The sequence below is a fragment of the Synchiropus splendidus genome, chromosome 16 (assembly GCF_027744825.2).
Source record: "Synchiropus splendidus isolate RoL2022-P1 chromosome 16, RoL_Sspl_1.0, whole genome shotgun sequence".
NCBI classification, from domain to species: Eukaryota; Metazoa; Chordata; class Actinopteri; order Syngnathiformes; family Callionymidae; genus Synchiropus; species Synchiropus splendidus.
The window spans coordinates 5,691,797-5,980,154 of NC_071349.1; the positions used below are offsets into that span (position 1 = coordinate 5,691,797).

Here is a 288,358-nt window from a genome sequence, read left to right on the forward strand (position 1 = left end):
AGTGAAGCTTCCAGCTGCAACACAGCAGTCTATTTCTGTTCCTTCTTGCAAAACTGACTTGATTCAAGACAAAAAAAGATATTTGTTGCTTTTTTCGTGTTTTGAAATACCACGCCAGACAGAAACTCTCCTCAAGGTCTAAGCCACTGTCACCAATTGTACTGTCAGAATAATTTGTAAAATAAAACGACATAAAAAGATATTAAGCTTTTATTGTCTGCTTCAAATTGATACTGCTTCATATAACGTCAGAACATTTATTTTCATCAGCCACACACTAAACTACATTAAATAAGATTCAGCTTATTGCAGGAACACATTATTATGAAATTCCAGGTAATATTTACTGACAGAAATAAATGAAGAAGGAGAAATGGAAATACTAGTGCAAATAATCGCTGTAGGCATGCTATAAAATAAACTGATATAAGCATGGAAATACAAATGGAAATATATTTTAATTGAATATGTACGTCCATTTATTGTTCTGTATTTATTTAAATGCTTGGACACTATCCTCAACATGTGATAACATTGTGTATTTGAACAGTAAATGAATGAAGTCTCAGCCACGTATTTGAAAAATACATACTTGTCATTTCAATAACATATCCATCATCTATACACAAAAAAACAACCACAGTGTGCCAATTTTTAATTTTTTATTTCGATTTGGTTGCTGAAAAAAAAAGCCATGACAAAACTCGCAACATGGTGAATAATGAAAAGATTTTGGAAAAAAGCAAAAACAAACTAATAAGGCAGTTGAGGAAACCACTTGTTCATAAATCTGGTGTGATTCCACGTTCCCTCCAAACTCTAATCAAATGTATATAAAATTTACACCATGGAAAATGAGAAATCAAATAACAAATATTTACAATTCCTTTTTTCTTCAATTTCATATGATGAGACAAAAGTGGGAAGGAATATTCATCTGTGCTACGCTAGAGCTACAGTATTGTTAAATACATTCACTACTTTAGAGAAGAAGCAGGTACTCCATTGAGTTTTATTTATTTTTAAATACATCTTGCTGCATGACCACACGTCGGACTGTTTCGACTGTTACTCCGAGCAGCCCGACCCAAACAGGAATAATGTGCCTCGGCTTGTGTCGGTTTCTCAGTCTCCGTGTAGTGACTTGGACAGAGATTTGGTCTTCCAGCTACACAAGAAATATGAATGCTACTCTGCAGCAAAAGAATCAGATCATGAAGTACCTGCAGCTGACAGTAAAATAAAGCATTGATCTATTGACTGCTCAGGTTTGGGTTAATGCTTCAACACTGTTGTTATGTTTCCCAACAACCCAAAAGATAGCACACATGCTTTGTGGCTGGTGAAGTCACCATACATAACAGATGATATAAAGCAATAGGGTGGTCAGGAGAAGGCAGACACTGTATAGAACAAGTGACACAGCTGATCTTTAGGAAAGCTACATGCAATAACTGGACTGACTGAGATGTTAAGATCCAAGGACAGTCACTTTTGCATCACTTCTTCCACACAGTTCATCGGCAAAGGCCACTTATCAGAGAGAGGGGGTCCTGACATTCATAAGCACTGACCCTCGTGGTCGAGGAGCTGAGCAGCCATTGAAAATATAGATTCATTAAAGATGAAGCTGAGGATCTATTCATGGAATGAGGGGCTGGGGTTTGCAAATTGGAGGTGAGGAGAGAAGGAAAGATGTCCAGAGTTCTTCTTTCTCGTGAGTGAGCACTTCAGTCCTGGTGCTGGGAAGAGCAGGGAGAGAGCTACCGGGAGCTTATTTGACCAGCCTCTTGGCCACGTCGGCGTAGGCGATCTCAATCTCCTTGTCACTGGGGCAGGTGTTGGTGAACTCGTCTCGCGTGTAGGCGTAGTTCAGGTACTTCCAGACGGCGGTCATCTCTTTGGGGATCTCAAAGCCTCTGTACTTTTTAGCCACGACCTGATGATTGAAAGAGTTCAAAAATGTTTATCAAAGCAACAGCAAAAATATTTAGCCCATCTTTCATCCTCACCTTGACTATGTGCAGCTTTGGCAGGAGGTTACAATCAGCCAGGGTCATTTCGTCTCCATCCAGGAACCTGCGGTTGGAAACCTTGACGTCCTCGATGCTGTTGTGATCGATCTCATCTGGGAGCGGAGAGCGAAGATACTCATCCAGCTTCTGTAGCATCTTCAGGAGTCCTCGCTCCAGAGCTGCACGCGTCCAAAACGAAAAATAAATGAACAAATAAAAACTACTGCAACAACCTACCACACGAGGGCAGTATTTCAACACAAACGAGCCCACGCTCGCTTCAAAATCTCAGACGTCTTGAGTCGAATTTTTGGCCGTTTTGGTTGTTGCCTGTTTGGTCATTGACAGATTACGGAATTTAAGTGAAGTTGGGTAATTGTTGTTTTTTTTTTTTTTAATAAATGAGTGATTCATTTTATGACAGCGTATATTATTTTTTTAAACAACAATATATTTTCCCTTATTTTGATCCATTTTTCCATCAAAGCCATCAGCAATGTATTCACCAGCACTATAATTGGGGCAATAAAATATTATTTAATCTAGCAAAAAAAGTCCAATTATAATAATGAGGTCATTGGGAAATAAATTTGTCCGATCTAACCTGTCCATAAAACTGAATGTCCTATATATATATATATATATATATATATATTTTTTTTTTTTATTATTATTTTTTTTTTTTTTTTTTTCCCAGTGATTTCACTGTGTTTTTACTGAAAATTATGCCGTTTAATGTCTCATTGTACTCAGACGTGAAAGCATAGTACAAATAAGCAATAGGAGTCAAAAAAGAAATTATGGAATCAATTTATAGACCAGAATGTATTCTAAACTGTTGTATAGCATATAGTAGGTGAAAGGATGCTTCCACAGTGTGTGGCTTCAACTGTCAAACATGGAGGAGGAAGTGTGATGGTCTGGGGTTGTTTTGCTGGATCCAGGGTTGGTGACTTGTTCAGAGTGAGAGGCACCCTGAACCAAAACGGCTACCACAGCATCCTGCAGTGCCATGCAATACCCCCTGGTTGGCGTCTAGTTGGTCTGGTTTGCGACTACTGATCATGTGAGTTACATCACTGAATTTAAGGTGTCCTGGGTGTCGCAGGTGTTATATGGAACTGAAAGTATGACATGAATGTGGCAACTACATGCGCCACTTGCTAATCCAACAAATGGCTGGTCCACTTTCCTGAGTCCTTATCGCTGAACTCTGAGATCCAATCGTTCGCCCTGTTTACTCAGTCCTGGCTACAGATCAGAGGTTTAATATTTTCCCAGGGTGGAGAACCGCAGACTCAAACACGCTACCAGTGTCTTGTAACTATTAGAAACAATGCAGCAGCAGAAAATAAAACCTGCTGCTGTCATGTTGGTGGATTTAATCAACAGTAAGAGCCAGAGGCAGGGAATGTGGGTCATGGGTTCAAATCTGGACAGTGGTTCTGTACAGGTGAGCAGACAGGAGAGAACAAAAGCTGAACTAGACTGGGCGAGTTCCGCCAATCAGGCTTGAGAGGCACTTGAGTTGCCTAGCAACCAGACTGTTCTTCCAGACAATAGGGAGGTTTCTGGAAATCTGCCTTTCACACTGAGCTGGCGCACACTTAAGCCTTTGTGAGGACCCAAGATTTACCGCACAGATATGGTCATGATCAAAAGTGATTCCAAAGGAATTTGAACCAACAAGAAAAATGTCTAAAACACATGTCAAACTGGAGGCCACCACGAGAGCTTTATATGGTCACCTCAAAATCAGGAATAAGAGCAAAAAAAATAAAAAATACAGACTCCAATGCACATAGATAATATGAAACCTGAAGATTGCAGTGTTCAAACAATGCAATCTTCAGGTAATGTTACATTAGCTGAAGGACACGTGCCATGTCCATCATAAATCAGGGCTGTGTCACGTGACTCACCTTCATTTGCATCAGGTTTCGAATTCTTGATGAAAGCAGAAAATTTGGCAAAAACATCCATGCCTGCCGTGTTGGACTCCGGATGTCTGGCACCAAGCTTGACGTACCTGCAAAACAGAGAACAGATTTCAACCCCTTAAAGCTCCTGTTTGCCATTGTTCAGAATTTAATAGAAAAGAACCCAATTTCTTTCTTCCTCATTTTTAACCAGCAGTGTGATTACATCTTTCCAGAGCAACTGCTGACATTGAGTCATTCAAGTTAAACATTTATAAGAGCAGGAATCCATGTCTCATGACACTGGGTGTGGATGCATGAAAGTGCTCACTTGGGTGGACATAGGACGTCCTCCAGAAACTCCTCAATCTTGTTGACATCAGTCTTGACCTCGCCATTGAAGGTGATGAAGGGCGGGTGAGTGCCGGGGGCCAAGTTCTGGAGGTCGGCCGGCTTCCTGCAGCAGAGATTTTGGTCAATATGTTTATTGTAAGTCATAAAAAATAATGATGAAACAGCAGCAATAACTTGACAGAGGAGCAGCTCTTGCGACAAAAGGCTAAAATCCTTTGTGGAATTCTTTGTCAATCACTTTACAATAATGTCTCAGGCAAGCCTGAGGCCATGGTTCTCAACAGATAACACAGATCAGAGGGGGCTTCGGGGTTGACTCTGAGAGAGAGTTATAAAGGAACATCACATGAAGCAAGAAGGCAGAGCTCTCACTTATAACCTCCAGATACAATGAAAGATATACTATACGCTGCTTAACATGGTGAAGCCAGCAGGCACATAGTGTGGAAGCAAAGGACCAGGGGACACCATGCGGAGAGATTAGACGAATGGAAAGTGCATTGGATGAGAGCATTCAAATGAAAAGACAGATAGAAACACAACTGTTTATTATCCATTTGTTTGTAACGTCCTGCTTATCGAGCTTCTGAGATCAAAGGAGTGACTCCTTCACTGAACATAAATGTGTAACCACAGCGGACTACATTAGAAGTAACTGGTGATGATCATTGACGATACATTATTATTTTTGAAGTCTATTTCAATTTTTGTGACACTTAATTTTAACTAAACCAGGGGTGTCAAACTGATCCATAAATAGGGTGCAGTGTGGGCAGTTCTTTGTTCCAACCGTGCAAGCACGTATAGGTAAACCAAGCAGGTGTCAGCTGAAAGTCCTCAGACAACCACAGTGGCCCTTTGAGGACCGGTCTGACACCCCTGGTGTAAATTTATTTATTGTTAAATTGTGCATATGCAGTGAGAGGTTGCTTTATGCATTATTACGTCAAGTAGATATTCCATTGTTTTGTTTGTTGGTCTTTAATGTTCAGTCTTTACTCGGCTGCCAAATTTCCCCATTGTGGGACAAACAAAGGACCATCTTGATGCATTCACTTGTCAGGCCTCAGCACTGACGCTTCAGCTGCTGTATGAGGCGTGTTCCTTGTTACACCAGTGTCATGTTTGTCCTCGCTCAGTCAGCAGCAGATGTTGCAGATTTCCAGCCAAAATCGAAATGAGCTCGTGATGACGAGTGAGTGTGAAAATCCACAAACCCTACAAACCAGCTGCAGGCAAACAGACAGCGAATGACAATAACATCAATAAGATCCACCATGATAGACGGCCGGAGTGGGGACAAATACCGGAAGTGATTTCAACTCTCTGGCATCCTGAAAGGAAGTGACACCCTAAGATCTATCACGAGACTCATGACCTCATTCTACCAAGTCAGGCAGGTGACACGTGATGTTAAATGGATAAGACGACAGTAGCAGTTGTATAAAGGTGTGGCCTGACAAGAAGAGGGAGTAGACCCTGATAAGTCACTGTAAAGCCTTTAACTAGAGTTTTCAAAGTTGATGCAAAATAACAGTCAAATGAGTCTCAGGAAAGGTGAGATCATTAATCTGTCCTCAAACCGCCCTTGAGCTTTTCTCCTGTAATGCCAGCAGAAGATGGTCTACATATACTGGGAAGAGATTTGTAAAAACTGTGAATAACCTAAGATGAATCAAATGTTCCTAAATGCTTGGCCTCAACTCTCAGGAGAACACATCCAAACAAGAGTGAGAGGCACTGCGAGAGATGGATTAGTCATCATGAGTGGTGATATTGGTATATATTATTATTATTATTATTATTATAACATATTATATTAGATTTTGGTGAACAAAGTAAACAGCAACAGAGCTGCTCAGTTATTAGTGGTTATTGTTTCTTATTTTCAGTTTGTGGACTCACTTTTATCAGCCCCTGACAGGGGGCGCTATGGCATGTGTTGCACCATTCTTCAATGAATATTTATGGATGTAGTTGATGTTAATTTTGGGCAAAGCCAACAGGCAGAGTTCTGGGGGCTGAGGAGTTGCCCGGTGAGTGCTTTGGAAAAAATGACAGGAGAATGGATCTGTGAGTCGAACACACGTGGCAGAAGGAAAACCATAGAGACCAGACGAGCATCTGACCGAGGCTGAAAATACTCTGGCACTCGCTGTGCTGGAAAAAAGTAGGCAGTATTTAGATGACTCATCAGGGTTTTGGAGAAGATGGCTTAAGAAACCTCATTTTGTTCCCTGTAGTTCAGACAGGGCCTGAGGAATCCTAAATAGCCTCTCTAGCATGTTGATTCTCCTCCGGCCCGGAAAAAAGGGTCATGGGAAAACCAAACAAGCAGCAGGGAAGCAGCGAGTGTGTCAGGGGTGTGGCGGGATCAAAGCAAAACAGCACTGCAGGGATTGCTGTAAAACCCAAAACCCTCAACAGATGCAAAAACCATCGAATGACTTTCAAGTTCTTCTCACTTCAATCCAGTGTCTGTCAACAGAGCTCTTGAACGATGACTGCTTTATGACTAGTACAAGCTTGGGCTCACCTCTTGAGGTCAACAGTTGTGACATTGAAGACGACTCCTTTCAACCACAGAATCATGAAGAGTCGCTGGGAGAAGGGACAGTTCCCGATGCTCTCGCCATCACTTCCTGCCTGAGATACAGAAAGGGAACAAAAAGAATGTCAGACAATATCAGATGAATGATCATAATCCCAATGTTGACCCAACATGTTAAACTTATGGGCCACATCGGGCTACAAAATATTCTAAGCACACAATATCCTTTCAGAATGTACTATGATGCTGGGAAGGATGCTGGGACAGATCTTAAGCACACAATTGATGGGATAGTGAAGGTGTCAAAGGGTTGAACGTTAGACATTAAAAATCAAGCTCTGCTACAGAGGTACATGAATGATCATCACAGTGGAGGTCAGAGGCGTCAAAGTAGTTAAATTATTATTTTTTTATTAAGTACAAACACTGATGTTTGAGCCATGATGTTCAGCTACTTACAACTCTCAAGTCACCTGCTTAGTAAATGATAAATCAAACTGACAGCATGAACACCACAACTAACAAAAAAGAAAGTGTTTTGGATCTTGACAGATTCCATTTCGGTTGCATAACCTTTACAACCAAGAGGATTTTATTGCTTCCAACCCACCCACCCCCATCTGTAAGAACAATGCCTCTTTCATACACAGTTCACAACGGCACTTAAAATACTTAGGAGGAGAGAGAGAGTGTTTTAAAAGCAAATGTTCCTTCAATTACAGACTTCAAGTCCAACAGTGAGGGAAGTAAACAAAAGACTTCCAGGTGGATATTTACCCCTCAACTCCTCCACTCTCTGCACAGGGTATCAGGATACTGAGGGGATGAAATGGTACTGAAGTTCAGTCCTTTGTAGACTTCACTCAGACGTCAAGCATCACAGAGATCACATGTGCTGACCTTCCATCCAAATTGGTGCTCATTACCTACCAAGTAAAAGCACCTCAAGCTTGACAAACATGGTGAACGCACAAGAATGGCCTTCTCAGGGGCACTTCAGTGACACAGTGCTCCAGTTGAAACGGCTGATTCTCCGTTTCATTGACCCTCTTTTGTCCACAACCCCACATTCAGCGCACTTCTCACCCGAGTCCTTTTCAATGTTCTGCAGAGTGACCTGAATGTGCGGAGCCTAAGGAATGCCCAAGTTGTTCACAAATCACTGCCAAAACAGATTTAGCAAGAGCAGAGATACAGTATTGAATAGAGGACTTTGTTTGGACCCCAGCTCAGCAGGTCCTTGATGGTATGGACAGGCGGGTTGTTGTCCTCTTTGTAACACCCACTGGGCTGGCTCAGTTTGATCTGCAGTGTTGCTTCTATTGTACAACGCTTCCCCCCTTCTGATTGAAAGCTTTATCTGAAAAACCTTTGTTCTAAGAACCAAAACGGCCCTTTTTCATCAACATCTTCAACCATCATAATCTGAGACCAGGATCAGATGAATGAATATTGCTCTCCAACACACCTGCAGAGATCCATTCAGCTCAGGATCAAGAACAGCAGTGCATCACAGCAACCATTTCCATGGTGACAGTCAGAGATATCTGACATGTAAAGCAGAGGATTCAAAGAGCAGAGGATCACCATCATCTGAATGACGTCTTTTATTTCAACATTTTTCAGTTTTTTGATTGAACCACATTACTCACCACTTAAATGACCAATAGCCTACCAATTCACTGGTCCTTAACAAGTCTTAGGTGATAACTCTCCAGACCAACACCTTAGTGCAACTTGAAACATGCCTGTAGACAATCCACTCCCTATCACTGCTTCTCCATTCATGCCCACTAGTATCTGAGGAATGCTTTAGTGGTTTTCAACTCTTCAAGCAGCATTATGGGAAATGCTGGGCTGTCTAGTTGCAGCAATGCAGCTGTGGCGGAAGTAAACGCCAGCTCCTGTTAGCAACTATCACGATCAACAATACAAATCACTGAAGGCCACACAAGGGTGAAAAGAACCTTTATACATGTACACAAGGCAATGCTGAGTTTTGAAGTACATTCAATTCTGATACCTCTCGGCCTTTAATAAAATATTTACATAGTTTAATAACAATATTTACATGAAACCTCTTCAAGAAAAGAGATGTTTCAGTACAATTAGTCCAAATAAAGAAAACGCAGCAGCATTCTTTGTCAGAGAAAAAAGATGCACAAATTCCCAATTACGCAATATTCTCCACAATAGCAGAAGTCAGTTTCCCGTGTCACGGATCTGATATTACAGGAAGTAACTGATTATGGCTTGAGCTGGTAGACGTGAGGGAGAACAAGTAACAAATGTTTTCAGTGGGCGGGAGTAAAGGCAGTAGGCTGCTTTGGCATGTTGCAAAGCCTTCACTCCTCCCAGTCTTCCCTTCTCCTGGGCCTCTCTGTGGAGTGAATTGAGCATTTGGGGGGGAAGGCGGGAGAACTATTCCAGAAATGTCCTGTTACTTTTTCAGAAGAGGGAGCCTTGTTTGGGTTGGGTGATGCTGCAGTAGGACTTTCATTTTACAGCTTAGTGAGTGGCTATAATAGGGCAACTGACGCAGTGACAATTTCAATCCCAAAATGGTTGAAGACGACACCTTTATACCATGTGTCCCAAAACAATTTCAATCTTGGTGGGATGAAATGATGAACAGAATATTTCCATGTAAATAGCATTGTGTGGCCCTTGTGAGAAAGCAACAAGGCCACTTTCTTTTAGGGATGATCCAACAGCGCTAGAGACATAGTTGTGTCATTCGTAATTACGAATGTCCAGTGTGAAATTTAAAAGTCCATATTGTGCAATGATTAACCGGGTGGAGACACGTTTCCTGAGTAAATATTAACTTTGGATCACAAGCATCTGGTGACTGCAACTGTGGTCACATCATTTTCATTGTGGTGCTGTTGAGTGGTAGGGTAACTTTGTCAGTGGAAGAAGATTCTGTGCACACATCAATGCTTTGTCAATGATAGAATCAAGCATTTTGCTTTCCTTAATAAATCATCTCATGGCTTGTATGCGACACATGTATAGCATAAACAGTTAGCTCACAGTATAGATTTGGACTTTGGACTGGATTTTGGACTCTTAATGTAACTCAACAAGTACATGTAAATCTCTAGTTTCCACAGAGTGCGGTTGCCTGCTTACGTCACGTGGTAGAGAGCTGAATGAGCCACGATACATGGCAGATGTTTTTGCTTCTCAAACTGAAGAACAAAATAGAGTTTCACACTAGGTCAGAATTCTGAGTTGTCTGAGATCTGCCACATGCTTCAAGGAAACAGGAAGAAAGCATGTGATCCCAAGACAAGACCAACAAAACCAACAAGGAGTAGGAAGTCAAAGATTAGAATAACGTGATAACGGTTAAATAGAATGTCATTGCATAGTTACTTAGTAGCAGTGTGTAACTTATATTATCTTTTGTGCCCATCCCACTCAGGCCCTCTGCAGTACCAGGGCTATGATACCTTGCCCCAGATGAGTGCTGGTGTCAGTAATCAAAGCAAGGAGCGCAACTCAACATGGAGCAGTGAGTAGTTGAGTTGAATGGTTTCATCAAAAAGAGAACCAGTCCAGGGCCTGTTCAGGTGTTTGGTTGCAAGATAATTTACATTGTTGCAACTTTTGACTATCAAACATCCACTTTAGCAATGTTGGACAGGACTGTGGTTATTGTTTTTCTGACATGCCCATGATAAAGGACAACCTGTGTGGGAACTGGTTCTGTTATATTCTTGCCGATGAAAATAAATATGAAAGCATTCAATAACTTCTGCATGGGCTGTGAAGTGCGTGTGTAACATCATGTGTATTGTTTTACCAAAGCCATTATGTCATGTCTACAGCACACAGTGTGTCTCTCAGTGTGTCTCTCTGAAACATGTCACTCAGGCTTCAGAGGACCATACATCATGTACTCATATAACACACACTTGCAACACCCTGGTAACCATCAATTACAGTTTTCACAATTGCAACAAATTTAAGGTCCAAACCTCAACCTTCCTGTTAACGTTCCATTTTCATGATTGTACTGTAGCATTCAGAGAGGGCTTGTGGTACATCTCAGTACAGCAGCTACACAAAATGCTTCTTGTTTGGAGAAGGTTTTGCTCCATCATTCGGCATGAAACATCAACACAACCTCCGCCCGTAGCATTACCATCCTGAATTTTCCTTTTAAATGAATAAACAATTGAATTTAAAACAGAGCACCATATCCTGTTCTCCTCTGAGTCAAATATGAGTCACATGTTTCAACATCTTTCAGTGAGACGTTCTCCTCATGTGATTTTATAATGCGTGAGCCAACAGACTCCTTATCTAAGCTCAGTGGATAACACGCAAGTCAACATATGATTGTTCAACTAATGCCCGTCACACAAAAGCTTCCCAGCAGCAGCTGTGACTCATCCTTAAGTCGGCTGTTATCTAGGAGTCAGTGCACAGGACAGCTCGCCCTGACATCTGTACAATGAGACCTCAGGCTACCAACAGAAGACATATTTCTTTGAAAACCACCTCTCCACTAAATATTCCGAGACTGCTGGTGACACTGAAGATCGGATGTTGTGTGATAAGAAGCTGCAGATAATGTGAACAAGGACATCAAGGACGTTCATGTTTGTTCAACTGAAAGCCTTGAAGTCTCTCTCTGGAGTCTCTTTTAAAACCTATGTTTAAGTAAAAAGGCTTACTTCACAGGAAAAGCTGAAACGTTTCCCTTGGAATGTAATGGGATTTAGACATTTCTCTCGTGACTGGGGATCGGCGATAACTTATAGTACAAAAAACAATCCCCGCAATGGGTATTTTACACCTCACAATAAATTGGATAAACACAGGGCAAACTCGCTGCATCGGACTTGCATACATGAATACGACGGGACCATGACGGTGCGCAGGGCTCTCCAGCTCCGCAGCGTTTGACTGCCGACACTGGCGTGTGATAGTTGGCAAGAGTGTGGTGGACAGTCGTAGTTAGAATTTTTTTTGTAATACAGGTAAGAGACTGACACGGTTTTCTGCCTAGGTTCATATCAACAAATGCAGGGTCTCCAACTGCGTTGGCACATCGCGAAACACTGTGTTGAAAATAGTTGGATAGTTGGTGTACATCCGCTCCTTTATAGTCGTTGGTGTCCTCTACCAAGTCCCCGATAACGGTTCACTGGCAGACACACTGCTACAGGCAGCTCTAATGCTACAACCATCAGTTAGGAACCATCAACAAATCCAGATTCAATGGAAGTATAAGTGAAATCTTCAGTCATGCCAATGAAAAACAACCATTTTAGGAGAGAGAATTGTGTAAAGATTTTTGATCACACTAGACAAAGGACTGATAGTTTGTATAATGATTTAAAACTTGGAATATGACTCAGAGATCATTTATTCACATTATTTCTCGTATTTCGTCAATAGCATCTAGGAAATGTGTCCAGACGGGTCCATATTTTAAGACGGTCAAGAGACACAAGATACATATGGGATAGCAGACAGACAGCTCGATTTAACCCCTAAATAAAACTGGCATAGCTGTCCATCACAACTGGCTTCTACGATAGAAACACTAGAATTATCAACTCTACACTTAGTTAATTATTATATTTAAACATAAAAAATAATGATATTGGATACAAACACCACTAAAAGTTTCATCATAAAATAGTTTTGAGACTGTAATGTGTCAATTCAATCATCTCAAATGTATTTGAAGCAAGTTAGCAACTGTTCCCTCTATCCCATGAAGGGATGAAGATTCGCGTTGAGCTCGGCACTCCTCCTAGGCTCAACCTAAATTAAGTAACATACTGGCCGGTACTTTCTCCCAACAGACTTTTCTCATCTAAAATTGGGCCGGCCACTCAGCAAGTTCGAGACACTGTTTGGCCTAATAAGGAGCTAACAAGCTGCACAGCCTTCCTCTGCAACACACACAGAACGAATGTTTGTGAGAGGGACAACATCACAGTACCCCACCCTCTGAGCTGGGTTATCGCAATGGGTGTGGGCCTCTGCATGGTAGCAGCTGTAACATTGACAAACTCCGTGCCAGTTTCAACAACATAGGTTTGATCCTCTGACCCCAGTTGAATAATCAGATTATATTAATAAACTCATAGCTGTGTCATGCCTCTAACTGCAAAAAACGGTGTTCAGTAGGGGTGTGGGGAAAAAAATAAGATTCATATAAAAATTGTGATTCTGATTTGCTATGATTCAGACACACAAGCATCGCAAAACTAAAACCAAGCACCTCGGCAACACAGCTAGGCAGCTGTGCCTCAGCTTTACCGAGAGACTAATCCCTAGTGTGAAAGCACCATAACAGAATAAAAGAACAGTCGCCAGTAAAGGCACTTTCCTGAGAGTTTTACATGTTTTATGAAGTAAAGAGGCACTTTTAATTACTGGAGCAGTGTGTAATATTGCCTTCATGAGAACAGTTGCAATACTTCAACCTTGAGCAGAGATAAATGTTTAAAACGTAATAAACATAAAAAAGAAACTTAAATGTCCCTGTCATTCTGACTGCAAAGTTGACTAGATCATGACCAGAAATCAGATCAGAAATCATTCATTATCAATGCAATTATTTTTAAATCGTATCATGGCTCCAACAATCTGAATTGATTCAGTTCATGAGATAGTAAAAGACTCACACCCCTAGTGTTAAGTATCAAACTCAGAAGGAAGTTGGAGTAAGAAATTACAGCTAGCATGCACCTGCCAAGTTTAGTGATTTACAAGTCAAAGTTTGACCTATTGTGAAACTAACTTTCTGACACACTAAGAGCTAAGAAACAGTCTTTTTGGGTAGAGGGCAGAGCCTTCCACTCAAACACAACCAACTTCAGAGCAAGTGAGATTCACTATCACCAGGACGAAACCGGAACGATCACTTATCTTACACAATATACCGCTAAAAAAACCCCAATGAAGAGCATTGAATGTCTCACAATAAATTACATTTCCACAAGGGCGTGGTGCACCGTTTCCGAACTCCCATACAGATGAGACCAAGGCGGGACGACAAGCCTGGAGGACTTTCACTCCCATCCCAATCATAGTTTTAAACACATTTTTAACACAAGAAACTCTCAATAATGACATTGGTAGACACAAGACTGAATGTCACAACAAGAGCACCAGATACTGATCTGACTGGAAATATTCGCGCAAAATCTCTGCCACGTCTTTCACTAGCCACCACGGAGCGCACAGCCAAATTGAACTCCAAAGTAAAACTGGCAGAACACAGTGTGTGAGTTGCCAACACAAGAAGATTTTGATTTGCAGATGTCTGCACTTACTTATCTATTAATCATTAATTTTTCTGTCAGTGATAGACCAAGTGCATCCTGTGTTAGACGCAAGCTTCGCACACATCATCGGCTGTTATTGAGGGTGAATGTGTTATAATGAAAGCTGAAATTCCACTTTACTTGTGGTTGTTCCTGGAATCATGTGCTGCCAATTTGAAATCCATTTGTCCCAGTCACAAACTTTTTTAATCTCTTCCGACAATGAATCAAGGAAATGCTAATGTGAGGTAGAAATGGTGTGAAATGATCAGCTGCTTGACTTGTGACTCATCATGCATCTCAAGATTCAAAACTTTCTCTGACACAGTACAAAACAAATACCGCCTTATGCATCACTGACAAACAGGCCCAGACCGACATGGTCTCACTTCTAGTGTACTGAGGAGTCACTTCCGACTATAACGTCAGATCCATGCCATGGTTCTGACTCAGTGTGACATCACTAAGTGGAAAGCTCTCAACTTCCAGCCAGACAAAGTTCTACTGTTGCAGTGTCCAGCCAACGGTTGCCGTGGAAAGTCCGACTAAAAATAGAACCGCCTTGTAAAAACAATGATGCAAGTGGAGTTTATCGCGTTGACGCCAGGATTCTTCATGTCAGTGCGAAAGATGAGACAACTATCTAACATTTGCTGATTAGTAACATCAGTGAATGTTAAGGACCAAAATACGGGGAAAACAAAAAGAGGCTAACTTTTTCACGACTGCATGTACATATGGAATCTGTCGCTTCAAAGCTCTCACATCTGTGTGACTTGGCATCCCTCTATAAAAACACACTAAACAACAGTAATTCTCCCGGCCACTCTCAAACCTCTCAAACAAGACGTTTGGATAAATCATCTACATTCAATTTTAATCCCAAGTAACAAATTGTAACAAATCCAAGACCCGGATGCCAAATCCAGTCAGCCAAGTCCATTTACAAGGCCTACAAGAGATTAGAAGCCGATAGTTGGCTTAAAATTCGAAATGTAATTCAATACCAATTCGAAAGCGCAGCAAGGGCTAGATCAGCGGCGAAGCATTTCAAAATCGACCGGTTAAGGTTTATGGCGAAGGAGCAACCACAGATGCTACATGAACTTCAATAAAAGTCTGGTATCACATTCTGTTTAGACTCTTGTTTCCTGTTGTGGACTGTACAATTCACATAATCGTGTTCAGCCTGCAAATACATCACGGTGTTAAGGACAAACTATTATACCATCTTAATAATAGGGAATATCATACTTTTCAAGACAGAGACTGATATCAAAAGGGGCACATATATAGGGTGTAAATAATTTTTGGGGAAAAAGTAAGATTTTAAAAAACACATCTTAAGTTAGAAGAAATGCTTTTTCATTTATTAAAACAAATATGTCTCCTAAGAGGTGTTTGACTGCTCGACCTTGGGACCAAAACAGGTTATCAACACCGTCAGTCTACAACAGTCAATTAAACTGGACGTTGGAGTGCGTTTTAACAACTAGGCTTCAGAATGAAAACATAACTACTGATGCGTCAGGGGAAGTCATTACAAGTCTCATGTTTTAGTGGATATGTGGTGACTAACAAAGCTCAGGGTCATCTGACGCTTTACTACTCCACTCAAGGTTCCAAACACTGAATGAACAAGACAACTGGAGGGGATTGTGTTCAGACTGATTTAGTTACACATGCGGTGACGCTAGAAAAAAAGGAAAAGTTAAGAACACAAGTGCAGCTTAAAGAAGCAGAAACTCCGCTGTTATTCAGCTGACTTATCTTTCATACACGTTGTCACAGTTTCTCAACCATCTGTACTCATCCCATTCAGACCGCTCTAAGGAGCCTGAACACTCCCTCAAATGAAGTGGGGATTTACTCTCGTCCATCTGGTCTCGCCTCAGAGCTGCTGCAGTCTGGAAGCCCTCCAAGGTAAGGTAGCCAGGTGATATCCTGATAAGATTCTAGAAAATACAGTGAATAAGCTTCTAAGATTGGATTGCCCTCCACTCATTAGTCTTGTGAGACATGCCACAACCTAACCCAGACTTGAATCAACCAGATATGTTCATGACTTTCAATTCATTGGGAGACTCTACTAAACAAACAGGCAGCTGTTTTATCAGGAAAACTCCAAGGTTTAAACTTTAATTCAGTTCCTTTGGGAAGAAATCAGACACAGGACATTTGATCAATGCGAGAAGAGGTATCCAAAAGACGAAGTAAGCATAGGATACTCTGAAGTGTCCTACAGAAGGGACTACGCTGAGCTAAGCAAACATTAAGAACCAGAGTCCAGAGAGACACTTTAAAAGCAGTGACCAGCGAAGTGTAACAGAGAATTCACTGACCGCAGCAGTCTACAGCAGCTACATGCCGTTAATCCTTGTCCTTCAGCTCCAGACGCTGTCAGTGTTATCCACCCAACATCATGATAAAAAACACCTTATTTCACATTACATAAACGGAAACTTCAGCAACGCTAAATCATTCACAAATTATGTTATTGTCAGAAAGAAAGTCTGAATGGAGATGGACCAAAAGTCACCGTGTTTCCATAAACATCACAGCCTTTAACTGGTCACATGTCTCGGCTGATAAGGCAAAAGTGGCACAAGCAGCTTCTTCAGGCCGCACGGACAAAAGCAGAATAGTGTCTACACCCTCTCCCATGGTTTCCTACAGACAGTCCACAGGCAGCCCTTCTGAAATCCAGACTGCAGTTTACAGGCAGTGACAGCATGGAAGCAGCAGGAGGCTTTTATTCCTTGGCAAACTTTCAGCCACTAGGCAGGAGGAGTTCGGCTGTTGGCTCATTTGTGGATCCTAATCCTATGTGGAGGAGTGTCATAGGGACGCAAAGGGACAGTAGAAAGGTTTGAGAAGTAAGAAGACAGAGGTGCCTTCTTCAGATGGATAGGAAACATTTAGACTGGTTTACCAAGAAATGGCAAGAGGAAACAACTCTTTCTCACTCCCAAGTCATCAAACAGCCACTTAAACTGTTTTAGATGTCTCTTGGTATATGTAGCACTCTTGACGTCACTGTCAAAACACACGTTTGAGGACACAAGAGTCACGGGAGAAAGTTGCTATTTGACTCCTTGGGAGTGAGAATGCTTTGGAAGAAATGGACCTTCTGTCACCACTAGTCTTACAGGCCTGCTTTCAAGATTCAAGAAATGAAAGTCTGAGCACATCAATGCGGGAAACTTGGGGAACATTAACCCTTACTTGAGGGATTGGCATGCCATAGCAGCCATTTCTAATAACAAAGCATTCACAAGATACAAACTTAAATGCGCTGACCAAGACGTCTACCTCCCCTGACAAGATGAGCCAACAAGAAATTGTCAAACAGGAATATATACATGACATTCTCCACGTTTCTTTGGATTCACGATGACAGACTGATGTGTTCTGTATTCATATTGGTCACCTTGGACTTGATTCAGTTGAAAGAGCACGCCTTGGTGTTCCCCCAACCGAGAAGATAGAGGTTTGTGAGGAGAAGGGGGTCTCCTCACTTTGGCTGCAGTCCATAACCCAACCAAGACTACCAGTTTAGTTGGATCTATTTCATATCCTCATTACTGCCGAGGTCCATTCAGACACTATAGGACACCGCCAAGCTTTAACTGCACACTTGATGATGTGTAAAAAGTTCCCATGGCGACTGGATGATCGTTGCTATAAACACAGGCTGAAGCTCAAGCCCCTTCAGTAACATCCCCTCTAACAGGCTCTTGTTTCATCAGATCTATCAGATCTTTGGAACTGCATCTGAAGCTAGCATGAGATCTTGGTTTATTTGATGTCAAGGGGATGTTACCACGGCGCATGGAGAGTAAACACAGGTCATTATCAGCTGTTCCTGAGGCCCTGCCTCTATAGCAACCTGCCTGCCGTCCATTGTTCCCTCCTGACTGTGTTTAACACACCAAAAACAACGGCCTCAATAATAGATGGGACGGACAGCACAAGTACAGAGAGAAATCCAGAGAGCAAACAAAGGAGAAAACCACCGCACACAGCGGGCTGCACGGACGGGCCAAAGGGAGCAAGACAGAAAGAAAGAGAGGCCACATGCGTGAAGCTTCCAGGCTGTGGGTGACGTAACGAAACAGCAAGCTCTGGAAAGCAGTGTGAGTCAGCACACTGGAATCAAGACACAGTGGTGAGGTCCACAGATATTTGTGTAGTTTAACAGCCAACACTTTTAAAACATGTTCCACTCTTCAGTTACTTGCAACCTTTACTAAGGTCCTGTCCTTGACCCTTGGAAAACATTTTTTTTTTTTACATCCTTCGCCTTTTCAATGTTCTATTACGATCATGGAAATAATGAAACATATATATTGATGTGTATAATTTGTGCAGTTGTCATAACAGAATAACACAACAGAGAATCATTTAAACAGGAGGTGAATTCAGGGTCAAACATGATGGTGAACAGAGATGCTGCCAACTGCTTCAAATAATGCTTTGAATTCAGACCCCTCCTTGTTGCACCCCACTCTCTTGCTTCCCTGCCCATTGCCCCCCTTTTCCCTCTTTTCCCGCCACGGAGAGTAACCTCTTCAAATAGGAAGACAACCGTTCAGGACCTTCCTCCTTCTTCTTCCATCTCCATCATCATCATCATCTGCAGCGATGAATGTCCAATGTGGTTTGATAGTAAAAAATAAAAATAATGTCCACACAAGTTTGAAACACAATACGTTAAATTGACTATATTATAATAGAATTCTACAGCCATAATATATAAACAAACTCGATTTATTTCTTATGTCCAACGCTGTACAACGGGGAGACTACAAATTATTCAGAATCATTTCTTTCATTTCTCTCATCGATAAGTCACTTATTTTATCGTTTGGAGAGACGGGGCAGAATTCCAGCATGGCCGGCTCCTCGACCACCTCGACCCGCCTCGCCAGACACACGACCCGGGGCAATGCTAGCCACTCAGTGTGCGCACCTCAAACTGCTTCAGTATCAAATAGTCTTTCATTTTCCCACTCTGAACTTATCAATTGCCATTTTAAGGTCGTCCCATATAGCGTCTTACCTTCACAAACAGCTCAATAACGGGCTCGTTGTCCGCCTTCACTCCGTTCTGCGGGACCGACAACGACATCGTGGCTGTCAAGTTTCGCAAACAAAAGATGACTTTTTCTCGGTTTTCTACAGCAACCACGCCCGATCTAGGTCGATCTCGTCTCCGCCACCTTCGCCGTTCCCTCAACAACTCCTGTTGGTACTTTCAGAAGGCGCTATTTGTTCACCAAGTGAGGAGGCGCCGAGACTCTGAGGCAACAAAGCCGACAAAGAGCAGCGACGTCCGGCCACGCGAGTGTGAGAGGAGTCGATGCGGAGCAGGAGACGCTACACACGCATCGTCATCAAGTGGAGCTTTTCTCTCCGGTGATGATGATGATGGAAGAAGCAACGGGATTATTCCTGCGCTGTGATGTCATTCGCAGCGCAAAAATACAAAAATGTGGGCGGGATTGAGGAGTCTCCTTGCTGGGAGGAGAAAAGGGAGGAGGAAGTCCTAGTGGCTTGCCAAGGACCTGGGCTTTGTTCCTGGTGCGTAAACAGTCAACACGCTTTAAACACACGAGGGACTGTGAAATAAATATAGACAAATGTGAGCATCTATGTCTATACTTAACTATAGTTTTCAATGACGTTTATGGTACGTACAATATGTCTTCTTCAAGAGTCGTTACCTCCGTTAGAGAATGGTTTTGGACGTTATGATTATTATCACTGCATTTAGTCAAACTTCATTCACTCCAAAGTCTTGGGTTTGACACCAACAGACATGGAGTAGTTCCATCTGATATCTCTTCACCAACAGAAGGGTGCAAAAAAAGGGGCCACCACCATGAATGCATCTTCCAATAGGGACTGTAGATGAACATTCTGCAGCCCCATAGAAGCGATGCCGTCTTCGGAGCTCATCTGGAGCACTTGCCGTCATCCTGCCTCAGGCAGACTTCATGCATAGCTATATCTTTTGTAAATTCAAGTTTGAGACTGCTGGTGTGTTTATGTTTTGACAGAAATCTTGGTCATCATTACTATTTTTTAGAACAGACTACCATAGGGCTTTAGGATATTGAGCTTACGATGTAATGTTTCTCAGGCAATTTTCCCTAAAGCATGTCATTGTTTGGATTTTTTCCATGCTGGACCTTAGATGTTAACTTTGAAAATGCAACACTGTTAGCCGTTTAAAAAGCCATTCAGTTGCCATTGAAACGCAGACCAGATTTATCGTTGTGTCATCAAGACTCATTGATTTCCATGCACCAGGAGGACTAAATACCAATTTAAAAAATGGTTTCATCAAAGCAGATCACGTGTTTCCACCATGCTGTAAATTTCAAAGAAAGACAAGAACAAAGTACGTGCTTTGGGTAGCAGACGTAGTGACCCCGAGCATGCTGTTCGGAATAATAATTTTTCATTAATGCACAAAGATCTTATAAAACAGTTTTAATTTGAAAGGATGACAATAGTGAGGGATCCAAATAACCCATCGTACAGCAGTCCCACTGGCATTTGCCTGGTACAACAACTAGTATATCCAACTTTAGCAGGAAAGAAAACCAAACGATACTGAGTAACAACCTTGCCATCTCTCCACATGACATTCCAGTCGAGAGAACTAAACAGCAGGTCAACAGCTTGAAAGGTAAATGTCATTTTGAAAACAAATCCACAAAAGAAGACATTTAATGGACATCTTAAAGTCCATTTGGGTCATGCAGAGGCGCTGGCAGCTCTTGCGATTGCCTCTAGGTGGGATCTGCTGTAGGCTGTGGAGTCAACTCAAACCATTTCCCCAATTAACAATTTAAAAGTATCAACAACACAACTTTTTACATTTTAGATAATACACTGAACAGTGACGCTCAGACAGAAACAGAATGTATCAAACGGGATCAGAAACAAAACAATTGTACATTCTGGTTGACGACAAGCGAGAAGTCCAGGCGTTTTCAGGACATCTGTGATGGAGACGTGTGCGCTTTCCTCATGGAGCGCAGTGCCTTCTCTCGCAGGTGCTTCTCCAGGTCGTCCAAGCTGTCGTCTACTTCACTTTCGGACTCCTACGAGACAAAGCAAGAGTCATTATCCAGGGACTTGCACAGAGCAGCTGTTAACGTTTAGTAGAAATGAAGTGAAAATGCGGATTCTAAAAACCAAACAGACCTAACCTTTCTGGACTCTTCATCCTCGTCCGCAGGCTGATTCTCAGGCTCGTCAGCAGCCTCGGAAGCAGCACCCTTCTCTTTCTTATGCTTCTTGTGCTTCTTATGTTTCTTATCCTTCTTGTGTTTTTTTTCCTTCTTCTTTTTCTTCTTCTTTCCACTACCGTCAACGTCTGACTGTTGCTGTCAAACACAATGGAAATGGATGTGAAATCACAGCAAAAACAATTGGCATGTGTGCCAAAGAGCAAACAAGCCGCCCACTCCTGACCACATGTTGGCCCAGAACCTCTGACCCAGAAGTGTTGGCAGCTCCCCGAGTTGCACTAAAGCTCACAGAAAGCTTAACAAATTCACCCCGACTCCATCAAAGTGACTCTTTATTTTTGAGTCTGTGATTTAAAAATGACCACTAATCTCTGGATTGAGCCCCTTATAAGAGATCTGGTTGCATAGGAATCTGTGGCACTCAAGCAAAACTGTGTGGAAGTCAATTAAGAGATCTCCACTGGGCCCTACAGGAGTCTGGTCCGTTTATAGCAGAGAAGGAGCAGCTCACATCGCATTAAACTTTCACTTCGATATGAGTGGACAAAAACAACAGTATCATTAGCAATTCTGAAAGGACAAACCTTGCTAGGGGACTGGCTAGGAGAACCAGTACTGGCCTTTTTGGCCGGCAGTGGGGAACCACTGGCAGAGCGGGACGGTGAACGAGAGGCAGACGCTGAAGCTGGCCGCTTCTGAGCCACTGGTGGTGGGGACACAGATCTGGATCGGGAGGACACTCTACGCAGTCGTGGAGGGCTTGGAGAGGATCTGCAGTCGAGGACGGAGTGGAATAAAGGACCAGATGACAGAGAGGATTTATTTATGACCCACGCTAATGGTAGAGCATGCGTCTATCATTCTTACCTCTGAATGTCACGAGGTTCAGGGGTACGAGAAACTCTGCGGATTGGTTTGCTGCTGTGTGACGGTGACTGTCTACGTTGGTTTAACGAAGATGAGCCTGAACTTTCAAACCGTCTTTGAGGACTTGGAGAAGCCCTGTTAGCCCGGCTGCGGTTTGCAGGGGAGGGAGAGAGGCGACTGACAGGGGAGCGTCTGTCCCTGCCAGGCCGTGAAAGCGGTAATGGGCTCCTCCTGTGTCTGAGTGGTGAGGAGGACGATGGAGGTGTGCGCCTCCTCTGAACCGGTGATCCTCTGCGTCTAGGGGAGCGGGAGGAATGGCGCTTGGGCCCTGGTGACCGTCTTGGTGGGGAACTAGACAGCCTTCTCTTTTGTGGTGGCAATGGCGAAGGACTGTAGCGACGCTGGATAGGTGGAGAGTAGCGCCTGGGAGAAGGAGATCGACGGCGAGGTGGTGGGGAGGGAGACCTAGGAGTTATAAAAATAAAACAGATCATTATGGTGAAATGAAATGTCCTTGAAATCTGAAGAAGTAGTTGATACCTCCGCCTAGGGGGAGATGGAGATCTGCGACGGCGTGGAGGAGATGGAGAGCGGCGTCGCCGAGCACCAGGAGAATGAGACCGCCTCTTCCTGTAGGGACAACAAGCACAGGAAAATTTAACTTGGAATGCAAATCTAGAAGGACTAATTTAACGAAACACATTCTACACTCATTGCCAGTAGAATTGGTAATATTAAACTACATTAATGGTGTCCACAGGCAGCCAGAAATCCCAACAGCAGTGCCATTCATATATATAAAAAAAAAAAAAAACTCACCTTGGGGAAGGATCTCTGTGTCGCCTGCGTGGTGATGGTGTACGACTCCGACGTTTCCTCACCTCACCATTTCGGGCACCAGCCCCTGCCTTTGGCCTCTTTGGGCCCTCATCTTCTGAGGAGGAAGATCCAGAATCTGGAAGGGTTAAGTGAAAGTAAGTAACAGTCACATATGGAGAAACGTGCACAGTCTAGTAGGAAAAACTAAGCATCTCTTGACAGACCTGAAGAGGTCTGCTGATTCTGCCTGCGATACTGACGCCGCTGCTGCACAGAGTCGCCAGCTGCTCCCTTCTCATTCTTATCATCATCTGAAATTGTGGAAGAGCATAGTTGTCAAAATCAAGGCGCCAAACAACATTAAAATAGGCAGAAGGTCGTCGTATTCAGGCAGCTGTTTTAGGCAGCCCCACCCATCCGATCTAAAATTTATATCTTCACATTAATTCAACCGCATTTGAGAAGCAAAAACTTTGCTGCGATGTCAGGCTTGCTCAATTCAAACAGGAAATACTATCGCGAGTTAGTCTCGTAATAAGATATTCTGATGCACGCACTTCAACATATTTAAAACAACATTTCTTGGCTACACGGTCCATTTCTCATCACGCAGCAACATTGTTACACCTCATATTTATAAAAGACTGACCTGAATCTGAATCTCCAGACTGTCTAAATTTGGCATTATTCACTGGCGAGTCACCCTTAGTTCCTGGTTTTTGCTTCAGACCTGAAGAAATGCATAAAATAACGTATTATAGACCAGAGGTGGGTCACAATAGAAACTGTAACATTTGTGAGGGACCAACATGCCAAAAGAAAGACGGGAATGACTGCGAAGAATTATGGAAAAATAAATCAAAATTAAGTAACAAGGACAAAATGAACCAAAGACGATCAAATGTAATCAAGGATATTAAGAAGTGTAAATATGCCATTAAACCTATTGAAATATTTAATTTTATATGCACTTAATTTGAATATAAATCCACAATGGACTAGACGTACAACATGAAAAGGCAATTTATATCAAAATATATATTCAATATTCCTTCAGCGCATTTTGAAAAACACAAAAATGGCCAATGAAAAGAAAATTTTTGTCTTAAAACAAGAACATGCTATATTAAGTGGTGACTAAAAGAGATGGAACAAAAAGGCAGAAAACTTTAGTTTTTAAAACTAATTTTAGTTTTCGTCTTGACGTCAAACAGGTCACGAAAATACAGGCATCAGGCCGCATTTTTTTGTTTAGAAGTTTATGAGCACAAAGGAGCTATGTATTTGCTTCCACTCTAAATGAAATATTAATAATTACCATAGGAACTCTGCGGAGATATTGAAGCTCGGCCTCTTCTCCCTCTGGGAGATGATCTCTCTTTTCTTGATGGACTAATGGAGGTGGCATGATAGGGCTGTTTACGTGGAGGTGAAGAAGATACTCTCTTCTTTGCCTTCTTCGGAGAACGAGAGCCTGATAGGCTGCTACCAGAGGATGAAGCTGAGCGAGAACGCCTCCTGCAGGACAGAAAAGGTAAACATTAACCAGACATTAAACTCCAATGTCATCAATACCAAGCCAATTTACTGACCTGCGGATAGGTGAGCGTCTATATCTGTTTCTAGAACTGTTGGGACCTCGTCTGGGTGGGCTCCTTCTACGAGGAGACATTCGCCTCCTGGGACTTGGCCTTCTGCGTGGAGAAAAAGATCTGAAAGATAATTTTTAAAAAACGGTCATATCACAGTTACATGACAGACAATCATTGCCAATGGGACTGAGGGAAATTGGAGACATACCGTGAACGAGAGCGACGTCTGCGACTGCTGGGGTGAGGTCTTTCTCTCCTTGCTTCTTTGTCCCTTTCCCTCTCTCGTGATCTGGGCCTCTCTTCTTTTTTACTTTTCACAGGGGACAGTTCTTTGCCTTCAGTGGCGGAGTCTGCTTTCATCGTTTCTACTGCGGAGTCACTGCAGGACAAAACGGAACATTTTCGGTTATTAGAAATCAGGTAAAATTGCTAGCTATTGTCAGTAAATTGCACACTCACATGGTGGTGGAAGCTTCTTGAATGACTGGCTCAGGCAAAGATCTTCCAGATGTATCTGGTTCCAAATTTTGCTCCAAAGGTTTTGAAGGCTGCTGCATTAAAGGTGGTGAACTTCCCCCAAGAGGACTGGTTTGGCCTCTTGGGGATCGTGATGGGCTTCGTTTCCTCTCCCTCTTTGGAGGTGAACGACGCCTCGGTGATGGTGATCGGCGTCTAGGTGATGGTGATCTGCGCCTCGGTGATGGTGATCGGCGCCTCGGTGATGGTCGTCTCGGTGACGGGGATCGTGTCTTTCGCCTTGAGAGACAGGGTATTAAACTTGTTTTTAATACCCTGTCTGACGTTTGCGGTAAACTCACAGGGTCAGATGGATAATTACCTTCTTGGGCTTTTGGACTGAGCTCTGTCCCTGAAGTCCTTTTTGTCATCGTCTCCTTTCTTGAGAGTAGCCAACTTCTCCTGTTCAATCTGTCATACACATAACAGAACAAAGAATGTAATTTGCACTCACACCTTATCAAATGAGAAAACAGCAGGTATTCATTATAGGCGCAGCTGATGAGCATAAAAGTCTAAGTTGCTGATAGTTGTGATAGCAATGTATACCTGACTTACACTATAAACCAATCACACACAAACAGCGTATTTTGTCACTGACCTGTCTCTGTTTAATTTCCTCCTTCTTCTGTTCAAGAAACACAGAGGGGATACCAGCAATGTTCTCCTGGGCGCTCAACAACAGTGGCCAGAGATCTTTCATGAACTCTCTTGCATTTTTCCCGTTCAGGAAGCCCGTCAGATTGATCTGCATCATCTTACTATCAGGGTGCTGTAACACACACAGACACACACAGGGAGAAAAAAAAAAAACAAATAGAAATTGAAATAGCAATTATATATAAATCTCAGAAAGCAAGTCCCAACAAGCGGGTGCCTGCCTTCCATTCCTGAGTGCTACACTGCCTCTGCCTCTATGTAGTGGAACAAGCAGCTATACAGTACTTAAAAAATATTACTGCACCGATAACCTAAATTAATGAAAATGAACAAGTTTTAATTCTCAGGGAATGAACACAAAATGTGAGAGCTGAGGGGAGACATCTAGAAATACAAACATTGCATGCACTAAGTGTGTTTAAGGCAATGTATATTTACAGTTAGTATATAGAAATAATAATCATGAGCTGGTGTCATAGCCCCTAGTTGTCACATCATTCTATCCTCCCACCCCTTGCTCTCAAGTCTCCCCACAGTCTAACTTCATGAGTAAAAAAAAATAACCACAATACAGAGTGTGTTGAAAAAAACCCAACACTGCAAGAACAGTTCCGGAGTCTTCAGTGAGTCCCGTGGGATCAGTGGGCACGGAGCTCCCATGGCTGGCTTCCGCCTCCCTACTGCTTGAGACTCAACCACCTTGAGCTTAATGTTATATCATTTATCTAAATTGCAAGAGATGAACAAGCAATAATGAGTACACAGTTACACAAAGATGGGTTTATTCAACAACTGATTATAGTACAATCAAAACCGTAATGTGATTAAACTGGGTATGCAATGTACAACTGCAATCCTTATCTAACAGATAACCAATAGCTGATAACTAACATCTGAATCGGTTTGTAATCTCTAAATAATGTGCTGCCATTTTATCATCCCGTTAATGTTATTTGGTGCTGCGCTTCGGTGTTGGCTGTTAAAAAAAGTCTGTCAGTTGAGCTGTATATGACCAGATTTGCTCATCTTATCTGAAAACCAGTTGAAAGATGACTACACCTCACATGAAACACTGGAATAAATATCATGCAAGCAAATTATTTTGTGTTAAAATTGTGTTTCTGTTAGGATATCTTCTATTATAAATTACTCCTTAGGAAGTAATTCATCTTCAACTGACGCATTGCTGAATGCAAAAAAAATAAAATAAACAAAAAACAAACTTGTTCATCTCACCTGGTTTGGGTTCTCGCTTACCTCATTAAAAGTATGAGGCGATGTTAAAAAGATACCCTACAATAAACTACAATGCAAATTCACCCTCACTCATAAATAAAATCATATGGATACTGATGAAAATGTGCATTGTTCAGTAAGCTTTTAACTACAATGAGCTTTGTAGTGGGAAAATGGTAATGGCATTGTTCAGTGGTCTCACTTTAATTGGTAATCCCTGCACAACTCACCTCAAACCAAACACTGCATCATGAAGGGAGAGTTGGACTCAGTGACTTTGGGCTCAGGACAGAGCTAATAAGGTGTTGGTGCTATACTTCTGATGCAAGGTATAACATCCATATTGGTTCAGGCCTTTTAAATCATAAATCAGATCATCATTAGAAGTCTGCTGAATCAAGGCACTTTAAACATAAAAACATTATGAATGCGTTTCTACACCGACTGGTATTTACCAATAACTTGACTAGGAAGATTATTCTTTGAAATGACCTGTCTTATGTATAAAGACTTTAAGGTAAAAACAAATAAAAACACTGAACATAAATAAGAATCATTACCTTTTCTTCAAGTTGGTTAAAAATGAACTCTATCACGACATCATCTTCAAACCGCAGAATCTCCGTCACACGCTGAGTAATCCATGGTTTGATGACTTCCAGGTTTACTTTGGTCATGTCCACCTAAAAGATGATACAAGAATATATGTGTCAACAGAAAAAAAACCCCCACACACACCACTTTCTCCTGCGCCAAGCAGAAATCTTTATAGAGTTGTAGTAGTAGTAAATAACTATGTAGAAAGGATTAAGTTAACTTTGGACTTCATTTGACTTTGTTATAGTCTTACATAACTTATCAAATAAAATGTTTCTTTTTTCGGTTATTAGATCAGTATGCTTGTAATGGAACTCAAAAGTCGCTTTGATATCTGATCTCAAAGACCATATGCAGCAGAATGTGTCAGTGGTGTAACAAAAATGCTCTCATCCGACAGACACCAACATAACGCAGTCAGGAGAGACTAAGGTTAAATATCAGAGTAAATCAGTTATTGAGACCCTGAACACATTCCCATGCAGGCAGTAAGGGACTAAGGCATTGGCACGATTAATCTCATTGCTAAGTGGTAGCTGTGCTAACAGCCTGCTGCTGAGATGTAGTGATCGGCATTCACTGATTACGCTGAAAGCGGCCGACCATGATCGGTGGCTGAGCGATCGGAGCATCCCTAACGAAGAGTGAATCTTACCAAGTACCAGTAATGTCTCCATGAAACTGGGAGGGAACCATGACCACATCCTACCAGTTTGAAGTAATAGCAGCCCCCTTAAAAATGATTTTGTTTTAATGTAAAATATTCAACCAGACGCGATGTTCAGACCTGGAAAGCGTCAATTAGCCAGTCAGTGATGCACCAATCCAGCAATCTTGCATCTGAGAAACTACTAAAACCTGGACTACAGCATCAGATCAGCATCATGCTTATCTACAACTCAGTACAGCGTGTATTCACAGAATACCACACATACACACACAACTGCTCTACTGTGCATGCCATAAGATGTCATCCATACTATTGTTTAATATTGACGGACAAACTACTACATACTCACAAAAAAGACCATATATGTATACAATCAAAGTGGCCACTAAACAGGGCCAGGCTCTAGGAGGCCAATAAAATGGAAGCAATTCTCAATGTGTGCTTGTTCCAATGAAAGTCTAGTCATATTGGTCGACTAGAAAATGTACACAGCATGTAATATACTAATGATGGGGTTGAGTAAGTTTCATGATCAACTCAGAATCCACTTCCACTAAACACATTATTAAGTAAAACGATTTCTTTCGACGAAAATACTTGTATTGTACACAATACATTAATGAATCCAAATGTAACTTTTACCTTCTTGTCCAGACATTCTGCAAACTTCAGTTGTTTGAGTAGTTTCTTGTGCTTGTTGCTGAAGCGGTTGTCCTGCTCCGCACTCGTTCCCTGCATTAAAACAATCAAGTTAGGCTTTTCAGTGTCGTTATGAACGAGATGTTAAACCATCACAAAACATTGAGCGATAAGTTTATAAACTGACGAACATCGCGCGACCTGATGCGTGGCCACGGATACGTTCATTTAAAACCTGGGCCTGATATGACATTGATATCCACATGCTAACTTCACCCAGCAACTACTGAACAAAAAGGTATGCGCTTTGAAATGGTTGTGAAGTCAGATTGCTCACATTTGCAGCTCTGATATTACCAACGAGAGAGACAACATATATTTACTTATTCGAGGAACCATTAGCGTTCAAGTAGCTATGGTGCTAAAATGATGCGCCGCTTAGGCGCCATCTTTAGCTAATGCTAACTGTACCGATGCAGTTAGCCAAGTTCGATTGACCACTTCCTGAAAGTACCAGCAACAACCAAATTAATAGTTCAACACGATATCGATTCATTGCGCTGTCATTGAACGGGTAGCTAATTAGCTAACTATTAAAACGTTAAACAATAGCCAGCTCGAGTGTAAAGCTCATCATCTTGTATCACGGCGTCAGGCCTCGCAGCCACCCAAACACTAAGGAAACGACTACAAATGTTTCTATATACATGCATACACTTGCGCATATGTCTTCAAAAACATGTTTAAATCGCTTACGCGGAAGAAGCCCGCGTCCATTGCAGTAGAAAGTCGTCGCAAACGCCGTCGAAAGAGAGAAGTGTGGCTCCGATCTCTGGTCAGACGAATGGAAGCCGGAGATGCGCCCCTAGCGGTGACAAGCGTATCGCAGCGGCGATCTGATGGAGATCCGAATTCAAAAAATATATAATAAAGACTTACTTCTGAAGGGTGAATAGTTAATAAATAATATTGCATAATTAGCTTTGAAAATGTCTTTGAATTTTCAGAGCCCGCCTCACGAATCAACACCAATACCGCACATTCAACAGAAGTAGGCGTCTGCTCAGTGACGTCACTTTGTGATACTGTGACGTACCTGTATAGTTTTCAACGCAACGGTATCGTCTCCTCTCTGTAAATACTTTTAATACCAATTTTTCTGTTTGAGCTTTTTTGTCTACCCCACTTCGGTTCTTCAAGTCATGAACCACGTTTGTAATCGTAGTATAACGTCTTCATCAGTCCTTCATCACTGTTTTGACATGTTTTTCGCGAAAGCAATAATAAAGAATGCTTATATTGGAGAATATTCACTGCTTTTACTGAGATATAGTAGATTGGATCGTTGCATTTTTTTAATGTGTCTTTGTTTTAAATAATAGGAATGGTTGAAAGAAGTAAATGTCGTCAACAGAAATGGCTGCCATTTGAAAGTTAAAAAAAAAAAAGCGTGACTGCATTGTCTTTACATAAATCCCTGGCGTATAACTAGCTGGTCACCATTATTCTTTTGAAACATACCACATAATTGCTAGAACAAGTCAGATTACTCATGGATGATCACTCCCTTGAAATAAGATATCCTTTTAAAAAGTATCTTTACTGACTGGTTGAGACAAAACTAAATTGAAACCGCCCTACAATTCTGGTTTGTTCCTTATATCTATACTAGGGGTCACCAAACGTTTTGCAACTGCGAGCCACTCCCAAGGGCACTGTGTGACTGAAAGGACTACCATCAATTTGGAACACCCTTCTGAAATATCCATTATATTGTTAAGGATGATGAATTATATTCATCTAATACACTAACTTGCATTACAGTTTCTTCACAATAATTGGCAGTTATGTAGCATGAGAGGTAACATAAAACCAAACATACCAAGATGTTATTGTATTAAAATACATATATTTACATATAAGTCTGAGTCTAAGTCTATATTTTGAACAGGCCCATGGGCTACTCCGCCCATCTGGCTGGCCACCTTGGTCACCCCAAATGGCACAACATATGTGGCTGCCAGGAGCGAATATATGGATTTGCAACAACAAAGAGCATATTGAAAAATGCAAAATGATTTACCATGAAAGGGACATGATGCAATCCTAAGATTGCAACTGGATGGTGACAGGACACTATGAACTCATGAGACAGATACTTGGAATTGGAACGGCCCACGGCCTTGGAGATTTATTTTTTAAGTAATACAGCTTTCCCAGAGCAGCAAATCCAAATGAAACCAAGAACTCCACCAACATTTGTGGCTTATCCAAAAAAGGTTCATCCATATGTTAATTTGTTTTTCAGATATTCAGTTCACAACAACAATAATCTTCTTGTATCTCTGGCCTTAAGATGTCATCAGCTGAAGACCAGCCTTCCCCCACTCGTTGACCATGTTCCTTATTTCCTCCTGTGCTTCCTCCAAGTAACGTGCCTGTTGGGTCCACCTGAGGAAAAACCCTGAAGAAAAGACATGAACTTCAATCAGCACCAATTTTACATTGAGCAAATGCTAACCTGAGCTCACCTCTCCATAGCTGCAGGGATTGAGGGTGGACTGATGGCCAAATGGCCAGCTCAGTGGGTTCATAAAGAGGGTTCGAGTACTTCTCTGTCTGCCTCAGCAAAGCCTGGAACAAACAGTGGGTCTTGCTCTTTACTCCCAGAGCACTCCTTGAAATATGTGTTTTAAAAAAAAGGAGTTGTGAGGACTTTGCAAGGTAAATCACCAAGCCATCTGTGCTGACTGACCGTTCCTGCTCGCTGTTACAGAGGAAAGTTCCGTAGTCAGACGCGTAGGCCTCAGATGCCAGTCTCAGGAGTAGGGCCTCAGAAAAGCCCAGTGCTAGGGGGAACTGCCTCCACACCTGCCACACACAGTCTAGGAGGAGCAGGAAGATGGGCGACTCCTGCTGGAGACGAGCATGAGAGTGGGCAGAGCGGGCACATCTTTGCTGGAATGGATGTCCAGCCTGTCAGTGGACATGACATGGATTCAATTCAAACGTACAGCTTCAGTCTTAAACACAACTAATCTATAGTGGCAACAACCTCTGAGGTTCCACAGAAGAATTCACTTTTATTACAAAAGGAAATGAGAAACAAGGTCACCTGTATGAACTCTCTCTCCAGCAAAGCCAGAAAGCCCTCTAGTGAGCGGCAGCAGGGGTCCATGATCACTTGTGCCAAAGTGCTGATGAGCAAAGAGCAGTCAGCCCCTTCAGAGCCGTGAACTAGAACTGAGTGACCGTCCCTGGAAAGAGCAAAACAAAAACTGCAGCTGAAGACAAGAACATAACGACAAAACGTGCTGGTTCAGAATGTGAGTTTGGTGGGTTACCTCTCCACACACTCTGCCACTAGACCTGCAGTGGACAGAGCCGTCTGGACGTGAGACAACCACTTTGAGTTTTCAAGCCGACTGAGCCAGCGGTCCATGTTGTGAGACTCGTCGCTGCACGCGTCCACCAGCTTCACCAAACTCTCCTGAAGTGCTTTACCTCTGCAAAGTGTGATATAATTGACACAACTGAGGAAGTCTGGAGGTGTTAATATTGATGGCACCTCTCCATCTGTCTGTGCAGCCGCTTCCAGCTGCTGTAGATAGATTTGGACTCAAAGCCTCCACCTGTCATTCGGGCCTGCTGTGCCTGCTGACCTGAGCGCGTGTCAATGATGTAACCTTTTTCTGAGCTGTCAATCACGGCTTGAAGGAGAAGCTCATCTTCACGACAGCGCTTCCTGTTAGCTCCGGTCATTGGCTGGCTGCTGCGCATGATGACCTGCAAAAAAGAAGCTCAAAAGTAATTAGATGAAGAGGAAATAGAAGTTACTTTAAAGCTTAATAGGATGCAGCTGCGCACCTCCTGCACATCACGTCTACATGCCCACAAAAAGTCAAGCCTTGCTTTCATGCAGAAACATTCAGGGACCAGGCATACAGGTAATTTCCAGAACACCAGATGTAAAAGTACCACAAACACCTACAACAGTTCCATTAAGAAGATTAGTTACACTACATACCAATAATGGAGCTAATCTTACTTCCCGAATATTTGGATTTACAGACAAGAGCTTAGTTTAAGTTTAAAGATTATGGAAAATCTATTGCTTTAAAATACTGAAAGACGTCAATCTCACCATGCCATTCTTCTTGTGGAAGTAACAGAGGACCGGAAATCGACCTCCCTGTCTAAATTTGGCTACTTTTCTTAGCATGTCGTCATCCACATCACATGGTACGATGGCAGACTGGGGGTACGATGGACAAACTGAGAAGTCTTCATTTATTGAGCTCAGTCGCCAGCGGTCAGACTGCAGAGGGAGACAGAATTGTATGATGGATTTGAACTGATTAACAGGAAGTCAAGACACACCAATGTCCCAAAGACAGAAAAGTAGATCTTAGACACTGGACGCGAGGGTAATGTACCTTCTCAGAAAAATCTCATGCTATACAATTTACATACATGTCTTCTTTCCTTTTCTTCCCTTGTCAGAAAACCTGTATTCTCACCCTCATATTTTTTAGTTCAAAAATAACTTTTTAATTGACAATTTCAATCTGAATTGTTTTATTAATGATACTGTACAGCCATGAAGTCATTTTAGTCAAGCTTAAATTATGATTATTTTATTATTTACTTTTTATCATGAATATATGATGTTTTCTGTCAGGACCACAAATACATTTTGTATATGTAAAGGTAAAGAAGCGCTTCCTGTCTGTTATTGTTCTCTTTTCAGGCAGTGCTAGGATTTAGTTTCAGCCCAGTAAAGAGTATTAACAACAAACAATTGCCTTTTTTTCATATTCAGGCATGGTGAAATAAACAGTCAAAGGATCATGTGCATTCGTGTGTGATTTTATATATCTCCAGTAGAAGGAAAGGGCACAGTAAGTGTGTGTGTGTTTGTGTGTGTGCTCTTGAGGATATCCTGATATTTTGACCTCCACACTCAGTTTTCCTGCCATTTTCCCGTCATGAGGTTGGCACTGTAAACCACAAGGCCTCTTTATATGTTTATATTTCTATTACTCTTCCACAATAGTTTCATCTATCTATTATGAAAATCCATAAAGTAAGTTGTTTCTTATTTGGGGTCACACATGTATTCAGGAATTAGACTCTACTCACCAATGACTTTATTTGTGCATACAGTCTCTCATGGGAGTTGAGACCCCACTGCTGTGGTAGGCTGAGATCTGAAGGTCTGTAGAAGAAGGGGTACATCTCCGCCACACAGTCCAGAGAGGAGAGCGCCTGGAGTGGAGGTGACTTTCAGATTTATCCATGTTTATGAATTGTAACACAAAGACCACATGATATTTGCACTTCCATAGGGAGACAGTGGGAATAACATTATTGTCCAGACCACAAAACACTTGCAAATATTTTCCCTCAACTTTTGAAATATTATTAGATTACATTAAAATGAAATGATTTAATATACTTTCCTGTTTGTTTACCAGCAGGTGGTGATGATATGAGAGCTATAATATTGTTTATTTAAATACCTCGATGGAATGTGCGATGTTGAGACACTGCTCCATGCCGGGAATGTCGAGCTGCAGGACTTGACGATCTTTACATTTGATGGTTATCGTTCCTGAAGATCCAGATGTTCTACATAAGATAAAAGATAAAAATGGTGTCAACTTCCCCACTTACACTTTTGGGCATGAGTTTGGCTACCATTGCGGCTAGAACAGACTTGGCTGTGAAAGACTGACGTGAAGAAGCTGTCAGGAGGAGAAGAGCCGGAGAAGCATAGCAGCACGTGTGCGTGGTCATCAGTTGTTCTGTCCACACAGTTTACAGTGACAGAGAGCAGACACACACTGCGACACACAGACATACAACTCCCACCTTTCTTTGCGGCCTGCATTAGCTACCCGCCCCGAATAGGCCTGAAGATTTTCCACGCTGAGTCAAACAGATTTAAGAAGGACCGTCAGTGAACAAGTCAAAGTGGAGACTTCACAATGTGCATGAATGTTTACAGGTGGTTATGTAACTCATGCGTTCAACAGCAATCCCAGCCAATCTGTGCGTTTGACACTCGGTTGAGGATATATTCAGGAGAGTTTGAAAATGTTGAAAGGTCTGTGTTTTAGTTGGTGGTGTGAGTAGATGAGGCCAGATAAGGCCATGATTATTAAATAAAGAGCTCTATCTTCCCTGAGCTCCTTCTTTCGGTTCCCAAAACACGCTTTGTGATTTGATGTCTTGGGATTGAAATATATTGTTTTGCGCAGAGGAAACGAGGAGAAACGACTTCCCAAGTCTTTGAGGAACCAAAATGTTTTTGGAGAACAAAGATATGTGGCGGCACCGATGCAATGATTTTCTCAAAATAAGTCTATCCCACCAGACCACTGGACCGACCCGGGACAATGCTTCCTCACTCCAAACCTGCATCTTGAAATGATAACAAATCTCATGATAGAGTCGGGTTAATTGAGTTTTAACTCACCTTTTCTCAATGGCATCAATGTTCCTAAGCAGCAGCAGCAGTTGCCGGCTGCTATTCTCCTCCCTGTCCGAGAACAACAGGTGGTGGCCGGTGATGCACAGGGTTCCTCTGTAGGGCGGGTGGAGCGGCTGCCGGAGGACAACATCTTCTACGTTGGCAGTCTTGATGTGCTCAGAAAACTCCATCCTCTTGATGGCAGATCTGTTGTGACGGTGAAGTGGCCTCAGCTTTAAATCACCCTCTTGGTTTCTGCGTTGATAGTTGACTCCCACTCGTGTCGACCCTGCTGGCCGAGCAGCTCTGTTTGTTTCAAGATAAGAATGATATAAATAACCCGTCGGACACGACCAATCTCATGTCTGATACACAAGTGCTGCAGTGAGGCTCAGAATGAAACTGAACGCTCATCTTGCTCAAAGCTACTGAAAAAGGGAAGTGCACATTTCCTGGCAGTCGCGCGCGCACACACACACGCGCGCCCACTGAAATCGCGCAAGACGAGGCAAGGTGGCGGTTTTGAAAATATCCAGTAGATGGCAGCACTGTATCTAATCTATACTAATGGTAATGGTCTCTAATGGTCACATGGAGGACGTTTTGACGTTATGATATTGACGTTATCTTTATTATCGTTATAAAAGTAGTTACATCCCAATAATGTCTTGAGTTTCTCTTGAAAAAAAGTCATTCAATTCATTCGATAAATTGCATCAATGTGTTATGAATCACATTTTGAGTGTCGTCATTATTGCGTGACAATAAAGCATAATAATTTTCGCATTTGTTACGAGCATGTATGCATGTAATCCTCGCAGTTAGTATGTAAAATAACAACATCTTTTTTTTTTATATATATGTGTGTTCTTTTTTATATGTTCTTTTTATATGTTTTATATATTTTTATGACAATATTTGTGTTTTCGTTAAGAATCATATTAAGCCCGTTTTGTGAACTGACCTGGTGATTATTCCGTTTCTGACACGAATATTAACTTGTTTGTACCTGCCAAGCAAATATACACTCTCCAATGGGGAAGGGAGACTTCCTGAAGACAGTATCCCAGCCTTCTGCCCCTACTCTCTGGGCGTCACTCCCTCTCCGCCCTATAAAGGAGGTGCGGACCTGTTGCGCTCACACCGCGGCTGCTCCACCAGGACCCAGATGGAATTTAAGGAGTTCGGAGACGACTCGTCCGAAGGGGAGACGGAGAACCTGGACAGCGTGAAAGCTCTGACTCAGAAACTGAAGTTACAGACCCGTAGACCTTCGTACCTGGAGTGGCAGGAGCGGGTCCAGAGCCGACCCTGGAGGCAGGACGCTTCGGGATCTGGAGAGGAACAAGTCTCTGTCCCGGTTCTGTTGGGAAATGCCGACTCAGAGCTGGTCGTGAGGAACATTTGTGGTTTTGACACTATGGATGATGCTTTGGAGTATCTGAGAAAAGAGCTGGTGAGTGGGCAGACAGATGTAGGTCAAGTTTCATCATGACGGTCGAAGGTTCGACTGCTCTGACTGAAACAAGAAAATGTATAATACAAGTGATAACAATAATGATACTGATAATAATAAATGAATTCATAAGTTGGTCAATGAATTTACTTCAGTGTTACTGCTGCATTAACAATACAGCTAATACTTGTATAAATTTAGGATTTATGTGAGTGCAAAGCTAATGTGTATTTAAAAAAGAAAACGCTCAAGGCTCATTATAGTATAGTGTTTTTCCACCTTCAAATTTCAAAATAAAGTTATACAACAGAAGGCTAGGGTCAAGCGTTAAAGTCACAAACAAAACTATATATATATATAGATCTCACCAAGGCTAAAGAGATATTTAGGATCATAATTGAATCTTAATCAGTTTAAATGATGTCAACAAATCAAAAGGATTGCTTTCAAATCTTTATTCTTTGTTTCCTGTCTTCTCTTCTTAGATGGTGTTTTTGTCACCCACTTTCATGTTTTCATGTCTTTCTGTTGTCCCACAGAGTGAGATATGACATCACTCCTACGCACTGAATTCACTTTTCTACTCTTAATGATTGCAGCTACAGAGTGCTCAATAAAAGTGATCTCTCATGAAGTCATGTCCCTCCTCAGAGAGAAATGCAGGTCCAGGACAACCTCCTGGCCCGGCAGCTGATTCGTCTCCGTGTGGAGATCCACAGACTGAAGGTGGAGCAAGTCTGCCACCGACACAAGGAGATGCTGGACGACGCCACCTATGAGCTGGAGGAATGTGGCGAGGAGTCGGATTTGCTGTGTGACATCCCGCTGAAGGCCACTTTCGCTCTGTCCACCCCGCTGAAGCATCTGGGCCTCACCAAGATGAACATCAACTCCAGACGCTTCTCGCTGTGTTGACTTGTGGACAAATATCTTTTAATGGAAGCCAAACTCTGGAGCATGACAACTTCAGTGACTGAACAACTGCGGAGTCGGCAACTTAAACACATTAAATATGTCTTGACGCTTGACAACTTAAAAAAAACATTTTTTTTTTAAATATTAAATTGGTTATTTCATTAGGATTTTTTAGAATTCAAATTAGGACACTCAAACAAAGAATTTTAATTGGCCGATAAGAAGAAAAGCATTCAGAATGCAGATCTCTGCCAAGCAGCCGGTTTCTGTTGCTTCACAGGGACAACAAGGACCTTGGCCACCATTTTTCTGCTGTCCCGTTGCAATGAATCCTTTAAAGACTTACTGAGTGCCAGAGTACCCGAATCACCCTCATCCCCTTACCAACATTATATGAAAAAAGTGAACATCTGTTCATAACTTTTTGAGGTATTCTGTCAACAGGTAGTGGACCCAAATTGTGATCATATTACCTTCATGGTGGAGGTACTAATACTTGTTAGATAGTTGTGAATTGTGCCAATTAATATTTGGTCGTTGGTTTAATTTTGTAGTTGTATGAAAAAATAATGACAAAAATCATTTAAAAATCAGAGAAGTTTAAAACCAGAAACAATAGTTTCCAAAATTATTCATTAGCGATAGTGACATAGCTTGCTTTAGTAGGGTTAGGGTTAAATTTATTTAAACTGGCACGGACTAATAATATACGATTGTGACACTCCAATGTGGTGGAGGAAACAGTTATAATGGCTTTGTTCAACTCTGTATAAAAGCCATGTTGAAACCAACAAAACTGAATCATGCTTCAGCAGTTAGCGATTCCTGTCACGTTTCTAGTTTTGAACTTTAGCTTAACTCTATGACAGTTTGTATTAAAGTCAACACAACCCAAACCCTCCCTCCGAACAGAGCTAACTCACTAAAAGGCAAACAAATGGTGAATAGTTTCCACTGAGCATAACACAAATTGTCATACCATGTGAAGTCATAATGCAGAATCTCATTCCATTGCTTATTGCATTCAGCAACTCGTGAATGAACCAATGGAGAAATTTAATTCTAATAGTCTAGTAATACACTAAAGATGGTCATAAATCAGGGCTATTACTGTAACTCCTTTATCAAGATCAGCAATGAATAAATGTGTCCTACAGCACAAATATGGCCAGAAAACTGACATTTAACAGCCATTCCAACATTTTCCTCTGAAAATAAACCCTGTCTCATGACTGGAAATACAGGATTGTGAAGTATACATAACAGAAATAGGTCCTTAAAAAAGAAATGGGAGGAGCAAAGCGGTCCTCGAGTCAAAGAAGGTAGATCACAGAGACATCAGAACAGGAAGAAACTCCCATAAGGAGCTAATAATTTTTTTTTGGAACGTTGGCAATTGGTATTTGCTTCATGGCACTTGAATGGACACATTTCAAAACACCTTCTAAAAGAAAATTGTAAGTTGCAGTACCATTTAATAGCCAGCTAGCCAAGAATGGGTGAGCCAGGAAGTGAGTTAGTTCTGAAAACTTGACTTTTTGGACCATATCAGAGGGTCATGTGTTCTACAAAGGTCAGCAATAATAACTCCTTGACTTAAAATACGAGTTTCATAATGAGTCATGATTTTATCTAAATAAAGAAGCCCTTGTTTCTTGATGCTACATGTAGCTTAATTTCCGTTTGCCTTGCTGCTGAGTTCAAGCTTGCACAAGAGATTATTCATGCTCATGTGATATCCGTTTTACCATGCCGCGTTAGGTGTGTGCACAGTGTCTTCAGATCGTCAAATATTTATCCGCAAGACTGTATTGTAAACAGCTCATAACAAGAATGTTCACAGGGATATTCCTCTTCATGTTCACCATGTGGATTTAGACTTCTGTATTGCCTGTATTTCTTGTATTGTGAATCAAAGACACTTGTGACTGAACAAAAGGTTTGTGGTCAGAGTTATCAGCAAATTAGGAGTGTAGAGGTGAAGTAGAGTTCAGCTGCATCACAATGCAAAGCTCATGGTTGCAAATATTTTCCAACAAAAACATGTTGTGCTGGAGACACTACTACAGCTACACTTCCACAAATCAATAAACTGCTGAAACGGGAAGTCAAACTTCCGTCTGTGCTTTCTTGGCACCGTCATTCACAACATGTTTTTTTAACAGCCCATCTTCACAAACCAAAAATGTGTGGTCACAGTGCTGCGGTGACACGACCTGCGAGACGGATTTTGTTTTCCATTACAATGTCCAGATGCTGTACTGTAGACTGTATGCCTTATATGGCTGGAGAGTCCATGCAGAAGCTCATACAAGAATCAGAGCTGAGGAAGATATAATAAGTGAATAATACTCTTTGACTTACTTACTTAGTTACTAGACTTGCTTAAATTACCACTTAAATTAATAAAGCACAGTTGAAATATAAATTGTGAATTATCAAAATCAGGCCAAATGCATATTGTCCCGGTCCAAGTATATAGAACATGATGTGATGCACAAAACGCGCACAAGAACCAGTCAATGCAGTAAGAGAACACAAATAGTAGTTTTGAGTGGTTTGAAATGAGCGGTAGTATGATTTATCTGAAACTGGCTTATTCAACCGTACTAAACAGCAGCAGCATTTTCAGTTAAACGTCACCAGATGCCCCTCTAGAATGGCCCCAAGTCATGCATCGCTATAGTTTGAGAAGCACTCCGCACAATAGTCTCTTCTTTCCTTCTATGCATGACCCAGTGAAATAGCCAAACATATGAATGTAGCCCTGCAGCAATGTTAAGAACCACAGACATTGCTGGGCACAATTAGCTCAAACAAGAAACCAAATATGCCTGAGCGCAGTTCTGCTAGTGAAAGAAAACAAGATCAGAGTGTTGTGACTGACTGATGAGATGACAGGAACGAGAGTGATCTCAGAGTGATGCTCAACCTCAGGAGTGAAAATGAATATCATATGGAAAAACACAGGGAGTTTTGTAGCTGAAGGCGAGGTAGAGCTCCAATAGAGAGCTCCTGGCTTGAGTTTCTCATGCCACTCTGCTCTGGCTGGGATACTTTCCTCTGACCTCTCACCCAAATCACATTATTTTATTAGCAAACGCCCACCAGCATATTCGTGTCACATGTTTTTATACCGACAATCACATTACCAAGGACCTTTTACAGAAGCTCAGTGCTTGCACCAGTATAAACACAATATTTTAGTGGATCCGGATACATAGATAAAATATTGTTGTTTACATAGTGTGTTATTAAGACAGCACAGAGTGACAGATCTAAAGAGCAGTTGTATTCAGATGTGCTGAAATTTAAATATTGTAAGCTTACATCAGTAAATCGGGCATCACTTTCGTCTTCCTTCGACTCCAGCGTCCAACAAGAAACGTACAATGAAGATCCAAGACCTTCCTCAAAGCAGCAGCTTGCCAGAAATGATAATTATGACCAAACGTGACACACTATTGCGGATGAGAAAAACCACACAAACATGGCTTACAAAACTATGATAAAATGTCTCCTAACACAATTACATCTTAACTTCTCTAGTCACATCTCACTTCCGTTATGCGGTTGATCAATCTCCATTGGTGGCATTATTTAGAAGATGCGGGAGCATGCGTGGCTTTGCAGGAAATGCATCACAACGGAAATAACCAGCTGTCATTTATATCATTTGTGTTTTTCTTGCTGTTTAATTTTTCATTAAGGCTTCATGTGTAAGTCATAGCATTGTAAATTTCTGTCACCTTTTACGTTCTGTGTGTTTCATCTAACTCTAAATAGAAATTCATCGCTAAAAACTGTCATTGAAATGTGAAATGTCATCAGTCTTGACTCCAACTGGATGAACACTGGATGTCACAATGTTCCATGCTCGACACTGTGGTGGAAATTACAACTTTAGGTGCCGTTGTAGGAATTTCCCACCTTGGTCATGTATTCTAACACTGTAATATCAGATGATGGAGCACCGCAGGACACCAGGGTTTGCATCATCCTTGCCAGCCACCCCCTTTCATATCTCCATTCCGTCACAGCATCAGCCATCTTCTCCACATTTCAACTGTACTGGAACATTCATGTCTCCCACTCTGGGAAGGTTGACCCCTTTATCATGGTTCTCACCTTCAACAGACCACAGCTGCATGTCAGCACCTGCACAAGTTTGCAGAGCAACCATCAACTGCTCAACGACAGGAAGCTCTGAGTGTGTGTGAATGTGTGTGTGGAAGGGGTGAGGGGGCGGACTTCAGGTTAGAGTAAGTCATGAAAACCCCATGATAATATTTCTGCACCTTGACACCAGCAGCGAACATTGACAGAAAAAAGTTTTAGTCTGAAAAAACACGGTTTCTATGGCGATGCTGAGAATTTGTGCTTAAAGACGCCTTTTAAGTTTTAAAGGTGAGTGATGCATTTTTAATATGGCAGCTCTTAATAGTGGGGAATTAGCACTTGTAATGTGTTTTTATTTCAGACCTAAGCTTAAAATAAAATTCAACACATTATTCACTATTTTTTCAACTAATTTACATTCATTTAATATACATTGTCTGGCTTTGGTAAAAAAAATAAAATAAAATTCAATATATTTGCTCTTATAACTCACAATAAATAAAGGATTTGTATTTATCTAAAATCATCACACAAAAGCTGGTTAAAATAGAAAACTCGTATTGACCTTTGGTGTATAATATAATATTTATTATTATAAGTTATGTGTTCATCCAATCTGTCGCTTTTTTTAAAAATCATTAACATGTTAAACTTTTTGTCCAATGTAATAATTCCATAGGTGAGTGATAAATGTCAAAAGTGACAAGTAGCTCAAGTTGCAAGACTCAGCAACAAACCAGAGTGACTTGAAATTAGAAATAATCCTGCTCAGATATTTGAAAGGTAAGGTGCAGACTGGGATCAGATTTCAGTGTTAAGAAATTAGCAATGCCACTTCTGACCGACCTTGGGGCATTTTCACTTCACTGATGCCAATAAGGGCGGCAGACGTGATGCTTACAAAAATGTGTACTTAAGATATTGGATAACAGTGGTAGCAAACCACGAATAAATCATTTGATTACCAAAGGATATATTTAAAAATATTTATTCATTGTACACATGAAAGAAAAAAAGAATTTACTATTTAATGGCAAGATGGTGAGCAATACTTTGTCCTGTTTCCTGACTGTCAACTATCTTTACAGTGAGTCCATGAAATATAGCACCTCTGTCTCGAGGGGCCATCACGTGAGAGGAAAATCGTTTTTAAACTTTCATATAATTCAAATAATGTCGATGCAATAAAAAAACAAGGAAATAATCAGTGGGAATTAAAAACTGGAAATTCATAAATATTAATAAATTATGTAGTATGTAAAAGTGAAAAAGGAAAGTAAATAATTATCAGTTTATATAATAACAAGTAAATGTTTGGGCACAATATAATAATGGAAATATATTGTACTTTACTGATACAAGAAATCATAAAGGGAGCAATAGTGGTTAAAAAAAATTATTATATGAAGCACAATTGGCAAAGAGAAAGCACAATAACAAAGGGAAGTATGCCTTAAATTAAAGTGATGTTTTAAATAGTTAATAAACATCTAACATTAAAATTTGAGTAAGATCAGGGAAATCAGAAATCAGATGATAAATATGAAACTTCAGATCAGTATGAGCTGCATGTGGCCCTCTGTGCGCTTGGTCCACGCCTGAAATAGAAACAGTTGTCTGTGATGTTGACTGACTTGGAATAAAGGACGAAATTAAGTATTTCAAATTTTTGACCAAGTTAATGCTCATCATCATAAATCCCTCATGATGAATCAGAGCTAACCAGTCTTTATTTAAAAAGCACCTTTTTTTGTTTTTAATTTCATGACGATAAACAAAATAGGAGCTCATAGTTTACCTGGTCATACTGTCAGAACTGATGCATTTTGATGACAGCGTGTGTGGTCTTTCACACAAGCAGCTCTGTCCCATACCCATAATGCTCCGCAAAACACTACCAGTATTGTGACTAAGTAGCAGAGGGAGTCCTCTGAATGGAAAATGTTTGACTCCCAAGAGAGGACCACCGGGCGTAGGAGGTCTGATCTTCTACATGCGAGAGCCCCCAACTCTGAACAGATCAGGATTGTTTTTGCCGGGTCAGGCCTTTTGGGATTTTTCTCACGGCTTTGAGGCTTTTGGGACAGTTGGTCGCCACGATTAACCCACTGACCCTGTTCCCTGACCACTGTGATGGAGCCAGCCGAGCTTGAGAAAACCAGTTCCGACAATAAACAGGCCGAGCATGTGCAGTCGTGGGATTATACCAGATTAGCTATTCTGTGGGTGTAAAGAACTTTTAATCAACCCAATTAGGATGTGAATAAAGCTCATGTTTGTCTATGAAACAGAAAGCAGCTTTTGTATCGCTTTAAAGAGGAGAGACATTAAACTGGAAAAACATTCTGCAAACATATTAGTGAGTCAAACTGACCACACAACGCCAGAAACTCTGAAAATGTGCTCACTGTGTTCTCATTTCCTTTGCTTCAGATAGAAAATGGGATGCAACTGCAGCTCAGATTATTCAGAGAGCGACTGGATCGAGAACCTGGATGAGATGTGTGAGCACTGCAACTGTACGGTCCCTCCTCAGATGTGCAACCAGGTGTGTTTGTTTGGCAAAGAAATTGCAGGATAACGTGGAAGGAATATTGGGGACAACAACACCTACAACACAATCAATAAACAATGAATATGATGCTAAGAATTCACACTTTTCTGTAGAATATCAGAATCATAGTGCACTTTCTGTTAGAACAATGAGGCATTCCCAGATCAGTCAATATACGAAAAGTCTGTACATGCCTTGGGACTCCCTCCTAACATGGATAAAGCCTCTCAGCACTGATACTCTGCCCAGTACATCTGAATGTAAAGGAACAGATCTTGTACTTTCCGCTTGCTGACCAAGTTTCTGTCTCCATGGGGAAGTCCATACACACAGCCAAGAACCTCGCAAGAACCCGGATATAATATGAATCTTAAAGTGCTGCCTCATGTCAAGGAGTCATTTAGTATCTTCAGCCTAGCAGGGCAGGTGTGACATGAGAGAGTGAGAAGGTGGGAGGTTGAGGTGGAGTGGAAGGTAAGTAAAGTAGTAAAGTGCTTGAAAACATCTGTGAATGAACACAGTCACAGCATTACATGATCTGGCTGACTGAGTGTCACGTGATGGTTTCCTACTGCGTTATATGATTCTTCTATGTTACAGACTAGTTACAGTATGTCATCGTCTACAAAAATAAGGTTTTGATGAAAACTGAACATGAATGAATGAGTAAAAGGCAGGTGGAAGAGTTCAGTGGTATGAAGACTTCAGTCGGGGGAGTGACAGGAAGCTTTACAGGGCAGCAGTGGTGACTGCCATAATACATTATTCAACATTTTTTAAACCACGGCAGACTTTATTCATTGAAAAAATACCAAGGCACACAACCAACGGTACCTCAACCAACACGCACAATTTTTTTGTGCTGTAAAAAATCCCTTTTAATTTGTTAAAATATTGTAGCTACTGACAATTTTGGCATTTATTTGCAGAAACAAATTGCAGAAAAAGCATTTGTTTCGAAATGTCTCCAGAAAGGGATGGGCAATATGGCAATAATATATCATGATTTATTTATTTTAAATAATCGTTTAAATTTTATAACAATGTCTTTTGCATGCTACTATACTAGTTTGAGGGATTTGCAGAGAAATCTTTAACATTCTGGCCTCAGCTTCATAACAACAATGATTCTTTATCTCTTCACATTTTGGAGCACAAGTATTTGGTTCAGCACTTAGTTGTTAGCCAACTTTAAACAACAGAAAACTTTGATAGGCTACGAGTGTCAATAGAGTTTTGAAGTGCCGTTGTCTGAGATGTCATGCTAGCCATGCTGTTAGCCCTGCGGTGCTTAGAGTCTTTGGCATCGTGGAACCGACAAGGAACACTCCATCATTCTGTCGTGAAGGTTTGTGGTCAAGTTAGAGGCACATCAGGTTTAAAAACAACTCAAAGTTGCGTATTTGACCAGCTTCTTTGCTGTCAGTGTGCGACAAGAAGTACCATGTGCAGTGCAACTGCGTCGGATGGAGGGTTGCATCAGCATAGATCTATAATGTATAGAAAGAATGTGACCGAATCCATGCAATCTGCTCACGTTGATAGATCATCAACACGTTCTAATTTTTCATGATTTCACGTCACCATATCATCCAGCTCTATCCACGGACAAATAGGATCATCTGAAATGAGTATATCAAAGGGATGTGGAGAGGAGAGACATTTGTGGAGGAAGAACGCTGCGGATGAATGAAGAGGAGATGAGGTTATGAAGTTGATACATTGAGAACATTAAGAGGACCACTAGAGACAGACTACAAGATAGACTATAAGATAGACCAGTGATTTTCAACCACTGTGCCGCGGCACACTAGTGTGCCGTGAGAGATCGTCAGGTGTGCCGTGAGAAATTATCCAATATCACTTTTTTTTTAAAATTAACATTTATTAATAATTTTCTGCAAATATTATGTCATTGTCCAGTGTCCGTGCTGTAAAGGCTGGCAGAGTAATGTAATATTTGTCCGTGTGGCAACACGTAGCTGATTGCCTCGTTCCTCCAAGAGAATTAGTGATGCACCTGAGCTGTTGAAGAAGAGCTTCGTGTGTGTCTTTCTTCTATTCCTGCCAGGATATCGGCTTTGTGTTCATCTAAACAGGCCCAGGTTTCACACTGACTGAGTATAAATAAATTGAGAAATTATATTGTAATTAAATATACTATACAGAGTGTCATTTTGTAACATTTTTGGTTAGTGGAGTGCCACAAAATTTTTCCAATGTAAAAAATGTGCCGTGGCTCAAAAAAGGTTGAAAAACACTGAGATAGACTACTAGACTGAGACAACTCTTGGTAGGAAATGCCCTAAGATGAAGAAAGATGCCCGTCAAGAGTATTTTCATTCAAAGGTGTGTGAGGCACATACTGGTTAGATGAGTCACATTATTGAGTTGATTGAAAAGCATTATCAGCCTACTAACGTCCATGGTTGCAAATCCGCACCAGATGCAGTGTCCGTTAGTTCTGATTTGTTATTGTTATATTGACTTCTGAAAACTAAAACGTCATCTTCTCCCACCAGTACACAGAACAGCTGATTCCTTATCCGTCCCAGCCATCACCCCCGAACAGCCCACTACCAGGTAACAACAAAGCAGCCTAAAATGTACAAAGTATATTTTGTACGTCTAAGAAAATGTGACACAGTCACATTTCTTCACCCATTATACATATCACATCCATGATGCCACACTGTTGTTCGACTCATGCTAACTCAATACTTGTTGCAGAAAATGTTGCAGTGGCCATGTTCACCTACGAACCCCAACATGACGATGACCTGGGATTTGAGAAAGGAGAAAAACTCAAGATCATCAACAAGTAGGCTGCTGGCAAAAGCAGTTTCATTGATTTGCTTATAATCCGGTTCAACTGCTGATTTTTTTATTCAAGTCTGCATGTGTTATCTGGTGCACACCTGTACATGTTATTAGTGAAGCTCTTTGCAGCGTGTGGTTTTGCTTCCTGTCTGCCTCTCCTAAAGATAGATGTTGTTATATCACTGCAACAAAATATTTTTTAACTGATGCTTCTTTACAAAGCAGCAGTTTACTTTACATATATTAAAGTAACACATATACATACATTCACGAGGAAATGTATTCCATTCGCTTTATTTTGCTTATTTGAGGTCAGGTCACTGGAGCAGCAGCTTAAGTTAAGAGGCCCACTCTTCCACCTTCCCAGAAACCTCCTTCTGCTATTCAGGAGAAACACAGAGATAAGTGTCCAAGCCACCTCCACTAGGAATGCTTCTGTGTTCCTTCTGAAGTCTGAACTTTGGAGGGTTTTTGGGAGGGAGAAGTAAATTTGGGCCTCTTTGTTCAAACTGCCTTCCATGTGACGTGACCAAGCGTGTATGGATGGATGAATGGATGGATGGATGGACGGATGGACAGACCATTCAGTCAAAGTTGATGACCACTGAAAGCTTTGCCTCTTGGCTCAGCTCTTTTTTCACCATCATAGTCCAATAATGTGGCTGAAGATACAGCACCATCTGTGAAATTCAACCCCTCCTCCTCGTCATATGATACCAGGTGTATACATCTACAGCCCAACATGGCTGGCTATTGTGTCCGGATTTTTACTAGCGACAGTTTCATATCAAACCATAGTTTTGTCAGATTGTGTTGTAGCAAATACTAAGGAAAAGTGAACCGTGAGAAGTACTGATTGTGGTTTTGTTAACAGGGATGACGCAGAGTGGTACATGGCGCAGTCACTCATCTCGGGGCGGCAAGGTTATATCCCCTTCAACTTTATAGCGATGAACACAGTAGAGACTGAGGCGTATGTCGCACAGGAAACAATACAACCTATGCAACACTGTGTGACAGGAAGTGGTTGGCTCATGCTGTCTGTTTGTGCTGCAGATGGTTTTTTAAGAATATATCTCGTAACGATGCTATGAGGCTCCTCCTGGCCCCTGGGAACACGCAGGGGTCCTTTATGGTCCGGGAAAGTGAAACTAGCCCAGGTGACACATGATTGTTCTGAATGAATGTCAAACCAAAGGTGTTAACCTGATGGCCCTCAGGGTCGTACTCCTTGTCCATCAGGGACTTGGACCATAACACAGGAGAGGGAGTTAAGCACTACAGGATCAGAAACATGGATAATGGAGGCTTCTACATCACCACCAAGATCTCCTTCAGCTCTTTGAAGGAGCTGGTCAAGCATTACTCTCGTACGTAACCACGCAGACTCTCTTAAGGCACTTTCAATAGAGACTGCCTGCTTCCAGGTGATTCTGACGGATTGTGCACCAAACTGGTGAAGCCGTGTCAGTCCCGGGCTCCACAGAAGCCCTGGTGGCAGGATGAGTGGGAGATTCCACGAGAGTCCCTGAAGTTGGTGCGTCGACTCGGGGCCGGCCAGTTTGGAGAAGTCTGGATGGGTGAGCGACAAATCAAGACAAGCATATATATATATATATATATATATATTTATATATATATATTTATATATATATATACACACACACACATATACACACGTACATACAGTATACAAATAATGTCCGACTTACGACTTTCAATGTCTGGCACCAGACCTGCGGTTTGCTCTCTCGTCGTAAATTGTAGGCTCTGGTGGAGTATTAAGTGCCATTACCTCTGACATCGAAACTACCTCTGCATGTGTGGAAATAGGATTTCACCTAATAACAGATTAGCACTGGACTTAAAAGGCCAGATGATATCAGATCATGTAATCTGAGTCACCACCATCTTATTACGAAATTAAAGTATCCTTGTTATTTTCCATCCATCCTCCAAACTTCACTGATGTACTGTATAACAAGTTAAACACTTCCAGTCTCAGAGTCTGACGTCTGACCTCATTTATCCACTGAGGTTATTATGTTAAAGAAAGAAGATAATATTTGTTGTACAAACATACTGAGCTTAAAACATACATGCTTTACAAGTCTTCGAGGATGCTGCTAAATTATACTGGAATGGTCACATATACTGCTGAAGATACAATTTAAATGTATCTTATTGTTTTGTTAAAACCTCCGTGCCAATGCAGCACAATGTAATATTTTGGAATAAATATATATCTATCATCATTGGAAATGATGTTAGGTTTCATATTAAGCTCTCATAAATCGGAGTCCGACTCTTGAGCTGTTACCAAAACGAACTTTCAACGTTCACATTACCATCCAGCTGCCTTACAGCTGCAGGGAAATTGCGTCACCACAGAGACTTTGCTGTAGTCATTCATTCTCACAATGGCCGAGCTGAGCCTTCGCACTGGAGAGTCCAGGAAGGGATTGGAACTTGGACCAGACTGGACATAAGAGTTACATTCACATCCTGGCGAGAAGCGAGGACAACGGAAGGGCTTCGATACTGAGATGCTGCTTCTACAGGACTTGTAAGTCACTCTTTGTGTCCTTCATGAGTTATCTAATGTGGGGATGGGGGATGACATTGACACATTTGGTGGGCATTTTATTTTATTTACCATATGTAGCTTTGATATATTAATTCAACAAACGCCCATTAGATATTTAAAAAACTGTCTCTCACATCGCTCCCTTTCCAGGTAGGATCGTGGAGTGTCTGCAGCAGCTGCAGAGAGACCCCACCAGCATCAACATATTGAACATCATCATCCTCATCCCACCGTCAACTGGAAAAACAGTCACAGTCTGGAGGCTGATAGTGGAAAAACGCAGAGAGAATGTTCAGATAAAAGCTCAGATAAAAAGCTGCACCCTTGTCTTTGTTGTTAAGTTATTCTCAATAAAACACTACAGCATTCTGAAATATTCTGGATAAAAAGAGTTTTATTATCTGGATCAACCTTCTGTCTCTTGCTGGTTCCAGGTTGTGCTCGCTGGCTGAAATGATGTCAAATGGACATCAATTCCGGATGTCAAATCAAAGAAAAACATTTCTAGAATTCCATTTGCAAGTATATTGTGGAGTGCATGGTGTTATGTATTGTCAGTGATGACATTTTCCCTGGTTTTGCTGCAGCCCTCCCTCATAAATAAATGCACATGTGGGCTGTGGGTAGGGCCTAAAGAACCGGTTTCATGACTGCAACACTGTTTTACCAGCAGCGCCGCAAAAGCAAATAATCTTTAATTACATGACGTTGCATTAACAGGCATCTTCAACAATGAGAGGAAGGTGGCAGTGAAGAATCTGAAGATGGGCACCATGTCTGTGGAAGCTTTCCTGGATGAAGCCAACATGATGAAGAACCTTCAACATCCTCGGCTGGTCCGACTCTTCGCTGTGGTCACACAGGAACCCATCTACATCATCACGGAATACATGGAGAACGGTACACTCAATCCAAATTCAATTTAAAACGTTAAGTAAACAAAATAAACCCATGAATAAATGAAACAGTCAGGAAGAAATGAAAAAACTGAAGCTGGAACAATCATATAACCCAGCAGTAGGGTTTCCTTCCACCATCCAAAAATGAACCATCAGTGGTCCGGGGATCCCTGCTCCTCACTCAATTGCCGTGATAGACTCTGCTGCTTCTCAACTGTCTATAATTTTAGATAACTCCTGATTGAAGACAACAGTTTCCTTCTATTATAAGGCGTTCCCTTCATATGTACACACCAAAGATAAGTTCCCAACTCACCTTTGAAGCAAAGCGAAACAGGAACGGACTGAAATGTGCTGCTGCTTGTCTGAGATAATGACGCTCTTAGTCATGTGGTTTCCACTGAAGAGCAGAAAGCTTGTTTGTCGTTACCGGTGTTCAGGATCAAACTTGTCGATCTGGTATCAGAGTACGTCAGAAAACGGTTTCGCTCCAAATACACTGAGCCAGCTGATACACCAGGGACTTCAACTGACAAAAGGGCATCGCAGGGCAGCTGGTTCAAACCAGTCGTCACCGTCTGAAGTGCAAAGCTTTCATTGGGCATGATGAGAATTAGTGGGCTCTTGAAAGAAGTGATTAGAAATTCAGATTCAATTTCTAATCAGGACGTTTTATTGCATTTCTCCTGCCACAAGTGAGTGGGTAGGAGGTAGAAAGTGTTAGTCATGACCACACCTCTTCACTCCATGCAGTGCATCAGCAGCATGTTTTGTTTGTTATCAGTGGCAGAAATTATAAGAACTCATCTTCTACATGTTTTTTCAGTCTCTCTGTAATGTGTGACCTAATGATGCTTACTCGACATGCAATGAATCCTTCATTGGATGTTCATGCAAAATGACACATACCCATTGGGCCAAACCTAAAGCTCATGGGCTTCAATGGGCCCTGCAAGTGAAGCAAGTAGTCTTCTACTTTGTCTGTCACCATTTCTGATCAGGACTCTTGATTCACAGTCACTATGGTTTAGCACTTTAGGCAGTTTGTTATCATATTCTAGAGTTAAGAGCAGAATTGGGACCTCGATTTGCAATATTTGCAATATTTGCATAATATTCTTGGAATTCAGCTGTTCCACACACCAGAGATTTCACGAGATTACATTAGATTGGATCTTCATGATCTCAGCTATTTATATCTGAAGTGTCCCTGTTCAGAAATTGTTTTCCTTCATTCAGCGTGACAAGGAAGAGATATTCAGGCTCCAACATTTCATCGCGGTTGCTATCCTGATATGCCAAACTGGTTTATTTTCAGCATTTCCGCATAGCACTCCTGTACTTTACAGCTCTGAAGCAAAGCAAACATGAACTTTCACACTCCTCCCAGGACCCTCCAGGGAGCTATTGCTCGATGGTAAACCAATGGGGGGCCAATCGTTTAGTCGCAGGATGTTGTGCAAACTTGCATCCTCTGACACACGTTTCATGCACAGACATATGAGGTCTAGAGGTTGACAACTCTTTGTCTTCTGTCACATGAAAGGAAGTGAAGTGACACCTCAACTCATTTAACCGCATTTATATTATTTTCTCAAAACTTTTATTCACTCAATGATCTTAAAGAATTTACGACTGATACAGAAAAACTGCCATCAGACACTAGTGATGATCTTGATCTCCCAATTCCATTGTGCTGTCAACTGCAATGACCTTCAAACATTGAACCCAGAGGTCGCCTCCACCAGAGCAGCAATTTTCTGGTATCCTTCGTGGCCCTGTTTTACCAGGCTTTCCTCCTCTTGCTAGAGTGTTGTTCATCCATGCATACTAAGGTGTCACATACTGACAATTGTTATGTGGACTATTGTGTCCAATGTCTGCCTTGTATGTTGACCCCAACTTTCACATGACACGCTGCCTTTGCTGTCAGGAATCGCCACAGAAGGCAAAACATGCTTCATGCTACTTGCAACTCAAGTGGCTGACTTCTGCGTCACTCTGGGACACAAAAGCCCACTTGAGAATGGATGTTATTTGACATAACAGTGCAAAAGTGATGTCCATACAAGCCATTTCCTGGATCACAATCATCATGTTTGGACCGTAGTTGTGAAGGGAATCTTGCATGTGCCTTTCAAGACATTGAAGACTTGTGTTGCAGCGAAAGTGCAATGGCAATTGTGCCTTACTTAGTAGTTACCACTCTTGCTGTTTTGTCTTCTTGTTGCTCCTTATAATCTCTTGGATAGTCCTTTACATTCACCAGCAGAAAATACAAACCCTTGGGGCATGTCTTATATCATTTCAGATCCATTTTCAATTACATGAGCTACACCTCAGGTCCCTTCCCCTAGGAAGGGGGATATTTCTGTTGCTGAGTGAAAAAATACACCTTGAGTATTGGACCAAAGAGCAAATGGCATACCACTCCATGAAAGGGAAGGAAGTACAGGAAAGGACTGTTCTTTCTGAGAAGTTTCCCTGATTCTATGATGGTGCTGAAGCAGTGGTGTTGTCCTCTACGTGTCCTCCAAAGTCAAGGAGCTTGTAGAGCATTCCCATATGTCAACAGCTCATCCACCTCCAGACTGCAAATGGTCCCTTTGGGTTTCCTTTGTTACGGTTGGACAGTTAAGGTAACTTCATAAGGTATTTCATTAGGTTTGTCAGGCCCTTTGCTCCAGAGCTCTGGCTAACCATTCTCCACTGAGAGGAAACCAACCACTCTCAGCTACTGAGAGTTACAGTGTAAAGTGTTTCCATATTTCCCCGATAAATTGACTGCAGTGAAAGCCCCAAAAGAGGGCCGTCAACGTTAGGTGGCTGATACCACCACAGTGCCACTGAAGAGGCGGCATTATTGTCTTTTTTGAGAGGCCTTCAGAACCAGTACTCTCATTGTCTCTTTGTCTGCAGTCCATGTGAGGACATGAAACAATCAACATCTCTGTTGTTCAGAGAAAGGACAACTCTTCCTTTCAATTTGTCCCTTTATTTGTAAGCCAACCATGCAAGTATGGAAAAACAACTTTGCCGCTTCCCTTTGTGACCTTGACAAAAGGTGTTCTAAAAGAGAGTCTGAGCAAAGAGCAAATGTCTCGTCTTTCCTGGCGCAACTATTCATCTTTGAGTGTTTCCTCTGGTCACCATTGTTCTGTCTTCATCAGAAGTCTCAGGGACTGGCCCGGTGTATCAGCGGTGACGGATGTTCCCAGAGCTTCCTCTGTGTTGATTATAAGATGTAACCTGATCCAACTCTGTCTATTTATGTGTTTGAGGAAATTTGTGTTTTCAACACACTGAAATCATAACTGTCATTTGCCTTTTGACTTTCTGCTTCTCGCTATTTTCAGTGATCTTGAAGTATAAGAAGTAAATCCGCTCACAGACATCAGACATAAATAGATAACAAGTGCTTTAATTTGTTGTGTTTTATCAGTGCTAATGTTGATGCCAACATTTTTTCTTTACAGGAAGTCTGGTGGATTATTTGAAGACAACAGCAGGAAGCTCTTTGTCCATGAACACGCTGATAGACATGTCTTCTCAGGTAAAAGTTGTCTGCTTTGATGAGCACTTCCTAGTGTCTTTCGTTCAAGACAAGACTTGTGTACGCAACATGTGTATGAGATTTATTTCTACCTTATGAGCACGAGTGTCAATTTGACAGGCTGTGTTACGTGTATTTTGGTCTTTGTGATTTTGCTAGTTGAGGTTGGAACTGACGATGAGTTTTCAGGTCGGTAGTGGTTGAAATTGAGCGTGAGATGGAAAAACAAAACCACAGGAAGACAGTGTGAAGTTTCAAAATCAAATTCTCAGTCTCCTGTCCATTTCTTTTTATTTTTATGCAATGATAGAGATAAACAAAACTCAAGAGATTGACGCTGCCACTCCCTCAACTCACCTTTACTCATACTGCCAGAATTTTGCTTTGCATGTGAATGTCCAGGGACGGCACTAGGGCTGAAAAAAGAAGGGAAAGAGTAAAAAGGAACATACTGCTTGTTTGACTATGTCAGTCAAATCGGTGATATATTTAATTTAAAGTTCTGAATGTGGTACACCAATGATTGCCTAGGAGGGGCAGAGTTGTATTTTGGGTTTGAAGAGATACTGAAAAAAATGAATAGAAAAAAAATATAGAGAGAAATTTAGCTTAAGGTCTGGAAATATTTCCACATGCCTTGAATTTGTCCATTATAATTCTTTCACCATACCAACATACTGGCATGTAGCTCATCCAGGAATGTTGTCATTGTCTTATTTCTGCTGATAGTTCACATGTATAAAGTTGGGAGTAAAGTGATGGTTAGTTAATCTGTGCAAGCTAGTTGTTTCCATGATCCCTAATCTCAGGGATGAATCTAGAGGCTGCTTCACATCTTGTTCACATCAACATGTCTATAAATGTAGGATTTTATTTACTGCTTGATTGTGGAACAGAAACAAAACCCCAAATGGAGGTTTTCGCTTTTCTTAAGTATTTGATTTACAGGATTCAGAGCACATTTGCGGTCTACAGTAAGGATGGACTTGATTTTTTGATTTACAACAATGAGATGTGAAGGAAACCATTTGTCCTCGCAGAATTGCGATCACTGCCTGAGTCAGTTTTGTTTCAAACAACAGCACCGTTGGTTCAGCAAGTGGGAGAGGACACTCAAACTCTGAAAGAGAAAACAGCAAAGTTGAGTTTCACTCCTCATGTTTGGATGGCAGGACCAACTGCAACTTCGCAGAGTTAAATAAAGAGGCTTAATCCCCCATCACAGATAGGGAGTATATAAATGACTTACTGAGTTAAAGGAAAAGATGAGCATTGAAGTGTTTTGTTCTTGAATGGAAACAAGTAGCTTGTGAGTGAGTCTTTACTTGTGACATGTTTCTGCAGAAACCTGCACATATGTGTGAAATTCTGCTGTGTGAAATATGTAACAGCATCGATAGAAAGTCAAAGTGGCTGCCTTTCTCTCGGATGTGTGGTGGGCTGCTTTGATATTTAACAAAAAAAAATGAAGTGGCAATCCTATAGAGTAATTTGGAATTAAAGTTATGATCTGTTCTTTAAATTGTTGACTTTGATTCTCAAACAGATTAAGATCACCACCACCATTGCAGAACTCTTCACACGTGTGGAATGTCATGTATCTTAAAAAAGTTTTATGAAGAGCAGATAGGCATAATTTGGCTTTCACTTTGTTAGGCTGAAGTGCAACACCTCGGAAACTATCAACACCAGAAATTCATTTTGAGTACAGTACAAACTAGTCTCAGTCTCATGTTTCTTTTGTTGTTCCTTTAGTTCAGGTTACAGAAGACTCATGAGGGGTCACGATAAAGGGAGGGTATCTTCTCAAGTTTTAAAACGTACAACTACAGTATTCCTCTAAAAATATGTTGTTGATGTTGTTATTATAACTAGACTCGCTGTCCATTGTTAAGCATGTTTTAATTTATTTATTTATTTACTTTATAAATTTACATTTCCTCACTGTGGGGCTAATAAAGGCCATCTAAGATAATCTAATGTTCATTTTTCCATTGTTGCTGTAGCGACGGAAATTTCCCCACAGTGGGAGGAATGCACGCAACATCTAATCTAGAATTATTTTCGCTTTCAGTTGTGTACGTCACGTTAATCTTATTCTAAAAATCGCAAATAAATGCGTTTCGATTCGTAACCAAGTATTTTAGCCAAATTATTAGTTTTTATTTTTAGGTTTATAGTTTTTCAAAACTGTATATCTTAATAGTAGTTTAGGACAAATACTCTTCTTGATCGTCTTTATTCACAGTGCTTCAATTTACGTCTCATTTGTTGTTTACGTCAACATTTCACAGCAGACTGATGTCATGTTAACTTACAGTACGTCTCACTACTATCTCAGAGTGTGCTCCTTTGAAAGGTACATGTGGTTGTGTGTTGCCCCCTGTAGGTGGCTGATGGAATGGCTTTCCTAGAGGCGAAGAACTACATTCATCGTGACCTGAGGGCGGCAAATATTTTGGTATCTCACGAACTCATCTGTAAAATCGCTGACTTCGGACTGGCCAGACTCATTGTGGACAACGAATACACAGCTAGAGAGGGTAAAACTCTTTTCTCTTGTCGCTCAACATGTAAACATTAGCGCATGATAATGCAATTCAAAATTCTAAAACACATTAACAAACTTTTTCTGCCGAAGGCGCCAAGTTTCCGATCAAGTGGACAGCTCCAGAGGCTATTAACTATGGGACCTTTTCCATCAAATCAGACGTTTGGTCGTTTGGGATTCTGCTGACGGAAGTTGTGACGTACGGACGCATTCCATACCCAGGTAACACCTGGAGGCAAATTGATCATACCATGCACCTAACTACATATTCTACGGTATATTCTATTCTACATTCACATTCATTTACACCATACTGACTTTGTAGGAAAGTGTCTGTGTAAACTTAAATATAAATGTGATTTAACTTCACTCACTGACTCATTGACCCGTCTGAAAACCAGTATTTGTCATGTTTTAACTTTGCTTAAAATAATATGCTTTGACTGTTTTCTGCTTGGTCCTGGCATGTTTTGGTTGGGATGGAACGGTTGTAAAGCTTGGGCATCAGTTCTTGACTCTCGACTCCCTCTCAAGACCAGCATTTCAAATCGTCTGAAACTATTTCTGAATTATGGTGTGATCATTCTCATGATGTTATGGAAGTTGCTCACTGATCTGTCTCTATTTCTAAGTGTTCTACAACTAGTCTGAGACACTGGGTTCAAACGCAGTTGACAGTGGTAAAGAAATTGAAGACACCTGTATACACACACCATTGTGAAGGTCGAATGTGGATGAATAAACAAAACAAAAAGACACTATGACACAAACTGACAGGAGTTATAGCCTATATAGCCGATATTTGAAATGAGTTTATTTTACGTCCCAGGGATGTCCAACCCGGAGGTGATGCAGAACCTGGAGCGTGGCTACAGGATGCCGAAGCCAGAGAACTGTTCAGATGGTCTTTACAATATCATGTTACTGTGCTGGAGGGAAAACCCAGATGACCGGCCCACATTTGAGTACCTGAGGAGTGTTCTAGAGGACTTCTTCACTGCCACGGAGCGGCAGTACCAAGATGACCCCTGAGAGATGCACCAAGAGAGACTATAAAATACTAAAGAGCTGGATGCTGATTTTAATACTTAGATTAACTATGTAATATGCTTTGGCAATGTTTGCATTTGAATAAATGAATCTGAATGTTTGGTACATAATAATGGTCTTGTGTTTTTCAATAAATGTTCAAATATAAATCAGAATCAAATAGGGTTTTTTTTCCTCCATGATTACATTTTATGACAAATACTATTAGTACTACTACTACAATAATAATAATAATAATAATAATAATACATCATATTGCATTTGCTCTGACAATATTTGCATTGCTTTATTACAATGCTAAGATTTATGTCTGTTACTTTGGTTTATAGATGTTTGTCTAATCCACTTTAATATCCCTTACACTGGATATTGTCATCGTAATTACTTTCATAGTAGCTACACCAGGGATAAGGGTTTATCTGTTTGGAAAATATGTTTTATCGTATTGTCTGTAACAAATAAACAAATGAATTGGCTACAAATAAATCACACTTGTATTTTTCATAATACTGCACTTTTACACTATTTATGTTCCTAAATGTCCCCACTGTGGGACAAATAAAAGACATCTATTCATAGTTATTTGTAATAGATAAGGCTGTCTTTGTCTCCTACATTCCCCATTCTGCATTATCTTACACTTTTATAAATGTTTCCCTTTAAAGTAATACTTATTCATCGTGAAATGCAAATATTCTCCCCTATGTTTTACAATGTAATCATTTTCACATATTAGAACTGAAATCAACTGACAATTTATTTATTATTTAATCACAAACAAAAAAAGAAACGTAACCAGATAGCCGTGCAGTCGTCTCCATTGATCCTATGCTAATGAATAGTGTAGTGTCGGAGTTCTTTGTGTGGCTGCAACAAAGAGTTGGCCAGCACGGGGCAGTGTGTTCAACTCTCCCCATCCGCCTGCAGTCGTCTTCTGTCTCGCGGTGAAATCCCACCAAACGGATTAAAATGGCGCTTAGTTCGCAAGGAACAAAGAAAAAAGTTTGCTATTACTATGACGGTAAGCAAAACTCCATGCATTTTCGACAGAGCTAGCTTCAATTGGCATCTCACGTCGGCTGGTTTGCGCTAATAGGCGATGCAGTTTAAATTCTCTCCTGCTAGTGTTGCACGTTAGCTTCTGCGGCTAGCTTGAGCAGCTATCGTCATGACCGTGTGTCGTCAAAAGCACACTTGGGAATGAATCAAACCCAAATGCTGTTTGTTTTTTAGTGTTACTCCACGGAAGCGACACGTGTAGCTTTTTACTAGTAGCTTCCTTTTCAGCCGGAACATTTTTTTTTAGCTTGCTGGCTAACAATGGCGATGAGGCTCATCATAATTAACATGGTAGCGCCGGTTAGCATAGTCGTTTATCCACTGTCGGGGCATCTAGGCTGTGTATGTCTTGGAATTAATGTATTTAACGACACAAGTTGAAGTCATAAATGAAGAATTTGAGAATAAATGAATGAATTTGCTGTTCGAAATGAATGGTTAGCTGACCGAACCCCGCTGTTCGACCTTATTCGCATGTGTCGATCAATCTTTTTATGTCCTTTGTAGTTGTAGACGTTTCTCACCGCTTCTCTCCTAATGTGCAGGTGATGTTGGTAACTACTACTATGGCCAGGGCCACCCCATGAAGCCCCACCGCATCCGCATGACCCACAACTTGTTGCTCAACTATGGCCTCTACAGGAAGATGGAGATATACGTACGAATTTGACCTTTCAACTTTCACTTTTAGCGATCTGTGTTTAAAGATCTTTCTTCCCCTCTCACAGCGTCCACACAAAGCCAGCGCTGAGGAGATGACCAAGTACCACAGCGATGACTACATCAAGTTCTTGCGCTCCATCCGACCGGACAACATGTCTGAGTACAGCAAGCAGATGCAGAGATGTGAGTTGTGTTCTTGGATTACTAGCTCTGGTAAAAGTGTGGTCTAATAAGTGATATGTTTCTTCCAGTCAATGTTGGAGAAGATTGTCCTGTCTTTGATGGCTTGTTTGAGTTCTGCCAACTGTCCGGAGGAGGCTCCGTAGGTCTGTGGTCTTGAATTTCTTGTAGAACCATAACTGACTTCTGGCCCTCTTAAATTCTGAAACTTTAAACGTAATTCTCATTTTAAATACTGTTTTTCTGCAGCTGGTGCTGTGAAATTGAACAAACAGCAGACCGACATAGCCATCAACTGGGCTGGTGGTCTTCATCATGCCAAGAAGTCCGAAGCGTCTGGGTTTTGCTACGTCAACGACATTGTACTCGCCATCTTGGAGTTACTGAAGTGAGTGACCTTCTTAAATCCTCTGGCATTCAGATAACCTTAGTTGTTTTTAACATGATGAAATGAACTACAGATATAAGTGTGAAAGATTGTTTGTTTATATTGTATGGTGCATTCCTATTCAGATACCACCAGAGAGTACTGTACATTGATATTGATATCCATCATGGTGACGGTGTGGAAGAGGCCTTCTACACCACTGACCGTGTCATGACGGTGTCCTTCCACAAGTATGGAGAGTACTTCCCTGGAACTGGAGATCTCAGAGTAAGTTCACCATCACAAAATAAGACTTGTCTGATCACAATTAAACAATATGAAATGTGTTTTCTTCAGGACATTGGTGCTGGTAAGGGCAAATATTATGCTGTGAATTACCCTCTGAGGGACGGCATTGACGATGAGTCCTATGAAGCCATATTCAAGCCGGTGAGTAAATACAGACTAGCACAGAGCTATTATGATTTGCTCACAGTGTGACGTCTGATTCTTGAACTGCATTCCTTTTATCCAGATCATGGCCAAGGTCATGGAGATGTACCAGCCTAGTGCTGTGGTTCTTCAGTGTGGAGCTGACTCTCTGTCAGGGGACCGACTTGGCTGCTTTAACCTCACCATCAAAGGTCAGTTTCAAAAAGAGACCCTTTCATAAAGTAAAGAGATGAATCTGCAATATGTGTTTTAATCTCAGGTCATGCCAAGTGTGTGGAGTACATGAAGAGCTTCAACTTGCCTCTGCTCATGCTGGGTGGTGGAGGCTATACAATCCGAAATGTTGCTCGCTGCTGGACATACGAGACTGCAGTGGCTCTTGATACATCCATCCCGAATGGTGAGTCTTCTATTTCTTAGGCTGCTGTGGCATCATCAGATGACATTCCTTAAGTCTCTGTTGACTTTCCATTGATGTACTGGCTGAAACACTGTGTCAAGGTTTTCAGGTATTTGTCCAGAAACAATGTTTTCTGTTAGCTCAAGTGGAAGTGAACTTCAAAGTTGTATGTCTAGTTCTAGTCATAGCACAAAGAGTAAACACTGAAAATTGTTCCTATTAAAGGAACTAGCGAAATGTTGCAACTGCAAATTCATCTTGAAAATGTTCATTTGGTGAGGTTGAGATTATTTTATGGGAAATTGTCCCCAGCACAAGTGTTGGTCTCTAAAATATCAAAAGCCTTTTTGTAATGTAAGGAAATCATTGTTGTTGATTCTTCTGTGGTTTTATGTTCGTGGTGTGATGCAGTGAAGGAAAGCTTCACCTGGAAGGTGACACTTAAAGAATATTTTGTTGCTTTTCTGCTTGCAGAGCTCCCATACAATGATTATTTTGAGTATTTTGGTCCAGACTTCAAGCTCCACATCAGCCCGTCCAACATGACCAACCAGAACACCAACGATTACCTGGAGAAGATAAAGTGAGTCATCAGTGTTGTACTTTACAAGCCGCACCTTACTTTTGCTTTTTAATGTCAAGTGTTTTGAGAGGACTGTCGATGTAATTTCCTTGTCTGTGTGGTGTCATGCAGGCAGCGTCTGTTTGAGAACTTGCGCATGCTGCCTCACGCTCCTGGAGTGCAGATGCAGGCAATCCCAGAAGATGCTGTTCAAGAGGACAGTGGAGACGAGGAGGAGGAAGATCCAAACAAACGCATATCAAGTAAAAACCTATGTTTCAATTCAAGCAGTTTGACTAAAAACCCAGGTTATTTGTTGCTAATAGACTAAAATTGTGTACGACAGCGGGCGTCTCAATTGCTTCCAGAGTCTTGTAATGGAAGTCATAATTGTGGCTCCTGTTTTGTGTCATTCAGCATTTCTCAAGTCCCTTTTTTGACTCGTTTCCACTCTTGATTTTCTAGTCCGTGCTCATGATAAGAGGATAGTGTGCGAAGAGGAATTCTCCGACTCAGAAGACGAAGGCGAGGGTCGCAGGAATGCAGCCAGTTTCAAAAAGGCCAAACGGGCCAAGACTGAAGGAGAAAAGGAGGGAGAGGAAAAGGAGAAGAAAGGTGAGGAGGAAACAAAAGGTATCTATTCATTTTTCTCATTCTCATCTCATCCTGCACGTTGTTATTTTACCTAGCATCCTTGACCTCAGAGCCTGTTGATTTACTTTAACATTTGATCGGCACCAACTATTGCTGTGCTCGGTGTTAATGGTTCCTGCTTTTCTTTGAAACAGAAGTGAAAGAAGAAGAGAAGGTGCCGGAGGAGGAGAAAATGGACACGTCAAAGTAAGTTGTAGTTTGTGATGATTTCTCATGTAGTGGGATCACATGAGGTAACAACCGAAATTGCCACGTTAAAACAGCTAAAACTCACTCAGGGATGCTTTGCCTAAATGTGGGCAAGTCTGCTTGCAACAAAGCAGAACCTACATCCTGCTTTCTGTGGACTAAAATTGTATGTTCAGTGAATGTTCCATGCAACACTATTGCTCAATCATTTCATCACTTCCCAGATGCTATTGATCTATAAAATCAATAATCAAAACCTTTGTCCCTTTCAGGCCTAAAGAGGAATCAAAGACACCATGAAGTTGATGGATGCTGACTGATCAGACATGTTTTTAAAATCCTCCTCCAGCTACTGCCGGGTGTGAGGACCACACCTTTGTACTGCGATCACGTCCCCCTCACTGCAGGACGAGGATCCAAGCCGGATTTTCTACACCTTTAGATTATTGCTGTTTATGATGATGATGATGTTGTTTTTTTATACTTTACTGTGTTTCTTTTTATGCGCTCATGTACCCCGTGAAGCTACTCTGTAAAATGGCTTAGTACAAGTATGCTTTTATATATCTGATGGATTTAATTTATTTAAATCATAGATATTTTGGATACTCCTCTTGTCCTTACACTTGTGCCTGTGCCTTTGAATAAGTAGTGGCAGCATGCGCGTGTCATAGATCTTTCTGTGTCATGGAGTGGCTCACTTCTTATGGCACAGCAATTTTACTTTAGAACTTTTCTATTACCCCCCACCCACCCAAAGTTTCTATGTCTCCTGGTCCATCATACTGGACGTTTGAGTACACCGGATCACATTCCACTCAAATTAGGTCTTAAACGTTCAGGGTGGAAGGGCGCCAGGTTTAATTTGTTGTATATATATTTGTATTCTCAAAGAAGCTAATGTCATGAACCTGAAACCAATAAAATGCAACAAAAATATCAGTTGTGTGATGTTCATTTTTTTTCCACTGATACAAAGTACAAAATATTAAAAGTCCCACGAATAAAAACAGTTCTGGTTCAAGTCCAGTTGTCTCAGAGCCATTGACTTTGTGCTGCAGTAGCATTCCCATCCAGCAAGTCCTCCTGCTCCGGAACTTCTACTTCAGAGTCCGACTGAGGAGCTGGCTTGGATGGAACCTCAGCTCGCTGGATTCGCACCTGCAACCATCACATTTATTTTCAGGAAGCATTTTAGCTAAACATCCTTCATCTTTCCACTCAATATGATTATAGAGAGTTGAAAGTGAACCGCACTTGTTTTTTCAACTGTAGTGTCTGGTCAATAGTCAGGAGCCCATTCACTGAGTCAGACCTCGAATGAATGAGTTTCTCCAAAAAAACAAGCTAGAGATACCTGTGGCAGTTATCCAACTAACTTTTAAAATTATAACAAAGACACTCATTTATGTTCAACAAAGTGGAAGAAATTGAGAAATGTGGGATAAAGGAGCTGGAGACGTTTCAGCAGCAGTCTCACTTAGACTATGTGAATCATCAATACACACGGTTAAAACAAACAGATCTTTGTTTAAAAGTATTCAGAGCTGACGTGTCTCAACTTCAGTCCTGAGGCTTGACTTTGAAATCCCAGCACGAGTTCCCTTCAGATTCCATCGTTCAGTGTGCAAAGCGCTTTTTCGGTCGACGGTTTTCTCTCAACAGCCTTTCTGGTCAAGACAACTTCACCCATCTGGAGTGTCTCATTGCTCATAATGATGTGCTGTGTTAGTGGACAGCTTACCCTCCTGGCTCGGACCGGCTTGCGCCTGCATGGGCACAGGTACAAGAAGGACGTGCACGCAGCAAAACATCGGAAAGAAAACACCGCTTCGGTCACACACATCAATATCAGCAGCACCCACAGGACGATGATGGTCCCCTGAAGAAGAGACACACGTTGACAAGACTGAAGTGTAAGAGCAGTGGCCAGTGGACTCACGTATATCCGGGTGGGGTCAAAGGGACACTCGAATGTGATGCTGGATGAATCAATCTCCCTAGCTGTAGAGGTACAATGCGTTAGCAGGGTGCGTCCTTTTTGTATAATGGCTGTCACCATGGAGACGAACAGGCCCAACGTGGAGGCGACAGCCAGAAGAGCAGCGAGGATGCTGAAGACTAACAGAACCCACTGCTGCAGAAGGAAAAAAAAAATCTACTCAAATGAGCTCAGCACAATCTCATCGGAAAACAAGTTTTAACAGGCACAACCAAGTGAGTAATAGCGGTGGAGGGGCAGGCGGGGGGGGAGTGTCGCAGTTCTCACCAGGATCCGGCTTTTCTTGTTTTTGGAGAGGACAATGGCCAGGACTCCACCGATGATTCCCTGAGGAGAGACACAGGCAGATCAGGGCTATCCGGCTTCACGGTTAAAACTGGGATTATGATGCGCTGTAGTACAAGTATACTGCTATTTTTTTTTTTTATTCACTGCTGCCATTACCAAGAGTCCTGCAACCAAAGCCACGACATTGGAGACAGCGAACACCATGATCCGAGCCTCGTGGTGCACAGTGATGTGCCTGAGGACGGCGCCATGGGCCAGAGCTCCCAGCAGAAAGTTGATGTGACCCACCAGCACCAGACCCAAGCCCATTTTCATCAGGGCCTTGTTGTCCTTCAGACTGACGCAGCAAACTCCTGTGGGAGGCATAAACATGAGTTTGCATCATGTTTTACATGAAAGACACATTAAAATATCGAGGTGTAATCTGCCGCAGCCACTGTACTTTTAATTTCCAAATACAGGTACAAGTAATCGCACCCTTTGTTTTACATTAGATATCATCAGTGCGGCACATAGCACCAACAAACATTATAGCTGTTGTGCTGAGACCTTACGTTTTGACTAAAAGATCATCTTCAATGCACATCAATATTATGACACACCAAGATTACAGGGATTCAAAAGTCGTTGAAGATGAAAGACGGGAAAATGGATGTACAGTATGTTTGAGTTATGAGGTGGCGTCAGTGGTGCAGTGTACATATTTTAACCAACTTTCATGCTAAAATCAGCTCCCAATGAAACTGACACCCCATTCGGTACTGTAGACCGTTAAACAAAAAAGTCCACAAGATATTATAGATATTATATTCAAATTATTTACTTTTTGCATGCCATATTGCAAGTCCCTGAAAAATAATTAACGATAATATTTGAAGAAATCTGTCTTAGTTTTTGGCTTAGCAGAACACTATTGAGCAAAATTCATGTCTTCTCCACCACACAGCACCACATATCGATCTACCAACTACAACTCAGCCACTAATGTAGCACGGAGAGTCACCTACAAACCACCCACAAACTGCCTTCACTGTTACATCAATTCACCAACATTCCACCCATCCATATTTGGCCAGCATCAGACACAGGGCAGACCCGGACCGATCCATCTTCACTCCAGCTTGGGAGCAAAAGATGCCAGAAGTGTCTGGATCCTCACAGATGTGTTGCTTTCTGCTCTTAAGTATTAGTCCAGGGAGGCCGTTTCACCTACTTTCGGACATCGGTTCCTCTTTGTCGACAACACTCCCACACCTCCTGCAGATCCTTCCTTCTCCACAGAGGAGTCTCAAGTTTTCTCTGCTATCAACTATGGAACAAGAGCCGCCTCTTGCACCATCACGCTATAGTTAAGGGAACACTTGCTCTTTTTGTTTGTACACACACAAACAGATCACATTACAGGTCTGGTGCAAACAACACACGCAAAGGCACAAATTCATAAAGTGCGACGTTTATGAAAGGGAGACCCCTGTTTGTCGTTGAGCTGAACAAAGGTTAGGGTGGGGTGTTCAAACAACCACGCAGAGCCTGCGGGGGCAGCAATGCCTAGGTGTTCCAAAGCGATGTTTACCCTCAAAACATTGACTCCCTCTATTGACAGTAAATGAATCAAACGAAGTGTAAATTAAGTCTTCCAAAATCTGACTCCTGATATTAAAGAATAAATGTTGTCACATAGAATATATCTGTCGTTTCCACAAAAGAAAGACAGATCGGTCCGGCGGCGCCAGGTAGAAGTGGAGGAACATTCTGGGTCAGACCACGCCTAAAGACGCAGCAACTTCGTTTTCCCTGCCGATGAATCTCAAAAACCACTCACCTAAAGTCACCATGATGGGGGTTGTTTCCAACACGTCACGCTGATGGTTACATTCTTGTCATTTTGTCGCTTTCCAAAGACTCCCAGGCCCGAGAGAAGTTGTCCTCCTCAACTGTCGCTCACCTGAGCTCCTCCCCCTGCATCCCGAGACTGACGCGAAGGTCACAACATCGCGTGACGTCACCCGGCACAAAACTGTTTGGCGCCAGAATATTTATGTATAATATATATATATAATCCTTATGGTTATACAAAATTTAACAAGCGGGAAGTGAAAAATAAATAAATAAAAACTTTAGTCGCATTAGCTTTGTGTGATATGAACTTATGCAACTCATTGTACTTTGTACTTAATAATGAACCTGAGGGGGATTTAATAAACCAAGAGAAACAAACCAATACGGTACCTTTGATACGACTCCTTCCCCTTCCACCTGGCTTGGCTCATTGACTGATTGATAATTGACATCACCTGGTTGTCCTCTGGTTAATAACAGACCTGCTTGTAAGTGGCGTGCGCTCACTTGTCTGGTCATGATGGCTGCAGTGGAGCTTGTTCTTTGGTTTCTTCTGGGACTCTTTGCTCCTGTATGTCCACTAATAGGGCAGCAGGATGTACTCGTCCCAAACCACCATCAAGGCTTCTTTAAAAACCTCCTCCATCTCCCCTTTGAGAGGAGGTTTGAGTTCTCTCCATATTACAACGTCTTCAGCTCCTGGAGAACCCGCAGGCCTGCGTTCCCCATGCCGGATATTCTTCCCATCATGAAGGTGCCTAAAGTTCAGGTGCTCTGTGATGACTCTCTGCTCACCGTCCTGGTGGATAAGAGATTTGGAGGGGTCTCTCTGAGCAAAGAGGAGGTCCAGCTGGGGGACGGTTGCTTCAGCACCAAAGAGCTGCCACACAAATTCATCTTCTCCTACAGGTTTAACCAGTGTGGAACCACGCACGAAGTCAGTCTCTTTACTCATCTGGATGCCCAAGAAAACACGTTTAACTGTGATATTTGGCAGGTAAAAAATGGATTTGGGGTCTTCTCCAACTCGCTCCACTTCAACGTTCGAGAACCCTTTTCTACCCGCAGACCAGCTCCCTCACAAGTGCACATCTCCTGCATGACCACTAGGTGAGGCTCTCAAACTGGACACCTGGTCCGAAATTACTAATGCAGTTTTAAATCGATGTTTAGCAGCCGACTAGTTTTTAGTTTTCAAGTTTTGTTTTTGTCTTAATTTATTTTAATTTTATTTATTTTAAATTAAATATTTAGACTTAATCTTTTGTGTTCCTAAAGTATAATCAAATGTGTGAAAAATTACTTAAAAAAAAAAGTGTCATATATATAGTGTGTGTGTGTACATGTCATGCAAATCAAGATAATGCTATGGTCTATAATAGGGTTATTGATCTCACTGAATGTTTTCCAGGTCTGATGAAAACCTAAACCAGCATGACTGGGCAGCATTTCCTAAGACCAGCAGGACTTTCTCAATGAGAGCCATGAATCGTCAGTATACCTAACAAACTGTTGTTGCTGGTTACGAATCACTCTTGTGTTTTTAGCCTCATGGGCTGACGCTCCGGCCTCCAATGTCTATAAAAGAGGTCAGACGGTTCACCTCCAGATCTCTGCCGACCTCCAAACTCGGGAGCAACTTTTTGTCCAGTCCTGCTTCATCTCTGCATCTCCTGAACCAGACGCTAAACCCAGACACCCCATCATTATGAATAAGGGGTGAGCATCTGTTGTCCCTAAAACCTGAGTCCTAGTTCACCTGTGGTTCTGCTAGGTGCACCACCAGTCTTGGTTCTCCTCACCCTGTCACCAAGTTTGTTGAGGGAGCTACAGGTGTGATCAACATCGAGCTCAACACCACGTTCATGATCCCCCAGGTGAGTTAAGTTTTCAGCTTTCAATTGGTCATGATTGAGAAGACTACTGCTCTGTTGCAGATGTTTGTCCACTGTAGTGTTCTGATCGCTGACCAGAGGATAAGCAGTGGGTCCAAGTCCTGCAACTATAACCTGATCCAGTCCAGGTACTTGGATCCTGCAGTCATACTTTATATATACTTATCTTATGGCTTGGCTTGGTCGACTTGATCACAACTATTCAGAGGATCTCTGTGTGCTATGAAGCTAATATAGAAGCTAGATATAGTTCTGACCCTCAACATCGGGCGCATCTATGGTTTGGGACAAACATATTTTCACTTACTTTAATCAGGTGGGAGGAGTTGAGCGGTGATGTGGAGGTTTGCAGCTGCTGCATGTCAAAGTGTAAAGGCCTGCCCGTCAAAACTCTTCAACCAGGTCTGTTTTAAAATTACTTTTTCCAGAAAGGCCTTCTGGACTTCAGTCACTGATGTTGTCGTTGTTCCAGAGCACATGGCCATTGTCACAGCTGGACCGTTCATCACTGAACCCAGACCTCAGGAGCCGGAGGCCCCCAAAGTCGACTGGTCTATGCAGGCTGATGCTGTACCAACAGAAGATCCTGTGAACACTCACTCGCCTCCTCAGACTATGATGGTACTAAATGGGGAGCCAAATGAGAGAGCGGCACTCTGGCTTCCTGATCAGGTCCAGGCGGATGGCGCTTCACAGACAAAAGAGGCAACGCAGAAGCTTCAAACAGACATTGAATCTAATCTGAAGCTCTTTGGTTCTGTGCTACAGTTTCACCTACAGCCAGAGATGGTTGCAGATTCTCACCTCGCCCAACCAAGTATGACTCGTACCACCACTGACCTTCCAGATCTGAAGAGCGAGACCTCTGTCAAGCAGGAAGACTTGCGCCAGTGGCCGCCAGTAATCCGCTCCAAACTGGAGATTTCTAAAGGTAAAGATGGCTCTCAGTCACTGAGTTATGAGGAAGAGGTGCTGATGAATGAAGACTTGGCCAGAAGAATTAGAAGGAAGCAAGAGCAGAAGGGGATGATGCCAACACTCATGGATTTATTCAGGTGAATCAGACGTAAAATTTTAGGTAGCGATTGTGCTAACGTGCTTCTCTTCAGCAGGAGAATGGGAGGTGCCGAGTAGCAGGAGCCTCATCTTTCAATGTGCTGAATAACTGACAAATTCTGATACGATTAAATAAACGACTTATTCACCTCAAATGTGCATCAGGTTTTTATTTTACTGTTTCAGCAAAAAGGTCTGGCAGAGACAAGCTGTGCTTGATTCTGACCTGATTTACAAACGTTTAACACTGGCTACAAAGGCTTTCATTTGTAATTTGTCCATGCGAAACATTACATTTGGGGGAACTCGAATTACGACGCAACGTCGTTGCCGGAAGTATCGCAAAATCCAAGCGTCAACTTCCGTCTTCTTAAAAATAAAGGAATATAAATGTTTACGCCTTTAATTAGACAATATATTAAATGTTATACTTCTGTAAGATATTTTTAGAACTAGAATGGAACGAAAATGTAAATGACAAATGAGTTAATCAGATTGTCCGCGGTGTTTCCACTTGGTATTCCCATCACTTCAGCCAGATGTCGCTGTGGAGAACTGATCGCGTTAGACCGCATGCTCCGAGTGTTATTCCTCCCCACCGTGACCGTGTCCAGGCTGGATCCTCCTCACCAGCGTCTATAAAGTCCCCACGCTTCCCTCCCACTCTCTCTTTCCCCGGCCACAAATCCACCGTGAGTGTCCTACTCACTGTTCTTGAAAAACTTTTATAAAAAATACATAAAAATTACAAAATTCATAAAACTAATAAAAACAAGTATCGCGCAAAGAAACGTTTAAAAAAATAGCAAAAATTTAAACTCGTTAAAAAAAAGGAGACCTTCACTGCCGATCGGAACTCTCGAAGCCGCAGCAGAGGCAGCAGCTCGCTCCCGGACCCTTTTTTGGTCGAAGCTTTTTGGTAGTTTGAGACATGAACACGGCCACTGGGAGTTATCCGATGGCTTCCCTGTACGTGGGAGACCTGCACCCCGACATCACCGAGGCCATGTTGTACGAGAAGTTTAGCCCAGCCGGGCCGGTTCTGTCGATCCGGGTGTGCAGAGACATGATGACCCGAAGATCCCTGGGGTACGCTTATGTCAACTTCTCCCAACCCGCCGACGGTAAGTACCACGCACTGACACATCGAAACGTGTGTTTATTATCTGAGTGTGTGTACCTTTAAGACGCGTTCACGGTCCAACCATGTCGACCTTCGCACTGTGACTCTCGACCTGTGAACCAGTTACTCCTCGTTCTTGGGTTCAACTGTTGTTTCCTCTGTTTTAGGCAAATTTTCACTCGCATATGCGCTGACCCAGTTCTATTGAAGTCATGTACATAAATAGGAATCTAGATCACCCACGCCACTAAAACGTTGGTTAGGGCAGAGATGTAATATCGTATTATAGTTTAAAACGATTAAACATTAACTCAGTCTATTACTACCACATGCTGCTTGACATTAATTTACTTTATCAGCATTATCACACCCTATTGAACCTCTAATGATGTGTTGTGACAAGTACAAGTAGAAAATCTTCAGGGCAGCTAAGGATTTCATTCATCATTGTCTTTTTTGCATGATATTATTATGTCTTTATTGAGTGTTCTTACTTTTCAGTTGTAATCGGCTGGAAACAAGCATGGACTTCAAGTCACGATCTATCTCAGCTCCTCACTTCATTGCATCTGGAACATGACCTAAGCAGCAGAGTCCAGATATTCGTGTATTAATAAAGGTCTAGACTAGAAATATAAACCCCTGCAGTGGTATAAAGCATTCCGGATACTGGACTGTCTTTCTATTCAGTGGGAGATAACGCCTGGATGAGTCATCCATCAGAGACTCGGAGTAGATCATCTGCTTCTCTGCATAGGAAAGAACCTCACAATAAGTCTAGCACACTCAAGATAAGTCAGTGTATCTCATCTGTGACTACTGTGGCTGATGTCTGATTCAAAAAGAGAAGTATGAGTGAGCCTAAAGTATTTGTTAGTCCTAAAACCAGTTGTGTGTGTTTAAACAGGTTAGTGATCAAACATTCAGCTTGGTTGATGGGAATGTGGCAGACGAAACGTTGATTCTCTTCACGACTTGTGTGCTGCAGTTTACTCTTCTGTTGACATTCTGTGGGCTTTTTTGCCTGTGGTGTTGAACACCTGTCGCCACTTCTCTCAGCTCCAGTTGTGGTCGGTGGAACAAATGTTAGCCGAGCCACCAGGGAGAAGACACCATTTGTTCCTGGTAGTGTAGGTCTTTGGGGGAGGGTTGGAGTTGGACTCCAGTGTGTCTGTGATGGCATCAAGTGTCCAGTGATGTCATGGACCAGCAGTCTGAATATATTTGTTTCAGCTTAATTTATAAAGTTATTAAATGCAATTTTCTGAGTTTAAAGCAGCTGGTATCATAACACCTGAAGTTATCTTATTCAAATTTCAAAACATGTATGTATTGGTACTACACGATATTGGAAATGTTTCCCGTCCTCACTGAACAGGAACAGCATTGCAGTCGCTACATGCCTCACAGTGATGGGCCAAATATTCATGTGACTTAAGGAGCTTCTCACATGACTTGGCAGCTAAGAACCTTTCCTGTCATACATTTAGACATTTTCTGGTAATTTAATATTCTCTGGTTGATAACCGCGGCTGTGGTCTGACATTGGATCAGAGCTGCAAATGGCTTGCAGGCCTTGCTTTGGACTCTCTGTTCAAAGAGACTCATGTGTTTGCATGTGTAAGAATTAATGGATATTCCCAGAAGTGCAATTGGGCCTTAGCTACGCTTGTTGCATGTTGGCTATCTTATGACCTCCAAGGTACACAAGTGCACTTGCACACACATTTGGCTAGGTGTCGGTCAGCTTGACTGACTGAAACCTGTCTAACTGGCATCTCAGTAAGGGGTTTGATACTGAGCCCAATTTCATTTAGACAACACTTACCATCAAAAGCAATTGTATTGTATCCATTTCTATGTACCATCATTTTAAATAATGTACTTGTACATAGATCAGACTGTTTTATAAGTGAACACGCACAGCTTTGAAATGGAGTCACCCAGATGATTTCAAGTTTTTAAACTGTGCTGTTGCTCATCCCAACATTCTTCTGGAGTATCTCCCCAGCACATACCTCTCAGGACCCCTCTCTAAATTTAGAACCTCATTCTGGGCAGCCCAAAACGTGCCTGCTCTATATTAGCACCCTGTGAGTGAACAGTGTGGCGTGATTATCGTCCCCTGCAGCACAATCCAGGCTACACACACAGGCCTGTCCACATGTATTCTACATGTTCACAGCTATGGGATTTGTTGACTGACTTCCTCCGTGAAGAGTCCAGAACGCATGAAAGCTCTCACACCTCTGAGCACATGTGGTGTGAGGTACAATTGCCGGCCAAACTGCTGATGCCAGCAGACGCAAGGCAGCTCTATTTTGTTTACCAGACACTTTCAGTGGCGAGAGCGGCCGGTGCGAACAAAAGCACTCCTGCGGTGTCAATACACACACTCGCAAGTGAAGCCATGCAACTGCTTGAGTTTAACTCACAGTATGTTTTGAAAAACAAACGTATCAGTTGAATGCGATCTGAGTGAGGGTTGTAGCTCTTTACCATGTGGTCCACACTCCCCCCCTCCATCCCTCCACACACACGGGCCACAGCTGCTGTGATTCCACCACATGGTCCTATGTGGTGTCTCTACACGTGTCTCCAGCGTGAAGCAGCTGCAAGTGTTTCTTAAAACCATGCATCATGTTGAAATATACATTAGGCACAGGTGTGTTACATTATGACACACACACACACATATATATATACACATATGTGTGTATATATATATATATATCCTTTTGAATTTTCATTTGCAGTGCACTGACAGTACTGACTATTTACATATAATGAGAAATGAATCAGACCTTATCTGTCAGATCTGGTTTGTGAGTAAAGGGATCAGAACTATTGTTGGGGGAGCTTTTATGAAGTGCTTGGCAATTTGGAAATTATTTTGGGTCCATTAACATTTATGACTCCTTCCACCTGCAGCTGAGAGAGCCCTGGACACCATGAACTTTGACGTGGTGAAAGGAAAACCCATCCGGATCATGTGGTCCCAGAGAGACCCGTCCCTCAGGAAGTCAGGGGTGGGAAATGTGTTCATCAAGAACCTCGACAAGTCCATCGACAACAAGTCTCTCTATGACACTTTCTCTACATTTGGGAACATCCTGTCATGCAAGGTACTCCATCCATCCATTGCGTTTTCCTTTCATTTTCCGCCTCTTTTTCTTTTTCTTCCTTTACCTTCCTCTTTTGTGCAACACCTGTTAAAGATTGAAAATGAGCAATCGCAGTAGTTCCACACTCTTGTTTAGACCAATATCTGGTGAAGAAAACAAACAAAAGCCAAACCACCAAATAAGTGAACATTCAATACAGGTGGGTTTGAAAGAACAATGTGGTCAAAATGGAAAATCACATGTGTGTATGACCACTTGAGTTGCAATCCAAGCTCTCAATGTCCCCTTGTGGTAGAGCTGTGTCTCTGAGTAAGACATACTAGTCTCTCGGTCCCTGGGGTGATCTGAGAGGAGAGGTAATCCCACAAGAGTTTAATGGGTGACACACCTGGTAAGAGTGCGGGCTACGTATGTGGAGGGATGTTGTTTGTCAAATACTGTGTGGAAATTCTATCTGGAAATAGATTTGGTTATCATATCTCAAATTCACAGGAGTGTTTTCAATCCAATATATTGTGTTTCTGTCAGCGATAGAAAAGTGTATTTACCCTCATGATCATTGCTTTCATCTCCTTTACTCAGGTGGTGTGTGACGAGAATGGCTCGAAGGGTTACGCGTTCGTCCACTTTGAGACGCAGGACGCGGCCGACCGGGCCATTGAGAAGATGAACGGGATGCTTCTGAATGACCGCAAGGTGTGAGTGTCTTATCATAGTGGTATTTGTGTGCTTTTCTGGCTTGGTGTCTAAATGCTTGATCTGAGCTGATGGTTACTCACTAATATCCAGTGTGTTTTAACTAAAACCTCACCAGCATTCTGGATCCCGCTGAATCACTCACTGCCTTCCATCTTTAAGTGCTTGTGTGTTTGTGTGGCAACGCTTGTGTGTTTTAGTGATGGATCAAATGCAGCAATTCAGAAGGGGATGCCGGGAAAGGGGAGAGGTAATCAAGGTATTTAAGTACATTTTGGCTTTTTTTGTAGTGTGTACATTCACCCCTCTTCATCCACCCCCTCACGTTTTGGACCTGGAGTTTTGTAGCATGTGGACATAACTGCTCACATTGGTGATATTAACCACCATTTCTCCCCATCGCGGTGACTGTCTGTGATGTGTTTACGAAGCTGTCTCGCCGGCATGGTCGGATCCCTGAGTTCGCCTGTCCAGATGGGTCGGTGTTGTTTTAAAAGTGTGCCGCTGCTCTTCCTCCATCTTCAGGTTTGTGGGTCGCTTCAAATCTCGCAAAGAGCGTGAGGCTGAATTGGGCGCTAAAGCCAAAGAGTTCACCAACGTCTACATCAAGAACTTTGGAGAGGACATGGACGACGATCGGCTGAAAGAGATGTTTGACAAATATGGTGAAGAGATGTTCTACTGCTGGTTTGTAACATCATCTGAAGATACTTGACACCCTGCTTCGACACTGCAGGGAAAACCCTCAGCGTGAAGGTGATGACGGATCCCACCGGCAAATCCAGAGGCTTCGGATTTGTTAGCTACGAGAAGCATGAGGACGCTAACAAGGTACAGGCACATACGATCGACTCAATAAATACTAGTGCCGGTACTTTTAGGAGTGAATTACGATTAATTAATTACAACAACAAAAACATATTTGATTTAATTTAACAGTTTGCTCTCCAGACAACAGGGAACCTTTGTAAGTGCAGTAGTTTCTGGTCCACTGATCACTCTGATGCACAAGACACGTGGCAGCTAGGATGATAACAAACATGGAGGAATCCCTGAACAAAAGCAAACAAAAGCATCTGTTGGCTTTTGTTCAGGGATGTTTTTCACTACACAATGGCCAGGGTTTCCACTACTCTGAATGGACTTGAAATTCTTATGAAATTGAAATTCTTTGACAAATATTTTCAAAACATTAAAAGAGCTTTAGTTTAAATCATAAATAAATAATGAAAACTTGAATATAGCCACCATCCTGATTTATTGTGCTATTGTCATACTGATGCAAAATAAACAATATTTTGTTTAAATGTACGTATGGGTCCATCATTTGATTCAGTAATATACTAAATTCATTCAAATTTAAAAATTGTGGCTTCTTGTGGCAAACATTCTTATACCATAATACTGCAATTCATAAATAATAATAAATACATCAAGTTAATGAACTCCTCTTTAGGCTGTTGAAGACATGAATGGTTCTGAACTCAACGGCAAGACTGTGTTTGTGGGCCGTGCTCAGAAGAAGATGGAGCGGCAGGCGGAGCTCAAGAGGAAGTTTGAACTACTGAAGCAGGAAAGAATCAGTCGTTACCAGGTCTGAATCCAACTTTTCATTTTCCTTAATGTTTCTGAATTCAGTGTTAATCAAGTTTGGTTTTAGGGTGTCAATTTGTACATCAAGAACCTGGATGATACGATAGATGATGAAAAACTGCGTAAAGAGTTCTCTCCATTCGGTTCAATCACAAGTGCGAAGGTGAGAATGAAAACATCTCTGTTTTAAAGACACGAAGGTGGTTGAAAACTGGCCATGTTCTAGGTGATGTTGGAGGAGGGTCGCTCCAAAGGCTTCGGCTTTGTCTGCTTCTCCTCCCCGGAGGAGGCCACCAAGGCTGTGACTGAGATGAATGGACGTATTATTGGATCCAAGCCTCTCTATGTGGCTCTGGCTCAGCGCAAGGAGGAGCGCAAAGCTCACCTCACCAACCAGTACATGCAGCGCATCGCTGGCATGAGAGCCATGCCGGCCAACGCCATCATCAACCAGTTCCAGCCCACCAGTGGATACTTCATGCCAGCTGTTCCACAGGTAACCAGGCCGTGTGTGTGGGCATGTTTTGCCATACTTGTGAGTTGACAAGCCACCTTCTTGTGAGGACATTTTGCTTTGTGAGAATAGTTTGGCCTGTCCTCACAAGGTTTAGAGGGTTAAAACAGTAAAAGTAGTTTATTGTAATTGGGTTTAACTGTGGTTCAGAGTCCTGGTTAAGGCAATGATTGCATGAATATCGAAACATGACCGTGTTGTGTATTTGTACTTATGTTGACTGCTGTTAAAATTTGCATTCTTTGGTTCTCTGCTCAGATTTGTATGACATCAAGAGCCTTCTTTCCCTCTTAGGCCCAGAACAGGACCACATACTATGCACCCAATCAGATGGCACCAATGCGTCCCAACCCTCGCTGGCAACAGCAAGTCGGTAGAGGCCAAGGTGACACAACACTTCAACTCAGTAATCTTTAAGAGCAATTTCTCAGGAATTCCAAATCATCTTCTTGACTCAGGAGGCTTCCAGGGAATGCCCAGCTCGCTGCGACAGCCCGGCCCTCGTGCTAACATGCGACACATGAGTCCTGGTGGAAACTCTCAGGGCCTGCGAGGTGAGTTCAAGCGTTACACTCACAGCTTCTCGTTTTAAAAGCGTTTCAAGTGAAGCTTCTCTTGTTTGGTAGCTGCTGGCCAGACAATGGCGCCTCGTCCTTCCATGGTGCCTGGCCCTCGGCCAATGCCTCCTTATAAATACGCCACTGGTGTGCGAAACCCCAACCCTCAAGTGGTGCAACCAATTCCTTTACAACAGGTAAGACCCAAGCATACCTATGTTTAAATTGGGGGAGGTAGGTTTTAAAAAATTCATGATGATTACCAAGCACTTTTCTGCTAAGCTCATTCACGCTCCGAAACTTGCAGGCTCAGCCAGCCGTACACGTCCAGGGCCAGGAGCCGCTAACAGCCTCCATGTTGGCTGCTGCACCGCCACAGGAGCAGAAGCAGATGCTTGGTAAATGATCTGCTGAACTGTGATCAGGCGATGACTGTTATGTCTCAATACAAATCTTTTCGTACAGGTGAACGTCTCTTCCCCCTGATTCAGGCGATGCATGCCAACCTGGCGGGAAAGATCACTGGCATGCTGCTGGAAATTGACAACTCTGAGCTGCTGCACATGCTGGAGTCCCATGAATCTCTGCGGTCAAAGGTTTGTAGTGTCCTTCACATTTAAGACATCCTAACATACCTCTGTTGAAATCTGAATATGTTCTATGTTCAGGTGGAGGAGGCGGTCGCAGTACTGCAAGCCCACCAAGCCAAGAAAGAAGCCACCCAGAAAGTGGGCACCACTGGTGCTGCTCCAACATCCTGAGCATTCTGGCTATATTTTATTGGTAAAGAATCAAACATCTCGCCTGCTTAGTGCAGCACTGCCTAAATAAAAACTGAACGTGATCACTATTGTCTTGTTTCAGGGCAGATCATCACGGACACCGGACAATACTCAGCCATCCAGCTAACACAAGAGAGAAGGCATCGTTTCTGTAGGAATATTTAGAGTAAATCTACTTATTTTATTGATCAGAAATAAAATCTAATATAATTAAAATACCTAATTTTGTGGCAAAGGAGAGAATTTATTTCCTGAATGGAGAATGAATTTTGTTCCATTTTCTTTGCTTGAAGATTTATGTTTGGTTTATGACAAGACTCCATCCCGTCATGTTATCAGGGGTGTGTGGTATGCTCAATAAAAGAATGTTATGTCATGACAAGGACTCTTGTGATTTGATTTTTATATATTTTTTTATTTTTGAAATGATCTGTTTCATTTACATGCATTCCTTTTACATAAATACCGAATTATGTTACATTAATCCACTTGTTTATTTAGAATTCATTTTTTTAGTTGCCCTAATATTGGCAACTGACATTTTTACCTTATATTATTTACATGCGTTTACATCACTCTAGCAGGGGAAAATATTTTATTTACAATAAATGATCCATATTTTCTGGAAATTGTGATATTACCAGTTTAAACTAGCAATCTGAACGCACAAATAAATGAGCAACACACTTGGCTATCCTCCTGGAAATCGACAACTATTATCTATTTCGTTATTTTATTTAACAAAAAGCAACGAACTTAACAGTCACTTGTTTCATTTTCTTTGGGTAGAATACATAATACGACTTTTCAGATCATTCGTATGGAGCCACAGTTGGTGAACTCTTGATAGTTTGCCCGAGTGTCAATAAGGTATATAACGGTTTTTTTTAACTGCTGTAAGTATTTTTGTCCCTCTGGAGTAGCAGTAATTGCGTCATCAATGCTTCTGCACAGGCGCAGAAGTCCATTGACGCTCCGCCAATCAGACCTTAGTCTCATGTTTCAACAAAGATGGCTACCAGCAAGCGAGTGTTGTACGTAGGTGGGTTCATATTCTTTCTTTTGACGTACGTGTGGGTTCCTGTAATAAGTTTATCCAAATGAATGTTTTGTTTTATGGCCAATACTATGGCCAGCGTAAACTTCCTAAAGAGACGCCACACTGAAGGGTTATAATTTAGCAACAACTTTGAATGAACGCTTATGAACTGCACTTTTCGTTGAAGATTTTGTGAGCTGAAAGGTGTATTATATGTTTCGCGAGTGTAATGCTGTGGTCAAATTTCAGGCGGCCTGGCTGAGGAAGTGGATGAGAAGGTTTTGCATGCAGCGTTTATCCCGTTTGGAGACATCACAGACATTCAGATCCCCCTGGACTATGCAACTGGTACAAATGACATACTTCCCGGAGTTAAGAAGTCCTTTGTGTGACTGTAAACCTGCAGTATAAACATTTGTACCCAGTTTAGTGTGTATAATATGATGATAGTCACACGACAGACATGGATTTGGTTTGGACCAACCTTCTTTTTTCTTAACAGAAAAGCACCGAGGGTTTGCCTTCATCGAATTTGAGCTGGCAGAGGTAAATTGCATACTTTATATCAACGTGTTGACATGGGCGTTTATGCAATTGTACAATAGAATTTAAGTTCTGTTGGTGAAGGTGTGGTGTTTTTTGTTTCTAACGTCTGCTTTACTTCTGCAGGATGCTGCTGCAGCTATTGATAATATGGTAAGTTGTTTAGACTGCTGGTTTAGTAACAACACGGATAAGTAAGCCTTCAATTGACACAACATTGTTTCTTACAACAGAACGAGTCCGAGCTGTTTGGACGAACAGTTCGAGTCAACATCGCTAAGCCCATGAGACTCAAAGAAGGGTCTTCAAGGCCAGGTAAATGGAAAACACCAAATCACTGCTAAAACAGGGTCGCACCTAGTGCTGTGTTTAAAAAATCGATTTTCCGATTCTGAATTTTAATGTCATATTTCTAATAATGCACCAGTCCCATGAGCAGTCACATCTGGCGTTCTGTGTCTGGATCTTTATTATCATTTACTATGAATCCTTCATTAATTTCCTGTTGAATGTCAATATGATACTAGTATTAATATGTTGTGTAACTTGTCATGTGATCATGCCAACAGCTCAGAAAATGGTTTAAATACTAACCTGAATCGAGATCGAATCGGATCGAATCGAATCGAATCGTGATAATCGATTCTAAGTCATGAGAATCGGAATCGAATCGAATCGATTCTTGAAATTAGAATCGATACCCAGCCCTAGTCGCACCACAGTCGCTGATCCAAGTCCTGCTGATATCTTCTCCCTCAGTGTGGTCAGATGATGACTGGCTGAAAAAGTTTTCTGGAAAAACGATGGAGGAAGCTGAGGCGGAGGCTACTGCTGGAGAGACTGTGAAAACTGCTGCACCTGAGGCAAGATTTTTGACTCGAGTGTCAAAGAATTATCAACTTAAACATTTATGACCTTCCGTTTTCAGGGGGAGCCACCGGCTAAAAAGGGTCGAGTTAATCCACAAGTTTACATGGACATCAAGATTGGCAACAAACCTGCAGGCAGACTACGCTTCCTCCTCCGAGCCGACATTGTTCCTATGACCGCAGGTTTGTGGACTCTCACCTGTGAATGTATTATCACTTGGGGTGGGATTCAATTAAAAACAATAATGGAATTAAATAGAGAATTTGTGATAATCTCAATCGCAGTTTAATGGTATAAGAATATTTGCCACAAGAAGCCACATTTTATATTACTGAATCAAATGATGAACCCATAGATACATTTAAACAACAAAATATTGTTTATTTTGCATCAGTTTGACAATAGCACAATAAATCACAATGGTGGCTATATTCGAGTTTTTATATCACCTCATTTAAACAAAATTATTAAACAATAAAATTCTTAAATATTTTAACACGCTTTTTTGCGTTAAATCAGTAACTATCGTACAAACTTGGATTTACATTTTTACCTTGTGGTCTGAAATTTGATCCTAAAACCTATTTCTGACATTGATATAGTTTTTTGGTAAGTGAAAGTCAGTCAATGAAAATGACCATTTGTGTTTTTCCCTCAGAGAACTTCCGCTGCTTGTGCACACACGAAAAGGGCTATGGCTACAAAGGCAGCAGCTTCCATCGTATCATCCCTCAGTTCATGTGTCAAGGAGGCGACTTCACCAATCACAACGGCACCGGTGGCAAGTCAATTTATGGACGCAAGTTTGATGACGAGAACTTTGTGCTCAAACACACGGCCCCAGGTTGGTAGTTGTCCGGCTAGTAAGTCACGGTCTCAATATGCAGCTTCCATGTACTTTATTTTTGCACTCAGGTCAGCTCTCAATGGCTAACTCGGGTCCGAATAGCAATGGCTCTCAGTTCTTCATCACCACGGACAAAACCGACTGGCTGGATGGCAAGCATGTGGTGTTTGGAGATCTGGTGGAGGGGATGGATGTGCTTCGTGCCATGGAGGTCAATACTGAATTCTGTACTTTGTGTCATGCATTTCACTTTTATTGTACTTCTGATTTATTGCAATCTTTCATCATCTTCTGTTTATACCCTTAATGGGCTAAAGCTGGGATGGAGCCATCCAAGTTATCTAGGGCAAGAGGTCATCATCACTGGGCACCAAGCTACTAAGACAGGCATGGGGCGAACATTTACCCTGTACTCATATATGGTCTTCACAAATTGTACATGGTGCCTGTCTCAAGTGCTCCAAATGACATTTCTCCATTTTGGCTTATAATGAACTTCAGTCTTTTGACTATGACCGTGAGGTCACTAAAGTGCAAGGAAGCCATTTTCATCAGCAGCAGGTTTCATTACTGTCGTTGAGAAACGAATCCAAACATAAGCCACGGAGAATCTGATGCTGTTTCTCTGTTTCTCTCTCCAGGCTCAGGGGGCTAAAGACGGAAAGCCTAAGCAGAAAGTCATCATCTCGAACTGTGGAGAATTAGTGTGATTGTGATTTAAATAAAAAGTGTAAATACTTTGATTAAACACAGTTTTATACAAAAATAGATTGTTTTGCTTGTTTCGAGAACTGTTTTCTACTCTGTATGTTTCAATATTAATTTCATGTTTTCATGTGGCCTCTGTAATGTGAAGAAGAGTTCACATGTATTTCTGATATTGAAGGTACTGAAGACTTCCGTGAGTGAACTTCTGAAATGACCTGGCACCATATTGTGTAAACTGAACGAACATGTGAGTTCACGTCATGCATCTTCATTTTCATTCTTGAATAATTGAATGGTTCGCCCAAGAATCGCGCTCCTCTTTTGTGTATCTACTGACCTCTAGCGGTCAGCCGCTAGACACTACACTCCTTATAAATACTAATACTGGAATGAAATGGGGTGATTTCTGTTTCTCGTGAGATACAGAAACATTCGTTATACTCGTTATACATACATATTTTAAGTAATCATACAACGCTCACCGTTTAAAATAACCAATTACGAAAACATATTTCTTCTCCGATATACCAATGAAATGTATTTGGGACATGGCGACATGAAAGCTCGTGCTTTCCCTGCGGTGTGCGCCACACCTGGGCAGGTTGAGATGAGAGTGAATCGGACGTGCAGACAAACAGCTCCACCCTCCTGTTGAGAAACCCATCGAGATTCCCATCTGAGAGCGTCAGCCGAACTCTGCTGCGGCGCTCCGACACCGAACCCCAAAACAGAGGCGACACAGTAAGTGTTTAAACTTTCCATAAACTGTACACATCGTGCTCATAAAGTAGTTTGACTGCCGTTACGCACAGAAAAGAGCAAAGTTAGGAGGCGCGGATTTTGGAAGCTCGGAGAGACTTTCTGTCGCTACGGCGAACTTTCATGACTTAAAACATGAATCAACTTTGTTTGTCACTTGTAAATGCAATGAAGTCACCCATTTAAAGTCTTTTTTTTTTTTTTTTGCTAAGATCCACTGTTTTTATTCTCTAAAAGATACCGATACCAATAGTGACGTTGTGGTCTTTGTTTTAGTGGCTATGGTTGTTGTTCTTCATTCTTTGATGTTTCGTGATATACTCATGAGTCTGATTTAAAAGTTTACCGTTTTAAAAAGTCACGATCCTGTGACTATTCCGAGTGCACGCGAGGAAAACCGACAATCTACGGAAACATCCGAGCAGCCGCGTTCATCTGCGCGTGTCCTACTTTACTCAATGAACTATTATCTCTCGTTTCTAATTTGATCCCTGTAAATTCTCGTTAGATTATTCGTCCTCGAGGAGCCAAGTGTTTTACTTAAAACAACGAATTTGTTTTATTAGAAACATATCAAGCACTGCCATTTGAGAGGTTTCATTCATTGGAAAACATTTGTGGAATCGCCTTTTTGGTATTTGAAAAAGCAGGTTAACATGGCCTCTATATTTTGGAACGTCAATAAAACATTCATGTAATCCCCTTCATAATCTATTAAATGGCATGCTGTGCTATGATCTGCTAACATGATCGACTGTTTACTGACTGACCACTAAACAATTCACTGCAACTTGTAGATCCAAACAAACAACCATGTATCAATTACAGTAGCGAGAAGTATCTTGTCTGTCTTAGGCCACTGCACTGCTATTCTGGGATGTGACAAACACAAATCTGTTGTTCCTGCCTTCTGGTAATTTGAATTCCCTTCATAAAAAGTAGAGGAAGTAGTAGTTGAATTTACAGTTGATAGTATCAACTGGTATAAGCTTAAAGTTGAACAATCTCTCGAACAAAAAACATAAATATGCAGTGTGAAATTATTATCTGTTGTCTACGAAGGTGGTTCTGCTGAATCACAATGTTAACAAGTGTTAAGCTAGTTCTAAGTGAATCTAAGCGACAACCGGGAAACCAGAACCCGAAACTAGCCTCTGTGACGTCACTGGTTGGATCCTGTCAGCATACCATTAAAATACATATAAAGACACTCCTCAGCTTCAGTATCAGAGGAGAAATGTTGCATCTGACTGAAGTAAGTTTAAAGAATGAGTGACGAATGTCAACCGTTTATGTTTCGCTGCTCTGCGGGATTATTTTGGCCTGAAAGTTTGCCTCAAACAGGTTTTGAAACTGACACAAATGCCCAGTTTTCGAACATAAACAAACAGCTAGAGTGCGGCTAAAAGACACAGAGTAAGTCCCACTGTTTACCCAACTGCATTATATGTTTCGTATGAGCCTTCTTAAGACAGTTTTACATTACATATACCGTTCACCGTTCAGTGCCGCTGTCCGTCTCTGATCCGTTTAGACACTAAATCCTCTCACAGTAGTCTGAGTCGTCACTTCCACAACATGGTTCGAATAAAAGTAAGTTATTTGTTCACATGAACCTGCTCTTCTTCCTCAAAAACCGTTAACAAATCCCTTATTATTGGCTGATGTTGCTGCTAATCCCACCGCTTGAGTGCACAGTGCACCGATGTTTGGTACCACCAGTGATGTCACAAGATGGTGGCATGTTTGACCTGCTTAACCTCATCAGAATCATGCATATTAACAAACTTCTATATATTTTTTTGTATACATGGAATGAAAACCAAGTACTCAAAGTCATGGTCCAACGTTTTATTTTGGTCATTCTGGAGTAATTCAGGTTGGACCACGTTCTAGATCGCAAGTCACCCAGATGGTCTCGTTGAAATGTAGCCACAGTCACAGTGGGCTCCAAGTCAAGAGTAGAAGTCATTCAAAATCATTTGTTAAATGGAAGGGTGAAGCCAGTTGTCAGGAGATTCCGGGGCAGTCGACTCATGAAAGGACTCACCCGGCCTTCACACTTCAGGTTCAAGTACCACGCTCCAAGAGATCAGTTATGTGAAGAGGTCTGTCTGCGTTTATTATGTGTGAGCTTATCAACGACACTAAATCAAAGCTGTGTTTCTCAAGCATTTCCTCTGTCTTCCATCAGCAGGAAGCGGACGGTGACTCTTCGTCATGAACTGGGCGTTCCTCCAAGGCCTCCTCAGCGGGGTAAACAAGTACTCGACGGCTTTTGGCCGTGTGTGGCTGTCCATTGTCTTCCTCTTCCGTGTCATGGTATTCGTTGTGGCGGCTGAGAAGGTCTGGGGTGATGAGCAGAAAGACTTTAAATGCAACACGGCTCAGCCCGGGTGCCACAACGTCTGCTACGACCACTTCTTCCCGGTGTCCCACGTCCGGCTGTGGGCCCTTCAGCTCATCTTCGTCACCTGCCCCTCCATGCTGGTGGTCATGCATGTCGCCTACAGGGAAGATCGGGAACGCAAGAACCGCCTCAAGTATGGGGACAACTGCCGCCGTCTGTACCAGAACCCTGGGAAGAAGCGTGGAGGTCTGTGGTGGACCTACGTTCTCACCCTGCTGTTTAAAATTGCTGTGGATGCCACCTTTGTCTACCTTCTCTACCACATCTACGAGGGGTACGACTTCCCGTCGCTCATCAAGTGTGAGCAGAAGCCGTGTCCTAACAAGGTGGACTGCTTCATCGCTCGGCCCACGGAAAAGCGCATCTTCACCCTCTTTATGGTTGTCACCAGTCTGGTGTGCATCCTGCTCTCCATTTTTGAGATCCTTTACCTGGTGGGCAAACGCTGCCGTGAGTGCTGTCAGGCGGTCCACCGCTCCCACCGTGAAGTGACATTGTCTAGCGGGTCCCAGTTGATGGATGCTAACAGTCTGAAGCAGACAACCAAAAACACTCCAGCACCGGCGTACAGCGCTGTAATATCCTGAGAATGAACAGACCAAAGACTCGTGGAGGGTACGACAACAAGCACAGATCTGCCTGCTGGGAAACTGCTGTGGATTTCCGGAGAACAAAAGAAATCTGGAGTGTGATAAGCATCCTACTGTAAAAATGACTCACTGATGCTTGCTTCTCTTTGAAATCAGAATTGTGGATCTTTCTTCCACATCTGGGCGGCAATAGTATTCACACAAACATGAACACTAAGCTTTATTTACTGTCAGGTGAGTGTACAAAAAAAGAATTTTACACTCAAGATTAAAGAACAAAATATAAAGTGGGCTATTTATTGTTTGAAAACCAAAGCGCTAGTGTCAATATTAGCCTGACAACGCTAAAAAAAACTTGTGGGACAAACTTGACATCAGAGCAAGGAGCCGGAAAACAAACTCAGATTTGATGCGACTTTCTGACATCAACACAACAAGCACACTCATGCTATTTCTCGCTTTTCTTGCTTTGTTTCCTCAGTCTTCCCGGCCGTGCATAGCTTAGCAGCAGGTTAGACAACAGTTGATATGAACAATGATGACATCAGGAGAAGGTGGGGTTTAATATCCACACTTGTAATTATGATAACACCTGAGGCTAAACTTAAACTGTGTCGAGTGCGATCTCATTACCAGTAGATATACATGGACGTTACATTTCTTCATCCTTCATCGTAAGAACTAATCTCACTGTTTTGCATTTTGACTTAAAAAAGGCTCAGTTTGCTCTTCATTGGCCACGACAGCTGCCCTGGCAGTTAAGAATCAATACTAAGATGAGCCAGTGGTTCACTGACCTTCCTGTATTAGTGCAGTACTCCAGTTTCCAGTGTTGTATAAGTGAGAGTGAGTGCACGATCTGGCACTACGCTGCTACGGGAAAGCACAGTCATGTCCTCCTGTGAATCAAAAGCCTGCAGATTCCAGGTTTGGCCTTGAGTGCTGCAGCATGACTCACTCGCAGTTTAACAAACACGTGTGGTTTTCTGTGCAACTTTTTCCCTCTCCAGTGCCAACTCATCCCGCCCACTGTCCCAGGTCTCCGCGATCATGTTGCCCTGTGATTTTTTTTATTGTGTATATAGTTATTTATCAGGTTCGAATGTTTTACTGACCCGTGGAATCCTATTTTTGTAATGATTGAGCTCCATCTGGATACAATGAAGTTATCACTGTTTGTTTATGGCTGTGTGTGTTTGAGGTTTTTCAATAAAGTCTTCATTTGTAAGGTTTCAGTTGGATTTTTAAAACTGCATTTGTGTGTCTCGTCTTAATCACCATGTTGCTGTCGGCCTGATGGGTGGTTTAAAGAAAGATGAAGGCGGAGTTTCCCTCTCTGTTTGATTCATCAAAGGCCCACCCTGTGGAGGAATTTTCCAGCCATGACGCCTCTGACTGGCAGTTTTCTCTGTTGGTTCAAGAGTAAAAAAGTTCACCGCATGGGCAAAGTTTCTCACTTCCATGAAGGTTTGAAGGATGTCAATGTTCAAAATAGATCAACAAGTACGTCAACAGAAGAGAGGACAAATAACTTTGATTTTTTTTTTCATTTTTAATCAACAGATATGTTAGTTTGAGTTGGTTTGAATGCTTTGGTAATAGATATTGGTGATCAGTTGCAAATGGACACTACACAGCCGCCATTTTTGTAGTTCTATCAACATAGAACGGAACATCCATTTTGCAAACTTTAACTTGATATATACATTTTGATGCAAAGTCAATGCAGCCTGTGAAATTTGACTACAAAGGAGGTAACAAATTATTTTAACAACGATTTAGCTCGTAGTACCATAGTTTGAGGTTGACAATATAAGGCCACTTATACAGTACAATATGCAGCTAAGGACCAGAACTATGTCCTTCCTCCAAAGGACCAAGTTAAAAAAAAAATCCAGCAGTTATCAAATAAAGTTGGTCAGGGCAGGAGAAAAACATAAGACCAAGAGAAACCAGGTTTTTATAACAAGTGCTTTTAGCTAGTGGTTTTGAATCCAACAAAAAAAATGTTGGGCTGGAGGTATTTGTAAAAAAGTGTCTTTGGAAAAATGATGTTATGTTCTTTGCATTGAGTCTCAAAAGACCTAAATGAGACTCTATCAAACAGATCCCTGAAGAAGACCAGAGCGTGTTTGTGCCAGCTTTAAAGCTCAGGTATTTGAGACAATCAAAAAAATAATGGAGAGTCAAAGGTACCAGGCCGGTCAATTCGACCAAGTTTACTGAATTGAATCCAGATTTTAATAGTGTTTTCAATACTCATATGAAAAAAAAAAAGCGAGTGCAACCTGGTAGAATATTAATTCAGTCTGTTTTCAGTTTGTTTTTTTTTGACTCACACTGTAATATATGATCATTGAAAAACAAAAAAGAGGCTAAACATCAGGTTTACTACAAAATTGTAATTTCATTAGAGAGGCAGCTGCCACAACTCTCATTTTAATGAACATAATGATACAGTTGGAGGAGCCTTTGCGGTCAGTTGGAGAGATTTGTTATGCTGCCGTCATGTTTTACTTCACCTTTACAAAACCAACAAACCGCAGGCGACCTATTTAGAACATCTTCGTCCTTGCAAAAGACAAAATGTTTCGAAACACTGGACCCCATCATCATTCCTCACTCACCTGCATCCACACTGCCATTCACATGCAGTTGTCTTTTTCACCAGAGCACAATGATGACATCACAGCCAGGGCACTTGTTAAATGTATTTGTCATTAGAAAAGTGCAGAAAAACTCATGTAAATCCTGCTCTGATGAAATGCATCATTTTCTAATAGCAACCACATCAGTTGATTGCATTTTAAAACAAAGTTCAAACAATATATGCAGTTCAGATGGTCAACCTGTTGAGCACAGATCGATGTAGTTGGATCATAAGAATATTAACATACATTAACGTACATTGATTTATTTACTAACCTACATATATCAATGACCTACCTACCCATTGACTACTGATGGGGAAAAAAGCACACTAGGGCCCCTATAACGCGATGCTGGCAGGAACCAAATAGCCATAGACCAAAGTTAACTGATGGCCTGGGAGTGAGAGTCATGATTTCACTGGGAACTCAAAACTTAAACCTATAAACTGGTGACAATTTAGACTTGTGAAGCAGCTGTGATATGGATCAGCAGCTCTAAGTTGGAGGCCAGGCTTCTCAATGGGATGGATTGCTCTCTCCAGGTGAGCAATGACTTCCTGCCTCAAGTGGAGAAGTTTAAGTATCTTGGGGTCTTAATCTTGAGTGAGGGGGTAAGGGAGTTGGAGATTGGTCTGTGAATCGGTGCAACATTGGCCGTATTGCAACTGCTCTATTGCACTGTTGTATATAAGAGAGAGCTGAGCCAGAAGCCAAGGTGGCATGCGTCTCCCTTAGAGATAAGTTGAGACGTTCTGTCACTAAGGAGAGACTCAGAGTAGAGCTACTACTTCTCCGTGTTGAGTGGAGTCAGTTTAGGTGGATCTCAAGAGGATGCCCCCTGGACGCCTCCCTTTGGAGGTGTTTCAGGCACGGCCAGCTGGGAGGAGACCAAAGTTTTGACCCAGGACCAGGTGGAGGGATTATATCTCTTCACTCTCCTGAGAACGTATTGGGATGCCCCAGTCAGAATTGGTGGATGTTGTCATGAAGAAGGGACCCTTTGAAGCTGGCGCTCCTCTGGCCCAGCAACGGATAAGTAGATGAGGATGGATGGAAATCATCTATTGCTACTTCAAATGTAAAGAGCAGAGATTGCTGTCACACCCTTAGACCGCGACAATAGTAGCTTCTCAGCGTGGATTTTTCCACATGCTTCTATTTTTCAACTGATGTTCTGAGCTAAGACGACTACAGTCACTCCGCCATTTTAAAGGGTCAGCTCAGTTAAAAGGGTCTTTTCTCCGACAGCCTGGTGCCTGCATACAGCTATGTGCTAAATTAATCTCTCATTTTCTTACACAGTCCGATCCAAAGGTTCCGTACAATACCAGAAGGTTGTCAGGGATGGAATATGAGAGGGCAAGTCCAGGTGTGTTCTGGTGTTTGCCAGCTGGGTGGGACTCTCTCTGCCAGCTATTATTTCATTCACCTCTGTTCTCCTCTTTCCTGCGACGGTTCCTCTCTTCAGAACCGAGCAGTGCTTGTTGTGCTCATGTTGAGACTGGTTGTGGTTGAGTCACAGGCCACATTCCAACAGGTGTGTCCCAACAGACCGCCTCGACGAGTTCTGGAGAGTTTTCAGTGGTGTCTAACAGACCTGTGACAGTTTCAGATCACAGCTGCCAGACTTGGAGAGAGAATGTGATAAACATTTGGTGTTGGATTACGCCGATGTCCAGGTTCCCTTCACCTCCCCCTGACTACAATACTGGTGCTAGAAGAAGAAGGTGAATTAGGAGGGTGAAAATGGACCCTCACTTCAGGACTATTCACAGATGAGGAGACATGACTCTTACACGCACACGTGGAGGGAAAGCTCATACACTGTTTAAACAAACAAATCTGCAGCGTGACTAATTTGCGCAGATTAAACGCTGTAGTTTATAACGGTTCCAGATGATGACTCTCCTCTCAAGCCTTCACGTCTGGTGGTGGGATAAATGCTGCATCGACAGACCCAGACATGCAATCTGTACTTAAGGTTGAAAGATTATTTCTGTCCTCAGTGGCTCAAACTATCAATCCGCGATGAAAAGGTAAGTTCACTGACGTCTCAGCTGTTGAAGACAAAAGCTGACTTGAATATTATGCTAATGGTTTGGGATTCAGCTACAGCTGCACCTTCAGACGTTGAAAGGAATTTTGACGTCACAGTGCTTCAAGCCCACTGAGACACGTAACACTTCAATAGACCTGAATGAACTTGCCCACAAGAGAACATGAGAAGGTGGGGCCTTCAGTGAGGACAATGATCTGCTTCTGTCCACACAGTACAGCGCCACCTGAGAATAAGGAGCTGTAGGAAATACACTTTTTTGTGCCTGTGAATTTCAAAAAAGCTAAATCACTCCACACTTCCTGTTAATCTCAGCACAAACATGGTGGGTGTCATTCTTTCGCGACAGATCCAGCGGAGGAGAACAACAGCTGAATTACTGGCTCGGGTGTGTCAGTCTACGTTCAGAAACAAGTCAGGGCAAAGACGACAATCCTGTTTCTGGAAGCACGACAACTGATCTCCGTGAATAAACAGACACAATTTAGAATCGGGTGAAAGCAGGGGGTTCAGGATGTGTTTTCCACTTCAATACCACACCTGGGACTGGTGCAGTCTGGGAGCCATGTTTGTTCTTGTGTTCTGACTCAGAGTTTTCTCCTTTCCTTCTATGTGAAACCTGACAAATTCAGTCACAGTTACAGAATTGTCTCTAGACTGTCTCGTGTCTTGACCATCTAGAACTCTGGAGACCCTCTTCTGTTGGCCGTGTTCTTCTATGTGAGAGGGAGGGTGGAGAGGAGAGGAGGAGGAACATCTGGGGGAGATGTAACCACACCCACCCGCGATCGCATTTCTCAGCGTCTCCTTTACCTGGACAGAGATTGAAAGGTTTGTGTGTCTTGCGACACTAAAAACTCTGGCTAACTGGTTTTATTAACATATTATTTTTCATTTCTGTTTAATGGACGAAGAATTCTCCTGGTGAGTAGAACTATAAATCGCTATTTTTCGAATAAAATCTGCGTTTTAGCACTCACATTATGATCATATTATACTTCTTAACGTTCAAGCGCGTTGTTTTAAACTTGAATATGTGTTGGAAAGTGAACGGAAATAGATGGTTGATTGTGATCAAAGCTGCATCAGTTCAGAAATGACGCCCAGAATTAGTCAAACCGGTGTGTGAATCTAAATGCTTGGCTGCTTCCGAGTCAATTCTCATGTGAACTAACAGACCGTCTGGTCTGTTTTTTTTCCTGACAAATGTGTTCGCAGACATGCGCCAGACCTCCTTAATAGCGCGCATAAAACACGGAGTTACGAGAAACTGTGAACATCGCCTCATGTATGGAGGCGGTATATAGAGAGTTATATCAGTGACTGTCTGAATCTCCGAGAACGTAACGTGTCGCTACGAAATTATGAATGATATTTGACATCTTTTACTCACATGAGGTAATGGTAGATGGTAAACAGGGCTGGCTCTAGACATCTGAGGGCCCCAAGCAAGTTAGCTCTGGGGGGGCCACTAGCTACTTCCACTAAAACAATCTCAGCTGAAAACAACTGCATAAATCATGAAGTTGTTTTCCTGTTTTCTTCAAGTGAATTTTTGCCCAGCAAGTTGTGATTTGTCATGAGAAAAGGGTAACGCAGGCCAAACTGTTAAACATAGATCTGTGTTTACAAGTGAACATTAGCTCTATAGGACCCTGTTAGCACCTTCATTCAGCAGTATTTTAGTTGCGCTGCGTTATTTATTTAATGATGTTATATTAGCATGTCTGCACATGATCATTAATAATTGACTTTTTTATGTTTGTTTCGATACATTTCTAAATCTAAAAGCTCATGCAGAGCTGTAAACTTTAAAACAGTAAAGTACGATATTTAACTCATGCATTCTTTACTTGCTAAAGACATATGAAATTAGTTAAATCCCAATTAAACAAATGCATTAAGACAAGTTAACAACAACTGAAGCATAGTTGCAATTTTTGGTCTTCGAAAAGTGGGTGGTTTGATACGAATTGATATGAAGCTAGCTCACGTTTTATTGATTTTGTTTTGCCTGTAGTGCTCTAGAACATCAGCTCAAAAGTGCTAAATCCACCATTGATGTATGATCCTTCAGCACTCACTTACAGGGCTAATATAAAAGGAGCAGTACTTGCAAAGTCTAGTAGAATATGTATGGAATATATTAACAAAAAATGTCAACAACAATAGAGATTAAACAAAACATTCAGTGTATGACCCCAGTTTTTATTTCCGGTGCACCCATAATTTATAGGGTCACTTATTGTCATCACTTTGTCTCCTGACGGTGGTGGTTCAAACCCTGAGGATCCCTTGCTGTGAGAGATTAACAGTAGGAAGTTGAATAAAAAAAAAAACATATGTGACTGAGCCCATTCCTCCTGTAGCAACAAAAGTGAAACCAGCTGATTAGAATTCAACCTTTTGTGTCTTCCAGATTTCAGTTGAAGAAAGTTCTGACGGACGTCCGGTGCCATGGACTGGAAGACCTTTCAAGCGCTCTTGAGTGGGGTGAACAAATACTCTACAGCTTTCGGGCGCGTCTGGCTCTCGGTGGTGTTTGTCTTTCGAGTGATGGTGTACGTGGTGGCGGCGGAGAGAGTGTGGGGCGACGAACAGAAAGACTTTGACTGTAACACGAAGCAGCCTGGCTGCTCCAACGTCTGCTATGACTACTTCTTCCCCATCTCCCACATCCGTCTGTGGGCGCTGCAGCTCATCTTCATCTCCTGCCCGTCCTTCCTGGTGGTCATGCACGTGGCCTACCGGGACGACCGCGAGCGCAAATACAGAGCGAAACACGGCGAGGAGGCCAAGCTGTACAACAACACGGGAAAGAAGCACGGCGGTCTGTGGTGGACTTACCTGATCAGTCTCTTCGTGAAGACCGGCATCGAGGTGGCGTTTCTCTACATCCTGCATCACGTCTACGACAGCTTCTACCTGCCGAGGCTGGTCAAGTGCGAGGTGGCGCCATGTCCCAACCAGGTGGACTGCTACATTGGCCACCCGACCGAAAAGAAGGTCTTCACCTACTTCATGGTGGGAGCATCCGCGCTGTGCATCATCCTTAACATTTGCGAGATAGTTTACCTGATCGCGAAGAGAATGGTACGGATCGTGAACAAGATCAAACGGCGCCATCAAAACGTGGCCGTCCACCACCACGACTACCACGACGACCCCTTTAACAGCAGCAACCTGCAACCTCCTTCCAAGATGGACCTGAAGGACAAACCTCCGTCCTTCAGAACCGCATCTGGGCTCAGACCAAACGGACTCAAGCTGGAGGAGAGGATACGGGCTTCAGCTCCAAATCTGTTGTCGGCCTGAGCAGGAAACTTGTGGAAGTCCTGAAAAACAGTCTCTCACTGGAGCTTGACTCACTGAACTCAACCTGTGGGTCCACAGCTAAGACTCTTAGAGCAAATAAACCCTGGCTTCCAAGTCAACACAAGCATTGTTTAAAGCCAAAGGAGAAGATTGATTTCTTTTACATACTCTTTGTGCTCTTCGGGATTCACCCCTCTCCCGTATTAGGAAGTGCTTCTGTCACTCATGGAGTTCTAACAGGGGAGTGGAGGGAATGAAAGAGGCAGTGGTAGGAGGTATTGACTCTCCCTGCCAGTGTCTACAGCGGTGTGTTAGCCTGTGTTTTGTACTTTATTTAAACCTTATCTCACAGGATCGATGAATGTTTATGCGGCTGGTTAATACTTGAAGGTAAAAACTGGCCAGAGATGATGTTTCAACCTCTATACATCTATTACAACTATAACAGCATATCATGGATATATTTCTCCACCTGACGCCTCTGTGGTCTCATCCTCGCCTGCTTGTGTGCTGCAGAGCTATTCCTTTTTCATAAATGCCTGTGTTTTGACGTGCGTGTACACAGCCGCCCCGATCCAACACCACTGTTGATCTGAATCAGACCAAAGGAATGCTGATGTTTAATCCTGTGGGATCGCGAGAGCGAACTAGCTGCTGTGTTTCAACGACAAAATGTGTATTGTGCTTTGAAATATCAGGTCATTCTCTGCACTTCTTGTTTATTTTTTTATATGCATTAAATTTATTGAACAATTACTTTTGGGCTGCATTTTTTGTTGATGTTGACCGGAAGGTGGGACTGAGATTCAGTCTGACCTCATGACACTCAGCAGAGTCAAGGGTGGGTGAAGGAGGCGGGTGCATAAGGCAGACTCCTGTCTGCTGCTCAGTGAAACAAAGGCAGTCACCCTTAAATATTTCTGGTTGTTGTCCTTCTAACTGTAGACTTTGGTGTGATATACTTTCCAGCAATGTAAAGTAAACGCTGTAAACACTTTTTTCATCCATCATGAATTTTTACAGATAATATTTTGTATCTCTCTTGTAGCTCATTCATTTGTCATCACTGTTGACAAACCCTGAATGGGTCTATAGGACATACTTGGTTGAGGAAGATTTCAAGACACTGAAACATAGTAAAACTTAGCATGTTCAATGACAACCTTTAACCAGCCATAGGTTTAGCCTCTGTGGCTAGGGATGCAGTCTCATTGGGGATGGAGCGAGGAAAGCATGGGCACCCCTGGGTGGGTGAAACAAGCTTCCTGTGGCAACATACACAGCAAACCACTCCCTGCTACGACCCCTCCTGGAGTAAGAACCAGAGGAAGCACACTAGCCAGTCATCATCTAAGAGGCACCAGAACACCTGAGCCCAAAATATTCTAGACAAAACTGGGCATCCAAATTGTAGAATTTGTAACAATTCACCCACAAAGAGCTTAAAAAAATAAACTAAAAAGACCACTTGTTAAATTAAATTGCTGTTTATACAGTTTTGTTCTCAAATCCACTCGTAATTTTGTTTTTGAGCTTAGAATCTAATTCACATCATGTTATGTTATGGAAATGATGCACAATATAGACAAATCTAAGACAAAAAATATAAAATCGTCAGTTTTGTTTGTATGAACAGTTTTGTCTAAGCTGCTTTAAATGGTTCTGTTATTCATGTTTTTCATCAGTTTAAAGCAAAACGTAGTCGTCATCGACAAGACATGTCTGATATTTTGTAGTCAGTGAAAATAAAATATGGGGTGTTTTGAGTGAGGCGGCCATTTTTATAAACTTTATCATCAATTTTGATGCAAGGCTACTCCATGAGTATGTGAGGTGAGACTACTGAAGATAGGAAATCCCACATCTGGGGAGAATGTTTCTAAACTTTAATCACTTTTGCCAACTTTTGCCTTTGGGTCCTTAAATCTTCTCACATTTCTCAAATGTTTTATGTATTTTTAGAGTGCTATTCAAGAGGTCAAACAGAGGAAGCAACATGCTAACCTCTTTGTAAGCCCTGAATGAATGTTAGCAGGAAGTGCACTTTATAGTCGAATTAAAGTGACATCGCCAAAATGTTGCCAGCGACATTCAGTAGAGTATTGGTCAGTAAGTCTTCATTATTCGGCATATCTCTAATTCTAGAGATATGCCGGTCTCATGGTGTCAGGTATGGAACAGTGACAAGATGCAAGTTCTCACTCTGTAACATTCTCTTGGAAACCATTCTGTGTACCAGTGTCTGAGAAATGCGTGTCTTCAGAAGAAAAACAAGCTTCTAATTCTTCCATTTATTGACTATTCCAGGCGTCGTTGTTACCAAAACGTGGCTATTTGGGTACCGTATTCATAAGGTTGGTATCGAACTCTGAGATGAAGGTAGTTTGAATGCCTAGTTGAATTCTGTCAGATATGACTTGACCTTTGAGATCTGCTTCTGCTTCAGAGGGAATGTTTGCTTTTTATTTTGAACAACTTAATGTGATAATGTCACATAATGACACATCATTTAAGAAGGTATTTCAATAGAGTTCAGTTCACTCGCACTGAACAGAAAATATCTTGAAGTGAATCAACAATGAATCTATTTAATTTAATCATTATTTTATTTACTATAAATATTTTGCAATTTAAAGTGCAACTTTCCAGTGGGGTGCACGCTGAGCAGCGTGTCAAAGGGAAGGTGTGTTCAATAGCGGCAGCAAAGACTTGATATACCCGCTGTTCGCACCCATGTTCCCTGAGTGCATAGTTTTATCTCTTAGTTCGCCACGTGCGTTCACATATGTGAAGGTAACAATTTTGCCTTTCAGCACCATGGTATTTTGTTTTTTATAATGTTAAACTGTTAGCCACATGAGGACATTTCAACAACATATAGTCATCTCTGTGAGAAAAAGGGAAGGAACTCAAGCACATACACAGACACCAGACCTGTGAAACAACATCTTGTGAAAGAAAACAGAACAGGATAGAACTTTCTATTCAAATTTTGAGAATGACGTATTTTAGTTATAGTAGCATTGTTGTTCGTGGATAAAAACCAAGTCAATCTTCTTTGCCATAACAACTTTCCTAACAAGATAAAGTTCAGTTATTACTCCGTCTATGGCATTTCTATCCCAAAATGCAAAAAGCCCAGGCCTGAAGAGTTTAACCTCGACCCAGTCAGTAGCAAAGAATGAGCCAAAGAACCTCCAGTGAAAACAGCTTGACACGGTTATTGACATCTAATTAAAGACTAATTTTCCACGGCTGGTGACTAATGGAAAGATTTTTTGACTCCGAGTATACTCATCATTGTGACGTGCTACTTCGATGAGCCACTTCTTATTCACTCAAACGTCCTGGAAGAATCTCAGTCTCCCCGTCAGACTCGTCGGTCAGGTCGTGTCGAGGTGTGGCCATAACAACAGCTTGTTCATCATCCATCTTCATGCAAGTGAAAACAACCTCAAACGCTCACACTCTGGTCCCGATCGGTTGATAAAACATCCGAAGCAGAAAGGCAGATAAGAGCCACCCAACATCGAACATGGACCCACATTGTACCAAGTCAAGTGGGCCTCTGGGACCTGAGACATTCCTGAAACAGCTACTGTAAATAACTAGCGTGGACCTCAGAGAGACAACTCAAAGATTGTGGTCGAGCAGGAAATGACATGTGATAGTTCCAGTGAAACCAGGAAGATAGGCAGAAGTCATGATAAAAATCCCCGACGCATCGTTTATGAACTTGATATTCCAGATGAAGTCCACCCATGCTGTCAGAGTGACCTCCTCCAGTGGCTTCCTTGAATAGTTTCAGTTGATTTACATCCAAAAAGCCCTCCAGTGCCTGATTCAAATCCACAGGAGTGATTCATGTGCTCAAACAAAAGCTCTGGGTCAGAGTGACCCAGAATGAATTTGTCTCCAGCAGATTAAGAAAGTCATTTATAATTCAAAGCTTCTTAATCGAAGACAGCATCGTCCAGAGCCGCACACAATATACATTTTATTTCTCTTCTCATTATATGTACACTATCTGTTACAATAAATAATAAAAGCCCAAACGCTATGACAAATTAACAGGATTAGAAATTCACAGGCTTAGTGAGATCACAACATAAACGTGAAACTAAAGACTATACATAAGGCTCCGTTTTGTTCATGCTTTCAATTGTTCAGTTCAACAGACATCCAGACTCAAACAACAAAACCAGAAGGGACAGGTTGAGGTTAGAGTCCGTTCCGTATTAATGTGCTCATAGCTTGCAGGCAGCCTGCGCGACCTTCGAGCTGGTTCTTCTGTTGAGACTTCGGCAGATGAAAGCGCCAGCATCCATCAGTTTGGGAAGGTCCACTCCCTGTCGATGAGAGGATGAAATCATAGAACATTTTCCTTTGGATTTCACAATATGGTCGAGAACAGTGTGGTTTTTGTGCTTTTGTAGCTCAGTTTTGTGGACAAGTTTGAGTCACATTTGAAGCGAACGTTGCACCTCACTATAATCTTTGCTATGTCATGGAACATTCCTATATGTTTTGGAGCCTCAGATTTCTCCTCTTGTTTGGGGTTGTGCTGGGAGAGCGATGATGTCACAACTAGCTCATGAATCCAACTGCAACTAACATAATGGTTGATCATAGTCGACAATAGCGACTAGTCGCTGCTGCGCTACTCAACAGTGCATAGTTTCTCTGATACATTTTGAAGGTTGTCCTTAGATCATTTTGTGGTTTCTGACTACCAACCTCGTAGTCCACTCAGCGCCGTGCTACATCATTGGATTAACTTTAGCAGAATGTGCAGGTGACGGAACCAAAACAAGGAGCGGTACAGCATCATCGCTGACACATTTTAGCTAACATTTACCATAATATTTCAGACTATAAGTCGCTACTTTTTTCTCGCAGTCTGAACCCAACAGCGTATACAACACTGCGGCTAATATATGGATTTTTATAGGCTAAAGAGCATCATGCTACCAAAAATATTGAGCCTCATCACATGAGACCCATGAAATCCCTCTTTAGTAAGCACTAAAGTAAAGCACTCTACAGTCTGGAATTGACGGTGGTAACATTTTTGTCTTGCACACGTCACGTCTTCGCCATCAATTAGCCATGCTTAGCTCGTCGCTGTCTTGTTATCACCATGTAGAAAAAAGGGGCTTCAATGTAATATTTAGTCAGTTATTTGATGAAAACAAAGTCAATAGTAATGGGAATTGTGCATTTGTTTTACAATATTAATATTGTTGGAATTGCTTGTGTTCCTAATAAAGAAGCGACCTGGATCCAGAGGAGGGGAGCGTGCCTTGTGATCGTTGCCATGATGACGAGGGAGCCAGCGACCGGCACTGGCGTCAACGACTGAGGACCAATCAGATGAGGACGGAGCCCCATGTACAGAACTTTTGTGTATAAAGGGTCAAGACCTCACATAGTTTTTTGTCGCTCTACAGGACTACTGCTAAAGGATAAGGTCAGGCATAGCTGCTGAGCCAGAATTCTGCGTATGTATTAGACTCTTCGTAGTCAGAGACTACGTTTCTTGGATATAACCTGTTGTATTCTTGGTAGTCACTCTCACAAGTAAACAGGCGCACAGAGGTACACACGGGGTGTATTTCCAGAGAGATGAGGGACTTTTCCTACCGTTTCAATCCCAAGTCCGTGTAGCATATAGACGACATCTTCAGTGGCGACGTTCCCAGAAGCCCCCTGAGCATACGGACAACCACCCAGTCCTGCCACAGAGGAGTCCACCACACTGACCCCCATCTGTAAACAGCCCAATTCAAAGATCACATCCCTAGTACAGTCAAGATTATGCACCTGGATCTGTTGACCGACAAATGACTGGCCAGATGGACATGACTCAAGTGCAGGGGACTATACACTGTGGACCGTACACACTGTGCCCTCCTCCTTAGCCTGGAAATATGGCTTCCTGGTTGGTCCGGACCATCAGTCTGCTACACTGATTGGTCAACTGCCCAAAGCAGCAACTGAGACCTCACAAGTTGTGCTCAGATAACAACGGGAAATAAGAATTTAAAGCGTGTTTTTAGGCACAGATGTTGATAAGAGACACAACATTGAACTCAAAGGGGATTATGCCCTTAGAACAACAAAGAATGCTGTTGGCCCCAGTATGAATGCAACAAAACATTTACCTGAAGTGCAACCAGAATATTGGCCAGCGCTTGACCGTAGGTGTCATGGCAGTGCACGGCCAGGGCGTGGACCGGCACCTCTTTACTGACCGCCTCCAGCATCTCCATCATGCTTCCGGGAGTCCCCACTCCAATGGTATCACCCAGTGAAACCTCATAACACCCCATTGAGTACAGACGCCTGGCCACCTGCAGCACACAGAGATGCTGTTCGTGCTGATGTAGACCACTGCTGAAAATCCTTAGGAGCTCAACTCACATACGCCACTTTGTCCGGCGACACTTTGCCTTCATACGGGCATCCGAGGACACACGACACATATCTGCGGAGGCAATTAAAAAACTTAGATTGATGCCAAATCAAACAGAGTGATGGGTCGCAGGCTTGTTTACAGCTGCTGAGCTCACCCTCTAACTGGCACACCGGCTTCTTTTGCTGCCTTCATGACATCGTCGAAGCGCTGTAAACTCTCATCCACTGAGCAGTTTATGTTCTTCTTGCTAAACAGCTCGGATGCAGCTCCAAATATGGCCACCTCAGCAGCGCCGGCTTGCACCTGTGGTGAGAACAAACCAAGAAAGGGTAATGTAAAATTGGACCACAGAAAGGTGGTAGGTAACTGAGCAGATCTGTCTTCTTCATTGCAACAAAATTTTCTTAAATGCTTTCTCAACGGAACGACAAAGGGATCACATTGTTAATGCCTAGTTAAGGATCCTTTTTAACCTTGGACATGGGTCTTTATCACCTCAGCTCCTCCTCAACATCTAAGCTAGTCCCACCTTCGGTGTTCAATGTCTCTTGGAAAAGGTTGCAAGACCAGGCAACTGCTTTGGAGGGGATGCAGCCAAAGTGGTTACGAGGAACACTGACACTCTGGGAGTTCTCGCACGCCGCTTCTCCAGCAGATATAGTGTTTCATTTACCTGTCGACTTCCACACTTGTCAGTTGGTGATTGTTCTTTCCTGATGTTCACTCAACAAGCACAAAGATTTAGGAGGGGAAAATGAGTCTGACCAGGTGAAAACTGACGACAGGATTATCCTGCTGGATACACGTGACCACTGGGATAACAGATCTCTCTTTTATTCCGGCGGTTAAAGGGTGGAGGATGCGACTCCATGGCATGACTGCTGATTGTGTGTGTAGGACGACTGAGGAGTAAATGAGAATTTGGATTAGGGAAATATTGGACGAAACTGTATCCTCCACTACATAGCACTGTGTAAGGGCACTTTCACACTACAGGTTCTGTCACGAGACAAAGCTCTTTCAGTTCAGAAGTCCGAGATGTGAACACAAGCGAGTCAGGTTTTGGCCGCGGACCTGATCCCGGCTGGAGATCTGCACTTTGTCTCGGGAAACACTCAGCGGGTGGTGAGCTTCTCGCCTGAGGTGACTCGGCACTAGATGCCGGAAACTGCGTGTACAGCGCGACTCCACACAAACATGATAAATGCCGGGCAGTAAAGGGTCTGATCGCTGTCTGGGCGCACAACATCGTTCAAAAACAACTTCTCAAACTCCCAGAACACTGAGGTGTGCAGCCGGGAGCTGCAGGAAAATTGTGCTAAAAAACAAACAAACACGGATCCTGAGACTCAGAGTCGACCAGTGTCATCATCGAAAGTTTCCTGTATTAAAAATAAGTTTAAAACTATGATCGAGAACCAAAGTCCACCACAATCTCCACAACTGTCACACGCCTGTGTCGGCTGTCAAACGCCACGGAGATGGAGATCGTGGTGCACCATCACAGTCTCGTCGTGTTCATGTATGCCGGGGCAATGCAGCTAGTGAGCCACGTGTTTATTGAATTCATGATGCAGAATTGTCATCTAGTAGACGGTGTACGATAACGTATCTCCCAATTTCACGAGTCTTATGCAAAACCTGCTTGTACATGTGACCCATATTAACCAGAGCGTCATTCCTGTGATGCAGTTATTGGAGCAAGTCTCTCTCTGTGAATGTGTTTAGGAATGGAGCTTTCATCATTAGAATGAGCGTTAATGAAGAGTCAAGTCTTAAATAATAACTTTAAAAAAACTCAAAAACATCAAACATTATAGTGCAAAATGTGACTGTAATAATCGAAGCAAAATTGGGTCTCGAGAACACTTGGTCATCCAGGTCACAAAAACAATCCATCGTGCTGCAGCTATTTATGTTCTTAAACTGTGACACACATTTAGAAGGAATAATGTTCCCAGCTCACCATCAAAATAGGAGCTTTGCAGGAGTGTCAGAGATGTGCATTCATGAAGTAAAATAGTCACCTGGAATATGAAACATCCATAACTGGATTTTTCTAATTTAATATAAAATATCAATGTAGAAAGTGTGCAGTTGATTTTCACCCAAATCAAAATGAAAATCAAATGAAAACTCGAGTCGACAAATACGATAATAAGAGAAGGTTGAGATACAAATGACGTCACATTCTCATGAACAATACAGTCCTCCCAAATAGCTTGGACTATAATGAGGTGTTGGCACTTACAGCAGCCTGAAAGCCTTTCAGATTTGGAGTAAGAACTGGGTAGCACACACCAGGTTTCCTGGAGATCCCTTTCATCACCTCCACCTGGTCTGCCATCTACAGTTTGGAGAGAAAAAGACAATTACTGCCTGGAGAAATTCAGGTCACAGCTAGATGGGGCATGTCTTTACACAACAATCAATTTTCAATAATGTATAAAGTTTTAGGACAAAAGAAAAGTCCCAATCGTATTTTTTCTGTTTAAATGATGTTTAGACATAATTTAACACTAACATTGTAGTGTTTACTTATGTACACACAATGATTAAAGTTTATTGATGAATAAAAATCAAACTCATTCGGGATGAAAATTCAGAGTGGCAAGATATCATTGTAAAACATGCTGACTGTATATAAATAATAATGTATAGACGGAAATGGTTGATGGTCTTTCACTCACCTGTGGGACCCACTTCGGGGAGACAAAACTCGTGGCTTCTATTACAGACAATCCCGACTCGGACAACAGGTCAATGAGCTGGATTTTAGTCTCTGTTGGAACGAGCGTCTAGAAAGGAGTATTTGAGATTGACTTTTCTTGTTATGTAACACCTCGCACACCATTTTCTTATCACAAATCTACGATATAACAAGTGAATTCACGGATAACCATGCACAAGTGTAGAAGAGTACATTACCTTTTCGTTCTGAAGACCATCTCTGGGACCCACCTCAACTATTTTCACCCTTTTTGGAAGCGACTTGACAGTTTGCACATCTGCTTGCTTCAATAAATAACAAATACATAATCAGGCGACATATAACTATTTTTTTTTACTATAAATTAGTCTGAAACCGGTAATAAAAAGCAGTAATGATTTTCAGCAACCTGTCATTTGTCTTGAACTGACCCACGGAGGCTAAGAGTTAGCAAAACAACATTCATGTCTGGGTCTTCGTAAACTCAAATTAAACATTAAAAGCACAATAGCACATACCGACTTGGCTTTAGAAGTAGAACTGAAGGCAAAAAACTGCTGTCCCATTGCATATTTCAGCGATGTCCTGTTGACGAGCCTCAATACGACCGCCATGCTGGTTTGTTCACCGGGTGTGACGTCACCGCATCCGGCACACGCCCCCTACGGTTAATTCCAACGCAGCGTGCGCGTCCTCTAGTGGCTGACTTGTGCATGTTAAGATGGATCACTTCCACTGGTTCCTTGTAAACCCACCAAGCAGCGCACCGCTGTATGAGGAGTTCCCAGAATTGGCTGACAACCTTCATATGCGTGAAGGAGAGATGGAGCAAAGTCGTGACCACAAAGGTCACGACGTTGTTTGTTTCTGTCAGTCACGGAGCAACTGGACTCTCCCCCAGAGAGGGTGAGAAGCTTTGTCATCTGGGTGAGCCTCAAAATAGAACTGGCATGCTACCTGGGTTTAATCAAAATTACCTTTGTATCTGCATCCGTTCAGTGTGAAATAACAGCAACATAAATACCATGTTCTGCAAGTTCAATACAGCAGTTATTTGCAGCTTCACAACCAAAAACAAAATCTAAAAATTCTGACATGGAGAGGCTGGCGTTATGGGCCTGGGAATTAAACCAGATCACTGAGTCCACAAGGAGACTCACGTATCAACAATGAGGATCCAGTTTAAGCCACCAGCATGTTTTAGTGAGGTACATGCTCTGTAGACAGTGATGCACGCAGTAGGGCTTCCATTTGTATGTATATCTATTATACTATCTATCTAGGTTTGACAGTTCTGGACCTTCACTGATACACAGAACAACTGCACCAAACAGAAAACAAGGGTTGCACTTCCACTGTGAGCATCGGTGTTAGACAGATGGCCTGCGCACCGAGCAGAGAGGAACCATCCCCCAACACAGGAGGCCCCAATATTGAGTCCCCAAACCTCACACAATTCAGCTCTGAATTTTAAGGCACAGATGGGAAAACTATGGCAGGAAAAGCAAAATCCCATGAGAAGTAAATAAAAATCAAGAGGGGTGATAAGTACAAAAGATAAAAATGATTAGAATAGTCAGGTTTTTGTGCAATAAAAACACAACACGATCATATATATAAAAATATCTTTAATGTGTGCAAAAGTAAAAAATCAAATCAAACAAAAAGAGGAATAAATTAGTCATTTGACACAATAGTGCGGCGAGCTTCCATACCACATGAGGTTCCACTTAGTTCATTAAGGAGATCCAAGCAAGTAGAGAAATCATTGTTCTCATGCATATATTTCTGAAAATTGTTAAATAACGACGTAACAAGGGAACGCTCCCACTTTGGATACTGCATATGAAGCTTTTAAAAAGCCATATTTTTGTCAAAATCTTGTTGACATTGAGTGGAGGAACTGGTATATTAAAAGAATACTAAGGTCTATAGATCTTTGATGTGCAAGATCTCGTCCATGGCTTTGACACACATGCTTCTGCAAAACCCCCGTTTCACTGCAGCTCTTCGTCACTGTCATCCACCTGCTGGATGATGAGGTCGGCCCCCGAATCTTCAGCCAGGTCGTCGTCGTCGTCGGCCATCATCCACGCCCTCTTGCTGTCCTCTTCTTCCTCGCCATCCACGCCCAGTAACAGTGCTGGCTCATCGTTGCCTCCCTCCAGGCCAATGTTGTCGCAGCCCACTTCCTGTATGCACGTGGTGCACATGCGATAGCGACGCGTGCCTTCACAAACCACATGACCCGTTTCTTCAGTCACCTGACACTTGCACTTCCTGCACACCAGCTTCCTGGCCTGATGGATCTGAAGGAAACATTACCAGAATCAGTCCACAAACATTCAACCCAGAGACGCTTTGTCAGGCTTTTGAATTACTCTCAAAAGTGGTGGTGACTCTGATTTGGTCATCGCCTGCTTGTGAGCATGAATCATGTGAATGTGCGTTTGCAGGCTTGAGTTGAGAGCATGAAATTCTGAGGGGTCAGTATTAATGCTGCTTGTCACCGTTTCAAAGTGGCTCCGAAGGTGCTCCAGGCGAGTGAAGCGCTTGTTGCAGGCCTGGCAGGGGTACGGCCTCTCACCAGTGTGACAGCGCAGATGTCGCTTCAGGTCAGCTTTCCTCTTCACCGTGTGAGTGCAGAACGGACATTTAAATCTCATCAAGGGTCGCTCTGCAAAGAGGCTCAGGTTTAGTTTCGAAAACACTCCAGATTCCTTGTGGCTCGCTCACCTTTGTTGTACTGGCCGACCACACCTACGATGGGTGGAAGAGTGGCGTAAAGTTCCTCTGCCTTTTCAGCCTTCTGGTTCCTCGCCTCCTGAACATCCATCTCATCATTCTGGTTGGGGCGAGAACAGTTGGGTGCTTTCCTCTTGTGCGCCCCCTTTCCTCGCTTTCGTTCTGTCCCAGGTAATGTATAAAGGGGGTCTTGAGGGTCTTCTGTCTCTGGGTTGAAATCATTAGCTGGGCTGCTTGGGTCAGTCTTAATGGCTGGTACTGCAACATCCTGCTCCAAGTCTTTGCTCATGAATCCAGACTGAGATCTGGAGTTGTCCCGAGTCCACAGAGCTGGAGGTGGACTCACAGAGCAGGGTCCCTGCGGCTGCTGCTCGCTGGCGTCCTCTCCTGCTCCACTGGTGAAGCTACAGGTCTCAGACAGACTGAGGCCCCGGTCACTCTCCTCATCCTTCATACTGATGTCCAGAGAAGACTTGATGAAGTTCTTGCAGTAGCTGATGACATTGTTCATCTGCAGATAGCTGGCCGCAGACATCACCTCGATCACGTTGTGGCTGGACAGATCCAGTTGACCCGAGTAGATGAAGTCCAGGATGACAGTGAAGGTCTCGGGGGTGAAGACGTCGAAGGTGGCATTGACAGACTCCGACAGATCCTCGGAGGTCTGCGATAAAAGCATGCGGAAGTAGCCGCTGCTGGCGAACAAGACATTGCGGTGGGCCCGAAAGAGTTGGCCCTCCACCAGAACGCTGCAGTCGCAGAAGAGCTCCTGGTGGCGCTGCTGGTTCAGCTGCTTCAGGAGGTTGTTCTGATGAGCCACTGTGATGTCAGCCGTGTTGAACCATCTCTGAGGCTGCCTGCAAGGGACAAGAACATTCATCAGCCAATAGGAGGCAGACTCCACATCACACTTTTAGCTGGGAGTTTTTCAGCATGGTTGTCTCAGTTTGAGGACGATTTGATGAGCAAAGTAACATTGAGTTTGCAAACCATTTTTAAAATCCCATTCAGATCTAGTTACCGAGGAGGAGGGAAAACAGGGTGTCCTCCAGGCATCTTGCCTGAAAGTAGGGCGTCCCACTTTCCGTACAAGGCGTCCCCAGGACACCGTAGAGCCTGCCCCACATTCATCATGACATCTGAGGTCACATTAGTTCTTTCTCTGGCCATGTCGAGTAAGGTTAGGGCACCACACATTGGCATAGGATGCCGCAACAACATGTCATCATTGCTTGCAATTTCATGTCTGGGAAAACAAAAACAAAAAATTAACTTATCTAATTCTCAAAAAAAAATAAATATATATATATTTAAAGGTTTATGCTTGAAAATAAATACATCCAAGAAGCTTTTTTTCTTTTGTTTTGGGCCCAAGGAATGCTTCATTTGATTAATTCTAGCACAGGTGAGTCAGATTGGTTCTGCTCCGACCAGTGTTCATTATACACATTATCGGCATGCGCGGATTTGTACTGGAACATAACACAAAACAACACTGCAAATTTGACTGCATCCTTTAATGCGCACCGAACGAAGAGCGAGCCCCGCCCTCATGACTTTAAGCTCGTCTGCCATTGGCTTGAGGGGCCTTCGCTCACACATTACCTTGTCCTGGGCTACACCCGACTCCCGGCAGACAGCATCGGGTGACAAAACCCAGAAATCCCCCCGATGGGGGTTAAAGCACCAAACTCTCACACGTGAACAGTCTTCTCAAACATCCAAGTTAAAACCACACGAGTCGTTTTTACTGCGTGCAAGTTGTGTTATCACGGTTGTCTACATGTCCACTCTGACGTCGCTTCACCACCGCTCATCATGGCTCCGCACCGCCCGGTGCAACACCCGCCATGCTGGGTTCGGTCCCTCTCGCCACTTTCCCAGAGGAGAACCGGTCTCCATCGGGGAGGACGCGACCAGAAAAAGGCGCGAGAGTGCTGCAGTCCAGCGAGGGAGCCGCGGGCAGCGCAGCAGCCCACCGTGTCCTGGAGCGACGCCCACTTCAGGCTCCGGCCAGCACACAATGGACGACCCAAACCTCCGGCCGAACACGGTTCCGCTTGACACACGAGCAGCGGCGCGGATTCTGCCGGACACGCCCGCTTTCATCCATCAAGTCCACCCGCGGATTCTCGCAGGCGAGCAGCGGGGAGGAGGATCCGCCTGCTGCCCCGGACCACCGACTGCTCTCCAAGCGCGAGCAGGAGACAGGACCCGCGGACGCCCCACGCCATGATAAAACCCTCCCGAAAACGAGCGATACTCACTGATGGCTGGATTCGCCCGGCGCCCGGTACTGCCTGCTCAGCCCCGCGTCTGTCGCCACATCCATGTTTTTGTCTTTCACGTCCACTTCCTGCTCAGCCCTAAAGACCGTAGCCCGGCGCACGAGCCTGCGCTCACTGCTGACGTGGGTGTTTATTAACTGGGTGCCCGGAGGGTTCCAGGAGCCACTTAAAGCCCCAGTGTTCCCGTGGCTGGACCAGGCAGCCAAAAACATCCCAACACAACGAGTCAAGGTTTATCCACTGAGCGGCTTTCTTGCTCCGAGAAAGAGCGTCCAAGTTCCTTTGTCGCAAACGCAATGAATCACACAGTGAGGGTCGTGTTTTACGCCCCTCTCACCCGCAGCTGAAAGTTTTGCGCGTCCCTTTGAGGTTCATGCCTTGAAAACAAGTTAAAGAAATGAACAGACAAATCACATTACATGGGCACTTTCTGTGCTCAACTTGATGCTTGCTACACAAAAGTCATCAAGGTGTATCACAGAAATCTGATTGACTTGACTTGCAACGGTTATTATTCAAGAGTCTCATGTTTATCATGTGAATGTCTTGACAAAATGTAGCAACAGGAAATGACACTTTCACAGCTGTATGAGGAAGTCGAAGATAAAAGCCCACTGTACACAACAGTTAACTGCAACTGTGGATGTTAATATGGATATTTAAATGAAAAGATACTTTAATATTCAGTGAAGTGCATTAGAATATCTTTATAAAAATATTTTTTCTGTCATTCACTCTTATTCATTGTGGTAGATCAAAAGACTTCTTTTAAAAAAAGGGCACCTGGACTCTGCTCAGAGACAGGGTGGGGCAACCGGGAGAGGCTTGGAGTAGAACTGCTGCTCCTCAACATTGAGAGACGCCTCGGCTCAGGTCACCTCTATAGAGAGGTGACTAGGGGGTGGAACCCCTCAGTGTTCTCTTGGAAGAGGTGGTGGAGGGTTACACTGAGGGTGAGAGCCGGGCCTCTTTGCATCTGCAGCTGCCCCCACGACCAGACCTCAGACTAGTTGAAGAAAATAGATGAATAAAAAAAGTTTATTTAATGAATTATTTTACTATTATTTGACTCATTATTTAAACATTTCCCACCTGTATTAAAATGTAAATTCACAAAATTACTTTGAGAACTGCTTTTACGGTTCATTAAATGCAGGTGAGACATCCTTATGACTTTGTATTGCAGTTTATTTCTTTGACTCAGTATTTGGTGTAGCTCCTCTAACAGGTATTTTCAGACTTCTTGAACAACTTCAATTCCTTACAGCTTAAACAGAGGATCTGCTGTGTCATCAGACACAAAATCGTTTAACTTCTGGTTACAGTTCATTGATGCAGCATCCACACCATACATCACCAAAACCCAGGTATCTTGGATATCAAACAACACGATTCATTAAAAGACACTGAATTAAAATTCCCTTAGTACATGATGTGACAATCACAGAAATCCTGCAATTGCACCTTCTGATCTGTGAGCTCTTTAAAAAGTAGCTGTGCAGGACTACAGTTCACTGCCTTATTTAAATCCAAGTTTGATATGATTTTCTGGATTCAGCACAGTGAGTTAAAATCAATGTCAAATCAATTCAAGTATAAAGAAAAGAGGTTTCTCTTAGTGTCAAATGGAAATATTAGCTTTGGCCCCATGTTGCAGTTCAGACTCGTGAGGTCAAGAGTGTGTTTCGGGGGAAAATCCCGTCGGGTTCTTGGACTGCCAGCGCCACAGATCCGCACCTGTAAATCACCACAGGAAAATGACACCACGAAATGAATCCCATAAATTCAGAGTGCAAGTGTGAGTGTCCCCCCCCCCATTTAAGGTAAAATGTAGCTCTTACACATCACTTCCAGGTTATATTGAGCCTTCCAGGCCAGCTCTTTCTCTGCCAGACAAGGGTTAGCATAGCAGGAGGCCACATCTCCATCCCTCCGTGACGTGACTTTGTAGGGAATCTGCAGGTGAAAGGTGTCTTTAGCTCATGAGTTACACAGGATCAGGCATGGTAACCCAACGTTTGGCCCTTGTATTTTCAATTTCAAGTGCTGGCTTTGTATTGGGGACTTGAATCTCGCAGCACCAGTGTAACTTTTGAAAAACTTGCAAGCTGACCTCCTCTTTCCATATTAGTGCTCAAAGAAATCCCGATTCAACTGCCTCGTAGAATGTGCATAATAAAAAACCTAGCGGCTGCACAAGCTCACTTAACATGCAAGTAGCTCATTTGTAGCCTGAGTCAGCCACACCTTCATTTGACAATTGAAGAAATGTGTCCATACACAGTAACATTCAAAATGCAGCACTAACATCTAAGACAGTGCTCCAACAGTCCATTGAACTACTAAGTTGGGCATAAGTGTCGCAGTCCAAGCTTCAAAGAAGTCAGAGTCACTGCTGCTCACCTTCTTCCCTGAAGCCTTCTCCATAGCTGTCACCATCTGCAGCACTGAGTAGCCGTGGCCTGTTCCCAGGTTATAGACCTGCACACACCAAACCTCAGACAGGAAGCCGACTCTTAACCTGGAGAAGTATGAATATCATTCCATGCCTTGCAGCCACAGTTGTCCTTCAGCTTCTTCAGAGCGGCGATGTGTCCTTTCGCCAGGTCCACCACATGGATGTAATCTCGAACTCCTGAGGCAAGAACACAATTTGACAGTGAATTATGTTTACATTAAAAACTACATTAGAATGAAACAAGACTACCTGTCCCATCAACCGTGTCATAGTCGTTGCCAAACACATTCAGGTGTTCCCTTCTTCCAACTGCCACCTGCGAGGTAACAGAACAAACTGCTTCATTGTGATGAAGCGATTTTGCCATTGTAAACATCTACTGCTATGAGAAACAGTGGAAGATCATGAGCAGTTGTTGAAGCTGTTTGCTACTGCATGGTAGCTAAAGTCAAGTCAATCTGCCAGTGTAGCAGCTGTCGGGGGGCGTTGCTATTACCTTTTTCCTCATTCCCTTGGTTGTTGCTATTGTGTCTTTCGATTCCCTCATTATTTGCAGCCTTTAATTGTTGCTCTTGTCACCCATATTTTTTTTTTTTTTCTATTTGCCCCCATATTTGAGGGTAAATGAAATCATCACTGTACAGTACCTGAGCAACATAGGGCAGTAAATTGTTAGGGATGCCCTGAGGATCCTCCCCGATCTGGCCAGAGGGATGAGCGCCAATTGGGTTGAAGTAGCGCAGCAGCACAGCGTTCCAGTTCTGCACACAAGCAGACAACAATGAAGCACCCCCTCACATGAATAACACAATTCTTCCACGGTCAGCAACCTTCTCAGCTCGACAGTGATCCTTGATCATTTCCTCGATGAAGAACTTGGTCTTTCCGTACGGGTTGGTGCAGCCTCCTACGGGGTGCAGCTCATCGATGGGCAAATGTTGGGGGTCACCGTAAACAGTGGCTGAGCTGCTGAAGACCAGATTGTGCACGTTGTGAGCCTGCATCACCTGGAGCACATGCAGCAGCGGACAAACTCAGCACACACACGCGGCGGTCAAACATGCAGATTAGAGCAGATGCGAATCACATCACGGCAGGCAGGTTTAGCGAATGATTCACAATGGAGGGACTGACCTCAATGAGGTTCATGGAGGCGGTCAGGTTGACCCTGTAGTACCGTAGCGGCTGCTCCACCGACTCCCCGACGGCCTTCAAACCAGCAAAGTGCATCACTGCGCTGAAGGAATGCTGCCGGAAAAAAGGAGACACGTGAGGTGCATCAACCAATCACTAAACACTAAATTGCATCTACCTCTTTGAATAGCTTCTCCAGTCCAGAGCGATCCAGAAGGTCCAGTTCATGAAATTCAATACTTGTACTCAGGAGCTTCTCTATCCGACGTATACTTTCTGGCACGTCACCTTCTCCTCAATCCCAAAGTCACAAGCAGAGGCAAAGAAACACAGTGTTAAAATGTAGTTCGAGGTACCACCTCTGTTCAACCCCAGCTGTGAGTAACTACCTCGTACTGCATTGCTGAAGTTATCCACCACCACGGGTTGGAAGCCTGCTTCAATCAGCTCCAGAACACAGTGACTCCCAATATAGCCGCCTCCACCTGTGACCAGAACTTTCTCTGCCATTCTATGAAAAAGATAGAATTCATTTTTTTTTCTATCTCAACTCACTCATATGGCACTGCAACTGAAGATCCTGTTAGTAGAGACAACATCCTGCTGCCTGCATTTTTTCCCTATTGTATCAGCACATGTTAATGTGGAAAATGTCACCCACCCATCTAACATTCAGCGTCACTATGACTAAACAAAGAAACAATAATATCTAATAAGAGAAATGTGTTTCAGTATGTGTCACATACATTCACTCCTTAAACAAACTGTTGTTGATGCTGATGACTATTAATAGTGAAACAAATCAACAGGAATTGAGAAATTGCTTCATTTTACACAGGCAAGAAGAGGATGACAAGACTGCTGCCAAACAGCTGTAAAGCCATAAAGCCAAGTCACAAATCTGTTTCATTCTTACTACTGAGGATGACGTCATTTACTTACTACAGCAGGAATGTGTAAATCAAACGTTAAAAGAACTACAGGTAAAAGGAAAAATATTTCGAATGCTTCAAACTGATTATTGTCACATACCACAACGTAATAATGAATAAATGTGTAAGTTAAACTCAAGTTGACTGAACTCAAAGGGACTGAAAGAAACTTGATTCAAACATCAGATGAGCGGAGTTTGGTTCGCGTTATTATGGAAAACAAACCTATGTACAGATTCTATAAAGATGAAAAACATATACTTACTCAGCTTAAAGCATGAAAAGTCTCTGTAATCGTGGAGAGACTTTGTTCGTTGAAGAACTAGTTGACAAAACTGCTGCTTCCTGTATTCTGCTGCAACTATGCTTCCTGATCAACGTGGAAGAAAGCACACCAGCGGAAACTAACATCCGGTATGCAAACCTTCATAATAAAATGCAGGATTCAACTCAACATTTTATACAATGTTGTTCATTAAAAGAAATAAGAAATATAAGCTTGAAAAACGTGTTTAGTTAAAGTGCATAAGCAATACGTTAAATAATTGCCAAATAATACGTTCATTTCAAACATGAGTGTGGGTTAATTTTGGTAGCATCACACCAAACGCGGTAGCTACCTCTAGCTTGACGGTTGCACTATTGGCCACGTTGCTGCTCAAGTTGTGACGTGACGTCTGCCTGCGTCACCGCCTACTGTACCACATACAATGCGGCGAGTGTAACTTGGTGGCGCGAGTGCGGAAGACTCGCCTGCGCTACAGGACACGGGTCGGAAGTGCCACGTTACACACACCGAGTGGCCCTTGAAATTCATGATGACGAAGGACCTTCAGCACCACTTAGAACTGAATCATCATTTATTTTCCTGAATTTTCAATGTGATCTGTAAAGTTGCAGGAAGTCACTCAGCTGGAGTCAGCAACCTCTGCATGTGCCAGCTCAGCATTTGCTCTCCTAGAGATTTGAGGGGGAAAAAAGTAGTGAGAGGCAGAACTGGCTGAGCCAATTTTAAACGCTTCGTCTTTTCTTGTTACCTATGAATTAACAGGTTAATCTCACGTTTAATCTTTGTTCTTAATATAACGGAAGAGTGGCCCACAAGGCTTTCCATGTTATGCATGTTTTAACCCTTTTCAGAGCATCTGAGGTCATTCTACAGAAAGTTCTGGACAGCATGTTATGGTGGGTTGTTGGAGTAAACACATTTGTTACTTTGAGAACAGATACAAAAATGTGTGCTCATTTGATATTGCGAGTTAAGAGGTTTAAAGAGTTTAAAATTTTAATCGTCGACTCTTGTTATTGTACTGTGTGATGCAGCATTGACTTCCATTTAATTTGCATACATTTTAGTTGTTTCTAAAATAAAGAAACATGTATTTGGCATTGAAATATGCGATAAGAGATAATAATAATAAAAAAAAAAAAACAGGATTCCCACAAATCAAAATGAAATTTGGGAAAAAATAAAACATATTTTATCGGACCCTACTCGCTATATCAATGAGCTTATTAATAAGTATATAACCCAGACCTGTGAGGATTTTTTTTGTTGCCATTCACACCTTCTTTACTGCACCTATTTTCAATGATTCATCTCTGAATTCATTCATTTCAAGTTTGATTGAAGCAGCATTGCTGCCGCTGGCATGGATCACAGGTCAGGAACCAGCTTCGGAATATTCTGGCCCTTTTATCTGATCTCTAACCTGCTCTCTCTCCAATTTCCTCCCGCTGGACAAAGCATGCAGAGGTGAACTGGTCATTCTAAATAGCGTCCATAAGCCAAGTGTGTCCCCTGCCTCTCACCTCAGGCAACAAGCTGCAGAAATGACTGAATGGTTGGTTTGGACCACATATTTCTGTATTTGCAAGGCAATGCCTAGTTTTCATGTGGATTTCCGTTCCTGCCCTCCACTCTGGCCCTGGCAGACGAGAGGGAAGAGGATAAGACTAAAGAAAACACTTTCGGGAGATGAAATCTGCCCTCTTCATTCACTGCAGATGCTCTTGAAAGGACTTGGAGATGATGAGGAAAAACTCAAGAGGCTAAATAACACAGCCAACACACCAGCAGGGAGATAACCACAACAACAACTGGACCATTCCTGAAAGGAAGGGACCAGTGTTTTCAGCCAGATTGTCACAGAAAAAAACATCACCCTCGATAGAAATTGGTCTGTTGTTGGCTCTTACCGTTTCGCCCTTTCATTTTCAGCCAAGCTGTCTTTTGGAGGCCTGTTGTGTTGAAATGTAGCTGTGTGAGTATTTGTACAGTCACATTGTCAACGAAGTGTCAGCAGGATGTCTCACTCTAGGAAGGCTGATTGAATTTCCAAAGTTTGCTTGCCACAAGAAGCCACCTTGCTCTGTGCTATGTAAGAACAAAATCATCCCCCCTCTGTCAACAACAGCTTAAGTATTGCAAATGACTGTTAGAATATTGACTGTTTGTTCATAAATTCAACCTGTACAGGTGCCACATAAAGTACACTTTTCTTAATACATTTTTAAAAAAAAAAGTAAAACTGATTAATTGAAATAGTAGTGGCATGCTAATCATTTTTTTTGTATTTACAGTTTGGCATGTGGCTCATAATATTATATAATATTAGGAATGTGAATTACTTTTAAAATGCAATTGCAATTCGGTGAGAGTTAGCGCATTGTTCACATTATCACAGTATTGACTGTACAAATTATAAAAAAAAAAAAAACCACATTCACATTGTTGTGGAATTGTAGAAAATGAAATTGTTTTGTATTGGGTTTTTTTGGGAAAATATACTTCACTGTTATGACAAAAGTGTAAAGATTTAATCATTTTTAGGAGCTATTACTTTTAAATATGAATGAAAAACCAATAATGTTGAAAATAATGGTCTATTTATGTGCAAGAAAAATGAAGCATATGTGGATAAGATTGTGAATTAAGGCTATTTACAAATCAGATGACATCATCACCTCCTGCTTTTGAAAGATTTGAGATGGATGTCCTTCGGCGGAAGCCACGAGTAGCAGCAGCCACTGTAGTTCTGTTGGCTAAAGGATGTCGTCATGGCACTAGGCAGGTGATCATAATGTTTTGGCTGAACGGAGATTTCATTGGTCAGACACTCAACGTCTTTCTTGGAGAGAACGGAGAGGGTGTGTCCATCCTCAGGGTCTTCTCCTCTTTAGAGTGCCAGATAATCCCCCTCATCTCCCCTCTCCCAGCTGGATACTCCAGTGGCTCCTGAATGGAAAGCTGAATTAACACCACCTAAGTTGCCGCTGCTCTCCGCTGGTCAAAGCTGATTGGAGATTAGTGACCTGTGGAGAAAAACACGGTCCTCCGTCTTATCTTGATCACTCTGTCCGCCTTCATCTCTTCTTTTCTTCATTACTTTGTCTCCTTAATCCCAGCTCCTCCACAATGTCATTTGCCTGCCATGACATCTTCGCCTTTGTTCCCGTTTGCAATGATGTCCTTTTGGCTTCATGGGTTTTTGACCTTCGATACTCATCTGTCTGTAGAGTGAGACTCCGGAAGTGTGAGAATGAAACCGAAGGAATGTGATGCTCATGCATTTGACAGCACAGTGGGTCAAAGAGCCATCAGAAAGCCATAGGTGAGACTCACGCACACCGAGCCAATAAGGCATTCACTACACATATTTCAAATGCACGTGCCTCACAGCAGCTGTGAGGAGCTACTCCGAAACAGCTCATCCAAACCTTTATTTCTGTGATAGCAGTTTGCATTTAGAATCTTCACTGTGTCTCCTTGAAGACAGTTATGGAAAGAAGGATGCTCCTGAAACTAAGGAGCATCCTGGACAACATCACCCAACCCTTCCATCCGCTCCTGGTCCAATACAGAAGCACATGGACCAACAGACTGGGACTACCCATCTCAAAGACTGAGCGCCACAGCAGGTCCTTTCTTCCTGTGGCAATGAAAACGTACAATTCATCCATGAAAAAAATTACAATGAAGGATTCTTCTTGAACGGCATTTTCTTGGACATTGCACTTTATAATATTATTTCTTTTTTAATTTATTGTGATATGTTGTATACAGAGCATGTTACGAACACAATTTCCCTTGGGATTAACACATTTTTTTCTGTTTCTGATTCTAACCTCTGATCCTCCTATGACATGAAATTCATTCATTCATCAGGGATTGACCCATAATAAAAATCCAGCATGAAAGGTAGCTAGATCCTTAGTAGCTTTGGAGAGTGACGTCTGAGAATCACAAAAGTTGCTTTCCAGAAGATGCTGCCAGAAAGAGTGACCTCAAGAAACTGCTGCTTGTGATCCAGCTGTGGACCAGCAAATGAAAGATAAGACATGAACGGTGAGGAATGACAGGAAAATTGGAGGCGGTGATGTCATACTTGTCCTCCACAGTGTGGAGGCTTCCCTTCCTCTGCTAATAACCTCGTCCAAACGCCAATCTGATATGGCGGATATGAGGCCCAAATATGATTATTGTGGTCTAACAAAGAGATGCTGAGATTCAGAGAACGACGGGGCGACTGTGAGCAAGATAGAATGGATGATCATAAGCACAAAACCCCACGCACACACCAGTGCGACTCCTCCATTCCCTCAGATAGGCTAATGTTATTACTAGGTAATTATCCTCATTAGAGCCAGCAGCTGTAGAGTGCCCACTGACTCTGTGCAGCCCCTCCCCTGCCCCTTCACCCCACTCTTTGTGTTCTTCAGATCTGCTTTGGAGACCACCATCGCACGCAACCTGGGGTTAGTGTTGTGAGAGGCTTTTACGAGCCAGTGAGCTCTAACTCATCGATATTTATGCTGTTTGACGGATGGTTCAATGTGAGAAACTGGCAACGAAAAGTTGCCACCTTTCGGTGACATTTGAACTCTCTCCAGGTCAAACGTAAGATGGCGCTGTTTAGCCAGATATTCTCTACCAGTTGGCAATCTTCACTCCTTCTCTTCACCAGAATGAAAACGGACGTTTAACATCCATATTGTGGGCTCGATCAAGTACCTCAGCATTTCTACATCATCAAGCTGCTTCAGTTTGTTTGACACAAGATATTTATATATATATATATATATATATATATATATATATATATATATATATATATATATATATATATATATATATATATATATATATATATATATATATATATATATATATATATATATATATTTTTTTATACAAATATTTTCGTTTCATTTACCAAGTCCAAAAGAGTGGAGATCAATGTAAAAACTACTCCGTTCAACCACACTTTGGGCTGAAGAACAAGGTGGACTTCCTTAAAGATTTAACCCCACCTGTATTGATGCTCCAGACTAGTGTTGCCGCAACCATTTTGGAAAAAAGAAGTATGACCTCTGGGGCAAACTTTGATCAAGTTATACAAAGGTTGACAATGTATTCTGAATACTGAAAATGTGAACGTATTTAAGGAGCATCCTTTACGCTCATCAACATGTGAGCCAAATTAATTTCAAGTTATTGAAGTCGGGGTAATCTTGAATATCTAATTCTCATAGGGAATTGTTCTTGTTTTAAGTTTGTTTTTTTAATCATATAGTTATTTTGTTACAGAAAAAAATATTGTAAACAAAAATGTAAAAAAAAAAAAAATATATATATATATATGTGTATATATATATATACTGGAGTAATAAGAACAATTATTACAAATGTATGGATGGGAAAAAAGATCACCAACATGTGAGGCAAATGAATTTCAAGTTATTGAAGTCACGGTAACAATTGAATATCTAGAATTCCAGAGTTGAGCAAGTGCATGATGTGAATACACCAACAAGCAGAAGGGGAAGCCTTAAACACAGCTTCCTGAAGGCTTTAGAGAGATTGCCTGATGCTTTATTGCCGGGGCCGTCGGGGGCGAGACACAACCTGTACACAGCTAAGCCAAGCACCAGGCGCTAAATGTCATGCTCAGCCTGATTTTATTGGCTGATATGGCCTGTTGTGTCCTTCTCGCTTTCCTGGAAGCTATTGTTAAAGAGCCGCTTGTTAATGCTGCTGAGCAGATGGGCTCCTTCTCCCTGCAGCTCTGACTCTGGGTGTTTACCAGCCACTGACTTGTACATAACAGGTGAGTGCACTTCTGGACTGTTAGCCAATCGGAGCGCTGCACATAGTCATGGTTGGCCTGTAAACCTTTATGTGGCATTTAGAGACATATAGGAGACGCTTTCATAAAAACACAGAATGTGACTGAAAGCTTTTTATATTTGTAGAACATCACCCCAGGTCTGTTTGATTGACTCTTTACACGAAAACGCAAATGTGGAGGGCATAAATCAGTTTCTGGCTCTCACAAAGCGCAGGAACAGATCTAAGATGAACATGTGTGGTGGCGCTCTACATTAACAGGAGTTTGAAGGAGACTGTGCTTTTGCTGATGTTTCACAGAATCCTTCAGGGAATGAGATGAAATGGATGAACAGGTAGTTCTCCAGTGTTCTTCTCCACATCCAAACCAGGGGTTGTCACAGCAAGTGAGCTATGACAAACCTTGGACATCCTCAAGTCACACCAATCCCCGCCGTCTTCATTCATTGAGAACTTCGTCCAGTTGTCTTCCTATCTTTCCATCTCCAGCGCTCTTGGTCCAACACTGTCTCTCCTCTCCACACTTCCTAACAATCTGGCTTCCCCAGCTTTCTCTCCAGACTACTCCACGTGAAGCATAACCTCTGTGTGAGCATGACGGTAGAGACACGTGGAAGTGGAAGTATTCTTGATAAAAAGCTCCAGAGCATCGTCCGCTGATGGAATAGACAGGTGTTAATGGAAGCAGCACTAAAATATCTCCCGACAATAGACAGTGGTACCACCAGGAGAGTTACACTACAACTGGCAGGTCCAAGAGAAGAGAACACGGAAGAGCAATGAATCAAGAGGTTGGCAGGTCTGGAGACAGCATCGCCAGCCACAGGGGCAGAAACTTCTCTCTGCTACTCTGACGTCACAATTGTCTCCACCCTACCTGCATTCTCCTCTTCACTTCCCTTCATCTTTGTTGTAACTCAGCAGGGTCAAGGGTATAAAATATTTAATAAAAGACTTGTCAGAAGCCAGTTGAGGACAGAGAACTTAAAATCACTCAGACAAATGAAACAGGAATTATTCATTCAACACCTGTTGCTGCTTCACTCTGCAGTCCTGACTGGAACCAAACTAAAAGATGGTGACAAAGAACAGTGCAAACCATGAATAGCCCATGGTTCAAATCCTAGCATGATCCTTGTGGCCCTGTGTAACAAAATGTTTCCAGCATTAGCAGGGTAAACAGCAAACATTCCTTTCCCTTTCGAAATACACTCGTTCTCAAATTACTGCAATTTGGTATCATGGCAACGGCAGAGGCAAGGCCAGGCCTGGGATTGTAGCGGAGCGGCTTTTTTTTAAGCTTTGAATCAATTTAACTTAATGGATAGCCTGAGTCCAGCATGCGTGTATGGATTAGTTTGGACGGCAGCACCTGTTCCTGCTCTGTCAACAGCAGATCAGGTTTCTGGACACACACTCACCTGGTGGACACCGCTTCCTCTGACTGGTGAGGTGCAGGACTTTTCTTCACACCGATGCTCTCTCAATATTCAACGTGCTGGTGCAGCTTTCAAGCTGCTCACTTTAAAATATTCCAGTTTTATTTATGAAAGTGAGAGGTGTGTGAGCGGGAGTTGTTCTGCCGAAAGTGAGGATTTTGTGATAATGAAGTCTCTTAGGATGGTTACAGAGGTAAGCTGCCGAATCCAGGCGATCAAGTGAAACCAAACAGGCTTCTGACAGCTTGTGTCCTACAACACAATCTGCCTATGGTCTAATGAGATTTAAATTTGAAGAAGATGATAGAAATACTTCAGGCTCTGGGACACACTCTGACATCAGGTTCATGCTGCTGCAGGAAATAAAAATCATCCTGAAGAAGAATGTATTCTGATTTACAGTCAGTCGGTATGAAAACAAATGATGAAAAAATGCATAATATGTACATATGTATGTAATTAGGTATCACTGTAGATAAAGAAGGGTTTTCTTTCAGCACCATTAAATTGTTTTATATTTTTCAATTTAATCAAATTATATTTTGACTCCGGTTTTTAGCCACAGGGAATTGTTCTTTAGCAGCTTGTTTTTTAATAATTTAGTTCTTTTGTTACAGTAAAAAAAAAAGTAAATATATATATATATATATATATATATATATATATATATATATATATATATAGAGAGAGAGAGAGAGAGAGAGAGAGAAAGAGCGAGAGAGAGAAATAGATATGTATGGATGGGAAAATTTGTTTACAGAAAAAAAAAAAAAAAAATATATATATATATATAGAGAGAGAGAGATTTAATGTAAGCAAAATGAATACTAGTGATGGCTGTGGTAAACTGTCACACAAAAAAGTAAAATCCATCATGCCAATGGGTGAGTCTAGAGAAAATATATCAGCATCTAACAGGACAAAAAGCGGGACCACAGCACCCAGCTCCGCCCCACATCCCTCCCATCTCATGCTGTTGCTCATATCTCCATTTTGCTTCTAATAATGGAACGATTAGCCAGCAACCGTCATGCTAACCAGAGCTGGGGATGGTTGATGGATGAGCCGAGTGATAGACTCAGGCAGTTGGTCGGGGGTCTTTGTCCTGCATCTCTGACACCTTCTATCTTGTGATCTATGCACACCTCCCCCTCATGCAACCGCTCCCTTACCCCCACCAGCTGCCTGTGACCCCTCATCATGGCCCTGCCGCTGCTGGCCATGTGCTGGGAGTCAAAGAGGTCCCACCTATCGCTCATTAGAATTGAAGCCTACCATCTCCTGCCTTGTGCTCTAACTCACAATCAATCGGCTGGCAGACAGAGATGGATTGGGACGGCTGCGACCCTGCATCTTTGAGGGGAGGCCCCTGGGCTTCCATGGGGCTGCTGCCACCGACACATAAAGGAGTCGACTGGAGAAGGAGTGAACAGGTCAAGTCTGGAAGGAAGTGATGACAAAGACAGGGAGGGAGATTCTTTTCTCTTTAGAAGCAACGCCCTTCATGTCCAACAGCAGCCATGACAGACGGACACGGAGGACAACAGTTCCTACGCACAACTCAAGAGACGAACAGAAACGTTTCTAGCAAGTAGAAATGCTGACCCTCGGCCAGTGGCAGGCGACGCCCTCCCCTCGATAGCGGTGCTTCTTCATCCACCGGCGACTTGGAAAAGAACAACTACACCTGCCCAGACACCTGGCTCCTCTTTCTTCACCATTTACACATAAAACTGTAGCTCAAACTGCACTGAACTGCTGCAGCAGCAGCATGATCATGATTTAATGTGAACAAAGATGCGAGCAGTCCTTTGCGCCACTCTCCGGACAGCAGTTCCATCAGCCACAGCATCAGCAGTGGCCCCTGATGCCGTGACTCCGTGATTGGAAGTGAGCGATCTAATTGTGCATTTACCGACGAGGACCAGTGGAGGATCATTGACATGTAGATGTGTCCTTCAAAAAGTGGCGCCGCTATACAATTTCCATTTAGACAATGTGTACACACAAATAAAGAAATGGCACGGACTTCTTCATTTGATTAACTAATCACAGTCTTTGTGAGGCCCCTCTGAGATGTGGAGGGACCCAGGACCATGGTTGGTCCGTACATGATTACAAATCACTTCAGCCGACTACACAATCACACACACGCACACACACTCAGCAAGGGCATACAAACTATATGCATGCATCAAGGGTAAACACACTGGCACACGGACAAAGACACATTAAGCAGATGCACACACGCACACATATACACAAGCGCACACACATGCACGCACATACACACATTTGTATTCCTATTTTATGAGAACCTGCTTATTGCCATAATGCTCCCCTCCAGCCTCCCAACCTAAACCTTTCAATCCAAAACACATGGTTCACTTTATGCAGGACTCTGAACCAAACTTAAAAGTTATCATGACCTAGTTATTTTGATGTCTACATCCTTAAATTGAGGTTTAAACTTGTGGGGACTGGCAAAAAGGTCCCCACAAAGCAAAACGTCCTGACAATTCTTGGGAACTTCAGTGTAGTATGGCTGTACAAGGTACACACATAAGCACACACACACAAATATATTGTAACATTGACAGACAGATACACACATATGCAACCATAAATATGGCAAGCACAAAGAGACATTGCAGTTTGGTTGGAGAGCAAGATAGAAAAAGTGATAACGTGGAGATAAAAACACAGACAGATAAACAGAAGCGAACAGCGATAAGAGACAAAAACAGTGTTACAGAAACAGAGACAGCTCCAGGCACATGCACACACACACACACACACACAGAGATAAACACAATGGCAGGCGTGCTATACACAGGGCAGCAGATTTGGACCGGAGCATTTGGGCTGACCTTCGTCCTGGCTGAGCGCTACAGTTGTGACACAGATGTTGCGTAGAGTGTGGAGTGAGTTGTCATTAGCTCAGCTCTAAAGGAACATGGTGTCCTTGTTGCTGCTGGACCCGGGAATATATTGCCTACTACTGACACACTCAGGCCTTGGACAAATGGAATACCTCTAAATGGAAAAAAATCAATATTCACAAGCTTCCGGTTGTTGTTCCCAGTGTGTTGACAAGGCGAAACAAGGCGCTGAGTGAAGATCACGACTGGGACCTGAGAGTGCTCCCACACTCTGGCCACTTCCCCGCAAGCCCTCAAGCCTCCATCTGAAGACGGCGCAGCCCCTCTCCATGAGTGATCTCTTTTGATGGAGCTCATTATGCAAACGGCCCCCAACTCCTGCCGCATAATTAGCGCTTAATTAATTTGAGTGAAATCTTTCATCTGTCTGTGTCCGGCCGCCTTCTCCCTTCCATCTACAACATTCATTTGAGAGGGAGGAGCGGCCCGATGAAAAGGCTGATATCATTCATCAAGTACAGTATCTTTCTTCCTTCTGAAGGAATAATAATACGTGTGATGAGCGCAGGCTGATTAACCCTATTATGCCGGCTAATTAGCCTGATCATTTAATAATCAAGGAAGCCCAACTATTAGAAGCCGAGGCAAATTATGACGTCCAACCAAGAGTGTGCAAATGATGGGAATTTGGAAAATTCTGCCTCCCACATCAGTGGTCACAACCAAGTTGGGAATGTCCACGATGGACGTTGCAAACCTTCACTCTGGTCAAAGAAATTCATCATGAATTAAAATAACAAAAACACAAATTCTATAGTACCTTTCAGAACGCTGCTCCGCCTTTTTACAGAACTTAAACACCAAGAAGTAAGAGACCAGGGTGATGCTCGGGCAGGTCCTGCAGGACAAGGCTCTGTCACCTGAGATTTAAGTCTCAACTTGGGGCAACCAGAATTGTACTCCCACTTGTCACAGGGTGGTTGATGCTGGTAAAATAAAACCCTGCATGTAAGACATTCACACTGACTACCTACTTCCATTTGGAAAGCAAGCAACCATCTCTATGTTTCTCACAGTTGTGAGTCAAAATCTGAAGTTCTGTGTTGCTTTACCCCAGCAGCACATTGTTGCTGTGGTAGCCAATGCTGCACCGTACTTGTCACCCGCAGGTATATTTTTCTACAGTCCTGCCCTCTCAGGTGCTGCTGTGCTCATGTGGTCCGTGAAATGCCTGGTAAACATAGCGCAGGAAGAAGTGAATGATAGGTCACTAGTAAATGAAAGAGAGATGGATGAGCAACACATCACACCCCTCAGATAAACATGAACATAATCTCTTCAGGGTGACATGCATGGACCAGGAACTGTCCATCTCCTGATGTGGAGCTGTTCTAAAAAAGCTGAGCCAAAGGACAAGAGAGCGCTATCCTTTGGCTCAGCTCTTTCAATAGGTGAGTGACATATAAGTATTATATATTATAAGTAGCTTAGTATGTTCTATCAAAAGATTCACACTTTAAATTAAACCAACAGAAAATGAATTGATGCATCGTCTTCATCGCCAAATAATATAATTCACAGTGACGGGTTACTAAAATATTTTAGTTTATGTATATAGTTTATAATATAGTAGTTTTAGTTGATTTGAATCAAGCGTGTCTGTGTGAACAAAAGTAAAGTCGAAGTCATGGCTTCTGAATGCTTTGCTAGAAAGGCAAACCATCCGAGCAAAGCACTTACGCGAGTGTAGTTTCAGCACCACGGACAGCTCCGTCCACAGCAAACCCGTGTTCAATTTTCAATCCTACAGAACCGCCCTCCATTTTTCTTTTCTGCTCAACACCTCTCATAGCCACAAATGTGAATATCACTCAGTGAGCCAGGAAGACGGACATGTGTGTGTCCTCTCCATCTTGATATCAGTCCAGTTTATACGTGTCCACATGACTGTAGATCAATTTGTGTCCCTCCTCCCCCGCTGTGCAGCTGTGTCTCCGGGAACTCTGGGACACTAATAGAATGATCTGGAGCGAAAGGGGGAGACCTGTGGCAGCAAACGTGTCACCTGCTGGCCTTATTAGACGGAGCGCTGCGGCCCTTCCTCATCCACTCATGAATACAGAAGTGAGAGTGATGGACGTCAGAGCTGAACTCCGGGGGTGGGGGGTTTAATCAGCTCCCACGTAAGTACAATGACTTGATCCACCTCCACAGCTCGGAGGTGAATTAGCGTTTAACATTCCAGGGCATGATTTCCGGCGGGGGGCTCCACCCCAAACAAGCGATGGACTGTGGTGATTATCCAGAGACACTCGGGTGATTCTGATGAGTAAATTAGAGCTCCACTCGCCGCTGGGACTGCAGACACTGACACGTCGGAGAACATTCGTAAGCCTGTCTCCTGTTGTCTTTCTGCCACGTGTGTCTCTGGTCATGTCAGTGGCAGCAGACTCATGAAAAAATAACATCCTATATTCTGAAGAAACAAGTGAAGCAAGTGGACAGATCCATCGTAACGCACTTACAATGGAGTCAATGTATCAACAGATCTATCCATCATTGATCATCAGTTCATCTCGCCACCCACGTATATAGTTATCAGTTCATCCAGTCATCTCTTCATCTATCCATTCGCATCACACGGCAGCAGCCGCCTTTTATTCACCCATGGTATCTATATTCATCCAAATCATCCATTAGTTAATCCAAATCCATCTGTTCTCATCTACCGTGTATATCAATATAACGCACATCACTCTCTTTCTCCTCCCATTTACTTATTCGTTCATCTAGTCCCCTTTCTAATATCATATTGTAACTCCTTCATCGTAAAGGCAGACACAAGTGGTTTTCCAGCAACTGATTTATTTGAAGCTTAATCTCCAAATTCAGCGTGAAAACTAAACAGAAAAGTCAACACAAACAATGCAATGCAAACGGTTACCTACACAGTATGTGAAAAGTTTGAGACAAAAGAATACGCTTTGGACAAATACCTTGTTGGCTGCACGCTACTTGAGGGAATCTACAAAAGTCTCTCCTTGGTCCGGTCTTGTTACCTGGACCCTAGCTTTGGAAAAACACTCGACTTGACACCAGTGTAGCTCCGAAATGCACATTTTTTGCCTCGTCCTCTATGCTGTCACGCGAGAACGCACGTGACCGCAAAACAACAAACTAAATCAAATTACATTTTTAAACTTAAATACTAAATACGGATAATAAACAAACAATACAACAAAATAAAAAATAAGCAATGTAAAATAATAATGACCACAGTTACAAATATTGTTTTATCAGTGCAGTTTTCAGCCATACAATTATCAGCCAATACATTGATCAGCTTTCCTTCCAAACAATGTATCTAAACATCTACTACTTATTCCTCACCCTGATTCTAGTACGTTGAGTCATCCAGGTTATTTAAACTGCTGTGTCCCTGATCACATCCATGATGAAGTCATCATCATCCAAAGTACACAGGACTTTGGGGACGTCATTGTTCAACTCCGAGGTCCATTAGCGTTTAGCGCATATCTGCTCCACTCGACAGGGCTTTCACTGACCCTGGTCTCACGGGCATCAGTCTAAAGTACTCTTCAGAGTCTAGACAGTGACCTTGGTGCTGCACTCATGGCCAAAACACACCATTTCCGACATCCCTATACTTTTACATAACGTTCACTGGGAATCCCTCACACTTGTCCTCTCTCTCACTCAGACACACGCACACACGAATACAAACACACAACAATCATTTGTCTGCTGACACTATGGATAAGAACAGTGAACGTAATGAAGCGTGGATTCCAAATCACCTGGGCTGCATACATAGTTAAACGCAATAACTATGCATTAACTCAAAGGCAGTCAATGGAGTGTAAATATTTTGAAGAATATGCCTTGAAAATGTACAAATAAACTGCTTGGTTATTGGAAAGAAAAACAACTTACAAATGTGAATGATTTTCTGAACATCAGTCTTCTGTCGCAACTTACTTGTGGCCTCTATTTGTGCTAACTTATATTTTTTCCTGTTGGATGGATGGAGCTACTATTAACTGTACATGAGTCACTGTTTTTGGAAGGTACAATGAAGCAAAACATTTTCCAAGAGCCATGGAGAAGGATAAGAAGAGATCCATCGAGCTATGAGGCAGCGCCACAATCACCATAGTCATGAAATATTTAAAATGCCTTGAAAATGTACAAATAAACTGCTTGGTTCTTGGAAAGAAAAACAACTGACAAATGTGAATGCTTTCCTCAACATCAGTCAGAACTTACTTATGGCGTGTACTTGTGCTAACTTATATTTTTTCCTGTTGGATGGATGGAGGGGCCTTATAAGCTGTAAGAGACTAGGAGGAGAGCTGCTATTAACTGTGCATGAGTCAGTGTTTTTGGAAGGTACAATAAAGCAAAACATTTTCCCAGAGACATGATCCATCTATAAGCACCACAAATGCTAAAACACTTTATTGAGGGGAGAAATCTATTGCTGTAGCAACAGCAAGCTCTTTGACTGAATTGAGAATTCCAGTTAAAAAACAATCACTTCACTTAACGTGGGCATTTTTGTTCTTCGTCTCATTGTTCCGGGCCTCACACAGAGTCTGTGCCGTGCCTTCAGCCGGCCTGATTAAATCTGGGACCCTCATCGGCTCTCTCCATGACGCTGACAAGAAGCAGCAAGAATAGAAGTAGAGCTAATCCATTACAGTAATTGATTGACAATGCAGTGGAGGTTGCCGTGTAGTGAGCACCAATTACACTCATGTCCTACAGCACTTATCAAATTGGCCCGACACATGGAACCGGTCAGTGCAGGAGCTTTCTGTGCTTCTGTGGTGAGAATAGGGACAGTCATTGTGACATAACCAGGAGGCCCCACGGCGTTCTTGGTAACCATGTTAATGTTTGACAGTGCGGACAGATGCTGGTCCTCCGCAATAAAGTGGGCGCAGGAAGAAAGGACACATCAGAATGGAATCAGCCACTTTTTGACCTCTAATCTCTCACCTCGACAGACCAATAATTTCATTTAGAAAAACATTTTGAGGCTGACAACATGCTGTATTGACTCATCACAAAAGCCACTTTGCAATAAAAGGGATTTTGTCTTTCATAAACCTGTCGATAGCAGTGGCTAATTCCAGCTATGTAGGGCGAAAGGAAGGGGACGGAGTGGACAGGTCCATCACAGGACATATGGGACAGACAACCACTCACACAACCATGAACAATCGTCGATTAAACTCTGCATGTCTTTGGACTGGGGGAGGAAACACAAGGAGGACCTTCTTACAGCAGGAACCACCACACAGTTTTCTCAAGTAAAGCTGGAATTGTGCATCACACAGTCACATTAAACTGTCTGAAACTGAGAAACAACAGCAATACCACAACACAACAAAGGCCACAGGCCACTATTTTATATAGGATTTTATTTGAACTCTATACTTGTCATGTACACACGCCGAGTGATATAAGGGCCTTAAAGATGCTTTACCACAATCCCAGTTACTTTGATGGATATTCCAGTGAGTTTGAGGCGCAGAAAAGGATTTAAACGAGGAACATTGTGAACTTCCAGGCTCGCCACGGCAGCTGTATGCTAATGAGGCGCCTGCGCGGGCCAGCACGCGCCACTGAGCAAACACGCGCATGCGTCCCCGCGGCGGCCCACGCGCCTGCCGGAAATGAGCCTGCGGGGAAAGAGGAACTCGTTAAAATGCCATCAAAGGGAACAAACCTTCGCTAATAGAAGGTGATGGACCTCCGCGATGACCAGGGTGAAAACAAATGAAAACATGAGACATTGTCGTATGTTCACTTCTGTGGCTATCAAACGGCATCCGTAAGTCAACACGCAACACTGTCTTCCTGGTGTGTCACGGTAAACACCAAGTCTGTACATGTGGTATGCGTATCCGCTTTTATAGTTATTGCATTGAATCAACCAAAGTCCTATATTTTTTGGCAGTAATAATAAATAAATAAAATCAAAACATTAAAATAAGTTCGTCCAAAGCTCATATTTATATGGAAGGCATGAAGACTCTAACTCGTGTTCATACAATATATATTTCAGATACTTTTAAACAAATATTTTTTATTACTTTTGGTCATAAACAACAGCATCTGTGAACATTGATGACACTATTACACTATTTACGGAGAGAGTGAGAGCGATTTATAGTAGAGATCAAATAACATAAAACTGATATATCTCCGTTTATTTGATCTATTTCCAGAACAATTAAAAAAATATCCATCAGAAAGAAAAACAAAACGATTACGGGAAATAAGATCATGTTTATGTTGCATTTGAAAGTATTTCCCTCTTACATTTATACCGCATTTTTATGCTGTCGTTTACATTAGGCGCAGAAAGGGTTTTGTTTTTGCTTCAGTGTTGAGCAGAATAACGGTGAGCAGCAGGTGAGGAGGGGGCGCTGTGAGGGGGAGAGCGCAGACTCGCAGCTCGATTGTGTAATTATTTGACTTGGTCATACTGCAGCTTTATGCAAATGAGGGGAACAATGTAGGACGATGGAGATTAATTCCTCCCTACGCTGCGCACTGAAAGAGGGAAGAATGCGTCCTGTGCCAAAGTGGCGCCGCGCAGAATCCACTTTTACGCACGGATGTTTACAATATTAACAGAGGCGCGTGTAGAAAGATAAAGTTCATGCTTACCGTGTATTTTTTTAAACATAATAAGAGTCGTTTTTTATGACGACTTGTACTTAAAAAACACATTTTTTAAATGTCAGAAAGTCGTCAGAATCTCAGACTGCGATGAATATATTCCCAACAGTGGAGGGGTCTTTGTCTGCTCCGCCGCAGCATGAACTGAGCCAGATTGTGCAAAAGTCCCGTCTCACATTGAAGAGGTCAATTTGCCTTTCAAACAAAAAAAGTCAAGGATTTCCACGCCGGGGCAGACGTGGCCATTGTGTGGGAGCGCACAGGGTCTTTTCTGATTACTTATGTATGCAGCAGCCACATTTATATGTCCAGTTAAACCACCGAGACAGACGCGTGTCACCCCCAAAAATAAAGACGCGCTCATTCTGCAGGGTAAACAAAATTTGAAGGGCAGCACTTTATAATTGGGAGCGCTTTACGTGGATGTTTGGACGAACACTTTTAACCATGAATGAAGCATTAGCATTGTTTAAAACACGTTTGATTAAGAAACTCACAATTAATATACTTCACTTTACATCAGCGGTAATCCAAGTTAAAAAGAAAAAAACAACCAAATATAATATAATAAAATACAGGGAGAATATATATATTTATATTCTTTAGCAGCAGTTTGTTTAAAAAGAAATACATGTATCATGTATTGTAACAAGTGAATCCAGATTTATTACATAAACATGTTAACCCAAACGCACAAATAATTCAACCTTGCTGCTTGAAGTAACCACAAAATGAGAAATCTTTATTTTGCACTTAAATTGTATCAACTTGTTAAGGTATAATACTAACCACGTGTTTGTGCTGCGAAGTATCGTGGCACCACTTAGTAGATTTAATTCTACTTGTGTGCACAGAGGAAGAAAATCACAAGTGATACAGGTGGTCATAATGCTAGTAATGGGATGTAAAATTAATATACTTTTGACATATATATCTGTTTTTTTTTAATTCAAGTTCACTTTTATTTTCTATCTATCACTGCCAGAAGTCCTTCACTGCGCATCAGATTTGCCTGATGTTGTGAAGGCACTTCAGATCAGAGTCACATTTGTGTGCAGTTTTTATTTAAATCGGACACTTCTGACACACCTCTGGGCCTCCAGGTAGTCTTTTAGGGAAATTATTTGCCGACATGTGTTTTGATGTGCGACCCCAAAACTTCCTAAGTCTCGTCTTAGTTACCTGGTGGAAGCCCCCTTGTCTTGCCCGGGGCCCCTCAACTCTCTTGATCGAGCCCTGCTGTCTGCGGAAAAGTGCAGAGTCTTCAAGTCACATGACCGATGCCAGACCTGCTCCCAAATTGTGATGATTGTCCCGGTGATGGACATTTCCTTTTGGCAGCTTTGTCCCCCTCCCGCCCCCGCAAGAGGGGCCACAAAGACCCGGCACGTGTGCGCCTGTATAGGGGTTCATCAGACCGTAAAGGGAGGAGGGCCCCGACGTGTGCCTGCGGTCGGGGAGGGGCCGTTAATGTAATAAACCGCCGCTACATCTGCTGAAATGCGCCAGACCCCTCCCACTGCCGGGGCCGCTGATTGGCTGAGGATGATGCGGGAGGGGGGGCGAGAACAATAGCATCATTCCGGCATAAAAAGAGTGCAACTATGCCTCTGAGAGCAAAACATTTCAGCCAGGATCACTAGTGGGGAGATCAAGTGTTGAGTTGTGACCCAACCTGGAGACCCAGTCTGCACCCACGTCCACGAAGTGCCTCACCGCGACCCCCACTCGCCATCATGCCCAAAGGATTCCTGGTCAAGAGGAACAAGAGGTGCGCGCATGTTTCCTACAGGAGCCGCTCGGAGGACGAGGAGCATCAGGAGCCCCAAACCGCAGCTGCCTTACATGCGGACCCTTCCCCGCCCATGTCCACCTCCAGCCCGGCAGCGGCGCCGGTGCCGCGAATGGAGCAGCCGGTGCAGTTCGGTAACCCAGAGACGGCGTGCCAAGCCCTCTACAGCCCCAGCCGGCCCATCAGCCGGGACCACGAGCGCGGCTTCTTCGAGAGGAGTTTCAATCTGGGCTCGCCCATTTCTGCCGAGTCATTCCCGACCCCCGCGTCTCTCTCCGGACTGGACCAGCTCCTGTACGCACCTGTCGACTTGAAAATCGGGACCAGCAACAGCAGCCGGAGCGGAACCAGCACCGGAACCAGCAGCAGCAGCACCACCAGCAGCAGCAGCAGCGGCACGAGCGCGGTCCCGCCTCCAAGAACCAAAAGACCCTCGTCGGACGGTCCAGAGCGCAAATCCAAACCCAAGAAACCCAAAGCCATCAGGAAGCTGAACTTTGAGGACGAGATGACCACCTCGCCGGTTCTGGGCTTGAAGATCAAAGAGGGTCCGGTGGAGCTGAAGTCCGGCGGGGCCAAGCCCCTCGGGGAGTTCGTCTGCCAGCTGTGCAAGGAGGCGTACGCGGACCCCTTCTCCCTGGCCCAGCACAAGTGCTCCCGCATCGTCCGGGTCGAGTACCGGTGCCCGGAGTGCGACAAGATGTTCAGCTGCCCGGCGAACCTGGCCTCGCACCGGCGCTGGCACAAGCCCAGAGGTTCCGGCTCGGTTCCGGCCGTGGTTCCCAAAGCGGAGCAGCCCAAAATCCCAGGGGCCAAATCCGATGAAGCCAAAGACGACAGAGACACCCCGAGCCCGGGCCTCTCCGAGTCCGGTTCCGAGGACGGCGCGTACGACTGCCAGTTCTGCGGGAAGCGGTTCAAGCGGCAGGCGTACCTGAGGAAGCACATCATGGGACACCAGGCCATGCAGAAGAAAGTTCTGGAGGAGTTTCAGAGCGAGCCGGCGCCAGAGGAAGCCTCAAACCAAAGCCCACTGAACCTGAGCCCAGTGGACCGGCTTCTGTGTCCGGTGTGCGGGGAGAACGCCAGCAACCGGGCCGGACTGGAGCGACACCTGCGCCTCATGCACTCCTCCCAGGTCTACCCGTGCAAGTACTGCCCCGCCACCCTCTACAGCTCCCCGGGACTCACCAGACACATAAACAAGTGCCACCCGTCCGAGAACAGACAGGTGATCCTGCTGCAGATGCCGGTGAGACCCGCTTGTTAAGCTCACCGCCACACTCGTGCCTTTGCCGGGGCGGGGACCAACACAAAGTTCCTCAGTTTGTGTCGCTCGCTGCCAAAACTGTGACAGACAGACACACAACACAAAACCTGTCTCTCTCTCTCTCTCTCTCTCTCATGCCAATCAGTGATTGTTGGAGGCGTCTCTTCTCTATTTTCACACGTTTTTCCTCAAATTCTAGCGGTAGTTTGACTGTTAAAGGGTATTTTTTTAGGGACAGCACACGTTATAGCTTCTAGACCTAAGAAATGTCTTATTGAAGAATCACCGACTGTGATTGATCTGCCACTGTAGCTTTTGTTCGTAAAGAGACTCAATTATTGTGGAAGCAGTTTTGTAGAACCACAAATGCCTTTAGTGTAGCCGAACATCCCCAAATCTCGCTGTACAACTGCCTTAAAGTTAAAAGGAAAAAAAATCATCCTCTTGATTTCGAACGCTGGCACATATTTTATTATGAATATGAAAATTGTTGCAATATGTTTCATCATAAGTTTATTTATTTATTTATTCTAATTATTTTAATGTAACTTATTATTGTGTTTGTTGTGATTATTTTCTTGTGAATCTGGCAGTTTACATGTCCTTTAGCCAAAACGTTGTTTACTTTCTTTGGTTGTTGTTTGTTCCTCAAAATGGACGAGTTGTGATAAATGTCGTAATCTTCAATCTCCACAGCTCTTGTAAACAAAAAAAAAAAAAAAAAAGAAAAGAAAAGGAAAGAAAAAAACGCAAAGCTCTTACTTTAGATGCAATCTTTTTTAAGGACGAGTTATTTTCTCAGATGTTGGCTTTTATAGCGCTTTGATTGTATGTGTATATGGTCGTTGTCTATGGAGATAATAATAAAAAAATATTTTCAAAATGAACGTTTGTGTCATTGTGGTCCTCCATTTAACTTTGAATGCACAATAAGGACTTTTTTCCTTTTTTTTGTGTTTTTTTTAAACAAGCAATATCTCAACTTTTTAAATGCTTGTTGCTTGAGGAAGCGCTTCCAGGAATGAGCGCCGATGCTACATTCACAGTACATATAACATATTTTAGTAAAATTTACTTTACTTTTCACTCAAGTAAATCTCAATAATCCTTGAAAAAATACTGCAATATCAGTTCCTCCACAACGCAGACAGTGACTCAGCACTACACCGTCTATTTAGCTAACATTTCAAATGGTTTTTGTTTTGCATTGTAATGCCAATTTCCTTTTTTGATTTATTATTTGTTTACTAGCTTCCAGACTTTCTTTTTTAAACAAGCAGTATTTCATTCATTTCTTATGAGTGACTTATTTTTATTTATTTAATATTTCAAGTAAAGATGCATTTTCTTGCAGCTCCTTGTAATTGCTTCCTCAAAGAAAGCACGGTGATGCAAAATTATTTTAAGGAATGCTGCCCATGATTTTACTTATCATTGTAACATTAATAGCACCGTGATGCTAATTAAAAAAAGCACAGCACATAATATAGTAAAAACCTTTCACATGTCAAGTAAATCACAATTGCTACTTGCTAAAATTACTATTGCTGGTAACACTAACTGTGAATCAGCACTTCCTACACACCTTGCTAACAGTTGGACTTTACTCTTGCTAGCTATTCTCGAAGCAATGAATAGTCCAAAACATGTTTGCTGAATGAGTTATGAATCACAACTAATCCAAGTTTCACTCCAGAAGTAAATCGCTACTATGATGCAGTACTACTACAGCACTACAGTACTACTGCAGCACTACTTCAACTTGTTAAATAATACTTACTGCTAAACAAACACATTTTTGCAAGCTACTCAGATTCAAACACAGGGTCCAAAAATATGTCGGCTTAGGTCAATGCTGATCATAGCATATGAATATAGAAATGTTCAGACATCTTATAGTGAATTTAACTCTAACATCCATCTGTCACGTAAACTGGAATTATTAGTTTGTATTTCATCATGACCCTGATCTGGTCAAGACATTTCAAATCACTGCTTTTGTGTTTGCTTGTCATGTCATGTCAAGTGTCCTCAAAAATCTGTGTAGCACAACAACTTCTAAAGGAATAAAGTTAGCACAAAGGTCCAAAACATTCCTAACCCCATTCCTTCCCAACACTAACCCTAACCCAAGACAAAGAGGTCAAGTCAACACCGGAACATCTGAGGATCCCACATTGGCCGAGAAGATCATGTTGACCTGATTCACCTCTGACGGAGGAGAGAATAAAATGCATGTAGTTAAGAAGTTAGCTTTGCATGTTATGGGGATCAGCGTAATTTAGTTCCTGAAATGGTCATGTAACATGATAGCCAATCCCAGATGGGATTCGACTATTCAGATGGGAAGTTCGACTATTTTTATCCCAACCAGGCAGATTTTATGTTTTGTCACTTTTAAATTCATCCTGTTTTCAGTCCAGCAACTTTTATTTGCGTTATTGTAAATAAAAAACGTATGTTTACTGTAACGCATTAAAAGAAACAAAACAAATGGTAATAAAGCACAAATAATTGAGTTAGCTGTTTTTGGGCCACTGCAACTAAATACAAAAATAGAAATTCAAATCGTAGCATTTGATGGAAACAGGATAATTCACAAGACTATATGAAATATTTTAGAAATTGTTATGTTGCAAACAGGCGCAGAAGTTGATTGGCAACCTGTCAAGAGTATGTCCCACCCACTTTACACTTTCACTTCTGAATGGATCAGAAAGAATTTAATATTAGAATTTGATGCGAACTCTGACTCCTTCTTTCTCCCGCACACTGGAGAATGGAACTAATCTATTTAGTCTTCTTTAAAAACCCGACTTCCTCATCAGGTCTACGGACCTCCACAGGGACCCGAGCAGTAAATCGACGCTCCGCTGGATCAGTGCTCTCAAAAGAGAAGCACTTAGGGTGTCGTCATAAATTCCCAAGTTAATACCACGTCAGGAAGTGACAGCAGGACAAAGAGGTGACGGATCAGAGCTCACCTCTGCAGCAGTAAAACATCTGTCTGCTTCAAGAGACACTTCCAGAGGATTTACTGGCCAAGCTGCTGTCAGATCTGACCTCAGGTACCCCAGAGACATGGACACTACAGCGATGATCACTTGGTTTAATCCACTGGTCCCCGACACAAACAAGGAAAGATGAGTTGAAGCATCAGAATAAAACATTTTCTTTGACCTAGCACACTGAAAAATGAGCTGAGCCAGAAGGTAACTTTTTTTTTACTAAACTGAATTTCAAATTCCATGTGCTGCAGAGCTCAGTGTTTAACTGAGCCGCTGTAGCCTCATCCTCACCAAGTCGATTTTCCCTCTAAGGATTCTTGAACTCAGGATCCTTTATATACAACCTGCCCTAAAATCTCATGTCTGGTATAAGCGCCTCCCTGCAGTAAGTCCATAATGCACTGCAACAGTGATGAAACAGTTGGAAAAAAACCCCTCAAAACATATAAAAAAAAAATCTCAAAAAACTCATTTTAATTATATTAATATTGAAAATGTATTAAGAAATGGCCTAGTAGGGACAATAATTAAAAACAATCAAATTTTGAAATATTTACACTGTTTCCAACAACAAGAAGAACATTAGTTGTTGAAAAAAAAGAAGCGCTCTTTTCCAATGTAATTCAAATTAACTGAGCTGAGAATGAATGCTGAGATTAAAAATGAAAACAACAAACTGAAATGATACATTTATCATTTGTTTGGAAAAAAATGCATTAATTCGGAGTTAAAAAATAATGTTTATAAATGAAAATCCCATTTGTAAGAAAAAATCTAAATAAGAGAAATATGGTTGAATACGATTATTTCAATGAATGAATGAATGACAATGAAAAACATTTCGAGATTAATGAAGGTCATGCATCACAATATCACAATGACTAGCATTTGAGGTGCTACAAATGAGTATTGAAGACAATGTTGGGCAAACTACAGGGGTCAGACAAAATCATGGAAACACCTTCAAGCTAAAAAAGCTTGAAGGTGTTTCCAAGAATTTGTCCAACCCCTGTACATGCTCGCCCTCGAATGATCCACATCAAATGACTCCTTGAGTTTGACTGTAGATCAACTTTCTTCCAGTAACACTTCATCCTCGTATCTATCGAGAAGACAAAGTTTTGGGAGCGCACCAAAGGTGGGCAAGTTACAACACTGCAGAGTGGACGACTCCAGCAGTTAACATTAGCAATCAGAGCTGCTAACTTTCCCAGGTCCCAGGAGTAAAAGCCACTTCTTTGCCTCCATCCCCGTGGAAGCAGAGCACGAAACTCAGGTCAGACAGACATGTAAGGTGTCAAAACCAATAAGAGCCGGTGCACAAAGACGGAGAGAAAGGAGCAGAGAGGGGCCGGGACAGCCAGTCTCTCTGTTGTGAAACCTCCTCGCTGTCAACCCGCCACCAGAACCGAAAATGAGGCAACATCAGTCTTCTTTTCTCACCCTCCATCACACACCGATTTGGGCTCCTATTACAGTCAAGTGCTGTTCTAGCTTTTTTATGTGAGTCGGGGTGTCGCCGCCGTCGCACCTGCACCTCCTGGGGAGTCGCATTATCCATCGACCTCCTCAGCAGCAGGAGAGGCAGATGGGAGGGGGGTCAGGTTACTCCAGTGGCGGGGGCCGGGGTCACGGAGACACAAAAGTTCAATTTGAAAGTGATTTAATGAAATGTTGAAATTTTCACTGTTTTGAATCATTAAAAACAGCTCTTGATATGTCAACGATGAGATCTTCAAGCTCCGATACAAAGATTATATTACATGAATTCATATATTTATCTTCCAAAAATTTGACACAACTGTACAAGGATTTCTAAAACCAGAAGAGAAAGGACTAACACCAGCTGATTCACAATCACCACAGTCTATCATCTACAGTCTGAAAGTGGTTCCTTCAAGTGTCTATAAGAAAGCGGGTGCGGACGAGGCGGAGCCCCTCGACCGGACTTCAGGAATACACATTCTTCAAAGAAAAGAAGGGAAAGTAAGGCATCATAGTGCAACAGATGGGGACAGAGTTGCAGCTTGGGTGGAGCCCTCTGAGAGGTCGAGGGAGGGGGTTTGGACACCTGGTTGCCATGACAACAGAAGCACACAGGTTGGCGGTTGCTAGGAAATGGTGCTCCAGCACCAACCCGCCGTCCTCTTGTGGCCTCAGACGGCGGCACAGAGGGAGGATGATGGGAATTAAGACCCAAATGTGATTCTAAATCCATCTGCTGTGGAAAACAACAAGACCCTGACCTTTGGCTGCGTCCACGCTGCCGTAATTCCATCAAGGTTCCGAGGATATGCAGGGTACATGACTGCATGTTACGGTGCCGGAATTTAAATATAGTCGGAAGAGTTTGGCTTGATTTGATGGAAATATATTTAGATGAAGCTGTGTAAAGAATTGCATGTATTTCCAAGGGAAATCCTTTATTTGCTTGGTATCAAGATGAAGCCTATTCCCCCATTCGCTAAAGTTTGAATTAACAGAATTTTATTGAATGAAATTATAGTGTGCATATTAAAAAAACACATCAACATAAAAAGTTATTGTGGAGAAGAAAAAATAAAAGATTAAAATCCGATTCCTGAATGAAAGTGCGGTGGTGTGGACGCAGCCTCTTGCAATTGGCAGTGAGCAAGCATCAGAACAAATGATAAAAAAAAAAAAACTGAGGGATCACAGTGGAGAACAGCTCCCTCAGTAGCACACACCCGTGTACACACAGACACACACACACCAGTGCATGGAGGTTCACCTGAGGCTCCGGTGGCGTTTCTTTTAAACAGAACAGCCAGAATAATCAAATAATTCTCTCTATGTACATCAAAGAAATCCAATTTAAAGCAATTTACATCCCAGAACAACATTGGTGTTAATCGATGACAGCGAGTGCAAACCAAAATAAAGAGGGAATGTTGGAATGTCTGGGAAGACTAATCGAAGAGGAAAGAGACAGCAGGAACTGATCGGATTACCGGACGCGCGGCCCAGTTAACCACATCAGCAGACAATTACAGACCGAGTCTTTTCTCATCCTGGCAGAGTTGCATACATCAAGTCCAGACACAATCCATCGGAATTCATTTAAAAAGAGGAAATTAGAGAGCCATAAAAAACGACAGGAAAACAAATATCAAACTATTCAAAACTTCCCAGGAAGGGTGAAATGACTCAGCAGTTCAGTCCCTCAAAACAAAAGTGGGGGGCGTGGAGGCTTGACTTTTTATGTTCCAGGGAAAAAGAACTGTCATTCAAACAGCCACGTCCACACGACAAACGCAATGTTGTGACGTTCAGCTTGTCCAGTTTTCATTCAGTCAGAGGCTAACTTTTTCCTGCTAAAACAGAATCGAGCTTGTAATAACACAATATAGGAATAAATAGAAAGGTTCTGGGTCCAGTGAGTGAACAGACGGCTACATGAGCATCTAGCTTCAGTGTCAAGACTAAAATGAGTTAAAAAGAGCTTTTTGGAATAAATATATTGACATTAACAGGTTGATAGGTGAAAAAGACAATTTCATTGGGAAAGTATGGTTATGAAGAGAAGCTTTACCGTTGAGACTGCAGTGTAGCAACGGACTTAGTTAAAACTGATAATCAGAGGGTAACAGATTTAGAGTTTTAAAAAAAAAAAAAAAGCAAGATGCTTTTTTAAATGTTATCAGATGTACCAAACAAATATTGCTACTCTTCCACATTTTAACGAAAACTAGCAGGAGAAAACTAAAGTTGGAATGTACTTTGTAACACAGTAAATTATTGATCACAGTCGTAGTAAGTAAAGTTCGCAGCTTCGCAGTTTTTTGAAGGGGAAAATGTGAAAACCTTTTTATCTATAGTAATTATTACAACGACAAAAGAGTGGAATTGAATTTGCCATCCTGCAACTAAACATCAGTCGTGTGGACGCAGCCTCAGTAGCATCGATGTCAACGCAAGATCACTGCGTGAATTAAAAATGGCATGACACAATGCAGTCGTGGCGGGCGAGTTCTTCAGAAGGGCTCAGGTGGAGGATTTGCTAATGGCGCTGGCAGAGCGGCGCAGTTTCCCAGAAACTCGGTTCTTAGCGGCACGGGGCATGGTGGGAGAGACTGGGTCGGCCAGGTCGGACGACGTGGCCACGGAGCAGGCGTCTGTGTTGGTGCTGCCGGTGAAGGAACCTGTGTGAGACAGAGAGCATGAGTCCAGGAGCAAGTGTCTCCAGCTTGACATGCAGTGGGCTGCGATCACCAACAATCACAGAACTGACTGCAAAGGAAAACAAGTGTTAAAGATTCCAAGTCATTAAAAGAGGGTAGTGACATGCTTCATTTCCACATGCAGCAGAGAAGCTTGAAAAAGCCCAGTCCGGTTTGAACCGGATAAATATTTGATAAAACAGGAGCCAACTCTCTCTGGGTGGAGGAAGAACAGAATTCAGGACTCAGTGTGACGGCAGGAGGCTTTGAATGAAATAAAATTACACATTATGCGCTTGTTGTGAACATGTGGAGCTTTCCTATTGTCCAACATTGTCTTTTTTTCCCCGCCTATGATTATGAGATGGCAAATAAGCCAGGAGGTGGGAGAGAAGCGCTGGTGTATTGTGACTGTCCTTGAAGTGCCCCGGACCCCAGAACCCCCCTGAACTCAGTTTAAACAACTTTTTTTTTCCGGCTTTGTGAAGGCGGCATCTGGCTGCCTATTTTCTTTCCATCCCTTTTATTTTCTGCCATTTTTTTTTCGGAGGCATCTCAAGTTGCAGCGGCTAAAAGGGACGGCAGATGGCTGGAGTAACAGACACTCGGCAGCACAGTGGACACCGGCAGCATCCCGGGCCCCTGCATACTGGGAGACTGGTCCAGGCCGTGTGTATTGTGCGCAGCTACAGGGAGGCAAGGGCGCAGACCATCTTAAATCTGCATATGAATATAGAAAATGGGAGGGGTTTGGCTGGGAGAGGTGGGCCAGCCTTTACATTCCAGTATTCTACTCACTTTGTTTTATAACCGCAACTAAAACTGTGTTTGTGACAAACACAGAGGAGAAAGGCGGCCGTCATTAAAGATAATTTACACGGACAATAGCGGCGGTGCAGTTCGCCTCCCACTCCGCAGACTTCTCTGCTCAACGCTGGTCCGTACATGCTGCACTCAACACTCATCACTCCCACTGTGGACCTTAATGACTTTTTATAAATCTGCCACACTGGACTCTCTGGCACATGGACTCCACTGACTCCTCCAACCAATACATAGGCTGGTCATGTAAAGGCATGCCAAAGTCAGGACCAACAATCAGATAACTGTAAATAAGACGTGTATTTTCACCTTCATTGCACATTAGCAATAACATTATGACCATCAGACTAATCCTTGATGCAGCGGTCACCTCCTGTCGTTGATTTTTCTACCAGAGGGTTGAAGTAATAGGTGTCAAAGTATGGACTCTCACGTCCACAGGACCATTCCAGGACATGGCACAGACTTGGATATATGCAAGTCTGCAGACTTAATGGATATATGCATATTGATGCAAGGTAAAGCCAAAGGATGTGAAGGGTCCAGTTCAGTGGCCAAGCATCCAGTTTTTAACAAACCACCAGTATATAGTTTATACAACACACTACTGACTAAATCGTCAGGGGTCATTCTTCGGCCAGAGACACCGACCAGGTCATCCACTTCAGTCGAGAGTCACAGACAAAGCCATCACAAACCTTCAGTGACCAGAAACCTTCACCCTCCATTACCCGGTGGTCAAGTTCTGACAACCACTCAAGCTCTAGAATTAACTTCTCTAGCAGAGCTGCTAATCTGTTGGATCAAAGTCCTCAATCCTGTTAGCCTCAGCCACCATGACTGATGCTCTGGCTATGGCGACCACGTTCCCCAGCTTGTAGCACAGACCAGGATCACCCAACAAGAACTGCAGTACTGGAAGGAGTAACTTCATCATTAGCAGTGGTATATATCGGTAGAAGTACTTGCAGTGATGTTGCTGCACTAGTACAGTTGTAGTTTTAGATGTAGTTGCTAATGAAGTAGTTTTTTTTGTTGTACTTCCGTGGAAGTAGTTGCAGTAGTATTTACTGCTATTTTGGTAGCGGTACTAGTAGGATTTTAAGCATAGTAGTTGCACTGACAGCTATTGCTGTAGTAATGTAAGTAGCTTACGTATTTTTTGGGTATTTTTAGAAAGAGGTAATAGACTAATTCTAGCATACAGCACCTGTGTAGAGTTAAATTACATAACTCATACTGAAACACAGCTCTTCGTGGGTCACAATATGAACAGGGTTGAAGTTTAAACGAGTCACCTATGATGAAGGTTTTTAAGTTTTTTAAAAACATCAGGTTCAAGACTCAACTGAAATGATCAACTATTATTGTGGTATTGAATATTAAAATGTGATTCATCATGATTCATAAACCACTCATTAATTACATTGTTGTCTTGGAGTGCCACTCCATCAACAGCTCTTGTGGACCGACCTTTGGCTTATAGTATCACGACAGTTCACAATTTAATTTCACTTTCCATCAGAGAAAAATGTTGAGAAATGAAGTTGGAAATAATGACAGTTAGGTCAGTCACAGGCAGTGAGAACTCGGAGCAACCCGAGCTTCTGTAGGGCAAAGACAAGAAGACCCCATGGACAGCAGCTTCAAATAACTGTGGCTCTGGGACAAATATCAAAGATGCTATCACAATTATAATCCAATAACATCTGCTTTACAAATAGATAGTTGCAACTTGCCGCTGAAGTAAGGATGGAACGAAAGAAAGAAAGAAAACAAAGGGTTCCTCAATGGCGGGGCCATCTTATTGGTCCCCACTGTAGCAGTTCAAACAAGGCTTCAGATGACAAAGACGTCTTCCAGTGCGGCAGGTGTTAGTCTCAGAGTCTGCCCCGGGCAAACAGGCACACTCCTACAGGAGGAAGTGAGGAGGTGGAGGGATGGAAGGAGAGGGGGAAAAAAAATCAGGATGAAAATAAAAGTGTTGGCTGAGGAAGGAGATAAAGCCGCTCCGCATGCACAAGCGAGGGCAGGAGTGTAGCTGTATTGTTCATGCTGCTACTTGGTCAGGTGCTAATTGTCCCCTTCGTGCATCACTCTCAATTATCAGCCGACCCCAAACAGTAGGACCCCCGCCTCAGAATAAATAGCCTGGTTTTCATCCCTTTGTCACAGCGCTCGGTAAATAAAGCTGGGTTAGTATTGAAAGTAGAGGAAGGGAGAGGGGCGGCGATGTGTGGGTGAGTCAAGGGAAGGTAGGCCGCAAGCTTCCGGTCTGACTCGGGGCTTACCTTCGTCACACACAGTTTGAGGGATTTTTTTAGTCTAAAAAGGAGAGAACACAGTAGAGTACACACATAAGACAGCGATTAAAACACAGCAGACCCGACACACTGCCGAGGGATCGGGTCAGGCAGCGTGTGTGGTTTCAAGTTAGTCAGCACCGGAAGACAATCACAGCGACTCTGAATCTCGAGGTCCGGTGACACCTGGTGATTAAAACCCATTAGTGCGCACAGTCAAATGTGACGCTGTTTAGTTTCAAAGCAAGAAAACAAGGTTAACTCAGGAACAAGTCATCAATCTATGAAGGCGAGCTCAGATCACACCAGAGGGCCGGCTCCAGATTCAGTCACGATCAGGCCAAACTGACCAAGGCAAGTGTTGGAAGTAGGTGTTGGTGTTCTTCCTGTTGGTTCAGTTCAGACAAATATAAATATTTAGTATTAGTATTAGAAGTGTGAGATATAAAATTGTATGAAGTTGTCATTGGATGTAGTATAAGTTACCATCTACAAACTAGTACTTTGTGATAGCACTTATTTAATTGTATCAGTTGTCAATAGTGTGTAAGAATTGAAATTGTAGGAGTAGCAATATATCTAGTTGTCCACGTATTATTAGCAAAAGTAGATTTGAAAGTTGAAGTAGTAGTTGAAGACGATAACTAGTTGCAGTTGCCATAGTAATATCTACAGTTTGCACATTAGTAAAAGCAGCTATTCCAGTCACACAGATGCACTAGTCTTTCTTACATCTTTAGTAAATTAGTAAAGTTCTACTGGTGACTGAAATATTGCAGGAGTTTTCCTTGGTTCATCAGTCGGTCTTGCAATGATTTTTTATGGTACTACTTCCTGTTAGAAATGTTTGTGATGCTTTGGTAGAATCTATAGTTTTAGAGCAGCATCTATGGTTTATTATTGGTTGTGCTTGCGTATCATAGAAGGTTAAACAGAAGTATAAGTAGTTATAATTGTGTTAGCAATTTTTGTTGTCTAAGTGTACACTGTGTAAGTTAAGTGTGAATTTCTACAAGCAAATGAGATTCATGCCACCAAGATATGAGCCTCATCACATCAGATGATGAAGTTGCAGCCTGTGTTCACCATTACTCCCAGTGGCCTCTCTGGAGTTCTCAGATTTGTGTGTACAAAATCAGATTCCTGAATTAGCTCAGGTAGTAGGAGTACTAGTTGTAACCGGAGTATGAGCCACGAGTCATTTGTAGACGGAGAAGTAGCTGTACCTACACCTTGAGCAGTTCCTTCATTATTTGAAATGACTAGAACAAAATATTTCAGTTCACTGTGACTCTGTCTGAACAGAGTCACAGTTCAGACATATTTTTCACTTAGTTGTTTTTTTGGGTGGTTCAACAATGTACCATCTGAGCTCAGAGGCACAGATGTGGAACAATGCAGGTTTGAGGAGCAACTCAAACCAGCTTTATTGTTTAACATCCAGAGGTGTTAAGATGAAAACAGCAACAAATACACAAACAGGGAAACTCAGACGAGCTCATGCGGGGAGTCACAGCGCTGGTCAGTGTGAGGCAATAAAGGCTGTGAAGGTTAATGACAAACCCAAAAGACAATGAGTGGTGGAGTGATGGCTCAGAGTGGGACAATGTGGCATCAATCAAACACATCAGTTAACATGCAGGTTCTGCAAATGAAGCTAAAACAAGCAGCTGGTGCAGCTGGTGGGGTCGTTGTGACCTAAATGGATGAACAGATGTCAATGCTCGGTGGCTTCATGCCTAAAGTGGAGAAAGCAAGCAGTCTTACAGTCCATTTTGGCCCAGGGGTACTCCAGGTCCCAGACCATCCCCGGCCAACGCCTGCACGCTGTCATGGAGCATGGATGACATGTTAGTGGCAGGAATGGAAGCCAGGGCAGGATGGAGGGTGAAGAGCACATGCGGTCAAACACACAGACACAGCAAAGCAAAACATTCCACAAGACTGAGCAAACCATAGCGAATAAAATAAAAACGTGTGATCTTCTGTCTTCAACCAGAATAGCAACAACAGTGTTCGAAATGCTATAGTTTACATTTAGTGCAAAACCTGCACAATATGATTCACTAATATTCATTTAAAAAAATGCTGTTTGCACACTTGTCAAGCGAGGTGATGTTACAGGCATTTAAACAGTGAATTACTCAGATACTCACTACAAAATAATAAGTGATGCGATTGGCATGAGAAGTCTGGCCACAATATTTAGAAATTGAATTTTTGGTTGGACATGTTCAGAATTGTAGAAGAAGCAGAATATGACTCTATATATTACTCTTGATGTTATACGAATCAGTGACCATGGAATAAACAAAATTATTCATGAAAAAGAAAGAGTAATTCTAACTTTAAGGAAATCTGTCGAAATTTTACTAATCATAGCAGTCTCATTCTCAGACAAAAAAATGAATGACTAAAATACCCATTAAAAACAGTCTATTCTGCAGCTTTTGTCCTGTTAAAATCACAGTATTTGCTATCTGTTGCTGAAACCGAGAAAGAGAGCTGAACTAACACCTGCCTGTCTCACAGTCTGATGCAGTTGAAAAATTCAGACATTCCATTTTCACATGCCAACATTAAAACTCTAAACAGGCTTTAAGACACCTTTTAAACACAACAGAGGTGACAGATGTGAAAATGGCACGACGTGTCTGGAGTGTACAGTAGTTTCCCTGTCAAAACACTGTGTGTGTCGGGACTCAGCCGAGTGGAAAAGTGCAGTCACGTATTGATTTCCGTGCGGCTGCAGATCGATCACAGCTGATACAAGTCGGAAGAACAAGATAAGGCACGTTTTCCATTCTATTCATCATGGACTGATAAGAATGGTGTGCTGACATCTGCGAGCTGCTGTTTGTTGATTGAATCTCTTAAGTGCTGAATGAGCTCATGAAAACACACACGCACATAGACACATATGGAGCAACCGCCATTTAACAAGGTTGCTTTTATTCATGGGAAAAATGCAACAATGCAATTTGAAACAAGAGTAGCAGAAGAGTGTGTTTGAAGTCAGTTGTATGCAACGATGTGGGTCTGCTGTTGTAACACCCGGCGTGGGAGTGGGAGGAAGAGGACGAATATGATGAAAGAGTGAAAGCAGAAAGGGGTCAAACAAGTGCATGTAGTGAAGAGGAAAATAGGTGCGTTTCCACTCAGAGAGACAAAAAATGTGTTTTCAGTGGATACCCATGACCTTTCCTGCATTTGTTCAACACAGGGGCCCACATGACATAAAGCAAGTGACTGTAGAAATCTAAAGGGAACGCATCTGCTGATATTGAGAGAGCAAAAGGAAGTGCAAAAGAAGACTGTGGAATGTGGTGAAGCGAGGAGAGCATCTTACCTGTTCCGCTTATCGGGTAGCTGGGAGACGGGGAGAAGACCTGCGAGGCAAAGTCCTCGAAAGTCATGACCTCTTTGTGGTGCTGGACGATAGCTTCCAAATACAGAGCTCTCTCCTCATAGCTGGGTGGGTAACGTTAAGAGAAAACTCTTTTGGATCATGGGTCACATATCATCATAGTCTACATCATCAACCGCTGATCAAGCTATGATTCATGGATTTAAAACTTGCCCTTTAGGGAGGAAATAGTTGTGAATGTGTGATACCTAACCCCATAAAATAGTGGAGAAAAAAACCAGAACAAACAAACCCCTCAGTCTCAATTGATTTTGTTGTTCTTTCACCATATTTTACTTAGAACACAAGGGTTTTTAAAAACTTGTAAAATGCGAACACATTCACAGCTTTCTCTTCTGTTCGGTATCCTGGACACTGAAAGGCTCTGTAAAGCAGCCCCACTGACCCGCCTACCTCAGTACTCAGCATCTCGCCTTGTTCAGATTTTCCCCATGAGAGATATTTGCTTGTATTGCTCGGCAGTGTTGTGTTGTATTTTTGCATGTAAAGTTGTGAATTTGTCACAAGCAACATGATTTCCATCTTCCAAGGCACAGAAACTGAGCATCAGGAATCCCCAAACTTCCCAAGATGCTAATGAGATGTAGAGCATTGTAAAGGGTTATTATTATTATAGGCAGGATTTTAAATTGATCGAGGATTTCTTCTATTCCAGGACATTGTGGAACATAATCTCCACTGATAGAACCCCAAAACACCATACTGGCTTCCATTAAGCCTGTTATGGTGTCAACACAGACTGATGTCCACACCATATCTACAGCAGATAAGGCTTCTATCCAAACTCTAACACACTGAAATTGAATAGTCTGAAGTCCAACAATCCATGTGCAGCAGAGCTCATCAGGCAGGAACAAATAAAAACAACTTTTCATCGAACTGTGAGGATGAGCAACATCTTTATCGAGCGGCGACAGCACCATCAGCGACCCAACAAGGAGCAAATAAGGGAACAATCATCTGAGCCGTATCACCCCAAATGAGGAAGTGGTGTCTGAAATAATCATAAAAGAGAAGGAATACATCATGTGAAGCTGCTCTCTTCCGGCTAATAGAACCCCTGCTGCAGGCAGCATGTCTGGGACCACCCTCCCTGATGCACTCCCTGCCACTTCTCCATGCCATCAGGGAGAAAATTGGAGCCATTTGAAATTCAGAGTGACAAGCAGAGACGGGAGCCTGGGCAGTCAGCGTGTAGGATGGATGGCTGAATATAAAATGGGAAGAGCACAAATAAATAGAAATAAACCATGCAAGCTGTCTGGCGGGCGAGCGTGGAAACCAGTCTGAGGGCTATCATCATATCATCATGGGAGACATGTCATGCTAAGACTGTTGTGGAATGAAGGTAACGCATGCAGAAGGAAGCGATGTGATGACCATGACTTGGGTGTTTCTCACGCTTGTCTACTCGTGGTCATGCTGGTCTGGCATTGCCAGACAAATTAGTCAACGAACCCTCTCAAACATATAAACAAATCTAGTCAATCCACTCCCCCCCACATCTCACTATGAGTGCCAAGGTGGAGTGGGACCGGCCTGCCCCTGATGCCAGGAGGAGGCAGGTTGAGCTGAGATAGGCTGGACTGGGCTGAGAGGCTTCAGTCTGGGTTAGATAGATAGGACGAGACAGTGACTGGGCATGGGGCCGGTGGTGGGCACATGCCGCCACAGCGGGGGCCAAGGCGACCATGACCAATGGCTTTGAGGAGACCGTGGCAAAGATGTGTTGACGGGCACCTGAGCCGGGACACTACAGAGAGTCTGGTGGCCAATCTGCTCTGAGGGACACACCAACCGGACTGCTGGTGGGAGACAAAAGGGGAGGCAGTTGAGGTAGTAAATCTGAATATAGATAACTCATGTAGTTCCAGCCAGCCAGAACTTGTCAGAAAAAAAAAGATTTCAAAGTAGCCAGCTGTCGCGCTCCTGACCACCACTCAACTGTCTTGCCCCCTCTCTTTCTCCCTCATGTTCTGGTGAGATCAGTCCATCCGTCGGTCCCACACCTCAGTCTGTTGGATACATTTTCTGTCTGAACAACTCCAACTTGGTCGGTTCGTGGATTTGCTGGACTCAATGCTTTTCATCACCTGACTTCTGGCCAGACGCGCACTAGGATTGAAGTGGCTCATCTCGTCTTTTTGCTTTCATGCCTGTCCTCAAACTGTCCAAGCAATCCAGGTGTTCTAAAACTGTACTATAGAGATAAAGATGCATAACATGGATGAAAAATATTTTCTGAACTAAATATATTGAGTACATAACATATTCCTAGAGAAGACGTCTCTAGCTGGATCTGCCAAAAATCCATTAGTGAAATCTAGCCACTTGAAGTTGAGAGGGAAGACGGAAAAATGGGAGCGGAAGTGGAAGCTTTTACAGAAAAAAAAAGAAAAAGAAAGAAAAATGCAAGAATTGTTCAAGATGACTTGCGTCAACTAAAAGCTCTTTCCCACTCAAACACCTATTTGGTTTCACATGCAACATCATGGTGTTCTGTCACTGACAGGAAGCCTACTGAACAAAGAGTGGACGTCCCAGAATCTGCCGCCATGGCAACTTGGGTCAGTGCTCTGTGTGGTGGGGCAGAACTGCAGTTTTATGGTCCACAAAGGGACTGTTTGGGAAAGAATGAAATGTAACCAGATAGCTGATAAGTGGACAACAAATAGGTCTCATCAAAAAACAAATGGGGAGAAAGAGAGAAAATTAGAGGGAAGGGAATAAATGAGGGACAAGAAAGGAAAGGGGGAAGACTCAGAGAAGCTGAGCACAGCATGGGTCAACAGAGCCATATGGCTGTCCATTATCAGAGATGCAGATGACTGCAGGCCTGTTATTGAGATTCTTAGAGCAAATATTGACTCCAGCTGGAGCAGACGCTCCTCTCTGACACACGCCTCTCCTCTACTTCCTTCCACTGCCCTCCATCCAAGTTAAATAAATGCAACATAGTGGGTGAGAGAGGAAAAAAATTAAAACAAAGCGAGGCAGAGGAGAATCACGAAGAGACGAGAGGATATAAATAACAAGCAGTGAGGATGAAAGACGGTGGGAGGGAGACTAATAAAAGGTATTTTGGAGACGGGTGAAAGCGAGAGCAGTAATCAGCTCACTTAAGTAAATGTATGATGTTATCTGGGAGTAAAAATTGCAGCACAGAAATCAGAGCTGATGCACGCTGATGGGTAATCTAGCTTTTTCTCTGGCGCGCTCTCGTCTTTCTTCTGGTCTCTAATTACTAAGCCAGAGGCACAGCTTGTTCCTCGGCTGTGACGCTGCTGCTACAACCAGTAACTTAATCAAGAGACACGTCCAGAGCACTGATGCTAAGATGGACACCCTCTCTGGTGACCAGTTCTTAGGAGGAAAGAATCGTTGGTGACTGCTCAGAAGCAGCGTCTCTTTGTTGGTGTCAAAGTTGGAACACAAGGTGCTTCGAGAGGGCAACCAGATACAAGACAACTGGATAAATGAAGAAATAACTTTCACTTCAATTCATGCAGCCTTACAGTTGTTAAGATGCCGATCCACATCTCCATTTAACTGGAATTTTTTCTGTATTCTGGATCCAAACTGCTGTATCTATAAAGGCGCCTTTTCTTCCACATTGTTCAGCATCTGATGTCTGTTTATTACATCATTGATCACATCTCTACAAAACCAAAGCGACAGATATCAGTGCCATGATTTTAACTCCACAGGCCTGGTGAATTAAATTGCAACTCATTTTTGATGAAAACTGAAGTCCATCATTCCCTCTCTTTCCTTCCCCATTTATTGGGAGACATTCACATGTGGTTAAGGATAAAATCCTTAAAAAAAAATAAAAAGAAAAGAACATGCAGGCAGGTTTTCATTTCCACAGATGGACTGCAATCTAAGTCACCCGTGACATAACTGTCATTTACAGCTGAACTGGGTGGGTGAGCAAGAGAAGCCTGTGTGTGGAGGAGCAGTGTGTTCGACCACTTTGGGAATTTCCAAGTGGTTGCATTCCTATTAGGGAGAAAAATAGGGGATGTAATATCTATAGACCGTGACAACTAAAGGGAGAAAACATCTTCCAAATGTGTGTGAATTTAAAAAAAAAAAAAAAAAAAGAAGAATGTTCTGTTTTGTTGAGGAGAGAGCTGCCAGGAGACAGGGAAAGAAAAACTGAAATAACAACTATGGTTAGCATTAAATGAAGTATAAGTTCATCTTCTGCGATGCTCTGCTGGCTCAAAAATCAGTTAAAAGATGTATATTATTCCAGTTTTGGAGAGTAGACGACAGTTAGTGCAAACTTCACCTTAACAAACTCATCTTTGCATAACAAAACATTTACAACAATTCTATTGAGATTTTATCCAAACTCACATACCAATTTCGACCATGTTGGGGGCATAAGAAGCTGATCTAAATCTAATTTACCTTCAAAAAATGATCTTTTTTTCTGACAGGAAATTGTCAAAAAAAATCAAAAGTCGAAACATAATGACAGAAACTTTTCCTAAACGAATAGAAAAGTATTCTGAGACAACTTCAGAGTGGGTTACAGTCTATCACAGTGCACTTATCAAGAAACAACCACTCACGCCCACACCTACGGACAATCCAGTCATCATTTAACCTCAATGTATTTCGACTGTGGGAGTAAACCGGAGTCCCTGGAGGACTCCCACACAAGTTTGAAAAAAATGAATGAGATGCAGCTTTGCGTCATGACGTTGCATCAAGCTACCACCTTTTAGCTGTAGCTAAAGAGAGGTATGAGGATATTAACTTTTGTGCCACGAGTCAAAACTAGCTTGAAATGAAAAAAAAATTACACATTTTGGTTCTCCTACCAGGACTAGACAAAGTTCACCTCAGATTTTACCAGCATAGTCAAATAAAATCCCGAGCAGAGCTGTCATGTACCCAAAACACAAACAACCTGAGTGCATGTTGTTGAATGAATCTGTGCATGTTGGTCAACATATGTGCACATGCACATGTAACTCTTGGCTGCCTGCACGTATGTATACATAAGCATGGGTGCCGTGCAGATGGTGGGGGGAGCAGCTCTCGGGGAGTGGTGGGGGTCAAGCATCTTAGTGGATCAAAGCCAAGGTCAGGGCAGCTGCAGTGGCCCATGTTCAAGGTGAACCAAGGCCTCAGATGGCTCTTCATTAGCAGGCTGCTCATCTCTGCTGGACCCCGGACACTCTCCACCATCACCCCCTCGCCTCTATCCTCTTTTTCTCATTCCACCCAGAGGGACCGCTCCTGAACATGTGTGTCCACTGGGATCCATTTTGTTATGCGTCTTACCCCACCCTGCACATGCCACTCCACACACACGCGCTCACATTGACATTCATGCATAAGCAGGCATCACTGATCCACACGGTTCCCCTAAACAGCCGGGGTTGACCTCTGATCTATGCCTCCCAAGAGAGGTGCATCCTAACCGTCCAGGCCCGGGCTTTGTGCTTCTCAGCTGACAGAAGGCACCGCCACCGTCCCCTGACACAAGTCTTACACAAAGGCAGCAGCAGAGTTAGCAATTCTCTTTAGCTTCAAAAAGCTCCTTTTCCCAAAAGGACCTGGGAATGTAAACAACTCCCAACCAGCAGCAACTTAAAAGAATGCTCAGAAACTTTCCAAGATATCGAAAGTAAAACTAGTTCATGTGTCATTTGGTAGCTAAATAGTTCACAGATATGACTTCAAGTTTAACTTAGGGAGCATCCCAGACCCGCGGTCCCCTGCTCAGACCCATGCCCTTCGCTAGAAGACATTCGGACACCAATAGGGCTGTTACACTCAAGGAAAAAGATGTTTCATTTAATAATCTGTAAAAAAAAAAAAAGAAAAAAAAGAGCATCATCATATATATTGTGTTGTGAATGTGACGTACAACAGTCAGATTCCCCCTCCTCCCCCTAGTTCACTTTCCAAAGCAGCTGCCTAGTGAACCATGTCTCCATGGTTTTAACAGTCATGCAAGTTGAGACACATTTCTCCCAAGACCTGTACAGTATTATGTTGTTCAGCAGGTTGCCCCCCCACCCTTTGTGACTTGTTCACAGCTTTTACAATTTTAGACTACTTTTAAAAGGTTAAGACCAAAGAGGAGCTTTAAATCCAGAAGCCAAAGTGTGAGGCACACAATACATAACAGATGGCTTTCACCACATAGCTTACCGACGTATTAGATGTACAAACAATATCCCTAACTATCCGTGACACCTGAATTTGAACCCAATGAAAAGCTAAATTCTTCAACTTGGCTACACAGCAACACTCTGCACGACTCAGTCCTCAGCAGCACAATCAAGGTTAAGTCTGTTTGCAGAAGCGCTGATGGAAGGGACTCTTGTGGTGGAGAGCCACAGTTTAGAGATGTGGTGGAGGGTCCCTCTATGTGCTTGACCCCCTCCCCTCTTACCTCGACATCTGCCTATTAACCTGGGCCAATCAACTTGACCTTGGTGGGGAGAAGAGCTCAGGAGTAGCTCACAGCACCATTGACTACAGCAGCCACGTAATTGGGCTGCAGAGGGGGAAAGATTGGGGGCCAGGCAGGGGTACTTCCATGTGTGGCGCACCCGTCATTCAAGAAGTGTTATTTTTGATGGCACTTACAGCTTAAATAAGAACATTCGTGTGGTCCATTATGACTGTTCAGGTAACAATAACTGTAATTGAAATATCTAAACTCTTCCAAAGGACTATTTAGTTGATTGGATGTTTACAATAGAATCATATCTCAGCGGAGGCTTCCAGACCGATTAACAATCTATTTTAACATTCACTTCTTAAGGCACTCGGTCCAACTCATCTGTTGCGTTTTTAACATCATGAACCCAAAGTTTCTTCATTTAGACTCATGTACATAGTTACTCTCTTGCTTCTACAGGTTGAGTTTGTGTTCATTTTTTTTTGATGGGTGCCTTTTACTAAATCAATAAAAGCCCAAGAACTATAATAATAACAATTATTATTATTATTATTATTGGACATCTATTCAAACACCAAATGTATGGAAACAGATGAAAAACACCCATAATCTCACATCTTGTTTAGCTTGGACTAACATCAGGCTACTTTCATCCATGCACTTGGCATATACAAGTAACGTCCAATTTACGTCTAGCCGTACTATGACCACGGCTAGACGTGGTCATAGTACTTATTCTTGTTCAAAGAATAAAGACAATCAACAAAGTCTAATTCTCTACTTGGCTTAAAGGACCCGTTCTTTTTCTGCGCTCCCTGTTAGGGGAAACAAGTGTACTTTGTACTGACAAATCTCTTGCAACTTTCCAAAAAAAGGTCGCAGTGGTTTTGCTTCCATACATCATTCGTGCCGCACATGATGGACACAGGTTTTTGGCATCTGGTTTACTAGGAGACAAGACACATCCAGCATATGGTAAAACTTTCAACCCTAGCGTTCCACACCACTCTGTATCAGCCAAACAACTTTCTGTTTCCTTACTGAGGCAATGTGACCCAGGTGGACTGGGTGGCAGCACGGTCGACTGCCCCATGTTTAGTGAAAGAAAATTTAATTCAGTGGATTTCGTATTGCTCAAATGTTTGGCTTCAATTGAAAGAATCATTTTAGTTCTTGCTGTTCCAGGTTTGCTTTTGAATTTTGGGACTTCAAGAGGAGAATTTCATCACAGAAAGCCCCTAAAATTGAATTTCATCTGACTCGAACGAACGGTAGGAACCACTACATTTGTTGGATTGAGTTATCTGCACAACAGGCAAAAAAACGCATCTCCTGGAATCACATGAACATTGTCAGGCAGTGCAGAGAAATGTACACATGGGACAGCAAACATTGAAAATATAGATCCATTAGGAGAGAGGCCTGAAGAAGATGGGGAAAGGAAATGAAAGAGGGATGAAGCGGGGCAGGTGTTGATTGGAGAGTTGCTGGGTGGTGAGTGCTGGCAGTACCTGTTGTCACAGCGAGGACTGAGGTGTGAACCTAGTCTCAGCGGAGGCCCTCCAAGGTGTGAGGTGATTATGGGAAACGCAAGGAAGACGAAGACATTTAGAAACACAAGAATCGGGATGAAGAGAGAGAACGAGGAATAAAAGAAGAACGGGACCGACACATTGAGATAGAGCGAGATTGTGTAGGGCAAAATAGAGACTGTACCGGGATAGTATAGAGTGTCAATGTCTTTGTGTTTTCTATTATCTAAGAACAGCATCTCATAGCTGGTGTCTCATTAAACAGCAGCAGAAGGGCTGAAAGTGTCGGACGTGTCAGAGAGAGGGTGTTGGAGTGGATACTTGGGTGTCAGCTTTGCAAAGTCTGCACCCTTTCACTCTGAAATATGTTAACCAACATTAAAAACTACTCAATATTGTTAGAAATCTGAGAGAGTATCGATATTGTCAATTAATTAAGAATATAATTCAGGGTAACTAAAGCTTAACACAAAGAAAGGACCAAAACTTGCACCAAGGAATCAAGCCTGCAATGTTCTAGATTGCTTTATGGATGTCATACATGAATTCATTGTAACGATAAATGCTATTGCTTGCTTATTTAGCAGTTTTCAAGTGTAATTATAATTTACAGTGTGACAGGCAGACCTTGCATAACACGGATCTGGTGAAACAACAAATAAAATAACTATTAATAAATGCCCAAAGTGATGAATTGATATGTTCTAAACATTGTGTCGGTTCCTTTGTAGCCCTTTCGTAACATCAACAGGTGATATCTTTTGCCTGCATACATCCAGGTACCTCAAACTAAAGCTACTCTTGAGGGATTTTAATTTTCTGCTACAAAGCTTGTAACATTCACCCTTCACACTTTTATCTCCTCCATCTGGCATTCAAATACCAGGATGAGGAGTTATAGGTGTGACATCACAACTAACCTATGACATCATCACTGCCCATCAGTGTTTTACCCAATATCTATGGCGTTCTCGCTGGCAAGACTGTTTGATTTATAAGTGGACTGGAGAAAGTAGCAGCCCATTTTCTCGAACACACCTCGTCCATGGTAGAGCACTATCGCTCCGCCGAGACTTAAAAAATCGATTTCCTCTCACCAACAAATCACGAGAACAGCAACCAAGTCAGTGGCGACTCATAAACCATGTTGAAAGTGACAGATTGTTGTGGTTCAGCACAAAAGAAATGATGAAGCAAAAGTCACCTTACACCTCTCAGCCGTGAGATAACAACCAAAAATGACTCCTGATATCATAATTTGTCGTGGTTTGGCGTAGACAGTGTGAGCGCCATCAAAGTCCAGCGAGTGATTCCAGATGAGTCTGTAATCAATCTCCTTTTGAAAAGACTCCATTGATGAGTCCCAACACAGCCGCCTTAGATGTGCCACACAATGGATGGACATGATTAATCAAACACTGGCCCATTACTGCCAGACAGTCACACAGGCCTCCAGCGTGCATTAACAGAAAGTCATAATAAGATGAGCTACAAAAGGATGATGGGATGAAGATTAACAGATACACTTCTGCGATGGTCCGGGTGAGACTTCACTGGCGAGGTATCCTTTTGTGGTGGCCGGCGTGGACATGAATGCCTGGGCCGCGGCTTCATATGAGCCGTCGGTGGTGAATAGGCGTCTCACTTCCTGCTATTTGAATTGTTTACAATCAAGACAGGCAACCGGGGCATCTATCTGATCCGCATTTGAACTTTTAATAAAAAGTCAAACAAAACAAAAAAAAGCAGACTTTCACCATCTTTAGCTGAAATTGTCCCAATTACTTCTGACACCTTTCATATCTCAGCCTCACAAAATGCATTGTAGAGTTTGATAATTAGATAGAATATGAGAGACACACACGAGCAGCGGGGCGCAGAGCTGTAAACAGCCGCTTGGGCGTTCCATCTTCTGTGTTTGTGTTCGCATTTAGATTCAATTTCAGGAAGAAGAGGTGACCTGAAGGACAAACTCATCATATATTCATCTCAAAAAGAGGTTTAACTCCATTAGAAATGATAAAATTTCAATCCATAAAATAGAGAGTACAACTACAGTACAACTACAAATCAAATTTATAGCTTCATTTGCGAAATATAGTAGTGTCAAAAATGAGGTTGAAATTGGGACTGAAAAGGATCGGATCATAGGTAAGTGTATAAAAGGGGCATGTGGAGAAGTTTGGAGACAAAGCTAGAGAGGCCAGGTGGTTTGGACATGTGGAGAGGAATGTGGAACCAAGAGGGTTGAAGATGGAAGAAGAGAAAGACAACTGATGAGGTTCATGGTTGAATGACAACAGGGAGAAGATAAGCGTGACTAGGATGAGGAGCAGGTGTTTGGATTTATGATGCACAAATCTGTGGCATGCTCTCGCAGCAAAGGGTGTCGTGTGTGTGTTCTGGAATAATTTCCTGGGGGACTGTTAACCTTGCTGGACAACTTAGTTGATCATTTGATGCGATTTATGTATATATTATAAATCAACAAGTTAGTCAAGTTAAGTCAGTCAGATAATAGTAGTCAACAATTGTACATTCGACTGTTCTGGTAAGAGAAGGAACAGGACAATCATTAACAGAATCCACATCATAGCGAATGAAACCATTCAGGCAAATCTGCAGTTCAAGTTGAGAGATCTTCTGGGGTTGAGTGTTAAATCACAACTATGTGTATGTGTGGAGGTGAATGAACAAATGCCTCCCATTATCTGCTCATCTACAAAAGCTGTCTGACACTTCACCTGCGATACCTTCTGCTCGTGGTGTGTCAATGCAAAGTGACAAATTTACCTCAACAAAATGAACAGCAAATTATTCTCATTAACAATATCTGTGGCACGTGCAACAGGACGGCTATGATGAGAGCCATATCGGCTGAGAAATACCACAGATGAGGCCCCTTGTCCCGACACTGGCCGTTTGATAAAAGGTTCATCGGGCCAATTAGGCTTCCTGGCCTTAAGCAAAATGCCAGGCATTTTGTGGGAATGATAATGATTAGGACGAGCTTACACGGATCACAGCTGCGGTGAATTCACAGGATTAGTTACCATGCTACCAGAGTGACTTAATCCATCCTCATATTAGCATTTTAGCCATCATTCAATCAGCAGGGAGATTCGAAACACACAATTTAAATACTCACAGCAAAGGTTCATGAACGCTAACAAGCAAAATACGAAAAATGATTTTGAGTTTGAGTGCTTTCGTTTTGAAATTGACAAAAAGAAGGCGGAAGTATTTGAAAGTGTAAAGCATTTTCCAGGGAAAACATGGAAGAAACATGTCAAATAAATGAGAATTTTATGAAGCTTTATCAGCTTGAACTTCTGAGTCACTGTTGTCAATATTTAAATATTAACAATTAAATTAAATTTATATTTAAAAAGTTGTTATTTTATAATTGACTTCTATGTAGCTAAGTTTCAGTCTCCTGGACAGTTCCAGCAGAAGTCAGGACACCAGGTCATCTTCTATTTTTGATAAAAATAAACAAATAAATAAATTGACCTTGAAACAGAACTGATCAAGCCCTCAGAAAAATGTTGACAATGTACCAGAGAGGGCATGTGACACAATCACTTTCAAGGTAGACAACTAACAAACACTTTTAAAAATCCGTCAATAAAATATCAATACAAACAAAATTCACATGGAATTAAAAACCTAATATATCGAACAAGGGTAACCCAGTAACACAGAAACCTGTCTGCCAAAGCAGAAGCTTGGCATTTGTCCAGTACGTTTATACATCATAAAACCCACTAAATTAAGTCTGCGGGGCACATTTTCTCATGTAAATATTTCAAATGGGGTCCAATGTTATGGGAATAATTATATTTTACTTATGATCATGTCAATCAAGTTATCTTGTTATATTGAATAAACTGCTTAATAATACTTTGTTTAATAAAAGATTGAATCCAACAGACGCTGTGATACTGGGTAAGGTGTGAGAGGTGTGAGTGGAGTGCATGGTGTAGATAGTGAGGAAGATTGTGGAGGGTGGAAGAGTGACTTTTGAAAGACAGGAGCCATCTGGTACGAGGACCAAGGAGGAATCGATGAGACATATAACCACAGGACCGGTCCAAACCCCCTGATCTGACCCTGAGTTTGCGGGTAATAGCATCGACCTTCCACCAAGTGAAGGAATGTGGAAGATAAGGAAGCTCTGGGGACCAGCGATGGGGGAGGAGGATGAATTATGGACTACAGAGCTAGGCATAAGCAGGACAGAGCCAGTCAACAAGCAGAAGCAAGCCCATCAGAAGAGTGGACTGGATTATGTGTTAACAGCTTCTTACCAAAAAGAACAACAAGAGAATTCATCTACGTCGCTCCAAACCAAGGGGAGCTGACACAACACCTGGAATCAGGAACTATGGCAACCCGGACCTCAAGAGACCAGGACCACTCAGCGGAGTCTACAGCCCAAGATGAACTTATAAAAGGGTCAGGTCCAGATGTCACTCTACACCACTTGAGCTAATGCTAAGTCAGGTGTAATGCTTATGCATGAGACTCCTCTGCCAGGGAATTATCTTTTTGACTTTAACTTTTCTTGGTAGTCATTCTCTCACGTAAACGGACGCACGCAAGATACATTTGAGGTGTGTTTTCCAATAATCTATATAATATAATATATTATATTAGAATAATAATAGTAAAATCTCTTGGCTAGGTCCTCAACAAGAATCCATGACTATGTCCATTCTGCCACTGTTAATATTATCATCGATCTAACCAATGGTTACAACTCTTACTGCTCACCAATGAAGGTACTTCAGGAGCATCAGGAACACAGTGAGATACAACGCTGGCAACAGCTGACTGTGCGTGTGTTTTTCAGAGGCCACATGAACGCCCACCACCGTGCCCTCCCAACGTGTCCCCGGTGGGCACCCTCTTGTCCTCTGCTATTCTTCACAACAGATTTCCCTGAAGACAAACCTGACATCAACTTTTAAGACGGTATAACAAACAAAAGGCTCTTTTGATGTAACACCATCAATGAGGACTAGCACCTCGCGTGAAGTGACTGACCAAGATTTTACCCATGAAGCACAAAGCAGCAGTTGCTTTCCAAATGATGCGAAAACTAGGCAGTGACGGTGATTCGCTACACTTTTTGTTTCTGTTTGTTTTGGTCAACACCATCCCACATATCATTTACCCTCCCCCAATGCAGGTTTCAGTCCATTTCAAGACAGCCGGCGTTCAGCATTGTACTACTGGAATTAATGCACAGAGATGGTGGGGAGGGAGGGGTTTAGTTATTCTAATGGATGTATACTCACACACACAAGCATGTGCACAGAGAGAGGCCTACACACAAAACCTTGGGCAAAAAGAAAATAGACTTCTGTGTTGGCAACAGCTTTTTCTTAATCCTTGCCCCAGGGCTATATTGTGCAGTCAAGCAGTCTATTACATGGCAACAATTAGGGGGGCCGGAGCCCAACACCTGGTCGTCTCCTATTCTGTCCCTTCAGTGGCAGCTGACTGTACAGTCTCACAGCCAGGTGGCCCTCTTCAATGACATTAGCTAGTCACTCTAGGGTTAATCAGGGGCCTGCGATCATCCTGCAGACACACGAGTCCCATTGATACTGCGGGCTTTTATGGCGAAGAGGGTTGACAGGGACAATGTTGTTGGAAAAACTTGTTCAACTGAAGATCTTCGACAGAGCGCCCAGCTAATCAAAATGACCTTGGGGGTGGAGCTTATGGTCTCTTGGAATCAGGGCCCATGTTTGGTGGCCCGTTCTGATTGGCTGAGTCAGAGCTTGCGGTACATCAACTGTGCATCCTGCAGATTATAATGGAGCCTTTCATGGGTGGACAAAAACAGATGGAGAAGCGGGAAGTGCTATACATCCATACAGACGGGTGATGCGGTGAGGGGGAGGGAGGCTGGATTCTGTCAAAGTGTTAGGATACAAAAACAAGTGGGTGTAGCTGGAGCAGGCCCGGCTATATCTGCCTGTATAAAGCACCATTCCAAAGCCCCCTGGCTTGGAGATCTGAGGGTAAATAATACTCATTTGAATTACAAAAGCTATAGATTTGTACCCAAACCAGCCAGAGTCTCATCAATAGTAATTAAAGGCTATACATAACTAATGAAGATGTGTACACTACATTATATCAAAGCGCACTGAAGTGCAGCTGAGCAGTAATTATGATTTTTGTTTCCATGATAACATTCTCATAATTACAGACAGCAGTCATATGGTAGATTATAGATCAAAAAATGAGGTTGAAAAAGTTTTTAAGAAGGTTAAAAATTCGGAATGCTTTATTAAAATCACATTTTATTGCTCAAGAATTGACCGGATTATGCCCAACTGCAACAAATATTGAAATGATGCACAGACTTTTACATTTTTTTGAGGGGGGGGGATAAAGTCAATTGCACCATACTGAATTTCGTATTCTTTGAGAATGCAATACAATTTGCAGACATTCTCAGTGGTATGTGGGCAGTCATAGTTTTATTGTATTATTATTTGATATATGTTTTCAGGTTATGTAAGGGTTTTGGCATAGAATCTAAGAGCTAGAAGAAGGTACTAACAATTGTAGTAAACTGATGAACTGTTTTAAATACGTGAAAAACTTAATGTAAAAACATTAATATGATGACACGATATACATGTGTCTGCATCAATAAATAAGCACAACAATAATCGTTTAAAAATGCTATTTTGTTTATTTAAAATTAATTAAATCTGCTTTTACTTGTCAAACTATCTAGTAATTAAAGTACATAATTACAATAATTTCGATTTTTAACATCTTTACAGACAAAGCCTTCAAAGCTCGCCTCAGAATTATCAGAAGAACATGTAGCATGCTGGTAATTGTAATTAAAAGGTTTCTGGAATCTCAGCATCCATTTAAAAAAAAAAAAAAAAAATCTCTCTCTCTCTCTCTCTCTATATATATATATATAATGAGTTACAGACTGTCATAGACAATGACAATGAGTGTGTGTGGAGAAATGCACAAATTCCAAAATAAACAACAACATTAAATGATTCTAAAGCCTGTTGCGATTTGAAAAAATAATATTAGCTTACATCTCTCAGTGAAACGCCTTCTACTCATGAGTACCACTCGATACATATTCAAACACGGTTCATATTAACACTTCAAAGAGGTTCATCTGTGAGCAGCAATCCACAATGGTCACCACTGGATACTTAAATGTTTGTTGCGGTCATTGCTTTGTTTGCCTTGCCGTGTCTGTCAATGCAGAAAATTCCATTTTGTGCAAAAATGCAAATGCTGGGAGGCACAAGGACATCCTCTAAAAGCGAACAATGGCTAGAGGCCAGCGGAGGAGCAGACTGTAGCTTTGAACCTTTTAGGAGGCATTAATGCGAACTTATAAATAATCAACTAATTCCTTTTTTAAAACAGCCAATTAAGTCTGTGACATTAAAAGAAATGGAAAAGAGCAGTCTCTACAACAAATGCAGGAAAGGTAATGGAGGTTTTAAAGAAATGATGCCACATCAGAGTCCGGGAGATTCCAGTGGAGGACGATCACTGACATTTCACTGACATTTCCCAGCAGCATAGAGCAACAGAACGTCGTCAGAAATATCTATAGATACACGACGGCTGAATGTGTGACCGGTGTTGAGGGATGCTGGTTATTTCAGGGGAAGGGCCCGGGCTCTGTGGCTGATGATGAGGAGACTGAACCCGGGAGATTGAATGGTAATCACTGGACCACAGATAATGGATGATTGAAGGCTCTTTCTGCGCCGCTGTTGGATTTCAATATCAGAGAGGCCTTAGAATTGGGATTCTTATCAGGGGCGGTGTGTCAAACAAAGGAGAGCTGAGCGTGAAATATGGGGACCAACTCAGGCACACGACCACGGCGATTAGCACAAGGATAAAAAAGGCCGCGCAAACAAAAGGGGGCAGCTTTAGCCGGACAAAGGGCCGTCCGCTGCCTTGTAACCACAGACAGGGAAGGAAGATGCGACCAAAATGGAAAAGCTCTTGGTGGTGAGATGAGTTTTGCTGGTTCAAAACAAAAAAAAACAAAACAAAAACAGTCCACTTGAGGCAATGAACAAACAAACAGTGACAAAAAAGGATTTCCGCCCTCACCAGCGTACCATCGTCCCTCACTATTATATTCTTGAAAATCCCTAAAAACAAAAGATGACTGATCAATGAGAACGCTCCCAATGAGGAGTGGGCGGGGCAGGGGACATGCAAGCGTTTGGATAACCTGAGACAGCATTTGCTTGGCTGTTCCACTGGCTGGCTGCAGGGCGGGGAAAGAAAGTTCATTAATTAAACAGGGCTAGGAGGAACAGATGGAACAGCTAGCTGGATGCTACTCACTAAACGCAGACAGGGAAGGCTTACTCCTGGCCTCAGCATCAATCACTATAAACATGTCCACTCTCACGAGCGCTATGATCGCTACTAGTCTCACACTGACACAGGGGTCAGGGTGTTTTTGACTGGAGGACTGACGCTACTGTGGGGCAGGAACAGTTTAAATCAGGTCAGATGGACAAAACCCACCACTTACTGTACCAGGTCAGCAAGTTTTCATGGGCGTAACACACTACTGAACATGTATGACTCACCCATTTGAAAGCAGATATAAAACAAGCGCTCACACAAAATAAATATAGTGCTCATGTTGAAATTGTGGAGGCTTGAGATTTACTTTAGAAAGCCCACAATGTTACAGAAATTTACACTGTGACCTTAAATATAGCTTCTGTCAATCTAGTAAAGTTCATGACAAACCTATTATAGAAACTGTGTTCTTAAAAATATGTAATTGAACTCATTGGGCTTACGAGGCAGTGAAGTTCTCATTTGTTCTCAGCCCATCTGGAGCGGTCTATAGGTACATGGTGATTCTTAAAGATCCCCATCTTCAGCCAAAAGACAGAAGCAGATGAGCAGGAGCTTTTGTTTTGAAGAGATGAGTTGAGTGGGAAGTCACCACATTTCACGGGACTTAGATTAGAAGCAACTGACAGCACAGCTTTCTTCATCAGCAGAAGCTACTTAAGATGGTATAAGCTCCTTGCAAAGGGTTCACCACATGGATTTATTTCCAGATGATCCAGACACAAGCAGCCAGGTGGAGACTACAATACAGTCAGTCTTTGATACTTCTGAAAACAAACCCACCAAAAGGGAATGTTGAGCATTTTTGGCTTCCTTCACCACCTATTGTTGTCCCACTAAGTTGCAGTCTCCTTTCAAACACGGTAGCTGGGTTGGTGAGACCTTTTCATCAAGTAGATGAAATCTCTTGATCTCGTGTCACAGTTAATTTATATTATCGACATGATTCGGAAATTGATGGGGTCAAACCACTGCACTATTATTGCCGTTATTTATATATCAGTGACCCAAACAACCAATACACATTTAGCAATTCCAGATGCAAGACAAAGGTGATGCACTATCCCATCCGCTAGAAAAACACAACAAATACACACCAACAGGCAGAACAGTTTGACACCAGCCGTGTGTATGCAGTTCCCCAGGCAGTGCTCTGAGTCCCTGCTGTTGGCCGTCTGGTTCCACGCCTGCTTTACCTGTGTTTAAAATGGGCGGGCCCACCCCAGCCTGGGTTGGGCTGGGCTGGGCCCCTGGGGGCTTTCGGGGTGTGAGTGCGTAGTAGACGCCTTTTGTTACAGACTGGGTGGCAAGAGGAGGGGATGGGGGTGAAGGGGGTAGATGAGAAGAAAAAAAATGAGTAATGCTATGAGTCATTCTGCATTAGCAGCAGGAGAGGGAGTCTGGAGGAGGGGGGGGGGTTCAGATGGGAGGGGGCAAAAGGAGAGAATACTTTTGCATGTTGTATGAAGCTAGACGCCATATGCCATCCGTGCTGGGCTGCCTCCTGAGTCAGGGCCCTTGGTTTGACAGGCCTGTGCTCGCCCCCTCTGCAACCCCCCCCCACTCTTAACTAACACCCTCCTCCCTGTAGGCCTTCCTATGCCTCAGCGATGGGGCTGGCATTAGCTACGGGTTGGACTGCATGCACTTAGTGTATTTTTGTGAGTACAGGGGTGTGGAGGGGGACCCACTGATCTGAACACATCGGACATTGTCGTGAGTCCCTGCAGGAACAGCTGGTCAGCTGGAGAGATGGGCAAGCGGGGGCTGGAGTAAGGAGGAGAGACGAGCTGGGAGGCAGTGCGCTACACTGATAATGGGATTAGGTTAAAACATTCAGTGGGGGAGAGACCCCTCCTTTATTTGCAGCTACCAGAAAACTGCATAAACTCCAAACCTTTATACATACCCATGGCAGCCAAAATCAACTTGGCGAAACATCACTGCTTCTAAGAACGATTGCACAGCATGGAAACTAAAATAAGAGGAATATAAAGTACATCATACACAATAACGTCATCACTGTACAGTGCTTTCAACATGTCCAGTAGAAACTGAACTGTCTTGAATATGTAAAGAAGCATTGAGATTGGCTGTGCAAGGAGCTGTGGACACTGCTTTAAGTGCAGTCACGTTCAAATAATCACTTTAAGTGTCAGTTATAACACAAACATAAGACTTTTGCCTTGGAGAAGTGTCTCTGCAATCTTAATGTCGGAGTGACCTTGGGTCCTCTTATGGAGGAAAGAATCTGTCCTGCTTCTTCTACCAAAGTTGGAGATGTGTGCTATTGATAGCTACACAATATTAGTTCTGCCGTTTCATGTAGACTCACAAGAACTTCCATCTTGGCTTTCATCAGACTTCCTCCATGACAATCATCTTCTGTCAATACTTTTCACCATGTTCCTCTTTGGTGGTGACTAATGTGACTGTATTATTATATTTTCAGCTACCAGAAGAAATAGCTAAGGAACGCATCTGATCAACCTTGCAGCCGCTTGGATCATCAACACTTCACAGACCTGTTTTCAATAAACAGGAAGCGGGCCAGTTATCCTCACCTCAGTTCAAACCATTTCACGAAACCTCACACATAATGACTGGCTGAGCGTCTCACTGTGCTCACTCAAGCACTGTGTTCCTCACAGAGATGGACCGCTGAGCACTATCTGTGAGTCTGAGGACAGTTATGGCACAACAGCTGGTAAATTAGACCTATCAGCGGTTCTCAATAATTCATATGAGACAACGCTAACATGGCAGATCACATTCATGACACTCTATGGGGCGCACCGGCCCCACTTTCATCTACACAAGGTGAGGAATCTTACTGTACACAATGGAAGGAAGCTGGCGTCGGACAAAGACACAGCGAGAGAGTGGGACAATAACTTGCTTGGGAGGGGTGTGAGAATATGTCAATGTCAATGCAGTGGCTGTGATAATTATGATGGCATCAGGGGGTGCAGTGACGCCACACAAAGGAGAGCGACAGTCAATTATACTTTCAGAATACATCCATTTATATCTTGTAGATCTGGTTTTGGGCCTTCTGCTGTGGAACTGTAGATATGACAGACTTGAGAAGAAAGCATCCCTCTCATCTTTCTGCACACACACGCTAAAAGCCTGGCTCGCATGACTGGCGATGGGCCGAAACAGATTATGGTTATTGATCGGCGCCTGGAGATAGATCTGTGCGTGCGTGTGTGTGGAGAAGGGGATGAAGACTGAGGGGCAGTGCGCAAAAGCTATTGATTCTCTCCAGTAGGGAGGGCTGGTCTCTGAATCAAGGTCAGTTCCGCACAGTCTCGCCTATTAGAAACTTGTCGCCTGCGCGGCATAAACACACACATCCACACTCAAGGCAGTATTCACCCTCAACAATGAGAGTGGCAGACAGCACATCAAGCTCAAGTGCTTGTTCAAGAGAGAAATGAATCCGCGCCTCTGGATGGAGACATAATTCTACAGTGACAGTTGGAAACATCTTTGTCATTCACCACAGGCAAACAAACAATAACATCATCTCTTCCAAAAAGTCCCATTACATCCTGATAAACTTGCTAATCTGGAGTTGATGAACCAGTAAATAGCAGAGGATTCACTTTGAAATACGAGCAAAGCTGTGAAGGACGTACAACTTTTTAGGCAAGTCGCTTAAACCCCACTAAAAACCAGAGCAGCTGTATTTTCCATCAAGCATGTAAATAATAGATGATGCATTATCACTCATCTTGAGAGGATGCTGATATGATGTCTGGGATTATGGCTGAAAAATATGTATTCAAGCTGGCAGTGCCTGCTTACATGAACAGACTGATTTAAGCAATAAATCGTACCAAGATACTGTCAGAGGTAAAGCTAATAGAACCGAAAATCCTCAACATTCCATTTTGGTGGTTTGTTTTCAGAAGTATCCAAGACATGGTCTCACAATAATAGCTTCATCAAATCATATATGCCCACTATATATTGTGAAAAATCAGCTCAGTTGATGTTTGATGCTACAACACATGGGGATCTGTGGTGTTTGACCAGCATGTATGATATGATTTCCCCCTGGATGATGCACTTAAACATGAAAACATTTAAAACTATCATGTTTGCTTATTCCTGCCACTAAGAAGTTCTTACCATATTATAAAGTTAAAATCCAGGTGTATTTTTGGGGCTTCTTCCACTTTCAAAGGGAAAACCACAGTAATGTCAGACATATTGAAACAATTCTACAGCCATAAAATCAAAATAAACCCAGGGTTAGGGTATATAATTGGAGCAGTAAAGGCATCTGAAGACAAAGCAGAGTTGCAAACCACCTCACTTGTCCTCAGCTTCCCACTGTGGCTATCATTAAACTGGGCAGTCCAAGAAAACCTCCCAAAACATTTCCAGCAGGAACCAACATATCTGACATAGGAAGGAGGCGTGAGCTACATAACAATGTGTCACACTTCCATGTAATATGAATGTCTAATATTACCCATCTTAAACTATTAACAAATTGATTAATTATATAACTGGATTTATCAGGGGTATATGAGGAATATGTTTCCTTAAAATAGTCGTCTGGTTTTCTGAAAATGTTCCTGGTGGTCATTTTAAGATATCAAATCCTATTAAGCCGAAAGAGCCTGCGAGTGGTGCAGCCTGCTGCTGGAGTCCTCTTGAGCCTTGTGACGGAGTGCGAGAGGGGGCCACAGTGCCATACTGGTCTTTTATCTGAACACACGGGGGTCATATAGCTTCTCTTTGAAGAAATATTCAACTAATTACCTTGGAGAGTGGCCTCACAGGCAGAGACCAGACTGCGGATTGTTAAGGCATTGTGCCGGGGTAAACTCGGGATGAGGATTTTCAGCTGGCACAAAAAAAACGTGCAAAGGGATAAAAAGATTGGGTCATTGTTACAACCTGTGAAACATGAAGGGGCCACATTTCCGGAGAAGATGGAAGAATGATGGGTGAAGACAGAGAGATTTTAAAGCTCGGCTCAAGGTTCAAGTATATATAAGACTCAATCGATGTCTAAAGCCAAAGCAACGTGCGATCATTTTCTAAAGACTAAATATCATATTGTGGTCATTCACTAGTTTACTCTTCATGTGGTCATCCAGCTGGGCAGACAAACAGCCAGCAGACTCACAGCCACGCTGGCAGACTCTATTGGCAAGATCATGAATCTGTCTTGGTCGGAGTAAGAGCTGGCAACTCGTCAGCGCCAGAAATCCTCTCACTGCTCACAATCTACAGCTACGGAATGCCAGGTAAAGCTCTGTGGTTCTTCAGTGGGCCGGTCCTCACTCAGTGCCTGAGGCTTCGGGACTCAGGCAGCCCCCACCCCTGGAGGAGAGAGTCACACTGGGCTAATTCACTTGGCGTCGGGTAACAGACATCTGTCACTCAGGATGCCCCGGGGGACACACAGACAAGGCCTGATAGAAGAATGGGAGGGGGACCATTGGGATGTGATGCACCGTGAAGCAGCATACTTGCACATTGAACAGAAAACAACATTCCATACTTTCTTCTCAAAACTCACTTTCCATCTACTTTTAAAACAAGGTTGCCGAATGAAACCACAAGAAGCCCTCTTCTCCATGCCTCCTCAGGGGAGGTTTCTATAGAGACCGCCAGAGGGCTAGCGTGGTTGCGGCGAGGCAGGCGGTGCTGTACATGCTGTCCGAGGAGGAGTCGGGCGTTATGAGAGATCAGGTTTCCCCAATCCCAGGGGCCATCCTGACTCTAACCCCCACCTCACCCCCCGATTCTGTGCTGCTGCATTCACATGCTAATTCCCCTCCATTGGTGATTACACTTCCTTTAAACCAACTGACAACTACAGCTGGAGTCAGGCTCTTAACTGTTTGTGTCTACATGTACTTGTAAACATTTGTTGATGGCGCCTTTCACTTGGCTTTTCCCGCACGCTACAAAAACGGGAGTAATAGATGATGACATGTTATGTGTATCACCACCCAAAAACAGCATCACATGTCCTCTCATGCTGCTTCAGGCTGTGCAAAGGCCCTGGCGTAATAGCTGTATGTAAATCAGTCAGCCCATAAAGATCAGTGTCAGCACTCAGCTGCGTACGTTGGCTGACGTGACAAGTGCACCACATGTCTATGAATTCACCAGTGTGGGCCTGGTGTTGAATCGGCCAAACAATAAAATAAAACCATACCTCCCTACAGGAGTCTTCGAGTCAAGTTGGGTTCACCAAGGAAGCAGACACCTGATGTAGCAAAGGATACAAGCTCTGGTAGAGGGTCAGACGGGACTTGACAGCCCTGCTGGCGTTGATACAGGTGGCCCGCACCAGGCTCGGCAGGAGAGTCGCGCTGATAATGGCGCCATCGAATAAAGGACCAAAGAAGGGAACCTGAAAAAGCACAGTAAAATAAGAAAAATTGATCGTTCAAAGTTCTCTAATAAGAGCGTCTGGAAAGCATCTTTGTCTTCTGTTTCCAGCCGTTTGTCCATCTGTTTGGGGCAAAGGTTCAAGTTGAAATAGGATGTTATCTAACTTTGCATGACAAGCACACATATCTAATGTGAATCAATGCAAGGTAAATGAAATTAGAATGACAATCAATACCAAACAATGCCTTCATATTGAGCTACCGAGCAAATACAAAAGGCCAATATGCATTTTTAGCGGCACTGAGTGAGTGAGTGAGTGTGTGTGTGTGTGTGTGTGTGTGTGTGTGTGTACACGCCCTGTTCATGCAGATTGGACTGGGGCCCTTAATCACAGAAGCTCGGTGGTCATTGACCTGGAAGTTGACGCGAATGTCAAAGTCTTTCCAAAAGGTCCTGCTGTTTTCAAGTTGGCAATTCACCCTGTCTGATAACCAGTCCAATCATAATGATAGGTGGATTTTAAAACCAAACAAAGCACGCCACATCAACCAGAATTAAAGGAGGACCACACAAACCTACATGGACGCCTATAAAATCACATCAATGATCATGAGGCCAACTTGGACAAAGTGGAATTACATGAATGAATAATAGTTTTGTAAATAAGTTATTAATTTAAATAGACATTGAATGTATTTCAAGCAATGACCATAGGTGAATTTTTTATTTTACTGGACTGTGAAATTTTTTATTTGCACCACAGAAGTGCGCAGGTGTAGATGTGCTTGGGTGAAATCAGCATATATTTTGAAGCAATTTTCCAACTTCTTCCAAATTTGCAAATGTTAGGATCCTGAATTGATCTTTATTTTATCACGTTGTAAATGCAATTAAGTCTTTATTCCCAATGAAGGCAAAACTCCCATCGGTGTCTCTCGTACATAGATGAGAACACGATGTCGGAATGGTCAGCAACACACGGATAATGAAAAACTGTGGACATCTGAAGCCAGACGTACTCAGACAAACACATTTCTCTCCCTCTAGAAGTTCACTGAGCGGTACTATGGAGCAACAAAGATGAAAGGCTGCGGAGAGAGGAGAGTAACCATCTCTGAGAGCACATACCCACAGTGTGGGTAATAATGCACTGTTGGAGGAGAGGAAACCAAGAGCCTTTAGACTCAGACCGCAGCTGCAGAATGAAGCCATAATTCTGACTAGAAAGTCTCAACAGGAATCGTGGAAATGAATTACTTGGAAATGAGTGGAGGGGAGGAAAGAATCTGCAGATAAAATAACAAAGTCACTTAAGTAGCTCATTGATGGCAGCTAACGTTCGGTTCACCTGTGGCTTCTTCATGATCTGGATGAAAAACATGTGGTTCTTCATGGGGTAGATGACGATCAGCACGTCTCCGAAGTCAGTTGGGATGATGCCGCGCCTGTAGTCTCGGGTGTGCTCCGACCACACAATGTGGACCTCGTCGTTTCCCAGGTGACGCAACTGCCAAACAAATAGAAACAGCGTAATTAGGAGGACAAGGATGGATGGAGCCCGGGTGTTGCAGTCCGAGAAAAATATGGAACATACTCATTTCAGTAGGCATTATTTTCAGCTCTTCAAACATTAAGTTTATACCTCAGTCAAAAACCAACTTCCTGTCTTCTAAGTTGTAGCAGCAAGTTCAATGACTTTAAAACAGAGTGCCGATAACTTGTTGTGCCTCACAAAGGAGGCCAAATTAAAACAATGCTACTTCAGTGTTTGACGTAAGAGCACCGATATATATCAGGAAGGATTCTTGCTGAGACTATAAGAAGCCGACAGGGGATCAACCAATCTTTCAATTTAATTTTAACTAAATGTCAAGCGTCTGCAGTAGTTCTTTGCGTAGACACACTGCTCCGCTTTCAGAGTGATCAAATGCATTCTTCTGTCTTTGAAAATCAGAAGATGCCAGCGGCTGTCTTTGTGGACCCGGAGACTAACCCTTTGAGACATGCTTGGAAACTTGATATTAATGTGACGCTGCAAAAATAATTAAATATATCCTTAAGAAACGACAGCGGTGTCAAGGGACTAGTGGGCTCGCATATCATTACTACAGATGACGCACATGACTTGTGTTGGGAACGCCATACACGTGAAAAGTGAAAAACACAGGAGAAGAGTGGGGCTGGTGACGTCACCGCATGTCATCATGAGCTGGAAGCAACAGTAGTTACGTTCTCAGCAATATGGCAATTGTCTCCAAAATGAGAGAAGAATGGGCATTGAACGTCTCAGGCAGGACAAGTATTAATAAAGTTCATAACACAAATGTGAAACGCTGAACTAACTAAAAGCGGGTGTTGACCAGTGATCAGATCCATTAGAGATGACTCATCTCAACAATTCAGCACTGCTAAATAAATAAAGCAGGGTGGATTCACTCTAGTAACTTCTTGTTCAGAACATTTCAGAGAATTTAATATATCAAAACCGAGCATCATCGTGATGAGGGATTGGAAACCATGGAGATTAAGACTTCAACATTTGAAATAGATCAAAAAATAGCCAAGCAAGCCAGGTTTTGGTCGCAGACCTGATCCCGCATCGAGAGCTGCACCTTGTCTCAGGACGCTCTCTGCGGGAGGTGAGCTTCTCGCCCCAGGCATCACACTGTACACACTTACAGTGTGTACAGTGTGACTCCACACAAACATAAGAGTGATGTAGAACACTGTGTAAATGTAAAGCTTTGCCTTTTGCCCATGCATATAAATAACTTTGATCCACATGACCTGTCATTTTACATTACATTAAACCAACAATAAAAAGAACAGACAAAATTTAAAGTGCTTTTATTAAGGGGTGGACCGATTGACATTTTTTTTGGCCAATACTGATTGCCAATTTTTTTAAAAGTCCCAACAGGCCGATACCGATTCTTTTCTCCTCAACTAAATCACCCACAAAAGTTTTTTTAGATTCGTTACACAAACATACTAAATAACAACAATACTGAAAAACACTGCAACATTTAAAGGAAATAAATAAAGATTAAAGGAAGCCACAGTGCTTAGTCTAAAATAAATCAATTTTATTCCATTTTCAATGAACAATAAAAAGATTAAACCTAGAATGTAAACTTCATTTGTTAAATAACGGAATGCTGCCCTATCACCTCAGAGACCGCTCCTCTTTCCATCAACTACATGTACAGGGAATGAGTATCTGGGGACCAGGTGTGCTATTAGCTGTGGATTGCGCACCTCCGGTCTTCAACAATAGAACGCGGCGGTTCGTCCAAAACAATTAAGTCCAATAGCATTGGTTTCACCTGCGGTTAACTCCAGTTAGCTTAGCTTTCATTCGTTAGCTCCTTGGTAGCGCTCGAATTTGGCGTGGTGATTTGAAGCCAAGTGTCTTTTAGTGCTGTCTGACTCCGTGGGTGCACACGTTGTGAACTGCAACTCAGCCAGCTGATCGATCGGAGCATCCTTACTTTTATTCCACACATAACTCTTTCAATCCGTCCCCAACACATGGAACAAGTTACGACACCCATCTCAACACACTGCATGGATGAAAGGTTCCACAGGCTTACTGCACATTTGTTGTTGTAAGTGTCAGTAATTTGGGGATAAAGCGCAAGCTCTCCAGGTGAAGAGTTGAATTTGCTTTGAAATTCATATAACAATGCTCAGCCAGCTGATACCAGTCAAAGTGGTACTGCTTGCTATGGGTTACTGTGGTAGCCAAGTAATCCTGGTCTACGTTACCAAGAAAATTTAAGATTTTTTTTAAAGCTATATAAACTGGCGCATTCCAGGTTCATACAACTTAATTTTTGTTCTCTTTATCCATCATGAACTTAATTTTCCTTTACTGAGTTCTCTCTTATCTAAAGAAATGCTAACACTAAACAGAGAAAAACAACAGGTAAATGGTTTGTTTTTAATTTTAATAGTGATAAAATACTGAATATTATTTATTTATTCCATTTTGAGTTTTATTCAGCAAAATGTTTTACAGTGCAGACTGACAAACAAGAACCCCAGATACTTCAGCTCCAACATAGAAAGGGCATTCCACTCTTTCCAGACTGAGAACCATAGTTTCGAGCTGATTCTGATTCTATTAAATTAATTGCCAACAGGTTCATTATTCAACTGGTTGTTATGCTATTGTTAACAATCCGCATTAAGTCTTCACACCACATGTTGAGCCATATAAATTTTTCAAATATTCTAAATACAACAAAACAATCAGACATGTTGGCGTGTATGTCACCCCCTGCACACATGTCAACTAATGGTTCAAGTAACTTGACAACATCTCAAAATAAGAGCTGGTTGCTCCCCATTTCAAACCAAAAGCCTCTTCATCTAGGCCTCCTCTTATCAGTTGTGAAAGATTTGAAGACGTGGTTGAGCTCAGTCTTCACTATAAAAGCATCTTGCTTTGTTCAGTAACTAAAAACATTGACTGGTTCTGTGTGTCATTCACACACAGACCACATTCATGTATTCCCATGAATGTTCAAAGATCCACTGCTCCATCTCCAGAGACCAGGATGAAAACCTCATCTGAAGTACACGGTGTGACTCAAAATGGTCCGCTTCAGGAGTCGGTACTGCATGTAAATAAATGTTTAAATAAATGTCTGTAAGGAATGTTAGAGTTTTGCTTGCATGCGTCTGGCTTGGTAGTCGTGAAGCCAGATTATATGTCACAGTTTATTTCCAAATTAACATAGAATGCAATTCCACAATATTAATTTTAAACAAGCCATTTGAAAACGGTAATTACACATTTATTACAGAAGACAATATGTCTGCCTTTGTGGTGACTCTTTCGTGAGCTTTTCACAGCAAATTCAAACCGAAAGCTGAAAATGCAGAAAATTGAGCATTTTAAAACAGAATAATTCAAAACCAATTAACTCCCGCCCCCATCAGAGGTTAAATTGCTTGCCATTTCCACCCTATTCACAAACACAAATGAAACAGCGTGGGTCAAAACGCTACACTTAAACGACAGGAAATTGACAGATAAAAAAGGTGAAAAAATAAACAGCCTCCTGAAGTCAAATAGTGAGAAATTATATTCCCAGATAAGTGCGGATCACTTAATGGTCGCCGTCGGTTTTGCTGTGGGGATCATGGATGATGAAAAGTGAGCCTCTGCTAAGTAGAAAACATCTGCCAATGTCCTGAGTCTCTAATGAGCCATTAAGAAACATGCCCTCGCCACCAAAAAATGCAATTAGCACATTCTATTATAAGCCCTTAATTATGGTAATACGCTAATCTTAAACAAATCCACGGCATGCTGATTACCGCCGTTCGCCAGTTCTCTCTAGCTGTCCAAGGATCAGCAGGTACCAATCGGGTCAGTCACTGGGACAGTTTCTCAGAAAATGTTGAATATGTATTTCCAGCAGACAATCGACAGCGGGTGTTAACTTGGGGTGACGGTATTAGCATGCGGATGAGCTGAAGCACAAGATTAATGAGGATGCTTATGCTTTCTGCGCTGATTTATTGTTCCCCGGTTAATCACATCCAAATGTTTGAGACATTTTTTTTTTAATAAAGTGGGATTCAAGTCAAAGGCTGTCGTCCAATTAGCCCTGTTTGACCCCCACCGCACACCTCCCCACCCCACGAGCTCGCTTCAAAGACGCAGCAGAGCAGAGGAAATATATACAGGCTCCGTCAAACACAACCTCAAGCAGCAGAGCTAAGCTGAGATGCCTCGGGGTGTGAGAGCTACACAATCTTATTTTTGACACACACAGAGCAAAAACCTGCAGGTCACCACGATAACCAAATTACTGAGGCCAGCTGGTTGTGCTGTATCTCCCATTGCTCCACAACCCCCCAAAATAATTCAGAAATATGGCCTCACAACCCTGTTATTTCTAACATGGATGTGAACAAATAGTAGTGCACAATCACACTTTTAAAAAATTTAGATGTATATTAAACAGTTAATACTGACATTCTGTTGCAAGTAATGATAAATGCAACTGAGACGTGGTTCAAGGCATGAGCTGAGCAACTGCTGGACAGTGAGTGTGACTCCGAACTTCGCAGGAATAATATCAGATACTGTAAAATCCCAACCCTCAAAGCCACCATCTCTATTGAGCACTGATGTGCTTCCAGCATGGCATGTATTGCTCCCCTCCTGAGGATTGACAACAACAAAATGTAAATGACAGGAAGAACCTGACCAGTTCAGAGTGGGATGCAGTGAAAAGTTGAGGCAAAGTTATCAGCTGACTGACTGATTAATTGGGAAATGGAGTGGTTGGGTGTTTGTGGAGGACTAAGGTCGGATATGAAGAGAGTTGACGCATTTCCCCTCCCAGTGGGACACTGTATGAGAAGATTGGCAGCGCGGCCAGGAGCCTTGCGGCTCATTTCTTCGTGTTAACTGCTACTTGTGTGCTGCAGTCCAGAATCCTGAAGCAGAACCCAATCGATTGCTCCCGTTGCGGCAGCAGGAATTGGATAAAAGGATCCTGCCGGCATCCGGTCGGCGCCTGCTCTAGCAGGGCGAGCTAATGGCTGAAACCAGGCTCTGGTCACAGCGCACAGAGAGGGGAGCAGGGGCCGGCAGAATCATAGTCATTACCACAGCGGTGAATGCCCTCTCTCTTCACTGCTGTGCCTGTGACTCTCGACTCCTCAGGCCTTCCTGGCCACGATCACTAATCAATGCCCGCACTCTGGAGTCACGTCTCGTGATCTCAGCTCAAGTCAGAAGTGACGGCCACATTAGAATGCTGTTTCAGGGACTGTGTAGCCATTTCACTGCAGATCAAACCAAGAGTTAACCCACATAAATTGGACCCTAAAAGCACAAAAAAGCTGCGCGTTTGAGCCACAGTGTCACATTCATTCAGTATTGTGAAAATGTTCAACCTTTAAGTAGTGTATTGCTCTATTTTTTAGAAATATGAGGAGACATTCGGAGGAAGTATGACAAGAATATAACAATTTAAGCAGGACACTTGATCAGTTATTTGGCTGACCTTTTTAGTGAGGCAGTCATCAGAGTCGGACGGCATGCGTGTCGAGACGTGAAAGATTACTTCCACAGTGGAGGTAGCATAGTATGGAGCGGTTACACCAGTGCTGCCGTTCCTCTGTAAGCCTCCCAAAAAACCACAGTGTGTAGCCAGGTCCACCTAAAAGAAGAACGCATTACTCCCATTGCTTTATCGTGTAATCACACAGCACTGCAAAATGGTGGTTAAAAAAACAAATGTGAAGTGGGTCTCTTCACCTCCCATCCCAGTCCAGACACAAAGTCTTCATACGGCTTGCTGCCGGCACTGTTGGACAAGATGGAGCACTTGTCTTCCTGGCCTTCGCCAATGTAGAAAACAGCAAATTTATGCGTCTCTCGGCTGAAAAACCAAACACAATATTGTCAATATTAAATGAGCGACGATACAAATGACAATGGATGTAAAAGACTTTCAATTAGACCAAAAAAAAGTTTTTAAAATGGTGTTTATGAGTGGAATTGGAGTCAAAACTCTGAATACATTTTCCCATTATTGAGTTTAGACGAAATAGAAGACAGTTGCTGTTTCACGGCCAAAACGTGCTAATCCTAGGTGCATCCAATAATAGGCTCCTGTTTACAATGTGTATTACGGCTATTGACTGAAACAAGGCAGTCCAGGATTAGATGCTGAGAAACATCCAGGCTGTGATCAGCTGGAGACACTAGAGATTAGTGACATAATGGAAAACAATGCTGCATTGCCATGATGTGACGAAAAAATAAATAACATGCAAACAAGGGGTAACTTCAATGGTGTAATGCAACCGTCTGCCTTTCTATTGTCATAAAAAAATAAAAATAAAAATTAAATTAAGGGCATTCCAAGTAAAATGAAAATACACAATTCAAAACTTTACTCAAGCCCAGTTGAAAGATTACACATACCATTGCCTGGAATCCAGATTCTTCAGTTCCCTCAAGAGTTTGGAGTTCTTTTTCAGCAAATGAAAGTTTTTCCTGTAAGTAAGAATAAAATTGTGTCTACACCACTCATAAAAGCCAACAGAGAAATATATCTTGTACCAAAGTTGATCTTGGAGGCCAAACAGAAAAAGACACAGGTGCAAACAGCAACCTCCTGCACGCTGAGAGTATGTTGCCCATCAGCATTAAAAGGTGCAAGCTATTAATTTACTGTGGAAGGGCTGCAATGATGGTGCCGTGCCAGACAGACCTTAGTAAAGACAGCTGAGCACTTTCCTCCTGCTGAGAGCAGATTAGCACACAGCAGACTCTGCTGTGCTTTTAACTCTTTCTATCCTTAACTAGCAGTAGTTCTTTGGAGATTATGTTACAATTGTATCTTTCTTTTGGCTGACATTTTCATCGAGCACCGGAATTGTAAAATCACTCTTTCCAATTTGAAGGCTCTTGTGACCAAACTCCAACCTTTAATGCCATAGTTTGAAAGGAGAATCGAAAACTGAGTGCAGCAGTGTGTTGAGTATGACACAGTAGTTGTAACTGTAAAATGATTTCATGATCATAGAAACATAGTACTTGAGGCCATGACTTGACTATTTAAGAAAGTCAATATTTTTTTTAGAGGGGAAACTCTTTCCACTGAGGTTAAGCGTCCATCTCTCATCAGTCTACCAAGCATTTTAGAAAGGCCTTTTATACCCTATAAGAAACACATAAGCCAAAAAACATGGACAAAAAAAAAGTCACATAAAGTATACCTGCGCTCCCAAGAGTTCATTCCAAGGTCATTCAGCAGCAGTCGACAGAAGTAAAAAGCAGCATTGGGTTCCTCTGGGCATGGTTTGGGCTGATGAGCAACTTGATGGCTGACATCTGACTCCAATCTCCTCACTTGTTCCTCTTCCTGTTGGGTTTGACGAAGAATGGCCTCAAGGATGGCGTTTTCCAGCTCCAGGTTCATGCCGCACGGTGAAGGGGCCGGCTGGTTTAACTTCAGCTGTGGCTGCGGAAGGCATTCACTGCTTGTGTGCCCCAGGTCTTCCAAAAGCTTATCTAAAACGTCAGTCTCCTCCTCGTCACAACAGTCTGAGAAGTAATCTGAACAATTGCTTCGATGTTTGGTCTTCCCCTTGGTGGGAGAAAGAGGATGGGGTCTATAGTGTGCCACTGTAGAAAGAGGGCGATTCACCGCATGAAAAACCCCGCCATCATTTGATTCCTCAAAATCGGTCGAGTAGAGGATGGAACCATCCCATGAGTATTTGCCTGAGATGTCACGGATGATCACCCGCACTTGGGAGGACGGGAGAGGCGGTTGACCAGCAGTCGGGGCTTCAGCAGGAATCTGTAGGTAGGACACCAACGTGGTGTCGTTGAAGACAAACAGCTGGAGGTTTGGACTTTTAAAGACCTCAGACGACAGCTCAGAAGACTCCACATATGGGTTGTCATGGTTTTCACTAACAAGGCTGTGGATGAGCGCAGGGCCGCCGCTTAGCGGATGGTGACCTATATGGTTCACCAGGTGGGTCATGATCATTCTTGCCGTCAGGGGTATGGTATTTCTGTGACGTTTTTCTGTGAAAGTGTAAAACAAATGTACAAATAATATCGTGAGAAAGTATCACTTGCATACACAGGTCAAGATGATCTGGTTAATGCGTCCTAGGAGTGTACGTTAGTGAACAGAAGGCAGGTATTGGCAGCTGGTTGGAAGCTGCTGCCCTGTATTATGGCAGTCAGACAGCCATAAGCCAAGCTGGCATCTTCACCACTTCAAAAAAGACAGGTAATACAGTTGAAAACAGCTCATGTATACAATAATTATTACCTTTGGAGGCAGTGGATTTGGTATCATCTCACCTGCCTGAAGAAGCAACAGTAGTGGCTGACCATATTTGTGTGTAATCTACACTACTGCCGTTCACACAAAGCAAAATCTAATTTATGATAACTAATAGGTGTACTTTATTCATTTTCCTCCATAGCTTGGCCCATACACATCTAAGAAGGCAGCATCTCATCATAGAGAGAAGCAATGAAAAGCCCATTGAGTCATCCTACAATAGACAAGGGTTGAGACAGGCTGAGTGCTAATGAGAGCCTCGATCTGTGCAGGCAGCTGAATAGAACTCTGCTTAGTGGATTGCGTTTATGTTAATGCGCAGGTTTTTACTCCCAAGTGAGAGATGCCATGCTTTATGCTACAGTGATGTGGGAAAACAAGAAGATGCACTCCTGCATTGTGACAGTGCTATCAATACCATCATCCCCCATCAAAGTGAAAAAAGCTCTTTAGAAAGCAGGCCAAGCTGCATTAGAGATGCGCCAGCCCTTTGAAGTGACTTGATCAATATGAGGTGGGGGGCATGAATATAACTCGGCCGGTGCTCTCTTTGGTTTGCCCTTTTGATAGCGTTTTGTTATTTCAGCGAAGACTGTGCAGCTGTGCGGCAGAGAACATCGATGTGGTGAAATTTTACAGGTGAAGCCGCTGTTCACATTTCTTGCATTGTTTCAGTGGGTACTCGAGGCTAAAAGGACTTTTCACTAGTTGAGGATGCATGGTAGAGAGGAAGATATTGCCTAATGGAATCACAAGGTCACAAAAAAGAAAGGCAAAAAAAAAAAAATCAAAATCACATTTTCATCTAAACTCCATAATGGGTCTCCTCTCTAGGGCTGAGTACTAATGCGAACATACCATTCCCTGTGATGGATGCCCTCCTTTTCATACTTTTAACAAGATATCGACATTTAATGGGCAGTCTCCAAATGGATATGCTATTTATGGTGTGTTCTTTTTTCCAAGTTGGCTCTAGATTTTACATGAAACTATTGGCCATCCTCTTCAGAGGACAGGTGGAAACAAAGCAAAAGCAGTATTTGGAAACTATTAGTCACTGTATGGAATAACTTTTTCATTATCGCAGGAGTTATGATGAAGTGAAAATCACAGATGATGTTTTCTGTTTACCTCAACCATTACAAAGATTTGTTTTTACATGTACTTTGTCCCACTTTGCAGGTGAGCGACGGCTAACTCTGGTCCCTCCAATGGCACGAAGCCAACACAGAGACCTTGCTAATGCTTCAAATTCACTTGGGGCCTTCCACACCAACATGGTTCTGGAACTGGGCGCTATAACGTGTTACTCAGCTGGAAGTTAACCACACCGGCATAAAAATGCATTGATATTCTGAAAGCGTTTGTAGATTTACTGTGATAATTTGTTACCATCCCAACAGCATGACTTCAGATGCTGTTGACAATTACATCAAAGGCATCTGGTAAATAACACGTTTTGCAGACATGCGTTTTAGGGTTCCAGATAAGACGTTCTTTTACCAGTCTGAACAGGCCAGCTTGTTCAAAATTATGTTTGTTGTGAAAGGCATCTTGATGCTCGCAAGTCATTTTTTGCAAGTCCAAGTCTCAAGTCTTTGGTTATGAGACCAAGTCAAGTCACAAGTCATTTAACTGGAATGAGCTTGCTTCAGTATCTAGCCTACTTAGACCACAGCAATGTTATATCTAAAGCAAAGCATGTCTATGACGTCATCGTCAGGAGCCATACCGGTTGTTTTTAAAAACTACACTTTACTGACATATACTTTTAACACCTGTCATGTTTAGCATGAAATATGTGGATGTTGCAAACAGACACTCTGCAGTATGATGTTAGCGTTGTGATCAGACACTGACCATTGTGCCTGTTCGAACACCACTGACTCTGTCTTTGTATGAACAGGCAGTTATCTGACAGTTCTGTGGTGCTAGTGCTTTTGCTGCTAAGTTTACCAGGATGTGTTTTGAGAGGTTTGATAAACTTGGTGGTGGTCAAAGCAGCATCTTTGATTCTACACTCGTTGACTGTAGTTGACCACTGGTGTGTTCCAATACAAGTCAAGTCTCAAGTCACTAATAGGTGCAACTTAAGTGCCACTCGTGTCCCCACCTCTACTCTTGATCGTCCCTCATGCAACACAAGGTACCCGTCTCCTTCACATACTTGTGAAGTGACGGAGCACCAGTGCAGCCATTCTGTCTTCTAATGGCCTCATGTTACCTCACTTCTGGCGCCAAATGTTGCTGAATGATATGGGAATTCTTCATCACCTTATCAACAACAACTTCACCCTCTTCTGTGACCATTACCCTTTCTAGATCACCATGAACTGGTTCTCTGACCACAGTTGGAAGTATCCATTCAGACACCGTTCTAGTGCTACTTTGAATTGATGGACATAAAATGTAAGACTGTGACAACTGTGAATATTAGTGTTGTGTGTGAATATTGTGCACCATTAAGATGCTATTTGCTGCAAAGCCAGGAAACTACCCGTGACAGAAAGAAGGGCATTAAGAAGCTTTCTGCTGTGCCGGTGAGATCGCAGTCATGTGTCCTTACCCTCAGATAATGTCACCAAGCTGCCAAAATCGTTGCTGGCAGACTGGGATGGAGGCGGGTCGAAGCTTTTAACCTGTCCCAACATGAGGTCATAGTCAGGAGACAGGTCTGAAAGGCTCAAGAGGTAGTGGCTTTGCTGGGTGTGGAGAGTGGAGCCAGACACACAGCAGTGCAGCACCTGAGGAAGAGCAGAGAGAGGTGGATTATTGTATTAACAGTAGTCTGGCTGCCTTAGTTTGGCAGTATGGGGCACCTTAAAAATACCCCATTAATTAATGTCTTCAGTAAGTGTAAGGTGCATCCATATGTACACCACTCATCACAAACCACAAATGTAAAATCTCACACTCATACATGTAGAAATAATCGCAGAGAAATTTGCATATTGGTTGTGGTTGATGCTAAGCCATCAACCACAAGTCCCCCGTGGACCTGCAGAGGCATAAAACTGGTGGTTCTTTTTCTTGTGTTCTACAAGAAAAAGAACCACCACTTTCTGACTTCCTGCAATGGATGTTTCCAGCCGGTGCTTGGAATGAATGCAACACTTAGTTGCCACTGAGGGAACTGGCTTGCTGATGCATACCTGATGTCACACTGTTAATTTACAACATTTCTGGAGGGCAAACACGCGACATAAAAATAAATAAGAGATTTAAAAAACAGGAAGTGAGGAGGCATGTCAAATATGTAATGGTAGCTTGTACCACAGTTCATGGGACACAAAAGATAAGGGCAGTCTGACCTCAGGGACCGTGGCTGAGAGGACTGTGGAAGCAGCTTACAGAGGTAGAACGGAGCCAAAGGAGGCATTTGTACATGGACAACAACTTTAACAATAATATACTGAATTTGCCTACAACTACACCACGTCCTTCCAGAACCCTCCCAGGTGGCATAGCTAATTTAATGTTCAGGGGTTATAGATGGTTTGGGGAAACTGCTTCTAGGTTGTTGAGGTCGTTTGAAGCCAGTGTAATTGTATGAAAATGGATTCAACTTCGCTGTGTTAAGACCATTTTGGGTGTTCGGAATAGAATTTAGCTCTTGACACACTGATCTGGTCAGTCGTTCACATACTCCCTCATGGTGTGCGTCGGCCTTCAGATGAAAGATCCAGTCGAGTCTCTATAGGAGAAGTGTTTCATTGATCTGATGTTGATCCCAGCACCCAGTTGCATCTTTCATCTCACTGTGCGCTCCAATGAAGTTCGGACCATTGCAGACCACAGTGTTCACTAGTGTTCAACTGGCATTGAAACTTCGAAGAGCATTTATGGAGCAATGGTGTAGAAGGATGATCACACTTCAAGGAGGATTGCTCTTGAAGTCAAGCAGGTAAATGTGACAACATATTACAGTATATACAATGTGTCTAGTAGCATTAATATCCATGTATACAGTAATTTGTACACCATAAACCGCACCTTTTTCAATATTCTTCGCCCTGCATCTTAAACAATGATGCGACTAATATAGAGATTTTTACAGCATCATGTCACCAAGATATTTAGCTTCATCTCAGACCACTGAATTTTCTTTTTTTATGTCATTACCGCAGAAACTATATGTCGCCTAAGTATCATGACAGACATAAACCCGAACCAAGAATGAAAAACATAATTTGAATTGAATCTTTGCTTGTGGCTGTACCCTTTACATTTTCAAATGCTGGATCCGCATCAATACTTTCTGTTCCATTCTCAAAGAAATCCACACAGGAGACTGTGCTTGTTTTCAACTTGTTATTCTTCAGTCCTAAACGTATCTCTTGGTCTGTGTTTGCATTGATTTCCAACAATGTACCAATGTTTTTGTCTTCCAATAGCCTCCAACCTCAATTGTCTCAAGTTCCCAAGCTTAATGTCCTCTTGGGTATTGTTCCAAATAGTAAAATACATTTGGTGCAATTTTGATATTTGTGGGTTCAATGTTGTTTTTATGATCAGTAAACAGAATGTTTCCTTTGCAGCATTGACGAGAGACATTGTGGGTGAATCAATGATGTCATTATGTTTAGCAGTGAGTCGTATGGACTATGGAATTACTGACACAAATAGTGTTATGAGTGTATTTTTCAGTCATATTCTGTGACGCCTATAGAAAATATGAGTCCCACTTAAGGATGCTGGTTTTCAATGCAAGTACTTTCATTTTTAGCTGTTATAACAGTCGTATCAGTTTCCAGCACTAGTTTCTGCACTTCACATCTTAATGTCTGTAACACCTGTTTAAGTGGTCTTTACTGCAGCAATTGGACTAACAGCAGCCATATCTGCTTAATAACAGTGGAACTTGCTTTTGAGCTTTGTTTGCTTATGCCAACTCAAAATTTGACACTGTTACCAGGTTGTATTTCCCCAGCTAAACTTAATAAAAAATTCATTGCAGGGGAATAACACAACAAATGTCGCACAGATTATTGCTCAGAGTGGATCCTCCATTTTAATTTGACAATGACAATTTAACAATGTAGGAGAGAGCATGTTATTGCTTTTGTTTGAGCCAGAGCTCCAGTTTCCACAGCACACCTCCTCAGCTGAGTGGATCCATGCATGTCCAGTGTCAGTGACATTGCTGCACAAGATTTCTGCAATCTGATGCCAAGCCATCAACCACAAGTCCCCCGTGGACCTGCAGAGGCATAAAACTGTGTTCTACAAGAAAAAGAACCACCACTTCCTGACTTCCTGCAATGGATGTTTCCAGCTGGTGCTTGGAACCAATTCAACTGCTCTGATTTGAGTTTTGACACAATGCTTGACAAACTGAAGAACCAGATTGTTAAGAGTTAGATGGTGCAAACTGCAAATTGGTTTCAAACAATAGACAAAAGCAACAAAGGTCAACAGAAAACAAAAAAAACACTCTCTGTCTCTGTTCAAATATTCTACCATGAACCAACCAGCAAATAAAGGGCGAAACAACAGAGTAGCATGGAAATCATGTCCTGAACTAAATCAAAATAAAATAGACAAACAACGAAAGCAGCCTTAGCCATGGCTCCTTCAATAACAGCTAGCCTCCAACCTCAATTGTCTCAAGTTCCCAAGCTTAATGTCCTCTTGTGAATTGTTCCATATAATAAAATACATTCGGTGCAATTTTGCTGTTTGTGCGTTCAATGTTGTTTTTACGATCAGTCAACAGAATATTTCTTTTGCAGCATTGACGAGAGACATTGTGGGTGAATCAATGATGTTATTATGTTTAGCAGTGAATCCTATGGACTATGGAATTACTGACACAATAGTGTCACACTACTCGTAATCTGTGCCGCCTATAGGAAATATATTTACACAATACACAACCTTTGTGTCTTAATAAATGTGTAATAAATTAGACGGAAGGATGTTGGTTGAACTGTGGAGAAAGACAAAATGACATTGTTTAAACAGCAGGCATGTCTGTGTACATGATCAGTGAAGGTACTACATGTTGGGTAAACTACAATAAATAAATACATAATGTAGCAGGACAAGACAGTCCGGAGTCTCAGGCTTGATCAGCGACGTTTATTCCTCAGAAGCACAATCAGTCTGACATGTTGACAACCTAGCCTCTATATCCTTAGTCAGGTTATTACCCATGATGCCTCTGGGTGACCTCCCGAGTGCCCGCCACAATAAATTAAATACAAAAAAAAAAAATAATGTAACCATCTCATTTGCAATTTGGAAGATTAAGCCAGGAACAAAACCTGCAAACAAACTGCAGTGCAACATGTTTAAATTATAGTTAAAGAATATGAAAAAATCTGTCTTTTAAAGATGATATTTATTATCTATTTAGCAATGAAAAACCATACCAGTAGGAGACAACAATTTCTGGTCTGTAATTTATTGAACTTCTATGATATCAATATAAACTTTTCAGAGCCTAAAACACATTTTTGATTAAAGACATGATCAAGTCACATATTAATATTACAAATACAGAACATGAAAACACAAAACGTACACTTGATCGCTATTGGCGGCTGGATGTGGTCTGTTTCCCTGTTGACATGATCCAGGGCCATGGCTGGTCGTTTCATATCACCATAAGGGGATGAGAGAGAGGGGAAAAAAGGCTCTTTATTGCTGCTAATTCATTTGTGCTGTGTGTGATGTGTGACTGTATCGTTCTACATAACAGATGGCAGAGCATCCGTTGGCAGAGCTAGATAAGACGCAGCGGGGCGGTTGATTACAGCCACCGGACAGGTTTACATTGTTTGATTTAATTAAGTCTTTATCCTCCTGCTCAGCGCAAACACGCATCCTCACATGGGCAAACATCAAAACACACCTGTATTCCATGTTATCTGAGCACAGACAAAGTGTTGCATATGAAGGAGGGGGATCATATGCCTAATGTATGCAAACAAGGGGGGGCTCTGTGAGTCAGAGGAAGGGGTCTTGGGGAAAGCTGTGCAAAGGCTAATCCCATTCAGTACACACATGCGCTTACACTTGGCTGAGAGACGCACTGGTCCTGTCATCTGAAACAGTATTGTGTGGGGCAATGTAGACAGTGTACGCAGGATTCTACTGAGCAGACCTCGGGTGTATGGGGGAGGGACTGGAGGCTTGATGCTGAAAGGACCTGAACCAAACAGCTGTTACAATAAAGCCCAAGAGAGCTTGTGGAGAGATGGAGAGACGGAGAGGTGGGGGCAAGGCGCTGAGAGCACACGGCTGTGCTTGACAACTAAGTGACTACACAGCACATAGCAACAGTTCCTGGAAGGTAAATGCACAGAAAAACAAGTGCACCCTAGCTGCACCTATGAAGTAAATAACACCACGCATCCTTCCTGAAGTACCATCTTAGCAGCGGTATTGCTATTTTTTTTTTAACATTTAGCTTTATATATTAAAATAGCTATGACATCACACTGGCAAGCAATACTGCAAAACAGTTAAGAAATCCAAAGATTTCAAATGTTTTTTTTTTAGCTTAAGCTGTTTACTAATCCTCAATTATTGCTAGATGCTAATGTTGACACACACATTGGAGAGCAGTCTGATGTAAGATGACACCTCCAGTCAGGAGGCCTGGTGCGAATCCTAGATGACTCGAGAGTTTTACTCCACTTTGTGATGATAACTCCTCTATTGCCTTGCTAAGCCACTAGTTTTCCATCCTGATCTCCATGTAAAAACACAAGGCTCATAGATGTAAGCTTGATGGAGGAACCAGTGTTTGCATATGTATTTCAAATTCCTACAGTGGTTGTGATAATGCTTTCACAATTTCACAAACAAAAGAAGACTACTTGGTTCCACCAGAGGACAGACTTCACAGTCATCCAATTCAATGAAGCTTCACACTACAGAAGTCATCTCATTTCATCAACTACACCCACACCCATTGAGAAGCAGTGGGGAATTTAGTACTGTAGGAAGATCTACCATAAGCAATAGCTCAAAGTTAGTTAGATAATGATCGCTAAATTAGAGAAATTTTCAAACTATTGAGCGAGCCTAAATATAAGCCACACCCACAAAATCAAATAAGTCTAAGCAACTGGGGCAGCGATACATTGTAAAAAGGTCAGTGGTTTCTGTGTGTTCACCTTAAATATGTGCAAGGATACGCAACACACAGCTGAAACCGAATAGTCACAGGTGAAAACAGCGCATTCAGTGCTTTACTATCAATAAAATGCCCATAATTTCAATGGTCTGATGTGACAAGGCTCAACATCTTGACGGTTAGAAGCATGCACATCATTGTAATGTTAAATAATATTAAAAATAACATCTCTCAACCACAACACAATCACTAAATGTTTGGAAAATATATATACATACACTCACATGTGTGGAGGACTTGATGTGCATGTATTGATTTAAAAAAAAATGAAACTGATGCATCCCATGATATATTATTTCCAACTGAACCCAGTGGGGCCCTGACTTTTGTCCGCTGATAGACAACCAATCACGCCTAATTGCCTTTGCTTTCATGGCAGCTGCAGTCTCTCTTATATTAAGACATATTCCATTCAAATCTGTGGGACAAGCATTTATGGCCAGAGCTTATCAAGTGGACAAAAGAGGCTGTTTGAATAATTGGACCATTTCTTATCATGGGTGACATCCTCACAAAGATCTGCCGTTGACCGCATCTGCCCAGACAGGAGGGAATGAATAATATGTCATTCATTAATGCTGCAAGTTCAGCCCTCATTCTTAGGGTCACAATAAAATAAAGGGGGTAAGAGGGGAGCGAACAGGAAATGGATTGGTGTAAACAATGAATATTTTAAATTCTTCCTAACAGCATCACAGAGCTCAACCATTTGTCAACGATGAACATCGAACTCTCCTCATGCCACAGCTATTTCAAAGACCAATTCAGCTAAATGAGGTGTGGCCATGCAGACAGATTGGGGGAGAGTTTAATTAAAGTAGAAAGCTGTAGGTCAAATCTGGGCAATGTGGGGCCCCAGAGGCCACAATCACCCCTCTAACTGTAACCCAAGTGAGGCCACTGCAAATACTGAAGATGTTCCTTCCAGAGTGACAACCATGAATCAGAGAAGCATGACCATCAAGACCCGTATAGGTCCAGATAACAACCCTCTGTGTAGAAGTCCCACTTACCTTAAAACAAGGACCAATGAACATTAAGAAACATATATCACTGACAGAAATGTAACACAATGAGACAACACGTACAGCAACTGAAAAGGAAAAATCTACTCACCCTGTAGATGTAGTCCAGTATCGGGGCTTTGTGAGGGATGTGGTTCTCTTGCGTCATAGTGATGGGCTCCAACAAGAGGCTCAGAGGAACAGCCATGCACCAGTCCAACAAGCACAGCAGTAACGACACCAGCAACTGATGGACGACAACCAACGAGTTTGACTCATTCAATGTAAACCATGAGAAATCATTCATAATAACTGAGTGGGCACCTGCTCGTTTAAGATCTTGCTTTTAAGTCACCAATATATTCTAAATGAATTATACACCAAAAGGACAATGTTATGAGACCTCAAAAAACCGTGCAAATTTAACACACTTTTGACTACTGTGGCGGCATGAGGAATATGACGGTGAGAAAAGAACAGCACCATAAGATAAACCCCTTGATTTTATTGGTCGACTGACTGAACTCTCTATAACCAACAGTGTGAGGGACCCAGAAGAAACATCAAATCGAGGGAACCCAGTCCCAGGATGTCTCCTGGATGCCTCCCTAGTCTGGGATTCCCTTAGAGGAGAGGAAAATTTATACCACTTTACTTTCAAATGCAACGTTGAGAAAATATAATTGGACAGCTAATACCTAGTTAATGTTTATCTGAGCGTCCATTCACTCAAAATTCTGTCCAAAGAGTCCAACCTATTCGAATTCCTTCAGGTTCCAGGTTATAGGTAGACAGGCCTTAAACGAATGTAACTTAACTCATTGCGCCGTTTGAACGCTTTGGACTGTACCTTTTTGTCTGCCTCCACATTGGAGTGTTCAGCACTTGGCAGCAAAAAGGCAATTGTGGCCACAAAGATCTATTGAGGAAGAAAAGAAGGACATTTAATTGACAGGTGTAAATACTGTTATGTGTTTTCTAGTGACGTATTGTGCAGTTACAGTTGGGACTATTTAAAGTCAAATATATCACAGAAGGATAAAACACTATAATCTTTGGGTGCCCGGATCTCACCTCAATTATTTTTTTGGGCAGTGAGGAGTCCAACCGTTGCAGATGTTCCCAGTGAGAGATGAGCAGCTGAAAAACGTCACACGCCGTCTGAGCCACTGCCTTGTTCCCAAACTGCAAGAAGATTGGTGCTGTTTAAGGATGGAAACAATCCACTCCAATCTCAAGCAACTAAAGACTATTAGATCAGTGCATTCATTTCCTGAGGTTTGGTCACAACAAGTAACAAGGCATGGACTTCTCTCTCCATAGAAACCTCCTCCACCTCTTGGGGTGACACAACTGAGGGACATATTCTCTCCAGTTTGTCTTAGGTCTGACCCAGGGCTTCCCTCAGTGGCGATAGATCTTAATAAAACTAAGCAGGGTCAATTTTAAATACAGTTTGAGAAAGAATTCTTGGTTTGGCAGTTGTGATGCGACATTGATCAGCTGAAAAGAATAAAGCATTATAATATTGAGAACTCCATGTCTCTAGTAAAAATGGAGGAAGGAATAAATAGATGAGTATTTCTTCAGTGCAGCAGTTGGACTAAAAGCATTCACTTGGGAACTGCGGGCTATTTTCTGAAGAGTCTTTCATGCTTGCGGGGCGAGGAACATTTCCACTGCGCACCTTGTCACTGATAATAATAAAGTTTTCTTGCTTCCATTATAATGCGTTTTTATTTAGTTGTTGTTGCTAGAAAGGAGTTTTTCAGTTGCTACACACCAACTCCAGCAGCAAAACTCAAAATAAACCTTTGATGTAACTAAATAGAAGGATGAAATAACTGAAATATTTAGTAATAATAATAATAATAATAGTATTACAAATTATAAGATAAATAATAAAGAAGTAGTAGTAGTGATTATGAACAAGACAACGTAGACAAAGGGAAGAAAGAGAAGATAAGCACAAAGACAGAAAGTGGCCATTACAATTAGAGAACATGAAGAAGAATGAATACAGGACACACTAATATAAAGGAGATCAATGTAAAGAAGACATAGAAGATGAAAATAAAAATGCATAAGAAAGAGACCAATAGAAAGAGGATGAATATGATGAAGACCAAGAAGAAGAGGAGCACTGAGTGGACAGATGCAAAGGAGACAAATACACTGAAGAGGAAAGAGATTAATATAAAGTGAAAAATACAGCAGTTACACAGGAGAGGAAGAATCAAAACAGGTGAATCTAAGAAAGGATATTAAGACAGAATTAGAAATATGAAGAGAAGAAAAATCCAGATTTAGTCCTAGTGTCCTACCATAATAAAACAGTTGGTCACACAAAGCATTTTTTGTTAAATCCTGACCAAATATCCAATTAAATCTGAACCTCAGTTTCTGAACTTCAAATAATTTCCTCAACTTGTTCCCGTCCACATTGACAAGACTCCAGAGAGAGAACACCAATTTGCCCTAGACCTTCAACTGGATGAGAAAATGCAAACCTGCTCAAAGGATGCACGACTAACCACCTAATACTAATACTAATACCACAGATCATACATCTTCTTTAACTTGCTAACTTACACTTACCAACTCTAGTAATGTCAGACCATTATTGAGGACTTAACAAAATAACCTGGCTGCCGCATTTTGAAGGAGCAGAATTTTGGGAAAAACTGTCCAAAAAGTTTGGGCACCCACAGAGCAAAATGCAGAACATGTCGTCCAAATGTATTTATTTATCTATTATTCAGAGATGGAAGGATAATCAGCATAATTTCATTCCCACTTCAGCCTTTGGCATTTTCTTCAGACTCATCAGGGAAAGTATTGAGCAGCGGACAATTTCGTTTCAAATGGGGATTTCTTCAGTGATTTGAAATTCTTTGTGGAGAATTGCATTTCCTATTTCTTCCAGCTGAATGCCTCTCAACATGTAACAAGGGTAGACAATGTGGGGAGTGCAGAAATGGCCAAACACAAAAAGGGGCCCTGAGAGTTCAGCACCTGCTTTTAGAAAAGAGACTCTCAGTGCCACTCTTCCCCCCACTCTTACCCAGCCCATACCCTCTATTTTGGGGCTGGCTGAGTCTGTGTGTCAAGTTGTACAGGGGAGTGATTACTGCTCCATTAGAGGGGGGGTTTAGGGGGGGATGCGGTAGCAGGAAGCTGAGAGATGTAGCTGCTTAAATTGGCCCACATGTACTAAGAGCGAGCCTGGAAATTACGCCACCGCCCAAAACCCTTTTCCATAGGAAAAAAAACAGCACAAAAACAAAAACAGCCTTTACTAGTTTCCCACATCTTTTCGCTTTGGGCTCTTCCATCTGACTCACCTGGTGTTTCACACACTTTTCTGCCAAATTGTGCTTTCATGTAGTATGTAGTAGTAGTCATTTGGTCGGAGCTAAATGCCGCCGGTCAAAAAGTGAGGGCTGAAGAGTGCCATAACTTTGAATTTTGCACCGGTCCCTACCTTTAGTGTTACTCCCAGCACGTTGATGGCATCTTTCACCTGGTAGTGAATTTGTTTCTGGGTCAGCTCTTCGCAAACCCACAGACCAAGGCTGCACACGGCGATGCACCTGCATGTCACAAATGACATACATAACTTTTTCACACGGGTTTGTGCAGCAAACAATGCAACAGAACAATTATCGGCATGCGGAATCCGATAATCTGAAACGCATCAAGTCAGATGGCAGAACTCCTGGACAAATTTAACTGTGCATAAAATGATAAAAACAAAATGTTACAATACACACCTGGCTCCTTCACAGTGTTCCTTGGTCGCCATTTCCAGCAAGATGTTGACAAGATAATCCTGGATGAGAAGAGAAAAGACATTTCAATAGGATGTGCTTCTTCTTTGTCCTTCAGAATTCCCCATCAAGGGTCGCCACAGTAAATCAGTATCTTCCACCTCCATCTGTCATGTCACACCGTAATGTCTTCATTCATGTAGCCATGGACACTGCTGCCACAGTTGTCTCTGCCTGTTCCACCATGCCTGTACTCTGTTCTTCGCCTCCCAAAAGAGCCGTTCAAGCTGCCGATTCACTTGTCGCTGTGCCACTTTACACCTCATGTCTTTTTATGCAGAACTCACTCTGGCCAGCTTGAAGCCGTGGTGTGTACAACTGTCGTTTGAGAGCGACAAAGTCCAAACAACCACTCACCTTAACATCCTCATTTCCAACAGCGATATCGCCACCCCCGCTCCGTAACACAGGGATCTGAACATACAGGTTGGGGAAACACACGAGTGACCCCAGAATGGTTTGCGCCTCCATCCTTGGAGCCTGGTGGAGAGGAGATGGAGTCAATTATCTCTCCTTGACTTAAGATTCATATAGATAGATAGACATTGCATCTGTTCAAAGTTGTGATGGATTTATAAGTAGTATTGGGTAATACAGTGGTTAATAGGCATGGAATGGGATCGCATTCTATTCATAGCCTTGTTCAATATCTCCGCCAAGGAATGATGTTTTCGACGGCATTGGTTTCTCTGTTTGGTTGTTGGTGTTGAAAGTAACTTGAAAAATTATGGACAGATTTGGATGAAATTTTCAAAACTTTTTAAAGTATTTTTTAACATTGGGCGTTCAGACCATTTTTGACATCTGGTTCCATTTTTTTTTTTTTAATTTGAAGGACACCTAGTCATAGGTAGTGTTAGGGGTCGAATGAAGCTGCTAGGCAGAGGTTTGCGCTCGCTTAGTGTATTTCTCATTGTTAAATTATTTGAAGAGATTTTAGCTTCTTTATGATCACAGCTCTCTCATGAGACATGTTTATTTCAAATATTACACTTGAAATCTAGTATAACTAAGGCCTTTACATGTAAACAGGCAGAAGCATGGTGTTTATCGTTTTGTGTCTTTTTGGTGTTCTAAGATCATTTATCAATGAAAAGCTATTTTCCCCACAATTTTTTTTACAAAATTGCATCCATAAATTACTTTACTGACTTGTGGTTACTACCAGAAGAGTGCGAATTTTCGCAGAAATACACTGTTATTAACAGAAGAAGTTTTTAATTGCATCAAGGATGCATCAAATTACGGATGCTAGAGATCCTCAATACAAAGTGATGAACTGCTGGCATTACATTAGTCATCTATGAGTCATTGCTTACAGTAAATCAACCAGACTTTGTTGGATAATGAATCACATAGTACCTCAGAGGACGAAGTACTGAGCACACACGCAGAGGCAGTGATGAAATCTCCAACCAGCATGGTGAAGCCTGGAAGGCCGAGGAAGAAGAACCGTGGGGAGCAGGATCGGATGATTGTGTTTAGAACATCCTGATGAGACACATGAAGGCAAACTCTAAATCAAATAAATATAGATGCAAAAAAAGAAAATAGCATATTTTCCAGACTACCAAGTCACAGTATTTTTTAAGATTCACCGGTCGTGTGTCTTTTACTCAAGTGCAACCTATACATATTAAGATACATAATTTTACATGTTCGTAAATGTTATTTCACAAAGAAAAATATGATATGACGTCCCTCATGCGCCCCGATAATTCTGTCCCTCTACTGATCGAGAATGTCATTCTCCAAGGCAGAAATCTCACACATCACACATGAATAAGTGTCACAACAGCAGGGAAACACCACATGTATCATAGAAGTGACACTATTATGGTGTTTTTAAATGAAATATTCCCAGAGAGGAACAGCACAACAACAATATTATAACAACAGTACTAAAGTTCATGTGTACAGTCTAGACATCTGAAAGGAAGATGAGTGACAGAGGATGTGAGATATTTATTTATTCCTGATTCCTGACAAAACTACTTGTTCAATCTGCACATCAGTGTGTCACTTGCACATCACAAAAGCAGTTTCACATGTCTTCAGTCAAGTTGCTGATCGAAATGCATTATGTGTCTCTGTTGAGTAGTCTCAACCCTCAATCAAAGTTCTTACAAAATGGTTGATCATGTCGTCATTTGTCAAGCATAATTCTATACATTCACATTAGACTTTTTCCAAATAGCTGTCTGCAATATGTTAACTGCCCCCAGGTGTATCCTGACTTTCTCAAGTGAAAGGAAATGCATTAAGCAGTAAATAAAATAATTATATTGAGCACTACTTCATGATTGAGGAATCTTCTCAGCGTGGAGAGGGAAAGTATATTATCCTCATCCACGCACACACAGATGACCTTCTGGCTGCCATGGATGCTGCATGAGATGGCATCACAGCAGAGGCTGCACAAGACGCTCTAAAAGATTCTTTCCATGCTGCATTGAAGGAGAAGATACTTATTGTGCTGAGAATGGGCCTTTGCGGCCCAGTCTACAGGAACATTAGGAGGTGTGGGACGACTGCACAGTAAATCCTACAGCACTGCATGTACAGTTCCCCCCAAAAAGATGGTTCTGTGTTCATATTTTAACTTTCATAGTTTTTTCTCCTTTGTGCTTGCAGTGGTGTATTTTCCTTTCTGTATCAATGACGTGGTCTGTCAAGAAATACAATACATTAAAAGCGTCAATGTGAATCTTGTCCAGTCCGTTACAATCGATCTCCCACATAGACTAAGGTGTAACATATAAATGTACAAACTTTCATCAAAACTATATCCATCATTGACATCAAAACATCCCTCAAGAGTTTTTTGGATTTTGGAAAAATAATTGTCCCCTTTAAATGGCAGGAATACATGTATTTTTCTTCTTCACAATGTATTTTTTGACTGGAGCGACTCATTCTCTGCAGCAACTTATTGGTCTTGTACGATCAGTTAGTCATTGGTTTGTCAGGAAATATTATCTGCCCAGGTCACAAACAGAATTGAAAAACTCTTGCTCCATTCCGGGACAGGCAGGCACAATCTTTCAGTCTTTAGTAGGTCAGCACTATAGTACGTTTCTGTACGTTTCCATTTTCCTTTGACTCGCAAGTACTGACAACGTATCTACATTTCGCCCTAGCGGCGGTCAGTGTGATGGCACTTTCAAGCAGTACTAACCAGAACAGAAGCAAAGCGGCAGATGGATTGATCACAAAGAACAAGTGCGACAACAAAAGACCTCAACTTTGGTGACTCACATGTACACACGGAGGCAGACCTGTAATTAAACCCAGAGACAAGGTATTGTTTTCCTCAGGTAGAAGCGGCAGATGGGAGCGCTGTGTGTGTACATGCGCTGTATTAAACATGTCATTAGCTGAAACTTGGCGTTCCCCAACAACAGCAATACGAGATGCTCTTAATTGGATGTGGTGAACTGTGGGAAAACTAGACAAAAGACCTTTTTTTAAAACAGGATTTGTCACTACCTCTCATAATTCCAATGACGCTATAATATGACGCCTAATTTTTAAGGTTGCACAGCCGCAGAGGGATCCAGATATGCTCCGAAGCCAGAGGCAGGATGCGAGTTCTATCCAAACTGGGGACAGTGACCAACAAGTGAGAGACGATGAAGTAGTAAAGCAGTTGGGAGATCCACCTAACTGCAAGAGAAAATGCAAAATCAAGCATCACAGTGGTCCAGGAATGTCACTGTCCATCTCTTATTCTCAGATTCAATAGACCCATTTACAACAGAAACGCACGCATCTTGGCCATGGAAAGGGCTCATAGAGGGCTCAACAGAAGTGTTCAGAACTAAATCAGTCCAGTTGTTGTGTGGTCCCAAGTGGACCACAGTTCAATGGAATGGAGTAGAGTTTTTGCAAATAAAATTTCATCTCACATAGCTTGAGAACAACTGTACTTCCGTTGCCAATATGTGCATGCACCCATTCATTCATCATTACTGTTCTGAAACTCTATAGTGTCCTAATTCCTGAACAGGAACCTCATAGTGTTGGAAGAGAAGTCAGGAGAGAAATTACACATCTCAGATGTATCCAATCCCTTCTGGCAACAGGCAAAGATGCTTACTCGTACAACGAAGGGCTGTATATTTGCATAAATAATACAATACAATGTTATGATTTGTAGTAATATTAACATCATTTTTAGGGGAAAAGAAAATCACGTACTATAGCAATATTATGTCAATAAAAACAACTCCACTTTCATGAGTTCAGTCCAGGTAGACCTTCATATTACGTTATGTTACGTCATAATATGTTATATTTCATAATCCAATAGATGAATGAACAGCTACCTTCACAGAAGGGCACTAGCAGAAATATTAAACATGGCCTTGTAATAGTATTTGATCCTTTGTAGTGTGTGTGTATATATATATATAGCACAATCAATCAGGATGGTAGCCATATTCAAGTTTTTATATCACCTGACTAAAGCTCTTTTTATGTCTTGCAAATATTAATTAGAATATATATATATATATATATATATATATATATATATATATATATATATATATATATATATATATATATATATATATATATATATATATATATATATGTTATGCTGGTGGATAAGCGAAAGAAAAACAGGAGTAAAAGCATGATAAACATCAAAATAATGTGACGCTTTGGTGGTTCAGAGATGACATTTTACTGAGTAATAACCAAGAATTCAGCACGACTGATGTTTCCTCTTATCTTAAATATATTATTATTTGTTGACAAAAGGAAGGACCAAACTGGAGACACCTGCCGTCTTGGCCATAAACATGCATCAAATCAGGCCGTTCAAACATCGAACCGCTTCCAGTGGAACTAAGCAAACACAGGACTCTCGTCTTGCTGCTTCGACAGACACCCGATAAAGTACCAACACGCAGCTGAACGTCAACGAGAAAGAGCAAACAAGCAGAAGTAGGACAAGGGATCCAACAGAATGCAACACACAGAAAATTGGTGCCGAGAGCGGCAGGACTGAGGGCCCAATTTCATCCTCATTTTGTGGTAATTGACCTCTGAAGCATGATGTGCAGTGGAGTTGGAGGTAATTAGCACGGGACAAACTGTAGCTTGATTGCCTTAAATGAGCATTTTTAAAGGAATCCACAAACACAGACGCACTTTCAATCGCATGTTTAAGTCAGGGGAGGCTGGTTAAAGGTGTGCAGAGAAACGACCATTGAGCGCTGCGTGTGGCTGTGTGCTGACGACAAGAGTGGCGCTCGCGTCAACAAAAGGTGCATTAACGCAACTCTGAATGGATCCACCTCAGACCTTTCCATTTGGCCTCATTTCCAGCAAAGCACACGCTGTCCACCTGCTGGCCTCCAAGGTGACCGGGTTCACACTGACATTACATCACATGGCTCCATATCAGAAAGAAAAAAATCGTCTCATTTTTAAAAAATTGATGGCTCCAGGTCAAAGTGATTTCCTGTTGCTCATCAATACTAACAAAAATCGAGTTAGAAATGACACCGATGCGGTGAACTCGACTTGAAGGGGCAATACGATAAAACAATGATTCGGATCCCACAGGTGAGCAAGATTTTGGTCCATTTTAACTAAAGCCCAGAACACTTATTTAGTTATCATTTACTTTCATGTTCTGTGTCAGATGACGAATTGATAAACAATAAAGCACATTTTAATGATTTTTTTTTAAAACAAAATATAAGTTTAAAAGGAAGATGCCAATCTCACATATTCATTTTGAAACACTTTCTCAAGTCATTATGATTTTCTACGCTATTGTAGCACCAAGAGTTACTACACTCGCATCTAAATAGCAACACATTGGAAATGTGGTCTGAAGAACAAATCCACTCTGCACTACTGATAACCTTTCCAGGGTGTCCCCCACCAGCAGGTGCATTCACAATAAATTGGATGGATAAAGAGATAATTTTTCCAAAAATCTTTCAGGTGTATATTATGATGGTTAATATATCACAAAAAACAAACAAAAAAACAAATCAATACCATCAAACCTCTCTTTGCGCGTCATCTCCCGAACCATTTTTTTTTTGACTGGTGATGTTAGGGCACAGGTGTGGGATGCAGACAGAATGACTTGATGTAAAAACAAATAATTGAATTTAACATTCTCACTCAGTTTGAGGGACAGCCCATCAATATTCTATGGCCTGATCGAGAACAAAACGTTTGGAGGTCCTCTTGTAGTGCACTAAAAATGGTGTTACAACGACATTACATAACAGTGAAACTGAAACAGCAATTGCAAGATAATGGAGGACAAATAAGCACGGAAGAAAGTAAACACGGTATATCATTTTTCCTGTCTTGGATGGGGAGGGGGTTGAGCAGAGAGGCAAGAAGGGAGGGGGCAATAAGAGCCACTTTCTTATGTTAAGCAGGCGTGCGGCTGTCCTCTATTGTGTGGCGTGAGGACTCTTTTCTCCAGCCAATTTGAGCATGCCTCAGTGGCCAGCTTGGCTCTGGCCCCCCGACGCATTATACAGAGCCACAAACAAAAGCTGGAGAATGTTGCCTGGTCCCTCAGAGTGCCCCCCCTAGCCCCCTCATTGCTCTACTCAACACTACGTTCCCCTCCCGCTCCTTCACACACTTGCGGGCCGGCCCACTCTGGGCCCCTGGCCGACGTGTCAGTCTAACGGAGCGCGACAGACGTCAATCCTTAATTAATCACGTATACGCGACAGGGGCTCAAAACATTATTTAACGACATGGAAAACATTCTAATAAGCTTGTCATACTGCCAAGACACAATGGAAGCCCAGCCAGGAGGCCATACATTCACACACACTTGTATCCAAAACACCCCTGTGCACATACACACTTTTATCCTGCTCTTTGTTTCGGGGGACTCTATTTATCTCCACTCAGCTTCGTCTGGAGGGAATGGAGTGAAGCCAGATTTGAATATGAGGAAGGGCGTGGCCAGGAGAGGTGGTAGATGCCAAAGCAGGAAGGGTTCTTTTGCACCTGATGGTATCTGAGAGCCTTCAAACGGAGCAACAATAGAGAGATTTGTTGTCTGACGACAGCAAAAGAAGTTCAATCAACAATCTGCAGTGAGCTTATCCATCATCAACCATGACATGAGCCACACTACAATTCATTTTCATCTAACCAGTGGAACCCTGCGCTCAAAGCAACCACAGAAAAGAACTTCAGATGGGAAAACACTACATACCAACCATAAGTTGTTTACAAATGATCGTGTTTTTGGCTTTACTGCACTTTTTGGTAAAGTTCATTTGTTTGCAAAACAATCTCAGATACAAAATATCATGCCCTAGATGTGCTCATCACTCCCTGAGACACCAGCACAAGCACGAAGACATAGACAACTATGTCTCTCTGAATGTGTTGTCAGTGATGATGCCCAAGACCATGTTAAGGGTCTTAAGATCCAGAGTGGGTCCCATGCGATATGGCCGTGTTAGCGCTTAAGAAGCTCATGCTGCAATGGAGCAGATACAGGACTCGATACACACTGGTGCAGTAGAAACAAATTTACTCCAGGTTGAAGAGCTCAGTGATATGCCAGACACGCAGAGCTTCTAAACATAGGAGAAGTCGGCTGCACACATTCTGACACATTCTTTCAAACTTCAAATTAGAAAAAGAAGTGAAAATAGCTGTACTATGCAACGGTTGAGGAGGACCAAATCAAACAAGCTGCAGTTGTGAACAACGCTAGTTACAAATCCTATTAGATTAATGGTGGATAATTGTAACGAATATAAGTGTAAAAAATAATGATAAAAGACAGCTCATACATAACTCAGAAAACTAGTGCATGGTGAATAATTCATTTATGTCAATGATCGAGGAAAATGAAATACAACAGGTGAGCCACAGTCTTGACCGAGGGTCTCTGATGAAGAGATTGTTTGGTTGGTGCACCACCTTGTGTAGAAATGAAGAGCTACACGCAGGATAACTTTGTCTGATGTGGCGGTACCTGGTCATCACTTGTTAGGCCGTTGTGCATAATGTGGCAGAGATGCACCAAGAAGTCACTGTTCGGCAGAACATCCTGTTGTCTGGTCATCATCTCGCAGATCAGCCTGTATGCTTGGAGTTTCCCCGCCTTGTATTCTGCTGGTAGCATTGTTGCCTGCAGAGAACACCAGAAATATTAATATAAAATAATATAAAAAATAATATAAAAATATGTGCTAGTGTGAGGGCACATTTAGATATATAAGATTGAAACCATTCAACTTAATATGTTCAACCACAAACACATTTGCATATTTGATATTATTTATTAATGATATACAACACTATTACATAACTTGAAAAACATAAAAGTCTTAATTAATACATTTCTAAAAGATAAACCTTTTTATTTATTTATTTATTCATTTAGAGTAGAATGTTGGTCTTGTAAAATCTTTATTAACATCAAGCAGTTAGCTGTTAGCTAACTGCTTGATGTTAGCTAACAGCTAACTGCTTGATCCAGCAGTTAGCTGGATGTATATTCACTGAAAGTTCTTGACTGCTTACCTTGAAAAGCCAGGAGGCTAGCATTCGGAGCGGTGGGATGAAGGCAGGCTGAGGAGGAGATGACTGGTTGTCTGCGCTGATGCCAAGATTGTCCCTTATCTGCCAGTGGAATATACAACATATCAGGCAAGCAGTTAATAAAACTAACATGCCAAAATAATGAAATAAAATGGGACAATGATAAGGAAAACAGAAGTAAAAAACACATTTCCTTTGAAATCATTCAAATATGTGATACTAAATTTACAGAAGCAGCATGTGTTGTCTGACTGAAACATACATATTCTTGTACATGCTTAATACAAATATGCGAAGTGAATGATTCAGTCAGTTCTTATTATTTACCGGTGTGCATGGTTTATGAATGAATGCACATTTGTCTGTGCTTTTCCTAAGAACTTTCCTCTCCACTTTACCTTCGCCAGCTTGTGCCACAGCTCATAGAGATAGGAGAAAACTTTGTAGTGGATTCTGGGACACCGGATGTTGTTGACATCCCCCAGGATGCCCAAAACTCTTCTCCACAGGACGAAGGCAGAGTCTGCATGCCAACCGGTCAGTGTTCCACCAGCGATGATGCTCACATCATCAGCCAGACACTCGCTGCTGTCTGTGTGTTGGAAGACCAAGAATAACAATGAAGGAAAAAAATGAAAACAAATACAGCAGTTCATACTGATCAGCAGGCAGCAATTTTACAAAGCTGTTAGGAGGGTTAAGAGATAATCAGGTCAGCGTCATTCCATCACCTCATTCAAAAAAGTTAATGTGTCCTGTGTTTTTTTGAGAAGCAGTCAATCGACGTGAGGAGGAGTAACAGCGCCACGCTGTGGTCGGACGAGAACAAGCCGTTCAAATGAAATAAGAACGGACTAGAGAGGATGTATTTGGTTAGGCAGCTGTTTTGGTTAAGTGGATTATATTTGAAGAGTTATTAAACCCCAGAAAACCCTCTTCTGAAAGAAAGTCATGATTCAGGCAAATTTAAAGCTCAGAAAAGAAGACAAACAGTTGTTTGTTAAAGAAAAATATGGGTGATCTAGTTTGTATAATTAGTATCAGCCTGGGAGTAACCAAATTGTGCAGCATTAAGTCAAACTGACGCATAGTTTGGTCCAGGCGGTAATCCCTCGGGGGCTCTGTGTGAACCAGTAGGGCGGGTGAGGCTGGTGGGTTCTGAGGGTATTGGAAATGATGCTGGTAGTATGGGGATGTGGAGTAGGGAGGGGATGTGGAATCGGAACCTAAGAAAAGGGGAAGGAAACAAACACTTTGGATTGAGGAGACAAACAACCACAGGGGCGCAACACATTCATGTTAACACCAACAAACCAAAGAGAGGTTAGGACATAACCTCTTAAACCAAACTGATTGGCTAAGTTCTAACGGTCAGCAATATGTCTCTAATACTTCACATTATGTTTGAGTAAATCAGTAATCTCTTGAGGTTTAATCCAAGTTGGATTTGAAAAATGTAATTTGAATGTGAGGTTTTTGCTCAGAGGAACATTGTAAGGTGAATTAATGAGGATAATACATAGTGCATTCTGAATACCTGCAAGAGCTTCATGGTGACTGAGCAGCAGATTTCCAGGACCCTGAGGGTTGCTGGTCACATCCATGTGAGCTGATTGGGTGGACTGAGTGTCCTCCTCATCGAATGTCGGGCAGACCTCTGCCTCATTCAAATAGCCATTGGATGTCTCACTGCTTATACTCTCACCTGAGTGTTGGAATACACAGTTCATGTTTAAATATGTGTAAATATGCAAACCTAAGACTTCAGATCATTTACAAGCATGATTCAAAGACTTACTTTTCTCTCTCAGTTTTGGTCGCAAGTAGTGTTGTTGTGCTTCAGTGTTGTTGTCAGTCTCACTTGGGATGCTGCTGGATCGAATGTAGATCTGAGAAACACAAAATATCATCACATCTTCGAGTTACGTTATTTTAAAATGACAACAATTATCACACTCCCTCACCACAGGAGGTTCGATGCCATCCATCCCAGACGTCCTGCCATCTGAACCAGAGGAAGTTGGGGAGTGCTCCCTCTTCTGGTCTGCTACACAAGACAGGAAACATTTTTGATAGTGAAAAACAATCATGAATGAATGTAAATGTAAATGAATTGTGTTATTCTTCCTAAATCAAATGCAATGCTTGGGGACCAGATCAACTCCAGGATGCCACTTTACAGTAAGTTGCCAAAAATAAAATTGTATTAAGTGCAAGTGCAAATGGGCAACAAAAACATATCTTTATGCCAATCATTTTTTTTTCCAAGACCCAACAAAAGCTAGATATAGGATCACAGATCCATACTAAAATGCATTTGGCCAGAGGATTGAAATGATCGCCAGGATTGGTTTGGCTTGAATATAGTAGCAATTTACAGATTACATTCACACCTTTTGGACTGATATCAACTTGAATACCTGGAAGTGTCTCCGATATCTGTTGTGTGATGTCTGAGGTGCTGCTGCTGCGTGGAAGTGGACTCTCTGCACCTCCCAGCTCGTCCTCTGCACCACACTCCGACAACTGACACTCTTCTACATCTATCGGGAAGAAGAAAGGACAGCCTTAGCACAGGAAAATCATAAAGACTGAACTGAGCAACACAACGTGAAGAGGACTCAATGAAGTTTTGGAGTTTTATGAAAGATCTCAGATGAAAAGTAAGGTAAAAGTGAAGAACAGAGCAAACTTTACCTGAGAGTCTGTGAGAGCAAGCAGAATTACCAGAAGAGATACCAGGCAAGACAGTAGTGACAGTGTGGAGCAGCATAGGGACACTTTTAGTAGTAGGCAAAGCTTCGTACAGATGGACACAGTTGCTTATGGACTGGCTTCGCTTAGCTTCCAGTGAAGAAGGGGGGGGAGAGAAACAGAAAGGAACAACAGAAAAAGAAGCCAGAGTTCAGTAAGAAGAAAGCTCATTTAAAAAAAAAGTTCACAGACAGGTCTCCCAGAAACATCATACAGCTGAAAAGTTGCAAATATGAAGAAATAGATGAAAAATTAAATCCTGTTAAATGCACTGTCAAAAACAAATACTAATTTCAGATACCACAGGTGTCTGACAAACAAAACAAAAACATGTTAGTTCACTAAATCATTCAAATACGGGGAACACTGACAAGCTCCCAGCCTCGGGACATAATATATTCAGCATGTTTCAGCTCTGCCCCAGGACCTCCACCTAGTTGGCAATGATGCTGAGCCATCACTAGAGTGCATCCAGACCACATGCCAGAGCAACCAATTCTAACGTTGAGTCTCACCTGAGCGCCTATGATAGAGTCTGACTCACTCACTCGTGAGTTGCATATTGAATCCTTGCATATAAATGTGGACGTCATAAGTGCACATTTCGACGAATCTATTGAGAAAGCAACACACTTAAACAAAAGATAGATGTTTCCATGGGTAGACATGGTGCAGACGTGCGTGAGGAAGAACGTGATTGATGTGAACTGGGATGAAGTCTTCATTCCCTTCATAATCAAGATCCCAGAACAATATTAGTTTACATTTGCATGAGTAAGCAGAGAACAGATATGATAAGTTATCAATGCTGCCGTTCAGTCTGGATAGCACTTGAGACACAATCTCAAAGAGGCCCAGTTCAATTCTCTTCCACAGCGCGCTTTAATTACCCCTTTCAGCAGGAGAGATTCATCGTCTCGGCTGCGGCCTGCTGCTGTTTCCCATTAATGCATATTAATGAGCGTTAATTACACTCTTAATGAAACTATCCAAATGCGGCACGCAATTGATGTGAAGGTCTCGAGGAGAAGCGGGGAGGAGGAGGTGCATCCTTTGAAGATCAATCTGAGAGAAATGCAATTAGCCGTAAGAAAGGAAGGAGAGTTTGAAGGGTTTTGTTTCATGTCCAGCTTTGTTTGCACACTCATATACTGGATGTTAAGTGAATCTGTGCCTGAACCTAAACAAGATGGAGAATGCTTCACTGTGCCAATGATGATTTCCATTTAGGATCACGGGCAGCTCCTCTTATAAAACATCACATACTCCATGAAAAGGGTTACACAAGGCTGCAACCGATGCCTTCGTCAGATGGACCCATAGACCCGTTTACTAACTAAGATGGATGGAGTGTTTGCTGGGTTGAAATCATTCTCACAAATGTCTGACTAGCATTGTGTATTTCTGCATCCACTACAGTCAATGTCCTGCCATGACACCATCAGATAAGACATTACTTCTGTGTCTGTATTGAGCAAGTGACAGCCAGGGTCCAAAGCCGCACCGCGACATGCTTTCCTGAAAGGCTGACATGGAAACATGTTGACACAGGTCAGCGACACATGCAGGGAACAATGCCAGCCATCTGCTGTACCTCTTTGTGTCTGATGTTTGGCCTTTCAGCAGCACCTGGACTCCTGTACACACAGGGCTGTCTGAAGGCTTTTACATGCCCTCAATACATCAGATATTATCAGATGCGCAGTGTGTCGGACAAACGTTAAGATGATTAAGAGGTGTTGTTTTCGAACAGGAATCTTGATTACAGAGTAGCTCGTACAACAAACTGTGGTTTCACTCACCAGATGCCTTCTGGCGGACATTGTTTCGAGCCTTTTCCACACCAGGAGCCCCTGATGTGGTGGCAGACCTGACCCTCATGGGCTCTGTGGCTCCAGGTCCCCCGTGTTCACCCTGATTTCTCCAGCTGAGTGAGAAGGAACGTGCCACCGCTGCTGCCTTCTGCATGTCTGGGATCACACCTGGGAGCAGGGAAACGTGTGTGAGATTTGACTGATTATCCACTGGTGTGAAAATCCATTTTGGCCAGTCACAGTGAGTTGGGGAACACAAGTCTCCATAAGGGTAGAGCTAACTCCGATGTCAAACAAATCAGTCGGTTGAGGGTTCAATCTTAAGACCGATCCACTGCTGTTCTCTGCCAATGTCTATCTGCTGCATCTCTGCTGCCAGCTGGACCCATGGACCCATGAGCCTCTGTTGCTATACAATTATTCAACAGTGAACAGTGGTAATACTCGCAGTAATGCATCTTGGGAGCATCTATGGTTTTCATACCAGAGTGAAGCAAACTTTCAACACTCTACATACATGGCTTAGACAAAATGGTGTCTAAATTACCTGCTGACTTCATGGCTGAAGCAACAGCAAACCAAGGTCATATATGTAGATAATTTTCAGTTCTTTTATTTTGACTGAGAAGTCATTACTGCGTTGGCTGGTTAATAAGTACAGTATGCGATCGTTTGACAAAGTTTGTTTTCCAGTTACTGCAGCACTGTACTAGGGTGAATGTATGTATTTGAGCACCAACTGTGACAGGAATAGGACAATTGCATATCCTCTACAAACTGATGTGATGAGTCACAACACAAATGCAGTTGTAACTGCTCTGCAATGCAGCACTGACGCATTCAGTTAACATTGGGCCTTACACCATTTTATGTGATTCCAACCTCCAGTCTTGATTGAATATATAGAGTCACAAAGACACAGACGTGAGTCTACTGTAGTCTCAAGTAAAGACGATCACATTGGGAGTCTGCCCTTGCTCAAGAAAACCGAGCCACTTGTGTTGTCCTGAATCATTTAACAGAGTATAGCAGGACAAAAACAATCCCTATCACTCTTGTTTCACACAGAATCAAGAGAGAGATCATGAAAAGACAAAAGGTACAGGCACAATATAACCAGCACCTTGTCTCCTATACAACAAAGATTTCTTGTGGATTGAAGCAGCATAAACTTGTGCCAGTTGGGTGCCTCTGATTATACTGTATTATTGTGAAATATAAATATAAATAACCAGAATTATGGGGTTTTTTTGCTTGAAAGAGTGGGCTATGAATGAAAATTCGTTATGTTTGACAACACTAGGCTGTCTTTCTTTGTGATCCAGCAAACTTTCTTTTCTCCTCCAGCTTCTGCTGCTTACCACGTCCCCGCTGCTTCTTCTCCTTCTGTTCACTGAGCTTGTCCAGAGGCAAGTTGGACATGTCCAGGCCATACACGGAGCGAGCCAGGACAGCCGTCAGCGAGTCCATGATGCTGGCCCACTCTGTAACCAGCTCCTCCCAGTAGGTGAGCGAGGAGAGCACTGCCAGCAACTCGTCCCACAGCTCACGGGAAATGAACACACACAGGTTGGCTCGCACCCAGGCCACGATGATGGTCTGAATCAACATGAGACAGGAGAGGTTTTCACAAAAGAGACACATCAGGGATACAGATAAGCACTGTTTCAAATATCACCCACCTTAAAAAGAATTGATGCCAAATTTTCTGCAAAAGAATCCTTTCTTTGGTTTTCTTGTGGCCTTTTCATCACAGCCTCTGTAATCCTCAGTAGTACCTGCAACATCTGCTCCCTAGGGGACACAGGCAGGGAGCAAGGGGGCAAGGAGTCAAAAACGACTTATTGCTGTCAACCAAGTGACGTTAAGTTAAACAGTGACAGACTATTTGATTGAATCTACACTGACCATGTCTGTGTGTTCATGCTGGGCTCCATGATCATGTGCCGGTAAATGCTGAGAACACACTTGCACACTTCCACCTGGTTATCTAAGAGTTTTGGAACATCTTGACATGGCTCCAACAGGAACACGTTAGAGGAGTTAGTCAGGAACACCTACATGCAGATTAGGCGAGATCACAATGATCAACCGCAGTGAAACTCAACCCCACACCGCGTCTCTTCTTCTGGACCAGACCTGTAGTGTTGGCTGGATACCAGCCTTGATGTCTGTGTTCTGTTCCTCTGTCAAAAAACCTCGACTGATGGCGCTGCTGAAGGAGTATGTCCTTCCCCAACTGGACGACCGCTTGTGCCCATGACTCTGCAATGTCTAGAGAGGAGGTATTGATTGCAATACTTAGAAACTCACACCTCTGATTTTTTGTCCAAAGACTTTACCTGTACCAGCATAGCATTTGCCTCCCTGCTGAGAATCCGCTCAGCATTGTCGTCTACTTCATCATCTTGTGGACTCTTGTCTGGCTCTGCCATGAAGTTGGGCTTCTCCTGAAGGATCCACTTCCTGTACACTTTTATCACCTTCCTGGTTGTAGACGCTTCACATGAAGGCAGCAGGAAAGCCTGACAAAAAGTCAATGACATGCTTTTAGGAATAGAAAAATCTTCAACAATTACTTAAAACGGCCACTAGGGGGAAGCAAAGGAAAAGATAACAAGCTGGACACAACCTAGAGATACTGACTAGGCTTGAAGCAATAATGAATAAAATGTGTCTCAACTGCTACATACTGATTAATGCATACACAGTCTTCAGTCATATCAAGTTAGTATCCAAGCGTACCTGGTGGAAGACTTCGTTCACAAAGTTCACATTGTCCCGCGTGGACAGCAGGATGCCCTGCACCATGTCATACACATAGCGGTGCTCCTCCTCAATGCTACACAAACTGGAATCACTGGCCCGTCTATCCGACAAAGTGCTGCTGTTGGAGTGGCTCTTCTCCGGCTCCCCCGCAGGCCCATTCAGATCCCCCTCTGCTGTTTTGTCCTTTTCCTGGCTGCTACCGCCTGCAGTGACAGTCTGAGGAGTGTAGCACACATAGTCTCATAGTCTCTACAGCATGCATGTGTCTGCACTGCATCTACTATTATGAAATACTCTGTACCAAAGTGACTACATGTGAAACAGGATAAGTATAGAAGTAAAAGTCAGTAAACACTTTTTATGCCCCATATAAAGTTAAAATCACATGTATATACTATTTATGGATTTCATTTCATTCAGCCTTTTGTTGTCCAGGAGAAGCATGTGACCGACTTATAAAAGCCACTCTAACCACAACAGTTGCCCCAGGGAGGCTGGGTTAGACTCACCTGAATGAGTTTGGGAATGACCTCTGTGCCGTTTTTTGCGCTCTGCGCTGCAGCACTGCTGCTAACATACTTCTTCTCCAGGAAGAAGGTGACCAACCAAGTGATGAAGGCCACACGCGGTGCCAGGTACTGGTCCCTAGTGCAGAAGGTGCTCTCATTGTTGCGAGTCACTGGTACGTACAAGGGTTTGGGTCTGTGATGGGGGAGGTCTGATGCATTGATGCCGCCATTGACGGAGAGGGTCAGAACAGAAATGGAAACACATGAGATTTTGTTTTGTGTATTAGATCATGATCAATCTGTACATTATTACAGTTGTGTTACTATTTAAATTCACTTAGATACTCACCCAAGAGTGGCTTGTAGAGGTTTGTGTGTTTGGTGAAAGAGGGGAAGAGATGAGGAAGGTAGTACTTCTTAAATAGGGTGAAGAGAAACCTGAAGCCTGTGTCTTGGATCTCTTTGATCTTCCACTCTAGACTGGAAGCCTTGCAGACCGGAAAAACAGTCAATCAGAAAAGGTTCACAGAAAGATTTTTTGAGAGACAATTGAAACAGCCAAACTTTTATTTCTTTCAGACTCAAACCAATCACCTGATGGAGCTGCTAATGAACTCAGAACAGGACACTAAAAAGTTGGGAATCCACAACTGTTAAAACAAGATGGCAATTACCTGGATGACCATGTACTTGAGGAGGGTTTCGAGGATGAAACATGTTTGGTCATCTGCAACTTTTTCTCCAGTCACAGCAGGAACCAGCGGCGTTATCTCCTCCGGCACCACTTTGGCTGTGGGTGAGACATCAGTGAAGTGAAATGAAGTCATATATGTTCAATTTGAATCACACATTATTTCAACTCTGTTTGGAAAGCAGTTTGGGAAGGTTAAAAGGCCCATCTATTGTTCTATATGTGCTTGTGAAGAGCAGCTATCAGAAATTATTTGTTAATGAAGAAGATATTGTGGCCTGTAGATGGACCTCACCATCTGGGGCGGTCGAGAAAGGGTTGTAAATGATGGTGTCCAGAGTGCAGAGTCCTCTGCTAGAGGGCACAGCAGGGAAGCCTGGTACTAGGCAGGCGAAGATGAGGAACTGCTCCTCAGCACAGTTGTCTCTCAGGGCCTGCAGCCACAGCAGGAAGAGACGGATACCCTCACAGCGGATCTAGGGGACGAGGCATAGTGTAAGGAGTGGCAACAAACACACACCTCGGCGTAACATGAACATAAAACATTTACTTTCGGTAAACATACTACTTCATTTACTGGTAATGATCAGATGTCATCCGTGCTGTTTGTAGTGAAGGCTGAGGTGGTAGTGTAGAATACGGACATGCTAAATAAATAACCTGCAAATAAGTAAGCAAACAAAACCGTTTGCAGCCCTTGAGGACCAGTTTGGACACCCCAGATTTAAAGAGTCACACACAAGGCTTTGGTACCATGCATAAATATTTAGCAAGAAATGAAAGTATACTGAACAAACTTCTTAACACAACATACTAAATTCTCTCCTAATGTTTTGTGTTTGGACCAGTGATGTTATTCTTTTTCATGGCAGAATAAGCATTTATAAAAAAACCTCATAGACGTATATGTTAGTTCTGCAATGTTTTTTTGCGTACACTGTTATATTCAGTGTTTTAGAGCCAACCAATGTCCACCACTAACACCAGTCAGACCCTTCATCCTGTGACAAACAGCATCACTTACAGAACAATTTTGGTTTGAATAGAAAAGCTATTTGTTTACATGATATTGCTCTACTCCTCATAAAAAGTTGACGCTCAAATCTTTGCTGTTATTCTCCTTGATGGAGTCTGAAGAAGCTGCCTCCACAGACTCAGCCGCGTTTACAGAGTTGGGACATCACAAGATGGCGCCAGTATTTAACCGCGTTCTGACAATGTAGCATCACACTGCATCACAGTGTATTGTAATGATAGTACATGTTAACCGCAGTCTTCTTTCTAATTGTCTTGGTTGCCTTAATGTGATGTCATAATGATGATGAACTGTTCAATATGCTCCTAAAACACATATGTATTGAGATGTTCATTAATCATATGAGCTCCCTATTTTTAAGTATTCCCATGTTTTTGTTTTTCATCACTCATTTGAATTCTTTGACAATGTATTGTTCACTTTTTATTATTGTTCATGAGCATTTTTGTTTACAGTTTAAATGTGTCTTGTATATCTTCCTTTTTTAAGTCTTATCTCAAGCATTATTATTTTACATTGATTTTTTGGGGGAAAAAAGTTTGGGTGAAATTTAATCCTGAATACATCAATGTATTGACCTGTCATTCACCATCTTCACTTGCTTCCTATACCTGAACGAGCCACGGTGAATCCATCTCATCACGTTGGACGTCTATTTGAAAAAACCCTTGTGAATGTCACAACATAAGGACCACTTACCTTAAACGAATTTCCAGTGTGAAGAAGCTTTTTGAGAATAGAACCTGCAAAAACACGGGGAGGCTAATTAATCATTTATTTCCTCTGTAAGCTTCAAGGAGAAGCTTGCTCGTGGATCCAACCGAGTCCAATTGACCTTGACTGATGATACCGACTAACTAATATGAATGTGGCAATCCTTCACATTTTGTCTGATGAAAATGAACATGGGGCAGCAGCGACACTGATGAAAGGCCATCAGCCTCCTCTATAATCAAATGAGACACTGCTCTGATTGCTGAAGAGGGAGAGAGGCTTGTGTGACGGAATTGTTGGCCCTGATAGCTCCAGATGGCGTTTCTTCAGGGGGCGTGACAGTGGGTGATGACATGTGATCTTGGGAAAGCGATTAGGGAATAATGACTAGTTAAACTGGATCCCGCAAAGACCGGCGACTCTCAAATGAAGCATTGATTAGATAGGTGGTTATTAAAGCAGCATTTTGTCCCGCTGAGTTCGAATTGGCAGCCTGAAATACCTGTGATGACATCTTTGAATAAACTTCGCACAGTTGTCAGTGAGGTTAAACACTTCAAATTGCACTTTCAGAAGGATAATGGTGAGCAAGAAGTTTGTTCTGGTCTCAGTCTTGTGAGCCAAGGGCGACAAGCAGCACAAGAATTCACAAGAAAATGTGCTTACAGCTCTGTTCATCTGTCCAATGCTTTTAAACAGAGAAAAACACAGAGGCGTGGAATTCTCGATCTTTTCCCATTGAAGGACTTCCAGCAAGGTAGAGAATGTGACATGAGAGTTTTCCGCAATATGAGAAAGGCATTATAATCACAGAACGCAAAAGATTTTTACAAAGTTAAAATCTCCGACAACAAGACAATAGTAAGAATGATTAAGATTCTACATTAGACTGTTCAACAAACTTTCTTCCATTATACTGAGTGTCTCCATTTAAGAAAATCCATTTCATTTTTATTTGAGGAGATTACAGGCCATGGAAGAGATTCCCTGGTGAAACATTATTCAAATAACGCATATATTCAAAGATTTTAATCCAATCTTTTCAAACAATAGGTTTTCAATATCTTCTAGGAAGCATTAATATGATAAACACCTCACCAACCTAAAATAATATTTTATGCCACTGAAGAGCACTTCACATCATATTGTTCCATTTACTCTGTTGAATCTATTCAGGGCATAATAGTGTCAAATAAGAACAACAACCTTGATCACATTACAAGATAAGTTTTTTCCATGAAAAAAGTTCAAAATTGTGAAGCTGTGAAAACTGTGGATACGTTGACAATGAATTCAAATTTTTTGAATCAGAAGAGAGTCACATTTCCATCTGCAATGTTACAATAATAACCCATAAAGCGCTGTTTATGTTGTATTGATGATAAATCATGCCATCTAAATCTTTAAATCTAATCTTTCAGCAGATCGATGGCACTCTCAGGTGAATTATGAGTGTCAGGGGAAATAAATATTGACCTTGGATTTCATTCTGTGGGGAACCGTTTTCTTTCTTTCCTTTCCTTCTCACAGCATCTCTGTGACTTTTAGTGCGAGACAGTTCTGTGAGCATTTAGCATGTGAAGTTCTGAAAACAGAAAGTGCATTGCAAACCATCCGTTTCATATAGGGTGTGAATGTGCATTTCACACAAGGACACGCATGAGCAATTTCAGTGCATACGCTCATTATTTTCTCCTTATTTGGAGACTATGATGAGGTCACATTATGTCTTCATGTTCCTCTTCCAAGGTTGTAGGACTAAGAAAGTGGTGAGGGATTTAGTCTACCCGAGTGAGCTGCTGAGACATACATACCTATACTGTGGAACTGCCATCGGCTGTAGATCTTCTCAGGAAGTAGCTGAAGAATTTTCTGAGGAAGAAAAACACGAGTTTGAAAGGGAGATCTGATTGTGAAGTTTGATGGTGCAATGAACGGCTGTGAATTAGTGATAACGGGAGAAAAAGAAGAGGTGAACAAGAAGCTGGAGAGGCGGACGTACATGTTGATGGGAAGAATCTCTGGAAGATAAAATGCGTGTGCAAGAGCGCAAGGTAGGTGGAAAAGTTAAGATGAAGTAGAGGTAGTGAAAACAGCTCATGTCTTAAGATCAAGGGAGTTGAAGATATGAGTGCAGGCTTTACAAGACAATAGCGGTCACAGTCACAACGTCTGGAGTTAGAAGAGACAGAAGAAGATACTGAGGGTGTCCTTGGGAGTGAGTAAAGAACCAGACCAGAAAGGAGTACTGTATATCAGTAAGACAGCTCAGGTGCCGAAGCTGTGATGATTGGATGATGAACGTTGTAGAAGCCAAGACAAAGGAGAAGAGGAAGACAGCCATTGTGGTTCAAGGATATAGTAAATGAGAATATTAAGAGGTGTAACTGGGGAGGCAGAGAAGGACGGGTAAGTAAAAGCAGGAAATACATGAATACATATCACTTGCACTTTATGTTTATGTCAATGCACTGGTGCACAATTTAAGCATTTGATTCAACGGTTCCAAGATAAGAACCAGATAAATGTACAAGGCGGCTCACATCACAATGCAGTGATCTTTTAAAATGCCACAACGTTTTCATTTTGCAGGCCACAACTGTAAAATATTGACCTCATACTTGGGACTGAAGTAAGAAATGTCACCATTGCGTGTTTTGCAGCTCAATTAAAGTGGTCTGACCTTTGAGCAGCCTATCATTATTTCTGAACGCCGTGGCAGGCTGGCCGGCCTCCACAGAGATAACCCAGCGTAGAAGCGGGGAGGGGGCACAAGCTTTTGCACCAAGTTAATAGAACAATCGCTGTGAGGGGAGTATCAGAGGCAGCGGCAGCTCATCAAGTCATAATGACAGACCCAGAGGACATGTCATGATTGTGATGTCGAGGTCAGGCTGGTTTGTCAGGGAGGAACTCTGACCTGAGAACTAATCTAATCAAGATGACAGGATGGTCCGCGCTTGAATGCACAACAGGGGAGAGAAGAATTAAGATAAAAAAAAGGCTATATTAGACAAAAAAAAATCAACTTCAATAAGTAGAAAGTTCATTGATATGTTTCTCTTATTTCCTTGAACAAAAGTTTTGAAATCTAGTTATACTGTATCATCCTGGTATCCTACACATCAGTGTCTCAAGAGCTGTCCTCTTCACGTCCACTCTTTCCCTTTTCACTCACCTTCTTGTCCTCTGAGAGTTAAGCCCTATTATTATCTGTGATGATGGCGACGGAGACAACACATGTCACTTTAAGTTGGAGCAAGATGACTATCTGTGTGCTACTTAACGTCTCTCTCATCCACAGTCGTGATGCTCGGGCGTGTGGCAGCACCTTACTATTGATCCCACGAGGGATTACTGCATCACTGGATGGGCTTTTGATGGACCTCCCTCACTCTGTCTCCTTGGAGCGGCACACACATTAAACCAGGCAGAATCGCAGTGGGGTGCGACTTATAAGCTGGTCCCTGTGTATGGATGTGTGTGTGCTTGCAGACACAATAGCACACCCTTTTCTCCGTTACTGGGAATGAGATGGAGAAGCTGGCCCAGTAAGACTCCCCGTGGAGATGGAATTGCAGTTGCAACAATGAGGAATTACTGGTTGATACGAAGCGAATGTAGCCTGGTCGACTGGAGGTTGGAGGGGTTTCTCTAATCTGCAGCCGTACTCCAGCATAAAGATGGGGGCATTACTGCTACATAACTACAGCCCCCACACATTTACATGATCCACGCTTAGGTTTCCTGCAGCCGGGCTAGAACATGAAATGGTACACAAATCTCCCAGAGGTGATTCACAAGGGCTTTCAATGGACAAGCAGAGTGATCAAAAAGTACATCACAGCTCAGTCATTCGACTGAAGTCAAGAATTAATATACCGTAAGGCGACAAAGAAATGGACGGAAATTATGGAACAAAGACAACCTCACAAAAGGTCACAAGTCACAAAAGGAACATTATATGAGTGGAGCTGAGACAAGGTTAGAGGAAGTGCACTGCAAAACATCACCTCTAGTCTTCAGAGAGGACACCCACAATGTTCAAAATTCCAAATTCCAAATGTATTTACTAAAGATTGTAGCCGACGCAGCTGATGTGATCTGACTTATTGCAGATGGAACGAGATCTGCAATAGATCCCATGCAATGAGATCGCTATCTGGTGATGTGGTCCACAACCATCACAGCAATGGAGCTCAAGACAGGCACAACAACCCAACAATTTGAACACATCTAATTCAGCAAAAAAGGTAGTCATTTACAGCAACAAGGTTCATCGGTTTTCAAATTAAAATAATAGACATTTGTGACTAACTGCACGACTTATTTGCCTGCAGATTTCCAAGACAAAGTGTGACCAGAAAAACTACAAGTAAAAGTTTAATGAAATGTAACTTGGTACACACAAACAATAAATAAATAAATAAATAATACTATAAAATAAAAAAAAGACAGTAGGGACCCTTACATTTTGTCAACTTCCACTAGAAGACTTTCAAGTCTGTAACTATACTACTTATTTAAATCTCTGCCATCAAGCACCACAGCCAAGATCTCTACCTGTATGGTAAGACTGGCTTTACTATGTCAACAACTTTGGTCTATTTCTTCTATACATGTACATCACCTCGACTCCAACAACTGCAATCTCTACATCTTGTTTTCCACTTTATTTTGTGGACTACTGCATTCTTTTGCAAAGTACAGTACATCTACATGTATCACATCTTTTTGTCAACTACAACTTATTTTTGTTGACAAAAACTTCCTCTGCCTATTACCTCATACCTCGTCGACTAAATACCGCTTTAGTCTACTATTGACTAAACTGTTAGTTTCATACTAGTACTCTCCCTCAACAACCAATGTATCTTCTCGTCAACCAGGACTGGCCAGGATTTTTTTGGCCTTGCTTTTTTTGCTGTCAACACCAATTATATCTTGACAACTACTTATGACTAGCATCGCTATATTATCAAAGATTGCTTCTTGTCTCGACAGTAGTAACACTACAACATTGTTACTCAAATGCAGCAGGCAATGTGTTTACGCAGTATTTACATCTTGCCACAAGTAACTCCAGTAAAGCGCCAGTAGATGGCAGCAGTCACACACTCAAGATCACTGGTCTGCGCTAGTGTGCAGCAGTTTACAAAACAGTTTATACTCAACATTTGACAAAATAACATTTGGCAACGGTGATTCCTCACAAAACTTTAATTGTGAATAGATTACTGTCGAATTCTAGACATCATGTGCATGAGTCAGCTATTTGAATGCAACTGGGAGACATACATAAAAATGCAATACACTGCATTCATTCAATAAGCCAAGGAGATCATTTAAAACACAAGCGGATTTAGATTGCGATAAACAGTGAGATGCGACATTGCTTTTATGTCAAAGTCAAGTTGTGCCCAGCATTAGAAAACATTTTTCATCATGGCTGAATCAAAAGTCAAATCTAGTTAGGTAGTTAAACAACAGGACAATGAGACCTAGAATGCTGAGTCTAGATGATGAAGAGGTCACATCCTGAAGGGAAAGTTGCACAAACTCAATATGCACTCATTTTTCCCCAGGAAACTGTACTTGAGCGGCTATCAGGCAGGGAGCAGATGTGTTCCTGAGTGGGTCATACACGACAGAATCTCTCATGACCTGAGAGTCGTCTGACTGACTACAGTTTGGTCTTGTGACATCAAAACAGCTGCCTAAAGCAATATAGAAATATTTTTCAGCTCGATCACTGCACTTCAACTTTTCACAAGCCCTACCTCAAGATCTGTTCATAGTATTTTGCAACATTTTTGGAAACCATATATACCACTTCTTCGGAATACAGAAAAGGACTATGAAAAAGATACTTAAATAATGTTGGATTCCATGAATCGCTGCTGACACCTTAGCTGGAGCAGACACAAAGAGATCTCGCAGAAATGATGGCTGCAGGAGGCAGTGGGGGTGGAACTACAGCAGCAAGGTTTAGGGGGGAGGGAGAAAAGATTAACCCCTCTGGATATCCATTACCAACAGACTACAGAGTGTGTATAGCCCTGTACAGCGAGCCAGGGAAAGGGGGTCACATATCTCACAATGACAATAATCTCCATGTAGCAGGCTAATACAAAACAGTCTCAAGGGAACACACTTTGGGATGGTTGCAATGCGAGTACATGTTTCAAGTTAACAGTGAGAGAATCCAAGAAGAACCAAACGTTATCAAACAAATGACAAATAGTGGCATCCAGTCGAATAGTGTGAGCTGACCATACAAGTGTACAGCTTATTCTAAATAATCAACCATTTCAATGTGAGTCAAATTTACACACTGCATTGACAAACATGGCCCTCCTGAAAGAGACTCAGACAAAACAGTAATTACAAGTTAACTTTTTTTTCAAACAAAGAAGTAAATTACAGCTGCAGACATTTGTTCCGTCTGGGGAGCATTTCTCTGAAATCATAGTTCAGCAGTGCAGTGAGAAATCATCAGGTGTGCTGTCGGAAATTAGCCATTTTCCTTAACTGATCAAGATTTAAAAATAATAATAATAAATCAGCAATAGTGTGGCATCATGGTTGAGTGTCTGAGGAAACAACCTTTCACAAAATAAGAGAAATTTTGAGCAGCCTTTGCCATTGTTCTCGTTGACTGCGAAAGTGGCGAGTGACAGCAGGGACAGAAGCCTCAAACCCAACAATTACATTACTTACAGACACAGTCGACAAGTTGTGACACCATTACTAAGCACAGTCCACAGAATAAGGTAAAATGGCTGAGGCTACATGACCATCATGACCCAAAGTACAGGACCATCTCACATTGCAAACAAGGATTTCGCACCATATTTTGAGTAATTCATATTGAAGTATCAAGTTTCAAAACAACATTTAACACTATGCAAGTGTTAACAACAATTGACATACAGTTTTTATTCATAATTATTAGGAATGCACCCAACTGAAAATTTGTGGCCAAAGCCGAATGAAATGTTAAATGTTTGGCATAATCCCGAATAGCCAATGCAGTTGTTACTACATTCTTAAAAAATGTTGCATAAATAGCCAAGAACACACTTACATACATGTTTGTCAAAGAAAGTTAAGTATATTGTCATCATATGTATTGAACATTGGACATATATAGGAATTACTTGATTACTACATCAACTACTGTATCTGTATGTTACTGGTAAAGTAACAAACACAGCGAACACAATTGACACTTTCTACTTCAATTTTATAAAGCCACCGTTGTTCTCGATTTAAAAATCGTACTCACTAAACTCGTGTTTAGGCCCCGAGCCCGGTAATGGTCGTATATAGAATTCCATATAATTATACTAAGTCTTGGACTAAAAAGATTTATGTTGAATTAAAACTGAAGTCAAGCTCTAAAGGTAAATCACACCATTCATATTTCGAGTCCTGTAATGCATTGTAACAGTTTAAGTTCATTTAAGGGCCAAATTTGTTACTTGTTACTTGTATATTTGTATTCTTACTATTATACTCGACCAGTTTCAGATTAAGATGTACATTGTTCAGTAGCAATTCGATATTTACCACTAATATTTCAGTTAGCGGCACAGTTAATTCTGGAAAACAAAGTCCACTAACGGAGAAATTGTCATATGCAGTCGTAAAAAGTTATGGAGCAGCAAATGTGGATGTGTAAGGTGTGACTCCCCTCACTGGACTCAAGATCTATAAATGGAACAGCTAGGCAATAAAGCTGCAGGTAATCAAGCAGCTTAGTCACCAGTATCCGCAAATGTGACGAAACAGCCCGCTTTATACCCCAGCAGGTGAACCCTCGACAATATTACCAAGGAAAACATCAGACAGTGGTAGGAGAATTATTTCAAGCTTGACTTTGACGCACTTCAAAACACATTCCACCTCAAAACAAAGCAGCAGAAAAGGACAGAACACAATCAAATTTTGCCATCAGCACATAAACACACACTCATTCTTTTATTATCAAACTTAAACATTCATCTGAATGCAAGATATGAAGACATCAGAAGGATAGAAGTAAATTTACTTCTACATCTACTTGCATTATTGTTCACATTAACAGAAAGAGAAACATACACACTACTCAAAGGATTAAACAACCGAGAGCGACAGAAATAACTTGCTCACATTTCAGTCCAACAATGAGCATCGCTGTTTGCCTTCACCTTATATACATGTGTAGTTACTGTTTTATTGCCCACCTCTTCTATCACATTAAGAACAGAGAACAATACTAAAACCACACAAATGGAGGCAGTGGCGGGTTTAGGTATGAAATTCGGTCTCTCTAAATATGGACATGTACAAGTACCAATAAAAGAAAGTGCCAACGTGGAAAGGAGGTGTACAAATGTATTGCACATAAGCAACTTGATAGTGAAAATGGATGCATAATTATAATAAATAAATAAAATATCCAATAATTAACTTTAATTCAGTTTTCACAATACCAGGACACATCATCAGTTATGTGCTGAGTGGACTAAATCCAGTACAGTGTATCTTGTATACTATATCTTGCTTGTTTAAGAACAGGTTGCATAAGAACAGCACACTCCACCTCCTGCAGCTAATGTGTTTTGAAGCTGATACTTGTTTGTGTTATTCATTAGCACAATTACATGAACAATGTTGTTTTCACGATGCTTAAAGGATCCACGCCACTACATGTATAGCAGTTGATGATTGTTATTATGACCATATCCATAGGCACAGTATTGTTTGTTGCAATATACTGACACAGTACTGATTCTTTTTTTATGTCATGAATGTAAAGCTACCTCAAGGCAGCTTGGGGCGAATGAAATTCAGGGAAATTAAGTTGAAACCGTTTTTCTTTTTTTAAACTTAAGGTTTCTTTATTAAAGATTCAGCAAAATTCACATTGCATACAAAAGACACAATAATGTAAAAAAAAAAAATGAAACAGATAATAACAACAAAATTTATAATAATGATAATGATAATACACACAGAAAAAAATACATACAAGTCCAGATAAATTGACCAATTGCCATTTTGCTTTGTGAATTTAGAAGAATTACCCATGGTTGTGTACCTCATTTTCTCTAATATTAGATGTTTCAGATTTCCGAGCCATTGTTTGAAAGTTGGAGGGTGGGGTCTTTCCATTTTAACAAAATAATATATCTTGCCAATAAAGTAGAAAACTTTACAACAATTGTACTTGTTAATATGATACCAGATACCAAACAGAACCGTCATGGCTTGACTGCCAGAACTGATCTGAGCTTAGGCAGGACCAAAACATGTGAAATAATGTGGCTACGTCTTGCCTGCATCGATTGCATGTGGGGTTAATTTCAGGTTTCAATTTTGATTTTGAAATGAATTACAGAGTGTCTTAAACAACATTGTCTTAAACCTTATACCACGTCTTTGTTAATTCATTGAATTATATTCATTTTATCAAAGAAATTGGCTAAAAGAGAATGATTGTCTGTTGAATTTGTGTTAGACAAATCAGAATAATATTTTTAAAAGCAATTATTCATGTCTGAAGGGTCTGTTAGGGGTCTGTTTCCGCTGCCATCCATTATTTGGGGAATAAATTGGTTTATTGATTTTTGTCTGAGCTGGTGTGCTAGTATTTTCCCTGTTTTTTATTGCACCATATTAAAGCATTGCGCCTCACCTTGTAAATTAGGTATTTAGAATGTCTAGTTGATAAAAAGTCAAATTCTGTTTGGAGAAGAGGTCTTTTTTTGAAAGTGAAGGGAAGATGATGAAGCTTAATTTCGGTAGGTTGTCAGGCTTTCATTTGTTAGTTCTGCTTAACGTTTCATCTCTTTTTTCCTTTGATGCATACAATATTTGACCACACAGAGAGTTTTTTAGAGTCTCCAAGATAATGGATGTGGACATCCCCGGAGTTTGATTTTGTTTAAAATATTGTTTTATTTCACAGGAAATGTTATGGTAAAATTTTCATCAGAAAGTAATGTTTAGTCCCCATGGACGATAGTGCAAGATCAGCTATAACTATGGCTTCATAATCACATGCCTTAACTAATGAGGAGGAGTTTTTTGTCAAAAAGCAAATAGTCGATGCGTGAGAAAATGAATAGCTGTTGAATTCTGAAACCTCCCAACATCACAAATTCCATAGGATTCTGGAATGTGTTGAATGTTTTTGTTGATTTTGTTGGAGACATGGCACTCTGTGACCTTCGATCAAGCAAAGGTGTGACGGAACAGTTTGTATCACCACCAAGTATTAAATAATGTGTGTCGATATTTAGAAGATTAGAGAAAAGGTTTCGGAAAAAATGTCATTATACCAAATTGAACCATAGATGTTTGCTAAAATAACTGGCTTGTTCATACCCACAACAATAACATATCGAACATAAACATCAGTCTCCACATGACTCATTACATATGGGACGTTCTTGTTGACAATAATAGCAGTTCCCATCAATTTTGAATTAAATATAGAATTATACACCTGGCCTATCCAAGCTGCCCTTATTCTATCATGATTTGATGGACCTAAATGTGTTTCTTGAAGAAGTGCAATCTCAGTTTTACGTTTCTTTAAATGTGTGATCACTCTGCTTCTCTTTACTGAGTGATTCAGCCTTTTAACATTTCAGCTTATAAATGTCACATTACAGCTTGTTGTGCTGCTAACTGTGCACAATTCATTTTCTGAGGTAGATTTTTGCTGACAGTTTGGATATTTGAATAATACGCTTGCATGATGTTATGTGCTTTAAAAAAGAAAACATACAGAAAAAATCTGAACTCCAACGGGTTCAAACTCCCGAGCCCTGTCACTTGAAGAACTGTGATGTAACCCCTTTCCCAAGGGTCTGAGTAATGACCTGACCCATCCAAAAAGGAATTCAAGCATCTGATCGTTGGTAAAAGGGAAAAACTAAAGTGTGTACTTCGAGTGGTTGAGCTCACTCATCAGAAGTCCTGCAAAATGTTTGCTTTCGTATATGTTATGGCAGCCTCTGGGTTTAGAAACTGCTTCTCGGTTCCATTTTCGGTGACGCAAATTTGTTAACATATATCATCAGTACACGAAGCATTTTCTTTTGCTCATTGAAACCCGTTCTTGCTTGCAAAACGTCCCAGGGGATGATCTGGGAAGATGGTGATGACAGAACTGTGATAGAGGAACGGTGCCATTTCTCTGGCATAACGACAAATGTACTCTCAGTCCTGAAAGTAGTGCATGTTTACCACTATCACGCAACGTTTCAGCGTCTGAGTGTTCGGCCGACTTGCTCTGTGTGATCGATCAATCACTAAGTCTGTATTCAGAACTGTCTTCAGAATATTTGATACTGATTTTGCCGTGCTGGAGCCGGGGGATTCGGGAACGTGGACCAAATGAATGTTGCATCGTCTCATTCTTCCCTTCATGTCTACATTCTTTTCCTATAGATGTGTGACTCCCTGCTCCATGTTGCTCATCTCCGATTGTAATGAGCGCAGGTCGTCTGAGTGAATAGCTGCTGTGCTTTTGGCTAGTTTTCTCTTGACCGCGTGCAGCTTTGACTTTGCTCTGTGTAACTCTTCTGTTTTTCGGCCCAGTTGTCGCCGCTTCTCCACGTGAATTTATATTTCCTGAAGTTGTTCATCATCGTTCCACGATAATTTGGCAGTAGAGGTCGAGGTCAAGGTCAACTTTGAAGTCCAGTTTGCCTTCTTTTTAACATGAACTGAACACGAACTAGGGCTTTTCAGCAAGAGCTCACGAAAAACATGTCATACTCCATCACTTACTCAGGACCACCCCCCCGTAGTCAAAATACGTTTTAATGAAGTAGTGAAATTTAAACTATTTTTTTCTGTAGCAGTAGTATCCAATACATAAATGGAAAATCATTTGCACTACTAAAATTCTGGAATGGTGACAACACGCATGTCAGGATTTGTTGTACACCCAAGCTAACATAAACATTTATTATCCATGTACATGATAATAGTTAAGAATATTTACTCCATCTAAAAGTGTTTCGAACCACAGCAATTCTGCTTCTGTCAGATCTGTATCACTCAAACATGACTTATCTGCTCTGCGCGTGAGCAAACACCAACAATGACAGCAGCATATAGGCAACAAATGAGGGTTCAGGCTGCAGTCAGGATCGTGCGACACGGTCCACCCTTAGTTTGTTAAGAAGATTGTGTGTCAACCATTACAAACCTCTTAGGTTTGAAAGATAACAAGACAAGCCTATTTGGGATCTGCCACCATCCATATGTCCATGTGTTGTGTGAATGTAACAAGAGAAGTGACTGTTTGTATTGGAAACTGGAGCTGCGTCTGCAGTCAGGTGGGAAAACAAGGAAGGACTTTAACCTGTCATGTGTGAGAGCTGAGAGAAATGTGGGCCAGGGGCTACCGCGGCAACAGTGGGGTAAACACAAGACAGATCTTTGATCTTTTTTAGTAATTCAAAAAGAATTGTCATATATTGATGACAGCTCTCAAACACAACCACTGGAAACAAGTCCCACCCCAGCACTGCACCGCTCGGCAATACACAAGAGTGAGAAGTGGAAACTTACTTCGAAAATAAAGAGGATAGAGTCCAGCTCCTCCCGTTGAGATTTGTTCCCTGAAAAACAATAACAGACGTTTATTGAGGTCTCAATGCCCCTCCTGAAAACATATATTCACAATTAACTCATCATGGATGTGGAAACATTGTTGTTGATTAAGAACTCACACAGGTTCTCACCGAGTGAGAACATTTTGGCCGGTCATCACTTTGTCAAGTCTCATTTTGAGGGTTAAAACTACAAAATAGCTTGGTTATTATAATTTAGTTTGGTTAAGCCTAAAGGTTAGCCATTTGGTTTAGATGGTTAGGTTTAGAGTGAGAGGCTGGGGAAAGCATTATGTTAATGTATGTCAATGACTGTCTGCACTAGGATAGGAAGACAAACGTATGCGTGTGAGTCTGTCTCAAATCTGTCTGTCTGCTATCTTCAATGCAACCAACCCGTCCATCCAACTGTGTTTGTGCATGGCCTTGCCGTCTAACAATATGTGCCTGTGTATGTGTGTGTCTGTCAGCACGCAACAGTGGGTCTGTTCAACTGTGTGAGCGTATACGTCTGGGGTATCTTTCCAGCAATGGCCTACATTGGTCTACATCTGCACGGATGTGCGCAGTCTGCCAGCTAATTGTTCTGCCAGTCTTTCTGTTGGTCTGTGTGGATCTGTGTACCCAATAGAGAGCTTGTGTCTATATTTATATCAATGTAATTCAGAAAATCAGGGTCAGACTCTGTAGTTTCCAGAGACATAGATGTAAGAAAAGTCAGGCTTACCTTTTTGTTTTAAGTTGCTTTCCAGTGTAATGAAATTTTCATAGAAGATAAAATAAATCTGTGAACAGTTGCTCTCGAAGAAAATCTTCAGCTCACTCTTGTCAGTGAAATCTAGAAGAGAGCAGAGGAAGGAAAAAATAGTTTAAGTCCATACAGTTCTATTAACCTGACTAAACACAGTGTTAAGGAAGGAGTGTTAAGGAATTGTTGCAGAATTCTTTCATATATTTTGAATGTGCTCCAGAAACACTGCTTTGAACAGTCCTGGAAGTTTGGATGTTATTATCGTGAGAGAAAACATCTACTGGCATAATTTGTGAGTCAAATGACGCTGCAACACAAGCAGGGTTTGAAAGTCATTCCCACACAGACAAGCCATCAAATCCACATGTTGATTTAAGTCATGGGTACATGTTACTATTTATAATTCATAATCTCCAAAACAACCACACTTCAACTCAGAGTCTACTTTAAACTAATGCTAAAGTCATGTTTGTTAAAAAAAAAAAAAAACTGGCCGGCGCAAATATTAAATCAACCCACTCCTGCAGCAGTTTTAATGAGAAGACTCTGATCTGAATACTAAAATATAGGCCAGGAGGCATTCTGGCAGAACTACAGCAACGATGATCCACCTTCTGTTGCGGGTCTTTCCAAGTTGAGGCTGTTAACAGCAATACATTTATATGCATAGTGAAAACTCCATACTGTGTATACACAGCATACATAGTTTACCATAGAAATGTCTCAACTAATATGGCTAAAAATAAGTCAAGTGATTCTGAACCAAAAAATAATAAATAAATAAAACACATAAGCCAGCACAGAGCGTTTTGTGGCTGAGCACCATGTTTCAGTCACAATGTGGCAATGGTGTGGGGACCAAAGACCTGGCAGTAAGCTGTGAAAGATCTGGAACAATAAAGCTATAAATAAAAAAAAAAAAAAACATTGGCACTGAAACCAACAAGAGGAAGCTCTAATTAATGCAGTATCAATTTCAAGTAACGCTATTTTAAATGACACAGTAAAAAAAAGGGATTTCCAAAATTGGTCAGGGCCAATAATAAAAAAAAATATATTTAATCACATGATAAATGAAAATCAACTTGAGAATTTTGCTGGCCTCAATATGTTACCACATGCCTCATGAAGTTACACAACATAACAAAGTGGAGGGGAAAAAAGAAATTCCATACTCCACTAGGCCTGTCATGCTGGTCGATTAATTGTCCCAAAAATGATTGCTGATAGGGATGCTCCGACTGATAGGTTCACTTATCATGATTGGCTGACATCAGCGTGATCGGTGAATGCCGATCACTACCTGTCATTGCCGATCACAAACAGTGATAACATGTGACAGCTGGTGCTCAGATGAAGCCCCGCTGGTTGTCCGCCCCCCGCTACTCGCTGCTCACTCAGCAGCAGCATGTCTGCTGTAGAGGTGAGATGGAAATGGCTGAATTTGTCACCATTTGGAGTCGGGTGCAGTGTTAGTTAGCCAAATGAGTGTGAAGCTTCTCAAAACATCCAGTGGAAACTTTGATAAATGCTGTGATCTCTGTCCCGCTACAATGTAAATGAATAAATATATGAAATAAATGTATATATATATACACATAAATATTTCACGGACAGAGAAAAGTCTCAAGATATTCACCAAACTGCAACGTGTCACATCAAATTCAATGTTTTTCAGTTGTAATTTTGACAGAATAGTTGCTGCATTGAGCAACTGCTGCATTTTTCTATTTTTTACCTCCTTGAAGAGGTATATAAAATTGTGTCTGAATTAAAATGATCTAAGGGTTAATTTTTTCACATCATGCACACAGAAGGTCTTGGAATTTTGATAACAAATTCATGGTCAATCCATGTGATCGATGGCAAAATTTCTGATCGGAGCATCCTTAATTGCTGATCAATGATGATGATCAATGATTAGTGTCGACAAAAATGTAAGACTTAAGTAACCACTAATTGAATGATCATACAACACAATAACAACACAAGCACACTCTATAAATGAAAATTTTCCATTTGTTATCAGTATTTTTACCATTGTTAGCAAATGTATTTTGAATAAAAAAGTTTCAATTTTGAATAATTAATATCTTTAAAAATAATCATAGTACTAAAAATACAATTAAAAAAAATACATTCATCGTCTTTGTTAACAAACCGTCCACTTAATAAAACTGCTCAGTAAGCATGCATGTTGGATGTGTTGCTTAATTTGTTGTCACCACATGTGATGAAATTTGTTATCGTCTTATGAGTTGTTTTTTTCCCCAAAGAAAATGTGTTTCATGTAACAGTGGATGAAGCAACAAGAAAAAAGAATGTTGGCACTTAAGTGTGCATTGCTAAGAAAAGTCAACAATATGTTCTACCACAGCTGGTTAGTTGACACAAAAGATACACAAAATGTATACTGGTACAACACTTCAGACTGGATGGTGGTAAAACACCCAGTAGCCAGTAGTCAAATGGGACACAGAGACTGTGCTATGTTAATGGAAATCATACTGAGGCCAGTTTCAGAGAGTCAAAAGTCTCTGACTGGTTCAGCTGAGGGAAATTTTGCGAGATCCAATTTGCATAATCAACAAGGCATGTTAGAACAGCAATAACACCTTGAGAATTGAACATCAGTAGGTCAATCTGTGTGTTGTCTGTATAGCAGTGGTAAGTTGACTCGGCCAAATACGGAAAACAAAACAGGATCTGAAAGACAACCTTGCAGAACAACAACTTGCTAAAACCAATTTAGACCAGTGGTACTGTAAGTGAAATAGTTTCAGGAAAAGGACCCGACGTAGTGACAGCACAACTAAATAGCAGAGAGGCTGGCCTCATGGACAAGTAAACTGCATTTCTCACATTCGTACTAGACTGACAGAGAATAACAAACATTTCCACATAAATACAACTAGCAGATCAAAAGGGTGCGAGGTATCTTGGACCTGTGTGCTATGCTGTGTCAGTTTAATTTGAAGAACAGTAGGTTAGGAGACGTGAGGAGCTGTCTGTTTGGGCCAGGGGGCTTTGTGGGGGGAATTTCATTCGGAATGTCAGACAGCATGTCACTGAACTATCAGAGCCTGTCATCCATCCTCCTCGACATAACATTCACTCTCACTGCTCTCCAGCTGCTTAAATTCCCTAAAGAACTCACCAGAGCATGACGGATGGATGGGGAGGTCATGGGGAGGGAGAAATATAAAAATCTGAATTTTTGAGAGCCTCCAACAGCCCTTGGAAGATATTTACGTGTGAATAAAAGTCAATATTGACATTTTACCTATGTCCAAACAATTGTCAATTATCAGCAGATTACAATAATTCCATAATCCACCAATAGATGTGCTCAAGTAAGTATTTTATTTTTCTTGTAACCATTTTGTCTAAAAAAAAAAAAAAACAAGTTCATCACGCACTTCTACAGATCATACTGGCAAGACATGAGCTACGCTGTTTGTACAATGTCCCACATTAGAATCACATACTCATCAAACACCATAAACTTGTGAGCTGTTTATGCTTTAATGTCACTTACGTCACATGTAAAGGCAACGTGTCATTGGCTACTGTGCTATGTTTCCTGCATATCGAGTGTTGGAGATGTTTTGGAAATGCCAACGCCAATGTTTTTGCAACTTCTTGCATTGGCGCTGATAATGTCACTTGGTTTGGTGAACCAACGGTGAAGAAATGGGCGGAGCCGAAGCCGGCTTCCCCGGTGTGTTGCGGTGATAGATCTGTTAAAGGTATGACGATGTTAACATTAGCCTGGATGCTAGGCAACTGTTGTTTGTTAAGAAGAAGTAAAAACATACTGTTGCACATACATGTTGTATTGTTCATGTTGTCTGACACGGTAGACCATATGGGTCGCTAATGTGTGATACGAGAGAAAGTAAACAACGGAAGAGTAGTGCTCGTAACTAAAATATCCCTGTTGTCTTATCCAACATTGTTTTTAAATAAAGTACTGTGGTACCCTGGAAGTCTATCCACACTTCATAATCCCACTACTTTCCAGTCAGCTCCGGAGCTCCCTCGGTTTGAAGGGATCATGTCAGTGGTGAATGGCGAGTGCCCTCAGTTTTAAGAGTGTTGGGACACACTATACTTACACGTGAACGCACAAAACCAAGTGCTAGGGTCAAAAACAAGTGTTTTGTTTTTGACCCTAACAGCACGCCTGCCTCTCAGTGTGCACTCATGGCTGTTGTGTGTCACACATTGTGGCTGATAGGACTTCAGAGTGCACAGTGTGAAATGGTCAAGTGAGAAATGGGACAAAGCCTTAGTACATGCTACAGAAATGTGCCATTTCCAAAGCAAACCAGTCCAGTCAACATTACATCATCAGTCCAAAGTCTGCAAAGCTACCATGATATTTCCACCAAAAGCAAAAGATAGTGATGGAACCCATGTACACAATCATAAGTGAAGTAATGAGACCACTGGCTTCAATTACTGGCATATGGGATCTACTCTGCGCAGTAGTTCGGCCAACACTATTAGGGATCCATGGGAAATGAAATTTTTGGACGAAAACAAAAACCAAAAACCAGGGGAAAATCAAGGCTGAAAATCGAAACGATAAATGAACAATTAGATTCACATAAGAATAGAAATTCGTATTTGCAGTCGATATATAATCAATCTAAATATCAGGAAAACTAATAAAAAAAGTTGCAGGCTGTCCACCATTTTGTGACTATGCAACATCTTGTTCATCTATCCTAATACCACCTGTGGGATGATGCAGCACTTTTCTTATAATTTTTAACAAATCATGGGAATCAAAAATGGGAATCAAATGAAATCATGAGATAATAAAAGATTCCCAACCCCGAACATTAATTAACTAGCCCGTACGGACTATTTTAATGGTGTTAAAGACAAAGGTGAATTTGAAGATGTCATTACCACGTACACCCCATTTTCAATGTGCGACTAACCTCTCTCGTAACAAAGACACCATTGTCTGGGATGAAAAGGGATGACATTAAATCCGGAGGGCTGTAAAGTAATGGATGAGCAAACGCAGCCATTACCACAAAAACAAATGATGAAAACATGACACATCTCAACTTATATGCAGAATTCAAATTATTCACATCATTCTAAAATGACACAGTCATTACTGTGTGAAGGTCCAAGTTTAAAATGTCGAACATGTTGCTTGCCTTTGTAATAGAACGACTTGGGACAGGGTTTACACAGCAAGCAATGGTAGAGTGCAGAGTCGAGTCTGCTTTTAGCATATTTACCCAGGGGTTAAAGGTCGTAGTCAGCTGGAGCCGTTGGTATATTTACACAATCCTGAGTCGGAGTTTGTCTGCCCACATCGGCACACACTTGAAGTTGAATTATCACACACCGGATGTTAAATACCTACAATATCATGCCCCAATTCCACCTGCATGATTAAAATGCGGTGTCATGCACAGAACACAGCCTAATGGCCTTTGAGCAATCACAGTTCAATAGCATGAAGTTAGCCAACGCGGCAGGTGCACTACATTCTAGCCAAAATTGACACAATGGTCTCTTTAATATCCCAAGAGTGGCATGACTTAGGGAGAGTCTTAGTTGAGATGCAACCAGGAGAGATGAGGGAGCCACAGTTATGTGTCAGAAGTAAATGCCTTTTCAGCGGAAATAAGGCATTGGTTTTCAGCTACAGTTACAGTTAATCCTGTTAGTTTTGCTGAATGTTGAACCAAAGCATACGCTATTAAATAATGGAAAATACACCATATTGTGTTCTGTTTCAAGAATATTAATATAATAAATAAATACTGATTTATGTTTTCGGCGGGGTGCACTGATTTTCTAGGCTGATAACCGCTGCTAATCCCTGTCTGCTATTGAAAAACAAAAAACATAATAATAAAAACAAGAACAAAAACAGTTTTGTATAAGTATTTTGTAATAGTAAATGTTTTTAGAGAAATACTGAGTAGTTCTCACTCTGATATACTGTAGAACATTGTACTGTTGAACATTTTGACTAATACTTAAGTTGCGTTAAGACGTCTAGGCTAAATTGTGGAGTTCATTTATTTATCCAGACAGCAGCCCTGAGGACCATTTAATGATTTGTTTTCCTTTCTTTAAAAAATGCTGCAGTTATCTTTGTTAACAACATATTTTGCATTTGTGTCATAGTCTGATTAAGTTACTTTTTAAAGAGCATTTATTTATTTATTTTGCGCCGAAAAAATATAATAATAAAGTCTGCATGAAGACGGATCGAAAGATCATTTTATTTTTGCCCACTCATTGTGCACAATTCATAACTTCGTCTTTTCATATTTTGCACAAGAGAATGGCAGAGGAAGGCAAAGTGTTGACTTGTGTGTGCACAAGTTCGGAAAAAAGACCAGGTTTTGTGGCATGCCTGACTTTAGCCATGATTTTTCATGTCATTGATGCTCATGAAATAATCATGATAAAAGACAGAGAGAGAGGGACAGAGAAAGAGATTGGGAGGGCAAAACACAACCATAAGGTCACACTGTGTCCAACCTTTGCAGTGCAATTTCTCGTCTTCATTTTTTCATTTCTTCATTTTATGATTGATTTTTAAATGTTTGTTTTTATTTGTACCATAGTCCCGCATTCAGTGATTTGACCATTTAATTACACCCACAGTTGAATGTCATCAATGTCTACATCAACCCTTAAGACCCCCTGTTTTCTTAATTCTTGGAATTTAATGTGGTTTGCCTGTGGAGAGAGTGTTGTACAGTAGGTGTGTCTAGCGACCTCCATGATTCTCTGGACACCATTTCCTGTATGGATTTGAGTGTTTTCATCACAGTCGGCTTGTTATCTTCATGAAACGCTCTCACATACAGTCACTCAACATCCAGTGGATATTCAATAATCAACACACTATTTCCTCAATGCTGTGGTACGGTGGTACAATGCGTGCTACGGCATGTGAGTCAAATAACACAAATGATCGCTTAACTCAAGCGAAAAATTGTCACATTATCTTCTTAACTGTATATCTGTAAGTTGTGGCATGCCTGGATTTTGCAGTTTTGAGACTGCTATCGCTGCAAGACCAAGAGCTGTAGTTCTTTTTCTGTCAACTATCTGTTCCATGTTTCTTTTTCCTTTTTAGAATGTTTATTATTGTCACTGGTGTTCTTAGAATATGAATAGTATTTTGATTGATACAGCTTACTGTGGCCAGATTTTTTTTTGAAGTCATTGGAGAGACCATGAAAATTACCTAAAAGCTATCATAGTGCCTCATTATCTTTACATATTTTTTCTTGATCAAAATCTTGTTTGCTGTTTGTCTTAGATTGTTGGAATGATGATGCAGTTCTGCATGTACAGTATTTATAAAACGCAAAAAGAGCCAATGAGTGTGAACCTGTGGCATTAAAACAACATAAATTGAAGATGACTCAAACAACAGAAGGAAAGGTCTTATGATAAGAGCAAACTTTATGGGTGCACTTATGCCTGACTCAACAAACCTGGCTGAGGTGTCAGTGAGTGTCTGGCACAATTACGTTTCCTCTGTGCTGAAACAGAGAAAGTCTTGTGGCGCTATCAGGACAATCTAGATGTATAAGGCTCCCAAAGTCAGGAAAAAAAACAACAAAAATAGCCATTACTATTACTATGCACATTATTATTATCATGAAGATCTCATGTATCACTTTTACAAGCGAGTGAGACCTAATTTTTGACCACTGTGGAAGAAGGTTAATGATAAATCTACACCTAGCAGGCATGGCGTAAACATGATCATACCTAAAGAGCTGTACCTGAGCAGTCATGGCCTTCACTGGCTTGGAGGGAACACAGCTGTTTAATAATTACATAATGTGCTTTACTGTGTTGAGCCGGGGATGTCAATCCGAATCCGGCACATACTATGTTCAATTGACATTTGTTGTCTGGTCATCTATTAGCACAAATACACCAGTTGCTACTGCTCCACCTGCAACACTGACACATGAAGAGGCTTCAGTGCCAAATGCAGCACGCCTGCCTCTCAGCGTGCATTCATGGCTGTTATGTGTCACACATTGTGGCTGATAGGACTTCAGAGTGCACAGTGTGAAATGGTCAAGGCAAAGCCTGAGGTCATTCATTAGCTGTATAACACCAGGTCATAAACTGGCAACCGTCTCTCCCTCGTCTCAGGTACGATGCCAGCTAACAGCGAATATAAATGTGATGATGTACCACAGATTTGCTCTTTAAATCACCATTTAACATACATGCAAAACTGGGGCCCAATTTTACGATGTAACTCAAGGCTTCTGTTTGGACTCAAAACAATTTTCTGACTGCTCCATTGACTTTCTGACTATTCACATAAAATGACAGGTCTACAAAGAGTGGCAGTTTAGAGCAGCAAAACATTTCAAATTATGCAGAAATCTGGTGCATGTGAACATAGAGATAGGTTGGTAACATTGCATCATAATATTTGATACTTCAATTTCGAGTAGTTAGGGAACACCACAAAGTTTCTAAAGAGAGAGTTTTATTTTCAAAGAAATTACAATGCATTTCTACTAATTCAGAATGTATATTAAAGCTTCAAAACCATAAACATTAACCATGGTGTGCAGGGGTAAACCTAATATAAGACCATATCTGTGCTTGGAAATCCATTAAGTGCCACCACTATTGAATTATTTAAAAAATGAATTCACTTTTAAGACAAGCTTGTAGTTCAGTGATGGTGCCTCGGCTATCTTTGTTCACTGCAAATTCAGGGCAGGTAAATGCTGCAACTGGTGAAACTGGTTTGACACTGTTGCTGTGTGGCGTCAGAGAGATGCGTCAGCTGGAAGAAGAAAATAAACCATTCCACATCTTATCTGAATTTTTTTTCTTGGGACCAATGTAACTGATGGTCCAACATAATATAAACCTAATAAATTAAATTTCAAAACTCAGAAATGAAAGCTATGATAAAGGCCTCATCACTTGTAAGTCATTCTCAATCATTAGCCAAGACATGTAAAAGCAGGGACAGGCATTTGCATATTGATGCCAGGCCGACTAGAAGTCACTGGCACGTCCCATCTGCCATCAGCGCCGTGTCCAGTGCAAAGTCTGCACTTTGACAACATGTATAAACTAATAATAAGCAACTGGCCATCTGGAGGATCCCTGACTTTGGCAGAAAGAACAGAAACACACACATGTCAACACTTTTGATGAGTATACTTTAAGGGCACGCCCATAACTGCCAGAATGTTCTGACAATTACGCAATTACCTGTACTGAACCACTGCAACGGCTGGATTTAAATAACATCCTTCCTTCCTAACCTGTTTCTTTCCAGTTTTGGCAGTGTGCTTACTCACAATGACCTGATAACCACTCAAAACACCTGAAGGTTTTTAAAACCAGTGAATGATTGACAGACAGGTTGTCAGGTTGTTTTTACGACAAGGAATGGGACCGATCTGATCCGATACCAACGTTTTTGACGAATTCGGAATTGCCGAAATGATGACCGATCCAAGAGCCGGGTCTGAGCTTCAGACAGTAACGTCACAGTAGCTGCTCTGGGAGTCAATACAAACTACGGAATAGATTTCCTGTAAAGTTCAGATGAAAACATGTAGCCATTTAGCATGCAAGAGTTTAGCAGAATGCTCCTGGAGCAAAAAGTCCCTCACTTCAGTCCTGTCGTGCTTTATTTATGAGATAGTTGGAACCTAAAGTAGACGTAAACTAAGTGGAGCGATGGTGTTCGGTGACAAAACATAACAGGAGTGCAAGACTGCAAGACAGTTAAGCGAGGCATCAAAGCATGTGAACGTTTTCATGGATGTATTCGATTTGCTAACACAGAGTGTGTCCTTAAATTAATCTGTCCTCACTTGTCAGTCACAAAATTGATTTATTTATGCTCCTGTGGGTATATGATGTTTTGCTGATCAAATGAAGCAGCGTCTTTTACCCATTAAATTTTTACATACGTCTGTCTTGGATTTGGTAAAAATCAAATGCCTCCGTGAAACCTTCAGTTTCAGAGTTACAAATTTGTTTTCAGGATATATTACTGCATACCTTCCTGGGTATCGAATTTGAAAGTTTAGTATGGTGAAAACTTTAACTATAGACCCATCTGGACACATTTCATAGATGATATTGAAAAAATATTAGAAATAATGTGAATAAATGACCATTTAGACATATTCTATTCTCTAAATCATTATATAAACTGTCAGTTCTGTGTCCAGTGTGATGAAAAATCAATTCAGAACTCTCTCTCTGAAAATGGTTGTTTTTCATTGGCATGAATGAAGATTTCGCTAATACTTTGACTGAATCAGAATTTGTTGATGGTTCCTAACTGATGTAATAACTATGATCGTAAACCAAAGTCCACCAAGTTCTCCACAACTGTCACACCCTGGTGTGGGCTGTCAAACGCTGTGGAGCGGGAGAGCATGGCATGCTGTCACAGTCTTGTTGTACTCATGTGTGAGTTCAGGGATTGTTTTTTGGCAACAATAAGTTATCGCCCATCCCTAGTGAAAACCATAATACATACAGTTTTAATTTGCTGTATTAATAAGCCAAAACAACTACCAGAAGACTGACAGCATCAGACTCCCTACCACCATCTACACATTCACAGGTCCTTCAGTCCCCGCCCTTATGAGCATTTTCTAAGTAAACAAGGAAGATATACAACCAGCTGTCAACCAAAGAGTGGCTAAAATACCGGAACCACCGCACAGATCCCTGCGACATGGAACACCTTCTGTCTTTTTCACAAGGATTCTGAAGTGGAAGCTTGAATAAAATTTTAGAAAACATAGTCACAGTGAGTTCAAACTTTTAAAGCAAGTGTGTTGGTCATCACATTTGCGTGTTCATTTGTGGAATTGGTTTATCTATTCTTTTGAGGACCAATTCTGGGAAAAAACACCTCCTTGTACAGACGTTTGTCTTCTTCTTGTCTTCGTACGAGGTTTAAAACTGCTAAATGACTTAGTTACTACTTAGGTAGGTTTAAGTTTGGTTAAGAGTAATGGTTAGGTAAACTTAACCATTTGTTTTGGAAGGTAGTGAGTGGTAGTTAAGAGTGAGGCCTTCACAATGCCAATGAATGTCCTTGCCAAGATAGAAGTACAAACACTGTGAAGGAAAGTAGTCAACATTGACAGCAAAAAAAAAAAACAAAAACCTGCTATCCCTGATCAACAGCTAATATTAGTAGCCCATAAGATTCCTTCATCCATGATGTTCATAACGTTCAACAATCCGAAACAGCAGACTAGCCTTGAGTTATACTTTAAGGGTAATGTTACTTCACACGTATATTGCTTAAAAATAACTTGCTTGTCTATGGAATGGTCTCATGTGTTTGGAGTATGTGACATGTAGGTAATTAATTTTTAAGAAATGAAAAACACTATAAAAAACTAATACCAAACAAACAAAAAGGGCTTTTTAATCAGGAGTATTTGGGGTTCCTGAGGCACGATGCCCCCGCTCCTCCCACTCCCTAGTGCCGTGCATCAAGCTGCGCTGTGGAGTGTTGCACGGCCAGGCTTTTAGCTAGAAGGGCGTCTGGGCGTCTGCAAAACATGAAAAAAATGGATGCCTGATTTTCAACCATAGCTTGGCCGCCAGATGCCACCATATACCTGCGTAATCTGGCGGCCAAGCTATGGTCGAAAATCTGGTGACCACTTTTTAATTTTTTGCAGACGCCCCTACAATCTGTCATTTCAAGTTTGCATCCTGCAGCACATGCACGGGAATTGTTGTGCAGGGAAGTGTGTTAAAATTAAATATGCCATTTAAAGCTCCACCGCTTGATGGAGCAGGGAGTTTTCCAGGGTCATGAAAGTGAGACCACTCATTCCTCAGCAGAAGGTTGTTAGCACAGCTGACGCTTTACAACACCCGCTGGTCCGAGTGTCACATTAAGAACGCTGAGAAATAATCATTAATCTCACCGAGCTAGATGACCAGCCTTTCTCAGGTGTCGTTCACAGGGGGACGGAAACGACTGGGTCCGTCGCCGTTTTAGAGTCTGGTGCAGCGTTCGCCAGCCACCTGAATCTAAAACTTTTAAAAAATGTCCGGAGTGGAAACTTTCATAAAAGCAGTGCTCTCTGTCTCGGAGTCCCGCTACAAGCGGCAAGTATGTAAATATTTCTCGGACATGGCACAGTCTCAAGAAAAACTGCAGCATCTCACATCAAATTAAATGTTTTACAGTCCTCTTGACAGTTTTTTTTCTAATGTTTTTGCCTTCTTGAAGAGGAATATTAAAACGTGTCTGAATTAAAATGATTTAATGGTTCATGTTTTCACATCATGTACACAGAAGGTCTCATCATTTTGATTACAAATTCCTTGTCAATCCACGTGATCGGTATCGGTGGTGATCGGCACTCTGGCTGATCGGTATCGTGATAGGCAGCAAAAACCCTGATTGGAGCATCCCTAATTTCATATATATTTTGTTTTAGTGAATGAATGTTTAAATGTAAGTATTGAAAACAGATACGCAGCTGATACAACTATATGCTTATCTTGCATAAATATATAAAAGATTAACAAAACTGTTGATATTTGTAGTAAGGGAAAGAATCATTGTAAAAATATGTTTGTTTTTTTTATTAATCAGGTCAGCTGAGTAAAACAGCGTAGAAGACCACTGCATCTGAAGTGTTAGGCTGTGTCCCATTTCTCACCCTAACACTCGTTTTTGACCCCAACACTTGGTTTTGTGCGTTCACCTGTAAGTGTAGTGTGTCCCAATACTCCAAGACCGGGTGCACTTGCCGTTCACCGCTTGAAATGATCCCTTCAAACTGAGGGGGCTCCGGTGCTGACTTGAAACGAAGTGGGAATATGAAGTGTGGATAGATTTCCAGGATACCAAAGTACTTTATTTACAAACAATGTTGAATAGGACAACAGGGACATTTTAGTCACGAGGACTACTCTCCCATACTCTCATATGACACATTGGTGACTCAAAAGGCCTACCGTGTCCGACAACATGAACAATACAACATGTATGAACAAAAGTATGTTTTTATTTCTTCTTAACAAACAACAGTTGGCTAGCATCCAGTCTAAAGTTAATATTGTCATACCAAACACCGATCACCGCAACATAGCGTTGAAGCTGGCTTCAGCTGCCACTGGTTCACCAAACCAAGTGAGATTATCAGTGCCAATGCAAGAAGTTGCAAAAACGCTGGCATTTCCAAAATGTTTCCAACACTCAATATGCATGAAACATCACACAGCACATGGCCAATGACATGTTGTCTTTACGCGTGACGTCACGAAGTGTTGTCCGATTCATAGGGAAGTCAATCACTTCACTTTGTTGCCGAGGGGCACTTCATAGTAGAGGGCACTCAAAACCAAGTACTAGCGTTAAGTGCTAGTGTTAGGGTGCGAAATGGGACACAGCCTTACTGTAGCACCTGATACTGAGTTCATCTTTGATTATTTGACCTAGATGTTTGTTTTTTTAAAAAGTTAATTTAGTACAAATGGATGTTTACAGCTTGTTTTTTTTTTTTTTTTTTTTTACAAAGCAAGTTGTTAAGTCACACATTGACATGCTGAGAGGTGAATGGCTGGGGGCGGGGCTTCGGACGCCCTGTTTCAAAATCCTGGCTAAAAGCCTCCAGTCATGTCAGCCGACACCATAGCGTGTTGGGGAATGGGCTGGGGACGGGGCTTTGGACGGCCTATTTCAAAATCCTAGATAAAAGCCTGTTTATTCTATTGACACAATAAATACGATGCATTCAGACATGGTGGCACGCCGACATGAGATAAATCTTTGGTTTTGTTCTTGATTGTCCCTTGAATGTGCCCTCCCATTCTTGTACAGTAGCATCATTAAAAGTGACCACACTGAACTGGCTCTCTCACACGATGGAAAAATATAAATCAAATTCTTAAACTCAAACATTATCATGATGGACTCCATAACACACGTAATTGCCAATGTCACAGACAATGGGAGCTCAGTTCAATTCCATCAGAATGATGAAACAGATTATGCACTTGATTTATCAGTCAGGCTTTGATTTTGGCTCAAACCTGAAAATAGGGCAGCGAATTCCATCGTGTATAGAAGGTATCAAATGAACAAAACCTGTTGCAAAGAAACTGTATTGTTTGAGCCGAGCTCAGGCAGTTATTATTTTCCTTTTATCGTCGTCTTAGGTAGCTAGAGAGTACAACAGAGCCAACTCCTACAAGGGATGCACTTCTAGACACTCCTTCAAACTTCCGCCATTCCTTGATTCAAAATACAGAGCCTAGTTTCAACCAGAGAAGGACATATTAAGTATAAACCTACTGCGAATGAAACCTGTTTCCTTTGTAATCCTTCATTTCATGTTTAAGAATGAGACCTGTGGGAGACCTATAGGTCATAGAGTGTCCCAAATACCATCCACCACATCGACAGCATGATTTTGTTTTGGTATAAAACTGTGCAGCGGCTATGAAAACAAAGGACCGTGTTGGGAAAGGAGGGTACAAGAATGACTGCAGGACAAAAAAGAGTTGAAGCAACAGCCATCAGTCTCTCAGGCCACAAAAGAAGCGGGTGATCAGGTGATACACAGGCCTCCTGTAATCAACAACCTCCACTGGGCAACCAGGCATGACCAGCAAATTAACATGCAACAGCAGCAGCCTTCACACTCTATCCAGCAGATCAGTGCAGTAGGCAGAAAACCAATACACAGCAGGAAAATAGACCAGGTCACAGACTGCTCTCCCAACTCCAATACATGACAACTTTAACAACAGGCCTCGCCCGGCTTCTGTCGATGACAGTCACGTGTTCTATGGATCACGACTTCATTTGTGAACGCACAAATTACAGTTTCAAATTTGGACTTGACAAAACGTTTCTGTGACTTAGTGGTAGCTGCTGTTGTAGCAGTATTTAGCAGCTTTTGAAATTGAGCAAGTAGAAGTGCTACTGTATGTACATTCACAGAGTGAGATAAGTTCGACAGCCCTAATATACAGCAAAGAAAGTTACCTGGATGTCTCCTCATAGAACGTATGATTGTTTGCTTCCCACAAGTGCAATCTTTACATCCCTGATTTCTGCATAGAGTAAGCTTTTATTGGGTATGATTACAGTACCAACTGAAATATAGCATTCTTTCCTTTTTGTAATTGTTATATAACAATATACCTTTCAAGATTTTCAACAAAACAGTCTTTGAAAAATACTTTTCAACAAAAATACCTGCGCAAGCACTGCTGGGAGTTGAGTTTAATCATTTAAAACTAGATAGAAATCATGAATAGACTACAGTGAAGGAAAATAGCCAGCCTACTGAATTCCCTCTGGTCCCTGTCCTACACATCTCTCAACACAACTTCCCCTCCACACGGGATCCAGCAACACCAGGAGGAAATCCTTTCTCTGCTGAAAATGCAGCTAAATCAGAGAGGTTTGGGTACTTCAGCGTGCAGGCGTACTATCAGTGAGTGGCCAAACAGACTGTTCTTATCTATAACCATGCATGTACGATAGAAAAACAGAAGTTTCAGACACTGGCACCACTTCCACTTCGGTTGCATTTGCATTGACATTGAATTGAAGCAGCAACAGAAAGAGTTAACAACATTATCTGATGAAAACTGACACAGCTTGGTAAGTGCGATGAGAAACAGCTGTGGTGTTGTTTCGTCTTATGTTAGTATTGCTTGCAGTCTTAATATTAACAGTCTTAATATTAACCTACATTTTCTTTTCAATACGCCTGAAAAAAAACCCCAAAAAACAGGAACTAGATCGAGCAAGGATAGACAAGGTACATTCAGATGGAGGACGCGGACCTGCTGTATGTGACAGGAAATGCTGATAGACACAGAAGATAATACCATTATTGACAAATTATACATGTGAAGGATTTCTTTGTGTTTAACACTTTTGTGTTTAAATACAAGACTGTGTCCAGGTTAATATAGCTTGCCAAATGTACTTTGGTACCTTGGTACCGTGAATAAAAGTTTCACTGAAACAATGACTCACACAGAAATAGAACCAATCTCCCCCTCCTCTGTCCAATGCTGTGTTGGATGGCTAAGTTAGAAAGCAACAAATTGGCAGTTCTTTTGACCCCAATTTAATGCATCATTACGTGTCTGTGTCCACTCTTGCTCTCTTAACACAAGAGTTAATCGAGGTTATAACAACAAACACTGAACTAACTAACTTGAATTATGCATTACAGCGCTGTTCTGACGCAAAAAGGTGACAAGCCTCTGTCCATTAAGGGGGTTCAAGAACTGCTATGGAGCAATGTGAATGCACTTCACTCCTGTAACCTCTCACATGGCATGATTTCAGATGGAGGAGAACTTAATAAAGCAATGACTTCAAAACACTGCATCATCACGAGGAGGGTCGGACTCACCTTGGAGAAGTGGACTACAACGTTTGAAACATTTGAGTCAGGAAAGTTGGACTGGGAGATTATTGGCTCCCTAGTTTGTTCCCTGGTCATCACAACACGTCAGCTCCAAGTCAGGAAGAAGAAATCATCATCACAACAGAAGCTACTGAAGCAGTTTCCTCTGAAGGTTTGTGTCAACTTTAGAAAGATGAAGAGCCCAGGCGTCTCTTTGAGAGTGGGGCCATGAAGAGTTGTGGGAACAAGTAGGCTAGTACCCAACTCCTTCTATTAGTGGGGACATCACTGATCCATTTGAATCTCAATAGGACAGTGACTCAACAAAAGATGAACAGCTGAAATTATGATGATCAAGTGGTAGCGTAAACAGTCGCACATGACTAATACGTTACACTTCCTGCTTTTGTGAACTGAACAGATCACTTCCCCACTGGTTTGTTTACCATCTTGGTCATTATTAAATGCATTAGCCATATGGCTCTGTCTACCAACACATACCTAATACAGGAAAGTGACAGGATCTGAACAGCCATGCTCCAGAATACACCATTTAAAGCACAACTGCAGCTGGTACACGAAGAAGACCATGGTGATGAGAACGGGGCAGAAGAAAACAATGGTTGTGGAGAGTGTGTGATCTCCTGCCAGCATCTGTTAGCATGGCTAGCTATAGATGATGCTAGCTAACATTAGCGACATATACATGTGCATTTTATCAACAACAATCACGTGCACAAGGCTGTCAACAGTAAACGGCTGCAAAATACAGGCTAGGGCGCTCGTGCAATGGAGTGTTACCAGCCAGCTCACACGCTAGCAACGGCGAGCAGCCGGCTAAGGTTTGACGTTAGCGCTGGTAGCTGGCCCTGGGTGATGCTTCACTCACCTATCAGAGACCGGAGGTGTTTGAGCCGGGTCAGTACATCCTTCTTTGGGTCCAAAACTTTCTGTGTAGATTTCTTGACGTCCCCATGTCCCCTTCGAGTGAACATTCCGCTGGGAGAAGCAACCGTGGACGCAGAATCACCTGTGCTGCAGCCTCCAGTGTGACTCTATGCTTGCTCGGTAAACATTGGTGCGACCGCCGCCGCTCTGGTTTCTCTTGTGGGTGTGTAAACACGGAAGCTGGGCTTGACAGAAAGGAGTGGTCAGCACTTTTGAAAACGCCCCTTTCCTCTGTAACCTCTTCACCTTCAGCTTAAAGTTTTTTTTTTTTTTTTGCATTTTACCTCAGTTTTTGCATTCACCAGACGAGTTGAACATACAAAAACACTGTTTTGACTATTTGTGCTTTGACGAAGACGAAATGAAGACGTTAAGCAATGGAAACGTGAAAAAAAACAATACGAGTAAAATAATGTATCAGCACATAAGCGGTTCACAATCTTCGTGAATAATATCACTCAAAAGCGCCCCCTTGTGTAATGAAAGAGAAATAGCATTCGTAGCCTCATCGATTCACGCAATGACTGTGCGACTGTGTTTGTGTATGTGCGACACTTTTAAAATGTCGCCCTCACCAGGCTGTGTATCTTTGTTGGCCTGTTGTCATCTCCAGTAGCATCCCCTCAATAGACGTTGATAAAAAGAGTTGAGAATGAGACTTGATGTCCTCCACAATTGATGGTGCATCAGGTCTGGGGCCTGTTGTCGTCGTGAGGATGTTTTCCACTCTCCGTCAGGTGCCTGTTCTTCAAGAGGCGCTCCTTTCCACCTGCTGACTGGTCACTCCACTTCCAAGACATCCCTCTCTATGTGGTTCAATCTCAGTGCTCTCTTAAGATTCTGGTCCAGAGCCTTATTGAGAGATAACTGTTTGGTTAGTCACTGTGCTTGGAGTGAAAGGATCTTCGAAGAAGAGGTGGGGAATTAAGTCCGCTCCAACATCAGAGATACCCTTTTATTGTACTGTAAATAGTTTTTCAATTCCATTATTAATTATCCACTTTGCTCCCTTAAGTCAACCACACTCTAAATGGAATGAATCAGTTGATGGGGGATTTCAAATATACTGAGTGCCTGCTGGTTCCTGCAGGTATGTTTAAAAAGAAAAAAAAAGTTCCAGAACAGTTTTCATGAGAGGAAGAAAACCTGTGAAGTAATCACAAAATGATCCCATGTTGAATATATGTCGAAAGCTCAACTATAATAATAATAATAATCAAATGTATTTTTTAAATCCAAACTTATGGAACCATCTGCAACAAGGCTTCTTGAGAGAAACTCCAGATGTACTTATGATGTGATGTGATGAAATGACAAAACTGTCCAGCAGGTGGCAGCTAAATCGCCCTTTTATCCTCATTGTTTTATGAGGCATTTATTATTTTTCACTATTTAACACAAATCTAAGTTAAATCTAAGATATATATATATATATATATATATATATATATATATATATATATATATATATATATATATATATATATATATATATATACTATGAGTGTCTGTTTTCAGTTTGGTGTTGACATCATATACATTCAATTAACCACTGCTTAGTCCTGTTCAGGGTTGTGGGGAGTGCTGGAGCCTATCCTAGCCCAGCAGTCATTGGGCAAGAGGCCAAAATGGACAGCCAACCCAGGACAGGTCGCCAGTCCATCACAGTGGGCACTCACACACCATTTGCAAACACATGCACACCTCGGGACAATTTTAGAATGATATACACTGTATATATGAATACATATGATATATATATCATATATCACACACACACACACACACACATATATCTATATCTATCTATCTATCTATATAAATATATGTATGTATGTATGTATGTATGTATAAATAAATGCAACGCTACAACTACACTTGTACAGCACAGGAAGTAAACAAGACTGCACTATGAAATTATGAAGACAATCTGCTGGTAATAGGAAAGCAAATTGTTCCCGGTGTATAAAAGTCAACATTTTATGATATCAACACCAAGCTGAAAGCAGACACTCATTTGTCTCCTTCACGCCTCTCCATGCTGTGGATCTTATGTAACGAGAGCATCAACAAAGGGTCGTCGGAGAGACACAAGTAAATGGAAGAGTCAAATCAGCCTTTGCCCTGCAGTTTGGTGCCGCTCTCATTATCTGAAGAGGGCCATTCTGAAGAACGCGAGTAATCACCGGCGTAATCGCCGCTCCGTCTTGGCAAACCTGCCTTGTTGTTGAAGTGCAGGTTATTGCTCATTATCTGTGATAGCATGGTTCCACGCCAATCTATCAACAATAACAGACGCCACTGATGTGATGCTGTGGTCGCTGCAGCTCGACACCTGCAAGTATTTTGGAGCCTTAGTCGATGACAGACTGATAAACATGTCTGGATTACAAACCCATATATTTGTGGAGAATAAATTCAAATGAGCCCTAAAGGGGTTTAAGATCAACACTTGGATGTAACAGCTTTTAAGATGTCTCTGTCTTTTAACATTCATGTGTTAGAATTCAGATCTTCCTTTTTATCTTCAACCCCGTATCACTTATCGATCATTTACCACGTCCATGAACCTTACTGGCTGTCTTCCTTGTTTCCTTTTAACCAGTGATGCAGCTGAGACTTGCAGTCGAGCAAAAGATTGCTGGTCGCATGTGTATACCATCTGAAGTCCCTAAAGACATTTTTCTTTGGCTTATGCCCCTGAAGTCCATCCCTGTAAGAAACAGCAAAGGAAAGATAATTATCGATACTAATATTTTCAAAATGGATCAGCGAACTAGAAGAGTAGCCCACCTCTTTTGACCTTTTGTCAATACTACTAGTATTATTTTAGTACTGTATTCCTTATTTAACGATGATTTGCCCCTTTTTGTATATGGCTTGGTCTGATGCTCTGCGACCACATGGTGGCACTGCAACCCCACAAATACAGCCAGCTCTCTCAGGACCGGATCCAAATCCAAGGTTTTGAAAAGCACTTGTCTGCTCTAAACCGGTCTTATAAAAAGCTCGGAAATACTTGACTTCTCTCCCTCTGTCGTCATGGGTTTTTGTACAATTAAGTGCCATTAAAAGCGTCCTGTTGAAGAACTGTACGGTGGGTTCGCACCATGATCCATCCAGTGAATGGGACATTCCACCATTTTCCTCGGGACAACAAATTCATACTGAAGCAATTCAGTAAATGCAGCGTGAAAGGGGTGAAAAGAGAAATGTCATTACATGTATGGGTTCCCCTTCTCGTTCCGCGACTGGACACATGACTAAACTGAAGCTTCCCGTTTCCTCTTCCTCAATTTCTGCACCAGTTAATAATTGGAACATTATTTCCACCAATTGAACGTGCTCAATATAAATACACAATTCGGAAGAATATTTTCAAAATTTCTAAATATTTCCCTGCTGTTTATGTTCCTACTCATTCCAATGAATATTATATAGGTTGTTTTTTTTTTTGTTGTTGTTGTTGTACTGGGTCTGTAGGATTGTCAATAGTGACCGAGTTAATAATAAATCTCTTTAATTTTTTCACTACTCTGATAGTACGTCAGTGCATTATTATTATATTTGTTAAACTGCATTATTTCTTACGCAAATTACTTTTATTAGTATTAGCATTTAGTATTTTTTTTTCAGTATTACTATTTTTTGCTGGCATGTGAATACTTTGCGTTTATATTGCGATTTTATGCGTTTAGTCTTTAAATGGTTTTCAGTGGTGTAATTGCTATTTGTAATTGCTAACATAATATAAATACCACATACACGTGAAGTGACTTAAGATGCGCCTCCACCAGGGGTCGTCGTGGTGCTCCAACCTGCCGAGCTTGGAATTGCAGATGTATTCAGATCAACCTTGTGACATTCCACCAGGTAATAATTTTAATACTCACGCGCACACGCGTGTTTATTTTTAAGACGTTGTTGTGAATTCAGCCCTGGTGTTTGTGAGGCTTGCAGTATTTTGGAGCACAGCGCCATGGAGGTTAATGAGAGGGCACTCTGAAGTAATTAAAGCGAGAGTATTGTAAGGCCACAGTTTCACATAGTCCACGCAACATACACCGCGCTTAATTAAAACTCTTGGCCGACAGCGTTTTGTATCTTCCTAGGTAATCTGCTGTGAAATTAATAAGGAGGGAGAATTAAAAAGCACTAATGTTGGCGAGGAAAGGCGATTTTTCTTCTGCTGGATGCATGACAGGGGTCTCCATCTGCAATGTGTGATCCATATTAAGCTGAAAAATACTTGTCCAGGTTCCCCCTCCCACTGTAATCTGATTCCAATTTCACTCATGACACTGCCGCGGCAAGCCGGGGGAATGTTTAATTGAAATGCCTCCGCTTTTAATTGGATTGTGTTAAGATGTGAAATTGCCTACTGAATGACAGTCTTGTACGTCTAAACGCTGATATCGACTGGTTTCCAATGGTGATCAGTTAAGGAGCTGAAATAATGCCTCTATTCATTGGTGTGTCACGGCGCCGAGGTAAAAGACGCTTCTTGAAACTGCATTTCAAAGGGAATTAAATGTCTGTCTGTGGAAATGAATTGTTTTAACAAGGCTGTGCTTGAGAGACAATGCAATACTTGAGGTGCTCAAGGTGTGTTTATCAAATCTGCCATGTTTTTAAGTCTATGTTGTTGTGAAAGCTACTGCAAAAACATGGTCATAGCCCAATCGAACAGCTATAGCGTGCTCAGCAAACCAACAATAGGGAACCCAGGATATCCCACTGACATGAAGCACATCGAAGTGGAATACCGTCACATGGCTCTGGATGAGAAGCTCAACCCACCATTTTGGAGCCAACAGCTGTGGCATCCTACATATACTCAAGTGTGACCTTGTAGTCAGGACCCACAAACCCAGTCAAGACCAAGACCAGAGCACAACGAGACTTCAAGGGATGTTGAGTCATGACTGAAACCAAACAGCACTGACACATTTTGCTTTGTTAATCCGAAGGTAGGTACATACAGATCAACACCAGAATCAAATTCCTTTGAAGTTAGTTCAGCTCCTACTAACCCTGGAAGGTTTAGTGAAATATGTCTGCACTGTCTTTTCCCCCCTCATCTCTGATATGAATAAGGTTTATTAATGGGCACAAGGGCAGCATTCATGAAACACAGACAGAGACCAGTCTGGAGTACTTTGACACTACTAAAATGTGATGAGTGATAACTTGTCTTACTTGTTAATATTTGTTTAATGTTATGTGACACACTTTGCTCACCTTTAGAGTGTCCACATTGTATGTGTCCCAAAGTACAATTTGGCTGGAAGAAATTGAGCTGTTGTGCATCACATGTAAGTGGAGGCTTTAGTTTAGCAGGAATTATCCAGCTATATAAAGTGAGGGAGGGATACAGATAGTGTATGAGCTGCATCAATCACGCTTGCACCTTTCTTTATGTTGTAACAGTGGTGAAAAATACACTGTTTTCTTGACTGATAGTGAGATCTACATATTCCCTCTAGTGCATGGCAAGTGAACACCAGCCAGTCCCATCAGAGCAGATGGATCATCAAGTGTAGCTCAAACGTGCTTCATGCTAGAGGGAGTAACACTCACATATTCGAACCAGCCAAGGTGAAACTTGTCTGCTGCAGCTGCTTTAAGTGATGCAGTTTTGCCATCTTAAGTGGTACCTTCAGTCAGGCAGTCATGGAGGGGTCGTCCTAAACGGCACCATTAAAACTTTTCTTCATGTTCTCATGGCACAATTCCCTAAATGTGATTGGGTTCCGCACTCTGAACTCGGTCATGACCACTCCAAACGTCTTGACTTTATTCATCAGGTAGGCTTATCGACCAACATGGATAACCTGCATTGGTCAATTACACGCACCTTGACACTCTGGAATTACAGCTCCCCAAGGTAGAAAATCAGCACTGGTGTTCTGAAGCAGCCTCTTATGATATCATAGTTTAGCTGAAGATGTTAGCAGCACGGACCGACACCTCCAGGTAATGTGTGGGTGTTCTGCAGCAGCGCCTCCGTCACCTCCTGAGAGGTCGTGCTCTTCTAACCTCCACCACTGAGGCGGCTGCATTTTCCCATTCTGGACTGTGTGTCACCCCGCTGTGTCTGCCAAACATTCCCGCTCTCCCACTCCTGCCCCTCCACCTACATGACTGACCCCCCTCTCTGATAAACTTGGAGTTCATCCCTTTCACTGATTAGTTTGCTGGCAGAGTGAAAGCCAGTGTCTGCTGTGCCATGTCACCCCATGCTGGCCTTACCTGTGTGTGAATGAATCAGCAGGTGTCTGGCACAATGTCCACCGTGAAACTGAAACCATTATTTATACACAGCTATGTGTGAACCCGGCCATGTTTTCATCCCAGACTGAATGATTTACAGCTGGGAAGGCCAGTTAATTTTCCACATGAGAAACCAGGACGTCCACGTAACTGTGCCAGCCTGGTATTATTTCATTAAAGAACATAAATGACATATATCACACAATGAAAATAAACACACATGGAGGAAATATATTAATCTTTTCATACATGAAGAAATAAATAAAAATCAAATAAAAAAATTATCATCCCTATTCATTTGAAATCAGGTTCCAAATTGAATTATATTCCAAGCTTAAACTTCATCTCATTGCACTTATGTGCAAACATACAATTGCAGTTCTGTCCTGGGGACTTATTGACTAGTTGTCTAATCAAATTGGCCATCAATAGATAACACTATACATTTCAAAATAAATGTATTTGAGTTGTTGAAGTTCACGTGTGGTTATTTAGAAACAATGTTCATTCAATTAGAAAGCACTGAAATGGAATCATTCTTTCTGTCTTTTTGGTATATTTCCCTCTTCATCAATTCACCTCCATGTGTGTCTATGGACTGAGGGAGGAAACTAGAGTGCCAGAAGGCAACAAACCAAAGCACAGGGAGAACATAGAACTCCCACCCAGGTTCAACCTTCATGCTGGATACTCTGTGACGGCGCTCCCCTGGTGTGACAGCATCGACCTGTAACCCAAGCAAGAACAAACCAAAGAGAAGATTTGAATCAAAAAGACTTCATTTCTAGAAAATGTTGACACAATAGTGGCAGTTTTCAATCATGCGGTGACTGGTCATGGACGTTTAAAGAGCCGGCCATGATGCATGTCTTCCGTGGTGTGAGTGAAGTCGATAAAAAAAGAGTGTCACTGTTTACGCAGCGCAAAAATCAAAACATTTCTTCTTGTTTCCTTTTCATATTCTCACTGCCAAAGCTGTTTTTCAGGGATCTGCACTTTATGTTTGTCCCGTGTGTTTGTTTATCAAGCCACAGTTAGAGCCACGGGAGTGTGAAATAACAAGCACAAGGGGGATTTCGTGCCTTTACAGAGCTGAAAAGATGTGTTTTCGGTTGACACGGCTCTGTCCGTTTCTATCTTGTTGTTTACCTCGCTCATAGACTAGCCATTTGCCAAACTCCATGTACAATTTAACAGCATCATTATATATGGGTTCCCACGGGTGCAGTGTGTTGCGCTTCACTGATGTGCTACCTCTGCTCCGTTTTATCAATAGCCCATCATTAGAAAAAGACAAACAGACCCCTTCCTTTTTGGGGCACAGACAGAAAATCAATGTCAGGTTACCCATGAGAACCGAATTAGCTCCACACTTGTGCGCTGTTAAAACAGAGGCGGGTTTGTGAGTGAAAATGCATGAGAGACACCTTCCACGCTGATAAAGTGTCAGGGGGGTGAGGAGTAAACACACAAGTGACACTTATGGTGTAGCACGCCTCACACCCCACTATATGCTTTGGCAGACTTGATTTGAACTTTATCATCATGTCAGCGCAGCATTTCTCACTGAGGGGCAATACGTCCTGTCACATAAGCTTTCTTATCTCTGGAATACCTTCAAGGATATTTGGATGCAGTGGAAACAAAAACAGCCTTTTGTTTTGCTGGAACTCAGAATACAGCCCAGCTTGTGTAAATGAATCTCATTTGTTTCAGGTCTTACGGTCATTGAATGAACAGCAATCGCATTTTAAAATAGTTCATAGCAGATTTATGCTTTAAGTTGGATTTGTGTTTATCAGGGTGGAAGTGCTCCAGGGATGATCACCATTTTTTGTGCTTCTATCTGAAGGTTTTTGAATCTTTCATTTTCAAGCTATCAATTTCATTTAGTCTCTTTCTCCTTCAAATATAATGTTGTGCGATGAGGAGCACCTGGATTTGGTGCACTGAATAGAGCTCCTTGTGAAAGAAGGTTTGCATGTGATTATAATTTGGATCTATTAATTACATTTGAGCACATCCACAGCCTGAAGAGAGAGACAGCAAAAAAAAAAAGTCCAAGTTGTGAGCTCAACCAAAATTATGGGAAGAGCATACACAGAAAGAGTCTCTCCTTGAACCACAAACATACTGTACATGCCCTTCCATCTGCAATTATTCTTACATTTTGGGACTTTCCAGATTGATTATTAGAATTGAAAACCTGAATTCAACAAAGATTTCTTTGGAGGAAACTGGGTTTCGAGTCAAAATAAAATGTTAAGTTTATTATATTTTACTACCATAATTCCGGTTTAATACATTGTGGGATACTGCAGCCTCCGGCTATTTTGCCTTTTTCATTTCATACCAGGTCCACTATTAGCTGATGGATGTCACACAATAAGCGTGGTGTTCAGTCTGCAGCTGACTGGCTCAGCTTTCATCATCTTACCAGGTTCAATTCACATTCACGTGTGATGGTCCTGCCTACTGCGGTGAAGAAGATGCTTGCTATCGTAGAGACGCTGAACCGTCTTGCCATGTTAAAGGACCACTGTATTCATATGGTGTGGCCCCTGTGCCGTGCTTTTGTGTTTTAGATGGTTAAGACGGTTTGGAAGTAACATGTAAGTGGGAGAAAAATAATATTACATAAAAAATATCACAGAAAATTGTCATTTTAACAAATTTGTCGACTCAAAGAAACTCACATGAACAAATAGTGCCAAAAAATGATTCCGTGTCAGAGCTAGTTCAGTTGTGACTAACACACATGCCTGTAAAAACAAGAGCGGAATATTTATCCAAACTCGAGTGCACAGTGTGACCTGAAATGGCTCTGACTCAAAAGGTCTCTCGCCGGAAATTCTTCGCATTCAACAGAAAAAAAAGTAAAATCCTTTTCTATAACCTGTGAGAGTGACACTCGCAAATGTGCACCGTGGACACCGTGGCAAGTCCAGACGCAGATAGTCAGAGGGTATAAAAGGACCTTCTCACGACGAACTTTGAGGAAATGTCAGCCTTTTATGCTGTTGAGAAGACCTATTTCATATCTATTACAGCAGGCATTCTGTGTCCGATATTTCAGATTTGTGTCCTACCGCACAGCAAATCCTCTGCCAATCTTCCGCCCTTAAGAATCTCTGCCAGCCCCAGTGCATCACTCCCCCTACCTTCTCTCTCCCCCTTTTGAAGTGACAGAACAAACCGCGACCTATTAGGATTAAGGCTTTCAAAAGATCTTTGAAGCCGTTCAAGGTTCCCTTAAACTGGCGAATGACAATATGAGACATGTGGCAGCAGATGCTGAATGGAGTGATTGCTAGTCCTCCTCAGGGAGGTCTGCTGCCACACAAACACACAGACGTGACTCAAAACACACACACCAACACAACATTCAGTACCTTCTCTTCACCAAGGTGGTAAATGAAACAGTAGTGTTGGACAGTACACAAGAGTGGGTGTGCTTCAGAGGGGCTTTGGCACAATTATAATATGGAAAAGATGACCTTCTAGAGTTAGTTGCTTAAATAGTGAATTCAACCCTGTATTGGAACCATTGCACTTGTTTATGAGTGAAGGAAGGATGGAGTCTGATATCGATCGGTGCAGCATCTGCAGTCATGGGGATGAAGAAAGAGCTGAGCTGAAAGACTTCCTGCTCTCACCAATGGCACCGAGCTTTGAGCAGGTGCAAAGAGACCAAAACGGTAAATACAAGCAGAAGGAGTCGTCTCCACAAGACTCTCCTTTGTGGGGAGAGGCACAGTCAAGAATGATCGCAGAAGGATCATGTCATCACAGATGGCAACCATGTTAGGCTGTCCAAAAAGATGTGCAAACTCAAAGAGTTTCTGCCTTGGGTCCTGTCTGAGCTCTCTATAGTGGTGATGAAGGAGAACGTTGGGATTGTGTTGAAGGAAAGAAGAAGCTCCCAGCCTTGAGACCTGTACAAAGCAAACTGTCAGAGTGACTACCTAGTAAAAAGCATCATATGACACAAGAAGCAGAAACGTGAAGGATGGGAAATGATATGTGAGGAGTGCAATAACACCCGGATGTTGTAGGAGCCCACTTGTACAAGCCAACCACTGTGCATTCCTGCATGCCAACGACAATTTTCTGTCTCCTCAGCGCATAATGTTGGAACCGTTTATCTTGCAGAAAAAATTAACAGAGTTCAAGGTGACTCACTTTTCAGCCTGAGGATTCTCAAAAGCAGAGAGGAATTTATATCTGTATTGGATTCTATTGACATCTCGTGTCTACAGAATGATGGAATTCTGCACTGATGCAGAGAAGAGTACATTAAATATAGATGGCGTACATAAACCTACCCTATACACTTAACTTCCTTCACACAGCGTGCAAATATTGCTGCACATCTCCCACTATCAACGAGAATTAAGCTTTCTTCTATCTAATCACTCCTCTGAATACGCCTTATCACACCTGCCTCGCCCCCTGAGCTCGCCAAGGACGGATATCTAATATTCAAACCGGGTGATTCCCGCAGAAACTTATCATAACAAATTTCCCTCGCGATGCTATTTAGATATTCACTGACTGTTTCCAGCCGTGTCTGGGGTTAATCATGACCCGGTGTGAGATGTCACTGAGAGAGATAGCTGGTCGGAGGAGAGATGAAACCCTGGGGCTCGCAGGGTGATGGCTCCTCTGAGCGTGTGAGAGAGACAAGTTTTCAGGGAGCTGCCATTATAGAGCACATATTGATCTACCATGGCATCTTATCTGTGTGACTTTAGATTAAAATGCTCAACATTGGCTCTTCCCCTCTTGCTGCCTGACTGTGGCCTTTCTGTAACACTCAGTGGAGCGGCTCTAATCTCTCCAAGAAGGAGTGCGAGTTGAGCTGGCAGGAAAATTCTGAACGTGGGGTAAAAACGGCACGTTTAAAAGAGCAAAAAAAAAAAAAAGGGGTACACTCTTTGTCAGGGTGTCCACTCTTTGGACATCATGCCTCTCTGACTCGGCCTGATGGACGGCATGGATTGAATAAAAGGGTTTTCTGACATCTGATTGAAGACAAGCTTCGCCAGCTCAACGTGCCTGACTCCCTCTGCTGATGGATTACAGACTTCCTGACCTGCCAAAGTCACTGCTTGCGGTCTTGTCTCTGACACTCGGACCCTCAACATCGGGTCTTCTCAGGGCTGTGTACTGTCTATAGCTATCCCTGTACACCAACTACTGCACCTCCAGCCACCAGTCCGTGAAGCTGATCAAGTTTGCGGATGACACTACCATCATTGGGCTCATCTCAGATGGAGTAGTCGGCTTACAGGAGGGAGCTGGAGCAGCTGGTGTCCTGGTGGGGCCACAACAACCTGCAGCTGAACGCCCCGAAGACATTGGAGATGATAGTGAACTTTCCCTCACTGCTCCTCCGTTCCCTCTCATGTTGACTGGACTCTCATGTTGGTGCTTCCTGAGAACCACCATCACCGAGGAAGTGGGAGCCAACCATCAGGTCCTTCATCATGAAGACCCAGCAGAGAATGTTCTTCTTGCACCTACGAAAACTACAACTGCCAACAAAGTTGCTGGTGGAGTTCTACACCGCATCAACATCAACATCAAGTGTGTGTCCAATTGTGCGTTCTGCTCAGAAGGTGATCGGTTGCAGACTGCCACCTCTTCATGACCTGTATGTCTCCAGGACCCAGAGACGTGCAGGTCGGATCAGAGCTGACCCTTCTCACCCAGGTCATGGACTGTTTGTCCCTCCTCCTTCTGGCAGGAGCCTACGGTCGATCCAGACTAGAACCTCCAAACTATTTCTACTGCACATGCATATGGTCAACCGCTGTGTGTTTTATGTGTCGTATTGCTATGCTTTAATTTTGTTCACAAGTGTGTGTTTAGTGTAGTCTGTCCCTCTAGGATTTCGCAGACTTTCTTACAAATTGTTGTGGCCAAAATGCCTGATTTTGAGGCAAAATTGCGATCATTTATGGTTGTGGAACAACATGACGGGAAATAAAGACCTCGTAAATGTGCTTTTACAAAATGCATTTCAAGCGCAAACAACACACAAAACAAATAAATGTCAGCCATGTTAGTTTACGTCTGCATAGTGCAGTGTTCGGGTGACAGAGCGCTGCACTAGTGAATTCCACTTTTTAGTTCTGTGTATTATATATTTAAAGAATTGGAATTTAGAGATTGATGAATCTATTCTGAATTGTTCTCGTCAGAATCGCGACCCTTGACAGCAACATTTGAGAGTAAATGTGAGCGTGAGCGGTGTCTCACCTGACTTCATCTCAATAAGGTGGGTGGGAATACGATGACACGCATGCTGCGTAGAGTGGTGGTCATAATGAGACTAGAGCGATCTGTGGATTTTCCGGCATTGCTGCAATAATTGGACAAAATTGCAGCGCTTCATAGGGATTGGTTAAAATTGCGATATAGGGATAACTTGAAAAGACCCCAGAATAATACAATTAAAATATATATATATGCAAAAAAAAACATTTGCAAGCAGGAAGTCTTTATCTTCATCTGAGGAGGCATGCATGTCTGTCTTGGATCAATAATCCCAGTATTCCAGGGTTTATTGAGACATGTTTATGCCTGTTACAGAGGTCCCTAATAGACTGGATACAGAGGGAAAATCTTGCCTGAGCCACTTTGTCCCAAAGGAATCATGCTCTAAACTACCAGCACACCAACTGCAGCTAAAATGATGAAGTTGTGAGTGGCTAAATAAAGGAAGCATCAAAACGGTTGCTCTACTGTCCTTAACATAGAACATAGAATTATGAAATGCTTGGGAATATTTCAGTCGATGCAAACTGGCCTCCGCAATACTAATGCTTTCTTTTTCCTCAGGCTCCATTTTCTTCGTCCAAACAATAGGCTTTTGTAATGTGTTTATTCCTCATGTGGGAGATGGCTGAGACTCAGTGGTCTTGTTTAATGTCTTTTCCAAAGAATGCCAGGAGGAGAGTCGAGGCTTTTACGAGGAATAAAAGGCTAGAAAGCCTGGACAGACAGACTCCAGGGCTTCGACAGTGGCCAAGCAATCGTTTGTTTTTCAAAGTGTTTCTATATGGCGGATGTGCACGGAAGCCCCTCCACCTCCCCTGTCGATTCACAGTCAAATGCTGCATTGAGAATAGGGGTTGCACCTGTTCGAGCAGCCCACAAGAGCAGGACCAGGGAGATATTGAGCCGGCTTTGTGGGCATCGGAGTCAAAACAAAGCTGTCAGCCATTCATCTTTGATGATCATTGATGAGGAAACTGGTCGGTCTCAACAGGGCATTGTTCCCTACAAGTGTCGCCCATTGAGAGCCAGAAAGCCACGCTTGTTTTTAGTCCCAGACGGGTGGAACTCATTTTAAAAGACTTAATGGCGCATTTAACTGCTGTGTTTTGGAACATTGCTTCTTGAAGTCGCTGGCTTTCTCGACGGCTCAAATCTGATCAGGCAACACTGGTGGCTTTGTATGTACAATTAACACAGTTTCTGCCAAGTTTGCAAACACACTACTGCAGTTCATCTTTTTTTAGTGTGAACAGTTACAGTTAGTATAGATCAGTTTCACTGAAAGATTACGGAAAACCAAAGCACAACACACAGTCTCTAAGGGATAACTTTTAGCTCTTGACTAAGGGTAAGTGACTACTAACTAGAATAGAGGGACAGCTCATGTGGAGTGAGTTTCTTACTATACAAAGTAAGGGAGGCCAGATGGACAGGAATTATACTGTTGGACCAAGAATACTGGCGAGGGAAGCAGTAAGACAAGAGAGCTTGAAAAAGAAAAGGAACATAGAGGGGACAGATTTGATGACTTGACAAAGATAAAGTCAAATTTCAATAATATTTAGTTTTCATATACCACCATGAATTATGTTGTCATGCAAATGTGTGTGATGCTTGGTAGCGGTGACTGTCAGCTTATGATCTAGTCAGGGGAACCAGCGCTCTAAACAAGCGGTGCTCAGTTTGTCAATAGCGTTCTCAAAAGTGCTATCTTGTATGTAGACATCCCCAATTGTTTTGTCAACCTGATACCTCGATCACAGGCCGGGAAAGTTTTGATACTGCTGCCTCTGTCGGCCATTGGATAGGTTGCTAACACAGGTTTCATGTATAACTTTAGACAGCTCAATCATCGCATCCCGTCCTCACTCCTAAGGTGTAATATATTGGCATTGAAAAAGTGGACTTTTGTGTACTATATGTCATGACTGCAAAGCTAAGGTGACCCAAGAGCAGATGACTTTGAACTCACAGAGGACTCGGACAAGCGAGGTTAACAGTTAATCACAAGATTTATTACAAAGCACTAAATAATACAGAGACAGAAATCTAAACTGAAGGTGATGATGCCAGAAGCGGAGTGCGGAGAACAAACACGAACGGAGGGGATAAACCTGAAACAGAAAGCAGGTGTAAGAAATACAAGCCTGAAAACGGGGACAACTAAGAAACACTCGGATATAACTCTGACGAGGCTAATACAAGAGAAGGTACCATAAGAACAAAAGACGATCATCTGGCAGCACATGCTGGCTCTCCAGGTGTATAAATCTCTGCAGAGGCCATCAGTCGAATGAGAACCAGCTGCGCTGCCATTAAGCTGAAGGGGGTGAGAAAGCAAACAGGAAAACATGAACCGGAACACATGAAGTGACACAGTAAAAGCACGAATCATGACACTATACTGACGAAAAAGGCACCTGTCATGTGTTTTAATGGGCTGCAAAAATCTTTTCCTTTCGTATTGGTCGGATGGCGTGGATCGTGCATCGTGCGGGGCTGCAACACACGATGCACCCTAACCCCAGCCTCCATCTTTCTTTTCATGTCGCGCTGCCAATGCGTCATGCTACGCTGAAGGCTGACTTTTTCATCAGTATAGGATGCAAAAGGCCACTTTCCAACGTTAATATATGGCGCCATGTAAGGATGGGTTGATAATTATTGCAGCGTAGTGAAAACTGTGTTCTGTGCCACTGTCCCATATTCTTTAAAGTTGCCCTGCCTCGACCTGCACTTTCCACACATCACCGACTTTGTTTTCATCATTAATCAGTCTCGATGCTGGGCCGCGTTTTCTAAACTTGTTCAGAAGTGATGTTACACCAGTACACAGAAACCACTGACCTATCTACTGCCCTGCTGCACCTGCAGCTTATACACCTGTGTGGCTTTCTTTTTAAACTCAGGGGGTGCAGCTTCTATTCAGGTGCATTCAATGGTCCGTAAATTTCGGTAGTTAACAGTGAATTTTGTGATGTCAAGAAGGAGATGAGTGCATTTGGCTGCCATCATGTCTTCCTCCACGGTGCTCCTCTCCACTCACTTTGTCATAAAAACCTGGATTGCTTTCCTAAAGTGCATTTATCATGCTATTGTTCAGCTAATCACATCCTCTCCAACGATTTCAGGATGTGACAAGATAAGATAGCGAATATTAATGTCATATCGCCCCATCTCAAATTATGCGCAGATGGATGTGGCGGGCATCTTGGGAGGAAATCAATTTGAAGCACTTCCATTTTGTGTTTTCTTGACAAGAAAAACAGCAATTTTCTTTGTTATCTACCTGAAATCCTATTAGAAGCAGGTTAATTTGGTGGCAGCCATTTCAAAACGTTTTCCTATCGTCACATCAGCTAGTGTCTTTGAGTGCTCTCTGTTTGCAAGGTGTCGCTGTTTAAATTGAATATGATGTCAGATAGCGCTTCTGTTTGACGGCGATCTTGCATATCGCCTCAGAAAAGTGAAAGAAGGTATATAATTAAAAATACTAATCAGTTGATAACATGTACTTCTTGTCTTTAGTAATATGCTAACGCTTGTTTCCAATTCTTGTTTCACAATTACGTTGATGCTCTTGACAAAGAGGTTTAATTCCTTATTATGACCCAGTGTTGCTTCTCGACAAGTTTCACTTCTGGGGCCATTATGATTCAATATGGGTTTCCATCACAGGGGCACAATGAAATCTGACTTAAACGATAAAACAAATATTTCACTAGCACTTGTTGTGAGCCACCATCCATCCAAACTATGCAGTAAAACGTGTCCAAAATCAGTTGTGTGATGGACACTACTTCTTTTCTGTGATGTTGGTTTCAAAGTTACATACTCACTTTATATGCTCACTAAAATCACTCTCAACTCACATTTAATGTGAATAATCCCATTGTAATAAGAGACGTAAAATTTGTATTAAATGGCAATCAAAATTCAACTTAAATGAAACTGTAAATCATTTTTCAATAGTGCAACAGAATAATTTAAGTGAATGAAGAAATTACAGTGTGAAAAAAACATTTTAATTCACATAAAATCTAAAACAAATTTCTTCCACTTAGCTTTGTTGCAACAGTCATGTTCTGCCTGTACACACACTCAATATTTTTTATTATTTTTATATTATTATTATTATTATTATTGTTGTTGTTGTTTTTACATACATCCTTAGATAACCACTTCACTTCAGGGTTGTGGGGAGCGCTGGAGCCGATCCCAGTGGTTAATGAACCAGAGGTGGGAATACACCCTGGACAGGCCTCCAGTCCATCGCAGGGCACACACACACACACACACCATTGACACACACACGCACACTTAGAGGCAATACAGTGTCCAATTAACCTAGTAAGCATGTCTTTGGGCTGTGGGAGGATACCGGAGAACCCGCAGAAAACACACAGGCACACAGGGAAAACATGAAAACTCAATGCAGAAAGGTCACCAGTCCGACCCAGGAATCAAATATTATCATTTCTTTTCTTTTTTTCAAAGTATCTGAGATGATCGGTGGTGGGCTCAAGTTCCCCACTTCTGCCCATGTGTCTACCAAGCTGCTTTATTTGGTCACTTCTGCTGAGAATGGCGGGACAGCAATGGGAAAATTTGGAGGCAGCTAGGTAGGTCAGATGAGGAGACAGAGCTGGACCGAGAATGTTGGGAATGGAGGAAGGGGAACATGACCACATGCATTCATGAATACACTGTGCGGATAACTATGACTAGGGAGGTTGATCAAGATTTGAAGAGATGAAGATGTTTTCACTCCAGGGGTGTCGCGGTTACACTTTAGCGAACATATATTATTGTTGTGTATTGCGATTTGCATTCTGTTGAGCCTGACTGTATTTTCCCCTAGAACTGTCAACAAAAGGACAAGCAATCCATTTGTTTGTTAACAGTAAATGTGTTCCCCAGTCTAAAGTGTCATCCGTGTCATGCAGTTTATCGACTATTTGTAAGTTGACTTTTGAATCCCAAAGTGACGCAGACTCTGACATAAGTAATCGATACAAGAACTATGCACGCATGAACGCCCTCCAATTCAAGAGTGCAATTTTAAATGTGACTTTTGTTCGTAGCGGTCTGACAAGTTACAACAAAGTACAAGTACAATAAGCAAGCTAGTGTTTTAAAGGTGTTTGAAAGAGACTCAAGCAAATTTTACCTTAAATAAGAAACTCTCAGTCCGTTTCTTGTCCTCAGGATTGCTTGCCAGTTCCCTTCACTTGCTGTCTAAAATGATTGGCTCATATAGATCCCCTGACTCGGTTTATTTGGCTGTGTATTCTGTCTGCCGCCTCCTTAAGCGTGAAGAGACTGGAAAGAGCAATCAAATATTTCTATAGCGCGTATAAATGAGGGTGGATCGGGTGAGAGGAAGTTTGAATTTTTCACTCCTCATTTGTGGCTCTATTGCCGGAGTGTATATTGGCTGTTTTGTTTTCCTGGTGGAAAGAAAATAGATGGCTTTGTCACTCAGTATGCATAAACTGTTGGTCTGTTTGTTGTACGCTGTCAACAGAAATGACAGCAATTCTATTTGTCTTATGAGATACTGACATTGTAACCAAGTCTTGATAGGTGTTTGTCTCTTCTGAAGCTTTTTTTATATGACTTTCAAATAGCGACTTCACAATACGCTATGTTAAGAAACAGAAACTTTATTTTGCATATAAACACACCTCTGTGATTATGACAAGGATCCAGTCTGACACGTTTCTCCTCTTCACAGGTAAGAACTTCATACAAGTGGCGGTAATTATGAAGCGCTCATCCACCACGGAGGATATCTTCATCTCAAATGACAGACTGTCAAACACATACCTCCGTCACGGTATCCTATTTCTCAACACTTGAACTAAACATATATTTCTATCGAGGCTGCGGAGAAAAACATCCTGTCTTTTTGCAAAGAGGTGTGTCCCGTTCCAGCCGCAATAGAGAGAGAAAGAGAGAGAAGATACCTCTCTTTTGTTCACTCCCCTCTCTCTAACTGGTAGTGTTTGACTTCCCCCAGCGAGGAGTGGGTAATTCTGGAGCCCTGTGTGAGGTTGTTAGATCACTGAAGCCCAAGACAGCACCATTCTTTGCAGACCCTTGACAGCAAATATGTGGTAATGATATTGTCTCCTGCTGGGTAATAACACACAATTCCGACAGCCACATACTGCAGTCGCAGGGGAAAAAAATGGAGGGCAGCGAAAAAAAGAATTACACTGAAGTACTGGAGGAAAATGACAGGAGAAATGTCTTCAACCTGAAGAGCTATATTGAAAACGGCTCTCCATGGCGGGACACCGCGGCGAGAACGACCGCTTTTCTCAGAGGGACACTGGGAGAGAAACAGAGCGGCTTCTTTGCATATTCATTGGAATTTTTTTACACTAAGAAAACAGTTTTGACTTTGTTGTGTTATAGCTGGTTCATAATTCTAATGCATATGGTGCAACATTTTCAAGTTTGAAATAGACAAAGCGTGCTTTGCAAAATAAACAACGGGTAAGTCATTTGTCCACCAACCTACCAGACGTGCTGTAGGGAAGCAAAGAATGCAGTCATAGATATACAATAATTAGAGTTTGAATAAAATAAATAGAAAAATAATTTAGTATCAGTGCTGGATAAGGGGTCATGCCTCAGTGATTTAAAAAAGCTGAACGCTTTTACTCTTTTGCTGTGGGCCAGTACCTCTCCACAGCCGGTTGACTGGAAACCAAAATGACTGGTTACAGTCTTGTACAAATAAAATTATTATTCCATAAGCCACATAGAATTTTCAAAAGATGGACTCAGCAGCCCCCACGATGTCTTCTTTTTTTGACGTATAGACTTTGAGGTGAAGTATCTCCAGAAGAATTCAAGTCTGCAATCTTGGAAAAATGTACTTTCTTTATGAATGAGTATAAGCCATTTCTGCTCGGAGAACAAACATTTCAGATGTATTTTCAGCATGTACATTTGTTTTTTATGACGCTCAACTGGCTGATCATTGATGTGACATGCTCATTTGCCAACTTACTTGGACTTTTAATTTAAAGTCCACAAATAATTCAATCACAAACCTCCGCCAACAGCTCCCAAATGAATCACTCCCAAAACTGAATCAATTTGATCCACATCACATATTTCCTAAAAAATTCACCCAAAGCGGTCCATAACATTCACGTTGTCGTGAATACAGACAAGGCAATGCCGTCAAAAACCTTTTTGGGTAAGGGAATAAAAGTGAATAATAGTGAATAATATCAATAAAATGGATGTTGGATATAGAAGAAAAAATGTTTGAGAGAGTTGTCTTTCTGTATTTGTCCAGTAGCTCCACCTACACCTTTAGGGGAATAAGATCCATATACACAACTGTAACAAAGACAACTCAAATAGTTTGTAGCTACTACCACCATTTTCTAAGCTGAAAAAGTCGCTACTTTCCTATAACACAAGTTCCATGGTGGGCTAGCAACCCAAATAAGCAGCTGATGAATGTGAACGCATGTGTAGTGAAACCAGCAACAATCACCGAAAGACAAAAAGAATAGCATTAAAATGTTCTGGACCTGGCACGAGCAACTCCTCTGTCGAGCATGCATAGTTCTTCTAACAACTAACCAGCATTTGTCTACCACAGAGACCCTCCATTGTTAACCAGAAAACACTGGCAGCTTCAACCTTGACCTTTGTGTTGCTCCTCTTGGTCCTCGGCTTGTAACTGTCAACACCATCCATCACCAGCCAATCAGGGCCTGGGAAGGGGGCAAGCCCCCCTGCTGTACTGTGAAATTGTGGCATGTGATCCTTAATGTAGACAAGACCTTGACACAATGCAACAAGCTTGGGAGGGAGCGGGCCTTTCTGGGTGAGTCTATTAGCCACATAGTGAGACCCCAGCGAGCTGGACCTACCCCTGGGGATGAGGGGGAATAATAGCTGTAGCACTCCGCCTCCCAAGATGTTCCGGGTGTTTGGAACTAGCACTGAGAGAATATTGATTTTTAAATACAAAGTTCAGTGTTTTATAAAACAAAATAAGCCTCTTGTGCTTCAGAAAGCCAGATTTTAACTAAGCACAGTACATTCCTAAAACACACCAACCATCTCACAAACATGTTCACATTAGGAAACTGCAGCTTTTCATCCAAGCGCACCCCCAGCTTGAGCTTCATTGTGCGGTGGTCGAAAATAAACCAGAGCGCCATGTAAAAAGGTAGCCTTGATACCACGCGGCTGGGTGATAAAAAAAAAGGAGGGACATTGAAACGCAATAATTCATCTTTTCTATCAGCCCCTCCGCTCACAAGCTGAACCAGATATTCAAATGGGTTCAATCTCAGCCGCTCAGATTTGCATAACGCAGACAGATGAACTCAAGTGATTGAATCGGGCTAGGTGGAGAGGGAAAAAAAAGAAAAGAAAATGAATTTCGCAGCGAATTAGGAAATGATGGAAACAGCAATGGGGGACATTATTTATTTTCCACACTGAAATAATTACAGAATTAACCTTCCTGTGCAATGTGACACCCCTATAAACCCTCTTTATCACAATGAATTTGATGTTCTGGGTTCTCTTGGAAGAACTTGACTCTTTTGATGAATTAAACAGTAGAAACCATTATCTCGACTGAAGCAATTTTCTATCAAACCTGGTCATCCACAACTGTCTGATGCAAACATGTGCGGACCTGAGTCAGGACCACAAATGGGCTTGGGTACAGCACAGCATTCGAAGCTTCATTTTTGGCGCACAAAGCCTTCAACACTATTGTAGCTCTAACCATAACATTTGTTAGTCCTCACCTGTGGTTGATATTTTACCCGGCTAGGAGAACAAATATTTGAAAAGGATATTTTCTTCTGCTTGTTCTCATACATGTAGAGAACAGAGGTGATCCGTGGTCAAGCCAGAGCAGAGGCGGAGAGTAACTAAGTACAAATAGATGTGGATATCGGTCCATAATTTCACATTGAGAGCATTGATACCATTTGTTAAACACAGCTACACTGCTTCTATTCGTTCATTTCGATAAATACCTGTCACAGGGCAGAAGACCGTCAACAGGAAACAGGCTGACTCAAACTTCACTGTGTTAAAAACAACATAATGACAACTGTTTTGTATTAAATTCCGTGATTGTACTGAGAGTTCTGAAGAAAGGTTGCTGTTTTTCCAACTTCAGTGTCTATTTTATCAATGATCCTAAGCTTCAGTAGACGAAATGAAACCGAAATGACTGGTTACAGCATTGTACAAAGAAAATTATTACTTCATAAACCACATAGAATTTTCAAATGTTGGACTCAGCAGCCCCCATGATGTCTTCTTTTTTTGACGTATAGACTTTGAGGTTAAGTATCTCCAGAAGAATTCCAGTCTGCAATCTTAGAAAAATTTGACTTTCTTTATGAATGACTATCAACAATTTCTGAAGTGGATATCATGTACATACATAATTCTGTATTAAATTCCGTGATTGTGCTGAGAGTTCTGAAGAAAGGTTGCTGTTTTTCCGACTTCAGTGTCTATTTTATCAATGATCCTGAGCTTCAGAAGACGAAACCTGGCATGGATATGACCATCATACACACAGAGAGTACGGTTACATGTCGGCCCAGAAAACCGAATTATTGCATTAGTCTGACTAAAATCTGACTTTTTAAAAAAAAATGCATATAAACAGTTTAGTCCGACTACTAGAGATAAATTTTAATTTCTTTTAGTCGGACTACACAACCTGGATAATGCTGTCAATAGCTGAACTAAGCTAGCATGTAGCCAAGTCACGCCAGCATGAGCTTCAGTTACACAGTGGAAGTAAACAAACTCACATACTAATCACGGTATAATGATATCTAATAACCTTCTACACAATTGTTAAATCGTGTGTGTAACCTGATGCAGTATGTGTTCCTGGGGCCCACCTTTTCCAGAGCAAATGTGCCCGGGGCGCATTGAAGTAATAGAACGGATCCATTAATCTTCATTTCATATGCGTTCAATAACCATATTTAATCTACTTAGACGTGAAACGTGTAAAATAACACAAATCACAAACCATGTGATCATCGCAAAGATATTTATTTGTCATAGAAAAGTCCAACAAGCAGCAGAAGCTGGTGCAAGTTATATTCATCAAATTTACCAAAGGAAAAAAGATAAAAATACACTTTGAAAATTGGAAAAACTGTACACTTCATGAATAAATTAAAACAATGTCTAAAAAATATATATATATTTTTTTCAAAATATAAACTAAAGACTAAATGAAAAGAAGTCTAAATGAAATTATCGCCATCAATTTTTATTATTTATTATTTATTATTAATATTTTTTATTAATTACTTTTAAAAAACTGAACAGTGAATGAACAGTGTTTACTGATGGGGCCGCAATGACTTCTCCATAGTTGGTAACTATCAAAATTTGCAGCTATCAAGTCAATTCAATGAACCACTACTGCCACCATATGTGGCAAATGTATTTCAACTGAGCGTCTCACAGCCCTCACGGCACAGAGGTGTAAAACAAGTTGCTGAGAACGGCCCTCTAGACTTGTCTTTAACTTCTTTCACTCACGTGGTTTTGTTTCCTAGTTCTCATAAGAAGACGCGGTTAAGGACACGGCATTACCACCACATTAGCAACCGTTAGGATGGTTGCTGAGTTGGTTGAGGCTCACAATGGTGGTCAAAAGCACGACCCTGTACTTAAGATAAGATACATCTGTCATCCTTGAATACATAAGGAACACTGTCTCAGGAATACGTCAATCTATTCAGAAACTTGCAAATTTATTCCCAAAACCTGCCGTAGAAAGAGTGTTTGACAATGCTGACAGCTCCATGATGCACCGATCCTGGAGCTCTGAAGTTAAACTAGTAAATGAGTCAGCACAATGACTGTCTACCTGCTAACTTCGATTGATCCTCCTCTACAGGCATAGGAACCGGAAGGACTGAAGAGCCCACCCCTCGTCGTGGAGGTGCATTACTTAGTAATTCAACTTATCGCCACTGTCTGTAATTCAGGAGACCATGTTGCAATCGGACTCGACAGCTTAATCGAGGTATTGCCATTGTCGAGCTACTGTTCATAGTCAGCCTGTTTAAACAAACTGTTTTGACGTTCTTTATGGTTTGTCATAGTTTCAGGTGCGGTTTTCAAACTCTATTTACTCCAAAGGTTTCAATAGATGCATGCTCACAAATGGAGCATAGAATGAAGTTACAGGGGTCCACCATCTGTTTATTTGAAGTGGTAATTGTTGCAAATGTTAATTCCATTGGGACATTCTTGCAGAAAATTTTTGAATATTTTTGCTTTTTGCTTTTCAGGTTTGTCTTTTGCTCCGTCCCAATTGAGAATGGTAAACGCCAGATTATCTTAACTCTCATAAGATTATCTCATGAGAGAATCTTTATGTCTGGGGTGCATTGAGAGTGAATATGTCGGCTGAACAGCTCTAAAAACAGTTGGGGTTGACAACCGTACATGTTAAGCATGTTCAATATTTCTTTATCTTTGTGTAGGAAGAGCCAATCGTTCCTGACTTCAACTGTATCATGTGACAAGCAATCTAGGAGCGAAACAAGGAAGTTGAGAGGGGAGTTTTGAATAGATGACAATAAAAATATTGTTTTTTCAGATGTCCGAACAGGGAACTTTAGTTCTGTGAGCAGCGGGCATGTTTCTTTCATCTAGTTATGCTAGTTCTATCATGCCCACTTCCAAGTTATGTGTTGTCTGCTGGTTGGGATGTTTCCACCATGTTTTATCACATGTGATCAAGTTTCAGGCTCGGAGGATGGTTTTTTCTGACAGATAAAAAAAAAATCAGATTCTTTTGTGTGTGTCTTGCCCTCCCTGTCTCTTTTTCAACTGTTGCTTACTTTGAACCAGTGGTCCGGTGGTACCAGTTTGAGGCTCTACCAGATGACCAGCCCACCTTCTCCAACTGAGTTGAACTCAATATGAATTCAAACAAGATATTATAAGTGCTGTGAGGCAAGTAGATAGTGCCAAAAAATAGAAGAACAGTTCAAGACTTCATCAGCATTGTTTATTTGCAAATGAGCTGGACATGTTACATCACCTCTAGAGAGTGTAACCTTCCACAGAGAGAACATGTCAGTTGCAAAAGGCAATTGAGTGCAAATAGGCTACAGTTAAACAAGTGTTTATATGTGTAGTTGAGGAAAATGACCACCTTTAATGCGGTATTTATGGCTATCCTTTCCAATTTAGTGTGAGTTGCGTATGTGCAGTGAATGTAGGATGTGCTCTTGTGTGTGTGTGTGTTCACGCCGCCAGGTAAGCCTCCCTAATTGCTGCGGGGTGCATTATCACTCCTCTCTTGCCTCTTTCCTTCTCCCAGTGTCTTTGTTTTTCCTCTCAGTGCCAGTCTGTGCGCCAGAAGACAATCAGACCAGAAGGGTCATTTTCTGCAAGAGCTCACCTCCCTCCTCCAAACATCGCTGCTGACAGCCTCACGCTCGGCGGGAGCCCTAAATTAACACTTGACGTCTGCAAGGCTCAACCTGATGAGGCCGCAGAGAGAGACAAAATGTCAGAAAACAAACACTCCATCATTTTTGCTTCATTTCCTCCAACACTGGAGAAGAACACTCACCTGGAGGGCTGCAGGAGCTTTCGCTGACATTCAACCCCCGCTAGTTCAACCGCCGCCGTCTCAGAGATACATGGATCAGAATTAGATAAAATAAGAGCTTTGCTTATAAAATATTGAGGCAAACATAAACAATTAATAATAAAAAAAAAAACAAGTCAGTGTCTGAATGGCCTTGAGTTTTACATACCATATTCTTCCGCTACAAACTTCTAACTCCTCCTGGTGGCATACTGTATATGCCTCAAATATGCTAACATTTGAAGTTCATTTCAAACACCAGCAGCAAGCTCTTCCAGCGCGCCTGCTTTATTATTATCTCTTTCTATTTGTTTACACGAGAGGGATTGGTGATCTGAACAAATTGCGGCAGAAAGTACTTCACATGGGAATGGCAGTAATTAGCAGGCTCTTAAACATGAAATGCACTTCTAATGTTTTTGTTTACGTGGGGCAGCTGACCTGTGACTCAGTGCGGGGGAGGCCCACTGGCAGGTTAAAATCACTCGTCCGAGCCAGTGATCATTATTATGAGCTCTGGATTGGTCGGGACAATCCATGTGATGCCAGGCAGGCACTCTATAACCAGTGGGACACTTTGGATGTTTGAGGTGGAGCGGCCAAAAGAGTCGAGAGCACAAGCTGTGGCTGAGATACAGAATATTGCTTTCTTTTAGTTCCATTCATGGAGAGATGAAGCTGAAATATACTACTGGTAACACTGTCTGCACAGTTATGATCTAAAATACAGACAGGATTGATCTTTCATTGGAATCTTTGACCACACTTTGTCACTCTCTAAATATTCACAATTTCTTAAATCGTAGGACATATTGCTGTACTGCTGGATTTGAATTTACATTTGTTTAATTTGGTATCAGTCAGAGGTCCATGGAAGTTAAGAGTAAGGTGCAGGCAGGTGTGTGGCACAACATCATGGGGCGAGAGAGAGTACATGGGAGGTGAAATAGATCCAGGTGCTTGTAGTGTTTGGTGGCAACCAACGTGCAACACGTGCACATACAGTTTATGAGAGTTAGAAGAGTCAAATAGAAGATCAGAAATGAGTATGGTTATCAGAGGTACAGCTAATAACGGCAAATTTAGAGGCAAAGTCATTGTTATAGTCTGTTTTGTATGTGCTTTTATTTTGCTGTCCTTTCATTCTACTTGACAGGAAATAACACCCAGCTAGAACCAATGACCTCTGGAAGTCCCTCTAAATTATTCAAATTGTAGAAGCCTTCAAAAGCTTCCTGCTTCCAGTCTGTGGTGTCAGACCATCCATGCTCCTACACTGGTTAAGTTGACTTGATCGCCGCCTCTTCTCTAGCGTTTTCTATGGTACTTAAGATTTTGTCAGTTTTCTTACAGCAAGGGTGTTTTTGAACCACCATGTGCTTTTATTCATCTTATCTCTGATACCGACCATGTTGAGTTTTTCCACTATGTGTGTTTTCTGTTCTTTGTCTATTGTGCGTGTGTTGTGACACCACATTATCCTCTGTTTACTTTTTGTTTATTTCTACCGGCGCGTTTTATTCCGCTGAGGTTTTTATTCTCCTTTTTCCGTGTTGTTGCTAAACTCTGGTTTGTGTTTGCTTCAAGTTTTTCTTCTCGGTTGTTGTCCTCATTCTTGTTTGTTTGTTTTATTGTTTGTATTATTGTGAATAAATATTTATAATTGTAATCGCACTTGTCCGAGTCTCCCTGTCTCCAGTCAATACAAGCATTTGGGTCCAGTACTTCCAGGTTTCATGACAGTTGGAAAGGGCCAGATAGTTTGGAGACATGCAGTGGACAGACAGTGCTGGACACTGGTTCGTGGAGGATTGAGGAGATGAAGATGACTAGAGGAAGATGAAGATGGATGAGAGTGGAGGTGTCACAACCCCTTCCTCTGACGTCACCGCCCAACCCGCCTCCACCTTGTCACATCCACACCTGCCTCCAATCACCTGAAGGTTTAAATCCTGGGCCGACCTGCCAGTCTTCGCCTGTTTGTCAACCCTTCGTGGTTTGTCCCCAAGCTGGAAGCTCAGCTGAGTGCCAGCTGCCTGCTGGTACCTTTGTCTGGGCTATTATAACTGATCTTCTCTATCTCAGAACTCCAGCCTGCCTGCACCTCCTGCACCACAACTCTACAGCCTGCATCAACCACTGGACTCCTGGACCCTCACCAGCCACACGTCTGGGATCTCCATCACTGCACTAGAAGCCGACTCCTTGTATTCTGCACAATTAAATATTGAACTCTGAGTCCCCTGCTACAAACACATCACAGGAGGACGACTGTGTTGATGGAAAATGCAGAAACGCAAAGAAGAAAGAAAATTTTTAGCTTGAAAATGTCCACTTTCTCACCTAAATAACCAATAGTAAACAAAAATTTTAGATTTATTGATTATTATTTTTGCGAGGACAACAGCGCTTTTGAATAACTTAAATACATTTCAAAATTTCTGAGGTATTTGAGCTGAAAAGCTCAAAATAGAAATGTGGATGTCCTACAAATATAGCAATTCAATCCCAGTTAGTTCATTTGAGTACAATACAAATGAATGATTTTCCTTTTTTTTATTGTCATTTGATGATACGGTCTTTGCAACAATTAGAACTACATCAAGTTTAGTACACCGTAACCCTTCGGACAAAACATGAAAGGAATTCCAACTTGGGCTGGGACCTTAACACCATCATTTCGATTCATTTGCTCCTGTTTTGAACTGCTGCGCACAGATTCTAATTTAATCAGTTCATTCTGCTATCAAATATTAAAATGCACTTAACTGCTGTTAATTCTAAAACCTGTAACTAATTTGATTTTTTTTATCCCTAACTGCGACTAAATAATATTTTACTTCAAAAGGAATGGAAACCTCAAATAAATACAGACATAATTTTGCCCCCACATATACTTAGGAAAAAATAAAAAATAAATAAAATACGACAGTAATAGTGTTTCACTGTTTGCAGAAAAATGCAGTTGCATGTAATAATTAGCGTAGACTTCAGTTTTTGGTGTGTGACAGGAAATCTAATGCTACAACTGTTGACTCCAGAGCCTGCTACAGTAACAACACAACACCTTACATTTTCTCTCTGTTGCTCACTTGGAAAAGCAAGTGTGTGTACGTGCGCTTGCTCAATGTTCTCGGTTTACAAAACAGACTCTGACTAATCTTAGAATCTTCATGGAGACATATGTTGCCTGACACTCATTAAGAGCCAATTAGGAGTTTGCTTGCGCACGGCGCAGTAATTCAGTGAGTGATTATATTTCAGTGGAGGATAATGTCCCGGTGAATTAAGATTTCGATTTACTTCAGCCTTGGTTGTCTCTGCATCTCCATTTCACATCATGGGACAATTGAGATCTTATCATGGATTAAAGTGGGGGATATTACACCTAATTTAAAATATGCACATCTACTCCCAGACAGTGCTCCAACATCTGCAGCGATGTAAAAAAAAACAAAAAACACAGAAGCAATTAAGATCTGCACCCGCACAATTCAAAAGGCCCTGAGATACAACTCATTAAATTGGCAGAAGAATTTGGGGCGGAAACCAAGCTCTAAAGAGTTCTTGAGAAAGATGAAGTGAGGCCGCTAAAGAGAAGGAGCTAAAAAAAAAGGAAGTAGGAAGTTGGTCATCAGTGAGGAGAGGGGTGCCCTGGCAGTCAGGTGACACCGTGACAAAGTTGTGCTTGTTTAAAATCTTCCCACACTTCCTCCCTCTCACCCCTCCACCCTCAGCCCCCTGCAAACGCTAAGCTCCGGCATCTGAAGTGGCAACACTTGAGATGGAGAAAGTGACAACATCTTAACATAAGCTGAAGGGCTGAAGTGAAAGTCAGAGCAAACCCCCGGCCAACTTCACTTTCCTCCCGCCTCCTTCACTCACACCGTCAGACAGTGATGCGCCCTCCTCCACTGCTCTTCACCTCTTCACCCGGATGCACTTGGACATCTAGAACAATGGACGTGAACTTGAAGCACAGTCAGCCACTCATTTGAGGAAGGGAGGCGAGTCGGTCTGAAACCATTTTTTTGGTGACGTATTGATGAAATCACAAGCACAGCTCCCTCACTGCTCCACCGTCACCGCTGCTACTCTCAGTCACAGGTGCCTCCAAACAGAACTGGAAGCATGTAATCCGCCCAAATCCAGCCTCTTCCGAGGAGTGTTAAACCAGGAATGTTCTGCGGGGGTCACTGGATTAGACAGAATTCATGGTGGTAGCTTGGCTTGAGAGGTGGAATTAGAGGAGTGGGGAGAAAAGGGAGGGAAGACTCAACTGGTTTTGTATTAAAATGAGCTTACCAGGTGGTCTCCCTCCCAAAAGTGGACACAGTGTGTCAAGTAATCTGAAAAGCTCCCGGGTGTTTGTTGCTCATTGGCGGGGTGAAAAAAAAAAGGGAGCGAGGGACAGGGAGAAAGCTAAAAGAATGAGGGGGGGGATGTCTAGGGAGGTGGCGCTGATGCCGCCATTGAGGCCCCAGTGAAATGTCTGTCAGGCTTGGTTTACCACAATCACAGCAGTGATTAGGCCTCTTTTGATGACAGGTTTAGTTTTCTGTCCATTGGCAAGAAAGTGAGAATGGCCGGGGTGGGATGGGGGGGAGAGGAGGGAGGAGGGAGGGGCAGGAGGGTGAGGCTGCGCTGGGAGACTATAGGGGTGGGCGTCTCCACTGGTGCAGGAGAACGAGTGGGTGGTGGTGGTGATGTGGGCGGGGGTGGGGGGGTATATTAATGTTGTGTAGCGGGGAGCTCCTACATAATTTCCCAGCGGGTCGTGGGGTCAGGTTTGTATTTAGTTAGTGGTAATGATCTCGTTAGGGATCTGAATGGACCACCGTCTAAGCCCATTGAGGAGGGCGAGTGTGCCTCCCCATCCCCCAGCTCGCCCTGTCCTGTGTGGCCTCACACGGCCCGTGAACTGTGATTAATGGACTTCCAGGGCTTAATAACTTGCAAAACAGTATTAAACAAGGGAGGCCCCCGGACAATCGCCGAGGCGACACAGGCAGAGTAGGAGGCGGCTGTAAACAGCGCCCGGCAACAATCGCAACGCATGGAATTAGCCGCGATGGGCCGCTCACAATGCTACAGCTGGCCAGTGGCAGGGAGCCAGGCCTGGGAGAAAGCTCCACTGCCGCTTCCAGGTGGCCGAGACCAGGCCGGGCCTTTTCAGTTTTGTAAGTGTTAAAAACAGAAGAGGAGAAAGGCTACATTTGTGATGGGGAGACAGTGAGAGGAAGCCATTGAGCAGAGACAAGAAAGAGATTAAAGAGCACAGAGTGATAAGCAGATAATGGGAGAACACATTCAATAGAACAAGTAATCCTTGACACGCAAGCGCAAATATGAAGCCTTTTTGTCTCTCAGGTCTAATTCAGGCTAGAATGTGTGAAGAGGCCAAGCCAGAATGGAGATCCAGATAAACACGTACGAAGACAGATAAAACCACCCTCTTCTTTCCAAGTGCACGCACAAACATTGTACCCTAAAACTTGCACCCCTCCCGGACCCCACATCTTTTTATCCTTCACACTCTCTTGTCTGGCAACAAACGATGGCAGCGTGTAGTCGTGAGTATTGATGTGTTCGGACCACCCTCCACTCCGCTGCCGAGATGCTCTTTCTCCTCCCTTCAGCGCTGGTGTGCTTTTTGCGCTGGTATAATTCAGCTCTTATTTGTAAACGTCAGCATTTGTGCCCGAGGAAAAGCTCATTTTAATTGACAAGAGATTTATGGTCGCACTCTTTAGTTGGATGTTCATTTAAAGACATTTAATAGCAAAATTTTGTTACATATGACATATACATACCTTAAAAAGCATGAATACATATATATTGTCCAATTCTTAAACTTAACTTCAGATGAATTTGAACGCCCAGCGAGATATTTTCCAACTACCGATTTAATAATAAGTTATAAGACATTTGTGAGCAATTGTGGGAGACATGCTCGCTCTCCTCCTCATTAATAACAAGTTGTCGTCGAAATAACCCGATCCAGAAAGAATTACCCTGTTAATGAGTGTTCTGAAATGAGTCGGACGAGCAAATAAGAAGGTGTGTGACTCAAGTATGTTTGTATTTCAGCGAAAAGGGAACGAAGAGGAATAATTGTCAGTGTAAAAAAGAGAGTGAAACAAAAGGAGGCTTAGCAGTGGCTGCTGTTTGACATTCTCTTCACTGTGTTTGGCTTTTTCTCAACACTGACTCATCTCCAAATGAGTGACACCGGGTCATCCTAATCTTCTTTTCTTGTAGATCTGAGACAAGTCGCACAAAAGCTCACTTTCCTTTTCTCTCCGGAAGAGAAAGTCCAATATGTCTCCAAAATATTTGCCAAACCCTTTAGCAGCTGATGTGATGGCCGCCTGTGCAACGTTACTGAGAGAAACATTTTCACAGTTTGAACGTGAATTATTCGACACCCAGCATGCTGACACAGTATACCTGCCTGTGGGAATATATGCAGCCACACTATCTCTCTATCACCCTCTTTCCTTGCAGCTGCTGCCCCCCCACACGCCCCACACCCACTCTTGTGCTAGATGTGGGTGCAGTGGGGGAATTGGCCCTGGCCAGGCCGAGGAGGGATCCACTGCTGCGTTAAGCCTTTCACTCCGTGCTCCCTCCCCACGTCCTTGCTTCATGAATAATGGAAGAGAAAAATACATTTATCTTTTAATAGCCTCAGCCCCCTGGCTGAGACCTGGCCTGGACCGCCACGGCACAGTGCTGCGGTTCCTGATCGCCTCGGCCCGTCCGTGATTGTCTCTGCTTCTTTTGAAGTTAGGTGCTTCTTAGTGTCCTAGAGAAGGGTAATCAGGCTTGATTTTGGAAAGGTCAGGTCGTCTTTTGAAGGGGCATCGCCAAATTTGATCAAGACTCCACAGGGCGTTCTCCGTCAAAGAATTACGACAATTTCCGCGGATATATTCAGAGCAGGTTGCAAAATTCAAGCCGCTAAAACAGGTTGAAATTATTTCACTTTCAATGAGCCTCTTGACAAATACATGATAAGGTTCTGCATTTTAATAGTGTGGGAATGCAAGGGTTAAAGTCAGATATGAGAGAAGAACTGGCCGCTCAAAGGGTGTCATGAGCCTCTGAAGCCTTCTGAAGTTCCAGTCGTCTCAGAATCTGTGTCATGAGCTGAGAAACTGACTGGGTACTGTGGTATTAAATCATATTGCTTTTTAGCAGTGGCATTCTGCGCACTCATGTCAGTTTGCAAGCTCTAACATCTCACTGATATCAAATTGCTGGGAACAAAACACACTCGAAGAAGATGGAGGTCAACATCACTTTTCCGGCCAACAAAAACAAGTTGAAGCACACACTTGCCCAACATGGCCTTTTCCTCCTCCCACCCTTCACACACGATGACAACTACAAACCCCTCTTCTTCCCCAAAGCCCACACCCAAAGCCAGACTGGAGCTTGTGCAGTCATGCGTCAGTTGCCGGGTTTCGGGATGAGGCCTCGCCCGTCGCTGCCGACGCTGGACCTGGTCCAACTCCTCAGCTCCCTGCTCTGCTCGGTGGAAGGCAGAGGAGCTGAAAGCGCCATTTATCATCACTTGTGTGGGCAGCATCACCACGGCAACGCTCAGGCTGGCAAATGCCACTGCTGTGAATACTAATGAGGCTCTTGGCAGGCCTGTGTTGGCGTCAATGGGGCCAGGGTTGTACTATATGTGCGAGTGTGCGTGTGTGTCTGGGCTCTAGGAGGGCTACAGGAGAGGTAAACAGTCCAAAGGAAATCAATTAAGTGTTTCCACAGTGTTTGGCAGCCGCTCTAATCTTCAGCAGCACATTTTAAAATAAGGGCGAAATCTGCCTTTAATGCCGCCCCTGCCTTCTGCATGACAATAAACAAGCGGCAACAATAAACAGCCGAGCACAGCCAAGCTTGACTAAGTCCTTCAGTTGCTGCTTTGAGGAAACACAAGTGAAGTCATCATTTGGCAGTTTCCTTCACTTCCTTTCCCATGTCTTTGCCATGAAAAGCCAAACAATGAGCCGTTTTATATTTCTAAAAGATAAAGTCGTACGGTTGAACAATGAAACAGATTAATGAAGCACATTGAGGAAATATGGAGGCGTATTCAACACAACCAACACTGGTTTTATGGCAAGTCTGAAAAGGTTTATTCACGGGTCAACGTCCAGGTGAACTACTAAACTCCACCTGTAACATAAACTCTCACATTATTTCTTTATTTTGTTTTGTTTATTGCACGATGTCCCAAAGCACTTTCTTAGTTGGTGGGATCCTCACTGACAATGGCAATAAAGCTTTCTGAGATTTGAGATCCGCTGTGACATTTAGATAATTGTGGACTCTGAACTGCTGTGTCCTGGGGAAGAAAGAGCTGAGCCAAAAACCAATACTCAAGAATAAACTGACGGTCATTGTCCCCGACATTACCTATACACAAGGTCGAGGAAGTTACCTACAGCTCAGTAAAACTGTTGACCCTCTGGTATTTCAAGATTCACACATTTGCCAGTTTTTTGAAGAACACATCAACTAAACGTTTGGGGAAAACCAATAGATTTGTGCCCATAAACAAAATGCTCATGGGACACACATCCATATCACTTTAATACTAGTGTCCCCCACTCCATATAAACAGACAGTCGAGCTCTCGCGGACAGGCGACCTTGCTATGTCTTCCACAGTAGCTTCCCTCGGTGTACATATGCAGTAGCTAACGCTACAGTTATCCTGAATTGAAAACAGTATACTGTTCAACCAAAGGGCGTTACGTGAGCCATTGTTATAAATATTTTTAAAAAATTGGTCCGAAGTTCATCTACACGGATGGGAGTGATGAAATTTCGTTGTAACTACTTGTGGTTTACAATGACAATAAAGCGAATACTGAATCCTGAATCCTGAATCTAGATGGCGTGGGATGGTATTGTTGAGGATATAGGGAGCAATTCAGACATTGAAACAAACTACAAGTGTTTTTATGGGGTGGTTACAGGTATTTGCGAATTTTGCTATTGACTGTCGTCTTTGGCCCCTAACTACAGCGAATATTGGGGGCCCACTGTCGTTGATTTGGTAGAAAAACATGTCTTCTATTTGCTCATTCTGCTAAATGACCCCAAGTCATCGAATCAGTTAAGACTCCATGATTGCTTTCTTATTTCTTTGTCAGTACAGGACAGGTTTCTCTAATGGGATAATCTTATATATAGAAAGATAGATGGGCATTTGTCATCCGTGGGAAAGGAGTTCAGTCGGGACAAAAACAGCACCGTGGTGTGTGCACCCCACTTTAGCGACAGGCAGAGGAATGCAGTCATCCAGCAGAGACTCAGAGTAGAACCACACTGAGTCTGCATTAATAGAAGCCAGTTGAGGTGGCATGAGGTCACCTCTCTACTGTGGTCTAAGCCTCTCAGTTGAATCCCAGAGGACTACTACAAGAGGTTTTGGGGAAAGGGAAACCTCTAAGCTTTAGCTCCAACTTTGGGTACATTTTTCTATAACTAACATGTACAACTGAACACAAGCTCAAGAATTCACGTATTGCAAGTGAAAAGTATTTTTTAATGATGTAGTTAAGATCGAGAAATTTCCAACAAGAAATCACTAAATAAAGTTCTTAACATGGTAATAAATTCTAAATATAGATAGCATATTACATTAAATATTTACAGATGATCACGAGCTGGGCTTAATCATGTATGCAGTTAAATGTGTTGACCGTGAAAATGGGCTGACAATATTAATGCTCCTGTCGAGGCTGCATTGGATCCACCATAGTTAAAGTAGTGTTAAAAGTAGCAGTATTGAAGTACTATTACAGCTATTTTTATTAGAGCTATTTGCTGGTTGGAGGCCAGAGCTTCTAATGTTTTTTTCAGTTGTAGTATCAGGGCATAATGTTGTGTCAAAGAGAAAACAATCCGAGCTCACCCTCAGTGATTCTGCTCGTAGTTTCCTCAGGATCTTCACTTGTCAAAGACGCTCTATAACTCTTAGGCTGACAGTGAATACATTTGTGTGGAGCATCACCTCTCTCAATGATTCGGGCACTCTGACGGAGCAGGGATCTTATCCATCCTTCAGTGGCGATGTGACACTGGAATATTCTCGGACCAGCCCTTCAAATGACTTCTCATTAATTTGCCTCTTTACTGACACTTGTTTGCTGGAAACAGGTTTTAGGCTTTCTGCGTCTATTAGCGCAGCTGTGCTCTTGGGAATTTCATGGGCTGCTAAGCTTTCAGGGGAAGAGAGTGTGTGCACGAAATGTGTTTATGCGAGCGAGCGGTGACTGCTCATCCTTACCGAGTGACTTATTAGCGCTAATTGGGAAGGACAGTTCAAACAAGCACAGAGGAGTGGTTGTCACACAAGCGTGACAGGAGTGTAGAAAGGCAGCCCTCCCTTTACCCCAAAATCTATCTCTGTGTCTCCTCCTCCGCCTGCCTGGAACCCCTCTTGGCCCCCAGCCTGGACCTGAAAGTGGCCACAGAGTGGGCTCTTTGTCTGGACACAGCCATTAGCAGTCAGCAGACTTGAGAAATGTAAGCAGGACAAGGCAGTGGACAGAGAGACAGACAGAAAGACGGCTGTCTCAGACACTTAGGGAGTCAACAGCTGACGGAAGGACCCAGACAAAGCAGGATGGAGAGCGTGAGAGGCATGGAAAATAAACCTGGGCTGCACACCCTCGCATTAGCATCAGTGGTGCACCCACCTCTGCCTCCTGCTATCCGCCAAAAGATGTTAATTCTCATCATTATTATTACTATAATAGCCGCCATTATATTCAAACTGGCTTAAAGGTACAAGCACCAATTAGCAACCGGTCATTATCTCTTGGAGGGAGAAGTCATCGACAGATCCACAAACACAAATGAGGTTGTTGAACACTGAACAATTGTCATTACACTTTCAGCATTACACACTTATGTTAGGATTTCACACTTGGCACAGACAGATTCATTAATAAGAAAACATAGCAACCACATATTTATTTATTTATTAATTTTTGTATGATATATATAATGCTATTTTGTTCAGCTAATTTGAGTTTTCCAAGTTTAGGTCTCGTCTTTGTATCAACAACTGTGATTCAATTATTTTTTTCTCCAATATGATGGTATTTGCTTACAATAAAAAAAGGGGAATTCTGAAATATACAAAACCCGTTGTGCTCAGATGGTATGTAATGGAGATGGCCCCAACTCTGGTGTGTGTGATTTTCCACGAATGCTAGTCAGGATCACAAGAACGGTATCAAAGCCCACGGCCACCATTGGGAACGTCTCCTCACAGCAGGGGGTTGTGGAATTGTTGTGCGCGTCCTGACGGTCTTTGAACGTCAACCTCGCTAACAGGGCAGTGGCGCTGCTGTGAACCCAGCTCCACTTTTAACTTCTGTTCCTTTGACTTTTGCCGCCTTCTCCCTCACAGCGCCTCTCAGTGGCCAAGAGGACGTATAGCAAAAGCCAAAACAGCTGGAACACAACTGCCCATTTGCAGCTCATACATCAATTGTTACTGGGCTGGCAGGTCATCTCCAATAGGGATGAAGAAGAGGAGGAAATGAGTCAAGTGGGAGACCATGAGTGAGGAGTGAACCCGGATGAGACAGTCATTTTAAAACATTAACTGCACAATATGATAAAACTATTGGACAAGCACTTGCAACCCAAAATTGCACTTAAACGCACATTCCATTCTTCCATCACTATTGAATAAAAAAACTGAAAAATAGAAACAAGAGCAGAAAAAGGACGTATTGCTTTCCCATTATAAAAACTGAAATTTATTTGACTGCAAATGTTCCAAATCATTGGAATATACTTCAATAAATTCCTTTCTTAAGTGAAAGTGGTTATTTTATTGCTAAATAAACATACGATTTGAATATTTAAAAATATTTAAAAAGTTCTCATTGTGACTAGAAACTTGAATCATGCTCCTTATTTCTCATTTTAATGGAATTGAATCTAATTTGTACTTACTTTAATTAGGCTTGTTCTCATGCGAGAAATGTTTGTCAAAAACAAAACTTGACTTTACTTGACTCACTTGTCTTATTTTGACTTGTTGAATTCAGCTAAATTTGAAAGTAAACAAGCAATTCTTGTCTACTGTTTTTCATTTTTAGACATTGATAACATTTTTTTTCTCTGGAACAGATGATTTCAGATATATTCAACTGAAGTCACGATAAATCTTTTCACTGAGTTTTGAGACAGACGCCCTCTGGTATGTGTGTGTGTGAGACACCATGTGTTGAGTTGAACAGCGGGTCAGCGTGTTGTTAATTCCGACGTTTCTCTTGCGTCTCTCCATTCACACTGACAGAAACAGGACTTCTGCAACATACACCCCAATACGCTGCAGAGGTTTTGGGGGACAGCTGAGCACAACAGCTTTGCACATAAATCAAGCACACCCAAACACACTGGGGGTGCCTAATAGATGTTTAACTAAACCCCTCATTTGAAACAGTTTGACCCCGGTTCACTAAGACACAATATGAGAACTCCCCGAGGATTAGGCCCTGACCTCACTGGGAATGGAAGGGAGCGGCCCTCGGCGCCTATAAAGGAGCAGGCTATTGTGCGGCCCAGGCATGGGGGAGGACACGGCGAGGCAGATACATGCCAGTGGGTGGAGATAGTCTTGTCGTAACGACATCTTGATGGAGCATCTTTCTGCCATGGCTCTGTATGTATTTTAATGAGGCTTTGTGTCTGCCCACGTACAGCCCCTCCGCTGACAGGAAACGTGTTAACAGCATGCTCGTCCTTTGTCACGTCACCCGGTCACATAATCGAATGGACAGGCAGATTTATTCCCCCGACTCCCTGTGTGTGTGACTCCGTATGTGCAATGATGTAAATAGGCGGTGACCTTTAACAGGCCCAGGGGAGTTTGTGAGTTCCTTCATACAGGGCTGCGAAAAACAGAAGACAATGTGTTTACTTAAGTCACAATAATATCATCCAAACTGAACAGGTATAAAATGAAATTACATACACAGATGGCGGTTTTACACTACCTGATATACAGTACTGGCTCCTTAGGAAAAGAGCAGGGGAGGGCTGGGTAGGTGGAATCCTACAGTACCAGGCGACAACTCGGATTTTATTTCCATGGCAGCTGACCTTCATGAGGGAAAACACTGGGCCACAACCTCTCGACTGTCTATTGTGGCCAGGAATTGAATTAGCATCCTGAATAATAAAACCTGCTCAGACTCCTGTGGCATGTGAAGTCTGGGTCGGAACCAAAACCATCAAGATCTTCTTTTCTGCCTTTCAGAAACATACAAATAACCCAGAGGGGGAGGAGTCACGGGATAAAAGGGCCAGTGAAGGTGAATGATTTGTAGGTGTGACTTGTGAATGAGCAGCACTGTGATACTGCTTCTAACAGAAGACAATGTTCTATTTAGGAGGAAACCAAAAAGCCTTGGCCCTCGTCGACAGCCCCCCGGAAGTGCTCGGTTTTTGTGGGCAGACAGCTGCACTGTTCTTCTTGTCTTCTCCTGCCTATTGATTGGTCTGGCATCCTTGAGTGGAGGCCATGAGCACTGATTGTTTCAAACAGAAGGCTGGCATTCTATCAGCTGGGAGGATTGCTTATTGAGGGTGTGGGGGTGAGGGAGGGGGGCGACAGCGGAGGGAACCTGGACAAAGTCTGCAAAGAGAGAGGGAGCCAACAGTGTCTTTGACAGCATCCAGAAACGTAAATCAAAGTTAGCACGCATCTGGATGTCCTCTCCTTTGCGCAGTGCTTACGCTGCGGCTGGTTTTTGGTTTTAATTGTTTCATCTAAGACTAAGACTTTCTACGAGGATTTCTGTGTCTCACTGTTATTCTGTTACCCAGGTGAGGTTAGCAGAGATGTCATCCTTCCTGCCTCCTGAATCTTCAGGTCACGTCTCTCTAGCTATTGAACAACGCTCTTTTCTGCCCAGTGCTGTCAGGTTGCACAACAGTCAAATCTGTAAAATAAGTAATTCATTATATACAATTTATTGACATAATTAATTATCATCTGCGTATTATCCATTTACTTATAACTATATACATTTGATTTATTTGATCAGAAATAAACTGATTGAGAATCAACAATGGACTGTCAGAGTCCCATCAGATTTTACTGTTGTACAACCTGACAGCAGTGGGCAGAAAAGAGCGTTGTTACTTAGCTAGACAGACGTGACCTGAAGATGTGGGTATGTATTTCTCTTGAGTTATTTGAAAGCTTATGACTTCACTTTTTAATGCTGATGTGTCAGTGTCTTTATTGTCAATAGCTGCTGTGACATGTTGAATTTCCCCACTGTGGGACATCTAATCTAAGTCCTTATCCAGTGTACTTTATGCAATATATAACTTGTTATAAGGAGATCCATAACTACAATTGTGGATGACCAAGAATGTGTCTGCAACTTAGATCCCTCCAGGTCCCCCCGCAGTGTAGACACAACTTATTTTAAACACTTAACAATCCCCACAAACAGACTAGACACCCAGGTCATCCTTGTAGTCAGTCACCTGTAAAAGGTCTGTTTCATCCATCCAGGTGCCGCGAGAACAAGACCTTGACTTTGCATCTCCTTATCCACCTAACATTACAGACTTGTTCACGCCGTTGTCAAATGGCTGAGACCATGAAAAAACTACAACATAAGAACACAGCACACAGATAAAGAAAACTCCGTTTGGCTAATATTTCATAAAAGACCCCATCCCGCTCATTCTCCTGGTCATTTGATATGTTCAGGGTGGCCCATTGTGTCTCTAGACTTTATTCTAGGGCGGTTTCACACTGTCTGTCTTGAGACAAAGTGCTTTTGGCTCAAAAGTCTAAGATGTGAACACAAGCGAGTTGGGTTTTGGCCGCAGACTTGACCCGGCTGGAGAGCTGCACCTCGTCTCGGGAAATTCTCCACGGCGGGTGAGCTTCTCCCGTCATGTGACTTGGCGCTAGATGGACTCCACACAAACATGATAGATGGCAGTAAAGGGTCTGATCACTGTCTGGGCGGACAACAGCATTCAAAATCAACTGTGCAATTTCCCTGAACACTAAGGTTGGTGAGATTGGTGTTGTGATGGAGCACAGCGAACTGGGATTCGCAAGGTGTGCGGGTGTTTGACAACTCACGTGTTTTCGCCTTTATTCAGCTGGTAAACATCTGATTTTATTGACAGACAGATTTGCTTAAATTAATAATGCTGCTCTTTACAGTCGCTGTTTTCACAGTTGTGATCTCGCAGCTGCGGAACTGTCTGCATAAGGACAAAGAGGAGGAAAGATGTCAATTTTTCCCAAGTTACTGAAGATGACCAGACTATTTACTGATCATCTCTGACGACTGGATCTGTACTTCACTGACTAAAATCTTCTCGATCGTCTGTAATCTCTTTCACTTTGTACAACGTGTTGTGAGGGCGGTGTGGATAAATCGAGATGGTCTGTATTACGTAGCTTGTTTCTATTATTTCCTTGTAAAATAGAAATGACAAAACTCTTTCATGTTTAGTTTTGGTGGTGAAACGCCACATTCTCTTACAGCTGTGGTGGAGCTCCGTCATCAGTTAATATCTGAGGTGACAATGACTCGTAGTGCCAAGAAGTGACTTAGAAATAAGGTGGTCAAGCCGATGGTGATACATAGGTCGTGACTTATTGTGCTTTTCCATGTGTTGAGCGTGATCTACAGTGTTATGGGGAGTTTCCACTGAGCAGTTTGGGTTGGTGCATCTAACCTGACCCACACCACATCTTGACACTCTGAACTAGTAGTCCCAAAGGAGGTGATACAACGACGCGTCCACTGGCAGCTTTATTTGGACGAGTGTGAGGGAGGAAACTCTGAGTCACAGACCTGCTGTGTTGCAGGTTTCGCAGAAAAGCACTCCGGCTCAGTCAAGGAGCTTTCCAGAGTCTTATCATGAGCTGCTGTCACTGAAGTGAAGACATGATTTTGCCACGTACTGAAACACCAATAAACACGGTTTGAATAAAACAGAACTTTTGTGATATCCACAACAAGAATGTTGTTATTCACAGACAGGTTCATCTAAGTGCCTCTTAATTATTCGGTAAATGGTATCTTCAGTTTTGTTGAAACTGGAGTTAAACAGTTTTTCTGGTCTTGACCGCTCTTTAAGGGGCTTTTCACACTGCGGGTTCTGTCTTGGGTGGCCTGAGTCTGATTCGCCCCCTGCTGTGCAGCCTTGCACCTCTGCGCCTCAGGCCATGTTTCTTTTTTTTTTCTCCTCATCTGGCGGCGCTCTATGCAAAATAGCTGGTTTATGACCCACGACAAGGCACATCTACAGTAATGGAAGTCGTCGTCAGCAGCGTGACAATTTATTATTTACCTATTTACCACCATCGGCTTGACCTCCTTATTTCTCTGTCACTTCTTAGCACTACGAGTCATCGTCACCTCAGATATGAACTTCACAGCCAAAACTAAACATGAAAGAGTCTTGTCATGTTTATTTTACAAGGAAATAGGGGAAACAAGCTGCGTATTACGCAGTGTCTAGGTTGTATCCACACTGCTCTCACAACACGCTGTACAAAGTGAAAGAGATTACTGACGATTGAGAAGGTTTTAATCATTTAATCACACATCCAGACGTCAGAAATGATCAATGAATAGTCTGGTGATCTTCAGGAACTTGGATCAGTGTCTTTCCTCTTCGCTGTGCTCCTCATGCAGACAGCTGCGCTGAGGCGAGACCGCAGCAGTGAAAACAGTAACTGTAGAGCACAGCATCATTCATTTAAGCAAATCCGTCTGTCAATAAAACAGATGTTTATCAGCCTAATAAAGGCGAAAACACGTGAGTTATCAAACACCCGCACACACCAGAGGGAGTTTTCAGAGACGAGGTGCAGCTCTCCAGCCGGGATCAGGTCTGCGGCCAAAACCCGACTTGCTTGTGGACCGGACTTCTCAGCCGAAAGAGCGCAGCAGGTGCCTTGCAGTGTGGTCTCATTTGGTGTTTGAACACAATCAAGTTAAGATGTTGATAACTGAATGAATATGTTTTGTAGTATATAACTTGACAACAAATGCCACTGCACACCATCCTGGTCATCTCCACTTCATGCTGTGGATCACAACATGATGTCCCTGACAGCTTCTCACTTTGAACTTCCACCATTCTATGTTTGGTGTTTTTAGGACAGAGGTGAAGCCACTACACATGCAGCCTGTGTGGATTGGAATTGTTGGATATGGGTGGGCGTCATGTGAAATGTGACAAATTGCGACAGAATATTCATCTCGGGCATTCCTCTGCAATCACTGACTTTAAGAGTCAAGTATAATCCCCACCGAGCCGAACGTTTGTTCCATAGCATCACTCAGAGTTGAAGGATGGATCACCTGTGGATACACATGAATATTAATTTCCATGTGTGCGCAGGAAGTCGGCCGTCGACGATGACGGCACGCAGGAGTGTGGTCACGACTCAAGCAGAAGGAATCTATATTTAAATGCAGATGCTTTGTTATCAAGGGCAAAAGAATCATTCTGAATCAAAATTAAGAGATAACCTCTCTTTCACTGAGCCGGCAGATCAGCAAAACAACTTGACAACACAAAACGATTCCACACAAGCAGGAGTTAATAGAATATAACTAGCTAGCAGCTGCAGCTAGCACTGTTCCTATTTACCGTGTCAAAGGAGAAGGCATATTTAACGTCACCTAAATGACAAATTGAGCTGAGTTTCACCTTGCAACTAAAAGGAGAAAGAGGGGGCTATATTTTTTTAAATTTGTTTGAATAGTGCGGCTTCCAGAATTCATTTAGCTGTGCTATTTCTCTTTCACGGCCCTGCACTGAGTATCTCTATACAAGGATGAGTGAGCTGTGGCCTCGCACTAGCCTCCATCTCCATGAAAGAGAAGCAGGAGAAAAGGCAGCAAGTAAACAAAAAATGTGTCTTAGAGTTGCGTTTCCTCCCCTCTTTCCGTCGTACTTGTTGTGAAGCAGCTGTGCGACGGATGTCAAAAATTCAGAGTGTCCTTTTTTGTGTATACTTTTCTGTCAAGTATTTCCCCCACTGAAGTTCAGACAGAACGGAACGTCTGCTGACACATCTGAGGTACTTTAAAACAACCTGGAGAGAGAAGAGAGCAAGAGATGCTAAAAAGGAGGTGTTTAAGGAAGTGGGGTTTCTGCTGCTCCCATTTTCTCCGACAAGGAGGATTTTCCCTCTCTATCTGCTTCTCAATGACAGAGGAAGAATGAACGAACATTCCACTTGTATTAAGGAACACGATATCTGTCATTCTTCTAGTTAACGTACAGTAACACAGTACAGTATGTGCAATTACAGGCTTGATTCGAGTTCTACTAACAAACTAGATTTTAGAACAAATCCAGCGTTAGCGTACAAACTATGCTTCAGATGGTAGTCCGACGCTCCTTCTCACTACGAAAAAACACCATGGTCTCTCAATCAACGATATGAAAACCAAGTTTAGTCATCCTAAAATGTATTTACTCTCTATTAATGCATAATGCAGTTTATGAGAAATAACCAGGTGCAAAAAGAGCTGAACCATTTAAAGGTTATCCTCAAAAGTGTCCTGAATGTAAGGTGATGCTGGTTGTGAATGTACGGATAAATATGAGTCGAGAGTTTGATATGGTCAAGTTCTTTATCTAGTCTTATAAGCCACACGAAATTCCTCTCGATATTTCCGTTATTATATCAGATACTCCAGTTTTTCTCTTGATGTTTCCAGGATTGCAGGCGGGGAACGGCTGTCTTCACCATACTATACAACTCGGTTACATTGGCCCTTTGGAGTCTTATACTCCAGTTTTCTGTTTGTTGCTTGAACAACTCCAAAGAAAAGTTGGATATTAGTTACTGAAACCAGCCCCTGCTGCATGTTCTCATCCTGGTGTGAGCATGATGTGGGCTCCCTGACACAGAAAACAACAGACCAAAATGTTTACTGACAGAAGGTGTTCGTATACCTTGTTATTGCACATAAACTGCATTGCATATTTCCAGAGGAAATTACTCTCTTTATAAATACACAACAGCCCACACCCACACGGTCACCTCCTTGACTAACCATTTTTTGTGGGAAACTTTGATGTGCATTGTTGTTTTTTTATATATCATTTATATATTATTTGCAAAAGTGTATGATTTGTCTTTTGTGTTAGATAAGAAAATTAAGAAAACAAAAAGCACAATAGTCAATAGTATCAAATTGCAATGTAAATCAAATCGGCACCCGTGTAAATAAAACTGAATCAGGATAAAAGCAGATCGCCCTGTGATGCAGGTTGAATGTATAATAATACAATAAAATACAGCTTATGATGACGATAAAAGGTGTATTATGAGCTAAATGATAATAACAATTAAAAACAAACTATAAAAAACTATTCAGATAATCAAAATGAATAATAACAATAATCTTCACTTTTTGTCTTTGGCATAATGTTGAAAAACAAAAGTCTTCATCTGGCTGTATGGTAGTGACTTTAAGCTTTAGATTATGATTGGACAGGTCTAAATTCCTGCCATGAGAGGAGACACAGAGGGAGAGGGCTCCTCTTTGTCTTTACACAGGCTAGAATTTGGAGGGAGAGACAAACCCCATCCCTCTCGTCATGCAGAACAAGAAAGAGACACCATTAATTGTGTGGAATATGAATAGCTATTTGGTTAACCAGTTTCAAAGGGAATGTGCCCAAAGGAACTTCTTTCCCTCTCCTTACCCCGACTGTCTGTCCTCGCCTTTCTCTTCTGCCTTTATCAAGATTTTTTTTCCACCCTCTCTAATTTTACATTGAGCGAGCGGCCGCTTTAGTAGAGCTGCATTATCTTATGTATTCAGCTTTCAGCTCCTCTCGCTCTCCCGATGAGGCGAAGCTTAATTGGGCTCTGGCTTTAAAGTCTGTAGAGCTCTCCACTTGCTCATAGAAACACATTCAGGGGCCGCTCATTCACTTCGAGTGTGTGTTAGATGTACAAATATTATTTACTTTTATACTCCAAATCAAAAGGCGCACACTTCCTGCCTCTCCGCGCACAGTCCGTGCAGGAGAATTCACAGTTCGGTTCACTTCGGGGTCCCCCCCCCCCACCCCGCGGCAGCACCACCGTCAAACATATTAAATGAACCACACCGCTGCTTCACAACAAAAGTATTATTTAAAAGGACTGTTTCATTACAATGCCGTGGTTTTGTTGATAAGGGAATCTGAACGGCCCTTATGAAAGAGAATAATTATGACACTACCTTGAGGCACTGAGGAACAAAAAGACGCAGAATATTAAATTAAAACAACAACTTCTTTGCGCCAGAAATGAGCCATAGACAGAGTCTGTGGCCCTTCAGCCGCTTCAACAGTACCTGCAAAGTAGTAACACAGAGCAGAAAAACATCTGTGAGGATGTAAAAAAAAAACAAATCATCATGGTCATCACAGAAATCAGTTTATGCAATTCACATTATATAATGGAGGTGCTGTGGTAAGTGCTGTTGACCCACAACAAGAAGGTTGCAGGTTAAAAGCTTTCTTAAAGGCTCAAAACAGTCTGTATCTGTGCTGCCTGTGTTTCCTTAGATTTTCCTCAGCACACTTACATATACTGATATGAATGATAAGATAATGGAATGTAATAACTTGGATAAGTAACAGAAGAAAATGAAAGAAATTGTTGTTTGTCTGGCCAAACTGTAACTTGAAACATAACATTGACTACTTTATGGTGATGAAATACCAAATTTTCTTTAGGCTCTTTTGGTTACCTGATCAGCTGCATTGAGAAGCTACAGCTGGAAATATTTTTGGAAAACAATTTTAAAGGGGTTTCTTTTAAACAATGTTTATTCTCAGTACTGGCATTCATTTGCTGTTGTTTTGCAAGGGAAGGGAAATGTCAATGAATCTACCAGAGGTCAAGCCACTCGTACACCACAGTCATGTGACGTTGCTTTATATGCAAGTCACGCTACGTAATGATATTAAAGAAACATGCTGTCGACGAGTGGTCAAAGAATGGCGGAGGAAACGTTATGTTTAATTCTAAGTGGGATGTTTCAGATACGCCAGGGTTCATAATCCCAAAACTGGATACACTGAATCGACATTACACTTGTAAGAGACAAACATTCACTCATCCATAAAACTCATCCTGCCGTCTCTTAAATTGGTTCTAGGAGGAGTTTCAGAGCTTTGTTGCCTCTGCTGCTCGGGTTTCCCAAGTGTAGCTGCAGTCGCAACTCATAAACATAGTCAAATCATAGGAAAACATCATTACTAGTCCAGAAACTTTGTTGCGAACACAAAGTTTGGGAGACATTCGGGCAAACACAATTCACCTCTTAGATGGCACAAAGGCGACTCCTCCACTCCTACACACACAACTAAACAACCGGAGCAATTAGTTGCACCATTCGAGCTCGGAGAAGGGAAGAGAGAAAAGTGAGGGACGGAGAAAGTTGTGGTCCGATCCGATGTGGAGTGTCAGACAAACACCACAGCCGCCATCTTCGGCTGATGAACTGCAGATAAACAATCCCACACTTCCCTCTGAGCC

The 288,358-nt window shown here is 42.1% G+C and overlaps 16 protein-coding genes across 34 annotated transcripts; 8 read left to right on the forward strand and 8 right to left on the reverse strand.

The window, feature by feature from the left end:
- Positions 1-265: 265 nt before the first annotated feature.
- Positions 266-19,630, reverse strand: clic4 (chloride intracellular channel 4). Its single transcript, XM_053845441.1, has 6 exons — positions 19,200-19,630; positions 6,825-6,934; positions 4,266-4,391; positions 3,938-4,044; positions 2,013-2,194; positions 266-1,939 (listed from the first exon to the last, which is right to left on the reverse strand). Exons 1-6 carry the CDS (start codon positions 19,266-19,268, stop codon positions 1,775-1,777), a joined length of 759 nt encoding a protein of 252 aa, XP_053701416.1. The 5' UTR covers positions 19,269-19,630; the 3' UTR covers positions 266-1,774.
- Positions 19,631-20,622: 992 nt separating this feature from the next.
- srrm1 (serine/arginine repetitive matrix 1) lies at positions 20,623-29,975 on the reverse strand. Of its 2 annotated transcripts, none has more exons than XM_053845672.1 (17): positions 29,755-29,975; positions 29,002-29,091; positions 27,653-27,775; positions 25,798-25,968; positions 25,519-25,607; positions 25,140-25,436; positions 24,889-25,059; positions 24,681-24,800; positions 24,407-24,606; positions 23,738-23,818; positions 23,313-23,399; positions 23,089-23,224; positions 22,810-22,899; positions 22,270-22,734; positions 21,987-22,173; positions 21,356-21,537; positions 20,623-21,252 (listed from the first exon to the last, which is right to left on the reverse strand). In XM_053845672.1, exons 1-17 carry the CDS (start codon positions 29,971-29,973, stop codon positions 21,234-21,236), a joined length of 2,727 nt encoding a protein of 908 aa, XP_053701647.1. In that variant the 5' UTR covers positions 29,974-29,975; the 3' UTR covers positions 20,623-21,233. The 2 variants fall into 2 exon arrangements, with proteins under 2 accessions (XP_053701647.1, XP_053701646.1); XM_053845671.1 differs by having other exon boundaries at positions 21,361-21,537; positions 29,755-29,973.
- A 1,314-nt stretch (positions 29,976-31,289) lies between these two features.
- zgc:154055 (uncharacterized protein LOC556036 homolog) lies at positions 31,290-35,885 on the reverse strand. Of its 4 annotated transcripts, XM_053846034.1 has the most exons (11): positions 35,480-35,885; positions 34,873-34,929; positions 34,521-34,629; positions 34,141-34,266; positions 33,143-33,316; positions 32,567-32,784; positions 32,343-32,504; positions 32,114-32,255; positions 31,754-31,974; positions 31,530-31,675; positions 31,290-31,462 (listed from the first exon to the last, which is right to left on the reverse strand). In XM_053846034.1, exons 1-11 carry the CDS (start codon positions 35,662-35,664, stop codon positions 31,350-31,352), a joined length of 1,653 nt encoding a protein of 550 aa, XP_053702009.1. In that variant the 5' UTR covers positions 35,665-35,885; the 3' UTR covers positions 31,290-31,349. The 4 variants fall into 4 exon arrangements, with proteins under 4 accessions (XP_053702009.1, XP_053702010.1, XP_053702007.1 ...); XM_053846035.1 differs by lacking the exon at positions 34,873-34,929; XM_053846032.1 differs by having other exon boundaries at positions 31,530-31,974.
- Positions 35,886-36,599: 714 nt separating this feature from the next.
- fam167b (family with sequence similarity 167 member B) lies at positions 36,600-40,169 on the forward strand. The gene is made up of 2 exons (XM_053846036.1): positions 36,600-36,929; positions 37,581-40,169. The coding sequence occupies exons 1-2, from the start codon at positions 36,642-36,644 to the stop codon at positions 37,842-37,844; spliced, it is 552 nt and encodes a 183-aa protein (XP_053702011.1). The 5' UTR covers positions 36,600-36,641; the 3' UTR covers positions 37,845-40,169.
- A 1,937-nt stretch (positions 40,170-42,106) lies between these two features.
- On the forward strand, positions 42,107-58,111 carry lck (LCK proto-oncogene, Src family tyrosine kinase). 2 transcript variants are annotated; one of them, XM_053845111.1, is made up of 13 exons: positions 42,107-42,251; positions 44,397-44,511; positions 47,040-47,100; positions 47,248-47,338; positions 48,212-48,310; positions 48,394-48,497; positions 48,558-48,707; positions 48,765-48,917; positions 50,645-50,824; positions 54,300-54,376; positions 56,766-56,919; positions 57,018-57,149; positions 57,757-58,111. In XM_053845111.1, exons 2-13 carry the CDS (start codon positions 44,404-44,406, stop codon positions 57,957-57,959), a joined length of 1,512 nt encoding a protein of 503 aa, XP_053701086.1. In that variant the 5' UTR covers positions 42,107-42,251; positions 44,397-44,403; the 3' UTR covers positions 57,960-58,111. The 2 variants fall into 2 exon arrangements, with proteins under 2 accessions (XP_053701086.1, XP_053701085.1); XM_053845110.1 differs by lacking the exon at positions 42,107-42,251 and having other exon boundaries at positions 44,379-44,511.
- Positions 58,112-58,878: 767 nt separating this feature from the next.
- Positions 58,879-63,443, forward strand: LOC128747416 (probable histone deacetylase 1-B). 2 transcript variants are annotated; one of them, XM_053845291.1, is made up of 14 exons: positions 58,879-58,998; positions 59,582-59,694; positions 59,765-59,882; positions 59,951-60,025; positions 60,129-60,267; positions 60,393-60,534; positions 60,604-60,696; positions 60,782-60,890; positions 60,959-61,099; positions 61,574-61,682; positions 61,794-61,924; positions 62,127-62,294; positions 62,450-62,501; positions 62,777-63,443. In XM_053845291.1, the coding sequence occupies exons 1-14, from the start codon at positions 58,947-58,949 to the stop codon at positions 62,802-62,804; spliced, it is 1,470 nt and encodes a 489-aa protein (XP_053701266.1). In that variant the 5' UTR covers positions 58,879-58,946; the 3' UTR covers positions 62,805-63,443. The 2 variants fall into 2 exon arrangements, with proteins under 2 accessions (XP_053701266.1, XP_053701267.1); XM_053845292.1 differs by having other exon boundaries at positions 62,127-62,276.
- Positions 63,346-66,752, reverse strand: tmem54a (transmembrane protein 54a). 2 transcript variants are annotated; one of them, XM_053845293.1, is made up of 6 exons: positions 66,617-66,752; positions 64,951-65,147; positions 64,774-64,833; positions 64,447-64,641; positions 64,249-64,386; positions 63,353-63,665 (listed from the first exon to the last, which is right to left on the reverse strand). In XM_053845293.1, the coding sequence occupies exons 1-6, from the start codon at positions 66,627-66,629 to the stop codon at positions 63,540-63,542; spliced, it is 729 nt and encodes a 242-aa protein (XP_053701268.1). In that variant the 5' UTR covers positions 66,630-66,752; the 3' UTR covers positions 63,353-63,539. The 2 variants fall into 2 exon arrangements, with proteins under 2 accessions (XP_053701269.1, XP_053701268.1); XM_053845294.1 differs by lacking the exon at positions 66,617-66,752 and having other exon boundaries at positions 63,346-63,665; positions 64,951-65,160.
- A 3,512-nt stretch (positions 66,753-70,264) lies between these two features.
- Positions 70,265-78,346, forward strand: pabpc4 (poly(A) binding protein, cytoplasmic 4 (inducible form)). Its single transcript, XM_053845290.1, has 15 exons — positions 70,265-70,708; positions 73,639-73,832; positions 74,415-74,530; positions 75,054-75,193; positions 75,265-75,359; positions 75,985-76,122; positions 76,189-76,284; positions 76,348-76,617; positions 76,930-77,020; positions 77,094-77,189; positions 77,262-77,389; positions 77,500-77,590; positions 77,658-77,788; positions 77,861-77,975; positions 78,057-78,346. The coding sequence occupies exons 1-14, from the start codon at positions 70,516-70,518 to the stop codon at positions 77,951-77,953; spliced, it is 1,872 nt and encodes a 623-aa protein (XP_053701265.1). The 5' UTR covers positions 70,265-70,515; the 3' UTR covers positions 77,954-77,975; positions 78,057-78,346.
- Positions 78,347-78,957: 611 nt separating this feature from the next.
- On the forward strand, positions 78,958-82,048 carry ppie (peptidylprolyl isomerase E (cyclophilin E)). The gene is made up of 10 exons (XM_053844954.1): positions 78,958-79,016; positions 79,263-79,361; positions 79,516-79,559; positions 79,683-79,709; positions 79,790-79,871; positions 80,316-80,419; positions 80,485-80,608; positions 81,085-81,270; positions 81,342-81,484; positions 81,915-82,048. Exons 1-10 carry the CDS (start codon positions 78,986-78,988, stop codon positions 81,981-81,983), a joined length of 909 nt encoding a protein of 302 aa, XP_053700929.1. The 5' UTR covers positions 78,958-78,985; the 3' UTR covers positions 81,984-82,048.
- Positions 82,049-82,582: 534 nt separating this feature from the next.
- gjb10 (gap junction protein beta 10) lies at positions 82,583-86,945 on the forward strand. 2 transcript variants are annotated; one of them, XM_053845119.1, is made up of 2 exons: positions 82,583-82,722; positions 84,938-86,945. In XM_053845119.1, the coding sequence occupies exon 2, from the start codon at positions 84,961-84,963 to the stop codon at positions 85,735-85,737; it is 777 nt and encodes a 258-aa protein (XP_053701094.1). In that variant the 5' UTR covers positions 82,583-82,722; positions 84,938-84,960; the 3' UTR covers positions 85,738-86,945. The 2 variants fall into 2 exon arrangements, with proteins under 2 accessions (XP_053701094.1, XP_053701093.1); XM_053845118.1 differs by having other exon boundaries at positions 82,594-82,722; positions 84,935-86,945.
- A 4,304-nt stretch (positions 86,946-91,249) lies between these two features.
- Positions 91,250-94,520, forward strand: gjb3 (gap junction protein beta 3). The gene is made up of 2 exons (XM_053845141.1): positions 91,250-91,371; positions 92,867-94,520. The coding sequence occupies exon 2, from the start codon at positions 92,905-92,907 to the stop codon at positions 93,760-93,762; it is 858 nt and encodes a 285-aa protein (XP_053701116.1). The 5' UTR covers positions 91,250-91,371; positions 92,867-92,904; the 3' UTR covers positions 93,763-94,520.
- Positions 94,521-97,685: 3,165 nt separating this feature from the next.
- On the reverse strand, positions 97,686-103,526 carry hmgcl (3-hydroxy-3-methylglutaryl-CoA lyase). The gene is made up of 9 exons (XM_053845172.1): positions 103,409-103,526; positions 103,109-103,195; positions 102,871-102,978; positions 102,432-102,527; positions 100,335-100,483; positions 100,186-100,249; positions 99,927-100,115; positions 99,406-99,531; positions 97,686-98,111 (listed from the first exon to the last, which is right to left on the reverse strand). The coding sequence occupies exons 1-9, from the start codon at positions 103,502-103,504 to the stop codon at positions 98,010-98,012; spliced, it is 1,017 nt and encodes a 338-aa protein (XP_053701147.1). The 5' UTR covers positions 103,505-103,526; the 3' UTR covers positions 97,686-98,009.
- A 1,011-nt stretch (positions 103,527-104,537) lies between these two features.
- zbtb8a (zinc finger and BTB domain containing 8A) lies at positions 104,538-108,148 on the reverse strand. Its single transcript, XM_053845543.1, has 4 exons — positions 107,903-108,148; positions 105,627-106,492; positions 105,401-105,567; positions 104,538-105,199 (listed from the first exon to the last, which is right to left on the reverse strand). Exons 1-4 carry the CDS (start codon positions 108,133-108,135, stop codon positions 104,888-104,890), a joined length of 1,578 nt encoding a protein of 525 aa, XP_053701518.1. The 5' UTR covers positions 108,136-108,148; the 3' UTR covers positions 104,538-104,887.
- Positions 108,149-108,484: 336 nt separating this feature from the next.
- Positions 108,485-112,833, reverse strand: gale (UDP-galactose-4-epimerase). Of its 2 annotated transcripts, none has more exons than XM_053845395.1 (11): positions 112,713-112,833; positions 111,905-112,026; positions 111,694-111,809; positions 111,516-111,629; positions 111,212-111,388; positions 111,029-111,142; positions 110,631-110,697; positions 110,473-110,558; positions 110,327-110,404; positions 109,765-109,879; positions 108,485-109,660 (listed from the first exon to the last, which is right to left on the reverse strand). In XM_053845395.1, the coding sequence occupies exons 2-11, from the start codon at positions 112,023-112,025 to the stop codon at positions 109,596-109,598; spliced, it is 1,053 nt and encodes a 350-aa protein (XP_053701370.1). In that variant the 5' UTR covers position 112,026; positions 112,713-112,833; the 3' UTR covers positions 108,485-109,595. The 2 variants fall into 2 exon arrangements, with proteins under 2 accessions (XP_053701370.1, XP_053701371.1); XM_053845396.1 differs by having other exon boundaries at positions 108,486-109,660; positions 111,694-111,806.
- An 18,374-nt stretch (positions 112,834-131,207) lies between these two features.
- On the forward strand, positions 131,208-133,530 carry insm1b (insulinoma-associated 1b). The gene has a single exon (XM_053845287.1). The coding sequence runs from the start codon at positions 131,349-131,351 to the stop codon at positions 132,672-132,674; it is 1,326 nt and encodes a 441-aa protein (XP_053701262.1). The 5' UTR covers positions 131,208-131,348; the 3' UTR covers positions 132,675-133,530.
- Positions 133,531-137,328: 3,798 nt separating this feature from the next.
- Positions 137,329-241,745, reverse strand: ralgapa2 (Ral GTPase activating protein catalytic subunit alpha 2). Of its 10 annotated transcripts, XM_053844362.1 has the most exons (43): positions 241,502-241,745; positions 224,165-224,275; positions 223,397-223,446; positions 212,635-212,692; positions 210,806-210,849; positions 209,366-209,546; positions 209,054-209,169; positions 208,729-208,867; positions 208,380-208,588; positions 207,847-208,086; positions 207,444-207,626; positions 207,241-207,375; positions 207,010-207,158; positions 206,784-206,895; positions 206,463-206,700; positions 205,090-205,269; positions 203,231-203,377; positions 202,954-203,076; positions 202,498-202,580; positions 202,332-202,422; positions 202,071-202,238; positions 201,619-201,759; positions 200,932-201,125; positions 200,516-200,614; positions 199,965-200,120; positions 193,337-193,465; positions 192,332-192,454; positions 191,918-191,976; positions 191,629-191,737; positions 189,219-189,329; positions 188,995-189,063; positions 188,257-188,391; positions 181,561-181,738; positions 177,907-178,726; positions 177,110-177,181; positions 176,438-176,561; positions 176,184-176,339; positions 170,501-170,659; positions 169,044-169,171; positions 146,338-146,459; positions 144,756-144,815; positions 142,977-143,010; positions 139,701-139,845 (listed from the first exon to the last, which is right to left on the reverse strand). In XM_053844362.1, the coding sequence occupies exons 1-42, from the start codon at positions 241,605-241,607 to the stop codon at positions 143,006-143,008; spliced, it is 6,012 nt and encodes a 2,003-aa protein (XP_053700337.1). In that variant the 5' UTR covers positions 241,608-241,745; the 3' UTR covers positions 139,701-139,845; positions 142,977-143,005. The 10 variants fall into 10 exon arrangements, 9 of the variants coding, with proteins under 9 accessions (XP_053700334.1, XP_053700333.1, XP_053700341.1 ...); XM_053844361.1 differs by having other exon boundaries at positions 139,694-143,010; XR_008412619.1 differs by having other exon boundaries at positions 142,977-144,815.
- Positions 241,746-288,358: the final 46,613 nt, after the last annotated feature.

Bases quoted from the DNA above. Each gene is read 5' to 3' on its own strand.
- clic4 (XM_053845441.1), bottom strand. From the start codon at position 19,268: ATGTCGTTGTCGGTCCCGCAGAACGGAGTGAAGGCGGACAACGAGCCC. The intron at 6,935-19,199 runs GTAAGACGCTAT...TCTGTATCTCAG, and splicing joins TTATTGAGCTGTTTGTGAAG to GCAGGAAGTGATGGCGAGAG. The intron at 4,045-4,265 runs GTGAGCACTTTC...TCTGTTTTGCAG, and splicing joins GACGTCCTATGTCCACCCAA to GTACGTCAAGCTTGGTGCCA.
- srrm1 (XM_053845671.1), bottom strand. From the start codon at position 29,973: ATGCAATATTATTTATTAACTATTCACCCTTCAGAAGTAAGTCTTTAT. The intron at 25,969-27,652 runs GTAATGATTCTT...TGTGTGTTACAG, and splicing joins TTAACCAACTTGAAGAAAAG to CACCCTGATAGTAAGATGAT. The intron at 22,900-23,088 runs GTGAGTTTTTTT...TTGTCCCTACAG, and splicing joins CACAGAGATCCTTCCCCAAG to GAAGAGGCGGTCTCATTCTC.
- zgc:154055 (XM_053846032.1), bottom strand. From the start codon at position 35,664: ATGGAGTTTTCTGAGCACATCAAGACTGCCAACGTAGAAGATGTTGTC. The intron at 34,930-35,479 runs GTGAGTTAAAAC...TGTTTGACTCAG, and splicing joins ATTGATGCCATTGAGAAAAG to CGTGGAAAATCTTCAGGCCT. The intron at 32,785-33,142 runs GTGAGATTGACG...TCTTTTTTGCAG, and splicing joins TCCACAAGAAGAATGGCATG to GTCATCATGCGCAGCAGCCA.
- fam167b (XM_053846036.1), top strand. From the start codon at position 36,642: ATGGAATTTAAGGAGTTCGGAGACGACTCGTCCGAAGGGGAGACGGAG. The intron at 36,930-37,580 runs GTGAGTGGGCAG...GTCCCTCCTCAG, and splicing joins AGTATCTGAGAAAAGAGCTG to AGAGAAATGCAGGTCCAGGA.
- lck (XM_053845111.1), top strand. From the start codon at position 44,404: ATGGGATGCAACTGCAGCTCAGATTATTCAGAGAGCGACTGGATCGAG. The intron at 47,101-47,247 runs GTAACAACAAAG...TACTTGTTGCAG, and splicing joins CCCGAACAGCCCACTACCAG to AAAATGTTGCAGTGGCCATG. The intron at 48,498-48,557 runs GTGACACATGAT...GATGGCCCTCAG, and splicing joins GGAAAGTGAAACTAGCCCAG to GGTCGTACTCCTTGTCCATC.
- LOC128747416 (XM_053845291.1), top strand. From the start codon at position 58,947: ATGGCGCTTAGTTCGCAAGGAACAAAGAAAAAAGTTTGCTATTACTAT. The intron at 58,999-59,581 runs GTAAGCAAAACT...CCTAATGTGCAG, and splicing joins AGTTTGCTATTACTATGACG to GTGATGTTGGTAACTACTAC. The intron at 60,268-60,392 runs GTGAGTGACCTT...ATTCCTATTCAG, and splicing joins GCCATCTTGGAGTTACTGAA to ATACCACCAGAGAGTACTGT.
- tmem54a (XM_053845294.1), bottom strand. From the start codon at position 65,160: ATGCCTCCCACAGGAGTTTGCTGCGTCAGTCTGAAGGACAACAAGGCC. The intron at 64,642-64,773 runs GTGAGAACTGCG...TTCCTTCTGCAG, and splicing joins ACAAGAAAAGCCGGATCCTG to CAGTGGGTTCTGTTAGTCTT. The intron at 64,387-64,446 runs GTGAGTCCACTG...TCTCTTCTTCAG, and splicing joins TTGACCCCACCCGGATATAC to GGGACCATCATCGTCCTGTG.
- pabpc4 (XM_053845290.1), top strand. From the start codon at position 70,516: ATGAACACGGCCACTGGGAGTTATCCGATGGCTTCCCTGTACGTGGGA. The intron at 70,709-73,638 runs GTAAGTACCACG...TTCCACCTGCAG, and splicing joins CTTCTCCCAACCCGCCGACG to CTGAGAGAGCCCTGGACACC. The intron at 77,390-77,499 runs GTAAGACCCAAG...CGAAACTTGCAG, and splicing joins AACCAATTCCTTTACAACAG to GCTCAGCCAGCCGTACACGT.
- ppie (XM_053844954.1), top strand. From the start codon at position 78,986: ATGGCTACCAGCAAGCGAGTGTTGTACGTAG. The intron at 79,017-79,262 runs GTGGGTTCATAT...GTCAAATTTCAG, and splicing joins CAAGCGAGTGTTGTACGTAG to GCGGCCTGGCTGAGGAAGTG. The intron at 81,485-81,914 runs GTCAATACTGAA...TTCTCTCTCCAG, and splicing joins ATGTGCTTCGTGCCATGGAG to GCTCAGGGGGCTAAAGACGG.
- gjb10 (XM_053845119.1), top strand. From the start codon at position 84,961: ATGAACTGGGCGTTCCTCCAAGGCCTCCTCAGCGGGGTAAACAAGTAC.
- gjb3 (XM_053845141.1), top strand. From the start codon at position 92,905: ATGGACTGGAAGACCTTTCAAGCGCTCTTGAGTGGGGTGAACAAATAC.
- hmgcl (XM_053845172.1), bottom strand. From the start codon at position 103,504: ATGGCGGTCGTATTGAGGCTCGTCAACAGGACATCGCTGAAATATGCA. The intron at 102,528-102,870 runs GTGAGTGAAAGA...TCCAAACTGTAG, and splicing joins CCCCGAAGTGGGTCCCACAG to ATGGCAGACCAGGTGGAGGT. The intron at 100,484-102,431 runs GTAAGTGCCAAC...TTCTCACCACAG, and splicing joins TGAAAGGCTTTCAGGCTGCT to GTGCAAGCCGGCGCTGCTGA.
- zbtb8a (XM_053845543.1), bottom strand. From the start codon at position 108,135: ATGTTTTTGGCTGCCTGGTCCAGCCACGGGAACACTGGGGCTTTAAGT. The intron at 105,568-105,626 runs GTGAGCGAGCCA...GCCTCTTTGCAG, and splicing joins GGTCGGCCAGTACAACAAAG to AGCGACCCTTGATGAGATTT. The intron at 105,200-105,400 runs GTGACAAGCAGC...TGTTTCCTTCAG, and splicing joins TTCGGAGCCACTTTGAAACG to ATCCATCAGGCCAGGAAGCT.
- gale (XM_053845395.1), bottom strand. From the start codon at position 112,025: ATGGCAGAGAAAGTTCTGGTCACAGGTGGAGGCGGCTATATTGGGAGT. The intron at 111,143-111,211 runs GTTGCTGACCGT...GCTTGTGTGCAG, and splicing joins ATCACTGTCGAGCTGAGAAG to AACTGGAACGCTGTGCTGCT. The intron at 109,661-109,764 runs GTAAGAGCTACA...GGTGATTTACAG, and splicing joins ATATAACCTGGAAGTGATGT to GTGCGGATCTGTGGCGCTGG.
- insm1b (XM_053845287.1), top strand. From the start codon at position 131,349: ATGCCCAAAGGATTCCTGGTCAAGAGGAACAAGAGGTGCGCGCATGTT.
- ralgapa2 (XM_053844358.1), bottom strand. From the start codon at position 241,607: ATGTTCACTCGAAGGGGACATGGGGACGTCAAGAAATCTACACAGAAA. The intron at 207,159-207,240 runs GTCTGGTCCAGA...ATCTGCATGTAG, and splicing joins GTATCCAGCCAACACTACAG to GTGTTCCTGACTAACTCCTC. The intron at 202,581-202,953 runs GTATTCAAGTTG...TGTCTTGTGTAG, and splicing joins GATATCGGAGACACTTCCAG to CAGACCAGAAGAGGGAGCAC.